The sequence below is a fragment of the Podarcis gaigeae genome, assembly GCF_964106915.1.
Source record: "Podarcis gaigeae genome assembly, chromosome: 2".
In the NCBI taxonomy this organism is placed as follows: Eukaryota; Metazoa; Chordata; class Lepidosauria; order Squamata; family Lacertidae; genus Podarcis; species Podarcis gaigeae.
Window position 1 is genome coordinate 105,711,282 of NC_139679.1, and position 286,292 is coordinate 105,997,573.

Below are 286,292 nucleotides of genomic sequence, written 5' to 3' on the forward strand. Positions count from 1 at the left end.
TGACTACATGTTACTTGGGTGTGCCCCCTGGAAGCTGGTGCTGTACTATTAAAGGATAAACAAAGAAAAGGGGATGTGTGGGTTTTCTGGAGGAAAGTATCAGAGGCTGCTTCTCCCACAGCCTAAACCTAAAATATCCTTCATGAAATGGCAAGCATGGCTTTATTGCATATCCAACTTAGCCAGATGTCCACAGGGAACCAGGCACACTAGAAGCAGCCATGCAATGAGCGGTCGCTGTGAGAATTGAACCCGTAGCCTTCAGTACAGTACATTTCAAACATTTGGGCCTAATTCTTTGATGTTCTTTCCTTTTGTGGGTTTCTTATTAAGACCGATTCCCTGCAGGCTGTACTCCCTGAACCAGTTCAAAGGGCAATGGAGCTCTCTTTTTAACTGTATGTGTGCCTGGTTGTATCCAACAATAAACTTTAAAGTGAGTACAGTGGTACCTCGGGTTAAGTACTTAATTCGTTCTGGAGGTCCGTTCTTAACCTGAAACTGTTCTTAACCTGAAGCACCACTTTAGCTAATGGGGCCTCCTGCTGCCGCTGCACGATTTCTGTTCTCATCCTGAAGCAAAGTTCTTAACCTGAAGCACTATTTCTGGGTTAGCAGAGTCTATAACCTGAAGCGTATGTAACCTGAAGCGTATGTAACCCGAGGTATACCACTGTAAATGGTTTGCGTGCGTCTGAAACACAATGTGAAAAGCCGCCAGGATCTTGGGAGTTTCAAAAACAAGGAACATTTTCAACTAGCAACCATTCTCACAGGAAGAAAAGATTATAAGGTTCTATAATCGTAAAGTTATATAGGCAGAGTGATTAATAACATAAGGTTAAATTACTACCTTTGTACTATTATTAAATACGTCCATAAAGCCACATAATCCTTGCCTATTATAAGACATATTGTTTTAATTGTTCCATTCATTTTTGTGAGCCACCCTGAGGGGGCAGTATACTTTTTATAATTTATAACCTATAAGAACATAAGGAGAGCCTGCTGGACCAGGCCAATGGCCCCTCTAGCCCAGCATCCTGTTCTCACACTGACCAACCAGATCGTAGAATCATAGAATTGTAGGGTTGGAAGGGAAGGGACCCCCCAAGGTCATCTAGTCCAACCCCCTGCAACAAAAGCACCCATGACAGATGCCTGTTAGAATTCTGCGAGAAGGACCTGAGCACAAGAACTCTCTCGCCTTCTACAGTTTCCAGCAACGGGTATTCAGAAGTAAACTGCCTCTGACTGTCGAGGCAGGGCATAGCCAAGGAGAAGGCACATCTTCCATGAATTCATCTAATCCTTTAAATAATAAAAAAGCTATTCAAGTTGGTCACCACAGCCTCCTGCGGGAGGCAGGAGTTCCACAGTTTAATGATGCACCAGGTGAATTCACATCTATATAAACTATATCTATATGAACTTGCTGTTAGAATTCCTGATCTATGATTGCAGTCATCGGATTGTTGTCTATCACATGACGGTATATGTTTTGACTCCACAGAGTGGGAAGTGATGGAAACAGCATGTTTGTGTTACTGTGTTCCGTGAACTGGGACTGTTGTCCTTTGTTCTTTTTTTCTCTTTGCTATCTGATGCTAGAGAGAGAGGGAGCCATGTTGCAGTGCTCCGTGTGTGTTTATATGTAAATAAAGTAGATTAGCCAAAATGCTGAGTTGCTGAGGTCTGTCACTCAAGGTGCGCAAACTCCGCAGATCCCTAAGTGTGACGGTGTCTGTGATGTTCGGGCTGAAGAAAGCTTTTGAAGCTCCCAAACAAACGACCAGGAGGGAGAGAACATGCCAGTCGGGCATGTGTCTCTGCCAGGGTCCTACTCGAGTGTGGGCTGAACTCCTGACACTTACAACAGGGGCAGACTAGAAATGACAGAGTGTCTCCTCAACAGAGATCCAGCAGCAGGGAGGAAGGATCTGCAAATATGTAGTGAAGAGTGTCATGGGGGAGGGAGTGCTTAACCCTTTCTCCTCCTCCCAGCCACTTTCTCAGTTAAGGGAAGAGAACCAGGATCCTTCACACAAGCATTTATTCCAACGCTTATTTACATTCTCTAGGGCAGAGGTTAACAACCTTTTTTGGGTCCAGGGCTCCCTTTACCAACGACATTCTTTCTGCGGCACCCCTGTGGGGCTCATTCAGGATCCCCGTTATGTCCCCCCTTTGCCTGCAGAGCCGACAACCCCTCACCGCATTTTGAACACCCTCCCCTGTGGAGTGTTCCCTCAGCTTCCTCTCCTCTCCGCTCTCCTTGGGAGTCCTCTGGACAGCCACTGCTGCCGCCCCTTGTCCCTGAGCTGCTCTCCTTGCCCCGAAGAGAGGTGCCTCCTCACACTGCCCCACAGGGGCCTGGGAAGCAGCCCCTGGCCAGCCCCAGAGACATGGTTTGTTTGTGTGTGTGTGTGTGTGTGTGTGTGTGTGTACACAAAGGTCTGTACCACAGTCGTAGACCATCTGCTGAGCATGTAGAAGGCCCCGGTTCAACCCCGGACCTCTACAGCTTGGGCTCAGAAAGGCAGCTTCCAGTGTGGTGTAGTGGTTAAGAGTGGTAGACTCGTAATCTGGTAAACCGGGTTCGCGTCTCCGCTCCTCCACATGCAGCTGCTGGGTGACCTTGGGCTAGTCACACTTCTTTGAAGTCTCTCAGCCCCACTCACCTCACATTGTGTTTGTTGTGGGGGAGGAAGGCAAAGGAGAATGTTAGCCGCTTTGAGACTCCTTCGGATAGTGATAAAGCAGGATATCAAATCCAAACTCCTCCTCCTCCTCCTCCTCCTCCTCCTCCTCCTCCTCCTCCTCCACAGAATCCCACAACCATCACCTTAGGATTGTTCTTCCAGGATGGAACGAGGAATGAACCGAAAAGGAAAAGTGGCTGCAGAGCTACAAAACAGAAGAGCTTTTCTGGGACGGACATTGCGAGTGCATCGGGTGATACCTGACACCAGTGTGTCACACAGCGAAAAAGTGCTTGAGGCCTGGGTTGACTTGCCCTTTCGTAGACTCATGGCCATTACTGTTAATTAATTGGTTGTATTTTTATCTGCAACATCCACTTAAGAATGAAATAAGTAGTATATTACTGCCAGCCAGAGCCTCCTCACCTGTAATTGAGGCCTCTTTTCTGGCTAACACAGAGCAGGTGAAACTGTTCAGCCCTGGTTGGCCAACCTGGTCTTGCTCTCCCATACCATGCCAGCAAAGCAGCAGCCATTTGAGAGATGCTCTGAGGGCAAGTTGAGGCGAAGGAGTTTGGAGCCCTTGGTGGCCAATAAACAATGAGACGTTGTCTCTCTGTCTCCCCATCTGCACTGAGCATTTAAAGCTGTATTGTCCCACTTGTCAGTCAGCCAGTGCTTCCCCAGAAAGAACCAAGGGATTTGTGAAGGGTGCTGAGAGTTGTTAGAAGACCCTGATTCCCCCACAGTGAGCTACAGTTCTCAAAGTGGCTTCACAACCAAGCCCTCGTCACAGGACACCCTGGAAACCCCGCAGTCTGGGTGAGCCACCCTACGGACACTGCAAACCCTCCAAGTGTTCCATTTTCCAGGGACAATCCCAGATTTACAGAAGCCATCCCGGTTTCTGATTCAATTCTCAATAATAATAATGATGATGATGATGATGATAATAATAATAATAATAATAATAATAATAATAATAATAATAATAATTTATTTATACCCCGCCATCTGGCTGGGTCCCCCCAGCCACTCTGGGCAGCTTCCGACAAAACACTAAAATACAATGACCTATTAAACATTAAAAGCTTCCCTAAACAGGGCTGCCTTTAGATGCCTTCTAACATCCCGCTTTTCCTTAGGACGTCCCTGTTTTCATTGGAAGGTCTGGAGTTATGTGACATCCAAGCCAAGGAGATAAGTAACTATACAACCTTTAGAAGACATTGGATGGCAGCCCTGTAAAGGGAAGGTTTTTTAAATGTTTAATGTTTTATTATTATTCTATATATGTTGGAAGCTGCCCAGTGTGGCAAGGGCAACCCAGTCAGAGGAGTGGAGTGTTGTTGTTGTTGTTACTGTTACTATTATTATTTAGGATGCCCCATTTTCATCAGAGAAATGTTGGAGAGCATGACACTAGCATTGCTCCTGTTTGCCTGGGCCTCATTGCCACCCTGCCCTGCCACAGCCCCATGACGTCAAGCAGCAAGGATGTCTTTATGAGGAGGACAGCTCTGCCCCAGCTGCTGCTGCTGCTGCTTCTTCAATCACTTGTAGCAGAGTAAGATTGTCTTCCATAAACACGGTTTTAACAATGAGTCTGTAAGTGATTGTGGAGGCCAGTTCTGGATCCACAAGTCTTTCCACAGTGAGGACATTGGTTTCCGCCACAAAGGATGAGCCAGTCCGTCAATGTCAGTTTCTTGTTTTTCCAGTCTTCAGTTCGGTCCTCCACATTTCCATGTCAGTTTGTTAAATATGTATATATTTTTTCAAAAGCCCTCAGGATAATCCATCAGCATTTCGGTGCAAAATTATCCCAATATACACATTTCTGCCTGCAATTCTGCCCAATATACACAACTTTGCCAAGCAATTGTCCCTAACGTGATGCATTTTGATGTGTAACTTTCACCAATTTTTATGCACACTCTCCCATGACATATGCATTTTTCTTTTTGTACACCTTCCTTGGGCTAGAGAACTCATACTGCCAAATCCAGAGAAGAACAAATGTCAAAGAATGGCTCTGCTTCGGTTTGCGTATTGTTTCGCAAAGTCTGAATTAGGTAGGTTCACCTTTACATGGAGACTGAATTGATTTTCTCCCATTGCTACTGGCCATTGCTGCTTCCACAGAGCACAGAATTTGAAGGAGAGAGAGAGAGAGAGAAGGGTGGAGGGGTGCTATCCTCTTAACTTTTGGTTGGTTTTTAGAAAGTGCTACAATACAAGACTGGTGCTGGCAATGGCAGGTGACATAAGTCCTTGGTTCTCAAAAGAGAGGCGCAGAACACCTGGAAGGGAAAATGACCTTCTGAGGAGGAGTAGGATCTTTGGAGCCTCTCCACCTGGTCCCTGACCAAGATTTGGCAGCAATGACTGCCTTCAGAGAACGGGCAAGGTAGCCCTGGTGTGATGAGGCAGGAGATGAGGTTTACAAGAGGGAGAGGACTCAGCACTCCACCCCTGCCCTCAGCAGATGAGGCTCTGTGTCACAATCACCACCCGTTCAATGTTTTGGGAAAGGTTCCTTGCCCTAGGTGGAAGCACTACTGGCCCACACACTACGCACCAGAGTGCAGCCTCACGATATTGTGCAAATATCTCTCCGAGTTCTTCTGCTGCTGGTCTTGGGCAGATGAGAAAGTAAAGCAGCTTCAGAATTGGGGGGCAGAGTGTCTCCAATTTCAAAGAGAAAGGTGTAAGCGGAAGACAACTCTCCAGGCAACCACAAAAGACGATCAAGGATTGTGTATGGGTGCCTCCAGATGATCTGTATCTTGCAAGAGAGATTCAAATACAGCTGCACCTTGGAAGTCGAACGGAATCTGTTTGGGAAGGCCGTTCGACTTCCAAAACATTCGAAAACCAAAGCGCGACTTCCGATTGGCTGCAGGAAGCTTCTGCAGCCAATCAGAAGCCACAGAAGCCCCATCGGATGTTCGTCTTCCAAAAAAATAGTTCGCAAACCGAAACAGTCACTTCTAGGTTGGCGACATTTGGGAGCCAAAACGTTTGGGAACTAAGCTGTTCGAAAACCAAGGTACAATTGTATATAATAGAACTTCAGGTTTGCAAAGTTGAAGTGGATTAAGGCTCTGTGGATTAAGAAGAAGAAGAGTTTGTACTTGATATCCTGCTTTATCACTACCCTAAGGAGTCTCAAAGCGGCTAACCATCTCCTTTCCCTTCCTCCCCCACAACAAACACGCTGTGAGGTGAGTGGGGCTGAGAGACTTCAAAGAAGTGTGACTAGCTCAAGGTCACCCAGCGGCTGCATGTGGAGGAGCGGGGAGGTGAACCCGGTTCACCAGATTACGAGTCTATCGCTCTTAACCACTACACCACACTGGCTCTCGACATTAAGACTCTGTTGCCCTAGTACAGTAAATTCATTCATTCACTCATTCAAGGTTTTGCAGTTTGGAAATTGACTGCGAAATGTACAGACATATAAATCAGGACAAGTGCAGGATGAATGCTAGTTGTCTAATTACTGCCCATAAACAAACCCAAAGGCTCCATAAAAACCAGACTGGACTAAACTTAGTGTAAGAAAATCAGGGTGAAAGCTGCGGTCCACAGAGAGTTCATGTTCGACATTGTATTCTGTTATGCCTGCCTTTTTCCTTTGGCAAGCTGGGAACGCAAACAAACTCATCTCCCTACGAGAAGCTCGATTGCTGCAGCATTTGATTTGCACTAGATAATATATTAAATGTTTATCTGTGCCAACGAGATGAGTATGCTTGGCTTACCTGGATCCAAGTCTTGCTGGTTTGCTCACAGAAAAGTTTGCCAACCAAAATGGCTTAAGGCAAATGTAGAAGCTTGGTTTCAACAGGACAGGAGTTTATTTAATAGAGTTATCTCACTACTCCTCCCAGATTTAGGGCAAGCTACTTGTAGTTTTAGTAAGTAAATATGCATTTTCTTTAAAAAGTGTCTGCCAGGAGGGATGGGTGACTTGGTTTATTTCCATTTCTCTCTGTTTCTTGTCCAGTTCTTCACATTTCCAAATCCGTGCAAAGCTGCTTTGAGGGTTTCTCAACCCACCCTACAATCAAGTGGTATATACATTTTATTAAATAAATAAATATGTGCATTTAAAGAATCGTCATGAAAATTACTCAGCATTTTAGTGCAAATGTCTCCTTGTTTTGTATATAAAGCTGCTGAATATAGGCATTTGGCAAAACAATTTCCCCTAATATAATGCAATTTCCACATGCTGTTTTCACTAATATACCCATCTTTCTGCACATGCATTTGTTCGCACATTACCTGGCTGGAGAATGGCACTGCAAATTCATAGAGGCAAATTTTGAAGGATTGCCTGGGTCAGGGTAGACCCATTAAAATATTGAACCTGAACTGGTCCCGGAAGGATTTCCCCAGGGAGTCTCATCTGGCTCCTTCATTACATTTACATTTCATTACATTAGGCACCAGGCAAAAGCATTTCTCTTTGACCATTTGGCTGATTAACATTCTATTCCCTTTTAAATGTAGTTGGGGGAGGGGGCTGCTATTGGTTTGTTTGGCTTTTGTTTTACAGTGGTACCTCAGGTTACAGATGCTTCAGGTTACAGACTCCGCTAACCCAGAAATAGTACCTTGAGTTAAGAACTTTGCTTCAGGGTGAGAACAGAAATCACGCACTGGCAGCAGTGGGAGGCCCCATTAGCTAAAGTGGTACCTCAGGTTAAGAACAGTTTCAGGTTAAGAACGGACCTCCAGCACGAATTAAGTTCTTAACCCGAGGTACCACTGTATTATGCATTTTGTGTTTTTGATTTTGCATTTTTATGTTGTGAACTGCCCCATGCTCTTTGGATGAAGGGCGGTATACAAATTTAAACACCGTATTTTCCGCTCTATAAGACGCATTTTTCCCCTTCTAAAAAGTAAGGGGAAATGTGTGTGCGTCTTATGGAGCAAATTCAGGCGAGAGGCTCTGCTCTTCTCCCTCCTTGGGGAGAAGCCCCTAAGAGCCGCACACACGCTCCGCGCGCTCTTTAAAGGGAGCGCAGCTCTTGGGGGAGCCTTCATCCCACTGCCTGGGAGAGGCTGCACGCAACTATCCCAGAAGCCAGAACAGCAAGAGACTATCCCAGAAGCCAGATCCCTCTTGCTGTTCTGGCTTCTGGGATTCAGAATATTTTTTTTCTTGTTTTCCTCCTCCCAAAATTAGGTGTGTCTTGTGGTCTGGTGCGTCTTATAGAGCAAAAAATACGGTAACAACAACGCTAATAAATGTCCATTGCCTCGAATGAGTCTACTCAAGAGTAGGGCAAATATTGGCTACAACCCTCTCTGTGTTCTAATTCACATATTGTTCCAGAAAATGCCTGTTTACTTGCACCTGGACCAAGGTGTGGCAGTGCCCATCAGCTGCCCTGTCCTTAGTCTCAGTGTTGTCCTCCTCCTGACTTCTACAAGCGACGATGGAGAAGGAACCAGAATGAGTTGGCTCTGCTTGCCATTGACTCAGGCTCCACATACTGTGGAGTACTCCACATACTCCTGCCTTCCACCCCACCAGCCCCAAAGGGCACCGGCCAACACTGATTGGCCTACCTAGAAGCCCAAGATCTACCAACCAGGTCCAAGCACCAGGTTCGTTCCTCACTATCTCCAGGAATGGATGGAAGAGACTCCTGGCTGAGTGTTGACGATACTGAACTCGATGGACCCATGATCCCATTCAGCAGAAGGCAGTTTCTTGTGTAACATATTACCTATGCAGCCTACATCCAGTTCACCCCTGACCTGGAACAACAGAAGCACACATTAGCTCCACTGTATATGGGACAGCCCTTCAAATAGTTGAAGATGGCTATCTCGTTGCCTCTTAATTGTCTTTTCTCTGGGCACCTTCAGCCCTTCCCTCTAGGACTTGGCCTCCAGGTTCCTCCTTGCTATTGCTCTTTTCTCTAGGGATTCCCTGATTGGCAAGGGGGGAGAGCCACAACCTTCATTCACCTGAGTCTCCTTTGCCTCCAGAGCAGCCAGCCACCTTTAACTATCTTCGTGCAATGAGTCTGGGCACCTAATTACAGCAGGAGGCTGCCAAGTTAGAGAGGAACAAGCCCAAAGGTTCCAGAGAAGTAGCAGTCATGGGCCCTGAAGTGTTTCATCACAGAACCTCTGGTGATTTCAAGGCGGCAGTGTGTTTGTTTGTGTGTAGGGTGGGGGTTGTGATGAACCCAGCTGCAGAATGCTCCTTCGGTGTCCAGGAGGCTTTAGATGTGGGAGGAAGGACGTCCTTAAAAGACTCCTCCACCCAGCTGGAAGATGCAGATACCAACAAATGAGGCAGCAGTGAAAAGTGAGCGTGGACACCTGTGCACAACTCCCCGTCCCAGGTAAGACTCCATGGAAGAAACAGGGAATTTGAGAGTTTGCAAAGTGCTGTGTATATATGCGCAGGTAACTCAAATGTGTGCATGGAGCAACATCTAAACCAGGCATGGGCAAATTCCGGCCCTCCAGATGTTTGGGACTACAATTCCCATCATCCCTAGCTAACAGGGCCAGTGGTCAGATGATGGGAATTGTAGTCTCAAACATCTGGAGGGCCAGAGTTTGCCTATGCCTGATCTAAACAATCTATTGCACACAGCGCTTTGATCTATGCCACGCATTCCTCTTACCCTTTTGGCATTCTGCTAAACACAGAGTGGTATACATAAGGAGGAATGCTAGCGTACATAAGAAGAATTTATTACTCTTTGTCATGTTTGCCAGTCGGTGATGCTATAATTTGCCCTTTGATGGGAGTTTTATATTATATCATATATATTTTAATCAGTATTATTATTATATTATATTATATTATATTATATTATATTATATTAATGTTGTAATTTTGTGTTTTGAACCATGCTGAGATCTACAGATGACAGGCAGTATAAAAATTTAAAAAGTTTTTTTTAAAAAAAAAATCTTTACTAATATTTAAAAGATTGATAGCCTACTCTTCATTGGTACCAATACCAGGGCAGGGATACAAAATGAAACATATTATTATTATTATTAACCCATCAGCAAAACAAAAAACAAAACAAAAAAAGCAATCCTAAAAGCATCATCAAAGGCAACGAAAGAGAACAGAACAAAGAGGGCTAAAAGTCACTTGTGAAGATCAAATTAAATCGTTATAATAAACACCTTAGAAGCCTGAGTGATCAGGTGCTCAGTCCTGAAATCATAGTACTGCAGAGTTGCAAGGTAACTGAATCAACAAAAAATGTATGATGAAGAGCCAGTGTAGTGTAGGGTTAGAGCAATGGACCTAGGAGAGCCAGGGTCTAGTCTCCACTCAGCCATGTAGTTCACCGGGTGCCCATGGACCAGTCACTGCCTCTCAGCCCAGCCTACCTCACAGGGTGGTAGTGAGGATAAAAAGGGGAGCATCTTGGAGGAAAGGGGGGGGTGTTAAAACAATAATAAAAAAAACTATGCAAATTAAAATTAGTTCTCAAGCTTAACATGAGTCAACAGTGTGATGCAGCAGCAAAAGAAGTTAATGCTATACTAGGCTGCATCAACAGAAGTCTAGTGTCCAGATCAAGGGAAGCCATAGTCTTGCTCTATTCTGCCTTGGTCAAACCACACCTAGAATGCTGTGTCCAATTCTGGGCTCCACAATTTAAGAAGGATGTTGACCAGCTGGAACATGTGCAGAGGAGGGCAACCAAGATGATCAAGGGTCTGGGAACCAAGCCTTATGAGGAATGGTTGAAGGAGCTGGGTATGTTTAGCCTGGAAAGAGGAGACTGAGAGGAGATATGATAGCCAACTTCAAATATCTTAAGGGCTGTCACATGGAGGAGGGAGCATGCTTGATATCTTCTGCTCTGGAGAGTAGGACTTCAACCAATGACTTCAAGTTACAAAAAGCAGATTCTGATTAAACATTTGGGGGGAGGGGGAATCTATTCAGCTAAGCAAATGGGCAGGACCTTTGCCTTATAAAGTCAACTATTTCCTTATGGATAAACCTTCAGTAGAGTCCAACCTGCATACATATTGTTACATGCCACTCCCAATCTCCACAGCAAGGAGTTCCAGGCGCTGCCTGGACTGAGCTGGCAGTAAATCAGACTGTGAAAGCTGCAGTTAACTCTTTATTAGCAATAACACGATCTGCACAAGCTTGGTGGTGTAATGAGCACAGACTCGACCAATGGATCAGTTGCAGAGATGGAAAGTCCCTGCTTCCTCATAGCCGTTTAAGGCCCCTCCTCTCCAGGGCTTTCTCCAAGCAATCGGAGACTGTGCCTGTGTGGAGAGTGTCACTGCTCCACCCGTTTTAGCCCTCTTCTGGTTCTGGGAGGCAATGGGGAGGGGAGTTTGTTGCAGCAAAAAGGGGAGACACCCATGCCTTTTCACCAACCCGACTCACCTTTGCCTCTTGGCCTCCCTCCTCTCCTGCTTCTGCTTCTGTTTCTGGTTTTCTCTCTGGCACAGACTCTCCCAGCTCACTAAGCCCCGTTACCTCTTCAGCTTCCGACACCTCCTCCTCCCAGTCTGCTCCCTCTTCTCCCTCATCATTGTCCCACCACCATTCCCCGGGTTCTGATCCTTCTTTCCTTGGTGTTTCCCCATCTGGTTCCTCTCACCATTCCTCTGCATCCAACCGGTCCATGACAGGCACTTACCTAAGGCCTTTGTTTTCTTTTTTTGATATGAAGCACAGCAGAGACTGTGGTGTCTTTATGATCTATGGTTTATTTACACATATATACAACCTGAGCCTACGTAGGAATGGTCCACAACCAGGTTGTGGCTTCTTCCATAGCTACCATTGTTCTCAAACGTTGCTCTTCATCTCTCTCGCTCTCTCTCCAGCACGCTGCTTCCCAGCTTTGTTGCTTAACTCCTCCCTGCAAGGCCAAAACTCATGGATTTATCTCTGGAGTCAAAAGGGCCCCACCTCTTTGCTCTCTGTGGCGAGTTCCTTTGATGGATTGTTGTGCATCAAACGGCTCATTACCCCACAGGCCTCCATGGAACTTAGTCAAGAGTAAATTAGCACCCGCTTGCCTTATTCAGCCTGTAACACGTGCTAATTTCAGGGGGTTTAGACACGTCTAATATGCAGGTCAAATATACACATGGGTCTAGCTATCACCTCACACCGGGTGTGAGGAGAGACTAGCTTTCAACACCTCAAATCTTAATTAAATTCTAGCACCTATAAACCTATTTTTATTCATTCATTTATTGAATTTATATATCGCCCTATACCCGCAAATTTCAGGGTGGTTCACAGAATAAATTCAGAATATAAAACCACAAAATACTTAATCAAAATAAAAACAAGAACCCAATAACTCCCCTCTCAAAAAAACCCCACATTTTTAAAGGGCATAGGATGTCAATCAAATCAACCAAAGGCCTGGCTAAAACGGAACATTTTAAAAAAACAACAACAAACAGCGGTCAGGAATGGTGGGAGTTGTAGTTCAAGGACATCTGGGTTTCCCCCCCCCTCATCTGCTGCACCCCACACAGTCCACACTGGGGTTTGTAGTCCCCAGGATAAGCAGCCAGAATAATCATGGGAATAATTGTTTCTAATCTGCCGGAGGTTCAAATAGGTTTTACTTCTGCCTGGGAGGTGATGACGAGAGAAATAATTTCCCTTGGCTCAGGAGCTGCCCAGAACAGTTTCACTCAGAGCACTACTGCATCTTTCAAGATCTGTTTCAAGATCTTGTGGTGAGCTCTCCAGAGCTTTGGAGCCAGGTGCATCAACAACACACTCATAACACACAATTGGGTTGCAATTCACCAACACCTCCAGATGCCCTTGACTTAGTCCTAATCAGGCTTTTGGGGTGAATCACAAGGAGGACAAGCTGAAGCCGGGCAGAAGAGGGTTGATGAGAATAGAGCACAGGTAGGCAGCAATGAAAGAAGACATGGTTTTTCCATTCCCACTCTGTGTCTGTTACATGCAGCCCTGTTCCTGTTCTGCTGCAGTTCATCTTCCACCAACACGTACATGATTATCCCACTGCCCATTGTGGTGAAACTCTGTAACTTACAGAATTTATGTAATAATGAAAACTGTGTTGCTGTAACGTTACTCCATACCATTTCTTCAAATACAAGGGGAAAGCAATGCAAATGGTGGGCGGGTGGAGGAGATGCAATAGATGACATACTTTTTACCAGACTGAAAACAGCAATACCTATCATATTCACTGGATCGCTTTCTATTTCTCACATGGGACAAATAAGCAAACACATGCACTTTCTGTTTGTATTGGAATACACCAACATTCCTAAAGGTTGTTGTTGTTTAGTTGTTTAGTCGTGTCCGACTCTTCGTGACCCCATGGACCAGAGCACGCCAGGCACTCCTGTCTTCCAGTGCCTCCCGCAGTTTGGTCAAACTCATGCTGGTAGCTTCGAGAACACTGTCCAACCATCTCCTCCTCTGTCGTCCCCTTCTCCTTGTGCCCTCCATCTTTCCCAACATCAGGGTCTTTTCCAGAGAGTCTTCTCTTCTCATGAGGTGGCCAAAGTATTGGAGCCTCAGCTTCACGATCTGTCCTTCCAGTGAGCACTCAGGGCTGATTTCCTTAAGAATGGATAGGTTTGATCATCTTGCAGTCCATGGGACTCTCAAGAGTCTCCTCCAGCACCATAATTCAAAAGCATCAATTCTTTGGCGATCAGCCTTCTTTATGGTCCAGCTCTCACTTCCATACATCACTACTGGGAAAACCAGAGCTTTAACTATACAGACCTTTGTTGGCAAGGTGATGTCTCTGCTTTTTGTCATTGCTTTTCTCCCAAGAAGCAGGCGTCTTTTAATTTTGTGACTGCTGTCACCATCTGCAGTGATCATGGAGCCCAAGAAGGTAAAATCTCTCACTTTCTCCATTTCTTCCCCTTCTATTTGTCAGGAGGTGATGGGACCTGTGGCCCTCATTGACCTTCCCTGAGTGTTTTCCATGCATGGAATGTGTATTTGTACTCAATAATACCTCTGTCTTGCCTCGATGGAGTGTGTGGCAAGTGTAGAAATTTTTGGTTTTTGTATAGCTGGAATGTAGCCTACTGCACAATGAATTACACACCTGTTGCTCTGCCTACTATTTGCCTCTGAACCTGCCCACCAATGGTATCTGACCCCTCCAAGAGGCTGCCCATGAGGGAATGTAGCTGTCATAGAAAATCCTATCTCTTGAGGCACCATACAATAAGCCACACTTTTTGATGGGACAACTCATCAGGCCTTCATTGCAGAATGTACGGCTTGGGTTGGCAGATGTGGGGAGAGACACTTCTTCAAGTATTTGGGTATTAACACCTTGAACTGGGCTCAGTAGCAAATAGGCAGCCAATTCAGCTCTCTCAGGACAAGTGTTATACAGTCCCTCCTTGCCTCATCACATTCTGCCCTAGCTGGAGCTTCTGGACAGTCTTCAAGGGTAAGCCCCACTTAAGAGTACATGGTAGTCTATCTAAGCAGAGCATGGATCACACAGCTAGGCTACCCAGCTCCATTTGTATTAACTTTAGGTATCTTTTCTTCCAATTGCCTTGTTGATGAAACACACCGAGACGAAGGCCTCCCAGGCTTGTGTGTTGAGCATGCTGCTTTATGGAAGTGAGAGGTGTGCAACTTACAACCATCAGAAGCAAGGTCTCAACAGCTTCCACATACTCTGTGTCAGGAGGATCTGGGGCATCACATGGCAGGACAGCATCTCAAACAAAGATGTGTCTCCCCTAGCCCACATTCCCAGAATGTTCGCACTCCTGTCTCAGCAAAGTCTACACTGGCTTGGTCATGTCCACAGAATGGAAGATGTCAGGATCCTCAAGGACATGCTCTACAGGGAGCTGGCTTCAGGCACCAGGCTTGTTGGTGGAACACCTCCCAAGACAGACGGATGCCAACAACATGAGAGATTTGTCCCCATCACCTTCCCTGCTGAGTTCCACAAGGGGCAGCCCTGATACTATGGCGGAGGAAGCTGGCAGCCAGTGTTCTCCTCTGGACTGGTTATAAGATCTTAGTCAAGCAGGTGGGGGCTGGTTGAGGTTGATGGGACAGTGTCACATTTGATCAAATGAAGCAGCCTCTATATAAGAAATCAGCTTCTGGTATTATAGTGGTCCACTTCTAACACTAATGTTATACTGGTTGCTTTCTTTATGGATGCATTAACCACACCGCATGTCCATCACATGTGAAGATTATTTCCTCTTCTCTTCTGACATTCCTAAAAATTAACCTCAAATGTATCTTTGGAATAATATAGCATCTGGTCATAACCTGAAAACAATTTTCTTTCCAATGAATGCACAATGAATTTTTTTTACCCTACTTCAAAATATATCCCCAAATGTCTAAAGAAACAGGTCTCTCAACTAATCCTAAGATTTATTTATCTGCTCTTCTGGGAAATGAAATTCTAGCAGAACTGCAGGCATTAGGATTCACGTCCTATTAACCAACTTTATTCTTTTCTTTGATTGTCTGATTGGTTTATTATGTGCAGACCGCAAAGAACAACCTTAACTAGCAGACATGGATCTCACTGTGATCAAGACGATTTTTCACATCCCTATGACTATCCTATCAACCCTTTTCGTGCGGTACCATGCGTTGCCTTCACTAATATTCAGGACCATGATGTGGTGAGTGCATAGCTCAGGTTATATACAGCAGTGGTGGGGAATCTGTGGCCCTCCAGATGTTGTTGGACCCCAGCTCCCATCAGCCTCAGCAGGAATGTTCAAGTGTGATGAGTGTTGGGAGTCCACCAACATCTGATACATGAACTGACTTCCATCCGTGGTCAACTATGCAGTGTCCTAACCAGGAAGCAGTATCTGTTTGGTGCAAGTTCAGAAGCCAGGAAGCCAGGAGGCTAACAGCTGCAATATGACAGCGAGGGAGAATCTGTGATCCTCCGCTGTTCTCAGACTCCAGCTCCCATCAGTTCCAGCCATCATGAGCAATGGTCAGGGATGATGGGAATTATAGTCCAACAACATCCAGAGGGTCACCTGCTTACAACACCCTGTACCAGGTCTGACTCTAGTATCTAGAGCAGGTGTGGGTAAGTTTTGGCTTTCCAGCTGTTGTTAAACTACAACTCCCATCAACCCAAACAAGCATCAGAGGCAGGAAGAGAGTCCCTAAATCTGATCTTGATGGAGGGCTGGCTTAGTTGCCAAACAAATCGGCTCCCAAATGCTGCAAACCTGGGAGTAAGTGTTCTGGTTTGCGAACGTTTTTCGGAAGCCGAACATCAAATGTTACTTCTGCTTGAGTACAAGAAGCACCTGCAGCCAATAGGAAGCCATGCCTTGGTTTTTGAATGGTTTCAGGAGTCGAACAGACTTCTGGAATGGATTAAGTTCGAGAACCAAGGAACCACTGTACATTAATCTATGAGAGGAGAAGATAAAAAAGGAACAAAAACAAGGAAGTAAGAGCTTGCCAAACAACACTAGCAAAGAAGAGCCATAAACAAACAGGATGGCAATAAATGGCCCCTTTAAGGAGTCTAAGGCTATACTTTTAAAGCACATTCGAAGCACAGTCTTTCCTTCAAAGAATTCTGGGTACTGTAGTTTCTTAAAGGTTGCTGGCAATGGCAACTCTGTGGCAGGGAAACTACAGCACCCAGAATTCTTTGAGCAGAGGTATGTTTTGAGTTTGCTTTAAAGGAACAGTGTGCTCACAACATAAATCCAATGTATTTTTTTTGAACGGGAAATATTGACACACAGAGAAGTCAGGCTAGGAATTGTGTCTTTCCGTAGGCTATCAAACCATCAGTAACCTCAGGATTGCAACTCTCTGCTGTGGGAGGGTAACTGGCAGGTGTTCCTCAGGATCGTACAGGTTGTTTTCTCTGGTAGTTATGATGGCTCAATGCACTAAAACTTCAAAGGACCGCTCCCAATGGCTTCAGAAAGGAACACAGAAAGCTGCCTGCTGACTTGGATCATTTGGTCCATTTAGCTGGTAGACCAGCAGCCCTGACGGGAGATGGTAGAGTTTGAGTACAGCATGCATCCCCCCCCCCAATAATAATCCTGGAAAACTTTTGTTTGTTAAGGGTGCCAAGGACTGTTGGGAGATTTCTGTTCAGCTCACAGCTAGAATTCCCTAGGAAGAGGGACTCTGTTTGAGTCATAGTAGCCTCTTGACAACTCTCAGCACCCATAATAGATTACAGCTCCCAGGATTCTTTGGGGAAAGCCATAGCTGCTTGAAGGGACGCAGGTGGCGCTGTGGGTTAAACCACAGAGCCTAGGACTTGCCACTCAGAAGGTTGGCGGTTTGAATCCCTGCGGCGGGGTGAGCTCCCGTTGCTTAGTCCCTGCTCCTGCCAACCTAGCAGTTTGAAATCACGTCAAAGTGTAAATAGATAAATAGGTACCACTCTGATGGGAAGGTAAACGGCATTTCCATGAGCTGCTCTGGTTCGCCAGAAGCGGCTTGGTCATGCTGGCCACATGACCCGGAAGCTGTACACCGGCTCCCTCGGCCAATAAAGCGAGATGAGCGCCGCAACCCGAGAGTCGGCCACGACTGGACCTAATGGTCAGGGGTCTCTTTACCTTTACCTTTATAGCTGCTTGAAAGTGTTATCATCCTGCTTTAAATGTATAGTGCAAATGGGACCTTGGACACGCAGCTGTTATGTAATAATATCTGATTATTTATATCATAAACCAAATAGATATTAATATACAGTGGAACCTCTAGTAACGAACTTAATTAATTCCGGAGGTCCGTTCTTAACCTGAAACTGTTCTTAACCTGAGGTATCGCTTTAGCTAAAGGGGTCTCCTGCTGCCACCGTGCCGCTGGCATGTGATTTCTGTTCTCATCCTGAGGTACTATTTCTGGGTTAGCAGAGTCTGTAACCTGAGGTGTTTGTAACCCAACGTACCATTGTAATCAATTCTGATGGCTGAAGATCCTTCAGAGCCCTTGAAACAGAGAGGGTTGGCCACAATATGGGTTGGACAGCAGGCCAAAGCAAAGCTGGTGAGCAGCAGAATCTCTGCCACCCTGATGTCAACTGGAAGTGCAAAATCACTCTTGCCTCATCTTGCTTCTCTCTATACTTTTAGGTTCAAACGTCATAGAGCGGGTGTGAAAGTGGAGCACGTGGATTGTGATGGCTACCGATTCAGTTACTTCACGCGGGGGCAGCCTGGACCTCGGCCATCCATGCTGATGCTACATGGGTTCTCTCTCGACAAAAACATATGGTTAAATACAATCCAAGTAGGTTCCCATTTTGTTATTTGGACAATGCCCGATATTTGCCCAGGGAGCTGCTTCAGACTGGACAACTGGCACTTTTGCACGTGCCACAAAAATGCTCATTCTGCACTTGTAAGGAATCAATCATTTAGCGTGGCAACAATAACACTCTGGAACTCTCTGTCCCTTGACTATATTTATTTATTAAATTTGTATCTCACCTTTCCTTCCTTCCTTCCTTCCCTTGCTATATTGTTTTGCATGCAAATCATATTTTGTTTAGGCAAGTCTACTCAGATATGTAAAGCTGACATGTATTTTAATACGTAATTTTACTTGACCATATATAGTTTAAACTGTTGCTTATTTTGATTATGGTGCTTTTTAAGGTTAGCTTGTTTTTAACTCTGGCTTTGATTGGCAACAACTTTTATATATATATTATGAAAACCACTTAGAGGCTTTTTCACGATTAAGCAGTATACAAATTCTGTTAAATAAAGGAACAAAGCAGCTCCATCCACACCCTACATGCAAAGAACTCCCATACCATGTTAACAGTCATGGCTTCCCCCCAAAGAATCCTGGGAAATGTAGTTAAGGCTCCCCTAACAGACTTAACAAATTACAGCTCCCAGGATTCTCTGGGGGAAGCCATGACAGTTTAAAGTGATATTATACTTTCAATGTATTGTGCAGCTGAGGCCTTTGTTAAACCTCTCTACAAGTAGATAAATAGGTACCGCTCCGACGGGAAGGTAAATGGCGGTTCTGTGCACTGCTCTGGTTTCGCCAGAAGCAGCTTAGTCATGCTGGCCCCATGACCCAGAAAAACTGTCTGTGGACAAACGCCGGCTCCCTTAGCCTGTAAAGCGAGATGAGCGTCGCAACCCCAGAGTCGTTCATGACTGGACTTTACAGTCAGGGGTCCTTTACCTTCTTTTTTTTTTTTTTTACTGCCTTTCTGCCCAGGCACCCAAGGTTGTTTAAAATCTTAAAATACCAAAACAAACAAAAGAAATAAAATAAAATATAGAGCAACAGAGACCTCTCAGGCTGACTGATGATGTCTCCAGAAGCTGATGGCATAAGCTCCGAGGCCTGGGCCTCCCTCACTTCTGCCTTCCCTCAGGTCACACAGGTCTTTCTTAAAACAAATAAAATCCTTCCAGTAGCACCTTTTTTTGTTTTGACTATGGCAGACCAACACGGCTACCTATCTGTAGCAGGTCTTTCTTAAGCAACCCCAGGCAAGGTGGGGAAAGCGGCTATCCTAACAGCTCTCTTGGGCTGTTGATGGTTCCAGCAAGAGCTGATGGTTCATATGCTCTCAATCTGTACACATGAGACCAGCCTGCTAAAAAAATATGCCACCTTAACCACACCACCTTTCAGCAATGAAGAGGTCCACTTATGCAGCTGGTAGAGCATGAAACACTTACACACTGGGCAAAAGATTCCTGCGGAGTGTTGGACTAGATAGCCCTTGTGGGCCCTTCCAGCTACAATTTTATGATCCTCTATGATTCTATGAGGGACGCAGGTGGTGCTGTGGGTTAAACCACAGAGCCTAGGACTTGCCGATCAGAAGGTCGAAGGTTTGAATCCCCGCAATGGGGTGAGCTCCTGTTGCTCGGTCCCTGCTCCTGCCAACCTAGCAGTTCAAAAGCACATCACAGTGCAAGTAGATAAATAGGTACCTCTCCAGCGGGAAGGTAAACGGCGTTTCCGTGCGCTGCTCTGGTTCTCCAGAAGCAGCTTAGTCATGCTGGCCACATGACCCAGAAGCTGTACGCCGGCTCCCTCGGCCAATAAAGCGAGATGAGCGCCGCAACCTCAGAGTCGGTCACGACTGGACCTAATAGTCAGGGGTCCCTTTACCTTTATGATTCTATGCTTGTTTTGATTCCTTGGTTTTGTATGAAGAACGCCGTCTTTCCACAGCTCTTTCCTCGTAACCTCCACTTGATCTGCCTTGACATGCCCGGTCATGGAGAAACCACTCGCCTGCTGGGGGAAAGCTACACAGCTGCAGCTCAGACTAAACGGATACACCAGGTAAGGCCTCCGTTTACCCAACAGAGACCCATTCTATCTTGAAAGCTGGCAGGTGAGTGGTTCCCAGAGAAGACCTTTACTGATTGGTGGAACATGGGAATCGTCATCATGGCTGACTGTGTGATCACTTCAACTGGGGCCAATGGGCTGCTTAGAAGAAACCAAGTTGGGAGTTGAACCCTGGTTTGCAGGTTGTGGCCCAACACTCTAGGAGAGGCCTGGCTAAAACAGATCACCGTATTCTCTGAGAAACACCCTGCCTGACTTAGTTGCTACAACAGGGTCACAAAACTGCCTAAATATATGTAACACGATTTCTCTTTACCTGCACTGCATAAAAATAAGTAACAATTTAATAATAATATTTTTATTATTTCAGTTTGTTGAGGCCATTGGCCTGAGCAAAAAGCCTTTTCACCTGGTTGGCATGTCTATGGGAGGAATGGTTGCCGGTGTTTACGCTGCTCAGTACCCATCTGAGATTTTCTCCTTGTCCCTCCTTTGCCCGGCAGGTGAGTACCAAAATTCTTCAGATCTCCTTCTCCAGTTGCCCTTCCAAAATGACACGGGTGATTATTCCTAGAAACTCGGAACTAAGTCATAGCATCGCAGAGTTGGAGGTGCTCCCAGGGGTCATCTAGTCCAACCTCCTGCAATGCAGGAATCTTTTGGCCAATGTGGAGCTGGAGCCCATGGTAATGGCGACCTTCTTATGGAACATTTTCCCCAGCTGGTGCCTTTGAAGTTGCTTTTACTAGTTGATCCTTTAAATTCTGCTGCCATTTTGTCTGTTGAAACTGGGGTTGTGCCATGAATTGCTTTGGTTTGTCTGGACATTCTGCATTGTCTCCCAACTCCTAGGTCTAAAGTATCCAACAGAAAACGAATTCTTCATGCGCTTAAAAGAGCTGATTCAAGCCAAGAACCCTGAGGATACTACTCTTATTCCAGTGACTGACAAGCAGAGCAAACACTTGTTCAAACTCTGCTTGCATCGCCCCAGCATTGTAAACACACAGGTGAGAGAAGCTGTTCTCCAAAGAATGCCCAATCCTCTGCAGTGATGCCTCCTAGCTATGCCAACATCCTATCCCCACTCCTCAAAGCTACTTAAGCAGGAAAGGCACAGGCTGAAATCTGAAAACTATGGAATTAGCTTCCGCAATATAGGTAGATATGGCTCCCAACTAAAAAGGATTGGATGAATTTCTGGAAGAGGATATCCACAGCTACCAGCCACAATGGCCTTTGGATGCCAGTTGCTGGAGACCACAGAAGGGGAGAGCGCTGTTGCACTGAGGTCCTGCTTGTAGGCTTCTCAAAAGATATCTGGGTGGCCACTGTGAGTAGAGGATGCTGGTCCGGATGGGTCTTTGGCAAGAGAGTGCAAGTTCCCTGTAGGTAATACAGGATGCCTTTCACCTGCAACTGGTAAATATGATAGGAGCAGGGCCCCCAAAGCCAGCAAGGCTGCCTCATCCCTATTTTGAAGTGAGGTAATGCATGTTAGCATCTAAAGACCACCAATCCATTAGACCGTGATAACCAGAGCCCAAAATTACATAACTACACCATTGATTAATGAATGTAGCAGCTAGACTGGTGACTGGGAGCGGCTGCCTAGACCACATAACACCTACATTGGCTCCCAGTACGTTTCCGAGCACAATTCAAAGTGTTGGTGCTGACCCCTAAGCCCTAAACAGCCTCAGCCCAGTATACCTGAAGGAGCATCTCCACCCCCATTGTTCAGCCTGGACACTGAGGTCCAGCGCCCAGGGGCTTCTGGCGGTTCCCTCACTGTGAGAAGTGAGGTTACAGGAAACCAGGCAGAGGGCCTTATTGATAGTGGTGCCCTCCCTGTGGAACACCCTCCCATCAGATGTCAAAGAAATAAACAACTATCTGATGTTTAGAAGACATCTGAAAGCAGCCCTGTTTAGGGAAGTTTTTAATGAGTGATACTTTAATGTATTTTTAATCTTTTGTTGGAAGCCACCCAGAGTGGCTGGGGAAACCCAGCCAGATGGGTGGGGTATAAATAAATAATTGTTATCATCATCATTATGGTCTGGCAGCAGCAAGCCAAGAATGAATGTGTAAATACCAGAATGAGCAACTACCACCACAGCTTCTCTACTCTAACAGCCATTTTGCCAATTCGCAGCTGATAATTCCTATAAACTCATAAAAGTGGAACAGTTCTGAGGTGAATTCACTTCCGTTAGCCTCATTTTCATAGCAATGCTTTATTAATTTCTTCGCACGCTGAAAAAAAAAAAAGGCAACAGATTGCGCTTCACATATTGATATGCCTTATAATTCTTTTTAAATGTTGATATACCAAGTTTCCATCCGGTCTATGAAATACATAGCCAGAGAATCCAATGTATCACCACCACCAGCTGCCTTAAGAAAGGAACATATCGTTCCCTGACTTGAACCTCACAGCCTTCCGATGTTGTCATCTTTGACTCAGACCTTCTTGTTTTCCATGCTTAGCTGCTGAAGGCTTATCTCGATGATCGGAGACCACATAAGATGTTTTTCATAACATGTAAGTAGAGAAACCAGTTGTGGAGTCATTCTATGTTGCTTCACACTTTACATGGAGTTAAGCCAGCTGAGAATCAGGAGCGCACTCGGCAGCGGACAAGAATACCTGCATAAGTCTGTTGCATTCACACATTCCAGTTTTCTGAACAAGCAGAAAGTGGCTTGCTAAATATCCTTGAGAGGTGCTCATGCATCAGAGAAAGGGGAAGTTATGGATTCAAGCTATCACTGGAGCATAGAAAGATGTTGTATTGCGTCAGACCATTGGGTCCACCTAGTTATACTGACTGGGAGTGGCTCTCCAAGGTTTCAGACTTGGGACTCTACCAGCACTACTAAGATATGGCCATCAATGGCTACTAGCTATGATATCTGTTATGAGACATATCTCAAGTTTTGCAGTGAGGGCCCAAGTAGATGCATGAGTGAGACGTCCCTGGTTGTGGTACAGAGGGGTTGCTATTATTCACCTTTTGCACTCCTTCGAAAGGGTGGGATAGAAGTTGAACAAATAATATTTGTTTTTACTGTATTGGCCCAAATATACGCCACACTCGCCCCCCAAAAAAATTTGACTGCGAAAAGTGGCATATATTTGCGACCTTACAAAAATTGGCTTGGAGCGGGCTTGTCCCTGGATGTAGCCTGGTTTCAGCTGGGCCTGCTCCCAAGATGGCGGTGCAGCGAGGGAGTCCCCGAGAGGGAGCCAGAAGGCGGGGAGGAGGAGGAAGGAAGGGAGGAGCACAGACGAGAGAGCGAGAGAGCAAGAAGGTCTGCTAGGAGGAGGAACAGGAGATGCAGCCGGTGTGCTGGGACTGGTGCTAGCCCGAGGTGCTGCCTGGCTTTAACCCAAGGGGCATGTGAGTCCCGCCAGCGGCCGCCTCTCCCCGCCTGTCCTGTGGGGGGGGCCATGGTGGTGCTGACCCTCTGGAAGTGCTGCTGCCCCTGCCACCGGAGTGAAGGTGCTGCCTCTTTGGCCCCCCTTGGCCCCCGCTCCTCCTCAGATATTGTCATTTCCTTTCCCCCCTTTAATATTATTATTATTATTATTATTATTATTATTATTATTATTATTATTATTATTTTATTATTTTATTGTTAAAATAATTCAACATAAATACACATACAAACATACATTTCATACAACATACCTACATACCTACAACATACCTACACTCAATCCCACAGATAATTCCCATCACCATCCACCACCCCTCACCCTTTGTGTTAGACTTCCAATCTACTCAATTGCAATTTCTTTCTACTTCCATTACTTTCTTTCACACACCTTTAACCTAATTTCATATTTCTTTTTCTATTACACATTATTATCCATCTTATTTAGTATTCCAATATTTGAAACGAAACTTGTTTATTCTAATAGGAGTTTTGATTTTTCGATATAGTTTTGCAAGTATCTTTTAAACACCTTCCAGTCCCTGTCTGCCTTCTCTTTTGAGATCCTTCCAATTTCTCCCATTGTTTTGGATATATTGTAGTACTCCAATATATCCAATTGGAGTACCCCCCCCTTTAATTTTAAAGGTATGACTTATATTCGGGGTGCGGCTTATATTCAGGCCAATACAGTAAATGCAGCTGCATGTTTTCCCCCAAAAGGCAAAGTGAAGCTGGGGAGGGGGAGATTAATTAGGAAAACAGCTGGGAAGTCAGCTAAAGGTCCTTCCTCTGTGACACAGCCTCTGATCAAATTAACACAAGCAGGTAACGTTATTTTTAAAAGCTGCAGAAGATTGTGATTAGGGATCCCCTCGGCGTATCTAGTTCCCCCTCTGCGCATGACAGAAACAGTCCTAACTCTGCTTCCTTGTTGGTAAAGGTTTCTTAGACGTCTCCAGTTCTAAGTCCAGATACAGCCTTCACGACAATATGAGCAAGATTAAGGCACCTACACAGATCATTTGGGGACGGAGTGACAAGGTAAGTTGTGCGTGCGCATGCTTGTGTTCCTAGGGAGCGAGGCAAAAAAGTGAGCTGTTTCAGTGGCTTTTCATTTCCCGAGGTTGTTGCTGTTCTGAATGGTTCGTTTATTTAAATTTGGCACATTTATGTTCCCACCTTTCATAATGGAAATTATAGCAGCATGCATGGGCTTCCTAGACAGTCTCTCCTCCGGACACTGACCAGGCCCAGACCTGTATTTGCTTTAGCAAGGTGACTGCATCACATGCTCTCAGACCATGGCCTAGGTTAGCTCAAAACAAAGAACTTGGTTCATGGCTTTTATTAAGCTGGAAATCTAAGGCGGGAGAAACAAGTGTAGCAAATAATTCCTTTAAGGCTTCTACAAACCTAACTCACGCATACATCCTGACACCACAGCCACCAATCGTTAAAACAGATACAAATAGGCACATGCCAACCAACAAACTACCATGTCAGTCCAATCAATATTTGTTTATAATCTGAAATTTAAGGCACCACAATTCCAACACCTGCCCTGTCCTAAGAGAACAGGTAATATGTATGCCCTGGGGAACATAAATTCCCACTGAAGGGGTGACATACTAAATCACACTGGAGTTCAAATTTAGGAAAGTGAATACAAAATGGGATGAAGTTCTCAGAGTAAGGTGAATAATATTACAATAACTGTGCAATGAGCATTTTTTTAATGATTCTGTATTTTCTTTGTTGCATTGTGAATTTTACTATTATATGAAAGTCAATCTGAGATGCTTGTGCAAATAAGCTTAATCAGTTGGTCAGTAGAGCGACTCTACAAGCAGAATTGGGATTCAGCTTGTCACTAAGTACCACTTAGCAGTTGCAAAGTTACTGTGCAAGGCGAAACCTCTCTGAATGGAGCAGGACTTCCTCTCTCCCTCCGATGTCCACCGCCCCACAAATTTGATCTTGGTTATTCCCCCAACCCTTTTAGAGCAAATTAGGGGGCAGGGGTGCACAGGAGGATGAGAGGGAGGGGAGATTGGTTGGATTCAGTTGTGACTGACTACTGATGATGGTGATGATGGTAATAGTCAATATAGATTTATACCACAACTCACCAAAGGTTAGGGATGCTATCAATAGTCACAGGTGAGAGATTTCCTCCCAGTGCCATGCAGACACCGGGGGGGGGGGGGGGAATATATACTCATTCTTTGTTGTTCAGGTCTTCGATTCGTCCGGCGCAGAAGTTTTGGCAACAGCAATTCCCATCTCCCAAGTGCATATGCTGGATAAATGTGGACACTTCATAGCATTCGAGAGACCCAAGAAATCTGCAAAGCTCATCCTAGAATTCTACAATTCAGTTTGTGACAAAGCAGAGACGAAGAAGGTGGCATAAACCTCACTGAGTCCGGCAGCTGGAGTATTTAAAGGGACTTCCTACTCTGGAAAGAAAAAACACGGGGCATAACATTGTGGGTGTCTGTGCTGGCTTCCCCCATTTGTTACAAGACGGTTATTTATTTATTTCTAAAGTTGGTTCTGTCCCACCTTTCAGGCCTGGACTGACCTTAAGGATTCTGGAATGTTCAAGTTGACTTCTTTCCTTCGGCATATTGGAACCCGGAATTAAATTGCATGATTTGCAGCACAGTCCTATGCACCTCTATTTAGACGTTAGTCTCATTGCGTTCAATGGGGTTCACTCCCAGAGAAACGGTACAGCAGAGGTGGGGAACCTGGGGGTGTTTGTTGTTGTTGGACTCCAAATCCCACCAGCCCCAGTCATTGCCAATGGTCAGGGGTGGAGGAGCTGGGGCCCAGTATCATCTAGGGAGGGCCCACGTTCCCCATGCTAGTGCCACAGCCTTCAATTATAAAACCAAACTGCGAGCCTTTATGGAATCATATTGTGTAATTTTTACTTGATGCCTGTCACTTCCCCTCTGCCTTATTTCAAAAATAGGGTGCACTTCAGAAACGGACAGATCTGTCAAATGCACCTTGCTATCTCAACAGACAGCATATACATTTTAAAGACAAACTTTAGGCTGCTTCCAAGATGGTGGTGCCATAAAGACAGGCCCCTTTTTACACAGTCAATATTCCATCTGCCACCAAATCCTTATTCAGACACTTCTCACAATACGTTGCAAAAACAGAAACGCTGCCATTTTTCTCCATCCCTTCAATAAAGCTCTAGCCACACCTCCTCCCTTGTCCGATCTCAGTCTTTTCACCTCTTAACCAAACTGAGCATCCATTGAGAATTCATCTCTCCATACTGGGAAGTCTGTGATGCCCCTCTGCAAATTTTACAAAGTCCCGTGCCCTTCCACATCCAGCACAACTGCCTGGTCTTTCCTGTTAAAAGCAATCCAAGCTTCACAAACTGGGCTCACTCCTCTCTGCCTTATATTCACCATTATCTCTCTGCTTCCTATATTCGCTGGCATTTCCACCACCATCAAGTTGCTCAGAAACTGCAAAGGATCTGCTCGGTTTTGGTGCCATTTCTGGAATACTCCCCTTGGATCACCTGCATAGTTCTCTACTTCTTTTCCTTCAATTCCTTCCCCCAAAGTGCACGTTTTACATACAGCATATTGCTTAGCCTCTTAAGTCCACATCTCCAAGGGAAAAATGAAGCTCTGCAGAACAGACCTATGAATGCCAATCAAAAGAAAGTCCAGCTGTTTTCCAATGGTGCTTAGTCCAAAATTAGTCTTTAAAGGATTAAAACTTGCCCATTTAACCATGTTTGTTCATATCCCTAGGTGCCCTTGTCTTTTCATCATTCCTCCAGTGTTGACATTTATATTGTAAGCTCACTGGGGTAGGGACCTGGATTTTTTCCTTTCCTTATTCCTCTTTGTAAAGCATCATGTAGCACAGTTTCCAGTAATCCTGTGCCCCTCAGAAGTTTTGGACTACAACTTCTATCAACCTCAACCAGCCTATGCACTACTAGACAGTAGGAATTGTACATGAGGGTGTCACATGACTCAGAATTGCTTCTCTCACTAGAAAGTGATGAAGGTGATTGTTGATCCATGGGTAGCACCAGCAAAGAGAGACAGGCATTAGGACTTGAGGTTCTAATCGTCCAAATCATGTTTTCCTCCTGTTATTTGGGAAAGTTGGTTAATGGGCAAGAGATCTATGCCCTCCACACTCTTTAGACTTAGCAGAAAGAATAGTCTAGAAAGCAGGACATCATCAAAAGAAAATCCTCATTTAAAAAGTCGTGAAAGGGACAGTCTTCACCAGCTCTGAAGGACATAGCATGTGTTTCTGTCATGCCGTTTAGGAACATGCAAGCGGCAAGGTTATTCTTCCATGGTATACTTCCACAGGGCTTCAAGGAACTTGGCAAAGTAGAGCTTTCTTGTACAAACATAATGGTGATTATCCTGTCAATTATGGTTCAACTTTAATAAACCAAACTGAGCATGACTAGCTGACATTATTAAGGAATGCTTCCCCAGGAAAATGTGCACACAGTCCTTCAACTCGAGAGCTTACCTTTACTTCCCAAAGCTGAAGTTGACAACAGCATTAAAGCTATTCTCCAACTGTACTGAACACTCCAACATGAAACAATCCCCATGTTTAAAAATGAATAGGAAAAACAGAAACACGGAGGCATGACAGAGGCTTACAAACACTTTGCAGATAAGACACACTTTTCTCCCATCCTTATAAATTTTGAAGCTTTGGCTTGTAAAATGTTTGATTGGCATTAGGCTCAGGACAGCTGTGAACTTCACATAAAACAACTGATGGAACTCACAGCCACAAGCTACTAACAGGTAGCTTTTTTAAATTGTCATACAAATTCATGGAGTATTAAGTCCATCAATAGCTTATCAGTAACTGTAAGGTATGATAACTAAATCTATGGACCTATTAGGATAACCAAGGGATGGTTTATTACCCCTCATGTCATGTTTTAAAGCTGGGCACTGTTAGGGGGAAAACATACCTAGTACAAGAAGGGCGTCTTTTTCTGACTGAGGCATCAAAAACAGGCTCAAATAGAGACACTGGCTTTATAAGCCATTATAACCAGTACTGTGGGACGCAGGTGGCGCTGTAGGTTAAAGCCTCAGCGCCTAGGGCTTGCCGATTGAAAGGTCGGCGGTTCGAATCCCTGTGGTGGTGTGCGCTCCCGCTGCTCGGTCCCAGCGCCTGCCAACCTAGCAGTTCGAAAGCACCTCCGGGTGCAAGTAGATAAATAGGGACCACTTACCAGCGGGAAGGTAAACGGCGTTTCCGTGTGCGGCTCTGGCTCGCCAGAGCAGCGATGTCACGCTGGCCACGTGACCCGGAAGTGTCTCCGGACAGCGCTGGCCCCTGGCCTCTTGAGTGAGATGGGCGCACAACCCCAGAGTCTGGCAAGACTGGCCCGTACGGGCAGGGGTACCTTTACCTTTATAACCAGTACTGTACATCTGCTGCAATTTGATGAGTAAAGAGCTCCATTTCCGAAGGATCTGAGTTTTCATTTTAAAGAAGTTCCTAGAATTATATGAGTGGAAGCTAAAGATTTCCTGTTGGCAAGGTCATGCCTCAACTACAATTCTGCAAAATGAGAACATGCTAATTTGCTTAGTTTGCATAATTTATACAAGTCTCAGAAATGGGTTCATTTCTGGGGGAATTTGCTGTAGAACTACCCCCCCCCAAAAAAGTCAGTACACACAGAGACACGAATATAACATACTCTAGCAGCAAGTTCTACTCTATTGCAGCTTTCTACTGGCAAGCAACAGAACACTCAGCCCTGCTCAGACAGACTAAAATAGGCTACATTACTTTCAGTGCCCTTTCTCTTACATGTTCCTCGAAATCTATGAAACAAAGCTTGCTACTTTTTGCCACTATATAACTGAATCATTGGTGCTCCTAGGTCCTAAAATTTGCTTTGTATTGAAATGATGTTTTAAAGTGAACTGCAAACGCAACTCAAGTGGCAAACAAGAACTCGAACAAATTAAGATAAAACTTGCATTAATTTAATGAGAACCATACAGATCATCCTTCCCGGTGGCAAGGGGCTGTTTCCTTTTCATGCAGATCTATTCTCCGTAACAATAATCCTTAAAGCCTTCATAAGCTCAGCTTCAGATATCATAAACAGCTCAAAGAATAGCACTATAAAAACAGCAGTGCCAGCAGGCATTGGACCAAGAGTCAGGTTGGAAGTGGAGCACTCAAGACAGCCATGGGTTGTGGGGCTTCCAGTGACCCAGGTGAGTTGGTGCGGCTTGGCAGCAAGAGCTTAAAGGGTTTGTAACAGAGCAGCCAAGAAATGATGTATGGTACCACAACCATGGACATGGGTGGCGCTGTGGTCTAAACCACAGAGCCTAGGGCCAGTGGCATAGCGTGGGAGGTGCAGGGGGGGCCGCCCACACCGGGCGCAACATCTGGGGGTTAGGGTTCGCAAATCCATGGGTTAGGGGGTGCAAATTACTTTCCTTGCCCCGGGTGCTGACAACCCACGCTACGCCACTGCCTAGGGCTTGCCGATTAGAAGGGTGGAGGTTCGAATCCCCGCAACGGCGTGAGCTCCCGTTGCTCAGTCCCAGCTCCTGCCAACCTAGCAGTTCAAAAGCACGTCAAAGTGCAAGTAGATAAATAGGTACCGCTCTGGCAGGAAGGTAAATGGTGTTTCCGTGCGCTGCTCTGGTTCACCAGAAGCGACTTAGTCATGCTGGCCACATGACCTGGAAGCTGTACGCCGGCTCCCTTGGCCAGTAAAGCGAGATGAACGCTGCAACCCCCGAGTTGTCCACAACTGGACTTAATGGTACCTTACCACAACCTTGCTGAATAATTTTTGCTAAGGGCTACTGAGGAGAGTAGTGGTTTCTCAAGAAAGCAGGGGAGAGTTGCACAAAAACTGCTTCGTATGGGCAGCACTTCTTATCACGCATAAGGGTGTGATGAATCAATCCTTGGACTTTGGGTGGAAGCGGGGAATAAGACAATTAATTGGTCCTGTTTCGCCTTAACTGTGGGAGCCAAGGTAATCTAATGAGCTGCCCTGATCCACTTTGCTTGATCTAGTGTGGGGGTAGCAGCTTCAATTTTTTCCCCTTTTCTTTTAAAGCTTCTCACAGTAAGTTAACACTGAGGAGTGCACGTTCAACAACACAATGCTTATTTGCCTTACGCAGGCGGAGCAAATTGTGTTCAATCAAAATTCCTGCACTTCCAAGCGGCAACATTATCAGTAAGAGGGAAATGAAGCAAGGAAAATAAACGGTCTGCTGTTAATGCTGCACACTTTTTGTTTTATGACACATTACAGTGGTACCTTGGTTTAAGAACAGCTTAGTTTATGAACAACTTGGATTAAGAACGCTGCAAACCCGGAAGTAGGTGTTTTGGTTTGTGAACTTTGCCTTGGAATAAGAACATGTTCCGCTTCCTGTTGAGTGTGTTCCATTTGTAAATCGAGTCCCCTGCTGCTATGGAAAAGCAAGCCTTGGTTTAAGAATGCTTTGGTTTAAGAACGGACTTCTGGAACGGATTAAGTTTGTAAACCAAGGTACCACTGTACTAGGTAGTGTAGGAGAGTGACAGTCCTGCCCATCTTATTCTGTTATTGAAAGACACTACATCTCTTTTTGTCAAACCAAGTAAGATTCCAGGGCTGGATTGAAAGACTGTGTATCGATTTTGCATGCAAAGCTCCCTATTTCTAAAACTGGATTCTAGTTGAGTCTTAGGGTGTATGGGAGAAATGTGGTCAAATGTAGTTTGCAGAATCAACATGGGAGCCCAAGAGTTGAGTTTTAGCCAAGTGAAAGACAAACACTGACGATGACAGAAATCAAGGAGAAAAGCAGCAATTTCAAGCAAATTATGCCCCATCTCTAATTGTGAATTTGGGTCCTAGAGTAGCTAAACAAGTGGAACGGCTGGGATGCAAAATCTTTAAGTAAAACCAGGCTGTGTTTTAGGTTTCTACAATCACCTCCGTTCATATTGCATAACATTTATTTTCCAGGGCCACCAGAATGTGAAGAGAGGTAAGATATAAAAGTAGCGAAAATTGTTACCCACTTGGTAAAACGATGAATGAGAGTTAATTGAGACTTAATTCAATCAACACAAATCTGTTCATTTAATGTAAGAAAAATAAAGTTCTAAGAATGCATTTATCAAATCAAGGACCGTAGAATCACAGAATCTGTAGAGATGAAAGGTACCCTGAAGGTCATCTGATACAACTCCCTGCAATGCAGGAATCTCAAGAAAGCATCCATGACAGATGGCTACAACTTCTTCCTTTCCCAGTCTTAACCAGAATTTGGCATTCTCACCTTAACAAGGATTTGAAAGAGATTAACTCTGGTTAAGAGGGAACCTGGTTTGCATTAGTTGGTGCAGATGTAACGTTAAACCAGTTAAAGAGAGCAGGGAAAATTTGCTCCAGAAAATGGAAGAGGAGGAGGGACACCACGGACCAACGTATTTCTTAACTATAGTTAATAAAAATGCTGTAATGTAAGGGTTATAGCATTCTGCCCAAATTTCTTCAAGGTGAAGGAATGGCAACAGGATCCTGGGATATCACCCAGAAAGCCCTTAAAAACACATGAATAAATTACACACGAACAATCACACAATCACGTGTACAGAGCCATGTTCACACATCAAATTAACCATGGTTTATCGTGATTTCCACCAGAAGCATTGAACTTTAGATTCCTGCACTCCTCCTTCCACCTCCCTTTGTGTCTGGGAAGAAGCACACAGGAGCTTTTAGTTTCACTTTGAGTAAACCATGACTTCCTGTTCCAGCTGAATCTGGAATTGTAGATCAATGCTACTTTGATCGATTTCAAAACAAGCCAACTCCAAACCATGGGTCATGAAGCTGGTTTGTTTAAACCAACCAGAGTTAGCATTAACTCATGATCCCCAGTTTGGACAAAATGGGAAGTTGTGTTTTACCGAAAGTGAAAGCATCTACAGTCCTTGTTCCAGTCACAGAAGAAAGAGGAGCAGGGAGCAGCCCAAGGGTTACTAGGGTTGGACACATCACAATAAACCTTATCATGATATGCAAACTAGGTCACTGTACAAACAACTCTAAAATGTCAGGTGTCACACTTTCACAATTAAATGAGCTTAGAATGACACTCCCATTTAGTGCCAAGTACTATAATTATAAACAAATCATTTCTCTTTCATCTACTCTTTTGATCAATGACACATTTAATCCAGTAAAAGCCTTTTAATCAAGAAAGCAATCTAACCAATTAGATAACCAATCACTGCAGCTTTCTGCAAAATGCCACTTGAACATTCATATATGGTGCAAAGGCTTTTGAACTAGTGTTTAAATATGATTGATGAACTCATTTAATGCAATATGCCGCCAACAGAAGCAAGCACTCATTAAAATGTTGTTTTTCTTTTGGTTCAGGGCAGAAAGTGAAGGCAGGTAAGTTGTGTTGCAACACACACACACACACACACACACACACACACACACAATGTAAAGTGTCCTTACTCGTGTTAATAGGAACGCAAAGCCACGGGATGGTTAGAATTTGTTTAAAATTATTATTATTTATTAAATTTGTTAGATGCTTCATCTTGCCCAAGGCAACCCAAAGAGACACACAACTAGTACTAAATTAAAATGTGGCCTTTAAAAAGGTTATCAAAAGAAAATTATTCCAAGTGAATAAGCAAGCAGTAATGGGTAATGCTGGTGTCACAGCTTCACAACATAGTAGCTAAGTTATGAACTACAAACCCAGGTGTCCTCAGTTCAAATATTGCTTCCCCTAGGAGCTCACAGATCTACCTCCTGGGAAGTCACTCTTAGGCTCAGTGTAATGGGGCTTTCCCCCTCTACCTCCCATGCCACTCCCACTGGTATGCAGAGGAAGGAAAGGGTGGGCTGTTAATGGGTGTAGCCAGGCTTTATTGGGGGGAGGCTTTATGGGGGAGGACAGAACCAAGTTATCTGTGATGTGATTGGTCAGCTAGTTTTTTTTATTTATTGACTTAATTTTGGGGGGCAGCTGCCCCCTTGAATATACCCATGGGGCTGTTCTAACTGGCAGCATGCTGAATTTCTCCCACAGCACTGTGGGATATAATCCACTGAAAGCAGTCAAGTACAACTTTCCTTGTTTTCCTAGAGTGGACATGCAAGGGAATGTTTGGTCCAGCCAGTCGAAACTTCCTGTTCCTCCTGGCTTGGAGCATCCTTCCTTGCATGGGACTAGTGGGTGGGCGTGACTTTTCCAGACCTGGTAAAAGGACAGGGCATGCTGCCACTCTCTCTCTTTTCCATCTTCTTTCGTCCTGCGAACTTCCTGAAATGAACTGCTGGCTGCCAACCGAGCAGTCCCTCAGGTCATCTACCTTATGGGGTAAACGTGTTTTTATACATTTGTAACTTTAAGCCTAAAGTCTGCCTTCAGGGATCACACTGTGCTCTGCCAGATCGTGAGTAAACTTTCTTTTTATTGCTTATGAATAAGACTGTGGTGTCTTTATTCTTTTAGGTTGGGATTCAAGGGGTCTTACCAGGAAAATATTAGAACACATTTCAATCTGGATAAGCCAGACTGAATTGTGTATTGTCTTAAGAAACTCACACGAGTTTGCAACTAGTTCTTTGCTGTGCGTGAGAAGGGGAATGTAAATTCTGCTAAGTAAAGGAACTTGCTAGCGCAAGTTAGGAAGGATATTAATAAACAATATATCCTCTCCTGCCACCCTGAACATTTCCACAAGCACTAGAATATATGGGTGGTATTCAATGCGAGTCCTGCTTGTTCATTTCAATGGGTCTTCTGAGTAGCACTTAGTTAAATACTGGCTTTAGGGCACAAGCAGTTTGCATGGATAGCAGAGTTTGCCCCCTCCAATATGGTTAGTTACAAAATATAACCATATCCCTACTCCTTTTCATTTTGATTTATGCTCCAATTCTTATAGACCCCACCTAATGGGGAAGTACCATATTTTTGATAATTCTGTGACTGAATCCCTGCGCTTATGCTCTACAAGAAAGAAAGAAAGAAAGAAAGAAAGAAAGAAAGAAAGAAAGAAAGGAAGGAAGGAAGGAAAGAAGGTGGGGAAAAGAAAAGAGCGAGAGTATTACAGGATAGACACACTCCACAATTTGGCTGCCATCTACAGGGCTATGGCCTCTTTGAGCTTGCTGCCCTCTGCTATTAGTAGGGATCACACATTAGTTGAAATTCATCTAATATACCTCAGGGTTCCTGTTCAAGCTAACCTCCACTATATCTCTTCCTTACTACGACAAATGAATTGTTTAGGCCGCCAACACAAAGCACTTATGTTGGACAAGGATCAAAGGCAGATATTCAAGAGGAAGTTAATAGGTTGGTATCTTTCCCCAGCCCTTGTGCTGTTCCTCTTGCCACACAGCATAACAACACATCATGTTATGTAACGTTACTTGATTCCTCCTGGCTTTCCAGCATCTAATGCAAGCATAGGAGAGGTGGTGGTGTGTGTAAGATTCATATGCAGACAGCTCTGATACAGAGGCATCAATGGAGGCCTGGAAAGACGTGAAACAGAAGCATTTTTAGGAAAATGCCCAAAATAGGACTGGAATCCACCTGATGCCGCTTTATAAACAGGGGTGAAGGAGGTCGTGTATGCCAGTCCAGCCTAATACTTTGCTTTTCTGTTTTTCTTGAGCTAAAAATAGCTTAATTCCATCAAAACCATCTGTTCTTTGATTTTATGGTGGTTGGTTTTTTTTAAGGGTACGTTACAGAGCCAATAAATGTTTCTTGTCTCTTATCAGCCTGGAAAGGAAGTCATGAGAATGGAAAAGCTGATTCCCAATTACCTGCTGCCTGGAACATTTTGCACCTTCGGTTATAGAAAAATGAAAAACGAAAAAAAATAATCCTCGGTATTTTGCTCAACGGGAAATTTGATTGGCTGACAATTGCTCCCAGAATTGATCAAGGATGGTTGTAGCAGAAATGGACTAACCCAACTGCATCCAAAAGACTTGGGGTGAAAAAGAAGAACAGCTCTGTAAAACTATAGGCTTAACTCCTGCATATCAGTCCATACCAGTGTAGCACCACAAGAAAGTCCCACAACAACCTCTGACAGGCTTCCCACAGCTATAGGACAGGTGCTGAGAACATCCATCTGCATGCTACAACTTGACGTGGGAAGAATGAGCACCAATTTCTTGCCAGATCAGAGATTGTATAATGAGCCTTTTTGCTAAAGTCGGGAATACCTCATGTTGTAACAATGCCATGTGGAAAAATGGGGAAAGTGTTAGAATATCAGATAGTGGTACCTTGGGTTACATATGCTTCAGGTTACATACACTTCAGGTTACAGACTCTGCTAAGCCAGAAATAGTACCTCAGGTTAAGAACTTTGCTTCAGGATAAGAACAGAAATCGTGCTCCGGCGGCATGGCGGCGGCAGGAGGCCCCATTAACTAAAGTGGTGCTTCAGGTTAAGAACAGTTTCAGGTTAAGAATGGACCTCCAGAACGAATTAAGAACTTAACCCGAGGTACCACTGTACAGTCACACCTCGAGTTGAATGTGCTTCAGGTTGAGCACTTTCGGGTTGCGCTCCGCGGCAACCTGGAAGTAACAGAGCGCGTTACTTCTGGGTTTCGCCACTCGCGCATGTGCAGACGCTCAAAATGACGCCACGTGCATGCGCGTAAGTGGCAAAACATGACCCGCACAGACGCACCGTTGCGTCTTACGTTCCATTCAGGATGCGAACGGGGCTCCGGAATGGATCCCGTTCGCATCCCGAGGTACCACTGTATATAATCTAATGGCCCCTTAAACCTATGTTACGGTCGTCATAATGCAATGTCTAGGTACCATTCCCTGCCCCTGTAGGATGATCGTTGTTGTTGTTTATTTCATTTCTATGCTGCTTTGCATTTTAAAGAACAAATCTCAAACTGGTTTACATAAAATATCAAATAAAACAATCCAGAATAAAACAAATTCAAGCTTCAAGGAAAATATTTCAGATCCTTCTCTGACATTCTGCTTTCCTCAGTCACCAACTGCCTTCAGGACTTATTGTAGTGGGAAGGTGGGACTGAAAATTTTTAAACAAATAAGAACAATGGTATCTTCCACTGGTTTGCAAATATTTGAACTTTTCAAGGCAAGGACTCTAGAATCAAGTGTCCAATCTGTGGCGAAATTCATACAATGGTTCAACCTCGCAGAATACTGTTACTTACCTTAAGGTGATCATGCTTGAATAAAGGAACTTCAGAGAAAGATTATGTAGGGTGAATCCAGTGAATTATAATTTATCAAGATTTCAATTCTATCACCCCAGAGGCCTGAGATAATGGTCTTTAATCCTCAAAAGGTGTTAATTAGCTTACCAATGCTAGGAAGTTTGTGTTAATGTTGCTTTGTGAATTGTGAATAATCATTTTTGTCAAAATCAAACTTTAACGTTATTATTACCACCTTTATTATTTGCATTTCTTTCTTCTCTGATGTTACTGCTAACTTTTCTTCTTCATTCTCTTGAGACAGACAGATGCCAGCCAGCCAACCAACCAGAAACACCCACACCCACCTTAGGATATTATTTCATGCAGCTGGTGGATTCTAATGCACTGAGGTTTATGCCTTTTTTATTGTGGTGTAAGACATTACCTTATGATTCATAAATCAACCTTCTATAATAGCTACAGTTCGCCCTACAAATAAATTTGTAACTAAAATAAAAATCTGCTGTTCTGTAACCTTCATTTAGTAGCCAGACACTGAACGAGTTATTCCACCTGCACACTTTAATGATTCCTCTGGCATAAAAACCCAAATGCAAATTCTGGAGAGAGAAGGTAATACGTAAAAATATGGGTCTGTGTGCTTGGGACGAACAATTGAGTTAGTAAGCCAGGTGTTCAACCTAAGTTGGGAATAGTGCAAGACTGACTTTTGAAAGCGTCTCTATGACTGTGGGGGCTAGAAAGAATAATAATAATAATAATAATAATAATAATTTTGTTTATTCCCCACCCATGCAGCTTTTCCTGTCTGGCATGCTAGCAAGGAGTCTGACATGCAAGAGCATTTGAGCACCTGTTTCTGACCTGCAATCCAAGTGATCTCAGGAGGGCTGCACCGGGTCAGACTACTGGTCCATTCAGCCCAGAAGTATGCATTCTCTCTGGCAATGACTGCCCAGTGTATATCAGACTGAAAGGTCATTCCTAGCACCTGCCACCTGAGACGTTTTAACCTGGAGATGCCAAGAATTTGACTAGGGACCTTCTCTGCATGCAAAGCATGCCTTCTTCCACTATGCAACGGCTCAAACTGAATTGTCTCTTTTAATTTGTAAGCGTGGGTAAGGATCACGTGTGCTGAAGTTTGAAAAGCAGACTAAGACACACAAGAAGGTAATCAGGAAGGCTGGACATGGCATGTCAGGTTTTATTAGTCGGAAGTGTAGTCAAACCCCAGATCAGATTGACACCAGCATCTCATATGGCGGGTGTACTCTCCCCCGCCTTGGGCAATACGATAGTGCAAGAACTGATCCCTCTGCAAATCTGCCCACACTTTTTGAAAACAAAACAAGGACAAAAAAAATGATCAAATATTAGCTGTAAAAATGAGTTAAAACAGGCCCCTCCCCAACAGATTTAAAAAACCCAAGAGAACATCCCACATACTTAATGCAACAGAACTTATAACCAGTTTGTGGAATTCTCACAGGCAAGACACATTTACAGCACTTGGAGCCTTGAGGTAGCATTTTTAAGCAAAATTGAAATTACCTTTGTGACCGGAGAAAAGCATTCATAGCACATGGTTTAAGATTTAGAGAGGCTCAGAAAATTTGTGCCACGTGCCTAAGAGATTAGGGACTGTTTTCTGCTTCCTGGGTGATCAAGGCGCAACATAGCCCTACAGCCTGTACAGGGAGAAACCACACAGAGAGAAGGCCTCTTCAAATGAATCGTGTGGCTGAGCAACTGGAACACATTGACTTCACCAGCAGTACTCACAACAAAATATAACGGGGGGGCCGGACCCAGAAAAGTTGTATTTTTGGCAAGACTAGTATACAAATACATGTCAATAACAACTGAAAAGAAAATGGCATTTAAAGGGGTTACCTTTTCTCCTCTGCAAACCTGCACTTCACATATCAACATTTCGTTTCTTACATACATTTAGTGAAATTTGTGCTGTGACATTAACAGAAGTATAACACAGGGACACTGTAAGCTCTTCCTACCAGCCTCAAAAATGACAAGCAGAAAGCTGTGTTGTTGTTTTAAAAAATGACCATATGAAGAGATATCACTCTCATTAGTCACTTTGCTGCTGAGTTCTCTTATTCAAGCTAGACATCACCAGTGATCATACGCAAACTATTCGCAGATTTCTTTCCCCCCTTGATAAAGAGCAATACCAGAAGCAGAAACAAAATGCATAAAATACGTTCAAATGTCATAAGGAGTTAATGCAGCTATGGTAAAGCAGTGATCTAAAAATGGGAGCTGAACCACTCTCGGCCAATATTGCTAGACTCCAGGGAGATTGGGGACGGAGGCATGAAGGGGAAATAGTATATGTCAACATGATTCGTCCAAGTATCGTTCACTCTAAGTATTTCACAATACATCATTTTACAAATAGCCAAATCATTACCACTCAGACATATAAAAAATGGCTCATTTGAAAAGTAATGTTGATGTCTTCAGTGCGAGGAGCAATCCACACGGCTACAAACTGGACTTGCATTTAAATCCAGCCAAAGAAAGAAGACTGTCCTCCTTGAATGTTCAGCTGGAATTCCCACACAACTTATCACAGGAACACCAGAAAATTGTGGCTCTTGATAGTGAGTCATATGACCAGTCCACCATCCATAAACACACGGCGATAAATCAGTTTTGCACAAAATGGAATGTCCAATTTTGGGATTGTGCATTTGAGCCCTTCAACTTGCCTGCTTTCAGAAAAGTATAGAAAATTATTTTCAGCAGGTAGTCTATAGATCAGTATAGCTAGTCTGGCCCTCACCCACTCTACTTCCTGTAAAGCCATTTCCCTTCCCTGTCGTTTCTTTCTAATGCAGCAGAATCCTCTACGAAACTCCAACAAAACAGAACCCCAGAACTTCAGCTTGGCCAGGTTGAGAAGGTGCCATTTTGAGTAACCTGTTAAGAACTATAAAGCAATGTTATATAGGACAAAGACAAATGCCTGCAAGGTTCCAGTGAATAAGTGCTCAGCATAAGAAGGGAAGGCCTCTACTGGCTGGAAACTGGGGGTCTAGAAGGAATTTGGCTCCCCTGAAATTTGACAAAATCTTAAGGAAACCTTGAGAATGGCTTGAATGCATACCTGCTCAACTCAGCTTACAAAGGCTCCGCAGTGACTTTTCTCAACCAATCCCCTTAATTAGATCCACAACCTAAAAGAAGTTTACACACTGAAAATCCTACAATGAAAAACAATATCTTTGGTGTAAAATCTTAAGATGAATGAAGGATATTTTTCTTTTGGGCTTTTGTAGCAAACCTGTCTCCTACAAGCAGAGAACGCACAGCTGAAATGGAGGTGTTCGGGGAAGAAACGCAGGATACAATCACCAGAGCTTGGACGTCTTTTCCATTGGCTTTCATTACATTAAAAAAAGTCCTTTTGCCTTCAAGCTAGTACAGTATCGTTCCCTGATTCAACAACATATTAAAAATTATGTCTTAAATTGCTAATGTAAAAACATAAAAATGAGACAAACTGGGAAATGGCTACTATGAGCTAATTTGTGGTTTAGATCATTGCCAAGGAGGAGGAATTATGAATGGTGGAATTATTTCAGGTTTAATTGGCTGGGCCACAATGAGTGAAATCTATCATTGCAAATCCATAATTAGTGAAAATCTCTCTCCAAAATAGTCATTTTTATAACACACTGAGAAACACTGATAATGAAATAGTCAAAGCAAAATGACTACTTACAGGTTCCAAAACTTTTTTCCCCCAGAGGGTTGGGGAAATTGCCAGAGCAGATTTTGGGGGGGAGTGCACAAGGGATAAAATGAGGGAGAAAAGAAAATCCCAAGTTCTATTGTGCAAGCAGATTTTCATTGCACAGGTGGTGAACACCACTGGATGTTGCTAATTATTTTAAGTAAGCAGTAAGATAGAAAGAAGATACTTTTTTTAAAAAAATGCTGCTGACTTGGCAAGTGTTTTGGAGAAATGTAGTTAACTGAATCTGAGCTCAAAAGATCCCTCCAGCCACAACATCAATTGTCCAGGGAGTGAGATTTTTTTCATTTTAGGTTTGTTTTTTTTAAAGAAATCATTCTCGTTTGAACTAAGTTTCCAAAAAAGGTTTAGCAAACAGACTTGGCAACTGGAAAGTGTATACCTAATTTTGTTAAAGAATGCTGTAAAATATTACAGTAGAAGGGAGCCCCTTAAGTACATAAATATTAAGTTACAAAAAAAAACAACCAAAAATCCAACCCTCCTTAAAAAAAGAGCATTAAAACTGATTCTGCGCAGGGCAGTGCCATGCAAAATTGAAGTGTATAAAGAATCCCCACAAACAGGAAACTTGGGTTACGCACTTCTGTTTCCCATCAGACCACAGATTAAGTCTTAATCAAGAAAACAGGTCAACTTTTGGAGGACAATATTGTTGCAACACTTCTGGCCACTGGATCCCTTGACCTAATATTCAAATTCACTGTAGCCTAAAAATATTTTTAAAAACCTAATTCCGTTTTCTGCTAGATACTGCTCAGAATTCAGTATTTTGCTTCATTATTCATCGACGGAGTAGGTCCACCCTTGGACCCAGAAGCTTTAGAAGCTGCAGTACCTGCTATTGGCAGCAGATGGCAGGGAAACCTCAGAACTCGCTAGCTCCAAAATCTTCCCATGCCCTTGACATTATCAAATATTTCAAATCCAAGTACAACATCTGTATTAAAAGCAGATTGATACTCTGTCGGGGGGAGGAAACGTCAAAAGGAAGATACTGTAAGGAGGTAGCTGTCCCTGAAAGAAGGAAGAGCCACCTGCTATTCCAAATCACAATTACAAAGTTTTCTCTCGCAATGATTTTTGTTTAAACAAGAACAAATAAGAGGGCTCCACATCTTTCGTATCAGGCACTTGAATTGTTGGAGAGACATGCCATTCTGAATCAAGCAAAGTGAAAGGAGGATTAAGAGACTCAGCAGTAAGCTAGGTCTAATAATGAAATTTCAGCAGCAGCAAAGCAGAGGCCTGGAGCAAACCTTGACCTGTCCAGCTGTGCTGAGACCTATGTAGGTTTCTAAAAAAATGCCCAAGAAGACACCAACAGCCACTGTCCCATAGTGTCCTTCTTTCATTTGTGTGGTGCTGCGCTGTTGCTAATAGGAGACTTTTCTGTGTCTTGAACTGAGAAGGCACTAAGGTACTCTGTGCCTAATTGCCTGGATGGGTCAGGTCCAAGCTAGAACCAAACAACGCTACCAGCTGCTCTTCGTAATGGGTTATATTCCTCTTCATAATGTCCATGCAGGGCCCAAGTAACCTTTCGAATGCTTGCACATCCATAACTGCACAGAAACACAGGGAGACATGGAAAGAATGCATCAAAATAGACTTCAAGGGAAATCCCCGCCCCCACCTGCACCTCCAAAGAAACTGGAAGCAGAACAAGTTAACCAGGAAAACAGGGAGATATTGTTCCTTGAGGTTTTTATGGTTGCTCCAAGAGCAGCCACCTGTTTTAGGAAAGTTTTCAATGTTTGATGTTTTATCGTGTTTTTAATTTCTGTTGGGAGCCGCCCAGAGTAGCTGGGGAAACCCAGTCAGATGGGTGGGATATAGATAATAAAGTTGTTGTTGTTGTTAATGGTTTGGACTGCTGCATCAGCAGCATGGTAAGTCGCAGGGACAGAAGGAAAGTGGCACAGTTGATCTGAAGGATGGATCCTTTCCAAATCAGATCATTTCAAGGGAAAACCACTTTTCACAGACAGCAAACTTTTGCCTGGTATTGCTATTTACTGTGGATCCCAAGGCTATTCCAGAAATACATCTAATTCCAGACGGTAGGCCGCATCCAGCAGAATGAACAGAAAACAAAGCCAATGAGAACAAGTCAGATCTATTAACAAGCTGGTTTCCAAACTTCTCACCAACATAACTACCCAAGCAAACACAGAGCCAAACTGGAGAGCAACTTTTCTGAAAACAGTATGCCTCCAGTATCATTGGTAGGAAGCGTGAGCGAGAGGCCTTCATCGCTTGTGTATTTGACTGAAACTTACTGATGGGAAGGGTCGACCTTCTTGGTGTCTCCCTTACTGTCTTCTGGACACCAGGCTTTTTAATCTTTTATGGAAACTGTGTTAATATTGCTCTTTTAGATTTCAACTGTTTTATAATTTTATCACTGTATTGTAAACAAGCCTGGAATTCTTTTTTTAACACAGCTGAGTAGGATATAAATTTACAAAATAAAAATGAAACTGAACGCCCTGTCAGATTTTGAAGCAAACTGGAAGGAACTGATTTCAACTAGGATATCCCGTGATTTAAGTATATAATTCTATGTTGCTTTATTCCCAAAACGTAAAATGCATCAATAAATTTGGAAACCGCTTTGTTACAAAGCCACCAGGCGCCCATTGGTTTTGCCTTCTCTCCATTCTGAAAAGTCAGAGGATTTAATAAATGTGTTCTGGAGAACAACAGAGTTCATTGGAAGCATTTTAAGAGATTCAAGAATATCAAGGACTCTGAATGTTGGCTTGCCTGCCACTACTGATCTTCCTGTGCAACATGAAGTCAGGAACACTAGCCGGAGGTACACCTTTATCTGAATAGGACACTAGTGAGACTCAACAGCTGTGATGTGGAGTGGCTGTGTTCAAACATAATTCTAGACCAAGGTTTAGTGCAATGTGCATGAGCTGGAAGCCCAAGTGAAGTTTCAGGCTCACACACTTTCCTCTGCACAGGCAGAGGGATTTCACAAGCATTTAGTTTCAGTTTCACAGACTACTTGCCATGCCATGTGAAACAATGGTGTGGTATATCACAAACTCTAGTCAGTTTCAAAACTAGCACACTCTAAACTGTGGGTTATGAAACTGTCATGTTTAAATAATCAGTTTGTGATAAACCACAATCTCTGGATTTGCTTTGCAGTTACAATTCTTGATTTTAAATGACAGCTCACTTCCTCTTGAGCAGATAATAAAGTTTCAAGGGAACTTTCAAAATACTGATATCCTTAGATAACTCTGTTGGTTAACGTGACTCCTTCACTATGGGGCCTTGGGTGTCAAGTAAAGACTATCTTTTCACCTCAGCTTTTGAAAAGAATTGCTCAGGTCAGGGTTATTATAAAGACCACTGCAGTTTGTATTGTTATTTTAACAAGGCTGCATTGCTGTTCATCAATGTTTACTTAACTCTTTGCTTTTTATGGTTGTAAACCTGAATTTTATTGTTTTAACTGATTTACTATAAACTGCCCTGGTATTTTAAGTTGATGGCTGGTTTAAAATAATAAATAATATAATGCTAGAAAGGAATTACAGAGTGTTCATTCTCTACTGAGTTGGTTCACTCACAAATCAGCATATTTGTCCATAAAACTGAAGTCCATCCACTGCTCCTATTATGGAAACGAATGTAGTCATTCACCCAAGATAAGAGTGAAGACTCAGGAAACTGTAATTTTACTAGGCACCACTGACTGAACTTTCCAAGCTACCGTCTTGGATGAAGAAATCAAGGCCTCAAGTTCACTTCGGATTCAAATTATGTAAACAGGCCCAAACACAGGTACTTGCCAAGGAAAGAAAACAAGTCCTTGGAAACAAATCTTTGCATAGCACATCTCCTTTTGCTAGCAATCTTCTAACCAGCTGGGTTCACCAAAAGCTATGCAGTGTGTCAACTCAAACATCACAATTATAACATATTGGATGCTTTAAGAAAGATGCTGTCATATTTTCAAGATTTTCTTCATAGGGAAAAGAGCTAGAAACTCAGTGGAACTGATTTTCTCACTGGTGGTGCTAAGGTATTTTATTCTTTGAACCGCCCTGGAATCTCTTGATGAAGGGCGGTATATAAATTTAATAAATAGTAAATAATAATAATAATAATAATAATAATAATAATAATAATAATAATAATGAGGTACCCGAACAAAAAGATTATGGATCCAAACAGAAGTGTGGAGGAAAGGGAGCCGCTGGTGGTACTTGATCAGGAGGAACACATACAAGGAGAGAGAAAGAGTTCTTACCTAAACATTTGACCTCCCCAACTGCATAGGCAGAGGCTGCTCTGGGTTTGTTGGTAACAAGTGCAAGTTCTCCAAAATACTGTCCTTTTTCACATCGAGCAATCTCCACCTCTTGGTTTGCGTCCTTGCCTGTGACGGTCTGCATCAGAAACATTAAGAATTGGAAGTGATTCTTGTTCCCCTTCAAACCCTTCTATGCAGCGACACTCCTTGAGTGCCCTGCTGTCAGTTCCATGGCTATCAGAGTGAAGTATCACAAGCTACAGGGGCTTTTCTGTGGTGATGCCCTCATTGTAAAACTCTGCTCTCAAAGAAGGATGGAAGGCAGCATTGTCTACATACTTTTTAAAGTTGGCACACACAGTATTTATTTCAACAGGACCCTGAAGAATGAGGTTGGTCCAGCTAGGACCCATACAATGACAACCGTTTTCTAAAAAATATTATTAAATTGATATTGAAACTATTGATTGATTTAATTGTTACCTAGAGGATTCTGTACAGTTATGTTTGGAGGAATTAAAGTACAACAGGTTCTCTAAGGGAAAGCGCCACTGTAAGTGGCAAGTTCTGGGTGTTCTAGCATACTACCGTATTTTTCGCCCCATAGGGTGCACTGGCCCATAGGGCGCACCTAGTTTTTTGGGGGGAATAAAGGGGGGGAAATTATTTTTCCCCCAGGCGCAGGGCTGGGGCGGTGGAAGCCCAAGCTTCCCCCAACTCCAGCCCCAAGAACAGGCTGCTCTCCGCAAGCCGTGGGAGCCCTCCCATGGCTTGCAGAGAGCTACCAAAAGCCCGGGCGCGACTGCTCAGCGCACCTAGGCTTTGGGGTGCAGGCAGCTCTCCGCAAGCCATGGGAGCCCGGCGGGAACTCCCGCGGGCTCCCCAGGCTTGCAGATAGCTTCCTGTGAACCGACCCCTCTCGCTCTCCAGGCTTCAGCGAAAGCCTGCATTTGCCCCATAGGACGCACATACATTTCCCCTTCATTTTTGGAGGGGGAAAAGTGCGTTCTATAGGGCGAAAAATACGGTATTTGCACTGTAGTTCTCTCAGCTATCACACCTATCTACTTAAATCAAGGCTGACTTAACAAGAGGCTTTGAACCCTCAAAAGATCTCTGCAGCTGCATAATGTGAACATAGATTTCACTCAAAAGCAATAAGTGCACTGCTGAGAAGGCAAAGTACTAAGGCATTTTTGTTGACTGCATTCTAATACTGCTCCACTAGGAAACGTAATATTTTTTGTTGATAGCCAGGGTACATTGTGACTGTCAGCATACGGTATAATTTATATGCAAAACTTTTGGCATGGTGGCCCAAAGCAGATTTAACAGAAGGAGTGGGACATGGGTTCATGCACACCCTCTCTCCTCCTCTCTGCTGTACACACACTTCCTCCTTTCTCTTGTCTGTAGATTACAATGCTAGCAACACTGAGCTTTTAACAAGAGGTGTGCACAAGCCATAAGCTTTGGTCTGGACCCTGTTTCAGTGCTTCAGAAAACAGCCCAATTTAACTCAAGACCTATTTAGCGTCTGTGTGATTCAGATCTGAATTTCAAACCTGATTCAGGAAAATCAAAGCTAATCACTATTTTGAGAAATAAAAAATGTGATAAACTACTTTTTTAAACAGATAAAAGTTGCAGGTATATTAGCTGCGCCTGCCAAGATAAAATATCGGTTAATTTCATTGTACACAGGTTGTACATTGACAATAAAGGTATTATTATTATTATGCTAATTGGAGTTTTTGTGCTGGGCATATATAAGCTAAACACACACACACACACCATTTTCTATTTTTTTTTACTAAATGAGATTACATTTGCAGGCTTGGTAGCCCCTTCTGGGGGATAAATACTGCCAAATTTCAGAAGGGTAGCTGTATGTGAACCAGCCCCATGGTTTTCTCTCACTTATGGTATATTATGACCAATTCACATAGGACAATTCCTATGTTATTTTTAATACCCTTTCAAACATAACTTTCCTTCTTATACTAAAAGTATTTCTGTAAGGTGAAACTAATTAAGAAAGCTATGTGTAGAAAATGTGCATATAAAAACGTATGTCTAGAATATTTTTGTGTGCAAGAGACACATGCATGGATTGTTCACACATAAGTGTATACGTCTCATTCCTACACAGAGAATATTGCAGCACAAAAATGACATCCTCTGTAGATTAGCCCTGAACTCTCTCCCTGGTAATGTACATTAACCTTTTCCCATTCAAATGCATATTAGCTGCTTTATTTTAAACTCATTTTCCCAAATCCATCTGTGTGCAAGGTAACATGGAAGCAACAGCAATCTCTCAGTACATTTCCCCCTATAATATTAAGTCTTGAGAATTCACTAGCAAAGGGAATTCCACAACTGGAAATTATAACCAAACTAATACAGACCGTAAGCAAAGTAAAACTGAATGCAGAAGAGGGAGAGCAAATCTCTTCTTCCCATAAAAGAGATTTTTAGGCTTAATTGTTTGTTTTTTAAAAAAAACAACAACAACAACCTAGTCTGTACTTTCTTTAAAGATACATATATAATGTCAGAGGGATTCCTTTTCACAACAGGATAACTTAGATTTTCTTACCAATGTATGTTTCTAACTATGGCAATTCATAGCTTTAAGGCTTTGCAGTGGTCTTGCTCACAGCCTACATGAACTATTGCTGTCCTAAGAAACTGTTAATACCTTCACACAATTGCTTCCCTGCTCCACCCTCCCACCCCAATGGTAACTTTAGAGTAAAACAAGTAGCAGTTCTTATAGCAAGATTCTTGAAAATTATTGCTTTTTACTGGTCATTTTTCTTTATATTTGTATTTACTAAATTTTAACCAATCAGCACCGCAGCGTATTTGGACTCACCTTGCTTTTAATCAAGATCTTTACTTCACCAGATTCTACAATGTAAAAGCTGTCTGCCTTGTCACCCTGTGAAGACAAGAAGCTGTTTTCAGATTTGTTTTCGTTTTCTGAAACCTTGTTCAGCCCACTGACTTAGGTGGTGGTGTTGAACTGCTTTATTGTTTCACGGAAAAAATTCTGTTTCATAAGTTCATTAGTAACAACAAGTGGATGCCATGTGCAAATCAAATATTAGACAAGCTTAACGGTTTTGAAGTTGTTAGCTATAATAATAAGAAGTTATTATTTATACTGTGCCCATCTGGCTGGGTTTCCCCAGCCACTCTTTGTTTACTAAATACACATAAGCATACTAAATTATCTCTCTCTGTGGCATTTTCTGATATAAATTTACTTAAGTTGCATGGAGGGAGGGAATTCCAATTCAAACTATCGCTGATACAAATACTGGCATCAAACCACAATTGTGCTAAGTTCCGGAGTAAGGTAAAGGTAAAGGGAACCCTGACCATTAGGTCCGGTCGTGACCGACTCTGGGGTTGCGGCGCTCATCTCGCTTTATTGGCCGAAGGAGCCGGCGTACAGCTTCCGGGTCATGTGGCCAGCATGACTAAGCCGCTTCTGGCGAACCAGAGCAGCACACAGAAACGCCGTTTACCTTACCGCCGGAGCGGTACCTATTTATCTACTTGCACTTTGACGTGCTTTCGAACTGCTAGGTTGGCAGGAGCAGGGACTGAGCAACGGGAGCTCACCCGGTCACGGGGATTCGAACCGCCGACCTTCTGATCGGCAAATCTGATCGGTTTAACCCACGGCGCCACCCGCGTCCCTAAGTTCCGGAGTAGTTCTTATAAAATGCAAACAAAAGCATAGAGGGAAAATAAAAGATCCAGGTTGAATGACAAATAAGTATATCAGCAGAACCATGAAGTGCCACAGCAATACCACAGCACTTTGGTCAAGGAAAGAAGAAAGGTGCACATAAATGGCTACATTGCTTAAAACCCGAACATCAGTCACCCTAAAGGCTTATATTCGTTTTACTTTCTGTATGCTGGTTTGGGTAACATTAAGTAGGTATGATCAGCTAAAACAGGGAAGAACAGTTCATGCTGATAATGAAGTCAAGCTAAACCTGACATTGTGAGACGAGTGTGTTGTGGAAGAACGGTGTCCGCGTACCTGAGCAATGATACGTTCCCCATCTTGAAATGTTTTCTCCCCTATTACATCAACAATTTTCATTCGCTCTGAAGGCTGGAACAGAAAGAGAAAATGAATTCCACCTCCCATAATCCTTCCTCTGGCATAACCTAACCAAATGCTGTAACAAGGTGACCGAAGTGCCCATATGTGGATATGTTAAACCCTTCCCACAGTATTATTTGCATAACTTTGTCCAAAACAGCATTGCAGTTTATGGCCAATAGGCTCTTCACCCATTCACTGTTTTTGTCACCCATGCTTGCCCTCAACCCTACTCCTTCCACTGCTTCCCTGACAGCTCAAAGGAAGTCTGCTTCTCCATCCCTCCCCACATCATGAAACTGGCCACAGCAATTGATGCCTGTTGTTGCTTCTAGTATACCTGGAAGCCAAAGAGAAACAGCAGTGACAACCATAAAAGCGCCACGTAGAGCTCTTTTGCCTTCATTTTAAATTAGTAACTAGAAAGGCAATAGGGAGAACCACGCATGCAGCTCTTGGTGGCAGCATTTCATAAGCTGCCAGTTAGCTCAAGTCATCATTCTGAAGGTTCCATTAGCATTTTCCCATTAGAAACCCTTTAATATTGGGAAGAGAGCCACACAAAGCCTCGATAGCTTGGCATAGTTTGTCCTGCATAATTTGTCCTTTCCTCACCTTGGGACAATTTGCCAGACAAGTAGCAAGGCTGGCTGAAATAGTTAATGTAAAAATACAGCACGGTTCTAAAGGAGTTGCTGTTACAAGTCCAATCCAAGCCTGGCAGGTTCAGCCATTCACCGAATATTTACAACGCTGAAAAGTTAAGTATAGCAGTGCCCCTAAATCAATTTTAATCATTCTTTATTGGTCACCTCCAACAAAATACTTTACCTCCAGTGACTTAAGGATGGGCACTGACTCAATGAATAGTTCATATGTCTTCCTTTTCCTTGCATTGTTTTTCACGATAATTCTTCTGAACGTCACTCGATCCTTTAAGAAGCAGCATTAAAGTATAGGTTATTTACCCTGACAACTTCTATCTGAATTAGTCAAACAAGAACCTCTTCAATTGAAACAAGGAGGTCACTCCTGTAAAGTTATAATTACGTTTCAATTCTTTGTAAGAAGTGTCACATTTTTTTGCTAGTCAGGGCTCTGGTACTAGCTTTTGAAATGTCCACATAGTAATGTTAATACTGGAAAGGAAACAGGAAGAGAGAAGAGAGGGGGAAATGGCTCTTTCCTAACCTGGTTTCTCTACATGAACTTTGACTGATGCAGAGAGGATACATTCAAAAACTGCTTGTTGAAAATGAGCAAACATTTATTTAGCTCAGCTCACAAGGACCCATTAACTGCATACCAAATATGGAATTAAAATGTCCACATGAAATTTGCCAACCTTTCTGCAAATCCACATAAGGCAGTTCACAGTTTAAGATGGCAGCTTGTCATTTGATAAAAGCAATACATTAAGGAAAAGAGATAGAAAAGGAAGAGGAAATTTAATTCAGGCCCGATGCCCACTGCACAAGAGTATGATGGGAGGAGAAAAGCCAAATGGCAAGTTATCTCAGCCACAATAATGGAGGGAGCATCACCATCTCAGATGCAGCTAGGTGGGATGGATGATGGAGACAATTTGGGGTGGGCAGGCTAAATGTATATTTAGCATAAAAATCAAACAAATGAGAAACCTGCACCACATGTTTATCATCTCTGCCTTAACGCCATACTGTTATTCTTTTAACATTTTTTAATGTTTTATGTACACCACTTAGAAATTCTCAATATTAAGCAATATATAAAACCCTGAAACACATAAACTCCTGAGAAGACCAGCTCGACCCTGCTTTCCTAGTTACTGATAATTACATTTTAAAAATGCACTCAAATATCATGGAACTGTAGCCCTGGAAATTGCTTAAAAACATAAAGGAAAATTATTCTGAAAACAGCCAGTCTCTGAAACAAAAACAATTGCTTGGATAAAGAAAAGAGTGTCTTAATGTGTTTGGAAAGGAAGAATTCGTTTGCAGCTGGATATATAGCTATGTTATCTTTCCAGGAACAGTAAACTGTACACTGGAGCAAGAGAAGACAGAATCTGTAATGGCTGTGCAATAACTACAGAAAACAGTAATTCAGTTTCCCATTTTTGTCAGCACAGGCTTGCAGTGCTGCTCATGTTTAATTTCTCTAGCGTATGGCAGTGGTGGGGAGAGCCTGTCATTCAAGAATGCCCCCAGGGCCTAATAAGCAGCTGTGAGACAAAGTAAGGTAATTGAGAAAGCTGCTCCAACATGATGGCAGCATTTCGAGAAAGGAAAGAGACATAGGAAAGAGAATCTCTGGGAAGCTGAAAGCAATGCAGATAACCAGGGAGAAACCTAGTTTATGTCCAAGAAAAAAACATGTCGAGGGCATGGGCAGTGAAGCTGTTTTCATTTCTCTTCAACATTTTGGACACTCGTTTTTAAAATGGATTCACAAGTAACATCATGCATCTGATAAGGTATCTGGAATAAAATGCTACCTTTTGTTTTGCCCTCCTCTAATCAATAAACTCACATATTTGGTATCAATTACTTAGATGGTCATTTCCAACTAACAGCAGGGAAAGTGAAAATAAAAAAATTCCTTCCAGTAGCACCTTAAAGACCAACTAAGTTAGTTCTTGGTATGAGCTTTCGTGTGCATGCACACTTCTTCAGAAGTGTGCATCTGAAGAAGTGTGTATCTGAAGAAGTGTGTATCTGAAGAAGTGTGCATGCACACGAAAGCTCATACCAAGAACTAACTTAGTTGGTCTTTAAGGTGCTACTGGAAGGAATTTTTTTGTTTTGACTATGGCAGACCAACACGGCTACCTATCTGTAGCAGGGAAAGTGGTGGCAAATGACCAAGCCCACAATGGAGGACACACCTGCTTAGTGGTGGACAGAGTTTGATCAAAGCCATCCCTATCAGACAGACTTAATACTAGTTGCCATGAAGCTTGGTAGATACAGCGTACATATACGTAATCCATGACACTTCAAAGGGTTCTAGGACGTCAGAGCAACCAAGGCAAATTATTGCAGGCAACTATGAAGTGATCCCATATTATCAGCTGCAGATTAGTGCTAGAAGAGAAGTTCCTCATTTTGTAAATGTATCCCAGAAAAAGGAACAATGCTATCAGTCTGCTTTGGGAACCGCACTTCAGGAGCTCTTTGCACTCCCCTCTTGGGGAGAAGAGAATCTATAAAGGCATTTTCCAACTCCATATGTAGGTATACCAAAGCCTATGTGCAAGAGAGGCAGTTGTTCACTGGAACCAAATAACTGGTATATTTAATACGAGCAGGGATCTAAATAATTGCATTTCTAGTTTGACATGCCAGGGGGACTCTGGTTTTCGTTTCTTGAACAGCAGTCCCTGGTGCTGCATGGCAAATAACTTTGGGAAATGAGGCTTTCAAAAGCCGTTTGCAATATGACATGGGTAAGTGTGAGCAGAAAAAATAAAAATAAAAACATTTTCCACTAGGCATGGAACCAAGACTACCAAATACTCCCTTAAGCAATATCAGCCATCTTGTTTTTTACATGCTGCCTTAGGTAATTTTCGTTGGAAAGGCAAATGAGCTCAGTGAGATGAAATTAAATGAATTAGCCAGCAGTCAGTACTGTCAGTTCCCAGTCCACTTTATGTGGTAAAGAAAAGGACTGGGGTTTAGAAAACAGTCCACCAATAACGTAAAAGCTCTTACAAGGAAGTGACTATCTGGTACAGTGAGCCTTTCGTACAGAAAGCGAGTTCTCATAAATGAATTCTGCGATGTGACAGCTTAACTGCTAAATGGCAAAGGCTACAATAGATCTAATATACACAATTTTGAAAATAATAGCAAGCCCTGCCAAAACCAGGAATAGCATATAACCATTGGAGGGGGACAACATCTGATAAACATAATGCCTATAATAGTACAACAAACAAAATGTGAGTATTTTCCCACCCCGCCCCAAATAAACTTACCAATCCCCAAAGGGATCCTTCTGTTGTGGCAACAATTGTTGCAGCTCTAGGAGTGTTGTACATCAACGCCAGTTCCCCAAAACTGCCATGATTATCGTAGCGGCCAACACAGCGAGTTTGGCCATCTCGTGTTACAAAAATATCATACAATCCCCTAGAATGATGGGAAAACAAACACCATGGGCATTAGACCAAATATAACACTGCTAAAAAAACTCAACTTTGGCAAGAACACAAGGAATAATATAAGATGGTTTCCGAATCTCTCCTCTGTGGTTTGGAGAGACTATACCCTGCCAACATGTATCCTGATCTGCCCTCAAAATAACTTGGCTATTTCCTTTTCACTGTGTTAGGTCTTTATTTGGAATTCCTTTTCTCTTGGAAGTGCTATATATATTTATAATTTGCAAAATATTGTATATTTTTTATTTACAGCTCTCGGAATAATATTTTGAAATGGGTCATTGTTATTTCTGTTTTACAGATGAAGAAATTTAAGCAAATAAAAAAATTACTTGCTCAGAAGGCACACACTAAGTGAACAGTTGAGATGGGATAGTGATATATGCCTTAGAAGGAATATGTTAACATATTTCAGTGTCTATCAGTGATGTAGAGACTTTATTTTTTTCATGGAAATTCTTCTGTTTCATAAACTCTACGTATGAATGCCAACTGCAAATGGCAGTTTCAACGCTTTTAGTTTTTTGAAATAAAATAAGATATGCAAAATTAGATCACAATCTATGCTACTAGAGAAATTTCTGATGCAAACTGAAAACCACCCTAAGCAAATTACCCTGTACTCAAATGACTGCAGTCGTCCATGAGACTTAATTTTGACCCCTAATGGTTAAATTTTCCAGTTACTTAATCATTCAAAATACTACTAATTATGATATGGTGTTCTCTTTATCTCAAGTACCAGTCTAGTCAACCTCAGTATGTACCATTCGAAAAAACCAATTATTTATATCCCACTATCACTCCAACTGCCAGGCTTACACACACACACACACACACACACACACACACACACAGTTACAATGTCTTGAGATATACTGAAGAACATTTTGTAATCTGACAACCTTAAATCTGACCTGTTCCCCAAGGTACCATGCTATCCTAATAAAATACACTAGCACAGAAAGGATTATGATCTATCGCTACAAAAAGAGCAATGTTACTACTGAGCCCCTAGAGGATTTTGTGTCTTCAAAGGGTTTGGGGCTTAAACGAGCATGAAGTTGTCAGAGTTTATTTATTAACTAAAACTTTATTTTAGAACAGCAGTGTTCTAAGCTTGAGTTGAAGCCATGTTGCAACTTCCAAGACACCTAGAACAGTTTTATAGCTGGTCTAGTTCAGTGCGGCTGCTACTGGATAATACAGATCTTAGCGTGCAACTCTCACAACTCCAAGTTAGGATTGTTGATTTCTATGTATTAAACTATAGAATAGAGGGAAGAAAGCATGCTATCCAACTAAGCTCAACTTGGAGTAGACACACTGAAATTAATGTCTGTGCACGACTAATGTTGGATACAACCTTGATACTACAATATTGCCTTATGCTAATTGCTGAAGCTTTAATGCTAAAGCCATTAACATTTTGGGAAAGCTCTACTTTAAAAGGCACTCACCCTATCGCACAAGTGACAAGCTAAACAATACCAACTGGTTACATTTTGCACCCACTTTTTATTCCATGAGAGTATGAGTATGCAATGTTTTCCCTTCATAACAAAGTTACATTTTCACACATTTTCAGCAAAATGCAAGAAAAGGAAACACGTGAAAGTTGTCATCACTGGAGAACAATACATAAATTGGCTCTTGACAAACATGTCTTAAATATATCACTGATTACATTTGTACATCATGCTCAACCATAATTTAGCAAGACATGCAAACCTAGAGGTTACCAGAGCAGAGACAACAGTAGTTAGGCTATCCCTGCCCAGATAGGAGTGCAGCTGGGCCACCATCTGAAGTTGATGGAAGGCGCTCCAAGCCAGTGAGGCCACCTGAGCCTCAAGCAACAGCTTATTTAATTAAAACTAACCATAATTAATTAAGGTTAGCCACAGTTTCAGTTCCAGATGACTGGCAAGCTGTGACTAATCAAACATTGAAGCAAAAGCTTCTGAGCTCCTCCTTCTGGTCATGCAAGGGGAAGAAACCCAAGGCTCACTGTGACTTCTTTCCACTTGTGCATGTTGCACTGAACTATGGTTTAGTGTGGCATGCATAGACACTGTGTACTTATGATACAAAAAGTGAATCTCTATGTGGAACAAATTCTAAAACCCAGTGGCATGTGAACTAGCCAAGCAGTATTTGAGATTGATGGGACATACTAAAGTACAAGTTAATATCATTCCAGTTTATTCAACCCAGTTACAGTCAAACCTCGGGTTAAAGTTGCTTCAGGTTGAGCGTTTTCGGGTTGCGCTCCACGGCGACCCGGAAGTAACGGAAAGCATTACTTCCAGGTTTCGCCGCTCACGCAAGTACAGACACTCAAAATGACGTCACATGCATGCGCAGAAGCGGTGAATCGAGACCCGCGCAGGCGCGGCTTGCGTTCTCTTCAGGATGCAAACAGGGCTCCAGAATGGATCCCATTCGCATCCAGAGGTACCACTGTACTATAACCCATTTTTTCAAAACTACCATATTTTTCCATGTATGACAATGTTTTCTGCTAAAAAAAAAAATTGTCAAAAATTGGGGATCGTTTTATACACTGATGGTGAAAGCACAGGGGTTCAAGCTCTGGCCCAATTTCTTAATTTGGGGTTTAAAAAAATAGGGGTCATCTTATACATAGGGGCATCTTATACAGGGGAAAATATGGTACATTTTTATCTGCAAAACTCCAAAGAGGTACATCTTCAAAGTTGTTTCAAATATCTTATTCATCTTTCAAATATCTTATTAAATAGTTGTTCTATCTATGTGAGATTCTTATGTGCTCTTTTTAGATTTCAGATCCTCCCTTTTAACATTTTAAACTTTAAACTTTTAGCTTTTAAACATTTTATTGTATCTTTGATTTGTGCTGTAATACACTTGGAGATTCATTTGAAGAGTTATATATATATTCCTATAGAAATGAATAAATAGATAATGCATATACAAGTCCTTGTTAAAAATCTTGTGCCAGCTTAAGACTGTAGCTGAGCTGAGCTCTTAAGAGACTTTATTCCCACAGCCATTTATCCATTGGTTCATCAGTCTTATTATCATCCTCGTTCCACAGGAAACCATAAATGTTCATATTTCACTATTATCTGTAGAAGAATTAAGTAGGTGTTCATCAGTAAAACTGTCAGGATAATAATATTTAAGAGGGAACATTACATGACAGTTTTAGACACTTCAAAAATGATATAAACATATTTCATGACTAACGCACAAGCTTCACAAAAAGACCATTCTTCTTACTTGGAGATAATGTCAACATAGTTAAAAAGATAATGTACAAAATCAACTTAAGAGTTACTATAGCTCTGAAAAGACAACTGCCCCAAAGCTTCAATGAAGAATCAGGCTATGCACAATTAAAGTTGCTGGCGTTTTACAGCAGAAGCATTATAAATTCTATGAGTATTGTTGATGGTTAGCTAATGTAATGCGCATTTTGTACACCTACACTCAAAGGGATCTTTTGACTGCATCTGCCATTGACAATTAATGAATGAGCCATGAAGGCTGAAGTATTATCCAGGTATCATGTGTGCTTTCAACCATATCATGTTTGTAGAACCCTCTTCTCCAGTATGCACCCTGCTTAGAAAATTCCATTTCCTAGCAAGGCACTCCGAGGTACTAAATTACATTTCAGAATACCATTTTCTACTCAGATAAAAAACCAAGTCCTAAACCCATGATAAAGCAATGCTTTAGCATCTTACCGTTCAATTACATAAAAGTTGTCTCCATCATCTCCTTGGTCGATTACATGATCCTGAGGTTGAACTTTCATTTCAAACATGGCATCAAGAACCTGTGATAGTTGCTCCTGAAAGGAAAATAACGCTTGGGTTATTTTTATGCCCCAAATCGTCTTGTTTGTGCCTACAGTCCCATGTTCCATGTGAGGAGAAAAGTCAAGTAGCCATTGTAAATAATGGCTTCTTGGAAAAATTCAAGATTATTTGCACATTCAAGATTATCTCATGAAGCAATCCAACTATTTAACTCTGAAAGCAGACACTTATTTTAAACATTTGCTGTGGGGATCAAGCAAGCAACCAACTCGAGGCACTTGTACTAATGCAGTTCTTATATAGAAGTACATTTTGCACATGACCACCAACACACAGGTCCCTTTGGACCCACAAGAGGGCAGCACAGGGGCAGAGGGGGCAGAACAGGCTTATGTGTGCTCTGCTGATATGTGTGAGGGCCAGGAACAGATCCTGTTGCTGCCTGCATTTACACTCACTTTGCAACACACACGTGAGGATAAGAAGTGAAGTAATCAAAGCACCTGCACACTAAATACTTTATTATTAAATGGGAGTAAGTCTTAGCAGACAAAGCCAGAAAATGCTTTGTTACAAAAACCTGCTTCAAACATTATAGTGTAAATAGCACACAGAAAAGAATGAGTGTCTAGATGGGGGGCTTCATTAACACAGAGTACTTTTTTATCACAGCTTGTATCTGTATTGATTCTGAAATTGTTTTAACTGGGTTGTATCCAACTAAATCATTGTACATGCAGGACTACTTTTGTGAGTGCAATGAAACTCCTCCCCCCCCCAAAAAAAAAGAACTGCTTTGGGAGCTCCTGAAGCCAATTTGCAGATGGCACAGGGAGCAGAGGAAGGAGAAATTCCAGTGCACTCATGGTAGACATTTAGTTGGCTAGAATCCATTGTTTTTATATATTGTTTTAATTGTTGATGTTTTTACAGTGTTTCTACAGTTGAATCACTTTAAGATAGGAAGCAATTCATAAATTGAAATAAATAATTTCTACACATTTTAATCAGCTCTGAGTAGCAAGAAAGAAGTGGGATTGAGGACATTACTGAAAGGATTTTTGATTCAGAGGAAGGGATTCCCTTAACTGAAAAAAGGCTCCAGAGCAATATAACTTTCATTTAGTAGCTATTATCTGGAAGTACTTCACAATACTGTGAATTACAAAATGAAAGGGCACAAACTGTTTGGCAATTACAAAATGTAATTGCCAAACAATTACAAAAATCGTTAAATAAAAATAAAGCATCTCTATGAAAAATCGATTAAAATCAATGCAATTATTATTTCTATCACAGACACGAAACAGTTGTAAGAAACTATATTTTCAACCCATAATTTTATTTAATTCATGTGAGAAACATAATCATCCATTCGCAACCTGCAAAAGTGTTTGGCTGTACAGAATTAAAATACTGTGATGACACTGAGACCAATTTTATATTAAATTTTATGTTCTCAAAGCTGTCATCTTATTCCTCAAATAGGACACAAATATTTCTTATCATTAACATGCAGAAGGCAAATCTGTTTATGTCCTAATGCAACCTTTCAACTTTGAATGATGCTTGCTAGGCAGTGAGCCTGCAAATACATCCTTTATTATCTTAGTGTTGACCAGCCTACTTAACAACACATATTTTCCTTTCTCATAGCAAGTGCTGTTTAGTGACTAAGAACCACTTTTCGGCCTGAAGGCTGCGCAAGCAGTTCACTGTTACACATACACCCGAGTTTATACTATCAGTTACTAAAATTTTGTTTGATACTGACACATATGAACTCAGTTCTCAGTTGTAGCTTGTTTGCAGTATTACTGCTTTTTGAATGATTAAAGCTGAAAGTGCTACAGTAAACATTTTGAAAGCACAAGGGATTATCTCAGAGCTGCCGAAGAACCGCAAAACAAACTCTGGACCACCTTCAGTGCAAAGAGGGGGTGGGATTTGAAAAGGTTTCAAACTACAGCAGTTTGGGGAGCTGACATTCAGACAAAAGGTTGTTCTTCCCTGTTCAAATCCTATCAAAGGACGTTCTAGGGCTTTCATCATACCAGGATTCCCGGTGCATGCAGCGTTTCTGAATCATCATTAAAAGGATGCAGATAGTAGCTAAGCAACCTATTAACAAAGCAAAGAAAACCTAGAGAAATAAAGGTTTCAAAAGGTTTTACAACGCCTCTATAATCATACTTTCTAATAGCTGGCAAACAGATGGGGCAAATCAAGCTGGGTCACAGGATGGATTGAATATCTCAAGGGCTTCCATAGGTCTGCACAAGAGAATAAACTCCTCTACTTCTGATTCACCACTCCATTCATCATCACCACCACCATCATCCTCTGGCAGATGATCAGAGTCAAGGTCTTCAGGGGAAGCAAAGTGTCTGGGTAGGCACTGTGTTCCTCTATCCTGAAGTGCAGGGGCAGCAGAAACCCTGGGTTCGGAGTGAGGAGCCCTGTGTGAAGGTCACGCTTTAGGCCAGGGGTAGGCAACCTAAGGCCCGGGGGCCAGATGCGGCCCAATCGCCTTCTCAATCCAGCCTGCAGACGGTCTGGGAATCCACAGGTTTTTACATGAGTAGAATGTATGCTTTTATTTAAAATGCATCTCTGGGTTATTTGTGGGGCATAGAAATTCATTCATTTCCCCCCCCCCAAAAAAAAATATTGTCTGGCCCACCACTTGGTCTGAGGGACAGTGGACCGGCCCATCGCTGAAAAAGGTCGCTGACCCCTGCTCTAGGCTGCCTGTTGGAGCTGAAGGGATGAGCAGGGGCAGCAGATAAAGATTGTTGATGAAGAAGATTTGGAGACTGAGAGGGCATTGAGGGCAAAACTACTTCTGTAGCTAGATCTACTAGTAGAGCCTCCTTAAGGTGGTGTAGCAGATCTGGATGAAATTCGGGAATTAATAATGCTGTATTCTGAAGCAGAGACTGCTGCTTGATTGTTATGGAATGATGCTGAAACATTTGATTCATGTTAGGCCAAACTGCATGAACACCTTGACTCAGAGAGGTTTCCAGGGAATGAGGAAATTCCTCTAAGTTCAGCTGAGGAAGAGCTTCCCTGTTAAGTGATTGAACTTGTGAACTGCATGCTCTCCTTCACCAGAAATAGATTGTGTTGCCCTCCTCTCTTTGCCTTGTGAGTGCTCCTAAACCAAAGCAGAGGTACAGTCATCCCCCTAATAATTGCAGAAGGACCTGATCTCTTCCCCCCCCCCCCAAGAGGGAGAAGGAGAGGCTGGTAAACCAGGAAGATCTACCATAACTGAGCTGAAAGTGGTAAATACTGCTACTGGGTGGCAGCTAGAGGTAAAACTTGAGTAGAAGCAGAGCTAGCTGTAATCATGTCTAGTTCCTTTACGGGCTGTAATTTTGCTGCTGCAACTTGTTCCTCGCAGGAAGTTAGCAAAAAATGCAAAGAAACTGGCTGGCCCCCCACTGAGCTAAGGTCTAGTAGTTTGAAAAGCCTTAGCTGTACAGAGCAAAAGGCTGGAAGAAGGAAGGAGGCTAACTAAAAGCAGCAAAAATGCAATAGAGAGTCTGAAGAGATTGTAGATAAGGAAACCAACAACTGAATTGGCCTTAAAAAATGAGTGGGAAAACACCAGAGCGCTGGATGGAGCGCTGAGAAGAACCAACAATGAGGCTAAACAGAGAAATTCAACAAGAGGTAGAAGAAACAAGGAAAGAGCCAGCTTGAAAGAAGTTTCAGGAAGAAACAACCGCTTTCTGCGACTCAAAGTAAAAAACCAAAGGAGGAAGTTGTGGGGAGGAGCTAAGACAACAACTTCCTGTTTGAACTCTTTATTTTTATAAGCTTGCAATGTTACCTATTGACCAAATCTCAATCTAGCCACAGCTTTTGTGGGATTCTCCAGAATACACATCCATAGTCTCAGCTAACTAGTGGAACTGCTCAATTATGTAGGGTTGACATACGTCTGGAATTTCCTGGACATACCCGGAATACTGCAGTCAAAAGCAGTGTTTGGGAGGAAATCGGCTAAATGTCTGGACATACGGCAATCGCTGTCAGCAGTGTCGTTTTTCCAATCTTCCTCAAAAATAGCTCTAAAACATTCAATTTCTTAGCGGTTTTGCAAAAAAAGCTCAGTAATATGGCACTCCTAAATTATGGAACAGCTTGGGTAGGTGCTACCAGGTTTGTTCCAACCACCAGTACACTTGGTTTGGTTTCTGACTTCCATGAAGGAGTGTGCCCCAGGCAGTACTATTTCTTGTTCCTTCTCCCAGCAAAACTACCACTCAGGCATTCTGCTGCTCAGGAAGGGAGAAGAAATCTGACAGCACCATAAATACAGCCTCTGGTGAGAGCTAACTTGTCTCCCTTCGCTCAGCCTCACTTCTGCAAACACTTGACTATGAATTCCCCTTGTTAGAATTTAATGAATAAAGAGCAGTCACATGTAATTTATGAATAACCTTGAAATTATGGCTGCGCTTATAAGACGTTCAGCACAATTAAGGCTACTGAATTCAAAGACAGCTTGTTCCAGTTAGGTTAAAAAGCTGTTTCACAAAGTTGAAGCTAGAATGACAATCATTCTTCTTGGGTGCATCACAGAACAGAGTGGCAAGAAATGGTGAAGAACATTATAGACCAAGACTGAATTGCTGTATGAACAGTGATGCCAGGGCAATATATTATCCAAACATAAATGGCAATTAAGAGCGGGTTGAACTCTGTGTTTGCACAAAATGACGGAGAGATAAACAGATGCCGCCTGGATTCTTCATTTTGGAATGGTGAAGCAGAAAAAAAAGCTGTCATGGCATGCTAACCTTGAAACAGGAAACTATGTTTTCGCCTTTTATCACTACACCATTCCAAAGAATACCTACAGAGGGGTTTGCTACCTTATTGAATTCTAACCTTTCACTGCTCACTGACACTTGCTGATGCTGGACTGCCTCTATAAGTAGCACAGGCCAACCTTTCATAACCTGCCCAAGTATCAGGTTTTATACTGACTGCACTCATAGCTTCCTTGCACTCTCTTCAAGGACTGTCAGGATGTTGCGGAAAATCTGAAGTGCCCAAAGTGGGTCCCCATGTAGCAGAGCAAAGCAGACGTTGGGTTTTATATATATTTGAGTGTTATGGCACTGATGGAAAATCACTAGTGTTATAGAACAGCCTTTTTTTGTAGCCTGTGGCGCATCACTGAGAGCACAGGGGGAGAATCTCTTCATCTCTCTATCATTCGCAGGCTAAAGAAAGAGGGATATGTCAAAATCCCTCTTCCAGGCAGAGAAAACAGGAAGAGAATACTAGGGAAGAACAGATCATAAATTTTAAAAAAAAACTTTTAAAACAGCTCTTTCCTTTTCTTATTTATGTCACTTAAGACACCAGTACAAATGACAACTTAAATACTACCATAAATATCACTTTCCTGATGCCTTATAAGGTTATTTGTTAGTAGACACGCTAGATGAGCAACAACGCTTTTGCAAGCGCTTCAGCTTTGTTCACTGTTTATACTAGGCATAAATATCCTTCTTTGGTTGCCTGATGTGTGCAGAGTAGCAAATATTTTCTCCAAAAAGCCAACTGAAAAAATGTTTTGTGACAGAATAATGCATCAGTAATTGACTAGCAAAAATTAGCTGGTTTGCATAGTAATTTGGTCATTTGACTGGAGTGCTTTAACCTAAGGATTGATTTGCTTTTTTATTCTTTTCAATTAGTGTCCCATTATCCTATCCATTAAAAACTCTGGGAGTTCCTTAGTTAATTTATATTCAATATTTGTAAATTGCCTTAGATGACAGTATTCAGAAAGTAGAACGATATAATATTTCTCCCCCTGCCATAAACTAGAACTTCCAGTGGAATCAATTAGCAGTAGGCTCAAGACATAAAACCAAGGACTTCGTAAGACAGTGCATAATTTAAGAAATTCACTTTCACAAAATGTCCCCAAAGATTGAACCAACTGCTATTAGCCATGGAACCACTATGTAGTGAGGCACAATGGCACCTGCAAGCCCACAGTGGGCAAGAGTAAGATGGACTAAATAGACCTTTGGTCTGATCTGGCATAAAATTATAGAGTTGTAGAGCTGGAAGGGACCAGAAAGGTCATGTACTCATATACTTGGTCTAAGGCTGAAGTTCTATGTACAATTTACTAGTGATTAAGTCTACTGGACTCAAGGGGCTTACTTCTGAGTAAACAGGCACAGGGACTGGGCTGTGGCATTCTATTTTTTCTTTCTTTCTAACTAATCTATAGCAGGTGTGGGTCTTTCATTCTCCAGATGTTGCTGACCTGTAATGCCCATTATTCCTGACCATTGGCCATGCCCGCAAGGACTGATGGGAGTTGTAGTTCAGCAAATATCTAAAGGGCCAAAGTTTCCCACTTTTGCTCTATGTGGAAAAGCATGAACAGTCATATGCTAACTGAAGACTTAAAAAATAATAATACTGCGTTTGATGGGTAAGAAAAGAGTAGTTAACATTAGTTGATTTCAGGCTGATTCTCTGTATTGTGAGGTTAAAGCCAGAGAATCGTTTTCAAAAGTTTTCTTACAGATTCGTGGAGAATACCTCTTAAGACTGCAGCACCAGAGTGGTTACTTCCTGCTAGCAGACCAACTATTTAAAAATGTCAAAAAGAATAACAGAGTTTTGGTCTTTAACAGCTTTTGAGTAGTTTGCTAAACCTAAGTTGAATTTGTAGGGCAGCTGGCAGTGCAGTGGTACCTCGGGTTACAAACACTTTGGGTTACAGACTCTGCTAACCCAGAAGTAGTACCTCAGGTTAAGAACCTTGCCCCAGGATGAGAACAGAAATCACGCAGCGGCAGCGCAGTGCCGCGCCCCATTACTTAAAGTGGTACCTCAAGTTAAGAATAGTTTCAGGTTAAGAACGGACCTCCGGAACAAATTAAGCTCATAACCAGAGGTACCACTGTAGCTTGAAATTACAGCAAAAAAGACCATTGGCAATGCTGCTGATAGATATGCTGAAATGGCTCCACTGTGCCACGTTTTGTGGAATAAGTAATAAACCAATTTTATAGTACACCTACTTATACCAGATGAAAGTACAAATTTCTAGCAGCAACAATAGAATGAACAATGCCTGAAAAGTGATTTTTCCTCTACCCAATCTCACTTGCCAAGGAAGGACTGATACTGACCTTCATTGAGAGTCCAAGCTGGGCCCATGGGTAGCAACTCATACCAAAGTAAGTGAGCAGAGGCATTTAGAGTTACTGTAGAAAGGTCCAGCTTTCCAGAACACCAGCTACGCACTCTTCCTTTCAAATACTGACAATAGACAAGGCAACAGAATGCACAAATCCTTAATACAGCAAGAGAAAAAGAGGCACTGAGGTGGCTGAGGCAGGTACTTCCCCAAGTGGTACCAACGTGAAGCACTAGGCTATTGCTATTGCCAAGGTCATTCACCTAATGACAAAGGCGCAAGAATTCTTGTGAATATGCTGCTCTTGAGGAGGAAGAACAAGGTGAACCTCTGAGTCAACAATGATTATGTTGCAAAGAACTAACAAGATAAGACATCAAATAAAAGTAGTAAACACAACAAAAGCAATGCTACCTGATCTAGATTTTTGAAGAGGAGGATATCTTTGCATGCTTCTTGCAATCTGCATCTCTGCTCATCTGTTTTGGGATTTACTACCTGCAAAACATAACAAAAGGAAAGAATTATAGGAGAATAAGCCAGTTTAAATTTAGAATATACCATCTTACTTTAAATCTGAACAGTGAAAATTCAAACATGTGTACAGAAATAGGTACCCAAATTTGATCGATAGACGGGTGTGTGGAAATTCCACTGGTGGAACAGGGCTTCCCAGTACAAACATGTGGACCACCACCCCTGCCAAAAAAACACCAAACTCATCCAAGTGTCAAAGGACCTTCTGGAATGAGTAAAATGGGAGAATTTGGCAGGGTTCCCTTGCACAAGTGGGACTGTATTTCTGTTCACACAAAACATCTCTGTTTGGTATCCAATGATTAAATGGATATCATTAAGTGCACCTCAGTAAATTTCATGTTCTATGTTTGTTGGAGAGTACTCTGAAAATACCTAAGGAGCAAGTTTTCCCATTGCTATCTAGTTTGTTATTCATTTTTAAAAACTTTAAATAACTTGAGAAAATGAGAGAAAGAGAATGCTAGTTTACAAGTGTAACTATATTTGCTCTAGAGATGTTTTCCCTATTTGAAAATATGGACTTATCCCATGAAAGATACGAATGTTTGAGAGTATGAACAGTTTGTTAAGGAATATTGAGCATTCTCTAAAAACAACTGCATCTGAAATCCCAAACAAGCCTATACATACTTTTAAAAATTGTATAAAACAAATGTTTCTGCTTTTTACAGCATGTGGAATAATGCTGGGAGTTTTTAGGGGGGGTGATAGGTATCTCCTACTATTAGTCAAATTCTTGAAAAAGTAATGCATCCCACTTCTACAAAGAGGCATTAAGAGACGTGAGGAAATCTGGGTATCAATTTTACTAATTTTTGCATGCCACCACAAGTAGTATGATCAAAGTCTCACAGATAAAAGGCCTTCAAGTATAATTGTGAAAACCCTTTGCTGTTCAATCTGTAACACAGCTGCAATGTCCTACAGAACAAAGTGTTGCTGCATCACTTATGACTTCACTTTGTAAACCCACAGATCCATGTTATAATGAAGCCAGGTAGCACACACAGAACTGCTTATTGTAAAACCAACAGTATCTGTCCCATGAATCTGTGCAAAAATCAGATACGATTTGTTCATTCTCCCTTACCCTTGGTTCTGTGTCTTCCTCTTCTTCATCTGGGTTGAATGCTTCTGCACAGACTTGAAAGAGAAGAAAAGAGAATTTTAAAAATTATAAAAATGCATAGAGAACAATGAACTGTGTGTGTGTGTGTGTGTGTGCGCGCGCATGCGTGCATGTAAGCTTGCCATGCTGCATTGCAACCTCTTTATTGTGTATGAGGAAGATGTACTGATATCTTCAATTGTTATTGCTCCCAGTTTTGGCTAACTGTTCAGTAGAAAACACGCTATTGCAATTGTCTAAGGCATGTCCAAAGTCCGTTTCTGGGCCCTAATCTGGCCCGCCAGTCAATTTAATCCGCCCACCATGGCAGTATATGTCCTGGGGTAAAATCCTAAAAAAAGTTCAGCAACTTCAATCCTTGATCAGTTCACTTCATCAAATCAGGCCCTCTTTGAAAAAAGTTTGGGCACCCCTGGTCTAAGTAAAGCAAAGGCTTCTTCCTCAATTGCATAATCCCCAATGGCTGGCTTGGTTTAGCACATTAAGTCAAAGTCACTCAGCAGATAGCTAGAGGGGGGAATTGAAAGCTTTTTCTGTTGGGGAGCTGAATAATATTTCTGTGACCTTATCACCTTCTATAGGGTAAATTCAAATTATATATATGCATGGGAATTAACAGGAGGATGAGGAATTAGTTCTTGTATATCTGTCACTGTTATATTTGTATGGTGACTGCAGGGCTCTGCCCTTCAAGCTATAAATTATAAAAGTGTCATTTACTGTAGTTGTCTTGTTGCTTTGGGACTAAAGCTGTTTGCAAAGAAGCAACTTTGCAATATCCAGCACCTTGGCACATTAGAGGAAAATTTGGACTGGCTGACGCTACAGTTTGCAAACCAGAAATGTCTAATATTCTCTTAGACTATTGTGTTGTTCACGTGTTAAAAACGAATTACTTATGCATTAAACTCCGTTTTTGTAAATAAATTTTTACTGAACTGATTTTACAATTTCAACTTCAAAAATTGTTTTTGACACCCCCCCCAAAAAAAAAGGGGGGGAAGAATGAGAAATACAAAATATCCAACACAAAGAACTAAAATAAAAAAATTAATAACATCTTTTGGAGGGTTCTCTTTAACCTCCTGACTTCCCTCCATTTCCTTTACTGGTTCATTGAATATATATATTTTCTGCATAATTATACTTAAACCTCTTTTTTCATATCCATATTATTGTATTCTAATTGCATACCATCAGTTTTTATTGTTTCAGTTCAAATTTCCTTCCATAAACTTTATCTTATTTTAACTACTTGCAAGTGTTTGGGTCAAACCCTGCCAATTTTTCTACTTGTTTACAATATTTTTGTACATATACAATAAATGCCTCCCATTTTTGCATTAAACTCTTTTTAAGCATCTGCTGTATTTCATAAATATGGCTGCATCTAAAGAATCCCCCCCCCCACGCTTTAACTATTCACAAGCTTTATGCTACCTAAGTCCCATAGGACCTACACAGCCAGAAGTTACAAACACAGCAAGTGTGCGAACACAGATTACTGCAATTACAGAAAATTGGGATTTGGTCTATATAGAATTGTTTCATTAAGTGATATAGATGCTGGAGATCTATGAAGAGATTTAAAATGTTGTGGAACTGAATGGTACAATAGTTAAAATCCAAAAAAATAAAGGGAAAGGGTCCAGACTCCTGGTGCTGTTTGGAGAATAGGAAAGGAGTGCAGGAAGCAGAGGCTGCATGGAAAATGGGTCATATATATGTCTGTGGATGAAGAGGTCACAACATTCCTTTGGGTGGAAGCAGATACTATTGCTCAGGGTTACACTGTCCTATACTGTCCCCATATGACAATTGGGCTTAGAGCTACGTATCATAATTAAATCTTTGGTTAGCAGGATTGCCTGGGGGCCTTAACTAGCCCTGCTTAAAGCGGAAAAGAACTAGAGATTACACTGGATACAAAAATCCTGCTTTACGAGAAAAACTTCATTCTCACTGAACATGGATGGGTACATTCTGCATCAATATAACCACCAATACTAACAAAATGATATTGTGGATCTGTATTTGCTATCCAGAAAGAATAAGGGTTCCGTATACTGTGAAACTAAATATTTAAACTGAAGCATGGGAGATTTTATCAACCCAATCTGTATTAAAAGAAGCAAATAAATTTTATAACTGAAGTTGAGTCATATACAGAAAGATTACTTGAACAGGATACATTAAGTCAATGATACCTCATTTTCTGGTGCAGGATAAAGCCCCTAGGGAACTCTGAACACACATCCCCTAAAGCAGGCATGTCCAAAGTCTGTTTTGGGGACCTAATGCAGCCCGCTGGGCGGCTTAATCCGGCCGCTGTGGCAGTTTATTTCCTGGGCTAAAATCCTAAAAGAACTCAACAACTTCAACCCTAAAAGAAGCTCAACAACTTCAATCCTAAAAAAAAAAAGTAAACAAGTTTGGTCGGCCCCCACAGCCCTTCACTTCATCAAATCTTTGAAAAAAGTTTGGACACCACTGCCCTAAAGCCTTCCAAAGACTTAGAACAGTCATTTTCAATTTTGAAGGGTCATTTTATTCTACTATACCATTATACTGAAACAGAAAAGCAACTCAAATTTGTATTCAGAGCAATTAAATGTTGTTCCCAACTATTCTGAATATAAATCTGAGAGTTTAGCTTTTTAAAAATTGGTGTGGCTGTCTGCAAACATTGGGCTGTAGTCAACTAAATCCCATACCATTCTCTACAAATAAAGCCAAGTGTTGTAACTCTCCAACGGTTTGACTTTACCCCCTTAGGCGCACTCTTCCATTGTTTCACGAAACAGACGGATGCCACCCTTCAATGGGTCAACTCTGAGTAGGACTAGCATTACCGTATTTTTCGCTCTATAACACGCACCTGACCATAACACGCACATCGTTTTTAGAGGAGGAAAACAAGGGAAAAAACATTCTGAATGAAACAGTGGATCTATCATTTTTGTGCTTCATGCTGTGGCCACAGACATGTGATCTGATGGTGAATTTGGGGTGACCCAATGCAAAAATCCTGAGAATCCCTGTGGATCCATGCTTTGTAACCACGTTTTTGCACCACTGCAGCCCCAGGCAACAGTGTGTGTGTGATTTTGGGGGGGCAGGCTGTAGCCATGGACATGCTATGTGCTCTGATGGTGAATTTGGGCTGACCCAATGCAAAGATCCTGAGGATCCATGTGGATCCATGCTTTTTAACCACATTTTTGCACCATTGCAGCCCCAGGCAACAGTGTGTGCGTGATTTTTGGGGGGCAGGCTGTAGCCATGGACATGCTATGTGATCTGATGGTGAATTTGGGGTGACCCAATACAAACATCCTGAGGATCCATGTGGATCCATGCTTTTTAACCACATTTTAAGTGGGGAGGGAAGGTAAAACACAGAATGGACAAGGAGCACGAGAGGGGTGTGCAGAGAAGCAGCTGGCTAAGAATGCAGGAGAGGGGTATAACAGGAGGGAGGAAAGGAAGGCAAAAGTTTTCCCTCACCTACCCACCCAAGCCAGCCAGCTCTCTCTCTCTCTCTCTCTCTCTCTCTCTCTCTCTCTCTCCTGCATGTTTTCAGCAGCACTGGAGCACAGAGACGACACTCTGCTTTCCCCTCTGCTTGCCTGGAGGGGAGGGGCTTTCCCTGCTCTTTGTTCCATTTGAGCAAACACAGCAAGGAAACAGAGAAGGGTGGGCAGTAAGACCCTGAGGCAGAATGCAGGAAAGCAGCCGCTTCCTCTTTTCAGGTTTCCCTTCTCCGAGACACGCGATTTGATTTTTGCCTGCTTTTTTTTTGCCTCTACTCACGCCATTTAGCTCCAGGGACCACACATTCGCTCAATAACACGCACAGACATTTCCCCTTCCTTTTTAGGAGAAAAAAATCTGCGTGTTATAGAGGGGAAAATACGGTAAATGCCACCTAGGGTTTCATCCAATGCCAGTCCTACTCAGAATAGATATAGTCAACTTAATGAACCTGACTTTGTGCTCAATGCACCCAACCAGCCCTGTCTGTAGAAGATCTGTGCAAGAACTTCCCCTCGCGCAACAGGGCCCCCCCCACTCTACTCCCACTGTGAGCCCCCCAAAACCACAGGGGGGCCCATTTCACCTAGGAATCAGGAATGTTTGCACAGACTGGAAGAAGCTGTTACAGCTTCAAACAAAACAGTTGTCTTTTTCTATCTCATTTTATCTCTCCTTGCTTATTCTAAAATTTTTATGTAAACAGGTTTGTGGGGCCCACCTGAAAAGCGATATATACCATATTTCACTGCGTAATGGTCGCCACTGCGTAATAGTCACACCCCCTTTCTTTGGTCCCTAAAATTGGTCCCCAAAGCATTCATCACACAATAGTCACAAGGTGTAACTCTCATCGTGTGTATTCTCAGTACCAAAAACAAGTACCATATTTTTTGCTCTATAATACTCACTTTTTCCCTCCTAAAAAGTAAGGGGAAATGTGTGTGCGTCTTATGGAGCGAATGCAGGCTGCGCAGCTATCCCAGAAGCCAGAACAGCAAGAGGGATCGCTGCTTTCACTGTGCAGAGATCCCTCTTCCTGTTCTGGCTTCTGGGATTCAGAATATTTTTTTTTCTTGTTTTCCTCCTCCAAAAACTAGGTGCGTCTTATGGTCTGGTGCGTCTTATAGAGCGAAAAATACAGTACGCCTACGCTGAAATACTACTGTAGTAGAATCTCAAATTACAACTAGGACAAATGCATTTCATAGAATCATAGAATCATAGAGTTGGAAGAGACCACAAGGGCCATCGAGTCCAACCCCAAGCAGGAAACACCATCAGAACACTCCTGACATATGGTTGTCAAGCCTCTGCTTAAAGACCTCCAAAGAAGGAGACTCCACCACACTCCTTGGCAGCAAATTCCACTGTCAAACAGCTCTTACTGTCAGGAAGTTCTTCCTAATGTTTAGGTGGAATCTTCTTTCTTGTAGTTTGGATCCATTGCTCCGTGTCCGCTTCTCTGGAGCAGAGAAAACAACCTTTCTCCCTCCTCTATGTGACATCCTTTTCTTACCTTACAGTTACAAACAGCTGAGAGAATTGAGATCCTATGTCACCTGTCACGTGGCAAGGTTGGAATGGTGTTGAGTCCTCCCTTCCTTGCCATCCTGCAATTCATTTTACTGTAAGAGATTCACCTGCTACTTCTTCCTTTCTAGCTGGAATCTATGTGTTTGGAGCCAAGCCAATCCCATTAGTTCCTTGTTCAGATCTGAACTTTAATTAAGGCTCCATTAAAAGATGAATCTATAACTTCTACTTTGCTTTGATTGCAAGACTAAAGAGAATAAGTCTGAAGGGTGGGGGATTCTCCTATGCAAGAACCAGTTGTAAGGTCATTTTGAATGAGCTGATATGTGTTGAGTGAAGTTTAACTGCCTCTCCCGCCTGAAACCATTCACAGAATTCAAAAAAAGTCCTGGAGACAGTGAAAGGCTCCATGCAGCCCTAAGCAAGAACAATAAAAGATTTATAAAAAGAAATTATGACCTGTATTGACAGCAAATACTCTTTCAAGTGAATATATTATGGTATGCTCAAGTCATTCAGTAAAATTGAGCAGGAGAAGGTTCTTGCCCAAACAATTTATTCCTTCAACACATTACGTGGAATGCACTGCTGAAAGGTGCAGTCGTAATCACTAGCTTAGACAGCTTTTTAAAAAGATATGTCCTCTGTGGATTTGTCTGAATAGATATTTAAACATGACAGCTAAAGGTGCTGTTCCATATTTGAAGGCGGTATACCTCCAATTACCAGTTGCTGAAGACAAATTGGCACAGGATGCTTATCACTATACCATGCTGTGTTTTTCCCAGGAGCACACAGCTAGCTACTCCAAGAGATAGTGGGTGGCCTAGATGGCTCATTGGTTGGATCCAGAAAGGCAGGTATTCTTGGTCTGACCTGGAAAGTGCCCTCAACTTTATTTATAATCTCTTCCCTTCTCACCTTTCTATAGCAACACTCAGGTCAGTATACAATTAAAAGCAGCACAGCAAAATATACACTCAATTATCCAGATTTTTCTGGTCTCCCCCCCCCCCTTCTCTTTTGTAAGTATGGTTGCTTTCAAACCAGAAATTTCTTGCCTTTTTTTGGAGTCTGCTTACACAGTGAAAGTAAAGATGCCTAAGAACAGCAAAAGATTAAGAGTCAGAATTGTTTTAACCTTACTTTGTTCCTCTTCTGTTTATGTTTTGCTGGAGTCTACACCATTAAGAATTTTACAGAGGCGCTCATTTGTACTCTATTCACTAGTCTGACAGTACAAAACTCTTGGAACATTGCCCAGCTTATTGAAGTGAATAAACCTGAGCAGAGAGAGAAAAGCAAGCCTTTTATAAAATCTGAAAGGAACCCCAGAAGCCTGCAAGTCACTGGAGATCAAAGGTTTATGCAGTTTCCTAGCCACATTATGCATAAATGCAGCATTAGTTGAGATACTTATTTGTACTCTCCTACAGAGAAAAAGTACTGTGTAAGTAAAGCATTGTCACTCTGCTAGTTAAGCATTCATTCAGGAATTAACACAACACATTCTAACATTAACAAACATAAAGCTGAGATGAACAGCACTACAAATATCATGTCTTCTTTTTTCTATTTCCTCCCACAATTAAGCAAAAATCAAATAGATGGAAATGTGCTGTTTTATATATAGTGTCAGGCAGGATTCGAGATAAAAGTGCTCTTAGACAAAAAGTCACAGCATCTTCTCTTGTAGAAATACATTCCATGTTTTACTTTGCATTTGAGTGAAGGAATGACACAGAATGCTAGACAGAAGCAGCGTTATCCTCATCCAGAGAGAAACTCATCAAAAAGAGGAACAAGGGTTTAAAATCTCCTTAAACGTGGTAACACAATAAATGAAACAAAAGAGTGCCCCCCACTCAGAAATGAGTTACTACTGTATTTTGCTTTCTTTATAGTCTTCCTAGATGATACAACAAGGTCTGAATTGAACTACAATGACCGTTTCGTGGGGGGGAGGGTTTCTATTCCCGGCCCCCCGCATGCATCGGTGGAGCACATATGAGCACACCACACCCCGTTACACTCTTTTAGTGACATGTTTAACGATGCTTTCATGTCACTTCCAGGTTCAGCGCTGTGCACTCAATCACGCATCATTCTGATGCACGTTAATCGGTCCTTGCCAGTACTTTACATTATTGCTCATATGACAGCTGTGGTAAATGAGTTCAATAACTGAGGTGAATTAATGATATGGGGGAAGAGACGCGGGTGGCGCTGTGGTCTAAACCACAGAGCCTAGGGCTTGCCAATCAGAAGGTCGGCGGTTCGAATCCCCGCGATGGGGTGAGCTCCCGTTGTTCAGTCCCAGCTCCTGCCAACCTAGCAGTTCGAAAGCATGTCAAAGTGCAAGTAGATAAACAGGTACCGCTCTGGCAGGAAGGTAAATGGTGTTTCCATGCGCTCCTCTGGTTCGCCAGAAGCGGCTTAGTCATGCTGGCCACATGACCTGGAAGCTGTCTGCGGACAAACGTCGGCTCCCTCAGCCAGTAAAGCGAGATGAGCTCCACAACCCCAGAGTTGTCTGCAACTGGACCTAACGGTCAGGAGTACCTTTATCTTTACCTTTACTGATATGGAGATTAATATTCTTGAGCTTCAGTTTCGAGTTCCTGTAAGTTATTTGTCATGTCTCTAGTTGGTTACATGAAAATAAAGCTTGGAGGCCTATTCTTTCTCTGTTGATTGCATTGGTGACTCATGCAAGGTTACATTATCAGTATTACAGCTATGGTTATTGTTATCAACCAATATTGTTACCAACCATTGATATCAGGTTTGAAGTCAGTTCACATGATCAAACAACAAGAAATCTGGGTTCCGGAACATATGCCTACAAACTGCTTTGCATTCAAAGTGACATGTTCGACAGCCACATTTTTGTAATTCTACGTCACCAGTACAGCAGAATAGTAAGGAATTGGTTATTGTACACTGACCTGCTGAATACACTGGGCAAGTTCACAAATCACAATAAACCACAGTTAAAAACAAAGTATGGTGTGATTTCAACAAGCAGTATGTTACTCAAAAGTGCACTCATTCTCCATTTCTCCTACTGCTGACATGTCATGGTCAATAGAAGCCCAAGCATCTGGTGGGCTGTATGACCCAGAACAAGACTTACATGTTATTGAGCATATGGGATTTCTGTTTGGTCAACCGTGGGAATCAGACTTCCAGACAGAGTAATGAGACCTCCTCTGGAATTGCCCACCAAAATGGTGTCTCAACTTAATTCCCTTGGTGTCTAAAATCATCTAGTTAAGTCTCTAATGGAAATTAACAGAGGGGGTGCTCTTTATGAAGACCATGATTGTGTGACCAGTCTATGAGATATGAGATAACTAAGACACTACAGCAGTAGCATGATTAAAGCTGCACAGCCTCAAATTCCAACCCTTTTCACTGCATTTAATCTTTTAATTCCCTTGTGTAGCCTCCAAGACTAAATGTTTTCCCCAAAGCTCTACAATAGTTATTTTCCACCATAATTGGAAGCACACTCCTAAGTATCTTAACAGTCAACATAAATATAATTTTATGAGCAATGAAATGAAGGTTTTAAATCATTCTGGTCAATATTTTAAATTTTCATTATATTTTCATTGGGTTCTTCTTTCAACAGCTTCCCCCACTCCCAGGGAAGTATTTCAAAAACTTCCAAATTAAAAAGCACCACCAGAGTCTGTTGATTCAGAGAACAGAGCATGAGATGCTGATAACAACTGGAATAAAAAGCTGGTGTTAATATGACCTTGCAAACTGCAGGATCAAACAGGTTGCAGATTGCATATTTCAACAATATGTTTCCAAGCAAAGCATTCTGAGTCTACACTTAGAATCTCTCATTATTATTTTTTAAGAATATATACGTTGCTGCAGAAAAAGCAGAGTGTTGAATACTACCTTAAGGAAATAGTAGTATAGCACATAGTTGCCTGTCTTGCTTGGCTCTCCATGGGAACACAGAGAGAGAAAAGACTCAGTATAGCACAGCACATTCAGCTGAGGCTGAAAGCAAAGTCATTGCTCACCATTGTTTCTAGACAGAATGAACGCTGGAAAAGGCAAGTCCAGTTCCTCCCACTAACCTGTCACGCTTGCAGTCAGATAAAGCACCCTGACAGCATCCATATGGCTTGGATAAATCAAGTAAATCAATAAAAATACTTAACTGAAGTTCTGCCCACCCCACGCCCCGCAACATGAAAACTGCCCCCCCCAAAAAAAACATTAATCCTGGCTACGCCCATGCTTGGATATTTACTTAACCACCCATTCTTAAGGTGGTGTACTTTTACTGCAGAATTTAAGTGCTATTTTTAAGGGGGGAAATGTGCAGTGAAACCCCTACATCTATACTGCAGCCTTAGACTCTTTCCAGACAACAGTTTGTGCAGCATCAGGACATCTTTCCTCAATGAAATGCTTCTCTTCCAGACCTGTCATATTCTCCTCAGCACTCAGCTTTATTTTCTCAAAGGGAAACACATGCAATCTCGTCTCTCTCTAATGCACCCACTGCTACTGAAAATATTTGGTTTTATCCAATTAAAACATGTGTGAACAGAGTGACTTCCAAAAGTGCTACAGAACTACCCCCCCCCACGTTCCCCCCTGCACACACCCGAAATCTGCTCTGGGCATTCCCCCAATTCTCCAAAGATTTGGGTATGGTGCAGGTAGTGCACAGGTGGAAGGAAATTCTGTTCTGTTTATGAAAGTTTTTCCATGCACACAATGATTTAGTTGGATACAACTCCAAGTAGAATCTATGCAAATGGCATTGACCTTATTGCACAACTTCTGTTACATCACTTGTGGCAATGCCTCATGCCCACAACACTTTGGATCTTCAAGTTTTAGGTTAAGAAGATTCCCTCAAAGAAGAACCTACCTAGCACTTTTACATAAAAAAGTTACTGCTGCAGAGATTTCATGAGCCTTGAGGTGTTTTAGTTTTGAAGACTCTGCCCTTTTTAACCCCAGTATAGGAGAACACATCAGCTCCTTTCCCCCTCTGTATTTAAATATTAGTACACTCTTGTCAAAATTAAATAAAAAATACAAAAAAAAAATTAAAAGCAATAATGGGGAACCTGCGGCCTGTTACTATACTACAATTCCCAGCAGCCCCAGCAGCATGGTCAATGGTCAGAGTTGAGAACTGTAGTATCTAGAGAACCACAGGTTCACCACTATTCTTTTAAATCAGCTACTGATTGTTCCTGGGACCTGGGTGGCGCTGTGGATTAAACCACAGAGCCTAGGGCTTGTCGATCAGAAGGTTGGCAGTTCGAATCCCCATGACGGGGTGAGCTCCCGTTGCTTGGTCCCTGCTCCTGCCAACCTAGCAGTTCAAAAGCAAGCAGTGCAAGTAGATAAATAGGTACCACTCTGGCGGGAAGGTAAACGGTGTTTCCGTGCGTTACTCTGGTTTGCCAGAAGTGGCTTAGTCATGCTGGCCACATGACCTGGAAGCTGTACGCCAGCAACCTCGGCCAGTAAAGCAAGATGAGCGCTGTAACCCCAGAGTCATTCACGACTGGACTTAACGGTCAGGGGTCCCTTTATCTTTACTGATTGTCCCTATTTCAACAAGACATATAACCTATTATTTTGTGGGGCCAGGGTATCAGATCTTACATAAGTTTAGCATTTTTTTTTTTTTAATAAAAGGCAGCTTTATTTTTACCAGCGAGAAATGTCCTTATTCTAAAATACAATCATGGCTCTGCAAGGTCCCCATGTTCAGAGCTACAAATCTCCTAACAGGAATGTTCTATCAGCACCAGTATCCTCAAATCAATTAGAACAGCTGAAGCACAAACATTCATTCATTCATTCATTCATTTCACCTTAAAAAATGCTTGCCTTTGGTACTGTGTGGCATGTTACAGGCAAATCCTTAATCTCGGGCATGTCTAGATATGTCAGAGCCATGCACCTGACGAAGAAAAGCTGATACAAATATAGAACACACAATAGCTGTTGCATTGACTATAAAGAACACATAGTCTTTGGTCATAGAATTTTAGAGTTCAAAAAGACCCAAGGGTTATCGAGTCCAACCCCCTGCAATGCAGGAATCTCAGCTAAAGCATCCATGACAGATGGCCATCCAACCTCAGCATAAAAACCTCCAAGAAAGGAGTCCACCATCTCATGAGAGTCTGTTTGCCTGGTAGTTATTTTGACAGTTTCCTTTTCTTACGATTGCTAGTTTATCCAAACTCTCAGATTGTCCTTTATATTATCAGACATGCACTCATGAAGCAGTCACTAAGATTTAACACTAGATTGTTTCCAATGGAAAATTCCACAAAAGCATTGCACCATTTTCTCCCACTTTCCCCTTGGAACAAGTTCCTATATCAAATCCCCAAATTCCATTTTGAACATTTTACTTCACATGTATTTAAGCTGCTTTCTGTTAACACCTTTAACACAGAGACGTGACAGTTCGAACTAGTTGTTTGAACTTCATGTTCCTCAAAATATAACAAGGAAAGAACAGTAGAAGGTAAACATGTTAGTTGAGTCTATGCCAAGTCACTGCACAGAAGGAGAATTTCTGAAGAGGTTTTTGGATAAGATACCTGCCCTAAAAAAGATCCACTGGAAAATATGAGTCATTCACAACCACTACTTTACAATTCAAGGCAAGGACCCCACTTTTAGGAATATCCAATGTTTTCACATTGTTTACTTACATAATAGTTTTAAAATATCAGATCTGTGTAACGAAGGCAAATTTAGCAAGGCACTGAGTACCAAATTATGTCACTGTCTCAAAAATAAGCAGTAACGTTTGTCATGCTAAGAGCAGGGGTGGAGAGAAAAAGGATATACGAATTTTACTTTAAGCCTTTTTTGGTACACTGCTTCAGGACTCCCAGCAAGTTCTAACAAATGACTCAGGCTGTATTGCCACAATCAGTATGCAGTTTTTACAAAGGTTGTTAAACGCAAGTACTTGGCAGGAAAATACTCTTGAAAATAAGACACACACAGGGAGAGAATTATATTCTACAAATAGGGAATCTTGTTTGAAATACAGTTTCAAATTAAGCTGTTCCTGTTTCATTTAAAAAAGAATTCACTGAGTGGTTTATTTCAGTTATGAATGGAGCAGAAAGAAAACCATACTCCTTGTTCTGTGATGACCAGCCAAAAGCATACTTTTGCGCACCTATTACCCAACAGATTTCCCCACCCAGTAGAAAATGAGAGGTTGTTCCAACAGCCTATGGAGAGATATCTGTCATATAAGTACTGGTGCTTTGCATCCCCCACCTGGTAGAGTGTATGGGACTGGAGGAAAACAGGATCCAAATGGCTATCACCTCGCTAATTCATAGTTATTAACATCACACAAAATTATTATTTCTGCCATGAAAGAATTATGATCACACAAGCGAGCTATATTTTAGGAGGCTGCCCTGGAAGGCATAGTTCACATGCTCTACAAACTTGTAGTCTTATAAAGATTATACGTATTTCATTCTATTGAAGGAGCAAAAAGTAATATAGTTGTATCTTGGAAGCCGAACAGAATCCGTTCCGGACGTCTGTTTGATTTCCAAAATGTTCTAAGGGGCAGCTTCCGAAGAACGTTCACAAACCGGAACACTTACTTCCAGGTTTGCAGCGTTTGGGAGCCAAAACATTTGACTGCTAAGGCGTTCATCAACCAAGGTATGACTGTACGTACTGGGAACACAAACCAATCTGCAATCAGAACCCACCATTAATGAAATCTGCAATGAATATAGTCACTTGCAAACAAAAATTACAGTTCTGCATTTGCCCTCTGGCCTGTAAGGGATGCCACTAAAAACATCAGGATATATTGAGACTTCCCCCAGCCACACTATGGAAGGAGACAGGAAGCCTGGTCACACATAAATCAACTTGATGAATTACTGAATATATTCAGTCCCCATTGAATGTTTGGGTTGGTTTGCTGTGAGCAAGTGATTAATAGAAGATTGTTGGTTAGTGGTTTATGAAACAACCCATTAGCAGTTTAGACACAGCTTGTTCTGTATAGGTAGCTAGAACAAAGTCTATTTTTGTTGCAGCAATGTTCATTGTTAATGGTCCTTGAAATTCAGAATAAAAATTAGACACAAGCTGAAGCTGTCATAAAACCCTCAGGCAAAAATTATCTATACTGGATTTTAGAAAAAAAATGAGCTGGTCAGGTTAAGCAGGTCAAGCCATTTTGTTTTTTTAAAGCCTCATCCATCCTCTTCTCCAACAGCCTGTTTACTGATGTGTATATGGTTTATTACCTTATGCGCGCTGTATACCACAGTGAACATACAGCAGTTGCACCTTGTCAGAACTTGTCAAGAAATGTATATTCTGACAATCTGTATTACCATCTTAAAATCCTCCAACCCAAAAACTGAAATATTAGAAAAAATCCCTGACTATAGGCATAACCTCATTCATACTTTATCCTTTTCTGATGTGTTTTAAATGAGCCATTCTTTTCCCAACCTCTGTCAACTATTCATCAATACCCGTTGCCAGTAGTGGTTGTTTCTCCAAAGAGATGTCTCCCAAGTTCAATTATCCATCTCATCAGTCACTTTTAGAGGGCCAGATGTTGCATTTAACTGGAGCTCCAAGAACCAACTCCATTTTGAAACCCTTCACATTGGCTTAAAGCAAACATTTCTTGAAGTCTTAGATCCTAACTGCTATTCCAACATCATCAAGCAATATAGAAACAACTTGCCAATGGAAACTTGTATCTTACTATTTGGTACTGTTCGGCCAGCTTAAAATATTTGTTCTTTACTTCTAGGTTTAAATAAATACAATAAATGTATTTCAGATTTTGTGGGAGGGGGTTGTGGGGGAGAATCCTGCTTTACCCCACAATGATGCAGCACATGATTGCCATGGTTATTTATTCATCTATTCTTTAATATTTCTAAGTTGCTTAATATTTAAAAAAAAATCCAAGTAGTGTATGCAAATAAAATCACAAAAGCAATATCATAAATAAAAATGCCAAACAAAAATCCAGTGGTACATGGTCCATTCTTATGCATCAGGGAAAGCCTACACAGGAGTTTAGTTTGAAAACATAATGGCAAAGGGGTTAAAAGGAACAGGAGATGAGACGGGGAAGAAAAGAAACCCAAAGACTTTAAAAGCTATTGTTATTATTTTAAAAGATAATGTTTTTAAGAGCTGACTCAAGCTCCACATTTGAGGGTAACAAGTAAGTATGATGTATACACTAGTTGTCGTTTGGCCCCCACCAATCTCACTGAAATGCTGTGCAAAAGTTAATTAAGGTAAAGGTAAAGGGACCCCTGACCATTAGGTCCAGTCATGGCCGACTCTGGGGTTGCGGCGCTCATCTTGCTTAATTGGCTGAGGGAGCCGGCGTACAGCTTCCAGGTCATGTGGCCAGCATGACTAAGCCGCTTCTGGTGAACCAGAGCAGCGCACAGAAACGCCGTTTACCTTCCCGCCGGAGCGGTACCTATTGATCTACTTGAACTTTAACGTGCTTTCGAACCGCTAGGTTGGCAGGAGCTGGGACCGAACAACGGGAGCTCACCCCGTCACGGGGATTCGAACCACAACCTTCTGATCGGCAAGTCCTAGGCTCTGTGGTTTAACCCACAGCGCTACCCGCATCTCACAAAAGTTAATTACATGCAGGCAAATATGCAAGTTCCAAGCTGCTCTTTAGTTCATGAACCTGTCAATGGGGGCCCTCACAACTGAAAGAGTTAACCACTCACAATTTGCAGTTACTTTTCCAAGTAGGTATTAGAACAAGATGCAGCTTTAAAATTGTCAGAGGAAGAGTTGTTCCTTTGTGAAGATTCCCAAGCTGTTAATCTATTACAGCCTGAAAACAAGCGCTTGCTATAGCTCAGCTAAACATCCATTTGTCTTTCAAACTGGAGCAGGTCACAGTGTACCATCTGATCCAGCCCATTTCTGCTAAACTCTACAGAAGTAATTGTGAAAAGGAGCACCCCCCCCCAAATGGGTGCATAGGACAACACGGATCAACGGGGGTGACTGGGTAGCAGGAAGAGCTCTCTTTAATTATTATTAACCTCTGTATGGTTATATACATAATCTACATACTAAAAACTGAAATGCTTTTGTTTGTTCCTCCGTAACTGTCATAAATCTTTGCTTAGGTTACCATGACATTTAGAGCGGCCCTGGCAAGCCAGTGACAGGTACAATAATACACTGCTTTTATTCTTTGAATGCATACCAACTGCTAGTCGAGATATAAATTTGTTTCAGTCTTATGTATGTGAAAACCAACTGACTCATCACATGCCTTTCTGGAATGAAAGGTCATCTTATCGCTGCAACAGGATTGCCTACAGTATAGTGAGTGTATCCACATTTACATAACCTTGGCCTTAACAATGGAAAAGAATGTCAGTATACCAATATGTGAAGCAGAAATTACAGTGGTACCTCGGGTTACATACGCTTCAGGTTACATACGCTTCAGGTTACAGATTCCACTAACCCAGAAATAGTGCTTCAGGTTAAGAACTTTGCTTCAGGTTGAGAACAGAAATCGTGCTCCAGCAGGGCGGCAGCAGCAGGAGGCCCCATTAGCTAAAATGGTGCTTCAGGTTAAGAACAGTTTCAGGTTAAGTACGGACCTCCGGAACGAATTAAGTACTTAACTCGAGGTACCACTGTATTCTGATTTGTGAACAGCTAAACTTGAATTTGACATGCAAAACAAACCATTCTTACACTTGATGAAGGATCTTCCTACAGGTGTACAGGTCCAAATCTATAGACATACCTCTGGAGCCCTAACTAGGCACATTCTATCTGCTCCCCAAAATAAACACATTAGGCAACCCAGGACACATTGCAGCTTCAGGCATCAGCAGTGTCAGGGAGCCTAAGTATGAACTCTATACTCAGACAAAATATCATCAACACTCCAACTTATATACAGGACACCACTGACTGTCTGAAGAAACTACAATATATACTATTGTATATTATTTGTACTTCTACCCCACCCTACACCAAATGGGTTCAAGGGCAGATTATAAAAGCAGTACAATAAATCAGAAATAACTACAAAACAACCAATGACAAAGCAGCATCACAGAAACAGCAATGAAGGAGGAAAGCCATCCACTTAAGTAAAGACAAAGAACAGTATTAAGAAGAGGTAGATGGAGAAACATCCAGGTCTCCCCACAATTCAGGAACTATTCTTATGGTGAGTGGAGTACCTGTGCATACTGTGAGCTGATCTGTGTATAATACTAAGCTAAACCATGACTTAGCATACATACATAATGACTCCAAGTGAAGAGATTGCAGCTGCTGCGCTCTTCCCCTAGCTCTCCTGCTGCAAGCTAAGCCATGGTTTGGTTTGGGCCAGGGTGACCCACGACGTTTTGATCCAGAGGCAAAATGTCCCACTGCAGTTTGCCAGGGGCGTGAGGCTCTGCAAAGGCTTCCCCTCAAGGAAAACCCTTGTGAAGCTTCTGGAACACCTTCCTCTTGCCAACAGTTGGTGAGAGTGAGGCATTCTTCAGAGCTTTGGCACTGGTCTCTCTCCACCTCTAGGCCACAGAAGTGGTGGGGTGGGTGGGACACCCGTGGAGCACCACTTCTTGCATTTCCACCACCTGAGGTCTGAGCTCCTACTGGTGCCATCCTAACCTGAATTTGCCTGTGCATCTTCTCTGCTTCCCCTCAGATGACCCAATGAAGCAGCTTTATTCCAGTAGGTCCTATATAAGGAGGATAGTATGAAAGGAGGGGGGTGAGGGAGAAGGCAATGTACATGAGTATTCTCCTGTAGCTTAAACCCAAATCCAAGATGACAGGACGTTGTTTGGGGGGGGGGGGCTTGTTGAAGGTCATCTACATTTTGAAACTAACTTTAAGAAGCCCCTGAAGTTCCTTGCATTGTTTAAGCCAGGTTACAAAGGTAATAAAACACAATACTATATGCAATTATACAATGTTCCTTGATCGTCACACTTTGCCAAACAATATACTGCTAGAGTTGGCCAATCAAGGAGCACACAACAGTGGCTGGCAGAATTATGTTTTCTTCTAGACAAGACTTTCATCCAGCCATCTTTTGCTTAAACATCTCACTGGCCAGGCCGGAATGCAGATGTTGACAAGAGTCCCGAGTGTTCAGCCATAATATTCAACATCAAGTGTTGTTCAAAGCTGCCCACTCTACCAATACCAACTTTTTGATTTATGTAGTTAATGCTTCACTTCAAAAGACATTAGCACTTGATGAAGTATCCTAATGCTATAAAGAAAGACCACATGTGCTCTCTAGAAGTTCAAGTTGAACAATAAGGCCATCATACCTGAGCAAACACAGGGGAAATGTCACGTCTCAGTCCACTTCATTTAAAATGCACAATTAACCTTTTGTTCAAGAAATGCCGGAAGCAAGTTCTCTTCATCATGTAGCTATGTAACTAAGAAATTTTGCAGGGCAATTATTAATGGCTTCAACCCTTTCTTCATGAAGAAAATACCCAAGTACCATTTGACAGTTTTTAGTCTACTAACCCACTAGGCTGATTTTTGCAAGCTTACTATAATAAAACTATGTTTATTGGATCCTAAGCCTAAAATCTGTTCTCTTACAAGACTGTATGTACTATGCATTCTAGCACAGTTGTCTAAGATACTGACAAGTCTATTATTTCTATACAAAAACAGGAGCTATTTTCCCTTTATGCTACTACTACTCCAATTCACTAACAATATCATGGTAAGGATACAAAAGTAGCATATGGAGAACTGTGAAGAGCCTTGCATCCTTTGGTGTGAGGGGCAGAGAACATAACCCTTTTCGATAATTATAGCTGCTTCCTTTATTTCTTTACAAGTCAGTGGAAAGATGAAATACGTAAGTTTGAAACGGTGGGCAGCTGCTGCACAGCATGGGCAGTCTCTGCACTGCCTTGAGACCAACAGGCCTAAACAAAGCACATGCAACCTCTGTGTGCAGGAGAGTAGGTGGGGAACTACTCAACACTACAAAGCAGTGGGCTCAAAGCCTGTTGCTTCAGCTGTGTAATGCAGATGAAGAAAGAACTCTTTGAGATCTGTGCCCATTACAACATATGCAACAGATCTGGACTACGGAGCAATGTGTAAAGACCCTCAGATTTTTGTTAAAATTTCAAGAACGGGGGATTATTCAACATTTGTGGTAAAAGCTGCACCCTGATTGCCTTCAACAAAATATTTGCTGAAAGGTCTAGAAAAACTATTTCTACAAACAGCAATTACCTTAAGAAGGCTCCATTGCAATCTTATATTGACTGCATTGGGTGGATGTACCTTTAGAAAACTGAAACTGGTTAAGCATCGATGGGTTGGCTCTTTGCTACGAAGGGCCACTGGCTACAGTGGAAAGTCAATCAAGTCCCAAGGGAAAGGCTAGACCATGGGTAGGCAAACTAAGGCCCAGGGGCTGGATCCAGCCCAATCGCCTTCTAAATCCAGCCCGTGGACAGTCCGGGAATCAGTGTGTTTCTACATGAGTAGAATGTGTCCTTTTATTTAAAATGCACCTCTGGGTGATTTGTGGGGCATAGGAATTTGTTCTTTTTTTTTTTTTCAAAATACAGTCTGGCCTCCCACAAGGTCTGAGGGACAGTGGACCGGCCCCCTGCTGAAAAAGTTTGCTGACCCCTGGGCTAGATCAAGGGGAGCATGTGCTGTTAGGTGCTTTCAGGCAGCTCCCAACACTACCGTCCCATGCAGTGTTTTTTGTTAGGAAGACTATGTGGACAAGACTGGTATATGCACTAAACATTGGTTAGCCAGGTGAAATTCTGCTATGGACCCACCCACAGACCAAAGGTTCTCCCCTCTCAGTGGTAAATGATTTCAAGATCTACCACAGGACATTTCGCGCTCTGAGGAGAAAGTAAGCTTACTTGGAAAATCTTTGGAAATTTAAATAGGTTTGCCAAAATGAAAATGAGGGAAAGGTTATTCAAGGAAGTAGATGATTCATTACTTATTATAAAGGATGTTTTGTTTTAATTATGTAAATGTCATACTTTTATCTTGAATTTAGTAATTTCAAATAATGCTTATAGATAGATTTGTAATTTCCAGAGATTATAAAAATTTTGTTTCACATTCTAGTAAAGTGGGTTAGATAAATGTATTAATATCACTAAACAGATGAAGAATATAATCATTTTTATCAATAAGTAAAACATATTGAACTATATAATGCACTTAATATGTCAGTACTACATATACTTAAATATGCTATGTTACTACTAACAGCATTTGGGGCATGTGCAACAGGAGAGCCGCAGAGACCACATCTTGCCCCAGGCCCCACGTTCCTCTCTGTGACGCTGCCGGCATATGCAAGGAAATTCACTGTTGAGCAAAAACATTTACGGTAAGTTGTCCCTTGGATCAAAGGTTAGAACAAAAATGGTCTCAATAGCAATTTTAACAGCTTTAAAGATTACCTTAGACTAAAGACAGCATAGAAGACTGAAGAAATCCACAATGTACTGACTCCCCCAAAGTACTGGTTTCATATGCTTAACATTCATTCTGACTTAGGTCAGCACTGAATGCAAACAATGGCAGGATTCTTCAGTTAGCCTAAAATATAGATTTAGTCTAGGCAGAAATTCTGGCTCAACTTAACTCCCTTGCTTTTAGGACACCAGCACACCTTGTTTAATTCAATTATGTCCCAATTTAGTGTTTCTGAATTAATCTTTGTTCCAGCAATGCATACAATCAGGTTCAAAAACACTCTGTTCCCTTGAACTATTTTTAAAATAGTGTGCATCTGAAAATAGACTTTACCATAAGTAAGTGTGATAGTTTGGGGCAATGAAGTAGTTAACATCAATTTTTAGCAGGAAAATGAGAAAAATAAAAGCTACATAGATATTCACAAGAACTAGTAGTGCAATGTTTCATCTCCACCAGATTTATGCAAATACAGTGTGACCACACTTAGAATACTGTGACATTTCTGCCCCACATCTAAAAAATATATTGTACAGCTGGAAATTGTTCAGAAAATTTCAATGAAAATTATCAGGAGGCTGCAGCTACTCCTGTATGATGAAAAGTCTTGTTGTGTGGACTTTTCAATTTTCCATTTGTGTCCTATCTTTCTAGATTGTCAGCCTGAAGGCAGGGGTTGTATTTTTTGTGACTTTCATGCTGCTCTGAAAGTCTTTTTTGGCTGAAAATATTTATGTAAAAAATCATAAGAAAATTAGCTGGCCCAGACATAGCAAGCAGTATTCAACTACTGCATCTTGTCAATGCAAGGATTTTGCTTGCGAAATGGGTGTATGTGCACTCTCCCCTAATCTGCTCTAAAGAGTTGGGGGAACCCTTAGGACAGTTTTTGGGACACAAAGGGGGGAGAGGAAGGAGAGGAGACGGGGAATATGTTTCATTGTACAAGAGCAAATCCTTGCACTGATGGAACTAGAGTCTTATAGTTATATGTTGATTTCTCCCACCCTGTCCAAGACAACCCTGAAGATTTTCTCAAATACAATAAGTTACCCTTCATTCTAATACTTCTATTAATTGTTAGCTTAAATAAGGAAATACAAATTGTGGGGGTATGTAGCCACAGGTATTGCTATTGCTGTACAGTATTATTGCATCTTTGCAAACACAGAACTGCAAAGTTTACCTGAAACAGACTGCAAAGATGGAAATCTCTTTTAAAAGAAGAAGTCAATTTAAGTACCAAAGAGGAATACATTAAATCAATTTATCTTCCTTGAGTTGTGCCCTATTTTACCTTTACTGTGCTGCGGGGGGGGGGGGGGGTTCATGTTTTTAGAAGACACAGATTAAAAGATAATATGATGTTTTACTGCATGTTTAACAAAAGGCAAGCATCTTTGTAAGAAAGTGAAACGATCCTAATCCTAAACACTATTGACGAAAGGCAGCCAAATTAGGCGTTCAAATCCCAGAAAGCAATTAACTTGACAGCTGAGGTCTTCTTACACAGCAGGGAGACACGCACAAAAAACTGAGGGAGGTTTCTGAAATTTCTAAGCATTGCAAGAAGAAGAAAAGGCGCTGTGCCTTCGTGACTGCTGGCAGCCTACCCAGCCTAAAGATTGTCTGATAATTATGCTATATACAAGACATGCAAATACAGCAAGGATGGAGAGCGTTTACCTTATGAAAGCATACAACATAAAAAGAGTTCACATTCTGGTGCCAAACTCATTATAATGCTACACTAGTTCCGTTTAAACCAGTGTCATGTTGAATAGATATATAAAAACAATATTTGATTCCCTCCTCCTCTTTCTTTTTTCCTTTCTCTTTTTGTGATGGAACTCCTATTTGGGGACTTCCCTGGCTTTTTTTCTGGCCCATGTAGGACCAGTCTGGATAGTTAGTCTTGGTGAAGACTTGACATTTTCATCTGCCAAAAAAGTTTTTGATTTGAGTTTCCATTGAAATGAGGCTGTATTTTAATGTTGTATTTTAATCTTGTTTTCAAGTTGTATTTTAATCAATTGTTTTTATATCGAGTGTTAGCCGCCCTGAGCCCGGTCTTGACTGGGGAGGGTGAGGTATAAATAAAATTTATTATTATTATTATTATTATTATTCTACAACTTGTCTTGATGGTGTCACAAAATGAACTTTTAAGGCTGAAAAGAGAAGCCAGCTCAACCAGGATAGTACCAGTATTGGTCATGTAATGACCCTGACCTTGCTTCGACATAGCTACTTGACACTTTAATAAAATGTTCCAGTTCCATTTGGGAAATGAAAACTTGGAAAGCAAGCAACCAGTTCATTCTGAACTATGTGTATGCTTAATATCCTGTATCTGAAACCTGTTCTGCCCCCTCCCCCATACTTGTGCCATTTTGCAGACTGTCTACTGGACCCTCATACTTTTCTCAGCTTAAATGTTAATAAGGCCTCATCTACACATGCAGCAGAGTAAGTTGACCCAGAATAGTACCAATTTAGATGGCAGATGGGAAAATGACAGTGCTGAATGCTTTCCCATGTAGAACAGTCCCTGCAAATAAAAACCTAGCATATTTGGAGGAGGGATGATAGCCTAACCATTACCTTCTATGCTATTACTATTTGTTTTTTGTTTGTTTGTTTTTACATAAGTAAAAAGTGAGCTTTCCCCATCTGGCATGATACAAGCCCATTCTTACAACTCAGAATTTTTTCAACTCTTTCAGCTACATATGTAGGATATGCCTTCATTTGTTATTAGGCAGAAATGTAATTACCCATTTCTGATGCATGCTACAGTTCCCTGTTGTTTGCTGGCACTTACTGACCTAGAGGCACAGATAACTGATCCTGTTATAAAATGTAGGAGAAGTGTTGTTTTAAAGAGAAAGAGGCAGGAGCAGTACTTAGCTGGAGTTACTTCAGGCTAAAAGCCCGATTCTGAACCCAGATTTTATTAAAATATCTGCCAATGTTGTTTACATACTTTTCTAAAAAGGGCTTCATGCCCTTTAGAAAGAGGAACCCAGAATTTGCCTGGGGAAAACAGAATGCCCTTTTCAAGCACTTGTTCCCAGCAGCTTGTAATTGTTTATAGCAGTCTTCTGGTGTCTGGTAGCAGGCACCAGGTTGGGGGAAGCTGGTTTAGGGGTATGTCCAAGCGGGCTTGATAGCAAAAACTGTTTCTCACAAACTTAACAGCTTATACAGCCATTAAGTGACAGTGCCAGCCCGTACAATTACAATGGGGGATAAAATATTGAACTTTGGCAGCTTCAGCCAAATTGTTCTCTCTGAATTATCCTAGCACCATGCCTCAATAAGAGCTTGATTGTCCAAGAGCAAGGACAAAAAAAATCTTACCATGTGTGAAGAATGCTGCTGACTGTGATTTCTGCATGTTAATATTGAACACCTTTACAGGGTTATTCTAAAGTGTACAAGAAGTGCTTTGAACTCTCAAAATTCTTATGCAAATGCTAAGCATTACTAATACTACTAGGGTGTATGGGGTATTAAAGGAGGGGTAGTACCTTTGGTGAGGAACACATTGTGCTCCTTCAGGGGTAGCTTGCCCATCTTTGGTCCCCACCCTGCACTCCACTCTCACCTGTGGCTCCTAAAAGCTGCCAGCATACGACAGCAGCCACACCTCATGAAACGGCTTTGATGGCTGGCTAAACAACCAGGTGAGGGTAGCCAATGGGTCTCAAGCCCTCAGTGAGTTAGGGACTTCCCTTGGATGCGAAGACAGACTCTGGCCAATTGAGTGGATAAGATCAATAGTGGGTCCAACAGTCAAGAAGGCAGTTACTGCACATGCTGTAGAGGGAAATGAGGGGCAGACAGGGCTCATCAACCTGGGAAGGTAGCTCTTCTGGGAGAAGGAAAACTTTAGCCTCCACTGCCTTGTGGCTATACTCATTCACAAGAAAGTCTTCAAAAGTAAACTCTGAGGAAAAATCCATACCCACTGCCATGCAGGACAGCTGCGGGGCCGGGGGGGGGGGCTAAGGAGCAAACCCTAAAAAAATCTGAAGTGGAGTCCCTGGGATCTCATACACCACCTTCTGGCAACTCCTGCAGCCAAGCTGGTGCCAAAAGTATCGCTCTGCTTTCCTCTGGAACACAGTAGTAAGGCCAAGAGGGGGCAGATCTTGTTATCTGGGCAGCCCAGGACCTCCATACACACTGCCCAGGCTTGTGCCCCAGAGAGGTCACTTTAGTGCTGCTAATGGAGCAATAGCAACATGGGAAACCACAGTTAAAAGAGTTACTGGTCTCTGCAACCATAACAGGTGCTGTGATTCTCCAGCGCTTTAACAATGTAACATACAAAATCATAAAGAAATATGGCAAACTAATCCAACTACAACTAATATAAGGTTAAATCATGATATACATAAAAAGTTAAACAAAACCAGAAGATACTGTAAAATCTTAAATAATGCTTTGAGATTGACAGAAGTAATAAATATAATTAAACTTTAACTTTGGAATATTTATATATCTATAGCATCACCTAGTGGTATAAGAGGTGTTATTTTTTCCATAGGTGAGCCTAGTTTACCAAAGAAGAGAGGATTAGCAAAGTTATGTCAACCATATAAGACAAAGAATTGGTGACATAAGATTACATTGTTCAGCTATACTCATAAAATCTATAAAGTCAACTCATTCTGCAGTGAATTTGTCTTTTTTAATTTGTCTGTGTGCAGGTCTCGATTTGTCAATTTTCCAAATACTTTTTCAAAATTGTTTATGGCAGTCAAATATGAACATTTACTTACTTTCTCTCTTGTGAGAAACATAATGAAGCCAATAACTACAGTCCACTGCTTCTGGAAATGTGAGTAAAATAGAGGTTTCCTGCACCTTCTAAAGAATCTGGGGCATAGATGGTATCTGAAGAACTGTATGTTGAATGTTCCTACATCAGAACTCCTTGCTTGGGGGAGGGGAAGCCTGCCTGGGAACAGGCTCAGAGTCAACCATTCCGTTTAACTTATGTGTTCAAATCTTTCTATTCAAATAATATTCATCAACTGCATTTCTGAAGATTCCTAGATTTTAAATGTTCAATATAACTGAGTATTCTAAGCAAATTTATGTTTCGCTAGGCCACTGTGAATCTAACAGTTAAAAGCATTCCAAACACTCACATCCACTATCACAGATAAGAGATTAAAATAGTTTAGAGGACAGGTTTCGCCGCATAAAACTTGGTGTAAAAGTTTTATCACTTATAGCAATACAAACAACAGCTGTAGTAAAAGAAATTCAAGGCTGCAGAGTGTGGTTTATCTTGGAACATGATCATAGTAATCCCATGAAACCAAGACCATCCACTCACTGCAGCTTAGATCCGAAGAGACAGGCTTGTGAAAAGCCAATCCAGGATGCTTATACAAATAAGGGTTTCTATTCTGCATGCTAAATGTTAACTACATGCTATTAACTGCACTAAATCCCTGTACAGACACACGTATGCCATATTGGGAACAGCAGAGCTGCCTTACTGCATGTTCCCTACTGACTGTGTCTTCCATGCTTTGGGACGGAAGGTCTGAAACAGGGAGCTTGCTCTACACAAGTACAGTTTAGAACCCTGATTGCACACATCACTGCAGACAGTCCCCCTCCCCATAAAGGCATGGCCACTTTGGGGGTGGGGAGAGAGCCAGCAAAGACATGAAGGCAGAAGGACACTATAACAGCAAGCATCACCTGTTCTTTGTGTCACATGATGGTGAACATTAGTGCAGGCAGCAATGATGGACTCCAGATATTTAACTCCCCCAAACCCAAAGATAAGCAATAGGCATTGAAAAGCCACTACCTAGGGGAGACCAGCACATTTCTACAATGAAGGAAGTCCGCATAGTACCTACTCTCTTGGGAGTTGGACATCCCTGCTATACACCATGAAGTAGTCTGGATAGGGCTTCCAAACACTTTTCTAGAGCACATATAAGACATTCAGAGTAAATGACCAATAATCAACTGAATTGGTGTTATATGAGTGTTGTTCCATGACATAATTTTAGACTGCCTTTTGAACGGTTCAGATCTATTGGATCGGGCCTTTTTTGTTTTTACATTTCATTTATGTATGTAAAGTGCTTCAGTAGCATTCTGCCCTGAAAGACAGCACAAATATTATTTTTTTAGATAATTAGGTAGATACAAGCCTATTTTGCTGGCATTCCATCATGGTTTCAACAGCCCTCACTGAGCTATACTGAGGGAAGCTAGGCAGCAAGCAATTTCTCAGCGGCATTGTAAGATGCTAGTTTCCATGTCTGCTAGTCCATACAGCCATTCAACTCAGCCCTCTCAAGGACACTCCGCTGCTTCATAACATTAACTATCCCCCTCCAAGAGCTCAGTGACATATTGCAAAAAATATGCTACTTTTAATTCTATTTTGAATTGATTTTTTTAATTAAAAAAAGCAAAGTATAAAAGCCAACTAACAGACTCCCTGATCAAAACCTCCAAGTCGCAAGCACTCCAGAGTTCATCTGCCCTGCTATCTGCACTCACAGAATATTTAACATTTTTACAAGGAGCTCATATTCTAGTTGGTCCTTTTCCTTATTCTCCCTCCATGCCACATGATAGCAATTCCTATCAAAACTGTAAGCTGAGCGTCCAGAACAGAGAGTTTGAGTTTTTATAGAAACATGGTACATGCGTATGCTGCCCTTAAGCTGGCAACCTTTTTTCCTAATTTTTACAATGGTTAAAGCTGCCTATTAAAGAGGGAAGAGGGTACAGCTTAGTGATGGAGAACATGCTGTGTATTCTAAAAGGTGCTGTTTAATTCTTTCAGTTTTAAAAAAACTGTCTTGGACAGCACTCTCATAAATTTTGCTTGGTTTGAATGAGAAACATTCAGTATAAAAACCCTTAATTACTTGGATAAATAATGTAAAATACAATATTGGTAGGGTATAAAAATAGAGAGCAACAATACAGCACTACACATATGGTTGTTGCAGTAAGATTGTAAGACATTAAGACCAAGCTATTAAAAATATTACCTTTTTAGGATCACTGCTCTCAAAACATGCCCACAGAATTTGCCAACACAATATAAACATATATGCACACTGAGCTGTTTTTTTAAAACAATTCTTTGACAATTGTTTTGAGTTGCGTTAAAATATGGAAAATCTTACCTGATACTCTTCTGTTGAATCTGTTGATAACAGGAGCTGCAAAAAGAGAGAAAAAAGTCCAATAAGCTAGGAAAAACTTGGTTGCTGAAACTACTAAGAACACAATACCATACTCCAGTGGTTTTCAACCAGTGTGCAGTGACACCCTAAGGTACCTTAAATCAGGCTTCCTCAAATTCGGCCTTCCAGATGTTTTGAGACTACACTTCCCATCACCCTGACCACTGGTCCTGCTAACTAGGGATATTGGGAGTTGTAGGCCAAAAACATCTGGAAGGCAGAGTTTGAGGAAGCCTGCCTTTAAATGGTGGCGAGGGGTGCAGTGATCAACATTGGTCTCTGTCCCTCTTCTTTTCCCTCCCTCCTCTGATGCCCTCTTGCGTCTCTGCCTCCCAAAGGCTTGCACTGCTGTTTATTGCAGCACCCCGGCTATAAGCTCCACAGGCAAATGGTGCCTGGGAGGTACCTCTCTTTGGAGCTGGGGTGGGGGGGAATGGCAGCTCAGAGACATGGGGTGGTAGCAGCAGCTGCCCAGAGGACTCCCAAGGAGAGGAGGCTGAGGGAACACCCCACAAGGGAGGGTGTTTGAAAAAGGGTGAGAGGCTGCCAGCTCTGCAGGCAAGGGGTGACATAATTGGGCTCCTGAATGAGCCCCACAGGGGTGCTGCAGAAAGAATGTTGACTCAAAAAGGTTGAAAACCTCTGCCATGCTCTGAAAATACCATGCTCTGAGAACAGGAAAAGGGAAGGGTGCACAATCCTTTCCCTGTTCACCACTTTCTGCTCAAAACTGAACATCACATATGACTGCTTTTTCTCATGCGGGTATCAAAGCTTTCGTTTCCCTCACAAATACATGAGCAGCTCAGAGAAAAATGCCATGGTGCAGCAGCACAACTGGGTGCCTCCATCTGCACCAGCTGCAACAAAACATGTCTCTCCTGTATCAGTATCTACAGCCGTAGATCTACAGCACTGTAATTCTCCAACAGTTTGACTTCACTCGCAATGGCACATTCCTCTATTGTATCCTGAGACAGACAGATGCCAACAACTAACATGCTTAGATCCCCAAAAGGGAAAAAAGTGCCTAAGGGACTCTTGAGCATAATCATTATTTAATCCATACCCCCTTGATCATTTGTTTTCCTTTTGTCAAGATTTCCGTATGCATAATGGAACTTAAATGCTTTGCAAAGTGCTAGAAGTTATTTTTTGTTAAAAGGTAATCAGATGTGCACACCTGACTCTGCAACAGAAATATGAGAACCTGTTAGTAACTAGGGTTGAAGGCATATTTATCCCTTCCGTTAATTAACACACTAATGGGATGTTCTTTGTAAATTTTGATGTCCGTCTTCTAAACATCCCAATCAATATCCCATACAAGCACATATTAATGGTATTTATAGAAATTCTAATTATAGATTTCAGTTGTTAAAAATGGGCTCTCAGTGAAGTAATTGAACGTATCTGTTATTACATGTTATTCTTCAAATTAGGCATCCAAGCAAGCATTTGATCCTTCCTCAGCATTCTCAGAACTTAATGCCTTGCTTCCATAGCTTCGGAATTTACATTATATATCAGTGGCAAAGAAACCCGTATTTTCAAGAAGACGTGTGCAACAGCTCGCACTTCTTAGTGCAACTGCACTAAAGCTACTACCATCAAGCACAACCTTAAATACTCACAAACCCTCCAACCAATATATAGTGGATGAATGGATGCACAATTTAGAGTGATCCAAAGCTTATAATGGGGCACACTTCCCCAGTTCTTTATTCATTTCTACATATATTGAGTATTCACATGGGGATGATATGTGGTAGACACAACTGGAAGTTTGGGAATTATCTTGGGTGGCTCAAAGCTTATTGTGGGGTCCACACCCTATTTTGTCCCAACTGGGCATTGTGTTATTTGTTACACTGCCCCTTAGTCTCCGCATTTAGAATGATCAGGCTTTGTTGTCTGTTATTATGCATTTATAGGTTGTTCTTATGTAGACTCCTGCTTAAACTCATTTCCCTCAGAAAAGGAAGTCTCTCCTCTGGGCTTGTTGCCTGACATTCTGAATTGCAGCCTGGAAGGCCTGACATTTATTCATTCATTCATTCATTCATTTTTGCTTCACCTCAACCATACAATCTCTTTACCTTAGATTCAACCTTCCTTTAATCCTCCTCCTACAGCTACGTATTTGATCTTTTGCATTTGCTAGCTGTTTGCTCTTCAAGCTGCATTAGCAATAAAGTTGAAGATAAGATCAATGTACTTGAAACAGTGAACTGGATCCAAGTTTAGCTGCCTGGATAGATATACAGTTCAGTATAATGTGTGTTGTAGGAAAGAACATACCATTGTTCATTGGGTGTTACTGGCATGAATGTGTTATACTTGTGAAGTGTCTTGTGCCCCAATGAAGCACTTAACTAAAAACAACATTTCAGTAACTTTTACAAGACACAGCTCTGGAAGTGTGAGTGACAACACAAAGCACCCTCGGTCTTGTACTTCTCTCCTGCTGGTGCTGTCATAAGCAAGTCACTTCTCCTTGCTGCATGGCAGAGTTAGATTTATATAAACCATAACAACACACAAAAATAATTTAAGTGCTGTAGATCTATAACCAATTTTCCTTGCCCAAAATCACATTCAGCATTATTATTTACATATGGTAAGATGTTTTTGTCCTTGCTTTTACTGCAGCACAGTCAGAGGACAATTCAGAGAGGCAAACTACAATCTGACTGAAGCTGCCAAAGCAAATGTTAGCGATACTGTTCTAAATCTTGCATGTTTAACAGAACAAAACCACCACAGAAGATAGTAATGAGGAGAAATGCATGGATCTCATCTCAAGAAGGAAAAGAATAACTATTGACAGATCAAGAAGTGCCAGCTTTCCGGGGGGGGGGGGGTCTGCAATAGCTCAGAAGCAGCCACCACTCTCTTCCCAAGTGGTAGTAAATGAATGTAATAACCTTTTCCACCAGACATATTTAGAGGTATGACTGACTTGCAGAAGCAGTCCCACGTCAAAGAACTGGAGTGCAAAACTGCCATTATGACTGACAGCTCAGAACAACAAACAAGTTAATGAACAGCTATAACCACACTAAGGCCGTTCCGAGAAAATTTTACTCAGCAAAGTGAGCTACGCCTGCTTTCAAAAAAGGGGGGAGGGCAAGCAACTTACAGTATTCCTTAAGAAATTATATTCTATTTTTAAAACTGAATATTATAAGAATAGGAATCAGAAACAAATGGAATATGAATGCACTGAGATATATTTGAGGCTTCACATTCTTAATTCCTCATGCAAATACTTCTAATCTATGCAACCAGGATTTTTCCAAATGACATAGGGTAGTTCAATCCACAGAGCACAAAACTTGACAGCACCTCTGTCAAATCAAATGCCCTCAGTCTTGTGGTTGATGGTAAATGGAGCCAAGTGAAATGGCAATGCTACAAATTTTAAAATGTAATACGGTGGAACCTCAGGTTATGGACGGGATCCGTTCCAGAGACCCGTCCATAACACGGAACTGACGCAAGCTGAAGTGCTGCGTCTGCGCACGTGCACAGTGCGATTTAGCACTTCTGCGCATGCGCAAGTGGCGAAACCCAGAAGTAACCCGTTCCGGCACTTCCAGGTTGCCGCGGGACACAACACAAAAACAAGTAACTTGAAGCTGACGCATCATGAGGTATGACTGTATAGTCCCAGTGGATCAGAGAGAAGATTAATCTAGTCCAGCATCATGCTTCCCATACTGACCAGCTAAATGCCTCCAAAATACCAACAAGCAGGGCAAGAAAGGCTGGAACAGATGTATACCACCTCAACATGGAGGCTACCCAGAGATTTTCATGCCTGCACAGGGATATAAACATGGTTTCCCATTACAGCAGGCATAGGCAAACTCGGGCCTCCAGATGTTTTGGGACTACAACTCCCATCATCCCTGACCACTGGTCCTGTTAGCTAGGGATGATGGGAGTTGTAGTCCCAAAACATCTGGAGGGCCAAGTTGGCCTACACCTGCACTACGGCATACTTGTTTTCGTGATGTCTGTGAACCAACCAGAATTTAGAGGGTAAGTACACATTTGGCTGCCTCTAATATGCCAGCAAATTAAAGTTCGATCAAACATTGAATAAAATAATTGAACTGAAGTACCCAAAGTGAAGAGGGAAGGGATAAGCATAAGGCTCTTTCTCACAGCACCAGATCATTGTTTGACATTGCAATAAATCAAGAATTCAGGTTCAGTTGTACTAAACTAATCATTAAATAAACTAGAAGTCTCTCAATAAATACAATGGCTATTCCTATTATCATTCAAGCCACCTTTTATTTAATATTTAATAAAATAAGGAAAAATTAATAATTTTCCTAATTTTCATTTTAGACATGTAAATTCAAGCGATATTTCTGAAAAGCGGCAACCATTCTATGCATGCTGCTGTTTGTTTCCTTCAAAAACGTTGCTCAAGAACAATACCAAAGGAGGAACTGTGTGAGGAGAATACTAAATTATGGTTGCATGAAGTACATGAATAACACATTTGCAAATCAGCTGGTACTGTCAAATAAGAAAGACAAAACATCTCCACTTTACCATACTGTCAAATTTCCTTAAGTGCTCTTTTACATGAAAACATGCTAAACTGTGAAGCAAAAAAAATTAAACTGCAAATTTATTTCAATACCTACTTTTTATGATATCTAACAGTGCCAACTTTAAAGCAGTCATATTCATTTAACTTTTCTATTACCGTCTTGGGTCTTTGTGTGTGTTTATTTCTTTGTTTTTGGTTCACAAGTAAAACTGGAAAGGAAATCTCTTAAGAATTAGACATTAGTCTGAAAATCCTATCAGGTGATCAAGGAATAAAATGCCACTCTAAGCTGGACAGGGGAGAATTATTTAGCAGGGAATAAAAACACTTCAGTGGCTGTCAGCACTTGATTTCACCATCTTCTGACGTCTTATATACTTCACTTTAGCTAATTCAGGCAAGAAAGGCATGACATGCAGAACAGGCTTTGTCAGTAATCCTCTCACTTGAGAAATGCCTTCTCAAAGCTCAGTGCCACAGTACAAAAAGATTGCTTCATATATGAAGCCTCATATATGCTATTCTGTAGCTGTGGAGAATGGTCAAGGACTGCAGGTAGAATCAGGAATTTGAATATATTTTCAACAAACTGTGCTGCAATTTCTTTCTGACTTCATTCATTTCTTGAACAAGGCTATGTTGCCCACAGTTCTTTTTGTTATTAGCTGTAGTGCTTTATTATGAAGCCATTACATATCCCAAAGTGTGTCACATTTCTCTTAGTGTGGAGATCAATCAACACTCTGCAAAATTACCAGTTTCTTTGCCTCACCATCTCATTGTATCCCCTTTCCTACAGCTATGCAAACACACTAGCCAGAACTACGCCATGGTTTGACTTACATTAAAAACTAACAAACCACAAATTAACTAATGTTTCTTCTTGGTTTACCATTCATGGTTTATTTGGGGGAGACAAACCATGAGCCAAATTTGTTTTGATAATTGAGGGGACTGCCATACTGCATGATGCATCAATAAGTGATAAGAAAGTGAGAGTGAACTATGACTGTCAAGTGATTTCCACATTCCAACAGGATGATAAATGTCCAACTGCACACACTGAAGAGGGTGAGAAAATCTGACAGAGAAGTTAAGCAGCTCCCAGATACCAAATGAACAGTCCAGCCAGTTCACACCATTTCCTTTCAGAACACACAGCTCTGCCAAGAAGAGCAATGAAATCTTGCTGAAGAGCTCTTCCAATCAAGTACAATGTATAAACAATCCATGTTCAGTTTTAAGAACAGCCCACAATATAGACAGAAAAAGACCATTCAAATTAGCAGCCTGCAATTCAGTTGAAGACCTTTGTTGCAGTAATGACAAATGCTTCAATACCAAGCTAAGGTTGCACACAGTACTCAGGGTGAAAGTATCAAGACAACCAAATTCAAGCAGTCCTATTCAGTTCAATGTCATATCCTGTCTTGTGCATCTTTCAGAGATCTCTCCTTAACATTCTCCTCAGAATCCACAAGAAGTACATACATTTATTTGTGTAATGCACTGCTTCAAAGTTGCTGAATTTCTGCAGTTTAGAGCTCATCCTTAGATCATTTTTGCCTGACTTTACTGTTTCGTTATCATTGTTTTAAATATAAGTAAAAGGTAAAGGTACCCCTGCCCGTATGGGCCAGTCTTGACAGACTCTGGGGTTGTGCGCCCATCTCACTCAAGAGGCCAGGGGCCAGCGCTGTCCGGAGACACTTCCGGGTCACGTGGCCAGCGTGACATCGCTGCTCTGGCGAGCCAGAGCCGCACACGGAAACGCCGTTTACCTTCCCGCTGGTAAGCGGTCCCTATTTATCTACTTGCACCTGGAGGTGCTTTCGAACTGCTAGGTTGGCAGGCGCTGGGACCGAGCAGCGGGAGCGCACCCCGCCGCAGGGATTCGAACCGCCGACCTTTCGATCGGCAAGTCCTAGGCGCTGAGGCTTTAACCCACAGCGCCACCTGCGTCCCTTTGTTTTAAATATAGTTGGAGTTTATTAAAACGCAGGAAGGAGCTGCCATGAGCCTTTCGTTTGCATGTTCCCTTCCCTTTCCTCCTCCCACATGACCAGAATGATAATTGGCACGGTTTAGTTTCACTTTTCATGAAGCCCCACTAGTTGTTACATAAAACAAACTCTGGTTAGTTTCTATATAAGCAAAAGTCAACCACGGGTTATGAAGCTGGTTTGTTAAATTAACCCCAGTACATTTCGGAGCACAATTCAAAGTGTTGGTGCTGACCTTTAAAGCCCTAAACGGCCTTGGCCCAGTATACCTGAAGGAGCGTCTCCACCCCCATTGTTCGGCCTAGACACTGAGGTCCAGCGCCGAGGGCCTTCTGGCAGTTCCCTCACTGTGAGAAGCAAAGTTACAGGGAACCAGGCAGAGGGCCTTCTCAGTAGTGGCTCCCGCCCTGTAGAATGCCCCCCATCAGATGTCAAAGGAATAAACAATTATCTGACACTTAGAAGACATCTGAAGGCAGCCCTGTATGGGGAAGTTTTTGTTGTTTTTTAAATGACTGCTGTTTTAATGTATTTTAAATCTCCTGTTGGAAGCCGCCCACAGTGGGCTGGGGAAACCCAGCCAGATGGGCAGGGTATAAGTAATAAATTGTTGCTGTTGTTGTCGTCAGAGTTCATTTTAAACCACATCTATGGTTAGACAAGCCACATTTTTGGGCTTGTGTCAAAATCTTTCCTCTGGCCATAAAGGAAGAGACGGGAATGCATGCAAGCTTCTTTTCTGCATTTGCACATAGCACTAAACCATGGTTTAGAGTTACATGCAAACTGTAGTTTCTTGTAGTTTGCTTCAAGCCATTTTTCAAATGTGAAACAGTATGCAGCTTCCAGCATGCTTTGTATGCTTGCCACTCCTGCACACGTTAAGAAAATTGCTTTCACTGAACATTCAAAGATTCTGGAAGTGTCACACTGTCAACTTTCTAATTACCAACTATTACAAATAGCAAAGACATTCTCCTGCACACTTTACATCTTTCATAAGCTATGTTTATTTAGTGAGTGTAGCATCCATTTTACAAGTGCCCAACTCACTTTTACAGCATGTCATGAAACAAAATGTACATACATAAAGGAAAATTATTGTAGACAATTATATGCAAGGTTTACATTTCTTATTTACACAATGGGGCAAAAATGACTGTTTGGACTCCAGTTCAATGCTGAACGTAACATTTTCCTAACCCACCACCAACACTGTGTTAACACTGCTGAGCATGCTATGTTTATGGCAGGGTTGTAACATTTAACTCATTAAATCGATTAAAAAACACTTTTAATCAGCTAAGGCATCCCCAATTAGCTAGGCAGCATACTTTTTTAAAGTGCTAGCACCATCTGAAAAGGCATTCTTCCTTCTCTCAAAACAGAGGGAAATCTCTCCTGATCATGCTTGCTAAGACACACATGTCTAATATATGCTTTGTTTCAATCACACATGATCAACTGAAACTCTCATGATTAATCAATTAAAATTCTTTCAGATTAATTGTGATCCTAAGGTTAAAGGAATACACAGTTTGAATGTTGTGTGCATCAGTATTCAGAAGAAGTCTGCAATGTACCTTTGGAATGATGCCATAGCCATCACCATACAACAGTGTGAGTGTGAATACTAGACACTAGCTGTTGGCATTTGCTCAAGAGGCTTTATAATAAATGTCCAGCTGAAAAATTGATGATCTATTTAAATAATATAATGTGAGGATCCAGAGGACAGGCAGAAAATTAAACTTTTAATATCCTGGAGCAGTTCTGATCCCATCTGCTTCTAACAAGCTGTTTGCCAGTGCTCAGTGGCTACAAGTAGTCAATTTTGTATTGTATTTCCAAAGCAAGCAGGATGATGCAATGACTCAGTACATAGCCTCCATATTTACGTGGACAATTAATACCTATTGTAATTTTTATATGAACACCCTGTGATTCCAATGAAAGACAGTATATTAATATTTCACATAAACAAATAAAAATAAATATTTAAGGAAACAGGTTCAGCTATCAGAAGAGTAGAGCTGCACTATAGCAAAACCCAACTATATTTTTAAAATCTTAATAGAGAGCTACATACTGCAAACACAATGACCATTTATGTATTTATGAAAGTATCCATATACTGCCCTATCATGCAAAGCGACTAATGTTGGTGGGCATGAAAAGGACATCTGCACTGTCAAAACACACAAGGAAAATTAAAGCCAGTTTCAACAGCTTTTGTACCGTGGAGAATATTGCTACGTTAAAAGAAAACTATTTAGGTGACTATAATATGCTTCTTAACTCAATTCTTTCCATTGTTTCACTTACAACAATGGCTAAACAAGTGCCAGGCAGTTTTTCTGCAGCACAGCGCAGGAGTTTGGTGCAAGGTTTGGTTGCGATGTGAATGAGGAACTTGCCACACTCACATAAGTGATAGCCATGAGAGAGGCCCCTCAAAGATTCTAAGCTTTGCTCTGCATAGGTGCAGAACCTATAAATGACACCAAACAGAGGCCATGAAGAACATTAAGCCTACTGGGTGACCTTTGGTGAGTCACTACGTCTTAGCTTAATTCACCTCACAGGATTGCTGCGAAGATACAGCAGGGGATAAATTAGGTACGGCGCCCTGAGAGTGTGGGAGGAAGGGTGAGATAAAAGTGAAATAAGTAAATAAATATCCAAGCAGCAATAAAAAGACTCTTTCCAATTAATCCCTATGCCTCAAGGCAGACCAGCTGTTTTAAATCTCAGCTAAAGCATCCATGTCAGATGACCATCCAACCTCTGCTTAAAAACCTCCAAGGAAAGAGTCCACCACCTCTCATGGGAGTCTGTTCCACTGCCAAACTGCTTTTACTGTCAAAGTTTTTCCGAATGTTTAGTCAGAATCTCCTTTCTTGTAACTTGAGGTTCAAGTCCTACCCTCCAGAGTAAGAGAAAACAAGCTTGCTCCCTCTTGCTTGTCTACTACAAGTTAGAAATCACATGTTGCTGGTGCCATGTGGTGGAAAATGCTCCCAGCAGAGGTTCTAGATTCTGACTTTCTGAAATCTCTTGAAGATCTCTTCTTTATGCTGACAGGCCTTTGCAGCTGTTGAGTGGTCGGTCGGTTTAGCGATTCTCGGTATTGTTTCTTTGGGTGTTTCACGTTTTATTGTGAAACACTACATAGACATTTTATGATACGATATAGAAATATTTTTATAAATAACTGCCAGGAAACATCTAACTATACCCACACATTACCTGCTACCATTCTATGAAAAAGTTGGTGCCAGCCTATTCATCCACTAAGTAAGGCCTACTGGTCGATCGTGGGATGTCCGTGGTCGATCCTGGGACCCTCAGCTAAATACTCCCCCCATCCCCCCCCCCAAAAAAGGTCAACATCTCTGGCTCCCTAAAAAAAGCTCAACAACTATGGTGGTCAATCCAATGGGTAGATCACTGAAGTTATATAGCGGTAGTAGATGACAGTCTCTTGGAAGTTGGACAGCCTGAACTAAGTCATCAATACAAAACACAAGGAAAATTACAATGTGTGAAATAAGCCATCCTGTTTTACATTCAAAGATCCAGGTAGCTTTTGATCACATAAATTGCAATGGGGAACACTGATGATGGCAAATGGCCATGGCTCAATAAAGACAACCTGTTGCAGAGGTCAGTATGGTTAAGCAGCTGCCAAAAGCTTGAGAGCTTGAAAGTGCCCAACATCAGGGGTTCTCATCTGGTATCCCCAGTGCCAATGAGTCTCTGACCATGGATCAGATCCAGGCAGCAGCTCATCTCCCTCCTATTCAGAAGAGTCGCTGCCTGCAAGTAAAACACATCTAGAGTAGACAGGTGTTTGATGGCTACAAATGTTGGTACCAGCAAACAAAGGATTTTTGACCAGCAGTGTGGAGATTTTCCACAAGCCGGTGTTTTGATCAAGAGCAAAAATTTTACTTTAATGAAGAAAACAATGTTATTATTTTCTGCATTTAATTTAAAATTTAGTTAGACTTTAAAAGTCATAAACAGGGGAGACTGGGAGAAACAGACTGCTTGCTAACAAGGGCCTGATCGTTTCCCTAAGCAGCAATCATGTTCAAGTGGAATGTATTGGGGGTGGGGGGAGAGAAAAGAGAACAGTCTCTGCTTGCTATCAAACAGAAGCTGACTACACTTCCTTTTCCAAAATTGAATACGATAGTGCAGGGGTCTGCAACCTTTAAGACAAAAAGAGCCACTTGGACCCGTTTCTGAAGAAAAAAAAACTGGGAGCCACAAAACTCGTCATTATAAAAATAACTTTTTTGTCACTTTTTATTATTTCTTTGTTTGACCCCTCAGAATTACTCCTCCTCATAGAAATAAACGTTAAATTATCAAGTAACCTTTTTGTGTGTGTGTGTTCTTCACTCCCCTTCAAAACAGTGACCAGCATACATGCCCCTTACAATGTACCGGGCGGGCGGGAAGGTGACATTGGGACGGTGCGTGACTAACGCACGCACTGCCCCCATGCGACGTCACAGCCAGTACAGCACCCGCCACAGTGGGGAGTGTCGGGGCGCACAATGCGCCTCCTCCCCTCGCTAGTATCTGCCCCAGAGCCGTGGCAAAGGTGTAAAAGAGCCACATGCGGCTCCGGAGCCGTGGGTTGCAGACCCCTGCGATAGTGTAATTGATATGTGATCAGATAACCAATCAGAAAATTCTGGTGAATGTTGCTTTGTTAGCTGACATGATTCATTCACCTCGGTGCAGTAGAAAAATGACCGAGGAAAAAGCAGTCACAGATGTCTCTCCAGCAGGCTGCAAATTCATGCCATGGTTTGGCCTAGTGTGGTATGAAAATAGTACAAATTCCAAAATAAGGGGTAAAAGGAAAGGAAAAGGTTTCCATTTGCAAATAACTCACATATGAGGGAAAGTGTGTTTGGGACTTGTGACTATGGGAGAACTTGGTAGAAATACTCTGAGTCTGAAACAGAGAAAAGCAGGGGGGGGAAATTTTGTCTGAACACGACATTACTGACCTGCAATAAATTGATAAGTATTAGAAATACTAATATTAGGTAGTTGAAATTCATAATTTACAGGGAACTCCACTACAACAAGATGTAATAGCAACTTCTTTAGATGGCCTTACCAAGAGGATTAGACAAATTTATTAAGAAATGATCAATCAATGGATAATAACCACAAAAGGGTGTGTATATATAAACTCTTTCTTCAGAAAACTATAGCCCAACGACCAGGTGCTGAGGACGAATCACATGGGATCAATTATATACAGCACAAATGCATATTAGACAGTTTATAAATAATACATTATGATGGTCATTGCTAGAGACAGAATGCTGGCCTAGATGGATCTTTAGTCTGACCCTGAACACATTTCCTCAGGATCTCTTGGGAAGAAAACAAAAGAAACCACCTCATGTATAACTAGCATACCATGTGGCCTGATGAAGTGGCATAGACAGAAAAAGACAACAAACTCAAAACACTAGGGAACAGTTTAAACAAGTTTTAAAATCTCTTTAGCTTGTCTACACCACACAATAGTACAAGATAAATCTCAAGCAACAACTGCTGTCATACGAAGCACTTATTCACGGCACAAATGCTAGAACAGCTTTCTAGTGAGATGTATGTGGTCACCACCAATCTCATTCCCAGCAACCTCTGGGATGCACAAAGGGCTTGGGGGTTGGATGGGGTTTTCTTCCTTTTGTGTGGGATATGGAGAAAGTAAGAAACAGTGGCAGTTTCTACTGGACAGGACTTCTGGTTCTTACTTGTTCAAAATCTGTTCTGGAGAAGAGAATTTGTGGGCTGCTGGGTTTCCTGCTTTCCAGTTTCATAGCAATGGTGGAGATGCATTCTCATGCCTGATTCTGAATGCTCCATTTTATTTTTGAAAAATAAAATTTCTTGCCATTTTGACTTTATAGAGAATGAAACACAAATAAGCAGTGTACTACCCAAGTGCATAGTATGTAGGAAACCTACTCCTACCTTCTAATATTCTGAACAAAAAGGAAATGTGGACTTGGTAGTATTTTAAAAATTACATACTCCATTACAAGTACAGTGGTACCTCAGGTTACATACGCTTCAGGTTACAGACTCCGCTAACCCAGAAATAGTACCTCAGTTTAAGAACTTTGCTTCAGGATGAGAACAGAAATCGCACAGCAGTGGAGCGGCAGCAGCAGGAGGCCCCATTAGCCAAAGTGGTGCTTCAGGTTAAGAACAGTTTCAGGTTAAGAACAGACCTCCGGAACAAATTAAGTACGTAACCTGAGGTATCACTGTATTTAGGTTTTCAATGCAATGGGTTTATGATTTTAACTCTTCAGTGTCCCCCCTCCAAATCCTACCTCCGCTATCACCACACAAAAGGCCTGCCAAGCTGTCTGCCCACACAAATTTAACTGGCAGGATAGTTTTAATAACTGGCCTAAACTACTTACTGAGAAGGAATTGCCCTACTCACATGACAAACCCTGACTGACAAATTGTAGGGAAGGTTGTGTAGGGGCGCTTAGAGCTCTTGGAGACGGAAGTTAAAGGGAAGGGCAAAATCCTGAAGTGGTTTCTCTGCCCCATAACAGAAGATCCTGTCATTCCCCTGCAAAGTGATTTGAAAAGAATAAAAAACCAAAGATGATTTCTTCTTGTGTTTCTCTAAACAAGGTTGGAGGGTGGGCAGCTGCAACCTCATTACATGCAGCACCAGGCTGTCTGTACACAACTACATGCAAGGTTCTCTGCACTTTCAGCTGTGGAACACATGACTGGTGATGCATTGGGGGGGTGGGTCAGGGAGTAAGCTGGGGGTGGAGGCATCCAGGTTCAAAACATTTAAAGAAGCATTGGGCTAAATGCAAAGTTGGTATAACACAAACTTACAAGTATAATTCATAGGGCTAAAAACATCAGTGAACAAATGCAGGCAGGGAAAACCAAAGCCCGTCAATTCTGGCATTAAGACAGAAGAATAAGCAAGGCCAAGGAGGATTTTGAGGAATAGCTATTTTAAAACCTTTAGAAACTGGACGATTGCCAGCTGCTTCAGTAATAGGGAGCAGCATGCATAATAAGTATCACATATATTGTTGGTGCAGCAAGCACACATTCAAAGCCACTTTGCTATAAAAGAACCCAGAATATTGGTGTAACAATATTTGTCTTTTATATTTCAAAATCAAAAGTTAAGAAAATCTTCACCTAGTACTCCAAAATAAAAGGTGACAGTAAATGTGGTACAGATCAGGGGGATCTAAACTGATTACTTATATTCAATCATACCTGTAGTTGGAAAGCAAGATGGTTTTAATCGAAGTTTCAACATTTTGCTCGTGAGTCACCAAGTTCTCCCAGCAACAACCCAGCTTTAACAGAACATTTTGTCCCAGATTTCCTATAAGTTCTATGAAACTTTGGGTGCTTTGAAACAAGCAGTAAAAAACCAAACAGAACTTGATTCTGAAGGGAAGAAAAGAAACACTGATCTCCCAACTTTCCATCACAAAAACATAGTACACTTACTTTTCTAAACACTGCGCTTTAGGAGTCAAAATACTAGATCACACATATATGTGTATGGATTTAAGATGTTATTCCTCTCCCCCCTCCTTTTCAGCTCTGGTTAACAGTGTCTTTATTCTTGTGTAGACAGAATTTTATAAAACTGGTTGGTATCCAAGAACTGACTAGTCATGTATATTTAACCAGCAAGCCAAAAAAAATCCCTCTTCAGCTAACAACAGTTATTATTTCTTGGTAATTAAGCAGCTTTGTATTCTAGGAAGACAGCACCTATCTTGCATAAACTACAGAGCTCTTCTAATGAGATGAGAGATTAGGACAGAATACTGCCATGCAAAAACAGCTGGGTATCTCGTGTACTTCAGGAAGCTTGTATATTCCAAAAGAAATAAAACAAAACAAAAATCCCACAATTTTGAATACTTCCCCAGATCAGTATTATAGAAAATATTTAAGAACCAGGAGAAAGGTATCTAAATAGTCAAAGAAAAAGACAAGTGGTGCCCTTATCACAGGCCGTTTGGCATAATGCAAAGATATATTGCCTTCAAAAGGAACATTACAAAGAGCCTTGTGATGCCCTAAAGACCAACAAATTTATTTTGACATAAGCTTTCTTGGGTCAGAAACAACTTTGTCACACTTCTGGCAAAGTACACTTTAATCCTTCACAATCTGTATACCCTCACTGCATCAGGCTATCAGAAATATGTTGTAGTTAGCAAACACACATAATTGTGTAGAAAAAATACATACAAATGCCAATGTATGTAAATAACATTCTAGGCATATCTGTGAAACATTCACAAAAGCAGAAGCTGTAGATGTTAGAGTAAATGTTGATGAAAACGACCTGTTGTCTTCAAACTAAAAATACAGATATAAATAATTATTATTCAGAAGGAAAGAAAACTATCTTTCATGTATGATCTGAGACCGTATTTATCCAATTATTTCTTTAAGTCTCCTTTTTGTTTATAGTCACACAAAAAACCTAACTTGGACATTCATATTTTCATTATACAATTTATTTTTAAAATAAATACCTATAACAGTTTCATATGCCGCAGGGAACACTGATAAAACTGAGAGAGTAGTTCCATGCAAACATAGAAGCAAGTGCCCATTTTGTGCATGACTCTGTTAGTTTAGAACCACAGGAGAAAGTCTCAGCAAGCCTTTGCATTGTGCACTTCTCCCACCTGGCTTTTTAAAAACATTATTTGAACTTTAAACCAGCCTTTCCCAACCTTATGCTGTTGGACAAAAATATCATTACCACCAGCCAGTATGATAGTCAAACAACATCTGGGAATACAAGGTTAGGGTATCCTCCCCAAAATTTTTGATCGGCTTAACAATCCCTGCTCTCTGCAGCTGTTTGGCCTGCAGGTAATTGAAAGGAAAGGGGAGCACACAGGATAAAGTAGTAGTACTTAATCTTAAAGGTTTTTCACAGGGCACTGAATTAATGGGAAGTGCCAATAAAAGAATGAGAGCAAGTCATAAGAAAAGAAAGTATGAATCAAACTGAAGCTTTAGGCCAGGCATGTCCAACCTCCGTTTCATGGGCCTAATCTGGCCCACCGGTCGGTTTAATCCGGCTCCTGTGGATCTTGGGGTAAAATCCAAAAAAAAGATAAACAACTTCAATCCTAAAAAAAGGTCAACTTCATCAAATCTGGCCCTCTTTGAAAAAAGTTTGGGCACCTCTGCCAAAATGGGAAGAAGAACTTGCATTCACTGTTAAGATGCAAATACCAGTGTCTTATCTGCAATGCATCACTCACAACAAAGGAAACTATTTGAAACACTGTTAGGAAAGAATCACAAAGAATATTTAATCAGAATATCAGAATTAAGGAAAAATAAATTAAACTACATTAAAGCAGTCAAACACACTACTTTCAGCAGTCACTAAAGAAGATGACTCAAAGACTAAAGCCTGTGTTGCTATTACATGGAACATCACTCATGCTAAACAAATTCTGATTGAAAAATTGTCAACAAAATACTGCAGAATTGTTGTGATTTTAGATTCAAACACAGCAAATTCCAATACGGCACCACGCTACAGAGACGAATCTTCCAAATCAGTGCTAATCTTGCTGACATGATGCATAATTATCTGAAGAATTCTCTAGCAACCAGGAAACAAGCCACAGTAGTGAAGCAAATAATGCTCATGAAAAGCACTGACAATAACAATGTACTACAGGATAAACTTCAGAGTATTGCAGCACGTGGAAGACCTGTAACAGTAGAAAGAAAAGTTCCTATTGCTATAGTTGGCATCCATATGAAGAGAGACAATGGAAGAGTGCACCATCAAGGGTAAAGTCAAACAGTTGGGAGTTACAGTGCCTGCTGTGGCTCTAGAGACCAATATAGGCTTGGGAGAGCATATCTTTGCTTGAGACTCTGTTCTGCCCTGTGGTGCCCAAAATCTTCCTGATGCAGTGCACATGGAAGGTGTTGTGGCATCGCTCCTGGTGGGTGTAAGTTGCCCATGACTCACTTACATAAAGCAGTGTGCTCAACATGCAAGTCTGACAAACCCTCGTCTTGGTATTGGTTGCTAGCATCACATTCTCCCAGACCCTTTTGGAGAGGTGAGCCATTGCCACAGCTGGCTTACCAGTACATTTGCCTAGCTCAGCATCAATTGAAAGGTTGCTGGTTATGGTAGAGCCCACGCAGGCAAAATTGTCTACCACCTCCAGCGTGTGGTCACCAAAGCTGATACATGGAGTGCTGGCAAAGTCATGACCCAAGATGTCTTAATGTACTCCTGAAAAGTGGTCCAGTTTCCAGATTTTGCCCATGTTGGTTGCATCATCCACCATGAAGATCTCATTTGTGGATATATAATGTAGGAAAACAGTGCTGGAAAATGTCAGTTTTATCCATATGACTGGGAGCACTCATCCCCAGTTCACTTAAGAGGTGGCTCCAGAAGACAAACCTAGTTATGTTTCTTTCTACTGTGTTGGGACATACAGATCAGTCAGCAATGCCTTAAATAAATTTGTTGAACTGCTGAAGCGTAGCAGTACCTTTATTTTTTTAAAGGAAAAGTCATTATCAGCTAGAGGGTAAAGAATAAACACAGGATCTGACGTTAACTCAGTACTTGCAGAATCTCCATTTGGCATTCCATGGTAAAGACAGAATTATTTCTGTCCTTGCACTGACACACTTCATGCTTAAAGCTTTGGCTCAGAGCCATAGCATCAAAAGGCTTCAAACACTTTCCTTTTTCCCCTGAAGTGGAAGTGAAAAATCACAAAATTTAGGAAAGTGAGATCCTGATTTGCCTTTCCTGTAAATCTATTTATGAATGATATAATCAGTGGTGGTTGTCAGATTCACAAAACCATGGCTATAGAAACATGAATGGAACTGCTGAAACATCAGGAGGACCAGGCTCTATGATGCATAAATCAGTGTCAACAATCATGTTCTGGGAGCAAGTGCCAAGAGTTAAGTATCATCTAATTAAGAATGCTAAACCGTGGTTTACCATTATGTGCAAATGCAGCCATGGCTGGCCTTGGGCATCTCTCAGTCTCCATGATCCTCACCTATAAAATACAAAATTTTAATTGACTACCTTTGAGCCTTTGTTGAGCTCTGCCAGTCATGTTGCGTAGTGTGATTTGATGCTAGAATCCCCTTATTTGGATTAATTCTAGATTAATGTTTTCAAATAACCTATCATCACAAAAGGAACTAGTGATTTTGTATAATTTAATTTTGGGGAAGGTTCATCATATGTGGTAGAAGTAAAAAATAATCATATTTTGAGTGTACCACCAGCATTGAGAGCTATTGTTCTAAGCAGTCAGTCTGGATTCAAATATCAATTACACATTATTTTATAATTATTCTCCCTTAGGTTTTGACAGATTCCTCAGGCTTCACCTTTTATAAATATGCAATACATTTAAATGATTATTTAATTTATGTTACACTTTGCCATTGTCAGTGAATTATCTTGAAATGTTGCTATGTTTTATTATGTGCAGTTTTCTGATGTGATGAACCACTTTCAGCATTGTTTACCATGTTAATGGGACATTCAAATAAAAATGATGATCTGATATATGAGGAAATCATTTCCCGCCACCCACAAGCTTTTAAAAAGACACTATCACAACTGTCAACAACATTTAATAGAAGACTATAAATTTTGACAAATTCTTTAAATTAATCTGAAAAAGGAAATACTTAGGAGGGATGATTATGTTGGGTAACTTAGAGGTGTGGGCAGGTTTTTCAGTTCTGAGTTGAATAGACACTATGCACTGTATGAATTGAATTATGGTTCTCCTTGAACCATAGGTAGATCACACAAGCCTGAAGTCTGCCCATGCCTGATGTATGATGAAATACTTGCCAGGGACATAGGGACAATGTTTTCTACTTTTGAAGACACATGCAGGGACTCATGTCTTCTCTTCTATAGGTCATTCTCATAAATTATGTGTGGGAAAGGTGGGACAGTTTTCTACTTGCACTGTTGAAAGGGGGGGAAATTCTGCATGCGCTCAGAGAAAATTTGGAGATAATTATTGGCTATGAAGCCTGGTCACAACTTGGCAACTTAAAAGCATGACTTGAACAGCAGAAGATGACTGAACAATATTTCAGCACTACACATGCTTAAATAAGTCTATAAAAGTACATGCCTGTGCTAGTTTGCTCAGAAGTGAGCCACACTGGGCTCAACAGAGCTTACTCCCAGGTGAATGCATAAAAAATGGTATCCTTCATACTGTTTGCCTTTTCTCCCTATATCGAGTTTGGGCCCATGGATAGATTTTGAAGTTTAGATTTGTGTGATATCAAACCAAAGCTACATCATTTGACACTGCCAATTACCAGAGGCTGCGCTCAACAACTTTGGCTGGGTGCTCCCCTCTAAAAAAAGGTCAACAAATTTTTCTAGAAAAAAAATGAATACACCACTCAATTGTAAGGTCAACAAATTCCAGCACCTCTTTTTCTAGAAAAAAAATGAATACACCACTCAATTGTAAATACAATTGTATACAAGGCAAAAAAAGCCTTTAAAGAGAAAAAGTGTGTATAGCAAGTTATCACCAAATTAATATTTAGGGGGAAGGGAAATAATGCATACTGAGTAACTGGCAAACCCTAGAGCGTGATGCCCACACAGATAAACTTTGACATGTAAATGGGACATTCTATGGCATCATAATGGCATCAGGTGATTGACATCTGTCAAAGTTCAAAGGAAGTTGCTGTAACAGCTGACATTGATGGATATAGTAATCACCTTTGGTGCTAAAAGTGTATCTTTAATCAGTTAATTAGCAATGAGAACACATTTTCAGAGAAGCTCCCTGTAACCGCTGGGTTATAAAAAAAAAGATAGGTGCCAAATGGCTTCTGGGACCTGGGTTGTGGGCACCAAAACAGAATGTCTAGTCGCCACGGGGGGGGGGGGTGTCAGCAACACTTTTTATTTATTATTTTGAAACGCATGAACTCATACGCAATTCATGTAAGTAACACATTGTTAATATCACATTTTTAAGCAGAAACTGTTAATACATGTTGTTATGGGATTAAGGGGGCTACTCGTGCGTAAGCGTTTAAGCCCTCCAGGCTCTGCAAATCAGTTTCTAAACTCTCCCAGTCCGTGGAGCCATGGGTGCATGGCTACCTCAATCGCTGGCAGAATCCGTCAGTGGGCGCTTCCGGAATTTACGCCAACTTAAGAGTTCCTTAACGGAAACTCTCTGTCTGGATTCTCTGCGTGACAGTTTCCTGCGCGGAGTAGGCGTCCCCAGCGGAGGTCCTGAGCCCTCCCCGCTGTTCTCACTGGAAGCATCTTGGAGCCATCCCTCCGCCTGAGTTTCTGCAGGAACTCTCCCTCTCCCCCTGCTGGTTCCTTCCTCAGCATCTGAGGGTCTCTTAGCCTCCTTGAGCCCTTCCACCACCTGACTCTCCGATGGCAGTTCCCTGACACGTTTAATTGGGTGCAATAAAAAATTGTACCATACTTCAAGTTTTCAAAACACCCTACTCTTTATTGTTAAACTCCTTAAAATATTGTCTATCCTTAACATACACTTTGAGGCTTCGAAGCATATACATTTAAGTAATCCTGGAATATCAGCCAGGCACAAAAATAGCACCCAGAGTTTTTGAGGTGCTCACAAATGGAGAATCTTTAGATGCAAAATGTGCCTGGCACCCTGCTAATTTTGAACCCTGATTGGGGATACAGAACCTTGGGCCCATAGTCTTGGCCCTGCCATGATTCCCCATTTGGCCTGCAAGGACTTTTTGGGAAAGGCACTTCCCTCAATACAACTAACGCCATACAGGTAAGGACAGGGCTTGTCAAAAGCCTATTTTCTGTAGTTCCCAAAGCACTTGACAACCAGCTGGTTGTCATGAGCCTTTGAAGCACTGCACAAAGCAGGAACTCAAGAGTGCATGAGAGTTCTCAGTGAAGGAAGGGAGAGCAAGGCTGCTTGGGTTCAGGTGCACCAGAAAACTCCCTGAAAACTTATTTCACACTGCATATTTAGTTATAAGACTAACCTATTCCACATTTCCATATATGTAGTGACTTTAAGGTGGGTAATGAAGTCATATGGCCACAAAAAAGATTTAAAAGATTAAGAAATACCTATATGGGGGACTAGGAGGTCAAAATTGATTATTTCGTCTGTCCGGATATGGTGGCATCTTTGCTACCTATTCTCTCGTACTTTAGGATTTTGTTGTGTATTGTAGTTGCTCACTCTGTAATTTAAACTATTTCTGATTTTATAGACTTTCCACGGCCTAGGCTAGTACAATAAACTTATGAACTAAAAAAAGTGGTAAAATAAGATGTTTCACCCACAAAATAAAATTGTAGTGACAATTCATTTTGGGCTGAGCCAGACTTATCTTCAATTGGAAGATAAAATATGTTGTGTTAACATGACTATATCTCCTTTCAGCTAAAAGGCCCCCACTAATTAAACCACTGATGAAAAAACAGTAATCACTATATTATACATGGAAGAACAACACAGAAACTAGCCTTAGAAAAGGTGGTGTGGAGAATCAATCAAACCCCATCATTGGATAATACAGTATTCATGAGAAAATGAAAAACCCAAGGAGCCAAATACATCTCCCACAACCTAGGTACCACCACCAAAATAAGCCCCACCCTGTCCCACTAACTCACCAAGACAGTAGTGAAACAAAGAACACCCCTCATCTCAATAGAACAGGCTACAGTAAGTCTCTCGGAGAAAACCAAAGTACAAACTATTAAGAGTTCTAAAAGGTAACAAACTGGGTTCTGAAACAAACCAGGAGACTGACTGAATAATACTCAGTAATATATTCTGAGTAACCAGCCTCAGGTAAAACCTTGATGGCAATATTGTAAACCATTTGTGATTTCCAAAGTGTCTTCAAAGTTGGTCCCACATAGTCTCAAATATATTAGCTCACAGTTTGATCACAACTGCTCTGAAGATGGAGAAAATTGATTGCAGTTACAATATTAACTGCTATACAAACCAAAGACCACCACAGTGACCTCAATACAAAGAGAAAACAGATTAGCAGAAAATTATTTATAATAAATCTATACTTACTACATAAACAAATCTAACTGCTTATTTTATTGCAGTTGTATTTCACCCTTCCCTGAAGGAGCTCTGACCACTACACATATGGATTATCCATTTTATCCACACAGCTCTTGAGATTGTGACTGACAAGGTCACCAAATAAGCTTCGTGGCTCAGCCAGGATTTGAAATGGAATCTTTCTGGTCCAAAACTGTAGCCATTAAACTCTCAGACTTAAGCAGACAGTTGGCTCAAATAGGAACCTGGGAGACAAAACACATTATCTTGGAACCTTAATTATTTTGCCATTATGTAGGGGGGGGTGTTTTAGCCAAAAACCGTACATGCCCTTGCACCACATTGTACGTCATTTCCAAAGGTCCACCAATCCCCTGGAACAGATTTACAAGGGACAGCAAAGGGAAGGGGGTAGCTAGAAATTCCTTTCCCATTAATGTTAAATCTGGTCCATTCATAGAAGGAAAGTTGGGAACTAAGTTACTGAGTATTAACTCAAAATTCACAATTTAGTGTTAAGGAGTATTAGATATAAGGACAGAAGAGCTTGGGCTGACTAGAAACATTTAACTATGATGAAAGACAGGTAAATTATATATAAAATTTAAATAATCTTACGCAATGTTCAAAATTAGCTGGGCGCCAGTCACATTTTGCAACTGGCAACCAGCCTTTTATGACTGGATGGTGATATCCAGGTGCCAACTTTTTGTGCTTAGCATCTCCACCTGCTTGGTTGCAGTCAGTTGGTCGGGCACTGTGTGCTGCCCTGCAAAACACCTGATTTGCCCAGCAATGGACCAGCAAAAGATGCATCTTAAAAAAAATAAAAAATGCTGCCAGGTGAATCACCTGGTCTGGTACCATGGCAAGGGGGGGAGGCAACTGGACATGGCTCCTCTCTTTCCTATCCCAGTTTCTAACACAATGCTAGAGGTGAAAGTGCAACCTGACAAAGCAAATGGATCACTTGAGAACCCCTTCTTACCTCCACAGCTTGCACTGCATCTTCTGGGGGAAAGGGAATGAAATTTATTTGAAGAGATATTTAGCTCAGGAAGTTAAAGGAATTAATTTAAGAGATACTTAAACTTACTTGCATTTTTTCAACAGCATATGTCACGCTAAGAAATAAATTCTACATCATTTCAAGTCTTCATGAAAACTGGTTATGCTTTACTACTGGTTTCTGTAACACCTAATCAATTGATCTAAAACTCAACAGAAAACAATTTTCCCACAGCCCCAGCATTCCATTCAACCCTATTTTCTCTTACAGCTTCCCTCGTTCATCCCCATAATGCAATACAACCCTTCTTTGTTCACAACACTCCCTTGCTTCTTAATCCAGAAACTGAATCTATATTTAAACTCACCATTTCATGATCCCTACCCTAAAATTCAGAATGCCAATTCCCTGCAAGATTTCCCTTTCCTGCCTTTTATCATACAGTATTCTGAAATTAAGAACAGAGCAACTCACATACAAAGAAGGTGAAGTATCTGTCATGGGAATAAGGCACTCCAAGGCTGCACTCATAGCAGCATTCATAATTATTGCGGGAAATGAAGTGTGTGTATGTGGTAGGTAAAGTATATGAGAAATGATCAAATTGGGTATTCACTTACATAGGAAAGCCACCTTCAACTATGCAACTGATAGAATTAATGGTTGAGGGATTAACTGCTTAGATCAAGGTAGAATATTCAAGTACAGTGGACGCTCAGGTTGCGATTTGGCGCTTCTGCAAATGCTTTATTTTTTATTAGGAGACACTTGGTATTTAAGAGTAATCACACACAGTCTTAACAAATTTAGCCCTGGAAAGCCATAGTAATTTGTTAGCTTTTAAGGTGGCACAAGCTCTTTGCTGTATTTGCTGCAACAAATGAACCCAAATATCCTCTCGGAATTTTCTATTAAAAAAATAAATAAATACTGATTTTAAAATCTGTAATCACTGACTGCTTTTGATCCCGCTAGATATCATTGTAAAGGGATGAGGGAGCTCTCATGACAGCATGACAGTCCTGACCCAGACTCGTACATAATCTTAACAAACACAAGCCTTATACAGCCCAAACTCTCACTCCCAGCAAAAGTGTATCACAATTCAGGAAGTTACAGTACCTTCTATGAATGTTTTTTTTTTTAAAAAAGGAGACTAGGGAGGGAAGAAACCTTCCTTACTTTTCCCTCCTCTCAAGAATGGCAAATTCTTGTCCAGTCTAAATGTTATTGTGGGAATCTCCAAAACGTTACCTACATCTACACAAAGAGAAAGCCTGTTACCTCACTCCAAAAGTTGAGGTCATCTCCAGGGGGTTCTGCCTTCTCATACATCACGAAAGACCCTACTACTTGCACAAACAGCTCTGCTCCAAGAATGATGGATTCACTTCATGCTCTTCTCGTCCTTCCAGAAACATAGCTGAAAGGCTAGGATCACACTACCACACACACAAAAATGGGTGCTGTAAATCCTCTCCACTCCACCTCACATCCCAGAATGGAGAGGAGACTCCTTCAAGCCACTCCCTCCACCCTCCTGAGATTTCCTTGAAAGCTTTCTTCCTTTCCAGCCGTAAATCCCTCCCTCCCCCTGCTCACAAGAAGGCTCTCATTCATTTAAGACTGACTCAAGCAAGGCAAATTACTTCCACCCATGCAAAATGCTTTTATAAAAATATTTAGATACCACAAACTTAAATAGAAGGCATGGCATAGTATCATCATCAGGACTCCACAAGCTTTGCTTTCACATGCTTTATCACTTTGCCAGGGGGCTAAGATTCAACTGCAGACATTCTAAAGCAACTGGCACGTCTTCTGAACAATTAACTTCAGTTCCAGTTGTGTGCAAGTACCCTGGTACTAGGGCAGACAATGCAATGGCTGGGGACAAGATTAAGCTGCTATTGCAACCGCACTGTCAACAAACCCATAATAATTAATAACCCACTTTGGCAGGCGGAAAAGAATAAAGACAGAAAGGCTCTGTATCTTATACACTGCACCTTCTTTCACTACACACGCAAGGTCACACCTACTCCGTGTAGGAGAGAGCCACGCACACCCTTGTGCACTCGCTGTTATCTGCAGATCCTTTCTGGCATGTTTATCTGTCGGGCACGTTTTTATGTCTCGCCTTTCTCCCGTCGTGGAACTCAAGAAACCTGCGGTGAGGATCACCCACCCACCCCCTTGGCGCAGAAACAAGCCGTGTAAAGCAGCGAGGGAGAGAGAGGATTAAGCCCATCTTTCGCTGATCAGACTAACAAGGGCTGTAATGCGAGCTGAAAAGCGCAACCAGTCCCGCGTTAAGCGACCCTTTTGCTGAAGCCGCAGGCGCATGGAAGGGCAACTATTATTATTATTTATTATTAATTATTATTATTATTATTATTATTATTATTATTATTATTATTTATTTATTTGTACCCCGCCCATCTGGCTGGGTTTCCCCAGCCACTCTGGGCAGCTTCCACAAAGACCCAAAATACACTAAGGTATCACACATTAAAAACTTCCCTGAACAGGGCTGCCCCTATTGTTTCTTACAGTTCCTGGGGTCTGGGGGCAGTAATAATAATAATAATCTTTAGAGCCTTTAAAACACAACCCCCCAACCCACCCCCACTTGCAGGCCAGGCAGAGGACGGGGTGGAGGGCCACCCCACCACCACCAGCACGCCCCCTGACCCCGACCCGCCCCTCACTCACGCTCGAAGTCGGAGTCGGAGTCTTCGTCCCTGCGCTCTTCCTCGCCGTTGGACTCTGTCTGCATGGGCTCCGCGCCGAAGTTGACCCCTTTGCCCCTGGCCCCCACGCCAGCCTGAAGCTCCCTCTGCTGCTGGTCGCGGGTTTCCCTCAGGCGGCCGAAATATTCGGCGGCGAAGGCCAGCAGGTCCGGCGGCCGGTGCCGCAGCACCTCCACCGTGTAGCCCTGCAGCAGCTCCGTCAGACCCGGCGGGATCTCGATGCTCATTTTGCCGCCGAGGCGCGCGGGAGACTCAACGGAAGGGCCCGGGAGACAGAGAGAGACAAGACGGAGAGAGAGAGCGGGAGTCCCTGCTCAGAGCCGCCGCCGCCGCCGCCGCTACAACTACTACTGTGGCGGTGGTCGTGATCGTAGCCGCCGCCGCCGCCGCCCACCTCTATCTATCTCTCCACCTCAGCTTTCTACGCGGGCCTGGAGCCGGAGGTGGGGAGTGGCCGCCGCCGCCGCCGCTTTCTCCGCCTCCACGTCCTGCCTCCTCCTCCTCCTCCTTGAGCCCTCCGTCAGCCCTGAGGAACTACGCCGCGCTCGCGCCGCCGCCGCCGCTCTCTGACACGCGAGAAAGAGAAAGGAACGGAGCGGCGGGGTAGTCGGGGGAAGGAGGGGCCGGAACGGAAGCGCGAGACGAGCTGCGCATGCCCAGCAGGAAGCGGCGGAGAGTGCCACACAGAGAGAGAGAGAGAGAGAGAGAGAGAAGCAAGGGAGGGCGGGAACACGCTTCATGCGTCACAATAACGGACAAGAGGCGCTCGAGGGATAGATTAGGTGGATAGATAGAAATCCCCCCACACCTCCGCCCGAGGTGGGCGGGGTGGGAGAAAAACGAATGGGGCGCGTGCATAGAAGGGGGCGGGGACTAAGGTTCGTCCTCGCGCTCTCCCCTCTCCATGTTTGGCATGAAGGCTTTGGGGACGGCGGGGGCGAAATGGGCGTGAATTCGCCATTCCCTCACATTGACTTTTTTTCCTTTTTGACTGAGAGAAATATAATAACACTGAAAGTTTCCCTCCCATCTGTGCTTCGTGAGGAAAACGTGCCTCTGAATGCCGGCTGCTGGGGCCCACGCAGGTGTGGAGCAGTGGCATAGCAAGGTCAGGTGGTACCCGTTGGGGAAAATTTCTTGTCCCCTCCACCCCAAATATCGAAACTACCTGTATTAAAAGAAGGAAAAATAGGATACTTACAGTTGCAAGTGTTATTTTCTGGTTTATTTACATTGTGAGCATAAGCACTTAAAACCTTCCCCCACCAACTTTGTTCTCTGCAAATAACATCGTCAAAATCAATTCATTTCACTATTTTGTTTTGAGTTGACAAGATGGCTAAGCCAGAGAGCCGAGCTTGACTCATAGCAGCCACATTGCGTTGTGTTTGTTGACTGAACTAAAAAGTTTTGATACGTATTATGTTGACGAGGTTAATTAATTGTCAGACGAAGTTATTAAACTCATTTTAAATAATAAATAATATTTTTAATAATAAAAAAGTGTGAGCCCAATTTTTTTTCGTAAACAAAACATATTTTTGACATTTTGTCACACACACCCTCAGTGATGACACCCGGGGCATCCCGCACCCACCGTACCCCCCTTCCTACAACACCGGTGTGGAGAAGGCTGTTAGGCTCATGTCCTTCAACACAGATTATTGCACCACTAAAAACACAGTATTTAAAACAAGCATAGTGGGTCCTGAAAATAGGCACCTCAAGCGTCAAAAGCCGGGGCAAAGAGGTGCATCTTCAGCATTCTGTGTAATGAAGGCGTCAGGCCACCTCTGTATCCCACAGCTTAGGGGGCCCTCCATGGGGAAGGCCCTCTTCCAGGCCACTATGCCCTCAGCCTCTGAGGGCAGAGGAACTACCAAGGGGAATCCCCTCTGCCAATCTCAGCACCCAAGAGGGTCTGTGGGGAAAGAGACAGCCTTCCAGATATTTGGGCCAGATACCTGGTTGGCAGCTCATATAGATGGGCCTTTGGCCTGATCCAACTGCATAGTTGGAATCATAGAATCGTAGAGTTGGAAGGGTCCCCAAAGGCCATCTAGTCCAACCCGCTGCAATGCAGGAATCCCAGCTAAGGTTTCCATGACAGGTGGCCAACCTCTGCTTAAAAACCTCCAAGGAAGAGAGTCCACCGCCTCCCAAAGGAGATTGTTCCCCTGCTGAAGAGCTCTTAGCGTCAGGAAGTTTTTCCTGATGTTTAGTCGTAATCTCTTTTCTTGTAACTTGAAGCCATTGGTTCGAGTCCTACCCTCCAGAGCAGGAGAAAACAAGCTTGCTTCATCTTCCACAATTCAGGGGTAGGCAACCTAAGGCCCGTGGGCTGGAAGCGGCCCAATCGCCTTCTCAATCCGGCCCACAGACGGTCCGGGAATCAGCGTGTTTTTATATGAGTAGAATGTGTCCTTTTATTTAAAATGCATCTCTGGGTTATTTGTGGGGTCTGCCTGGTGTTTTTACATGAGTAGAATGTGTGCTTTTATTTAAAATGCATCTCTGGGTTATTTGTGGGGCATAGGAATTTGTTCATTTTTCCCCCTTCAAAATATAGTCTTGGCCCACCACATGGTCTGAGGGACCGTGGACCAGCCCATGATTGAAAAAGGTTGCTGACCCCTGTTCCAAATGGTGGCCCTTGAGATACTTGAAGATGGCTATCATATCTCCTCTCAATCTTCTCTTTTCCAGGCTAAACATACTCAGCTCCTTCCAGTGTGGGAAGTTCCCCCCCCCCCCATATAATTTTTATTAATCCACAAATGAAATAAAAGTAAATAATAACAAAACAATTTGCATAAGTTTCACATCTTTTCCATTACTTATTTCTCCTTTGGACTTACCTCAACTGTTCCGTAAATCATTCGTAGCCATGATTTGATTACACATTTCTCCAGTTTGCATTGACATTATTTATCTCCTTTTTCCCCCCTATTCTCTTTAGACAATACCTCTTACTTTTCTTACAGTGCTTCTTTAAATCCCTTAAGCGTCATCTGTCCTTCACTTAAACATTCCAGATATTCTACAAATTTCCCCCAGTTCTCGATGAATTTTTGGTCTCTTAAGTATCTGATCTTCCCTGTCAATTTGTCTAGCTCTGCGTAATCTAATAATTTTATTCTCCACTCTTCTATGGTCGGTATATCTTGCTGTTTCCAGCCCTGGGCCAGTAACACTCTTGCGGCTGTGATTGCGTATCTAAAGAATTTGCAGTCTTCCCTTTTTATCTCGCTTCCTACCATTCCCAACAAAAAGACTTCTGGTTTTTTCGTAAATGTGTATTTTAAGATCTTCTTTAACTCATTGTATATTTTCTCCCATAAGTCTTTCACTTTCTTACAGTCCCACCACAAATGGAAGAAACTGCCCTCTTTATCCCTGCATTTCCAACACCGATTGCATGTCTTGTACATTTTTGCCAGTTTCACCGGCGTTATGTACCATCTATAGAACATCTTCATCGTGTTTTCTTTTAACGTCATACAAGCAGTGAATTTTAATCCTTCGTTCCACAGTTTCTCCCACTCTTCGAATTGTATATTATGACCCACATCCCTGGCCCAGCTGATCATCACCGACTTAACTTCTTCGTCTTCTAAATTCCAATGTAGCAACAGTTTATACATTTTAGATAAATTTTTACCATCACTATCAATAACCTCACTTTGAAAATTCGATTCCTTATCCGCTAAACCTCGTTCTTTACTGTCTTTCTTAAACATCTCATTTATTTGGAAGTAGTGCAGCCAATCGTATACATGTTCTTTTACCTGCTCATACGGTTTTATTTTCCACTTTCCCCCCTCCTTAAATAACAGTTGACCATATGTTATCCAATTACTTCTCATATTGATTCCCTTTACACTCATTGCTTCTAGTGGTGATAGCCAACGTGGCGTTCTAGGTTCTAATAGATTTTTATACCTATCCCAGACCTCAATTAAGGGACCTCGGAAGATGTGGTTCTCGAAGCCTTTGTGGACTCTCTTTTTCTCCTGCCATAGATAGGCATGCCATCCAAATTTATTATCGAACCCCTCTAAGTCCAACAATTTGTTATTCTCTAACTTAATCCACTCCTTCACCCAGCAGAGACATGATGCCTCGTAATACAGTTTCAGATCCGGCAAGGCAAAGCCTCCTCTTTCTATTAAGTCTGTTAATAATTTAAATTTAATTCTCGGTTTTTTGCCCTGCCAGATGTATCTAGAGATCGCTCTCTGCCACTCTTTAAAGATCTTATTCCCCTTAATTATAGGGATAGTCTGAAATAGAAATAATATCTTCGGGAGCACATTCATTTTGATTGTAGAGATCCTTCCCCAGAATGACAATTTCAGCCTCCCCCACACCTCCATGTCCCTTTTTATTTCCTTCCACGCTGGTTCGTAATTGTTCTTGAATAAGTCTATATTTTTGGGAGTTATCCATATTCCCAGGTATTTCACCTTCTTAACCACCTCTATTTGTGTTTGTTGTTGCAATATTTCTATTTGATCTTGATCCATATTCTTCACTATCATTTTTGTTTTTTCCCTATTTAATTTAAAACCTGTCACACTTCCAAACTGTTCCATTTCCTCCAGAACCTCTTTTACCGTATTTATTGGCTCTTCAATCATTATTACCAAGTCGTCTGCGAACGCTTTGATCTTATATTCGTTCTGGCCAAGTTTCACCCCCTTAATTTCCTTATTTTGTCTAATCGAATTCAAAAGCACTTCTAATACCGTTATAAAAAGTAGCGGTGAGAGCGGGCATCCCTGTCTTGTTCCCTTTTGTATCCTTATTTTTTCTGTGACTACATTATTTATAATCAATTTGGCTTTTTGTTCTGTGTAAATTGCTTTTATTCCATTAAAAAACTCTTTTCCAATTTCCATGTATTCCAGGTTTCTCAGCATGAAGTCCCATGATATGTTGTCGAATGCCTTTTCAGCATCAACAAACATCATTATAGCTTGTTTATCAATCCTAACAGACAGATATTCCATCATATTGATTATATTTCTTATATTGTCTTTCATCTGTCTGTTTGGCAGGAAGCCCGCCTGATCTTTGTGTATGATTTCTAATAAAGTCTTTTTCATCCTTTTTGCTAGAATCGCAGCAAATATCTTGTAGTCTAAATTAAGAAGTGAAATCGGCCTGTAGTTTTTGACTTGGGTTGGATCTGAGTCCTGTTTTGGGATAAAAGTAATGAATGCCTCCTTCCATGTTTCTGGGATTTCTCCTTCTCTTAGGATGTTGTTCATCACTTCTTTCAGCGGCGTTGCTAGAATAGATTCCATTTCTTTATAGTAACAAGCGGTGAATCCATCCGGTCCTGGAGCTTTCCCCCTTTTTAGTTCCTTAATCACCTCTTTTATCTCCTCTATTTCAATTGGGGTATTAAATTGCTCTTTTTTCCTAGTCGGGATCTTTTGCACCTCTTTATCTCTTAAATATCTCTCTATCTTCCTCAGATTATTTCTTTCTCCTTTTTTGTAAAGTCTTCTGTAGAAATCCAAAAACCCCTTTCTGATTCCCTTCGGATTCGTTACCTCTTCTCCTTCTACTATAATCTTGTTTATTGTGCTCTGTTCTTTCCTTTTTTTTATTTGCCATGCGAGCCATTTTCCTGATTTATTCGCAAATTCAAAGTTTTTTTGTCTCAGTTTCTTTATATTCCATTCAACTTCTCTATTAATTATGATGGCAAACTGTGCTTGTAGAGCTTTGATCTTTTCTTTTATCTTCCCATTGTTTGGTTTTTTAATTAGTTTTTGTTCGTTGGCCATTATTTGTTCCAAGATTTCTTTTATTCCTTTTTCTCTGTTTTTATTCTTAATTGAATTTTGTTGAATAAAAAATCCTCTCATTACTGCCTTGCTGGCATCCCACACGACTTTGGCCTTTGTACCTTTGTTGCAATTATCTACAAAATATTCTTTTAGCTTTTTCTGTGCTTTTTCAACTATTTTCTGGTCATCTAAAAGGTAATCTTTCATTCTCCATCTGAAAGTTCTTTCTTCGAGGCCTCTTAGTTCAAATTGTATTGGGTTGTGGTCAGAGATTACTTTCGGTTGGATTTCTATCTGTTGTGTTCTTACCGTCAACTCACTCGAGATCCAGATCTGGTCTATCCTAGACATTGACTGATTCGGTTCGGAGTAATACGTAAATTGTTTATCTAATGGGTGCTTGAAACGCCATATGTCTATCAAATTACAACTTTTTATCATCGAAAAAAAGGATTTTGGTAGTTTTCCATCTTTACTTGTTCCTTCCCTGAGTCTATCCATTTCTGATGAAATCACTCCATTCATATCACCCATTAAGATGATTTTCTGGTCCGCATATTCGAATAGTTTTTCTTCTAAAACTCTGAAGAATTCTGTCTTATTTCCGTTCGGTGCATAGATCCCGACTATTATCAAATTCTCTCCTTGCCAGTTGATTCTGACCGCTATTATCCTTCCCTCTTCGTCTTTGAACATTTGTTGGGCTTCAATTTGATTTTTAATATATATAACCACACCTCTTTTTTTCACCTTATCTAAAGATACAAATTCGTTTCCCAATCTTTTATTGATTAATATTTTTTTATGTCTTCTGGCTACGTGTGTCTCTTGTAAACAGATGATGTCTAAGTTTCTCTTTTTTAAGAACTGTTCGATTCTGTTCCTCTTCTTTTTTTCGTTCATCCCATTTATATTCCAATTCCAGATTTTTAACGCCATGATGTCTTAATTTAAATAAAATTTAGTTGTTTTCCTATAACTTATCAGTCTCTCCTTCTTCCTCGTCTTCTTCTTCTTCCGTTATCTTACCGTTCTCTCCTTCCTCCTCTTCTGGCTTTTGTTCTCCTGGTGCTCTTCCTTCAGCTCCTCTAAATTCCTCTTGGTCTATTTTCAGTTCTTTGTATTTCCTCAAAAATTTCCCCGTTTCCTCTGGGTTTGTCAATCTATGCCTCTTATTCCTGTACATGAATGAGATTCCTTCTGGGAACTCCCACCTGAACTCAATATTGTTTCTCTTTAACGTCTGGACCAACGATTTATAAGGGTCTCTTCGTTTGAGCAGTCTAATCGGTATGTCTTTAAAAATAATAATGAAGTTCCCATCTATATTCAATCTTTTTTCTCTGTTCCTCTGTAAAATCATGTTTCTCATGTATCTATCTTTAAATGTAATCAGGCAGTCCCCTGTAAATCTTTTTGCTTTAGTTGTTTTCACTTTCATTCTAAATGCATTTTGGACCGCCCTTGCCATTTCTTCTGTAGGTATTTCTAACCATTTTGCCAATTCTATTATCAATTTTTCTTTAATGTTTTCTCCTTGAGTTTCTGGTATCGCCCTAAATCTTAAGTTCACCTCCCTCTGCCGGAGTTCATTCATCGCAATTACATCCTTCATCTCTTCTTGAGCTTTATTTAATTCCAGTACTTCAGCTTTTAATTTCTCTTCCTCCCGTCTGACCTCTTTTATTTCTAATTTTGTCTTTTTCAGTCCCTCTTCTACAGATTGCGTTCTTCTGAACGCTTCTTTTATTTGCCCTTTCAGTTCATTTACTGTTTCATCTATTTTTTTATCCATTTTTCCAATCTTATTGTCTACTTGTTCTAATTTAGACTCTAAGTTCTTTTCACTCTGCTTGATTTCCGCAAACATCCTTAAAATGTCTGCCTTAAAATCTGTCTCTTGTTTAGATCCTTTCCTCTCGGCAGGTGTCCCACCGTCAGCCCCTTTCTTTGTTGGGTTTGACATTTTGCCCCAATTATTTTCCACTCCACAATCTCTTGTCAATCCCCTACCACTCTCCCCACCCACCGAGGTTTATCAATTTTACCCTTTCCCCGTTATCCCGCAGTTAATACAAATTATAGAATTATTCAGATTAACATAGTCTTTATAACTTTGTCACCAAATGTTCATAAGGGTGGGCTGTACTCTTCTTGCCTCCACTCAGGCTAATCCTTTTTGTGATATTGTTCTTTTCGTAGAATCCAGTCAATCCAGGGAAAGAGAAATAAAATATTTGTCCGTCCAGTTGCGTGTTAATTCTCCGAATTCAATTGGGAGAGAGCAAGAAAAATATTTGCAAAACCCTTTCCACTTGTTGCAAACAAAGAAACAGTTAAGCGTTCAGTGAGAGTTACTAAAGTTCAGATATCCAATATTAAATTTAAGTCCAGAAAGAAGTATGAAACTAAGTTCCACAGGAGGAGAAAAAGAGAATAGTTGTACAGTCTCTCTTTGCCCACTAGGGGTAATAGTATGCCTTAGCTCCAGATAGAAAATGGAGAAGAGAATATAACAAAATATATATCAGTCTCTGTCAGACTCAGTGCCTCAAAATTCAAAAAAAAAGCCCAAAGGACCAACAAAAAGCCAATCCATACAATCCATACAGAGATCATAAAAGCGGGGGGAAAAAAGGATGGAGTTATCTGTGCCACTCAGATAACAAAGCTCAGATGTAATAAACTGCTGTGTCAGGACGTGAGCGCTTGAAGTGTCTTAATGGCGTCAGAGCCTTCTCTTCCGTTACTCTACCCTTTGTTCTTAAGTGAAAGTGGAGAAGCGCACCTTCTTATCACTCGCACCCTCTGTTACACCCAGAACTGTAGCTTTCAACAGTTAGTCTTCTGTTCCCCTTTTCGCTGAGGTAATATCTTTAATATTATGTATCTTCTAAAGAGATACTTTAAAAAGTTCAGAGAAGGGGAAAGACGGCTTCCGCTAGGGCAACCAACTTTCACTTTTCTCAGCTCTGTAGGCAGTGCTGTGTCTAAGCTGATTTCGGCTGTCAGCTGAGCTCCGCACACTTCTCCTTTCGCTCCGGGACTTCCTTGCTTTATACCTCCCGATTTTACCTTGCTTGGAGCCGGATTTCTTTAGTTTGAGAGCGTAGCGCTTCTTCGGCAAGCTCGGGGCTTCGCTATTTGGAGGCAGATAATGGCTTCCCTTGACCCACCGATCGGCTCCGCCGTTCTCTTCACCTCTTTCGAGACTACCTGACGGCCGGGCTGATCGCTCCTGGTCCTGCTGGGATCTTGCCCCTCCGGACACCCTCCAGAGGGTATAATGGGGGGCCACCGCGCCCTGTAGCACCCCTTTAACCTCCAAAATAGCCCGGGATTCTCCTCACGGAAAAATCCCCGCTTGCAACGACGTCGCGCTACACCGGAAGTCCATACTCAGCTCCTTCATCCGTTCCTCATAAGGCTTGTTTTCCAAGCTTGTCTCTACGTTCATGAGCATACCCTCTTCAAAATTACCAAGACAACAGTTCAACAATTGTAAGTGAGTCTGTCTGTTGTTGTTGCTTTAATTACCTGTTACTACAGTTGCATGAAACTTCCAGTGTTTTCTGGGGCAGGGCAAAGGAATGTACCGGTATTTCCACCTCATTTGTTGTCCTAAGGTAGCTTCCTTTTGGGAATCTGTGTTCAGTGAAATTAATTCAGCACAGGAATTATTACTAATGCTAATGCCCTCATTGACACTGCTAAATATCTGGGACAACCAGAACAATGATAGAAAAAGTAGAATGTCTGTCATATTTGGGGGGCGGGGGGGAGGGAGTAATGTCTGCAAGGCTATAAATCCCTAGGCACTGGAGGGCATCCCTATAGAGGCATCGTAATCGTAACATGAGAAGGTGTGGTTCCTGACTGTCTTGGAGAAGTGTAACTATTTAGGGGACATAAAAAACAAAAACACCAATTACTGTATACAATTTGGTTTGACTTTTTTGAATATATCCAGGATCGACAAGTATGCACTTATTTGAAACCAATGTCAGCCACCTCCTCTCTTCAGAGTTCAAATGCACTGGATGGACACAATGAGTCATCATTTATCAGACATTTCTATAAAGCAACAGACAGATAATAATTCTATTTTTTTAATTTTAAATAAAAACAATTTAATGAGGCTTTCTTCCATAGCCTTGAAAGCGGAAATTACCTTTCTAATTAAAATTAAAGTTATAATTGTGGACATTTTTAAAAATCGTCTTGTAATGTCATACTGGTGTGTGTAGATAAATGCTAAAGTCGTTTGTATTGTCCTAATAAGAGAAGATGGACATTTCTATCACTGCTTAGTAACCAACAACTCATTATTGCACATGGAATAATACTAGAGAAATTAGAATTAATATTTTAACCTTCACCCCACTTTTCCTCCAAAATGCTGGGGACAGCCTATATAGGTCCTCCCTCCTATTTTCCCCCACAGAAAACCCATCATCCTTGACATGTTAGCTGAGGCCGAAAAGAGTTGGAATCCAACAACCCCTGGAGACCCACAGCTTTCCTTATCCCTGCATTAAAGCAACATTTCATAGCCTTGTAAATAGAATTATGAAGCATATTAGACCACTTATGTTTTACAAGGTCAGTTATTCATACACCTATTTCATTCATTTGTGATACAGTTGAGTGATACAATTGTATCCCAGTTAGCAGAATCTCAGTTTGGTTGCCTGGAGACAACTCTGGCTACCACATCATAAGTACCCTAAAACCTGAGATTCAATAGGTAGGACTTGGTGATGTCACAATAGCAGGACTTGGGATGACACATAGTGCCAACTATATATTTTTTCTCCTTTTTATACTCATACTTGACATTACTTAGGAAACCTAGTAGCATATTGTGTATTATTATAGTGATGTTTCCCCCCTAATTAGATAACTTTAAAATGCAGTATGTAACATATGTAGATTTCTTTCCCTAGGAGTTAATATTTTCTATACAGGCAAGCAGAGAGGCAGGTATTTAAGTATTTACAGCTCATGGGTAAATGGGAGTGAATGTGCATTTGCACAATCTGTGGCTTGTGTCCTTAAGTCTTTTTTTTTAGTGCAAGATCTTATTCCTGTGCACAGCATTAGAAATTAATATCTAATATTTCTAAATATGAATACAAAAGTCTAGCAAGCAAACAAGCACTTGGCACTGGCCTTCCTATAAGACGTTAAATCACCAGGTGACGTACAGGCTGTGGGTTTGGTGACGTCACTCTGTGTTGCCAGTGTAAATGTTTATGTGCTGTTACTCTGGTCTCAACAATAGAAAGAGGAAGAAATCAATATTTATTTGAATTGTAGGTTCTACTCACAATTATGGCTTGGGCTGAGCTTGTCAGGTACAGCATGTTTTTTATTCCTTGTTTTCAACTGCTTCTCCACTCCCATTTCCCAGTCATTTCCCTAAAATAAATACTTAACTCTTTTATGCATATTGATTGAGAACAATAAGTTCCCTCATTAATAATATTTGTTGAGATTGTATGTTTCTGCTGCAAGAGGGGCTGACTAAACGTTTTCTTGGTTTTATTGAAAATGAAAAGGGAATGGCTATGTGTATTAATGTAAGCTTTAACATGGGGGTTTTCCAAGGAACTATATTAAAGCCAAGAAGTGCTCTCTGAACTCTTTGATGAGTTGATAATTAACTATTGTTGTTTCCTGCTGGCTAACACATGAGTATTGAATTGCTAATCATCATTTTGAAGGGAGTTGCTTTTGGTTCTTTTGCTCCCAGGCTCCATGGAATAAGGACATAAATGAAGCTCTCCAGGAAAACAGCTCCAAGCAAAATGGATGCTATAGGAGAGAGACCTTTGCTTATAGATCTGTTTGGGTTATTTCATATTTTGTAAGGTGCTGAGCCTATGCCTTGGACTGGCATATGTTTGTGGAGCTGTTTAGATGACTCATTTGATGTTTTCACTCTGTTATGAAGAAAGTTCTGCAAGTAAAGTTTTGAATAATATCTAATGGGTCTGAACAATGCTTCATTCCAAACAGACTCAGTTTTCATGCATCCAGTCACTTTAAACTGCACACTATTAATATCTGCAATAGCACCACTATCTCTTGGCATTATGTTCACTAGCAGTGTTACTTTCAGAGGTCTATGTGCAGTACATTTTCTGTTGGTGTACTTTGGAGGCTTAAAATTGACTTCTACTGGCAGCATACACATCCTCAAAACCCATTGGCTTAGTTGTTGTTATGTCATGGAATGTTTACAAACACTGTAGCAATTGAGAGAGATGGATCAATATAATACCATCAGACAGTGAAACTGCAGTCTGGGTATGTCATGAATCACTGAAGGAAACTATTTATATGGGACCAAGCTCATATGGTTTATTTTTATACTGTTGGTGAAGAGGTCAACAATCAAGGGAGCTTGGAGAGCCAATAGAAATGTGAGTCATGGGGCCAAGAGGCCAGAAAGCCACATGAAATATTTACATTTTGATTGGATATAATCAGCCATATATTTGGCTACTGTACATCGTTGATTAAAAGAAGCATAAACACAAGATAAAAATAAACTTTTAGAAAATATAGTAAGTACCTTGGAGGATGCAATTTATAAAGCAGAGGGAATTGCTTTGCCTTTGTACCATTCTGAATGTTTTACTATTCCACTGAAAATGGAAGATGTGGGGAGACAATTTAATAAAATTGAAGAAAAGGCAGGTTCTTTACATGCCCCCACCCACCTCACTGTAGCCATGTTTTTCCGCTGTGCAGGTAAGCTCATATCAAACACAGAACTTCATGGCTGAAGGGTTCAATGTGTGATACAGAGCCAGCCCACTCATGTTGTGGGGTGAAGCCAGCAGTGAAGAAGCCACCTTAGGCAGATGAAACCCACCCCACCACTTCTGCCACCAGCGGAGAAGCAACCCAGGTAAGGGAGACTGGTCGCAGAGCAGCACAGTGTTCTGCTGGTCTCTGGAACACCACCTTCTAACCAACTTTCAGGAAGAGGGAGGTCTCCCATCACTCCACTTGGCCACTGGTCTCCCCCTGTCCCTACCTTACACAGAGTTAGACTGAAGGGAGATGGGAAGGATTTCTCTCAGTATTCCCTGTGCTTGCTTTGTACTTTGTACCTAAGAAAGATTGCTCTCAAATACTATCTGCAGGACATTCCTGTGCTAATCCTGTGCAAATCTCACTTCTGCAAATTTCGGCGAGACAGTCAGCACACCGCCAGTGAGTGTTTGCTAAATTTGTCTGGCGGGTCAAAAGTCTATTTCTTAGCTTGCAAAAACATTTTAGCTGCTGTTTGCAGATTTAACCAGGCCTGCCAAAGAGGCCCCCTTCCTGCCTTATGCTTACTAATGCAAAAATAAGAAAAGACACATACAAGCAAGAGGGGAGGGGGGAGTGCTTAGCTAGTAGAAAGATACGTATGAGGAAGTGCTTAGCCAGCAGAATGATAGGAGTGTTAAGCAAGAAGTTGAACATTTGCCAGCTGATGGGGAAAGTCTGTAAAGGGTATGGGAGGGGGGAGAGTGTTCAGAAAAGTATAAGAAAGTCTGTTGAAGTGTCTTGAGACACAGCCAGTTTTTAGGAACTATCCTTCTGGTTGTCTCTGCGCACAGATTGTCTCTGTGCACAGATTTCAATAAACTTTTTCTCCAAAGAAGATTTTGCTTTCCTGGTACTTTTGTTCCCTCCAAGGTCCGGGGATGGCGAGGCTGATGGATCCCTAGGTAAATGAGGCTTCATTTCTTTGGGGGCTCGTGCCGGGATAAGCCTCCTCCCCAATACGGACCGGAGGGCCAGGCTCAACCAAGGTGAACAGCTCGGCAGCGTTTTGCAGGCTCCCGTGCGCACCCCGCCTGTTTCGTGGGGGGGAGCCAGCCACACTGTTCTGGAGTGGAGACATCTTGTTGAGGGAGGAAAAGAGGACGGCGCCAAAAAGGGACAGGTCCGCAGCGGAACAGGTAAGCCCGACGGAAAGGGCAGGGCGAGGCCTGATCAGCCTCACCTGGTTGTGCAGTACAGTGCCACCAGGAATAAGGGGATTGGTTGTGCAGTAGAGTGCCAGCCAGCCAGGAATAAGGGGATTGGTTGTGCAGTAGAGTGCAAGCCACCAGGAATAAGGGGACTGGTTGTGCAGGAGAGTGCCACCAGCATAAATTTGGAACAGAGGAAGGAGGGGAAATTATATTGATGTGATTTGTATGTTGTGTGTGTTGCATGTCAGATACTCCAGTGATTGAATTGTCGAGTGTGGGCCGGGGTATTAGTGCCCCTTGGCCGAGCGGTTGCAGGATTGTGCATTTTCTGCCAGGGCGACCTCGCGCAGATCACAATCTGTAGTATATGAAGTGTGACCGAATTTTTACTGTGAATAGGAGCGGAGTATTTGGAAGAAATGGGTTCTGGCTAAAGTAAAAGTACCCCTTTGGAATGCTTTTGGGGATTTAAGCTGATGAAGGGGGAGGATGAGGACATTGTGAATTAGATTGGCCCACTCAAAAGAATAAATTGGCCGTCCACCAGGACCCTTGATTTGCAATTCATTAATCCATTATATCAGAACATTTTGAATGTCCATTCTGATCAAATCTCCTATATTTCCACATGGAAGACCAATGTGGAAAGGAACCCCCCCCCCTTGGCTGAAGTCATGATGCCAAAAAGTCTCAGGCAGCTGTATCTGCTCAGTCAGGAAGACAGGAGGACAACCCCCAGTCCTCCAGGATTTAGAGAGGGAAGAAGATAAAGTTTTAATGCCCCCACCGCCTTATGCCCCGGCAACAGCCCTGGCACCACCCCCGCCACAGGGAGCAGATGACCCAGCCCCCAATCCCGTGGACAATGCATTGTTAGACCTGGGCAAAGATGAAGGAAAGGAAGAAAGAGAAGAGGATGATGAGGATGAGGCATTTGTAGGAAGATTGGTTAAGTTGACAAGTGATGGAAAGATAGGAACAGAGGAACAGGCAGAACGTTCAAGAAAGTATGTGGAACCTTATGCAGGAGAAGTGGACGTCAGTCCCCATTTGTTAAAAATAGCGGGATGTATAGGGGAACAGAGAAGAAAGTGGCAGAAAGAGTGGGGAAGGCAGTGAAAAGTGTGACCCTCCATAGGGCACATAAAGCACAGGAAAAGGGCGCGGCCAGAGTGATGCCTCTCCGCAGAGTGTATGACCCTCCGGCCCCCGCGGGACCTGATGGGGTGGTGCCCAATAGAACTTATACAAGTTCAACATATCCCCTTCTCTAGTGCAGAAGTTTGTAATTGGAACCAAAACCCTTCATTTGAGGAAAACCCAGCAAATCAGACCACTGAAGGGCAAAGTACCCTCACCACTTATCGCCAGAATGTCTTAAATGGCATGAGGAGGGCAGCCAGAAAACTCACCAACTTTGTGGAGGCCAGAGAAATAGTGCAAGGAACAGAGGAGGCCCCTGGAGCCTACTTAAAGAGGCTGAAGGAAGCCTACCGCCAGTATACCCCTGTGGACCCAGATAAGGCTGCCAATATCCCTATCATAAAAACTGCCTTTGTAGCCCAGGCAGCGCCCGATATCCGCAGGAACATTTTTATGGGCCACACCCTTGAATGGATGCTAGAACTAACCCAGACCACTTATGATCAGAGGGAGGAAGAGGCCCAGAAGAAAAAGGATAAGTTGATGGCCCTGAGGACGGGAGGTCCACCGTTAGGAGGAACCGCCCGGGGAGGAGGGCGAGGCCGCTTAGGAAAGAATCAGCATGCCATCTGCCGAGAGGCACCTACTTCCTCTCCCAGGCTAAAAATGAGGAAATATCAGATGCTATTATTACATCCGCGTTAGAAATTCCAAGTCACCACAGCCCTCAACCCAGCTGCCCTATTACCGGTAGGAGAAGGTGGGGAGCCCACGCATGACTGCATTGAAGTAATGGATGAGGTGTACTCTAGCAGGCCTGACTTTAAAGATGAAGCAGACCCCCAGTGGCCATCATGGTTTATGGATGGAAGCAGCTTCATTGAGGCTGGACACCGGAAGGCAGGTTATGCAGTGGTAGCCCTGGAAGACCAGGTGATCAAGGCAAAGCCACTCTCGCCTGGAACATCGGCCCAGCTGGCAGAATTAACTGCGCTCACCAAAGCCCTAAACCTGGTGACAATGAACCAGCCTTTGTTCATTCAATGTTGCAGGAATTGGCTAAGGCACTACAAATCAACTGAAAGTTGCATACAGCACGCAGACCCCAGAATCAGCTATCCAAGCTGACATAGGAAACTGGGTCTAATTGGGTGACAATGTTACCCCTGGCATTACTCAGGGTCCGCAATCTCCCATTAAATTGTGCTTGGGAGACCGGTCCCATATGTCAGAATGTTGTGCCCACATGTTGGTCAGGATATGCAATTGAATAATTATGTCCAGACATTCTTCCGAGTTTTCTTTTGTCTCGACAGGTGGACCCAGGCTCGCAACCCCTGTGTGTTGGCTGCATCAGTTCGAGCCAGGTGATGAAGTGTGGGTAAAAGATTGGGCACGGACGCTGCTATAACCGTGCTGGAAGGGACCTTATACCGTCCTGCTCTCCACACCCACTGCCGTGAAAGTCGCCAGCATCACCCCTTGGGTCCACCACACCAGAGTGACCGCTACAGATTGGACTGTGCAACTAAATCCTGATTAACCCCTTTGGCTGACCATCTCCAGACCCTCCGCTGACGACCGCTCTGCTGATATCACACCGGAAGCTGATATCTCTACGCACAGCTGAAGAATTGGATGGGAGGGGCGCCCGCGGGCAGCGTCCCCAACGTGAAAACCCGTGCCGGGACTGATCCAGGAAGTCCACCAGGACATTTAATATTTTCATAAGGACTTTCTCTTTTCTTTTTTTTTCTGTTATCTGCTCTATGCCCCACAGCCCTGACCCCACTGAGCCATACCGCCCCTACTGGCCTGCTGGCCTCTGCTACGAATGGTTCGTCTTGCCGGTGGTAAGAGATGGCGTACTCTTTGGCTATTGGAAACTGGGGATTGATGAGATTGCCGTATTGAAACACCCCACTGCCCCGTTGTGGCTCCTCTCCCACACCACTGTCCAGCACGTGTGGATAGTGCTCATACGGGAAGTTGCAGAGACGGTTGAAATCTATCGAGTTCTGGACCGCTCTTGCTGTTGTGGGAGGGTAGTCAACTGTTATCTGGGGGGTAGAGCACTGTACCAACCTCATTTGATAGACCAGGTCCTACTTTTAATCCAGGCGTTAGATGGGACGGAACCTATCTTAATGCAAGTGTTGCAGGGGTGGGAGCCTTAACCAGGTGTGCATTGAAATTGCTGAACAAGTGCCAGTAAGAGTTGCCATCCCAGGATTTCAGCTTCCATATGCTCTGGTCAGTAGGGAGGCAGCACGAAAGTTCAACCCACCCAACAGGGTTAGTAGAAAAGTTGACCCACATAGTGGGAGCATCAGCTCACCGGTGGGCTCTCATCCTTGAGGCTCAACAGGTAATCGGGCACGAATATCAGTGGGCTCTTCAACAATGAGCACACCCCCTGAATATTGCTGGGAGGAACCATGGGGTAATTGGGGATGGTGGATGGGAGTTATTACAACTGCCCTTGCCACATGGATGTGTCTCTTTTTCTGCTGGCATGAGCGTCATAGGCTCTGCGGGAGACGACGGCCCGATCCTTCTATCCCCTTGATGATCCTCCTAGTGTTCCTCGTTCTCCTAGTTGCAGGAGACAAGGAAGGTACTGCACCTGGTGAACAGGGTCAGATGGGGACTAGATTATTGAGTAAAATATCACGAGGAGAAAATTATCATAAGATGTGGAAAGACAATATTTATATCAAGGATATGTTCAAGTTCACCACAATGTTAAATCTTTCCAATTGTTGGCTGTGTATGCACATACCACCCTATGCTAAAAGGCCAGGTTTGATGCTACATGGAATTCCCATTGATGATATTTTTAATATAGAAAATAGAAAAAACCCTGAAGAAGCTCAGTGGCCGCCCGTAAAATTGGCCCTGTCCGAGCCAGCTTTTATTTGTTTAAAATTTTCTGAAGGGTCAACCCCACGAGGGATTTACCCTGATTGCTTACATGTATTGAATTTTGTATTTGATAGGGCCTGCTCTGCCTTCGTTAATTATGGAAATACCTCCCGGTGTTATCAATCCGATACTAGCGCCAAGTTAATGACTGATATGCACCACCTCCACAAAAGCTCTAGTTCCAATTCTTCTGTTCAGACCCTATTAAATTTTACCCAGGAGCTATGGCACATAAGCCTTCTGTTTTCACAAGCTTTCAAGTGGTCGGAGCAACACCGAAACATCAGTCACCTTCTTCCGGAAGAACTCTGGCTAATTTGTGGCGATGCAGCATTTAAATCCGTTCCCCGAGATCTTACTGGAATCTGTACCCTAGGAGTGGTGGTTCCCCTTTTATATAAGATAGGAGAGTTACCAACATCTCTCAGACTGCGTAACCGCAGGGCAGTGAATACACCTATTAACCATTATGTTGGGACCCAGGTATCGCGGGGCCTACTACCTTCCTTAGGGGCAGCCATGAATTATAGAGATCTTCATTTGCTCGCCAATTGGACAGAAGGACTATTTAATGATACCATTAAGGCATTAAAGGACCTCAACCAAGAAGTGTCTGCTATGAGGGAGGTCGTTTTGCAAAATCGTTATGCTTTAGATGTAATGTTGGCCTCGAAGGGAGGAGTTTGTGCGCTAGTTCATTCTCATTGCTGCATGTTTATCCCAGATAATAATGTCAGCATTTCGGCCACAATTGACCACATGGAAACAATGATAGCTGAAAACCCGCTAAAAACTACAGAAGGTGATCCATGGAATTGGTTATATTCTTGGCTGCCCGATGGTAGTTGGATCAGGAATATTATGGTATTAATAGTAGGGTCACTTATAATCCTTTTGCTTCTCTGCTTTTGTATTCCCTGCTTGATGCAATGCTTGCAGAATATGATGGAAAAGATGATGTCTCGCATGATGGGACCTCGTGTAATTGCTGTAATGAGAGAATATAGACCCCTACCCCAGAACGAATCTAAGTAATAGATTGTTCAAAAGAAGAGGAGGGAGTGAAGGGAGATGGGAAGGATTTCTCTCAGTATTCCCTGTGCTTGCTTTGTACTTTGTACCTAAGAAAGATTGCTCTCAAATACTATCTGCAGGACATTCCTGTGCTAATCCTGTGCAAATCTCACTTCTGCAAATTTCGGCGAGACAGTCAGCACACCGCCAGTGAGTGTTTGCTAAATTTGTCTGGCGGGTCAAAAGTCTATTTCTTAGCTTGCAAAAACATTTTAGCTGCTGTTTGCAGATTTAACCAGGCCTGCCAAAGAGGCCCCCTTCCTGCCTTATGCTTACTAATGCAAAAATAAGAAAAGACACATACAAGCAAGAGGGGAGGGGGGAGTGCTTAGCTAGTAGAAAGATACGTATGAGGAAGTGCTTAGCCAGCAGAATGATAGGAGTGTTAAGCAAGAAGTTGAACATTTGCCAGCTGATGGGGAAAGTCTGTAAAGGGTATGGGAGGGGGGAGAGTGTTCAGAAAAGTATAAGAAAGTCTGTTGAAGTGTCTTGAGACACAGCCAGTTTTTAGGAACTATCCTTCTGGTTGTCTCTGCGCACAGATTGTCTCTGTGCACAGATTTCAATAAACTTTTTCTCCAAAGAAGATTTTGCTTTCCTGGTACTTTTGTTCCCTCCAAGGTCCGGGGATGGCGAGGCTGATGGATCCCTAGGTAAATGAGGCTTCAAGACCATTGGCCCATCTAGCTCAATGTTGTGTGCACTGACTGGCAGAAGCTCTCCATGGGATGTGGGGGACTTCTCTTATATATGTCCATTGTTGGCTATAGAAAGGGAATATGTGATTCTACCCAAATAGTTGCAAGGAGAAAAGGAACAACCAGGCCAGACCCAACCACTTTAAGCTTCAGTGAGTTCCTCTGCCCTGTTTCTCAAGAGAGAGAGAATCAGTTGACATAAGGATTTGAAAGCACTTGTGTTTATCCAGCCATGTTGCAGTAGTGTTGGGGATGAGGTTGATTATCCGTGCGTGGGTCTAAGGCAAGGATTTTCCAGCTCTCCCATAATGAGATCCCCTAAGTCCCCCTAAGACCCTGTGCCCCCTAAATGCCTGGCAGATAAGCACAGAGCTTGCACATAGTATACATGTTTGTCCTCAGTTTGAAGGTGAGGAGGTTTAAATAAAAGAGAGAGAGTGCACACATTTTGGGAGGAGTGTTTTGTAAGCATTGCTACAATTCTGAAGCCTGTGCTGTCACCTTACTAATCCCCTGATGATGATAAAACACTCTCTGAGAAGTCTGATGAACACACACAAAACAAAGCATCAGAGCCAAAGAAAACAATTTAGAAAGGTGGGGGAGGTCAGGGTATAAGCTCTGTTCTCTTGGCATCTTCTTTGAATTCATATACAGTGGTTCCTCGGGTTAAGTACTTAATTCGTTCCGGAGGTCCATTCTTAACCTGAAACTGTTCTTAACCTGAAGCACCACTTTAGCTAATGGGGCCTCCTGCTGCCGCCGCACCACTGGAGCACAATTTCTGTTCTTATCCTGAAGCAAAGTTCTTAACCTGAAGCACTATTTCTGGGTTAGCGGAGTCTGTAACCTGAAGCATATGTAACCTAAAGCGTATGTAACCCGAGGTATCACTGTATTATGTTTGTGACCAGGGGTGTTGCTAAGGCAGCTGACATGCTGCCTTGCATCTACTTTTGGACTCCAACTCCTATCATCCCTGACCACTGGCCATGCTGGCTGGGGCTGATGGGAGTTGCTTGGTTCGGGATGGCTAAAAGCAGCAGCAGAGAAGTTCTACAATGATGAACAAGCTTAGGTTCTCCCTCTGGGACCAGAGAGAGGAGAGTTTACTGAACAAAGAACTGAACCCCATGGCTTGCTTGCTTGCAATGTATTACTTTTAACATTTACCTTATTGTAACTAGTATTTAAAGCTGTTCTGCAGTAAAGCTTTGAAGCACATTCTTGTGGTGGAGGGAATTCATTCCCACACAAGGTCTTGATCAGGGATTCCGCTGGACAACTCTTAACAGTCCCCAACCTGGGTCTTTTGCTCTGGGCCCTAACCCTGCTGCCACTTCCCTCTTTTTAATCAAATAATAAATACATTTTCCTTACCGGGCATCTGGCTGTCAACCACAATGCCAGTGACCAAACTACTGTCCATCTTAATAATAATACTGCTTGCTCAGAAGCCTTCGGGGAAGTACCCTGGAGTTTTCAACCTGAGCTTGCTGGAAGCATTTCAGTCTGCAGCCTCAGGGAAAAAGCAGAGGTTTTCATTCTAAAGAGAGCAAATTGCTTTCTCCATCCAAGTCTCTTACACAGCAGCCAGACACTTGGCCAACTCTAGTGTTTGGCACCGGCCCCGTCTTGGTCCAGTTTTGCATGTTTGTTGATTATTTCTATTTGTATTTTGTATATAAATCTGGTTATTTATACAGGGAAATAGACATGTTGCCAGTAAATATGAGTAAGGCTCTGAAGAACTGTGCAGTGTGCTCTTTCTGTGTATATGTCCATACATGGAGAACAATGAGGTACGCTAAAGCAAAAGGCTAGAGCATAAACATCACTTTTTCTGTTATGTCCTTGAAGGTCATTTAAAACAAAGCCAAGCCTACATTTTATTCCTCTCCTTTGGTCCCCTTGTTAACAAGCATTTCTGCAAGGGTGCTAGTGATGTGCTGAAATCTGTCCTCCAGTTTCTCATACGTTTTCCCCCCAGGGAATAAAAGACTATTTTTTTTCTGCCACATTCTCAGAGCACTTTAGAATGTCTTCAGAATTTTACTGAGTGCAGAAGTTTGAGCTTAGCTTATCCTTGTGTAATGGTTGTGGGTATTTTTTTTCTTTGCAGTAAAAAAATAATAATAATAATCCATGTGGCTTCCTTGACTGCCCATGCTTCCTGGTTTGAAAAAGTTCCACTTGAGGAACTATCTTATGATATATTCACCCAGGTATTAATTGATGCACAAGCCACCTGGAAGGCTCTAGAGTGTAGACCACTGGTGAGATGATTTGCGAAATGCAAGGAAGGACGCTTGCGAACACCTTTCAAGCTCACCAGAAGTAAGGTAGGCATAAGATGAGATTTTGATCAAAGTTTTCTCTCCACTTTAGTAATTTTTGGATGTGATTTCTTTTATCGATAGTCACAGAGAGAGAGAGAGAGAAAGAGAGAGAGATGTGGGAGGAGGGAAGGAAAAGAACTTTTAAAAAATGTTTTTATTAAAGATTTTGTTGGGTTACAAAAGTACATACAGCGTCTCTATTTTCAGATCATAAAGTCCATTCAATGGATCAGTTGTATTGGATGTGAGTCACTAATGTAGACATAGACAATATAAGGTTGGGGAAGAAGAGAGGTGGGGAGAGAGAAGGGGAGATAGCAAACTTTCATTCTTTTACATAGTTTAGTAGTGTCAGGTTTTTGAGTCAGCGTAGGTTCTATTTCTTTTCATTTATTAGTTTTCCTTGGTGGTGAGAGAGGTTGGGGACCCCAGAGCATGGCTGGTTGACTTCAGTTGGCTGCAATGAGTTTTGTTTGCCTGTGTGAGGCGGAGTGGTTGTTATGTCAAGTTAGCTATACCCTCCAACTTTTCTCCGATGAAAATAGGGATGTCCCATTCCATAATGCTAATTTTACTATTTATACCCCACACATCTTATTCGGTTGCCCCAGCACTCTGGGCAGCTTCCAACATATATAAAAACAGAATAAAACATTAACATTTAAAAAAAAAATCTTCCCTAAACAGGATTGCCTTCAGATGGCTCGGGTTGGATAACTCCATACCCTCCAACATTTCTCCAATGCAAATAGGAACATCCCAATGAAAAGTGGGACATTCTGGGATCAAATCAGAAACCAGGACAGCTTCTCTAAATCAGGGATGTCCCTGGAAAATAGGGACAATTGGAGGGTCTAAAATATCAATTCATATGCTGTTGGTGGGTTCTTGTTGTTGTTCATTATATATACATATAATGAAGGGAAACATGGGTGAAGGTGTCCTCTTTTGTTTGTCCCCATGATAGTTTCAGTTTGTTGCCCAGCAGCAGTCAAAGCAGCTTAACCCCAGGCAAATCTCCCATCCTGGCAATTTATGAGACTCAACTTCCTTAGCTTCAGCAACAGAAATGGGTGTACTGTTATGCCACATGCACAAAAATTACACCTTTGCTTGCCAGAGTAACTGTCACTTTATTTCATACTCAAGTCACATATGCAACCAAGCATCCTCACCTATGTATTCTATTCTTTTTTTGGGGGGGATATACGTTTTTTAAAACACTGATTTTATAACAGTAGCAAAAAGCCATAATGGGGTAATGAATCCCTGTGTCCCTGTGTATGGATTCCTGGAAATGTATTTCTTAAATCTCCAGTCAGGCTTTGGTTTTAGCTTCAGGACAGGCTGCCTCTGCACTCCTATTTGAGTGCAAGCAGGTAATGATCTGAAGAGCAATAAGCATTGTCAAAATCAAGATCAGGTAACTGATCTGGCAGGCAAAGAGCCAAGGGCCAGAAGCAACAGAGATGGTCATAGATGAGCTTCAGATCAGGCAGACAAAGAGCAAAGGGCCAGGAACAATGTAGTCAGAGTCATACAGGTTAAGCTCCAAGACAGCAAGAGCAGGCTGAAGAGACTGGGCAAAAACCTTCATACTCAAGACAAATTGGTCAAGCTGGTAAGCTGGCTTGGCTGCAAGGGCTTTATAGTGCCTGTTGTGTCTCAAATGGGTTAGAAAGCTGATTATCCGACTGCAGCCTTGAGGGCACTGTTCCCCTCAAGACCTTGTCTGAAAGTCCAGAATCGTGGGAGTGGAAGAGGTGAAGTGCTGGAGACAATCTGCTGGAGGCCTTGATTCAATCCCCTTAGCATGTGGTTAGAATGTTGACCTTGAACCTTTGAGAACAGGCTTATTATCTCAGCTGAGTGACAAGGCACTACGATGCTATGCAGTCAGTTCTACACAAGGTCAAAGACGGAGGCATACTTCTCTCAGGGCTATGTGGAGTCTATTAAGAGGACTCTCTCTCTCTCTCTCTCTCTCACACACACACACACACACACACACACACACACACACAGAGATGTTCCTGTTGTATCAGCTAATCTAATCTATCTCTTGGGATAAAGTTCAAGTTCAATCCTAAAAAAAGATCAACAACTTTGGTCCGCCCTCACGCATGTTCACTTAATCAAATCCGGCCCTCTGCCCTCTTTGAAAAAAGTTTGGGCACCCCTGCTAAGGAGTCTCAAAGCAGCTCACAATCTCCTTTCCCTTCCTCCCCCACAACAAACACTCTGTGAAGTGAGTGGGGATGAGAGACTTCAGAGAAGTGTGACTGGCCCAAGGTCACCCAGCAGCTGCATGTGGAGGAGCGGAGACATGAACCCGCTTCACCAGATTAAGAGTCCACCATTCTTAACGACTACACCATGCTGGCATGTGAGGAGTAACTGATTTGTCAGTAATTCTGTCCCCACTATTTCCTTTGAGCCATAGCCCCCTGGGAAGCTCAGCAGGAAATCCCACAGAGAGTACCAGGGTAAGACAGATGAGGGCGGAAGCATCTGCCAGCAGCAATTCTCTCTTTTCTGAGACACAAAACAAGTCCTCCCTTCTTTAGCTGCTCACAGCCTATGCATGCAGCATGTGAAAGAGGCAGCCTAGCACATGAGTGGACAGTTCCCCTGTGCAAAGTCCACCCCAATTAAGGAAGATTGATTTAGGATCAGAAAAGAGGAGTTGCATCCAGTTTAAACAGGTAATAAGCAAAAATAAAACAGCATAAAGGCTTAAATTCCTTTTTTTATTTGTTGTTGTTTGTAACGTTTTTATTCATCTTTAAACTGTTTAACACAGTTGCATTGATATATATCTTTGTTTACATTAGAGCACATGACATGCAGCAATTACATAAAAATAAAAATAAAACAATAAACATAAAATCTTAAATCCTAACTAGCCCAGAAGAGTTACAAGCAGCATCTAGATCCCCATAATACTCACACACATGATGTCAGGCAGGGTTCCCAAAGGGGTTGGGCTAGATGATCCTCAGGGTCCCTTCCAACTCTACAATTCTATGATTATATGATTCATGTGGGTGGTATTTTAAAATACAATTTAAAAAATCATACATATGGCACAGTAATTACCATTGCTACAACAGGCAGAAAGATCCTTAGGTGGTCCTCCAAGACTCTCAAAAAATTTCAACTGGTCCATTGGTAGGGGTGGAGTTTGGGAACCAGTGATGTAAGGGAAAGCTTCAGGTATTCAGGAAAGTTGAAAGTCTGACTGTAGGAATATTCCAAAATTTGGAAGAAGTTATAGGGCCAGTTGAGGGGGAAATTGATGGGACAGAGAAAGGACCTACCATTGCATATTGAATGGGAGGCTGTTTACCCATGATCATGTGGCTTCTTAAAGGTTTGACTCCTCCTCTGGTTTGGAAGGTAAGGTCAAACAAGAACAAGCTGGAATTGTTGTTGAGCCTGAAGGGGAGGGAACCTCCCACTAATTTTGACTCTGCCTTCAGTGAGAGAGTGAGGTTAATTCCAATTACGGTATGTCACTCCTGTGGGTGCAACGGTAATTTGTTTTTTTTAAGGCAGGCAAAAGTGGCTTCTTTTATCCTCAGTCATCAGCTGGATTTTCAACTAGGCTTAATATTTCTTAAAATTCTTCAGCTAGTCTCCCCTTTATTTCTTATGTTGTTTTTCAGAATTTTCTAGCCAGTTAAGTGATTTAAGTACCTGCTTTTCTTCTCCATGCTTCAGCTACATTTCTTAATGTTGTTTTGCTATACTTTAAAACAAATGTCGATAAAATGGATGTTTGTTTGCTTAAAGCAACTTCAGCCACTGAATTTCGTGCACTTCTCCTTTGATTTTGGAGGGGCACATGTCCAATTCCAGGCATCAATTCCAGTATACCTGTTAGTACTTACTTTAATTACACTTGTGGCGCAGCATGCTGTTCAATTTAATGATAATTTAGGAAGCACTTTTCTATCATTATAGCCGTCCCCACCCTACCCTGAGAATATTAGCAAGTGTTCCCTGGAGCTTTGCTTCCAATAGCCACCACCTGCTGAGTTTTTAGCATACATAATAAATTAGGAGTATCTGTAGGTAAATGAATGGCTCAGAGATTTTATAATGGAGCATGGAGCTTGTACTCCTTTGAATGCAGCTCAGGTCCCTAGCTAACAAACATCATTTCCATCCATCTATTATTCAAAGAAATGTGTTTAGAATCTAATTAAGTTACCTAATGAAGGAGGTAAAATATCAGTAACCACTGCTGATTGGCCACAATAGTCTGGAAGCAGAAACACAGGCTCAGAGCATCTCCAAAGCCATGAAAAGCCGGGAGAAAAGAACAGGGAGATGAATGAACTCATTTATATCCTTCCTTGTGTTCTGAACAGGCTTGCCATTATTAAGATGCAGAATACTGAATCAGACAGACAGTAGAAGTGATACTCAGGGACTGTCCTACTGTTGGAAGCATCAGTCAAAAGAAAATGATGTTCACACAGAACACAGTAGGACCAGTTTGTCCATTGGATAAGCTGGTATTGGGGTTTGCAAGTACCACACAAAGCCTGGTGTTCTTGTTGTCTTCAACAGGTGATCCATTGGCCTTTTCAAGGTTCACAGGATAAGGTTTCTTGTGGCTGTTAAGTAAGTGTAGAGCATGTCCCCAAACATTTCAGGTAGAGTGTAGGGTGAAAGAGGAGAGCACAAAATATGGTTTGAAGCTCAACATCAAAAAAACGAAGATCATGGCCACTGGTCCCATCACTTCCTGGCAAATAGAAGGGGAAGAAATGGAGGCAGTGAGAGATTTTACTTTCTTGGGCTCCATGATCACTGCAGATGGTGACAGCAGCCACGAAATTAAAAGACACCTGCTTCTTGGGAGAAAAGCAATGACAAACCTAGACAGCATCTTAAAATGCATAGACATCACCTTGCCGACAAAGGTCCGTATAGTAAAAGCTATGGTTTTCCCAGTAGTGATGTATGGAAGTGAGAGCTGGACCATAAAGAAGGCTGATCGCCGAAGAATTGATGCTTTTGAATTATGGTGCTGGAGGAGACTCTTGAGAGTCCCATGGACTGCAAGAAGATCAAACCTATCCATTCTTAAGGAAATCAGCCCTGAGTGCTCACTGGAAGGACAGATTGTGAAGCTGAGACTCCAATACTTTGGCCACCTCATGAGAAGAGAAGATTCCCTGGAAAAGACCCTGATGCTGGGAAAGATGGAGGGCACAAGGAGAAGGGGACGACAGAGGATGAGATGGTTAGATAGTGTTCTCAAAGCTACCAGCATGAGTTTGACCAAACTGCGGGAGGCAGTGGAAGACAGGAGTGCCTGGCGTGCTCTGGTCCATGGGGTCACGAAGAGTCAGACACGACTAAACGACTAAACAACAACAACAGAGTGTAGGTACAGCCTGGAAAATCAACTCTCATCAACCCTTGCTAGCATAGCCAATGGTCAGAAATGATGGGTTGTACAGTAGTCCAACGGGAGGTTCAGGATAGTGCCTCCTTGCACTAGAGCATACCAAGGTTTTCCCCCCGTTCTTGCATGTTCTTTCCTGAGAACCAGGCTTCCAGAGAACTGGGTGAGTAACTGGAGCTATAAAGTGAAACATCAGTGTAAATAAAAGTGGAAAGCATGGGGCCGTGATGCTGTGGTGTGGTGTGTCTGCTTCGCCACATTCACCAGATGTGAGCTAAGCAAATGAGTTCAGCCTCTCCAGCTACTGGCTGCCCAGTGTTTACTGCTTTTTAAGCGTTAACAAATAAACCAAAATCGTGTCCCCCTCGGAACAGAAAGCTTTTGTTACCTTGATGATGTCTGGGTGGCGCCTCTTCTTAGATTTAATAAGGAACTCCAGTCTCCAGGCTTATTGGCCAAGTACGTTCTGCTGCCACAGAAACAAATACAAATAAATCCCTGTTTCTTCTTCTTCTCTTCTTAATGGTGTTGTGCAGCAACCTTTAGTGCTGCAGTTTCAGTTTGTCTCTCTGTTGACATCTAGTGCCCTGTGCTGAAAGAGCTTCATTGAGGCATGTCACCCAAAGGCATTCCATTGCATTTTGCTTGGCTGTAATATTTACTTTTGCAAATCTTAGTCAACAACTTTTCTTCTCTGTCACCACTTTTGTCAGCAACAGTATAACAAGGGGTTATCAGTATAACCCTTCTTATACAGTTTGCTGAAAATTATAATCTGCTAACATAGGAGTAATGTAATAGGAGTAATAGAAATGTCAGGTGAATTGGTACTCTGGAGTTCTAAATTCAGGACTTCAAAACCCCTCATAGAGAGCAAGGCACTGCTAAAATGAAGGGGAGAAGGCTTTGTTTTAGCAGGAGTTTCAGTGCAAACCCCTTGGCTTGATCATGAACTGAATTCATGCACTGAATTAAATCAAGCTGAGCAGGATCAAACACCCGGCTCATCAGCAGATGAGTGCTAGTTAAATTTTGCCGCATTGACAGCATGCATCAGTTCCCTGTGAGGAACTGCTGCATACAGTCAACACAAAAATTATTCCTGTCTTGCCCATTAGTTGACGTCACCTGCCCATTGGAGTATTATCAGCTGATTGGCAGGTGGGGCCTAGTGTTGGGGAAAATGGCCTAATGGGCCAAATTGGAACCTCTGGTTGCCAAAATTGGCCTGTGGGCAGCAGGTTCCTTACCCATGTACTAATGCAGGGATGTCCAACCAGTAGATTGCGATCTACCAGTAGATCCCCAGCTGATCCTGGTAGATCGCAAAAAGTTACGGGGGGAAAGCTAAAAAATTCTGTGCAGTCCTCTCCCAATAAAGCTCAACAACTCCTGGTAGATACAAAAAGTTACGGGGGGAAAGCTAAAAAGTTCTATGCAATCCTCTCCCAATTAAGCTCAACAACTCTGGGCAATCCACCCACCCCATGCACACTCCTCCTCCCTCCAATGACAATGGGTAGATCACTGCCAGTTTTCTTATACTGGGAGTAGATCACAGTCTCTTGGGAGTTGGACATGCCTGTTAATGGATTGCATAATGGCGGAACCTAAAACATGTCCCAATCTACTTTGTGCATTAGAGGGGTTGTTTTCCTTTCTGCCACACAGAATATATACCGGTCTAACTACAGTGTCCTCTGACGTAGGCTTGGTTGTTTGGAGAAGAATTTTGCAACACCTTCAATCTGTCCTGCCCCAGTCTTTCCTTTAGCAAGCTTTTCCTGATTTATTTAAGATTAAAGCTAAACTAGATACACTAGGGATGGACATTTTTCTAAGCTTAAGTTCAGTTTTCCACATCTTCACATCAGTTCAAATTTGTACATGTTTGCAGCCACCTTTCTCCTAATACAGGCATTTCCCTACACATTTTTTTCCCTTCATATATGCCTTTCTGCAAGGAAACTTCCAAATACAGCATATAGTTTAAATGTTGGCTGTTGACAGTGAATGGGCCCTGTACCGTAGTCCCAACCCAACCCAGCAATTCCTGCATCTGCATTCTTTTGTTGAAGAAGAAGAAAAGAGGTTAGGAGTTCTGGTCACAGGATTCCCCTCTCAGATTAGAGATAAATCATTTTACCTACCTAATGCACTCTTCCTGAACCAAAATGCAGCTATACTTTGAAATTTGTACTTTTTATAAAAAATTTGCAATGCAACCAAAAAAACCGCCTGCACAAAAGTGTATATTACGAGAAAGTGCACAGAAAAAAATGTGTATATTGGTGGAAACAATGAAAAAATCCATTAATCCTGTTGCCTTAGCTGTGAGTTGTTCCTGTTATGATTAACTGAAGGCTGATTAGCTATTACTGCCAGATTCCTAAGCAGAAACAAATGCCACAATATCTATTTTATGAGGTGGGGGAAGAGTGCTGAGACAAGAGCTCCAGCTACTACAAAAGAGACTTCCACCCTACAAAACTTTGGGGCTAATAATATGCTTCCCCCAAAATATAATGGGATAGGAACTAATATAAGTGTTCTGAAAATAGGCACATCAAAAGATGGCTGCTCCATATCTTACATGGGACCACATCTAAGCAGTAAAAAAAAGCACTGACTCACTTCTGGTCTCCTTGAAGTACAGTTTTGTTTCAGGTATGTTGCTTCGCAGGTCTGCTTCCATCAATATCACAGGGTGTGGGGCCACCACTGAAAAGGCCCTTTCCTTGTTATCTGGAAACCTGATTGATCTTAATGGCATGGGAGAGAACAGACTACTATAGTTCATTTCTTATTTTGATTTATGGGGTACTTTGCCATATGAATATGCGCAAAGTGGATCACAACAGAACTTTGTTAGTATTTATAACACAGTGCTTCACACTAGATTATTGAATTAAAATTGCAGCTGATCCACAGATGTTTAGTGGAGATAGGTTAAAACAAGAAAGCTGAAATCCGAACAGCCAATTGGATCGTTCTGAACTCTGGGTCACCTCCTTGTCATTAAAGTCCTGTGAACACAAGTCCTCAACACATTCCAGACAGGCGCTACCTCTCGTTTTTCTCCACCCCACATTCCAATATAGAACCGAAAGATCCCAGCAGACACTTATTCAATTGACTGAAGCAGCAAACAGTCAAGTACATCGTGTTGCCATGCAACTTGTGTCGGCTTCCCTGTGGATGGGTTTGGTTTTTTTGGTTGTTGTTACCTTGGTGACAACCAGCTGAATAGTCGTGGCACACAAAATTGTCTCTTTCTTCCCTAAGAGTGAACATGGGCTAATTCTGTTCTTCAGGGGGGTTCTAGAAGCGAGCAGAGGTGGATGGGATTTCCAGCACAAGATGATAGCAGGTACTTTGCTTCCCAAGTCAAGGATGTCTGTGAGCAACTTCACTCTCCCCTCCCCACTTTGAAATTGCATGTGGAAGCAGCATTTGGTGGAAAGAAAACTCTGCAAATCCTTTGAGCTACCGGAATCTTTCTCAAGGTCTGCAACGAACAACTGCACTGGAGAGCAAATTTCCCAGAGGCTATGGATGATGTAATACACGTCTGAGTGGAAAGAGCAGGCCTTTGCAAACCATTCCATCTGTATCACTGACCTACTTGGGCTCAGGCGAGTTCTCAGTGACCTGGGAGGAAATAAACTAGATATAATGAATGCGCAATCACACCTGATTGGAGGGAACCAGATGGTGTGAAGTGCATTTAATTATTCACATCCATGCTATAGAAATGTGGGCTAAGCGACTGCCCTGGTCTTTCCTTGTTTTATCATCTAGGGCTGCTCTAACAGTGTCTTTCCTTTGCGGCAGCTGTCTGCCGCACAGCACAGTGCTCGCTAATGGTGCTGGGACTTCAGCCATCAGGGCCACAATCTTATTATGGACTTTTGTGAGCCTGCTATGTGGGCATCCTAATGCTTACTGGCAGATGATGCATCATAAATGGCGCTTGGGGTCCTTGGGCATCCATTGAACAGAGCAGCCGAAACCCAGAACACATGTTCCTCAGGCTCTGCACATTACATCGCTGAGCCGGCAAGACTGCAGACAGTACCTTGTTTTAACTCTGCCTGGCAGTCTGAAGGAACAAAATGTTTACAGCGTGGAAACAGGACCTTGTTCGCAGAAGGCATTTGCTCCTCCCACATGCAAAAATAGGAGTGGCACCATGTTTCCTGGCAGAGCCGCAGGCAGAAACCAGCCAGGTAAAGCTTACCTTCATCTTTGTTTCTCCGTTGCGTCTCACAACTTCACCAGAGGAAAGGTATTTTAAAAAGGAAAGGAATCTCTATGTGATTTGTACTTTCATTTTGTACTTTCCTCATTGAAAATCACTTTCATCCATCTCCGATTTTAGTAAGCCTCTCCTCCTCCCGGAGGGGAGGGATTGTGATCGAGAACCGATTCCCGCGCTGCACAGAGGGCGTTCCGGCCCCTGCCCTGCCATCGTCACTGGTGTGCCACCCCCCCCCCCGGAGGCATGGTTTAGCCGCTCGGGGGCGTGCTTTAGCTGCTCAAATACGGCCGGCCAGCTCTCCCCTCCATTGCGCTGCTGATTTCTTCGAGTCACCCACCCACCAACCACTCCCTTTAGTGCGTAGCTTCTCGCTTGACCTTGCTATGGACCTATGGTTGGTCGCCTTGGTTGCCCAGGGGGGCCTGGTAGGAGTTTTTTCCAATTGGCAAATTGGCACCAGCCTCTTGGTTTTTTTCGCCTACCTTGTAGCAATCGTCACAACTTTCTTGGTATTTGGTGGTTAGGCACTGGAATGTGTTGTTGGTGTATGGAAGGGCAGGGTGTGGCCATCGCCTACCCCTTCACTTATGGGTATTCCGTTAAAGGAATCTGGCGGTCGTGGATCCTGTCCAATGCCCTGCGTGGCTGGGGGCCATGGCATGACCCCTGGTGACATCAGGGGAGAGCTTATAGTTGTATTTGCATCAACAGACTCCCCCTACTGGTGGTTAACCCTCATCTAGACCAGTGTTTTTCAACCTTTTTTGGGCAAAGGCACACTTGTTTCATGAAAAAAAATCACGAGACACACCACCATTAGAAAATGTTAAAAAATTTAACTCTGTGCCTATATTGACTATATATAAAGTAATTCTCTTGAATAGGAATCAAATAAACACAAAGAAAGTATTTTATAATTACTTTATTATGAAATAGTAAACAGAAATATGAAAAATTATAAAATACTTTATTCAGTGCGCAACCTGGGCCTGTTTGGCTGAACACAAAGCTGATATTCTGGCTGGAATCGAAGAAAGACACACACGTAGCTCTTCGTCAACAGCTCTCAGTCTCTCTCTGTATTTATTTTTTATAGCAATCATGCTTGAAAAGCTCATCTCACACAGATATGTAGTGGAAAATGGGAGCAATGTCAAAATAGCTTTGTTTGCCAGAAGGGGGAACTCCTTGGCAGTATCCAACCAAAAACTGTCCAAAGGTAGATCAGCAAATCTTAGTTTGAAACCACAATTTTGTCTCAGTTCAGTTAGTTCCTCCTGCTCCTGTAAAGTCATGTCCTTTCCACCAACTGATGTTGAGCTATAAGGGTCCCTAACACAGTCAAGGCATTCAATGGAGACTTAAGAGAAATAAAATGACAACTTCTCCGGTCCTCCTGGTGCCTCAAGTCACGACGTCTTCTTCTCTCCGCTGCTGCGCACACTGCTCGGGCGGGAAGGAAGTCGGAAGGTGATGTCCTACTGTGATAGGTCCAGGCTGGAGTCTGGACCAATCACAGCCCGGACATCAGAAAAGTGGAGGGTGTCCCCCTGAGGAGTGCCAATCGGCGCCCCTGCTGGCCGAGGGTGGGGTCAACCCCCCCATACCCAGGACACAGTCCGGCGCCCGCCTAGTGGGCGAAAATTTGATTATTATTTTTTAATCTTTCAAATTTTTCAATTTTTCCCACGGCACACCAGGCAACATCTCGTGGCACACTAGTGTGCCGCGGAACAGTGGTTGAAAAACACTGGTCTAGACTCACCCCTCTCCGAGTGGGTGGAGTCAAAATTTGCTGTTGTCCAATGCCTAAGCCAATACCTCTCACATGATGTAATAAAAAAAGTTGTGGCCTTTTCTTGCCCATTAACCTAATATACTGTGTCCACGTGTCTCTATTATTCCCAAGCGGGGGGCGGGTCCTCGAATCACAATGAATGTATGACTATAGGAAGAAGCCTGCTGAATCTGGCTAAAGTCCTATCTTGTCCAAAATACTGTTCCTACAGTGACTAGCTATATGCTTCTGGAAAAACCCCAGGCAGGACAGGAGTGCAATAGTTCTTTCCTACTGTTTTTCCCTGGCAACTACTACAATAACCTTTGTGGCTAGTAGCCACTGGCAGCGTTATTCTCCATGAATTTGTCAAAACCCCATTTAAAGCAATCCAAGTTGGTGGCCATCACCACATCTTCTGAAAGTGAATTCTTTTAAAGTGGACAAATTGAAAGGAAAGATTAGATACTTAAGAGACCAAAAGTTCATCGAGGACTGGGGGAAATTTGTAGAATATCTGGAACATATAAGTGAGGGACAGATAACACTAACGGGATTTAAAGAAGCACTGTGAAAGACTATGAAATATTGTCTAAAGGGAATAGAAAGAAAGATATAAACAATGTCAATACAAAATTAAGAAATGCGTAACTTAAATTATAACTATGGATGATTTACGGATAAGCTGGAGGAAGTCCAAAAAAAGGTGTATGTTGTGAAATTTGATGTGAAACTAATATGTTTTTTGTTTGTTTGTTTGTTTTTTGATGTAAATTAATAAAAATTCATTTAAAAAAAATAAAATAAAGTGGCACTTAAGGCGGAGGACGGACGGACATAATTTGACTGGTGGATATGAAAATTAAACTGTAATGTCAATTCCAATGCATTTGTTCATATCCTTTACAATTCCTTTTTCAATTGGCTTCGACCAGAGCCAGGGCCTTTTCAACTCTGGCTCCGGCCTGGTGGAACGCTCTGCCTCATGAGATCAGGGCCCTGCAGGATCTGATTTCTTTCCGCAGGGCCTGTAAGACAGAGTTGTTCCGCCTGGCCTTTGGCTTGGAGCCAGTTTGATTCCCTCCCCCCCCTCTCTTTTTTCCCCTTCTTTTCCTTCTCCTCCTGCGATGAGGCTACATTTTAATATTTTAATGTTCCATTATTTTAATTGTTGTGTTTTATTTTTGTTTTTAAGTTTGTAATCATTCATCTTGTTTTTATTATTGCTTGTAAGCCGCTCTGAGCCCGGCCTTGGCTGGGGAGGGCGGGGTATAAATAAAAAATTATTATTATTATTATTAATTGCAGCATTAAGGAAAGACTATAATTTCAGCAGAATAAGAAGACTGAACCAAGAAACCGTAATCTCTATTAGACATTTGGAGGCAGGTCAGTGCTGTCCAAGCTTGCAAATGATTTCGAGCACGTCTTAAGAGACTGTACTAACAGGCACAAAACCTTTATTAACAGGTGCAAACCAGATAACAGTATGCCTGTACTGCAAACTGTTTATTTCTCCACCCACCTGCAGTGGTGAACTAGTACTGAGTTACTAAAATGGCATGTAAGAAATGGATGTAATTGTAATGAATGAAGCCTTAATGGGTTAATTTCATCAAAACAGAAGTTTTATATTCATTCATTCATTCACCCAGAGTGCGACAGCAACAGCTCTACCATAAACTGAGTGAGGCGACAACAGCAGACTATTTAGAGAGAGGGCTGGAGGTTAGCACTAGACAACCTGTTATTGGGAGCTAATTATGCACAGTTGGTTAATTTACATGCCTTTCTGGTTGGTGTACTTCCGACTTCCTTTTCCAGAATTCTGGGCAGCCCTTGCCTTCTAGAAATGGCTATCAGACTAATTCTACATACAAAGTGATGGTGTCAGAACAAGCTGTTGTCATAGTGGACAGTTCTCTGAAGCCATGGGGGGGGGGGAGCATATTAAATGCTAGGAAAGAGAGAAAATAAAACAGCAAGCACCATTATGCCACCGTAAAATAAATCTATAGCATGGCTACATTTGAAGCACCTTATACAGCAAGGGGTGGCTTTACTCCCAATTCTTATCAGCCCCAGCCAAGATGAGAGTCCAGGCATATTGGGAATTCTGGTTCAGCAACATATGAAGGGCGACAGGTTAGGCACTTTTGGTGTACGATACTGGTCACCCAACTTGAAAACGAGCACAGAGCTGGAAAAAAACAACTAAAATTATCAATGGAAATGAAAAGCTTCACTATAAACATTTGGGGCTTTCCAGTATTTTGGGGGGTGGGGTGGGGGAGAGACTTAATAAAGATTATGAATGGAGTAGAGTGAGAGAATCCTTCCCACCATCATCACTTGTAATCCTAGAAACTCAGGGTCACTCAATGCGGTTGAGTGGCAGCAGATTCAGGACAAACAATGTTGCCTTCATGTTCTGCTTGGGAGCTTGCAGGAAACTGTGACTGAGTGCTTGCTGTCAATAGCAAGGCTGGTGTCAACACCTAGCATCCTTGGGCAGGTGTGCCAGGGCCATGGCTCGCCATCAAGGCCCACAACCAATGCCTGCTCTAATCCCACATTAAAAAGAAAATTCTCCTAGTGCTCCAAGCAGCCATTTTAACCCCTTCAATGCTATATTCCATAGCAACAGCACTATAGAAAATTCAAATGGCAGCTCAACTCTTGATGTCCACAGTTGTTTCCTGCTGCTGCAAGGTTACCGGTAAGTGCATTAAGGCCTGCCAGGGAGCATTTTGAACAGGGCTTCCTCAAACCTGAAGCCTGCTTTAGTTGGAGCTTTGGTTTGATGCAGCAGGGCACAAAATCATAGAATGGTAGAGTTGGAAGGGGGGTTATCTAGTCCAACCCCCTTACAAGGCAGGAATCTCAGCTAAACCATTCACAACAGATAGCCATGTATTGTTTTAATTAGTAAGGCTGGTTCAAGGACTAGCAACCCTGAAGAGGGGTTGCGTTTTGCAAATCTTCTGAGAAAACTGGCCCCTTAAAGCCCCCACTCCCCAAAAAGTACTGTTCCGGGGACAATGAATTACTAATATTTAACCAAATGACCTAAGCACTGAATGATGCAATATACTGCAAAGGAAAGCAATCCTTTGTCTTAGATAGGACGGAAACGACCAGCTTAATGTGTTAATGATGGGCATCATGAAGTAATTTATTAATGTTTTACAAGAGATGAAACCACCATCAGGAAACTATGCACATGATCTTTATTTTTTTAAGGGAGCAGTTACTTTTTCAAAAGCTCATAGGCAGCTTGTGCAGGCTTTATTATCTTACTTTGGTAGAGGAGTATATTCCAGAGAGAGGATTTCTCTTTGGAATGCCTCAAATATACAAGACACAGTGAGAAATGAGCAGAACGACTGACAGCCAGACAGCCAATTTTTAGTTAAAGCAGGATCTCAACTGTCCTGAGGGAGACCTTCAGTCCCAGCAGAGTGAAAGTTCAATTTGTGTGTTTAACAACAGATTCTCACAGACAGCAACAAATACAAAACTATACATCAAGAGAACACGACCAGCCTTTTGGGGTTCCCTGGAGAAGCTAGTATAGGATTTGCATTCCAAAAGAATCTCAGCCCTTAGAACAAGACTCTGGCTCTCATGATGGCAGAGGCTATTTTTAAAATATCCTGGCTGATGTCTATGAAAAGGAAGACAAGTCTCTGCCGATGGTGTAGTAACTCCAAAACGGAAAGTAAACAAGAACACCAAGACCAAATTCTGGCTGAGACTCCTGAACAGGATAATTTTATCCCATTGAAACACTTTACAAATCAATAGTCTTGCCTTTACTGCCTGAGCATGGGATATGCTTCAGCTAAAACACACCAGGCATGCAATAAAGTCCTCTTGAGGAAAAACGACAGTGGAAACAGTCACTCTGAAGTTGTCCTATTTCAGGCTCTTTCAACTTCCAGTTTGAAAACCTCTCTTGACTTTGAAACCACAATACAAGCACAGGTACCATATGTACCAGAATTCATCATTTGGCACCTCAGATATAACCATGAGGTTGGCACTTGTGAAGCTGGTATCACTGGTTACCAGAAAGCACCTATTGAAAGAGTATTTTAGGGAGAAAGGGGGCTTGAAACACCTGTGTTTCTGTGCTGACTGCACTTTCTAACCAACTGTGACAGGATCTCTGAAGAAACCTGGAGATTACTCCCGTATACCTGTAATTTATCAGTTTGAGTTTATTAGACATTAATACAAGATTCTGAAGCTCTGTTAATTTTATATCTGTTGCGTCCAGTTCTTGAGCTTTCAGTGTGTGAAGAACTAGTTCAAACCAGCATGCCGCGCCACAGTGTGGGTCATACACCTCAAGGTAAGAAACAAGAGACTTAAAACCAGTACCTGCCATGACTGAGTAATGCACAAGCCCCACTGAAGTTTCTGGGACTGCTGAAGTAACATCTGTGTTCATGTGCAAGTCTCATTCATTTCCATGCTGCTTGCACAGGAACTTTAGTGGCAGTCTGTGTAGTGTCTGTAAACCAAAGCTAAACAATCTTCTTACATGATTGCATGCACTTAAGTGTGAAGTTTATCCTGAGAATTAAATGCACAGTGGCTAGATCTCCAACCCCACCCTCCACCTGGTACTATCGCCACCATCCATGCAGTCCTTTACTAAGATTAAAAAATGGGAAATTAAAATATTCCTTCTTTATTTCCAAAAGAGGCAAAGAAGAAGAAATTTGACACCTATTAATAGCAGTAAGGTTTTCTACGAGCAGCTTTACCCCTATGGTAACTTTGGGTTCAGAAGGCAGGTATGCATCTCAAACTCCCAACGGGGATGAGAATTGGCTCTAGATTCTGAATGGCAACAACAGCCTCCTCCAGAGGTAGCGAGTAAGGCAAAAACCGGTTATTAAAAAATAAGTCATTTATACAGCTTATTTTGCTTCCATTTTGCTTCTCTAATGCAATTGCCTCCTTCCTCTTGTCCTCAGGTTCCCTTAGGAACATGTCCTTCCAGTCTTCACAGACTTGGGGCGAGCCAGTTAAGGAACTTCATGGCGACTTCAAAACCAAGGAAGCAGGCCTGGAGGAAAACACACAGAAAAGAATGAAATGATCAAAATGGAAACAGGGCTTTAAAAAAAATCTACCATCTGTCGATGAGCCCACTGTTCACTTACTGCGTTGGCTGGGAAAGCCCTGATCATCACAGCGGTAAATCCCTTGTACAGTGACGCCACTCCTTCCTCTCGAATCAGCTCCCGCAAAACGTCTCTGAAGCCATTGGGATACTTGCCCGGAGGAGCTGTTGAGAAAGGTAAAAGCATGCAAGTTATGGTTTAAGTCATCTCATGAGCCCCCATCACTGAGAAGCCCTGGCCTGCTAATGCAGCCTTGTGCTCCACCTTCCTCCCTGTTTGCCCAGCAATCACTCTCCCTCCTACAATAAAAGAAAATGTTATGAAAATGTTATATAGATGGTATGTTACACCAGTAAAACTTGGAAAGATGTATAAAGTGAGTAATAAATGTTGGAAATGTCAGGAGAAAGAAGGAACATTCTATCACATGTGGTGGGAATGTAAAAAAAATGAAAGGTTTCTGGGAAATGATTTATAATGAATTGGGAAAAATGTTGAAATACACCTTTGTTAAAAAACCAGAAACTTTTCTGCTAGGAATACTAAGAAATGACATAAAAAAGAAGGATGAGAAGTTGTTTTTATATGCAGTAACAGCGGCAAGAATTTTGGTGGCTCAAAAATGGAAACAGGAAGAAATCCCAATGAAAGAAGAATGGAGAATGAAGTTGATGGAATATGCAGAACTAGACAAGCTTATGGGAAAAATTCGGAACCGGCGAGACCAGAGATTTACCGAGGACTGGAATAAATTTACAGAGTATATTAAGAATATATGTGAAGCTCAATTAACATTTGTAGGTTTTCAAGAAGCTCTGTGATAATAATGGAAAGAAATATTGTTTTATAATAATTGTTAAGATTAATTTGGTTAAAAAAAAAAAACACAGATGCAAGAAATGTGAACAATTGTGAAAACATGAAAATTTCCAGAAATGCTGAAGGAAGTCTGAAAGTGGAAAGATTAGAATTGGATGTATAATTTAAATGGAATGTTTTTCTTTTATTGTTAAATTTGAAAATTTTATAAATAAAAAATTTAGAGTTGGTGCCCCAAGTTGGCGCCCCTATGGGGAAAAAAAAAAGCAATCACTCTCCCTCCTTTCTGCACACCCTCAAATGAGAACTACTGCTGTGGGAGCACATTTTCTGCAGTGATAAGTACTGCACGAAGTTGAGGGTTAGGGAACCTGGCTCCTCCAGCACGGCCAGGAATAATGGAAGCTGTAATCCAGCAACATCTCAACATCTACAGGTTCCCATCTCTAGTTAGAGACTGTGATGCGAGCGACAATGTCCCTGCCTTGTGGGGTGGGGAAAGGGAGATGTTCCTTGAAATCAGCCTTGAAATTAACCACTTGCCACTCACTCAAGTGTGAGTAACTTGCCAGATCCACTGTACAAGCCACACTGTGACAGAGATGCTCAGGCAGGCAAAACTTTCAGAACTTATCTGAATGGCTTGTTGAGAAGGCAAGGCATGGCTGTGGTGAAGACGCAGAACCAGCTTTACAAAGGAGTCCAGGAACGTTCTGGCCCACTTCCCACCTGTCCCATTGACTAACCCAATCTAATGAGCAATCATTAGAGGCATACCAGTGGCCTGAAAATACCAACTTCCTTTATCAGACAGGGATGGGGAAACTTGCATGATGCAGCACTTCAACCCCCAGAAACCACACTGGCTGGGGCTGATGGGAGCTGTAGTCCCCAAAGTGCCACAGGTTCCCCTCTCTTTGGATCCCTGCTCTTTTTTTGCAGGCAGTTATATTCACCACAGCTGACCAGGCAAGCAGCTATTTGCCTCACCAGAAAGCCAGCACCAAGTTTCCTCTGGAAAAAACTTAATAGAAAGCCTCAAGGAGGCTGCAAAATGGGACCATACCCCATTTTGGTTCCAATTCCCATAGTGAATAGAGTTGCAGCTACAAAGCCAACAATTAGGAGGGGAGAAAAGTGAGAATTTGTGCCGCACTAGCAACTCAATGGCCTCAATGGGAAAGGGCAGTCATTGCACAGCGAAGAAAGATGCAAATGTCTCATCAAGCTCCGGATTAAACCAGAGAGTGTGGCACGGGCTGTTGCCCAGAAATGATGCTCAGAGGAACTCACTGAAGAAGACAATGTGCAAATGAAACCTGAAAGAGCTAATCCTTCAATGTGCATTCTTATCCTAAGTATTTTGTGGAACTCAGGGTGGGGAGAGCCATGGATAGTGTTAGCCACACCTCCATGTTTTCTCTAATTACTCTAAGGTGAAATTAGCAATGAGTCACTCAAGATGCACACAATTTTACTGAGCGCTCATTGTTCCAATTTGGTTTCCCTGCTTCATTCTCAGGCAGCCACTTGCCAAAAACAATTCTGACAGGGGGAAGGACTGGATCTCTTTGAATCATGCATTTCAAAAGGTAACGGAAGACAAATACAGCAATCTCCCAAGAGCCCACCTTTAGGTTAGCGACCAAGCTGACTCACCCGTCTGGAAACGAGACTTCAACACATCTGGAGGGATTGCAACAGCCCAGTTAAAAATCCCTGCCATGCCACCTGCAAACAGAATCCTGGGTACACTGAGGTCACGGACACTGCAGAGAAGATTAAAAAGAGGGAGGGAGAAAGAGAGAGAGAGATTCTTCTGTGTCCTCCATCACCAATTACGGTACTTCTGTTGTGAATGGTCACAAGGTGCTCATTCTGCATAAATTTAAGCTTTATCTGCATTGGCACAGACCATGCTTTTTTTTCTTTTCTTTTTTTTGCATTTTATCATTATTTGACACTATTGTTTACAAGGTGGTGGTTGTTCTATATTTTTGCATTCCGAGGGCAACATTTCACATATCTGTAACCCATGAAAGTGCAAACCGTAGACTTCAGGGTGCCACAAGCCTTACTTTTCTTTTCAGTTCCTATTTATGAAGATCACAACTTCTTGGGACCAGAAATGCAACAGACACCAAGGCAGAGGGGACAGGCAGCGGGGAGGTTGGCACGGTGCAAGGGCACCAGTAGGGCCAATTCGGACTTCTCCGTTGGTGCACCTATATCACACCAGGCTTCCCACTACCTCACCCCCTGTAGTATCACAGCTGTGCTCCACCCAGCAAGCTGCTTTTGTTGTTGAGTTCCTGCAGAGCGCTGAAAAAAGGGAAACTTTCCTGCTACAACTCAGGTCAGAGAAAGACGTTCTGTCATAATAATTATGTGGATTCCTGCACTCTGCCCCTGTGTCATGCTACAAGGCACATATGACGACGAAGCCACTTAGGCTTACTTTACAGTAAAGTTTACTGCAACAGAACATGTTAAGGGCTTTGATCACTTCAAATCCTTTATAGAAATGTAATCTTCTTATTAGTAGTAGTGCATTTTTTAAAAAATGGCTTTCCTGTAAACAAATGCAACAAAACTAAAGAACACATAACCAAGTATTTTGATTATTTCCCTGGAAACACTTGTCACTGGTGTTTTTGATAATTAAGCACTGAAGATTATCCTTACTCAGCAACAGGAAGAATTTCTTAGATGTACTGGTGGGAAAAGTAGGGTGTTACTCACCTTTGCCCTTCAGGTGTCAAAATATGTTTAAGCCACTCATAGGTCATGAAGTACATCCCACTGGCTGGAACATCTGGTAAAACAAACGCAAATTCAGACTTAGAGAAACCAGAGGCGCAACCGGGGCCTGACTTGCAAGGAACATTCTGCAAGGAAGGAAATGGCACAGAACATTCCGCCAGGCCCCAAAGCAGAACAAAGTGGGCTTGACTCCTTGATTGAGACAGGGGCAGAGCTGGGGAGAAGGGGTGGGGAGAGGATGGAAAGACAATATCATCTGTGATTATAAATCAGATTATAAACCAGACAGAGGGCCTTCTCGATAGTGGCGCCCGCCCTGTGGAACGCCCTCCTATTAGATGTCAAGGAAATAAGCAGCTATCTTATTTTTAAAAGACATCTGAAAACTTCAGGAAAGTTTTTAATATTTAATGCTGCATTGTTTTTAACACTTGATTGGACCTGCCCAGAGTGGCTAGGGAAACACAGCCAGATGGGCAGGTATAATCTATTATTATTATTATTATTATTATTATTATTATTATTATTATTTACAAAAGGAGCCATTCGGTGCCAACCTCCCCTCTCCCCCTTTAACAATCCAGCTACTTTTATTGTTATTTTAACAAAACGTTAAGAAAAAAATAACATTTACAACATTCCACAAACAGGGCTTTAGGGGCACTTGACCAGCAATTACCTCTCATGAGGGTGAGCACCGTTCCTTTGTAAACACCTCGAATGCCAGCCTCGCGATAAAGCTGTTTGGCACAGTCCAAAGGGCCTCCATATTTAATTTCACCAGAGGCTGCCTGGATCTAAGGGAATTAAAGAACGGTTTTCTCATCAGCTATAACTACATGGTTGTACAAATGCCCCTAAATCTAGAACTCCTGAAAGGCAGCTCTGCAAATTTGATTCCTTCCTCAGAAGTCGACTGTGAGATGTGAGCCGCAGGATGTCAGGTGATGATTGCGCACCAAAGTGGCGGAAATTGAAATCCACTTGAAATACGGTAAATATTTATTGCATATATTTGTTCCGTAGGCCATCACAATTGCATAAAAATACACAAACGGGAAGGATAAGACAAAGTCAGAATGAAAATCAACTTCAAAACTTCCTGTGGTTGCTCTTAATTTTAGCTTGCTCAAATTAATGAGTCGCTTCTGCAAGCCTGGTGTGAACATTCTGTTCAAAAATTCACACTCAAATTGAAATTGAACAAACTATCAGCTGCTCTGCCTGTATCCTTCTTCCCCTTCCAGCTCTTTAACATCTAATTTCCTTACCTAGTCCAAAAAGAGCCTGCAAAAACTTCTGTGAAGCGTATCATTCATAACAGTAATCAAATGCAACATTTAGTGACTTCGCCTTGGGGGGTAGTCAAGCTGTAAACGGATGTATACTTGGAAATAAACAGGCAGGCTGTTTATATGGGGAATGAGAAATGAACCTGCACATTCAATATGTTCAGATAACCACGGGCTGGATAACAGGCGTGTTACTATGGGGAGCTTACAATAAGGTCTGGAGGTCCAAGGCTCTTGGGAAGCCAAGAGCAGATATGCCTGGTGTGAGCTACCCCCATTTCCCTCCCTGATCCAGGGAAACTGATCTTGGGGAAAGGGGAAGAGACTATTCTGGTTTACAAGATAGGGCCCATCAGAAGTCCTCTGGAGAGAGTTACTTGACAGCCAGGAAAGTGTCAGGGTGTACCACAGGCCCCTGACTGTTGGCTCTCCAAGAAGAGAACTCAGATGTAAGATAATTTCACTGCAGTGGGGGGAAGAGGGCTGTAATAAGGTTGAAAAAGCGCTGTCATTGACACAGAGGCAGGTTGCGTCTTTAAGAAAGGCCACAGGCCAAAGCTGAAGCCTGAGGACCAAGGAGAGAATTACGTATCAGTGTCAAATAGGACAGCAGTAGGTATAGGACCCTTGCAAATATTATAGCGGGCCCGTCAACCCTATTGGGAGAACACTGTCCTAACCAGTTCAGCGTAAACATGCTAGGAACCTCCTGCAAGCTACTGCAGGATGCAGAAGCCTCTGGCCAGATGACTGGACCTCTGTTCCACCCATTGCTCTCCTCCTGCTCCTGCACTCGTCACTGCACCCCACTTGTATCATTAAGAAAACATTGCTGGTGGGACTGTGATGTGCCAACGGTTAGTAGTTAGAGGCAGAGCATAGTTTCCTGGCAATTTTAGCATCCTCTCTCATTCATATCTATACCATAGCTGTCAAGTGTCCCTTATTTGAAGGGACAGTCCCTTATTCCAGCGCCATGTCCCGCTGCTGTCCCTTATTGATGGATGTCCCTTAAATGATGTCCCTTAAATTTCAAAGGAAGCAGCTCCTCTCCCTACCTCCCTGCCGGCCAGGGAGGAGGGAGACTCCAACTGTGTTGCTCACCCAATAAGAAGTCTAAGAACGACTGGGGGGTGGAGCTTGCATGCCTTGTGTGTGGCTAGTTATTGCAAGCTGAGGAGGGTTTTGAATGCTGGACGCCATTTTGTTGCACGTGCTGCTGCAAACTTTGCAGTGCAAAGCCAGGCCGGGGAGCCATCTTAAGTTGAGGCTGCATAGGCCTTGTGGTGCATGTGATTCAGATTCTATTCAGTTGAACCTCTGGTTACAAAGTTGGTTGGACAGTGTTCTCGAAGCTACCCAGCATGAGTTTGACCAAACTGCAGGAGGACAGGAAGACTGGAGTGCCTGGAACAGGTGAGGCTGCAGGTCCCTTATTTTGGCTGCTGGTCCCTTATTTTCAAGGCTGCTGGTCCCTTATTTTCAGATCTGTAAGTTGACAGCTATGATCTATACACACTTCTGCACATATGTCTTTTTACACACACACACACACACACACACACACACACACACACACACTCATATGATTAGCCAAGTGGACTGGGGGACATCCAAAACATTTAGAAAACTTTATATTTACATGGTGTCCTGCTAACCTCAGACTGCAGGCTAGAGGAGGACACCCAGTGATAAGAAGGAAATATAAGGATGCAAAGCTTTTGCTAGGGTGCAATGGCCAGACAAGCTTCCTGGAAAGGTTGTGTGGCTTCCTGAAGCCCCTCTTACCTGTAAAAGGCACTTGATTCTCTCTCCCGGAGCCATGATTACGGTGGTGAACACCCCAGAAAGCATGCCTGCAGCAAAAAGCTGGGGATATCTGCATAGGGATGAAAGGACATTAATCACGGGATTTGCATTTTCCTAAATACAGAGTCAGGGAGAGATGTAGTGATGACTCCCAACGTGGATGGTTTTTAAAAGTGAATTAGACCAGTTCATGGGGGTAAAGGCTAATAAATTCATTTATCAGGCTACTGGTCATGATGGCTATATCTAACCTCCAGGATCAGCATCAGTATGCCTCTGAATATTAGTTGCTGAGGGTCAGAAGTGGGAGAGGGCTATTGTGCTCATCTCCTGCTTGTGTGAGTCCCAGAGACATCTGCTTGACCACTGGTCAGCCACCCGTAGGGTTCTTGAGTCCTTACTAAGCCTTGCCATGCCACCGTATTAAATCAACAACTGCTCAGCAATGCGGCATTTTAGACTCTGTTCTTTCAAAGCCCCTTCCATTTCCAGAACAAAAGAACTAAAAATGCCAGCCAACTATTAAAAATACCTGTGCATATTATCAGGGCTGTTCCCTGTCAACGTTAAAAATTCCAATTATGTGCCAAGAAAACTAACGTTCTGAGCAAAATGTAATCATGCAATTAAATGATAATTTCGTCGTCTTTATTTTCCCCCCCCCCAATTTACATCTTACCAGGTGCTTCAGAAAGTACCTCAGAGCAGCTAACAACAATTTTTAAAAATAACAAAAGCCAATTAAAAATATAAAAGCAGCATGAGCAGTCATTACAGAACCATAGTAGCAGCAGATTCAGATAGATCGCTACAAATTTGGAACAATATTTGCATATTCCCCCACTTTAACGCAGGGGTAGGGGAGCTTCAAGCCTCATGCAGGCCTCAGTCCAGCCCTTGGGACTGTATCACGGTCACATCTTCTCTCTCCAGATCACATACAGTGGTACCTCAGGTTAAGAACTTAATTCATTCTGGAGGTCCGTTCTTAACCTGAAACTGTTCTTAACCTGAAGCACCACTTTAGCTAATGGGGCCTTCCACTGCTGCTGCACTGCTGTGTGATTTCTGTTCTCATCATGAAGCAAAGTTCTTAACCTGAGGTACTATTTCAGGATTAGAGGAGTCCGTAACCTGAAGCGGGGTATAAATAAATATGGGTGGGGTATAAATAAATTATTATTATTATTAGGGTGGGGTTCAGTCCTGCAGGGAATGTGCTGGTGAAGGAGACCTCTTTCCCCCACCCCTGTGAATCCACTATGAAGAAGAAGAGTTTGGATTTGATATCCCGCTTTATCACTACCCGAAGGAGTCTCAAAGCGGCTAACAATCTCCTTTCCCTTCCTCACTCACAACAAACACTCTGTGAGGTGAGTGGGGCTGAGAGACTTCAGAGAAGTGTGACAGGCTCAAGGTCACCCAGCAGCTGCATGTGGAGGAGCGGAGACGCAAACCCAGTTCACCAGATTACGAGACTACCGCTCTTAACCACAACACCACACTGGCTCCCCAGAAGGCTAGAACCTCCTGCCTATCTATCACCTGATATCATCATGACACCAGAGGATTAATAGGTGGGCGGCTGCACCCAGCTGTTAAAGCTGGCCCATGGGAAGCAGGGAGAGATAAAAGATCTGGCCCACCAGGCCCAAAAGGTTCCTCACCCATGGAATGGACAAACTCATGGAGGAGAATATTTACCAATGGCTACAAGCCATGATGTTACCTCCAGGGTCAAACTCTCCTGTGCCAGAAGACCAGTCATTGGGTAACAACTATAGAGGGAGGCAACTGCCCTCACATCCTGCTTGTGGGTTTCCCATGGCCATCTGACAGACCACTGTGGGAAACAGGTGCTGGACCAGGTGGGCCTAATTTAGCAGGGCTGTTCTTACGTAAGTCTGCAAAGAGCTGAGGTACGAGACAAATTCTGGGAATCCAGCATGATCCGGATGCACTTAGCTATTTGGAGAACTGAGGGCGTACCAGAAAGATGTGTACGTCGTGGGAAGGTCGGGTTATGTACATCACCAAGTGTAGGCTCAGTGAAACAGTCGTCTCGGCATATAAATAGGGTTTATGTGCTCAGGCCCACTATTACGAGGAGGTGTTACGAGCCTGCCATTATGTAACACACACCACACTATTCTAAAATATAATCCTTCCTAAATAGATGCAAGTTTTGCCTGGGAAGGAAACTATGCAGCAACAGCCCACACAGTGTCTGTTTTCAGCCGGTGCAATCAATCCCACGCTTCCAGGAGCCTTAAAGCTTGCCAGATTTATTCATTTCGCAAAAAAGAAAAAGAAAAAGCCCCTATGTATATTTATAACACGGTTCTTGGCTGCATTGCCGGAATGTGCAACTTTATACGTCACAGTAGCCTGGAATGCCTCGACAGCCTGTTGCTAGATTATCGGAAGTCACTCACGTCAGAACGTCATCGGGTGTCCTCTGCTGGAGTTTTTTCCCCAAGCCAAATCCAAAGAAACACACAGCAAACATGGGAGTCACACCAACAATCGGAGCTGCCATCCCTTTGTACAAACCACGGACTCCCTGCAAGACACAGCAAGGCAGTGGATTACTTTAGCTTTTCTGCAGCGCTTCACAGGGATGCTATTTCACCATCGGATATCAGCGGCAGACCCTATTCAAGATAGCACAAGTAGCTGCTGGGTTATTGTGAGTAAGAAGGGAAGCCCCCAGAAATGGAAACAAGAGGAAATACCGACAATAGAAGAATGGAGACTGAAGCTGACTGACTATTCAGAACTGGACAGACTAACCGGAAAAATTAGGTATCTTCGAGACCAAAAGTTCATCGAGGACTGGGGGAAATTTGTTGAATATCTGAAAAGAATATGTGATGTGCAAACAACACTGGCGGGATTTCAAGAAGCACTGTGAAAGTTGAGATATATTGTTAAAAAGAAACAGGAGCGGGAGGGAAGTTTAATGGCAATATAAACAGAGGAATGCGTAATTGAGAGGTAAATATGGATGATTGCCAGAGAAGCTGAAGGAAGTCCAAAAAGAACCAAATTTGTGGAAATTTTGATAAAATTGTATATTTGTGTTGGAAAATTAATAAAAATTATTTATTAAAAAAAGAGTAAGAAGGGAAGCCAAATTCATCTGCAGCCGTACTTTCTTAAGAAATGCACCAGAGGTTCTGTCCACACATCATGGTAAGACATAAACCATGGTTTATCATGCATGAGCCGATTGCATACGCTTTGTCCTGGGCTGAACAAACCGCACTATATCTGAGCCAGGGATGGTGGTTCCTTTCAATCACAATGGTGACCTGAGAACAAGGTTTGGCAGAAACAACTTCTCCCTTTCCCAGTCTTAACCAGAACTTGGCATTCCCATCTTAACAAGGATTTGAAACAGATCAAGAGAGAATCTAGTTGGCATTAACCACGGCTAGAGGTGGTGCAGATGTAACATTCAACCACTGTTAAAGAGGACAGGGGGAAAGAAGGGGAAATTTGCTGCAGAAACTGGAAGAGGGGAGAGGAGGAATTAGAGCATGGAGCTATAGATTTCAGAACTATAATTAATAACAATCCAGTAATGGAAGGGTTACGATATTCTTCCCTATTTTCTTCAAGGTAAAGGAATGGCAAAAGGATCCTGGGATATCATCCAGAAAGCCCCTAAAAGCACTGGTATAAATTACACATAAATAACCACACATGGCTACAGAAAAACCATTACGTCTACACAGATTGTACATGTGTTGAATGTAGCATCCATATTCACACATCAAATAAACCATAGTTTATCATGATGTGCACCAGCTGCAGTGAGCTTTAGATTTCTGCACTCCTTCTACCTTCTGTGTTGCTGGAAAGAAGCATTCAGGAGCATTTAACTTCACTTTTAGTAAGCCATTACTTCCCATTCCAGCCGAACCTGGGATTGTAGATGGACACGACTGTTTCAAAACAAGCCAAATCCATAGGTTATGAAGCTGGTTGGTTTAATCAAACCAGAGTTAGCATAATCCATGATCCCCGGTTTGGACAAAAAGGGGAAGTTGTGTTTTACCAAGAGCAAAATCTTTGTTCCAGTCACAGAAGACAAGGGGAGCAGAGAGGAGCCTAAGGGTCACTATGGGTTGGGCACAACACAATAAACCTTATCATGAAGTACAAACCAGCCCCAAAATGTCAGGTATCACATCTTCACAATTACATGTGCTTAGGAGTTGGACAATTACCTTTTACCTTTACAGTATAGCTAACTAGTTCTCCTGTCAAAAATAATTTCCCACTGAGTCACTTGAGCATGAGTCATTTGGTCTGATAACCCAAGAAGCTCTCCATCTTCAGCAAAACATCATTCTGACACAATTTGATTTGGAGAAGCAAGTGATGTTTCTGACAGGCATGACAATTGAACTGACACAATACCTCGGCGACAAGAGTCTTTCTGAAGCAGTCAAAGGTCCCAGAGTAGAGTGCAGGCTGCCCAGGCAAAGCTTTCGGTTGAGTCTGTAGCCTGACCTGCAAAACAAGTTGAAAGGGGGAGGGAATGCAATGAATGCAAACATTCTCTCTTATTACTGGGCCCTTTTTATTAGGAAATTGGTTTCTAATAGAGATGGCTAGCCACCCACCCATAGCTCTGGTTCCCTCAGGCACCCTTCTCCTAACCCATCACATGCCCCTCATGTTTTTCATCTTCAAATCCACCCCTTACCTGATGAAATAGAGTGCTGTGTAATGAGATTGAGGGGCGGCGGGCCTAATAAATTGGGACTGACAGGCATTCGGCTAATTATACGGCTGAATAAGAGCTGCAGAGATAATGTACAAAATAAGCCAAAGAGACAGCCTTCCTCTGTCAAGGTTGGGCCAGAGCCTAAGGGCAGGATCTCCTGAAACTCAGACCTGGGAGATTAAGGATTCATGTAGATTTATTTCTGGATGAGGCGGCTAACATGCTCTGTATTACTGAGACCTAAGTTGATGAGCTGGGAGGAGATGATTTCTCTCAGCTGTGCTCACTTGGGCAGTCAATTCACTACCAAATCAGGCTCAATGTTCAGTGAGAACCTAGTCCTCTCTAGGACTCCCATCTGTCTCGCTCAGTTTCCTGTCAAGATGAGCGCCATCTTTGAATGCCTGATGCTGGGTAATCAGGGCAGATTAGGATTTCCACTGATGTACCACCAATCACTGCAGGTTCAGAGTCTCCCAGCCTGACCTGATGCGGGTTAGTGCTGAGGACCCTAGCAAAGTTAATCATCTTCATCGTTATCATCAGTGCTTTTTTCTGGGGGTACGCATACCCCTAAACATTTTGTGAATCTAAGTTTGGCCTCCTTGAGAGGCAGTTATTTCAATATGAGTAGGAAAATGAGAGTACCCCTAAACATTTTTTAAGAAAAAAAAAGCACTGATAATAATAATTTTATTATTTATACGCTGCCCATCTGGCTGAGTTTCCTCAGGTTGTCATGGGCAAGCTTGACATCCTTGTCCAGGCTGCCTTAACTTGGTTTTTGGAATCCCCACAATGCTTTCTGTTCCTTGCAACCACTGTAAGAAATTAGCTCATTAAAATGCCCGACTACAGTGGAACCTCGGGCGGAGCCACGTCCGCAACCCACAACGTTCGCATCTTCAAGTGCCACGTCTGCACAGGCACAATTTGGCGCTTCTGCGCATGCGGCGAAACCCAGAAGTAACCCGTTCCAGTACTTCCGTGTTTTCCGTGGTCTGCAACCCGAAAACACATAACCTGAAGTGGCCGTAACTTGAGGGATGACTGTACTTTTGACAATATTTGACCCGTCTGTTGAAGGAGCGTCTCCACCCCCATCGTTCTGCCCGGACGCTGAGGTCCAGCGCCGAGGGCCTTCTGGCGGTTCCCTCATTGCGAGAAGCAAAGCTACAGGGAACCAGGCAGAGGGCCTTCTCGGTAGTGGCGCCCGCCCTGTGGAACGCCCTCCCATCAGATGTCAAAGTGATAAACAACTACCTGACATCCAGAAGACATCTTAAGGAAGCCCTGTTCAGGGAAGTTTTTAATGTGTGACATTTTAGTGTATTTTTGGTCTCTGTGGCTGGGGAGGCCCAGCCAGATGGGTGGGGTACAAATAATAATAATAATAATAATAATAATAATAATAATAATAATAATTAATGAAATCCCCCAGAGAAAAACTGCTTGAGAAAACAAGAGCTGAGGTTTTACACTTTCACAGGCCAACCGCACTGGGGTTCCTGAGACTCATCCGCCACCCACCTGACGAGGTTATGTCGGGCAAATTCCAGTGCTACTATTGATCGCTGCTCTCAGCAAAAGGACTTGCAGCTCAATGCTTTGATTGCAAAAGGCCCCATGTTTAATCCTCGGCATCTCTGGGTAGAGCTGGAGATTAACTTGTGCCAGAAAAGTGCCAGAGGGAAGGTGGTCAAAGGGTTTGAAAGAACTCGGTATTTTAATGTTTAAAATCTTTATGTTTTATATGTACAAAAATGTATTTATTTATTTGAAAAAAAGAGAAAAACTCGTGCCAGAAACCCTGGAAACCTACTACCAATGGTCTGATTCAGTATAATGAAGCTTCCTTTGTACTAAAACTATTGATTTTGCCTGGGCTAGGGAAGTGTATCACTTCAGTTTGTGGAAGTTCTGGGGTACAAGAACTCCTCCACTGATCACATTCGTCTCAATTCTGTGTGTGACCATGCCAACATACAAAGGGCAAGTCCTCCACACTCCTTTTGATATCTGCCCTGTTTAAAACAGTATGCTAGAATCTCCTGGTCTAATGATTAGCAGGAGGACGCATACAAAGGCAAAGTCCATTGTCCTTGGTTTCACAAGGATCAAGAACTTCCAACTCATCCAATTAAGACATAAGATACATTGGAAACGGGACTATAAAAAACAGGATTAAATAGGTTTCATCTAGGTTACAAACCTGTGAGGAGGAGAGGCAGAACATTATAAACTGGTAGATGAGAAGGCACAGTGACAATGCAAGCAGAAATATTCTGCTGTTAGCACAAATCTGGACTAAAAAAAAAGCTGGAAAAACCCATTTGCACACATTTGCTTTGTACACACAGGTCATGGGGAAGGACGCCGGGAAGCTATGGAGAGCAAAGCCTGAAAATCCTACTTATTAACCACTCATACATTTATCTCCTCTAGAGACTTCAAGGCTGTATGTGCAGCTCTTCCCTGCCCTATACATTATATCTTCACAACAATTAGGCAAAGTTGTATGGCTGAATGGGGATTTGAACCTGGGTCTCTCAAGGTTTAAGATAAAGGTAAAGGGACTCCTTTACCTGACCAAACTGCGGGAGGCAGTGGAAGACAGGAGTGCCTGGCATGCTCTGGTCCATGGGGTCACAAAGAGTCGGACACAACTAAACAACTGAACAACAAAGGGACTCCTGACCATTAGGTCCAGTCACGGACGACTCTGGGGCTGCGGCGCTCATCTCGCTTTATTGGCTGAGGGAGCCGGCGTACAGCTTCCGGGTCATGTGACCAGCATGACTAAGCCGCTTCCGGTGAACCAGAGCAGCACACGGAAAGGCCGTTTAGCTTTCCGCTGGAGCAGTACCTATTTATCTACTTGCACTTTGACGTGCTTTCGAACTGCTAGGTTGGCAGGAGCTGGGACTGAGCAACAGGAGCTCACCCCATCACGGGGATTTGAACCGCTGACCTTCTGATCAGCAAGCCCTAGGCTCTGTGGTTTGACCCACAGCACCACCCGTGTCCCTCCAGGTTTAATCCTGCACAAACCAATATATTAGTCTTCAGCTGCCCTCTCCCAGTTTCTGTGATCTCACCAAGCATTACCCATATACTTTCAAAACCTATTTTCACAGCTGTAAGGGTTAGAACTTTGCTTTAAAAAAGAAAAGTGAACTAAAATTCTTAGAAGATGCTGCATTCAGTACCCTGTACCAAATTCTTCTCTAGTGTAGAAATCCCAAGGGCTTGCAAAATGACTGGCAACAAATATCTTTATCAAGATTGGCCTCCCTAATGCTTCTCCTCCCAAGGCAGGCCACATTATAACCCATGACCACATTTCAGAGAACAGGTATATCTTGTTCTACTTCCATGGTTTGGAAAATAAGTAGGAGAACCAAGCTGAAAGATTCTGTGACCCAAAGCAATTTCACCATATGCCCCATGCACCCAGGCTACATGGTTAAGAGACCTCTAGTGCAATGCTATGTTGAGCCATTGGATATTTTTTACTAATTTTTATTGATAGGATATTTTTTACTAATTTTTATCGATAGTATATCTTTTACTAATTTGTATTGATCAGCCATAAAGTTATGTACACACTAACACATAACCATGTGAACCGAATCAGAACCACACACGAAGCAGATTCAGATAGCAAAGTTTTCAAGATCAGTCTGTATAACCCAACCACATAACTTCTGGTGTTGCTGTTGCCAGTTCAGAGTGGCAGTGTTCAGGAGTATTATTATTATTATTATTATTATCTATTGAATCTGTATACCGCTCTTTATCCAAATATTACAACATAAAAATACAAAATGAGAATACAAAACACACAATCAAAACTCATGCTGTATCTGCTGGGAAGTAAGGGCCCATGAATTCATTGGAACTTACTCCCAGGTCATTGGGGGGAAAACTGCAGCCTAAATGAGGGAGGAAGAAAATTAACTATGAATATGGACCAGAGATCTTACCACTGGTATTTTACTAGTTGCCATTTTTATCGCTTTTTATGACTCAGGCTTTCACAACATTGCTACCCGCCCTATCACAAATAACCAGCTTGCAAAGTTACAACTGGCATGTAGACAAGGCCCTACCTGCGTGCAATTAAGCTGGCACTCCTAGCAGAGGCCAAGACGCATCTTCCCTCCCCCTTGCAAAGGGCACAGCAACACAAACACTTCCACTGCAGTTCCAAACACCAGCAATGCTCCATTACTCTTCTAACACTTTAACTTTAGGAAACGTCAGCAGCAGCAGCTCATACTGTCCATGTTGCTTTCACGACTTTTTATTTAGGTACTTTTACATTTCAGTTACTGAATGCACGAGTTTTGTAAGCCGCTTAGAGGAACTGATTGGTGGTATAAAAAGTAGTCATACATTTTAAAAATAAATGTTGCATTTGGAGGAGGAGAGCCCGAAAGCCACCACATTGCAACTTCCGACACTTCCCTAAGAACTCCCTGTAGCATAAGTGCAGGGCGCTCGGGGAGAAACAGCGAAGTTCGAAACTCCTTTAATTTCCTTTAATGCACCGTGTCCGCGGTGCATGCTGGGAGTTGCTTCCAAGTCTTCCCCCCCTTCTGCTTCGCGCGATGCATGACGGGGGCTGGAGTTCTTTTGAGCCCGCGCCATTCGAAATGCCATTCATCCTTGGGGTGGGGGTGCAATACCGGGGGTCCAGTCTATCTGAGCGTTTCTCAAACTTGCATCCCTAGACGTTGTTTTTTATGGACTACAACTCCCATCATACCCAGCCAGGACGGCCAGCGGCAAGGGATGATGGGAGTTGTAGTTCAAAGACAGAAGGATTTCCCCTCCCTCGCGAGCCTCCACCCGCGCGGTGCGCCCTGGGGCTTGTAGTCCCCAGGTCCCTCTCCTTCGCCCCGCTCCTCACCTTGATGGTGTCCAGTGGGTGTCCCACGAAGACCAAGCAGACGCCCCCGAAGCCGCCTGCGAAGAAGTTCTTCAGGGGGCTGATGGGAGCCTGTGAGGGCCCCTTCTTCTCCGCCATGGCTGCTCCGGAGGCGAGCTCGCCTGTCCTGCCCCGTCCTGCCCTGCCTCTTGCTTAACTACTCCAAGCGACCTTTACCCTCCTTTTCCCTCCCGCAGCCCGTCCGGACTCAGAGCACAGAGAGAAGCCTCCGGCGCGCCTAGAGAGGCCGCAACTCTTCCGGCTTCCGTCGCCAACAACAGCAGCAGCAAGCTGAACGAAAGATAGCAAATGTAGAGTAGGCGCACTCCCCGCCCTCTTCCCAACTTACTGGCGTTGTTTTGAACGACCCTCTATTTTGTAGAACTGCCATAGAGTTCAGTAGGATTACTACTACAGTGGTACCTCGGGTTACATACGCTTCAGGTTACAGACTCCACTAACCCAGAAATAGTGCTTCAGGTTAAGAACTTTGCTTCAGGATGAGAACAGAAATTGTGCTCCGGCAGCGCGGCAGAAGCGGGAGGTCCCATTAGCTAAAGTGGTGCTTCAGGTTAAGAACAGTTTCAGGTTAAGTACGGACCTCCGGAACAAATTAAGTACTTAACCCGAGGTACCACTGTATACGGGACGCGGGTGGCGCTGTGAGTTAAACCACAGAGCCTAGGACTTGCCGATCAGAAGGTTGACGGTTCGAATCCCCACTACGGGGTGAGCTCCCGTTGCTCGGTCCCAGCACCTGCCAACCTAGCAGTTCGAAAGCACGTCAAAGTGCAAGTAGATAAATAGGTACCGCTCCGGCGGGAAGATAAACGGCATTTCCATGCGCTGCTCTGGCTTGCCAGAAGCGGCTTAGTCATGCTGGCCACATGACCCGGAAAAACTGTCTGTGGACAAATGTCAGCTCCCTTGGCCAGTAAAGCTAGATGAGTGCTCAAACCCCAGAGTCGTCCGCAACTGGACCTAACGGTTAGGGGTCTGTTTACCTTTACTACTACTACTACAACAGCCCTGTTTAGGGAAGTTTTTTATTATTATTATTACTACATTTATGTATCCCACCTTTCGATTGCCACCTGTCCTGGGTAATACAGGATTGTCCAGCATTTCAATGTAAAATGCTACATCCTGTATTGATAGAGTTTGTCCTGTAGTTCAGGTTTTCTCTCCCCCGCCCCGCCCTAGGTTAGGGGCCCTTTCCAAATGCATGGGTTTGAAAGGATGTGTAAAAGATCATGCATTTATTTTTATTGGGTTTTATCAACAAGAATAATGTTATACAAATAAGTATACCAGAGAGCCAGTGTGGTGTAGTGGTGAGCAGTGGACTTGTAATCTGTTGAACTGGGTTCGTGTCTCCGCTCCTCCACATGCAGCTGCTGGGTGACCTTGGGCCTGTCACACTTCTCTGAAGTCTCTCAGCCTCACTCACCTCACAGAGTGTTTGTTGTGGGAGAGGAAGGGAAAGGAGATTGTTAGCCGCTTTGAGACTCCTTAAGGTAGTGATAAAGCGGGATATCAAATCCAAACTCCTCTTCTTCTACCATGTTTTCTCATGTCATTTTGTATATCACAAACGTAGCATAATAAATGTGGGGAGGAGGAGGAAGAAGAAGAAGAAGAAGAAGAAGAAGAAGAAGAAGAAGAAGAAGAAGAAAGCAATAGGACATGAAGCAGATCAGTTCCTGGAAAGTATGGTGCAAATGAACAGGCAGCAGTGGCAAGTGGGCATAGCAAGTTGAAGGGGCTCAAGAGGTCGTCCTTAAGGCTTTGGCAAGTGCCCAACAATGTGTTGTAGTCTCTGGAAAATTGGGAACTGTTTTCCTTATACTCCCAATATTTGTTTTATTTTATTTGGAAAGCATATACTCAGAACAGCTTACCATAACTAAAAACAAAGTAATCCCATAAAATAAACGAAACAGCATAAAAATGAAGGCTCCAGAAATGAAGCTCTGCAAGGGCAAATGTTTGCTGGAACGGAAAACTTTTAAACAGTTGGCAGAAAACAGAAATTTTTCAGGCTGCACAGCAACGTTCTGGTTTGTAAAGCTGACTGCATATTTTATCTCCTCCAGGGAGTCTTTTCCTTCCTCATTTCCATGGGTGCCAGCTGTCCCTGCATCACAAAATATTCCTATATTTTATGCAACTTTAATTTGCACGGCTTAACAGAACACATGCATATCATTTGCCTGTTGTATTTATTGTGTTGGTATCTGCCGTTCCACAAAGGAGTCTAGGACGACAAAAAATCTGTTCCTTCAAAAATAGGGTAGATTAGAGATACTAGACAGCATCTTAAAAAGCAGAGACATCACCTTGCCGACAAAGGTCTGTATAGTTAAAGCTATGGTTTTCCCAGTAGTGATGTATGGAAGTGAAATATACTCAGAGTCGAGAGTGGATTTCATGCTCTTTATTCAGCTCATAGTGGTGAGGAGGAATGGAATTTCCCCCAAAGTGTCTGCCTTATATACATTATTTACACAATGGGCTGCACGTAATTGGCTAATTCTGGAATTCTCCTGTAGGCCAATCAGGTTGTGGATTCACTTCCATCTGGAGCTGGATTGGGTGGCTCCTGCAGACCAATCATACTGCTGCATTGTTCTAGGACCAATCAGACTGCTGCATTTTGGATCCTATTCAACTCAGTACATAACAGGAAGTGAGAGCTGGACCATAAAGAAGGCTGATCGCGGAAGAATGAATGCTTTTGAATTATGGTGCTGGAGGAGACTCTTGAGAGTCCCATGGACTGCAAGAAGATCAAACCTCTCCATTCTGAAGGAAATCAGCCCTGAGTGCTCACTGGAAGGACAGATCCTGAAGCTGAGGCTCCAATACTTTGGCCACCTCATGAGAAGAGAAGACTCCCTGGAAAAGACCCTGATGTTGGGAAAGATGGAGGGCACAAGGAGAAGGGGACGACAGAGGACGAGATGGTTGGACAGTGTTCTCGAAGCTACCAGCCTGAGTTTGACCAAACTGCGGGAGGCAGTGGAAGACAGGAGTGCCTGGTGTGCTCTGGTCCATGGGGTCACGAAGAGTCGGACATGACTAAACAACAACAGAGACACTAGCTAGGCTAGCATTCCCTCCAGGTGCCCTCCAGATGTTCTGGACTCCAATTCCCATCAGCCCCTGCTACATGGCTAGCAGTCAGGGATGATGGGAGTTGTAGTCCAGCAACAGCTGGAAAGCACTGTGCTGTGGAAGGCTGATAAAAGGCAATTTTAATTTAGATCAATGTAAATGCAAAATAAGAGGACACTGACTCCATTTCTGTTGGATTATCGTGCATCTAATATTCATTTCAGTTTTATGTTCTGACAATGCTCTGCTTTAACTTCTGATGTAAATTGCCAGTTGTGCAGAAATACAGTCCATAAATGTTGTAGCTAGAATGATTGAAAATAAGTACCGTATAGTTTCCTCTGGAATCATAGCTATAGCCATGCTAGGAGGGTGTGGCAAGTCTATAAACTATGTATTTTGGGCTAGAAGAGGTACATAGGAAAGATGTTTATGTGGGTACTTATGCTGAAGGGCCTCTTATTGGCAGATAAGAAACATTGTAGTTGGCACCTGTAGGGGAATAAATTATAGAGTGGGAACTAAGGCCAGCCCGAAACCTTTTGCTGGATGTTAGCAGAGCAGTGACTGTCCTGCTTCAATGCATCTCCAGCTAAAAGCATCAGGAGCTGATGGTAGGAGAGGCTTCTCTGTCCCTAGAGAACTACTGCTACTCTGGGAGTAAAGCCCTGGGAGGCCTTCTTTTGCATTGCACCATCAGGAATCATATGCATAGGCCTTTTCTGTGGTGGCCCCCTGGCTTTGGAACTCCCTGCCCTAATTTGCAATGTTGTCATTTCGATGCCAGACCAAAACATGGTGTTTTTTCTTTACAGTTTTACATATATTGAATATGTTGCTGGTGTTCAGTGGAGATATGTATGATATGCTGTACGTTTTATGTTTTTTAATTGTGATTTCTTTTTATTACTGTCCTATTTTAATGACAGTGTTGTTCCCTTGTCTGTGATCTTCAGATTAAGGGTGAGATATAAATAATAACAGACAGACAGACAGACAGACAGACACCACTGCCTAGATCAGCCTTAACCAACTTGGGGCCGTCTAGATGTTTTGGACAGCAATTCCCTGCAGCTCCAACTGACTGGGATTGATGGACATTGTAGTCCAAAATATCTGGAGGCCTAGACAGACAGATAGTGGGACCTGGTTGGCAGAAAGCAGCACTCAATGTTCTCTGTTTTAACTTTTTCAAAGTTGCGAGGGGTTCATTTCAGCATGGCCCCAGAACTTACAAAACATGCTCGGCCATGGAACGTCTGCACAGAGAAACGCACTTAATTTCTAAGATTGATCTCATGGACATTTATCACTTTATAACAAGAGAAATGCCAGGCCTCAAGCTGAAAGCCACAAACTTAGACCTGGAGGTTCTGTGCCTCAATAAATCACACAGAGAGATGTGTTGTTCAACAGTAAGGGAAAAGCACTTTGTACGTGCTTAGAAATTATTTCTTTCCCCCCCCCCCCTGCCCTGTTGAAAAACGCAGGAAGAGACACAATACTCTTTGAGCCTTGCTTCCAAAAACAAGATTAGCAGCTGTAGGGCTCTAAACTAACTGTTCTAAAATTTATCTCGTCCCAGTCACATTGGGAGTTGGTAGCAGCAGGAGGGATCTAAATGCGGGCAAGGCCCCTTCTACTTTCTCCACTTTGGGTGGATTTCCAGGAAATGCTCTTCCAAGCAACTGATGCTGTTGCAACTCACAGCCTACAAGTCAGGAAAAAAAGCTCCTTTCCAAGTACCAAGTTGAGCCTCTTACTAATGGTGGCTCTCCCCACCTGTTTAGTAAACTGCTGCAACCAAAAGGCAACCGATAAATATTTTCAAAACACCACGCTTTGAACAGATTGATTAGACACGAAAGAGGATAGAAACTCTCGAATCTTTAATAGTTTGTTTCTTAAAAGCGTGTCTTTTTTTAAAAAAAATTAAATATATTTTTTATAAATCTTATATAGTTGAGGGTTGGTTGTTGTTGGTTTTTTTTCCCTGCTGAGGTTCCTTCTTCCTGTACCCATTAAAAGGTGCAAGAGTCTCATTAGCCTTTCAAGGCCGGTCCTATCATTAGGAAGGTGGCAATAATGGCAGCCTCCCCGGCAGTTTTTCCACAACTAATTCACCACCTCCCTAGTTCTAGTCAACTTTACCGCAAAATTGTCATTTTCCTAACCGCAAAGTCTTTTTCTCTTTTTAAGGTAGGTTTGTTGCACGAGGGCAATGAGGTAAATCGGTAACAGCTACAAGATGGTTGAGGAATTCAGTTTCATGAGTCAAAAGTGTGGGAATGGTGCATCCAAAATACAGTGGTACCTCGGGTTACATACGCTTCAGGTTACAGACTCCTCTAACCCAGAAATATTACCTCGGGTTAAGAACTTTGCTTCAGGATGAGAACAGAAATCGTGCTCCGGTGGCGCAGTGGCAGCAGGAGGCCCCATTAACTAAAGTGGTGCTTCAGGTTAAGAACAGTTTCAGCTTAAGAACAGACCTCCAGAATGAATTAAGTTCTTAACCTGAGGTACCACTGTACTATGCAAACAGTTAATGCTGTAGCATAGAATCATGTCATATACTGAGGCAGTCCCCCCCCCTTATTTGAGTTTTCAACTGTGAGCGAGTTTTAACCGTTAGAGCAGCGAGTGTCAGGTGTTATGCTGCTACCTGCCTCAGAGCCAGTCTGTAAATATTAGTTGGATACAAATTCATGTAGATATGCTTCAGTAACATAAGTATTACATACCTTTCTTGTACATTCAATCTGACAAGAGCAAGTACGGCCCATAAAATTCATATGTTATTATTAAACTTTACAAGCAAGTGTTGTGTGGTTTTTCTAGGGGGAAAAGAACTATTAAAAGGGGGCAACTTCTGCACAACTCTTTGAAGTACAGTGGTACCTCGGGTTAAGAACTTAATTCGTTCTGGAGGTCTGTTCTTAACCTGAAACTGTTCTTAACCTGAGGTACCACTTTAGCTAATGGGGCCTCCTGCTGCCGCCAGGGCATGATTTCTGTTCTCATCCTGAAGCAAAGTTCTTAACCCGAGGTACTATTTCTGGGTTAGTGGAGTCTGTAACCTGAAGCGTATGTAACCTGAGGTACCACAGTATAATTACCACACACACACACACACACAAACTCCCAACACTGTTGGGAGAGAGTAGCTGTTGCGCTCAGGTCCAGCTGACCGAGTTCCCTTGGGCATCTGGTTGACTACTGTGAGAACAGGATACTAACTAGACACCAACATGAGCCAGCAGGGCTCTTTTTATGTAAAGCTGTATTTTAAAAAATTGATACACTCCACCATGTGGCGGAAGCAGAAAGTGCAGAGAAAATGTGGTATCTGAACCCGGCATACCGCCCTCATTTCCATGTTGGATAGAATCACACTTTATGGGGAGGAAATAAACGTAGCTCTATGGAGATCCTTCCATTGCCGCTTATTTAATGGAGTGATTGCCTCTCTCCTTTGTCTGTATGCTTTTCTGGGGGGTGGGATGTCTCTAGACTCCCCCACCAAGGTGGTTGTGGGGCAGAGCAGAAGGAAGTGGAAGCCCCATGGCGCTAGCAAAGGTCCTTGCACAGGCTTCCACTAGTGCAGGCATAGGCAAACTCGGCCCTCCAAATGTTTTGGGACTACGAATCCCATCATCCCTTGCTAACAGGACCAATGGTCAGGGATGATGGGAATTGTAGTCCAAAAAAAAAAAAACATCTGAAGGGCCGAGTTTGCCTATGCCTGCACTAGTGGGACCAGTTAGTTGAATCTGGCCCTATGTTTTACTGCTAAGTGTTGGAATAAGTTAATGAACTGAAGGTTGCCTGGGCTGTACTTTCTTGCCAGCTAGTTACCCTCAGTAACTGCTAGATGCTGGTTTTCCCCAAACACAAGTGGCCTCAGGAGAGCAGCGCTCAATATATGCAGTCAGGGAGAAGGATTCCTTTCTCTTTGCAAACAGGGGAGAAGACTGGAGAGCTGAACTTTTTCTGCAGAATGCTTGAAAAGGGCAAATGGCATATTCTCGCCTTTCCATCCTTTGGCTATTAGTGAATATACCAACGAAATTGGAATGGCAGGCAAAATTATTGGATGATGTAGAATTGGCAAAAAATGACAGGGAGAATCAGGAATCAATCTGATCAAAGGTTCAAAAGAGAATGGGATAAATACAGATTATATTTAAAAGAACATTGTAATCACACGAAATCTTTGGCAGGCTTGGAATGACTCCTGCAAAGTTATATAAATTATGGATATTATGGATAAACATAAGGTAGATAATAAATAATATGCAGGTGATAAAGAAAACTTGGAACCCGTGATGGGGAGAGCGGAAGTCATTCTAGGTGGAAGGAATATTTTATGTATAGAAATGTTTTCTTTCATGTATGCTATTTGTTTTATTATACTGTTGACTGGTGATATTAAAATCAATTTAAAAGAAAAAGAAAAGGAAAGGACAAATAGTCAAGTCACGGGTGGCTGAAATCACACCTAGAAGGAGAAGTGTCGGGCTACCCGTACGACCTAAGACTTGTCCAAGTACAGTGGTACCTCGGGTTAAGAACTTAATTCCTTCTGGAGGTCTGTTCTTAACCTGAAACTGTTCTTAACCTGAGGTACCACTTTAGCTAATGGGGCCTCCCGCTGCTGCTGTGCCCCCGAAGCATGATTTCTGTTCTCATCCTGAAGCAAAGTTCTTAACCCGAGGTACTATTTTTGGGTTAGCGGAGTCTGTAACCTGAAGCGTATGTAACCTGAAGCGTATGTAAGCCGAGGTACCACTGTAATTTGCATTGGCTTAGCGCTGCAGAGCCACAGTAGCCTCTCTGCTGCCACCTGCTGGAGTTTGCTCTTGCAACGCACCAACTGTTGCCACTGCAGCCTCTCTGCTGCCACCTGCCTGGGGTTACATTTATGTATACTTCAAATCACTCAAGAGAGCTACCTGATCTGCCACCTGCTACCTATGTTAGAGAGAGAGAAAGGGTGCAAATGAGTGACAATTCGAAATAAGCTTGATAAGGAAAGTGTAGCAGGTAGCCAAGAGCTCAGCAACAAGGCTGTTGTACCAGCTTAGTGTTAACACAAACAGATGTCTTAAATAGTAGCTTTCAAACTTCCTGACTTTTCATGGATTTGTCACCTGAGGATCTTCGGCAGAAGATTCCAGGGCAAATCCTACTGTCTTAGTTAGTGGAGGGGGGCCAGCAACTAACTAACCCTGTGCTCTGCAATGAAGATGGCGGATCAGCCATTTAAATGGTGGGTAAAGGTAAAGGGACCCCTGACCATTAGGTCCAGTCGTGACCGACTCTGGGGTTGCGGCGCTCATCTCGCTTTACTGGCCGAGGGAGCCGGCGTACAGCTGGTCCTGCAGCCAGCAGGACTAAGCCTCTTCTGGCGAACCAGAGCAGCGCACGGAAACACCATGTAGCTTCCTGCCGGAGCGGTACCTATTTATCTACTTGCACTTTGACGTGCTTTCGAACTGCTAGGTTGGCAGGAGCAGGGACCAAGCAACGGGAGCTCACCCCGTCGCGGGGATTCGAACTGCCAACCTTCTGATAGGCAAGTCCTAGGATCTGTGGTTTAACCCACAGCGCCACCCGCGTCCCTTAAATGGTGGGTAGCACACATCAAAAGCACATGGCTTTCTCCCGAAGGATCCTGGGAACTGTAGTTTACACCTCACAGAGCTATAATTCCCAGTATCCAGAGCAAAATGCGGTTCCCAGGATTCCTGGGGGAGGAAGTAATAAAATAATAATAATAATAATAATAATAATAATAATAATAATAATAATTTATACCCCATATTTAAAACTTCCTGATACAGGGCTGCCTTCTGTTCCCAATGAGTATTGCCTATTATTGCACCCAGGGCACATACATTGTTACCTTGGTTTACGAACTTAATCCATTCCAGAACTCTGTTCTTAAACCAAAGCATTCTTAAACCAAGGCATACTTTCCCACAGCAGCGGGGGACTCAATTTACAAATGGAACATACTCAATAGGAAGCGAAACATGTTCTGCTTCCAAGGCAAATTTCCCAAACCAAAACACCTACTTCAGGGTTTGCAGCGTTCTTAATCCAAGTTGTTCATAAACTAAGCTGTTCTTAAACCAAGGTACCATTGTATTCCCAAAGGGCCTTTAAGGCAGTTAACAGGTTCTGTTGAGGTCTGGATCAAATTAAACCTTTTCAATGTGCTGCAGAAGTACAGTGTGTATATTATAATGTTCTGGGTTGCTGGGAAAGCATCTAAGGGCGAGATCTGAGGGACAGGCATATGATACAGTCCTTTGCACGTGCTCTTGGGAGAGGGGTTGACAACTTTTTCCCCTAACAGCCCCTGTCGCTGTGCCAGTAAAGGCAGCTTGATCTCTACAGGTATTAAGAACATAGGAAGCTGCCTTATACTGAGCCAGACCATTGACCCATCTCGCTCAGCGTCATATACCAATGTTATCCATGTATATTTGATGCTAGCCGCCCTGAGCCCAGTTTCAGCTGGGGAGGGTGGGATATAAATAGAAGTTTATTATTATTATTATTATTATTAACTAGTGGTAGCCAACATTGTGTGTGTTCCAGATGTTGCTGGACTACAACTCCCATCAATCCCAGCCAGCCAATGTGTGTGTTGTCGTTCAGTGAGAGGAAGGCACCAAGTTAGCTGCCCCTGGTCTACCCTGACTGGCCATGGCTCTCCAGAATTTCAGATACAGATAGGTAGCCGTGTTGGTCTGCTATAGTCCAAACAAAAAAAAATCCTTCCAGTAGCACCTTAAAGACCAACTAAGTCAGTTCTTGGTATGAGCTTTCGTGTGCATGCACACTTCTTCAGATACGTATCTGAATACGCTCCTACGTATCTGAAGAAGTGTGCATGCACACGAAAGCTCATACCAAGAACTGACTTAGTTGGTCTTTAAGGTGCTACTGGAAGGAATTTTTTTTGTTCAGAATTTCAGACACAGAGTTCTTCTAGCCCTACCTGGGACCTTCGGCACACGAACAGATCCCTAGTCATTGAGCTGGCCATCCCCATTCCCCTCCCACGCCAGTCAAATAAAGATGCATAAATTTCAGGGATTTAGGATATTATTATTATTATTAAAATCCTGTTCTTCAGCCAAAAGAGTCTCCCCAGAGCAGCTTAAAGGTAAAGGTACCCCTGCCCGTACGGGCCAGTCTTGCCAGACTCTGGGGTTGTGCGCCCATCTCACTCAAGAGGCCAGGGGCCAGCGCTGTCCGGAGACACTTCCGGGTCACGTGGCCAGCGTGACCTCGCTGCTCTGGCGAGCCAGAGCCGCACACGGAAACGCCGTTTACCTTCCCGCTGGTAAGTGGTCCCTATTTATCTACTTGCACCCGGAGGTGCTTTCGAACTGCTAGGTTGGCAGGCGCTGGGACCGAGCAGCGGGAGCGCACCCCGCCGCACCCCAGAGCAGCTTTGTTGTTGTTGTTTAGTCGTTTAGTCGTGTCCGACTCTTCGTGACCCCATGGACCAGAGAACGCCAGGCACCTCTGTCCTCCACTGCCTCCCGCAGTTTGGTCAAACTCATGCTGGTAACCTCGAAAACACTATCCAACCATCTCGTCCTCTGCCGTCCCCTTCTCCTTGTGCCCTCCATCTTTCCCAACATCAGGGTCTTCTCCAGGGAGTCTTCTCTTCTCATGAGGTGGCCAAAGTACTGGAGCCTCAGCTTCACAATCTGTCCTTCCAGTGAGCACTCAGGGTTGATTTCCTTCAGTATGGAGAGGTTTGATCTTCTTGCAGTCCATGGGACTCTCAAGAGTCTCCTCCAGCACCATAATTCAAAAGCATCAATTCTTTGGCGATCAGCCTTCTTTATGGTCCAGCTCTCACTTCCATACATCACTACTGGGAAATCCTTCATGGATCACTGCCTTGCCGTGGCGAAGGGGCTTGAAGAACTCAGAGAAGCTATGAACTATGCCGAGCAGGGCACCCAAGATGAACAGGTCATAGTGGAGAGTTTTGACCAAATGTGATCCACCTGGAGGAGGAACCGGCAAGCCACTCCAGTATCCCTGCCAAGAAAACTCCATGGACAAAGACAACAGGCAGAGCAGCTTACAAATCACTAAAACGGAAAGTGGCAGAGGTGGGAATTGCAGAACTGGTGACTCTCCCATGTTTGCAATTCGTGGAGGATGAGACCAATTTATCACGAGGAAAAATTGGGAGAGAGTGGAGAAAGCGCCCTCCCCCTCAACCACCCACGCTAATGGTTCAGGACACACACACACACACACACACACACACACACACACACACACACACACACACCGCCCCCTTCTAACTTCGCACAATGGCTCGTTCCCGCCTTTAGTTTTTTAAAATCCCCTGAGGGGCGCTCCCGCGTCACGGACGCCCGGCTCCGTCCCCGCCCCCTTCTTCCCCGGCGGCGGAAGTGACGCCAGGCCGGAGGCCGGGGCTTCCGGTGCGCAGGCCACAGTGGCCCGGCTACCAATGGAGGAGCCCGCGGGGAGGTGATTTTCCTTCTTTTTCTTCTTCTGTTTCTCCTCCCCATTTCCCTCTCCCTCCTCGGCTCTCTTCCGGCGCCCCCCCCGCCTCGCTCGCTGCCGCTGCTGGAGCTGCTTTCCCCCGAGTCCGCGGCCGCTGCGGCCTCTACGCCGCCCTCCCCTCACTCTAGGTGAGCGCAGAGGAGGAGGAGGAGGAGGAGCGGGGGGGGGGGGTGAGCCGGGCCTTGTTTACATGGAAGGGGAGGGCGAGCGGGGAGAGGTTCCGCCTTCCTTTGGGCGGGGGGGGCTGAGGGTGAGTTTCAGGGCTTGGGGTGCGGGGTTTTTTTGGAGGGGTCCTTTCCCGTTAGACCCACAAGGGGTGGGAACCAGCGAGGGCTCTCTCCCCACTGCCACAGGCAGGCGGGTGGGTGGGGGGCAATGTTGTGGGCGAAACCTTCTCTCCCCCCCCCCCCGCCTTTGGGACCAGCCCACTTGGCCCTGCCGGCTTCATCATATTTTAATGTATTTTAATCTTGTTTTTAAGTTGTAGTCATTCAACTTGTTTTTTATTATTGCTTGTTAGCCGCCCTGAGCCCGGCCTTGGCTGGGGAGGGCGGGGTATAAATAAGAATTATTATTATTATTATTATTATTATTATTATTATTATTATTATCCAAAGAATGTAGGCTATGCGCTCGGGTGCTTCCTGAGCCTCCCTAGAGAAAGGGAAAATGGGGAGGAGGATGGTGGGAGAGGTCCGTTGTGGGTTATTGGTGCCGGAGCTGCCTCTTTGTCCATGAACTATGTTCCTTCCCACCACCGCCACTCGTATGCGAAATGATTCCCCGCTGCTCTAGCGTTAGGTATTTCTGCAAGTGGGTGCTAAACGTTTTAAGTTGGCCTCCCTCAACCTACCGTCGTCACCCACGTGTGTCCAAAACATTTGGGATGGCACCAGGCTGGAGTAGGCTGAAGCTTAAGTAGTGCCACCTGCGTGTGAGTCCGCGTACAGGTTGTGCAAATACAGTGGTACCTCGGGTTAAGAACTTAATTCGTTCTGGAGGTCTGTTCTTAACCTGAAACTGTTCTTAACCTGAAGCACCACTTTAGCTAATGGGGCCTCCTGCTGTCGCTGCGCCACCAGAGCACGATATCTGTTCTCATCCTGAAGCAAAGTTCTTAACCCGAGGTACTATTTCTGGGTTAGCGGAGTGTGTAACCTGAAGCGTATGTAACCTGAAACGTATGTAACCCGAGGTACCACTGTAATATCTTTTGGAAGGAAGCAAAATGTGTGTTTTGCAGAAGACATACAGTCTACATTTAACTGTCCATAAGATGGGGAAGGGGATCACCACAGAGTATTTAGCAGCGGAGGGAGGTCTGTGCGGAAATGTATTTAACTTTTACGTTTTGTATGTACAGGTAGCATTTGCGGTGTGGTACAGAAGGCACTTCTAAGTGGAAGCTTTTGGCTAGGCAGGTTTGAGCCATAGTTAACTGCCATACAGACGTCTTTGTCACCTTCACTGTCTGTGGTCCCAGCCACATTTGCATAATTTGCTGGGACTTGGGTAGCTAAGGGATAGGTTGCTACGGAGCAGGGCGCTTTGCTTTTGTTCTGTTAGGTGGTCCCTGTTCTGAAAGGAATACTCTTGATTTAGTGAGGAGTTATATTACGGGGGGAGGGGGGAGAGAATCTGTGGGTTTCCAGGTGTTACTGGTCTGCCACTCCCATAATCCCTGGCCATTGGCCATGCTGGCTGGAAATGATGGGAGCTGAAGTCCAACATCATTTGGAGAGTCACAGGTTCACTGTTTCTTCTCAAGAGTCATGTAATTATTTGCTTCTGGTTGAAAATTTCCCTTGTGTGTGGATATTACTTAAAGTAGCTTTGGACTAAGGCTCGTAATTGTAGCAAATTATTTCTGGATCTATATAGCATTCATGGGTAGTTCCGTCTCCTGAAGGCACTGTATAATCTTCTTTTAAAACTGGGCATTTCATACTGTAGATAAGTGCTCAACACAAATTTTGTACATTCTCCATGATACATTGAACTGATCTTGCATGTCAAAGCTGTGTCAAAACATCCAAAGAATCAGTCCAAAAAATGAAGTTTCTCTGTAGTTGTTTCACTATGCGAGTCAAGTTGTTGTAGCAAAATAATTGCAATAGTTTTAATGTCCTAATCCGGCATACCTAGGTTTGGGAACAGATGTTGAACCACTGTTACCAATGTGGGGAATAATAATAATAGAATTCCTTGGTTCAATTCATGTCACACTACAGTTTGCCTAAGACAACTGAATCTAGTACAGAGTTAATCAGTTCCTAGCGGCTACTGTTGACAGTAATGAAAACAAACAGGTGCAGGACAAGAGACTGATTTGGAGCAGGGGGAAGTGTCTGATCCCAGAATTCAGATGTGAATGTATTGGACATCCTTCTCCAACCTGGTGCCCTCCAGATGTTTAGTATTACATCAGGTTGGAGAATGCTGGTACAGGCAACCCCTGATTTGTGTGGGAGTTGTGTTCCTGGCCCCAGTGTGCATCAAGGGAGTGCACATAAGCCTGTTCTGCCCTCTTCTGGGTCCAAAATGACCCGTGTGCCAGTGGTGACACATCAATTGAAAGTGTGCTAAATAATTGCCACCTGTATTGGGCATCTGTGTCCCCTTACACTGTGTTGACTGTCTCTCATGTAAATAAACATTGGCTGTAATTTTTAGTAGACTCCTGTGGAATCTACAAAATATGTAGAATCCTGGAAATTGACCAATTAATTCTTATTTCATTTATTTAAGACATTTATTCACTTCCCTTTAGCCACAAAGGCTCTTAGAGCAACTGACTTAACCAGTGATAAGATGATGTCTTCCCTAAGGCTTGTAATCTAAAAAGACATGGCATATGAGGAAAAAAGAAGGTGAGAGAGCAGGGAAAGCAAACTCAAGCACAAGTTTTTATAATGCACTTACATGGTTCTGTCTGTGAAGATTCTGGTTGTCCAGGAGAGCAGCAACTTGCCTATGCCAGCTGTCTTGCCCTTGATAAAGAGAAGTCCTTCCCCAGGAAGCACTCTTCCCCACCCAGCTCAGATGTGGGAGCAGAGCAGGTGACAGTGTCCACGCCAAAAGATATGGATGGCACACAGTTCCTCAAGCAGCTGACTTAATGGCATTGGAATCCTCACATGAGAGGGCTTGATGGAACCACCATCCTCTCTTGCCAAAGGCAGTGGCAGGTCTGGCTGTCTTGGCCTCAACAAACAACAACCCCACCTTGGGCAGTACCTGTCTCCCAGATCAGATTTGGAAGCAGAGCAGCAGGAGACAGTGTCCAGGCCAAGAGGACGGGGGCTGTTCCTGCCGCACCATCCCAAAGACTGCAAAGACAATGTGGTTGCTGTAGTCGTGTATGGGTAACACTTTGCAGTACTTCAGTCATCTTAAATGTTTTACCATTCCAAGGATCAGGGCACTATACGAACTAAAGAGTGTGGCATAATGAGTTTTTATACAACAGAATTTTAGTCACTAACAAAATGCTTGAAAGAGGCTTGGATTCTGAAGGGAGAAAGCATCCAAATATTCTTTTACTAGAAAATGAGGATTGTTGAGATTGTTGAGGATTGTATTAAATACTTGTTCTCCCATGTAATTGACCTTCCCACATAATGTTTCCATGTTGACTAGTTCCTCTGGCAGTTGCTCTAATTTTTTTTTCGAGTGCCTGCCTCTGAAAAGCATATGTAAATTGGCCTTTTTAGTAGTGTGTTAAAATTTCAGGTATAGTATTGCCGTTGTTGTATGCTCTTGACAAAAAAAAATCAATATTCTACGACAGCATGAAGCCTGAACAGAAATTTCTCTCATGTTTCCCCTTTATAGTCCATTAGTTTATACCGGGGTGGCCAACTCCCAAGAGACTGCGATCTACTCATCTACTTGCAGGATTAAAAACTGGCAGTGATCAGGGAGAAGTTGTTGAGCTTTTTTTTAGGGAGGAAGAAAGCCCCGCTTTTGGGGGGGAAAGGGTATACTCCGTCTGCCGTTCTGCAGATCATGGGGGGCAATGGGGCAGAGCCGGATTCTATTTTACCAACGATAAGGAAAGTGACACTGTGATCTACCAAAACCTCCCGGGGATCTACCAGTTGATCGCGATCAACCTGTTGGACATCCCTGGTTTATACCATAACCCAGAGGTTTTCAACCTTTTAGAGTCCACAGCTCCCTTGATCAACTATATTCTTTCTGTGGCTCCCCTATGGGGAAATGTGCCCCGAGACTCAGAAGCCCAGGTATGTCACCCCTTGCCTGCAGAGCTGGCAGCCCCTCACCCATTTTCAAACACTTCCCCTTGTGGAGTGTTCCCTCAGCCTCCCCATCTCTCCTCACCCTTGGCCAGCCCCAGGGGCACAATTTGTCTGGAGACCTTGTAGTCAGGGCTGCTGCAACAAACAGCCACATCAGCCTTTGGAAGGCAGAGATGCGAGAGGGCATCACAGGAGGGAGGGAAGGAAAGAGGGACGGAGGCTAGTGTTGCCTACAGCACCCCTGACCATCATTCAAGGCACCCCAGGGTGCCACAACACACTGGTTGAAAACCACTGCCGTAACCAATGATTGCGAGTGATACTAAAAGCTAGTAATTATCCATTTTCTTCTGCTTTCTGACAAATATCTACTGCCACAGAGAAAGAGTAAAATATGCGCTTGATGTAATGCTGTTCTCCTATGTGTAGTTCTTACCTATGTGTAGTTCTTTAGCCTTAAACCACGGGTGGGGAACTAGCAGTGGGTAGAACAACAAGTGCAAATGTTAGGTCTGTACAGTAGGCCATGCTCTCCCTCTGCCTGGGGAGAGTCCTGAGGACCAGATAGGGAGGCCTGGAGGGCTGCATTCGTTCCCTGAGCCTGAGGTTCCCCACCCCTGCCTTTAAACAGAACTAGTTATTCCTTAAAGGCTAGGTGAGAAACATATCTGTGCTTTTAAAAAAGAACCTTGTAGAGCTGGGGATAGTTCAGAAGAGGACAACCAATATCAAGCGGTCTACTATAATAAAAGGTTACATACAACTTTTGGGGCTGCTTTAGGAATGAGGTGTACAAATCAGACGCAATGCGTAGTCTTTCCCCCTCTTTCATTATGCTAGAGTCCCCAGATTAATCTCGCCAGTTAACGATGGAAGATTCCAGGCAGGCAAAAGGAAGAACGACATCACGCCGCGCAGTGGAACTGTGGAATCAGCTGCCACAAGATGTAGTGAAATGGGGAAAGCTTTAATGGGGGATTAAACAAATTTATGGAAGATAAGGCTATCTGTGGCTACTAAGGATGATGGTGGTGCACTGCCTCCAGTCTTGAAGGCAGTACAGTGGTACCTTGGGTTAAGTACTTAAATCGTTCCGGAGGTCTGTTCTTAACCTGAAACTGTTCTTAACCTGAAGCACCACTTTAGCTAATGGGCCTCCCGCTGCTGCTGCACCACCGTGTGATTTCTGTTCTCATCATGAAGCAAAGTTCTTAACCTGAGGTACTATTTCTGGGTTAGCGGAGTCTGTAACCTGAAGTGTATGTAACCTGAAGTGTATGTAACCTGAGGTATCACTGTAGGCCTTTGAACACCATTTGCTGGGGTCACAGGCAGTGAGGTTCTTTTGCACTAATGTGCTGCGTATGAGCTTCCCATAGGTCATGCTGAGAACAAAGCCAGGCTAGATGGGCCTTTTGACCTCAACCACCAAGGCTCTTCTTAGGTCATTATAGGGTATGTGTGTGGACTTTTCCCTCTGGACCTTTCTCACATGGAATAAGTCCCCAGTTTTATGCCTAGGTAGGTATATGGGGATGACCCCATAGGGCATGGGTAGGCGAACTAAGGCCCGGGGGCTGGATGTGGCCCAATCGCCTTCTAAATCCGGCCCACGGATGGTCCAGGAATCAGTATGTTTTTACATGAGTAGAATGTGTCCTTTTATTTAAAATGCATCTCTGGGTTATTTGTGGGGCATAGGAATTTGTTCATATTTTTTCCCCAAAATATAATCCGGCCCCCCACAAGGTCTGAGGGACAGTGGACTGGCCCCCTGCTGAAAAAGTTTGCTGACCCCTGCCATAGGGAATTGATTGATGGTGGTTGTAATAATAGGGGTGGAAAAGAGAAGGAACTTGGATGAGTGGGAGTGAGGAAGGGGACTGATAATCTCCTTAGTACTGTTTGCAAGACTGGTATAAAGGATTTGGCTGTGGCACATTTTGAGGGTACAAATTTGTGGTCATTTAGCATTTATCTTTTGATCTTCATTCTCTTAAGCTGAAGGAAGCTGGCTGAGCTCAGGGCAGGGCAAATCAAATGCATGTTGGAGTGACCGCAATACCTTCCTAACATACTATAAAATTAAGGGATGGGAAATACTATGAGTAAACTGAGATTTTTCTCCCCATGATTTGCATTCTGGAATTTTATAGTTATATTTCTCACAGTTACTGGCTAATTTACAGTTGTGAATTTAAAAGAATCATTAAAATAGAGGTGCAGGTTCTAATGTGTGTGTGATGGACTGGCTTTTATTTAGGCAAATGTAATAGAATATTACTGCCTTGTATAGGAAAGTCCCTGCTATGGTTTTATAGTCAGATGGGTGCATTATGTTCTCCAGTGTAACTTGTTAAGTTGCCTTGAGGATTATTGGGGATCAGAAGCCAAGAAGTAATATGGAGTTTAGAGAGTCTCTGGAAGAGATCATAAGGACATTTTCCTGAACTAATTGAAATAGCTGGTATTTATTTCCAAGTAAACATGCATAGAATCAGATTGTGTTTGATATTTGACTGTGTTTTCCTGCAACTAAACGGTGGTTTTTTTAATGGTTGTAAACCAACTCTGAGACTGGAGCTGAGTGTATACTCCACTAGACCAGTCTGAGAGAAGTGTAGTATTTAATTCTGGTCTATTTTATGCACCTTAATCAGTAATTCTGATTTACTTATTATGTTGATCAGAAGATGTAGGTTGCAGCTTGCTAAAGCCGTGATTTGCTCATTTTGCTGATGAGCTCTTTAGAGAATGGTTGCTAGCAGTAATCAAATGTAAATAGACAAGTAAGTAAGTAAGTAAATATCAGTGTAGATAGAATTCTGCCTTTAGCTATTCTGATATCTCCTAAGGATTAGTGTGCTTTTAAATAAATAATATTAGGGGCTAAGCCTGGGTCTCCATTAGTTGCTTTGCTAATAATTTCCTGCCTTCTGAGCTCGGAATATTTGATGTGTTAATGTGATAACTTTTGGTGTGCTTATCTTTCAGTCCTTGGGCAATAGGCAGGCATATCTCTCCATTTCACCATTCAGCTATTAATTCAGCCAGCTTGCTTTTCAGCTGTGAAGCAAGGGGATGGTGACACTTTAAAAGGTCATGGGAACCTGAGTTATGCACTGTCACTGCTTCTGCGTAGAATTTAGCACCATTAGTTATACAGAGGTGCAATTTTTGCCAAGAAAGGTTATCCGGATGAGGCAAGTAAATGGCAAATGCGAAAGTTTGGGGATGGTAAACTGGTAGTGGGCAGTGTGAAAAGGGTGGTACTTTGCAGAAAAGTGACTTTTGGAAGCAGGAGGTAGAGAACAGTCGTATGTGTACAGAACACCATGGAGAGGAGATGCAAAGAAAGTAAAATGAATTTTATTTGAACAATTGTGAGATACTGGAATCCTTACGTATAGCAATATAGAAAGGTGGTATACAAGTTAAAAGTGAAATTTTAAAAATGAAAAATAAATCCTGGATCCAGCCCTCCGGTCAGATCCAGTTTCCCAATGCTGCATCAAACTGAAGTTCAGGCCATAGGGAGAGGGGTGTAACCAGTCAACTTGGAAGCATGTCGACAACCTGTCCTGGGCGGAGTTGCCTTCCTCCTAAAGTACAAGCCATCTTTGGCAGGTTGCCTTATCTCCTCTCAAGTAGGCATCAACAGGTTTTCAGCTTGGAGGAGCTCCTTGGAGCCTGCGTTTCTACTTGATGCACACTTGGCAGCTGTCGTCAGGAGCTCCTTATTCAGCTACACCAGCTCTGCCCCCTAGGAAGAGCCAGCCTGACACACTGTAATGCACTTGACACAGGGCTGTCTTTGAAGGCTGTTGAGGAACTTCGACTGCTCCAGCATGCAGTGGCTAGTTTGTTAACGAGATTGGGCCAAACGTGCCATATTGCACTGATCGTCAGTGAGCTGCACCACTTATTTTTGAAGCACTACTCAAAGTGTAATGGGACGCGGGTGGCGCTGTGGGTTAAACCACAGAGCCTAGGACTTGCCGATCAGAAGGTCGGCGGTTCGAATCCCCGTGACGGGGTGAGCTCCCGTTGCTTGGTCCCTGCTCCTACCAACCTAGCAGTTCGAAAGCAGCTCAAAGTGCAAGTAGATAACTAGGTACCACTCTGGCGGGAAGGTAAACGGTGTTTCTGTGTGCTGCTCTGGTTCACCAGAAGCGGCTTAGTCATGCTGGCCACATGACCTGGAAGCTGTATGCTGGCCCCCTCAGCCAATAAAGCGAGATGAGCGCCACAACCCCAGAGTCGGTCACGACTGGACCTAATGGTCAGGGGTCCCTTTACCTTTACTCAAAGTGTTAATTTTGATCCATAAATTTATGCGTACATGGCCTGAAGGAATGCTTTCTCCGTTGTGTTCTCGCCCCATTTTTGCAGATCTATCGATGAGAGACAGCTGAGGGTGCTGCTACCGTCAGATGCATGGCCCCCACTGTTCCTCTGGGCAGCCCCCTCCACTCCTTTAGAAGGATCAGAAGTGGAGTTAGGTTTAGAAGACCTTTAGAAGGACTTTTTGTCCTTTGTGAAATAATTAATGAGAGCTGAAATACTGGAAACCCATCACACTTCTAGGTGGGCAATTTGAATGTCTGCTGTTAAGATTTGTTATGTTTTGATTATTTTAAATTGGGCTATTTGCATCTGTATGGTGTAGTGTACAGTTTTTAGTTTTCGTAAGCTGGTTTTCTCTCTCTGTTAGAAAACAAGGTACAGACTGAAACAAATACAAATTAGCACAATTAAAACAGAAGATGGATATATTTCTGTGGCACTTTTCAGAGTACAAAGTCTGTTGCAGTTCTTTTTCCACTCAGATTTGCAGCAGCTGGAGCCCTGTGAGGTAGACTGAATAGGGGGAGTGAGGCATGGAGCAGGAATCTGAACATGACTCCTGAAGCGACCTGGGCATAGGAATAATAATCATTCAGTGTCTTACAAAAAAAGTGGTCTGCCTTCATTGCGTATGAACATCGCTACTTACTATTTTAACTTTCTTGAATTCCCGCCCTGCCCCCCCCCCATATGAATTCTGTTGTTCTTGTCTGGCTATTTGCAGGCATTTTGTGGGCATTAAACTTACTCATATATTTTCCTTTCCCCACCCTCTTCCCCTGCCCCAAATTTAGGAGCCAGAGAAGTCAAATGAAGTCAAAAGAGCGATAAGAGTTGTTGAAAAAGACAAAGGACGTTACTCTCCTGCTCCGCAGTTTGGCTGAGCACTAAGATGTCTGTGGACATGAACAGCCAGGGCTCTGACAGCAACGAAGAGGACTATGATCCAAACTGTGACGAGGAGGAAGAGGATGAAGAACCTGGGGACATTGAGGATTACTATGAGGGGGTGGCAAATGACGTGGAGCAACAGGGAGCAGATGCCTTTGACCCTGAGGAATATCAGTTTACCTGCCTGACTTACAAGGAATCGGAGAGTACCCTGAATGAGCACATGGTCAGCTTGGCCTCTGCATTAAAGGTGAGCAGCACTGTGGCATGCGATGAAGGTGCACCTTTAAGGCTGCAAAACGGACAAGGAAAACTTGAACCGCTTGGTCTGCCATCAGAGCTGTAAGTGAAAAATGACCAAAACTGCTGTGGATCTGGGGTGGCTGTGTTTCCGGTTTCGCTTTGTGTGTGTGCCCCTTTTCACAGAGCACAAGTGCTTTAATGCTCGTAGGCACCAAATATGTCTGAACTCTTCTTTACTGACTTCCTAGTACTTAACACAGGCATAGGCAAACTCGGCCCTCCAGGTGTTTTGGGACTACAGTTCCCATCATCCCTGACCACTGGTCCACTGAGCTAGGGATCATGGGAGTTGTAGTCCCCAAACATCTGGAAGGCTGAGTTTGTCTATGCACTTCTTGTTTTAAAAAGTTTCTAGTGCTCAGTGCTGTATATTTTTGCGGTGGTGTCTGTTCCAGGCTTAAGGTCAAATGGGATTTGGGGTAGGATTTCTCTCCCTTTTAGTCACTGTTCATACTGTGGCTCTCGTTTCTTCCCATGGTCTTTCAATGCTAATCTTCTTGTCTGTAGTAACATCTTTGCAAATGCATCTCCTCTTCACTTGCCACTGCCATTTCAGTCCTTTCTAAAATGACTGCTGTAAAATGTAGTATTGCAGTTGGAATAAACTCTGGTGAACTGCTGACTTAATTATCTCTTTCATAGACCCTTTTCTTTTGCAAAGCATCTCTGTCAAACCAAGCTCCCATATTCGCCATCTTGCATGGGGAAGCTGGGGCCAAACCAGAATGAGAAATCATTTATAGGGGCATTAGGAAAATGGAAGGATGATGTGTAGCTTGTGAGCCTGAGGTTACTGGCTGTTTTCTTCTTCTTCTTCTGTGATCACTCGTAGCCGAGTAAGATTGTCTTCCATAAACACGGTTTTAACAGTGAGTCTGTAAGTGACTGTGGAGGCCAGTTCTGGATCTGTGTGTCAGTGATGCCCATGCTGCTCCCCCGGGATGAAATCTAGAATAAATAAGGCAAAGTGTTTTGCTGTGCTAGCTTGCACTAAGCAAAATGGTAGCTCTTGATCTGAGCTTCATTTTGGGTTGCTTAAGAGTTCTCAGTGCAACTGGAAAGCACTTTTATTTGTAATTCTTTGTTGCATCATAATTGGGTCTTACTTCTGCAATGCACATTTGGCCCCAGAAGTTATTGCAAAAGAGGAAGCCCAAGATGATATGCAAATAACTGAGGAGCTAAAATAGATTCCAAGTGAGTACACGGAGAAAAGACACATTAAAAGTTCCAGTTCAGCAATTTGATAATGTGTTGTGCATCTTAAGGAGAAATAATCATAGACTTCAGGAGAAGCAGACTGGGTCTCCTGAAATCCTATAATTACCATGACAAATGAATTGTTAGAGGTAGGCGCTGTTGCCTGCTGCTGTACCAGTGACTAATTGCTCCTGGGGGGGGGAGACAATTTCTATGCATGTTGAAGGGAAGAGAACAATAATCTGTAAGTATTTGGTTAATAATGCTTGGGCAGTAGCCTTAATCTAGAAGCATTCAAGCCCTTTTGCAGATGCTCAGAGACAAGTTCAGTTTCTGAGCAGAAGCCAGCATTTGACACTTGGCACAAGCCATCTGGCATAATCGTGACACTTAAAGCCACTAACAACTCTTAACCATCAAGAAAGTAATGCACAGAATAGGTTTCTGTTGCTCATCTTTTAACAGCACTATAGGCACTTGAAACCTCACCTAATATTCACCAGGGTAAGAGTTATGAACCAAATGAAACTCTGGACACAATAAATTCTGTGAAGCTTAAAGGTAAAGGTACCCTGACCGTTAGGTCCAGTCGCGGACGACTCTGGGGTTGCAGCACTCACCTTGCTCTATAGGCCGAGGGAGCCATCAAGACATAATTGAGAATGGCAGTCTTGTTCAGTATGTGCACATTAAGTGCCTGATGTTCCTGGAAAGGAAGGTGGAGCTCTGAATTCTCTGAAAGTGTGCTAATAGATGCATGGCCCACTTCCACACTTAAAGTTCCTAGCTTCATTGTGGAATCTTACTTGCTCTTTAGAAGCTGTTTTTTCCAGGGGTCTCCTTCCTCAATTTTTGAACTGCCATCTAGATTTGACAGCGGAAATAACCTAGATTCTTAATTGGCATTGTGCTCTTTAAATGCATTGTCAAGCTACATTCCCTTCGGCAGGAAAGAGGATATATTTCTCGGCTAAGCCAAGTTTGAGGCAGTTCACGGCAAAGAAATCAAGCAGTTATAACTCTGGGAATGGTTTTAGTGTGCTGTCTTGCTTTTCTCCAGCCTGCCAAAAAGAGGTGAAGGCAAAGCCCCTATTAATTGGAGTTGGTGCTTTTTAGCCAGGCTCACCTCCCGTTTTGGTTAAATGATATTCTGGATATCATTATATGAGCAGCCTCCATTGAACCCTGGGAGCCTTCTAATTACAAACGTGTCATGCTTTGCAATTACCGCTATGTCACCTTAGATACCTTGAGCAATTATTCTTAGCAGTGCTTAAACCTGTGCTGTGATTATGGCCACCTAAACAGCTTTCATAATCCTGAGCTAATCCTTTTGTGACTGCTTCTAGTGTGTTGTGCTGCCAAATCGGTCCTTCAGAGACCTGCCTTGGTTGGCTGCTTTATTTGTTACGTTGGAAACAGGGTCTGCATCAGCATCTTGGCAGGTCTGGCCAACGGCTACCACCAATGCTTTGCTGCTGCTGCTGCTGCTGCTGCTGCTGCTGCTGCTGCTCCTCAATACCCTCTCTATCTTTCTCTTTGCAGCAACAGAGCCAGCTCATTATTCCCCCCAACACTGCATCCCAATTCCTTTTGCTCCCCCCCCCCTTTCTTAAAGCAACGTGATTTGTCACTGCAATAGTGGTAGCCATGCTGGTAGCTTTTTCTGCCTCTTCCTCATAACCAGGACTCTGAGAAAAGGCCAAATAAGTTTTCCTTCATAGCAAGGTGTTCTGGGATAGGTGACCACAAGAATGTTTACTTGAGGACTAGGAAGACTTCTTAACCTGGAACTTTTAAAGCACAGAATGCAGAGCCCAGGCAAGGCAGCAGGAGAGAAGGTCGATGGTCACACAGGCTCTGCTGACGAGAGTTGGGCTTCCCTCACAAGCAGTGAGCACACACTGGAGCTGGAGACACTGTGTTTCACTGTACTTTTTAGGCAGAAATAAGTTAGATGAACTTGCTTAAGGGTCCTTGTCGAGTTGGCCTCCCCTAAGGTCAATAATTAAGGTAAAGTTAAAGGGACCCCTGACCATTAGGTCCAGTCATGACCGACTCGGGGGTTGCGGCATTCATCTCGCTTAATTGGCCAAGGGAGCTGGCATACAGCTTCTGGGTCATGTGGCCAGCATGACTAAGCTGCTTCTGGCGAACCAGAGCAGCACACGGAAACACTGTTTACCTTCCCGCCGGAGCGGTACCTATTTATCTACTTGCACTTTGATGTGCTTTCGAACTGCTAGGTTGGCAGGAGCAGGGACCGAGCAACGGGAGCTCACCCCGTCACGGGGATTCGAACCGCCGACCTTCTGATTGGCAAGTCCTAGGCTCTGTGGTTTAACCCACAGCGCCACCCGCCTCCCTCAAGGTCAACAATTATCCTTGTTCTAACATTTAAAAGAGATCTGTTCTTTCCTTTTTCCATTATCTTAGCCCTTGTTTTGGTATGCTGTGGTCACTCTGCATAAAGAAAAAATTAATGTCTCATAAGGCAAAGTATCAGGATGTCTAGTCTGTTTCCTTGGCAAGCCTGAATATAGTGCTATCGGGAAGACCTGAGCCTCTTCCCCGGGGTCACCACTTACCGGGCAATCTTGCGTAGCTTTATTTGCACAAAAGCTACTTTGATACCTTTCACTTCCTCCTTGTTTGATTTGGGGAAATGAGCCACAAGTGTACAGAGGCAGCTCAAAATCCATCCTACGTCTCTTTTGATTCATGGATCCCTAAGGCTACTACTCTTGTGGATTTGAAAGTAGTAAAAATCTTGTCTCACAGCAGTTGGATCTTTGCAGCATGTGGAGAGTGGGGGAAGCACAGGAACATATTGCAACTGCTGAATCCTGCCCTATGGAACCTGTCTCTGCACAACAGCACCCAAACCACCAGACTAAGACATTTCTATTTATCCAGAATTTTGGTAGTTAAGGTAGCCTCTAGGGTGGGGAAGGACCTGCCCTACTTATTGTGTTATTGCTTGAGCATTTTAGGAGTTTTGTTATTGGACATTGTGTTTAAAAATTTCCAGATTTTAACTGATTTTATCTATTTGCATTTTATCTTAAGTTGCTTTGAGCCTTTAGTTTGTATAAAGCAACTGACAAATGCTGATAGTAGTAGTAGTGATAATAATAATAATAATGATAATAATAATAATAATAATAATAGCAACATGTGTCCAGTCTCTCAGCTGCTGCTCATCTTTATGGCTGCCCTTTTTCTACATGGTCAACAGTTTGCAAGTTAATCTATAGTTTTGAATTGTGAATTGCTGCTGATAGTGGTTACAAGTAAAAAAATAAATTCATACCAATGGGTTGTATTAAATGGAGTAATTTTTAGTTACTCATTCTTCTGAATGTTGCAACATCCGGAGAAACCGGGAGGAATGGCTTTGAGCGTGAAATTGAGGTGCAAGTTGTGGGGTGCTTTTCTGTAAGGAGACTGAGGAACTAAAAGAAGCCACAGTGACGTTTCTCAGGGCCCTGTTCCTGTTTCAGTGCATGAGGAAGAACCTGAAGAAGCAAAAACTTCTTCCATTGCCTATTAATTCCTGCTAATCAGTTTTGCAGGCACCTACCTCCGATGAGAGGAGCTGGTTCCTAAATCTGTGCAGATACAGCCCTGCAGGTACACTTTGATATGAAGCCTGTTTAAAACCACCCATTGCAGAGTGCTTAATTCTTCCTTGAATGTCACTGGAATCAATGGAGTCTTGGGCAGAGCTATAAGGTTTGCTTGGCACAGTCAACCTTATGAAATGCATTCTTCTGTTTGCACAATTCTTCCAATATTTCAGTTATCAAATCTGGAGTAAGGGGCTTTCGCTAGTGCAGGATTTCCCAAACTTGGGTTTCCAGCTGTTTTTGGACTACAACTCCCATCATCCCTAGCTAGCAGGATCGGTTGTCCGGGATGATGGGAACTGTAGTCCGCAATCAGCTGGCGACCCAAGTTTGGGAAACCTTGCGCTAGTGTGACTCGTTAGTTGAATCCCTCCCATGCTTTTGTTCTTGGTCTCGAGACAAAGTAACATGGTGGCTAAGGGGAAGAACATTTGAGAGGGGTAGATATTTGCTTTTCCTGAAGAATGTTGGTAGCATTGTGAAAATACAAATTGGCCTTGTTTTGTAGATATGGGAGGCAGATATGTCCTTTCAACACGTATGTTTGACACGTTAATTTAATTTGGTTTCTCCCCTTCCTTTCCTTCTTTAGGTGTCCCATGCAGTTGCTAAGCTTGTATTAGTTAGCTTCCACTGGCAAATCTCAGAAATTTTGGAAAGGTAAGCACGTTTTCAAGCTGTGGAGCATTACTACTGTGGTTTTCTTTTCATTGCCCTTGGAGTGTCATATTTTCTTTTTCTTTGAGCCGTTTCCAGAGTTGCAATCCTATGAACACTTGGTATTGCACACTGGGGTTTAATTTTCAAGCAAGCAGATGTTGGCTACTTTGAAAATTGAAAAAAAGAATAATGATCCATGGCTGATAAAGAATATGGTTCATTGGCTGGCCTTGGTTTGGACAAAAAACAAGGGCTACACGTGTAGGCTGAAGCAAAAAAATCAAAAATGTGCACAAAAATGCTGATTTGAAAATTCAGTTTATGTGAATAGTAGTAGCTAGCATAAAACACCCATTTCCAAATATATCCTTCATCAGTGTATATACATTTTGCTGTAAGGCCAAACACACAAAACAATTAACATGTGTTCAATGTACCGCCTATAAACATTTTAAAACTATAAGGCCCTGCTGATATAAATAATAAATTTCATTAATTCAATAAAAGTTATTTAAAAATACTCCAAAAGCTACTACAGCCATAATATAAACACTTCAGCTAATAAAGCACATAAATAATTGTTGCCTACCAATCTTACGATCATACAAGCCTCACTGAAACAAAAAAACTTCCCTGGTGCCCTGATCTTAATGCCAAATCCTATTGTATCTCAGTTATACTTCTACTCAAATTTAATTGGTTGCAACTCTGTCTGCTTTTGCTCATTAGCATTTGATGCTGAATGCACTACTATTCACATAAATTGAAATTTTCAAATCAGCCTTTTTGTGCATAGCCATGGTTTGGGACAGGATTTCCCCTCCAACCTTATACTTTGTTTATCATAATGACCTGCCTTCCTTGGTGGTTGTGATGCTGAATAAAATTATGAATGTAGTAATAATAATAATAATTTTTATTTATACCCCGCCCTCCCCGGCCAGAGCTGGGCTCAGGGCGGCTAATATCAATAATTTCACAGTAAAAACATAATGGTAAAAACCCCAATTTAAAATACAAGTTAAAATACAATTTAAAATGCAGCCTCATTTGAAAAGTAGCTGATAAATCAAGACCATAAGGGGAGGGAATCATAAGAGTCAGACTGAGTCCAAACCAAAAGCCAGGCAGAACAGCTCTGTCTTGCAGGCCCTGTGGAAACATGTCAAGTCCCGCAGGGCCCTAGTCTCTTGTGACAGAGCATTCCACCAAGTTGGGGCCAGTACTGAAAAGGCCCTGGCCCTAGTTGAGACCGATCTAACCACCTTGCGACTTGGGACCTCCAAAATGTTGTCATTTGTGGACCTTAAGATCCTCCGCGGGGCATACCGGGAGATGCGGTCCTGTAGGTACGTGGGTCCTAGGTCGCATGGAGCTTTAAAGGTCAAAACCAGCACCTTAAACCTGTACTCCACCGGGAGCCAGTGCAGTTGGTAAAGCACTGGATGAATGTGATCCCGCCGCAAGGACCCCATAAGGAGCCTTGCTGCGGCATTCTGCACGTTTCCCGCTGAAATCTGTAGCTCTTGTTTCATCAGCTCTGCAGCTATGGTTCTGTGCTGATTTGAAGTTTTAACTCTTCCATCAGGCACAAGTCCAATTCTGTCCAGTTGCTAGTGGAAGCACGAGTTCAGCCTGCCTCATCGAAACACGTGAGTAACGGACTGTTCCGGCATGCTTGATGCTAAAACTCCTTGTATAGTTCCCCAGAGACCAGCTCTTGCCTCCTTAACTGCTCTCTGCTGGCTCATGCAGTGCTGCTCTTGTGGGTTCAGTAATAAAATTCTGGCGTAAAGCTTTGATCCTGACCTCTTGGATCTGGTCGGATCTCTCAGATTTTGCCGCAGGAAGCAGTCAAATGCACTTCAGCTGCCGGTTGTTGTACAGCAGTGGTGGCCAGGATCTGTAGGGTTTAATCTGCATAGTAAAGGATTAGTTCTCTGTTATCTTCATCAATTCTTGAAAGTTACCCTGAACTGTGTTGTTTTAAGAGTATGGCTAACCAAGCTACCAGCTCTGGAAAGAGGTTGCTTTTTTAGTTTCAAGCAGAAAGGTCTTGTGTATCCAGAAAGCTCTCTGTGATTAGGAAGAACCTAATTGACTTCGAAAACCTAGTTGACTTGGAAAATGGATTAGATAAGCTTCTGGTTCATACATTTAACCTTTTTACAAGTGCGGTTGGGACATTTGCACATCTTGGGGAATTCTGTGAGCAGAAATGTAGCTCTCTCGTGCTCTAAACAGGATGTGCAAGTTGGAGGGTTCTTTTGAGCTACATTCCAAACCATAAATGAGTTTGTTGGTAATGTACTTAATTGCCCTGAGATCAAAACCAGCCTCGCTGCCCTACTGTGTCACAGAAAGCACCCAATACTGTGCTGAGCAGCTTACTCAGCTCTTCGCTGTCCGAAAGATCAGGCCTTGTATTGCTTCTCCCCTTTTACTTGAAATATATTTAGTTGCTCTCAACATGTCTTACCCTATAGAGATGATGGGTCCTATGAACCTGCATAGGTTTGCTGGACTACAACTCCCATCATCCCTGAACATTGTCTGTGCTGGCTGGAGTTGATGGGAGCTGGAGTCCAAAATCAGGAAGGGCCAAAGGCTCCCCAACCCTGATGTAGAACAATATTATTATTTTTTAGAACATGGTGGAATATAGTTGTTGCAATAGCTGATCCATTGTCCACTTGCTACCCTGCAGTGTTGATGTAATTAAGGTAGCTGCTGAAAACTGCAAATCCAGAGACTCTTGAGAGGAACAGCTTCTTTTGCCATTGGCAGATAAGTGGGCCTAACTGGTACAAGTGTCTCCACGGATCACAATTAGATTCCATGTACTTAAGCTCACTTAACATACATTTCTATCAATAAAAGTGTATCAATATGTAGAAGCCCATGTATATTATCCAATGCTGGAGACTTGTTAACATGGTTTGGTAGATCAACAAGATATAACTGGGCACAAAGTCTCAAACATGAGCTGGAGATGTGTGGCTAATAAACATGCATTTAATATAGGCCACATAACTTTAATGAATGAAAACAAAAAAAATTCCTTCCAGTAGCACCTTAAAGACCAACTAAGTCAGTTCTTGGTATGAGCTTTCATGAGCTTTCACACGAAAGCTCATACCAAGAACTGACTTAGTTGGTCTTTAAGGTGCTACTGGAAGGAATTTTTTTTGTTTTGACTATGGCAGACCAACACGGCTACCTATCTGTAACTGGATTTAATGAATGAGTTGTCAAATGAATGAGTTGGTGGCTTTGTTGATATGCTTGTTTACAACTGTTTCTCCAATGTTTTTATCTGATCCAATTATCACTGCTGCAATAGTCACTCTTTGATGATCAAATCTGAGTTTGAGGATTAGCTAATAAAGAAATACCCCCTTCTAATCATTCTTGCTGCTGATTTATTCTGTAATATGAGCAGCGTAAAGAAATGGCTCCCTCTTTGATCTGGCCACAGAGTGAAACCTAGTTTGTCGTCCTCCCTGCTTTTAATTCATCCTCCCATTTGGCCAAGCCCTTGGGGGATAGCCGTTAAATCGATTCTGAAAAGAGCAGCGAGAAGCAGTTGTCAGAAGCTCAGAGTGACATGTGAACAGCATAAAGTAAATGGGTGCAGTAATCTACGAGCCAGCGAAGTGTGAATGCATCCCAAGAAACTACAGTGTGTTGCAATTCGTTCCATTCTTGCTGCCAGTTCCCACGTAGGATGAAACATCGCAAGTCATCCAGAGGGTTTGCTGCAAACTGCAGTTTGGGCTCTTGTCAGTAACTTTAGCTTTCTCTCCCTCCCTTCCCCCTTTTCGAATCCCAGGCCATGGTACATTCCTCCCAGCACTGCGCGGTGTGTATGCAGTTTGTCCGAAAGGAAAACTTGTTGTCTCTGGCTTGTCAGCACCAGTTCTGCCGCAGCTGCTGGGAGCAGCACTGTACAGTTCTCGTCAAGGATGGAGTCGGAGTTGGTGAGTTCGGAGCAATGTACCCCTTCTGTACCCCTTCACATGTCTCTTCTATCTTCTTTCAACTTTAAAATCCTTTCATAATCTTACGTGAGCAGAGGTGGGGAGCCTGTGACCCTCCAATCCACGATACGTGGAGCGTGGCTGATCCAATGCCTTAAGTTGCATTTATTTATGTTTTTCACCCCAGCAGTTACAGAACTTGTTGTGGGACATCGATCAGTCCCATGCAGCCTTTTCTGTAACTTTCTGATCTCCACCCACAGATTCAGTCATACAGTCAACTGCCTTAGTCTTCTCTGTTCTCTTGGTTCAATACTTCTGGTGACAGAGAGAGAGAGAATATAAACATAAGCCAGTGTGGTGCAGTGGTTAAGAGCGGTAGTCTCGTAATCTGGTAAACCGGGTTCGCTTCCCTGCTCCTCCACATGCAGCTGCTGGGTGACCTTGGGCCAGTCACACTTCTCTGAAGTCTCTCAGCCTCGCTCACCTCACAGAGTGTTTGCTGTGGGGGAGGAAGGGAAAGGAGAATGTTAGCCACTTTGAGACTCCTTTGGCTAGTGATAAAGCGGGATATCAAATCCAAACTCTTCTTCTTCATCATCATCATCTTCTTCTTCTTTGTCGCTGGTGACACAGTAATGAGGTCATCACATGCAATAGCTCCTCTGGCTTTTTAAACAGGTGTCTCCTGCATGGCTCAGGACTGCCTGCTCCGGACTCCAGAAGATTTTGTGTTTCCATTGCTACCTAGCGAGGAGCTGAAAGACAAATACAGACGCTACCTCTTCAGGGATTACATTGAGGTATTGTTTGCTGTTTTACCATCAGGGTGTTCTGTGTGTTCTTCAATGCTATGGAAATACACATACAGTGGTACCTCCGGTTAAGAACTTAATTTGTTCCGGAGGTCCGTTCTTAAGCTGAAACTGTTCTTAACCTGATGTACCACTTTAGCTAATGGGGCCTCCTACTGCCGCCGCGCCGCCGGAGCACGATTTCTGTTCTCATCTTGAAGCAAAGTTCTTAACCCGAGGTACTGTTTCTGGGTTAGCAGAGTCTGTAACCTGAAGCGTCTGTAACCCGAGGTACCACTGTAATACATTTTTGTGAATTAGCATCATTTCATTAAAACTCATTGTCCTCTATCCTGACAGATTCACTTAGCTGCCAAATGCTCCATTTTTACTCAATCACTATAAAATATAAAGTTATCCAATCTTTATTTTATCAAGGCTTCCTTATATATTTTTTTTTAAATCCTGGTTTTTTCCTTAAAAACCCCAAACCACTGATGTACATGAAGAAAGCAAACACAGTGGATCTATACCCCCACAAGAGATTTAAATGCCGTTTCTTGATTATTTCTTCGGCTTGATAAAGAGAAAAATTGCAGCTGTTTAAATCAGTTTAATTTCTTGAATGAATTTACAACTGACCTGAAGGGATGCTATATAAACAACTGTAGAAGAAATAAGGGCATAATATCAGTTTCATAAAGCAGTTAGAAGAAAACTGTGTAAATATAATGTATGGATCAGACTGGCTGCCAGGGCACATTAAAAAGCTTTTTATCTTTATTGGAAGTCTGCAGGAAAATTTTCCATCCTTTTTCCCCACAAGGATAACAAGGACCTACATTGGGTCTTCCATAGGTTAGATTTCCAATATGATATGAAGCCTTTTTACACATGATAAATCAGAAGCAATAGTTTTTTCCCCTCTCAATTTGGCTAATTTCTAATACAGGCTTGTGATGGGTTTCTTTGCAGAGCCATTTCCAGCTGCAGCTCTGTCCCGGCGCAGACTGCCCTATGGTCATACAGGTACAGGAGCCCAAAGCTCGCAGAGTGCAGTGCAATCGATGCAATGAAGTTTTCTGGTAAGAAAATTGAACTTGAGTTGTGAGCAGAAGAGAGCAAGGCATGAGTTTTCCTTAGTCAAGGGACCGGAATAGTCCAGGGAGGGAGACTTGAAAAAAGCTGCTTAGGCCATCCAATGCAAAGTATATGAAAATAAGACTTGGTGAGATCAAATTACCCATCCCAAATTGCTTCTCCAGCCGAGCTTTGGAAGTGTCCCTCGTGGCTGAAGAAGCTTGCAAACACAGCTGTACACAGCTACCTCTAAGGCAGAATTGTCAATGGCTGGCCAAATTGATGTATTAGGGATACGGGAAACTGCCTTACACCAAGTTGGACCAGTGGTCCTTCTAACTCTTATTGTTGACACTGACCGGCAGCGGCTCTCCAGAATGGAGTCCTCCTCAGCCCTCCCTAGAGATCCGTGGATCGAGCCTGGATCCTTTTTCATGCCAAGTATGTTCTCTGCCACTGAGCTACAGACAATCCCCATTAAAGTTGTGAGCATTGAATGAACACCCAAAGGAGATGCTACAACAGGGGTTACGGACCTTTTCTCAGCTCGAGGGCCACATTCCCTCATGGTAAACCTCCTGGGCAGGGCCAGGAGCAAACGTGGGTGTGTCTCCTGTCTTTTGTACCACGTCGACTACATTCCAGCCCCCCAAAGTCCACACATCTTGTCAGCCTCCATCCAGACAAGCGGGAGGCATTATGGCAGCTCAGTAACACATTGTATGCAGGCAAAAGCACTCAGAGAAGCCATGGAGCAGGGCTGCTGAGGGGTGTAACCTGGGAGAGTCTTGAGGACCAAGTAGGGCTGTGTTTGGTTCTCCAGGTCTGAGGTTCCCCATCCCTCTGCTACAGTAGAAATAATTTGCCAGGAGTGCATGATGGCTATTCACAATCAAGCCTCCCTGATTGGATGGCACAGTCTTCAAATAACCTATCCTGAGTGAACTGTCACCAGAGGGATGGAATAAGAGTAGGGAGAAGAAGTGCTTATAAGGACTTTGAGGAAGACAGCAGTACTTTACTACAATACAGTCATACCTTGGATCCCAAATGCCTTGTTGCTTGGACATTTTGGCTCCCGAGCGCCGCAAACCCGGAAGTGAGTGTTCCGGTTTGAGAACGTTCTTTGGAACCCAAATGTCCGGCGGGGCTTACGGGGCTTCTGATTGGCTGCAGGAGCTTCCTGCAGCCAATCAGAAGCAGTGCTTTGGTTTCCAAACGTTTTGGAAGTCGAACGGACTTCCTAAACGGATTCTGTTCGACTTCCAAGGTACGACTGTACGTAGTGACAGATGGGTAATGCTGTGAATACACTGCAGGAAAAAACCAGAACACTGCCATCAGAGGATGGAGTAGGGGTGAAAGGACTTCTGCTATTGCAACAGGGCTTTCCTCCCTCCCCACCCCCCCAAAAAAATTCATTGATGGGGGCAGCGAGTGAACCCCTTGAACAGTGCGCAGAGTGAAGCAAGGTGGAATTGTTCCATGTGGCAAGCTGAAACGCTTGCACAGACTATATGATTGCCATAGTGCTGCAATGAATTCCTCCCACTGTTTTTTCCTGATTGGTTAGGGTGGAGTGTGTGTGTGGAGTGAGGGTCATTGTAGCCCTCTTGTCTGGCTCCTGGAAATTTCACTCAGCCCTTCCCCAGAGCTTACATGATACTGCTCACATAACCTGCCCCAAGCTTACCTTGGCATAAACAAGAGCTAAAGATGTATTTTGAGTTTGGATTCTTTCATTTTTTAAAATTGAGACTTGCAAGATACTAACTTTTGTTGCAGTACCAAATACAGGTCTTTCATGGGATGTGTGTGTGTGTGTGTGCATGCACTCTACCAAGAGTCTGAACAGTGCTTGTGCAGCATTACAGAGAAAACAGAACACTGTGTATGAGTCCCTTCTTTGCTCTTTTTTTTGGGGGGGGGTTGCATGCAATATGATTTCTGGAAAGTGGACATGCCTTTCTCTTTGTTTTAAGTTTCAAGTGTCGGCAGATGTACCATGCTCCCACAGATTGTGCCACCATTCGAAAATGGCTCACCAAGTGTGCAGATGACTCTGAAACAGCCAACTATATCAGTGCTCACACTAAAGATGTAAGTGTGTGTGTGTGTGTGTGGGAGTGACCTTTCCATTTATAACGTTGCTCCTTTTGAGGTTTTTTCGGTGGGGGGGTTTGCAGCAAGCTGCTCTTACATGCTAGATGTTTGTTTATAGTTTTCTCTCAAACTGTTTTCAAACCAGTTTCTATAGCTAATGTGTGCTGTGTTCTAAATAGAGAATGTTGAGTATAGAACATTTCGCCCCCTATCTGGTGCTGTCCCTTCTTTCATTCTCATCTCCATCTCCTCCTAATACATGACTCACCAGTGCCCACCAAGCAGACTGAAGGTACAGTTACACAAAATGGAAAGAAGGTGAAAGTGGTGGGTGGAAAGTATTGGTCTAAACTTCCTGTTGGCATACCTGATGCCTATCACTTCGATCTCCCAGAAAGGAGAACCAGATCTTATTTACGTTTTTCAGATCACACCAGAGAGGAGTTAGACAAGTTAGAACAGGGTTTTTCCAAACTTGGGTCGCCACCTATTTTTGGACTACAATTCCCACCATCCCAGATCACTGGTCCTGCTAGCTAGGGACGATGGGAGTTGTAGTCCAGCAACAGCTGGAGACCCAGGTTTGAGAAACCCTGAACTCTAGAAGAAAGGAAGTGTGAGCAGAAGGTAAAAGGAATCTGAAGGCATTTTACTTGTAGTACTGGTGAAGAATGTGCGAAGTGAATCGAATGTAAGGAGAAACTAAAGAAGAAATATTGGGCAGCATGGGATAGCAGTGAAGAGCTGCAAAGTAAAGAGATGTTTTATAGTCTATCCATTCGTCCATCTAGCCATGTAGCATATAACATAACTGTCAGTAGGTCTCCAAAGTCTCAGGCGGAAGTTTTCCCTAGCGTGGATCTGTGGCTTCTTTAACTGGAGATTCCAAGGCTCAAAACCTAATACCTACATGCAAAGCTTGGTGTAAGGCAGCGTCCTATGTTCCCAAGAAGAACAAGACTGAAATATAATTGCGTCCAAGCAAAGAGAGGGGAAAGAGATTGACGACATAGGCAGGCCTGAGAATTCTTGCACAAGAGAGGAGTATGAAGAGTTGTCAAAGACCAGACTCCTGATTGTTGAAACACATGGGGCAATCTAAGATGTGTTCTCTCTTTTCCTCTCTCCCTCCAGTGTCCCAAGTGCAATATCTGTATTGAAAAGAATGGAGGCTGCAATCACATGGTGAGTAGATTGTGGACAAGATCAGAAATCCTATACTGCTTAATTTTAGGCGAAATCTTTGCCTGCTTCTTATTAATGCCTTCTCTCTCTCCCCCCCCCCACCTCTCTCTCTCCTCCAGCAATGCTCCAAATGCAAACATGGTAAGTAGACAGCACCAGGTTTTTTGTATTAAAAGTTGGGGGAAATGTTTATCCTTCTGATTTGGATACTATCTTCTAGTTAATGTGCAAGCTCTTTGGTAGCATCTTTGCCCCTTAGAGGGAGAGGTGTTGATCTTGTTCCTCAAAGAAGCATTGCTTTATTCATTGCCTTGTGAAATAACGTTTCCTCTCCTGTCCTCTGCAGACTTCTGCTGGATGTGTCTAGGGGATTGGAAGACTCACGGCAGCGAGTACTATGAATGCAGTCGGTACAAAGAGAATCCTGATATTGTAAACCAGAGTCAGCAAGCACAGGCCAGGGAGGCCCTTAAGAAGTACTTGTTCTATTTTGAAAGGGTAGGTGACATCTTCTTGGCTGGAGCTAACCGTAGCCTTTTTCATGAGCCCCCACCTTACGCAAAGGGCAATGCTAATGATGATTGTGAGAAAGCCCTCATTGAACAAAACATTCTGTAGCCACAGATCAAGATCATTCCTCAAGGTTATTCTTCCAGAAGCAAGCTCCTTTTCAGTGATAATCTCTGCCAGTCCTGTAATGAGAGTGCACTTTCCTTGAAGCCAACAGCAATAGGTTGCTTTAAATTTTCTGGTGCCGAATGGTGCTCTGCAGTGGAATCTTCCTACAAGTGTACAGTTTGCCTTCTGTAAATCTGCATAACTCTGCACCAAAACTGCTTAAAGCTGCCTCTTGGCTTGTAATTCTTAATCTCTATATAATAAAGTATCTGCATTGTGTAAACACCTAGATTGTCCCCTCCAAAATACATTATGGAAATAAGATTTTTGCATATATGTGTGTGTTCCACATAACTTATTATTCAGACAATGCTTCAGGAAGCTTTCCTATTTAAAACATGGCAAAACCTTGCTCCAGTTTGATATCGCTGCAGATTTGAGGTGGGAATGCTAACGTGAATGGAATTGTCTTAGCTTTTCTGGAGTCACTTACCGAAAGATAATGTGGTAATATTTTTTTAGAAAGCAGCAAGGATATGTTTGCTTTCTGGTACCTCTTGCCTTTTCCGAAGGAGGGACATTGCATTCTAAGGTGCTTCTGTGCAGTCTTTCCAATGCGTTGCTGTGGCCTGCTGTTTCCCAGCCTGTCTTTTCCTTCCCTTTCTTCTCCATTGTCGTCTTACACCTTACACCATTTTCACAGTGGGAAAACCACAACAAGAGCTTACAGCTGGAGGCACAGACATACCAGCGAATTCAAGAGAAGATACAAGAAAGGGTAATGAACAACTTGGGAACGTGGATAGACTGGCAGTATCTACAGAATGCAGCAAAGCTGCTAGCTAAGGTGGGTGTGCCTAGCTGTTAATTGTAAGATGCTTTCTACTGCGTGCAGAAAGAGGATGGGGTGAGATTTGGGGTGGGGGGTGGGCAATGGGACCTGCTGGTCTTAAACTGTGTTGATTGTGAGGGCTTAAATAGTAATCAGGTGCCTGGCATCAACTGTAAACTATTGCCAAAGAAGGTGCCAGATTGTCTTAGCACTCTGGGTTGATCTTTGCTGGATTATAGATCAGGGGGTGGGTTGTTTTTACCCTGCTTAACACCACTTGGAGCTGCTTGGTGGGGAGGTTAGGGTGGGGGAGCATATTGTGGACCTTTCCCTTTTTTCACATAGCCTGCTGAAGCTCTGTGACTACTGCATCCCTTGGGAAGCTCCACTCTGGCATGCCGTTCAGTGTGTCGTAGAGTGTGTCAGGGGACTGCCATCAGAAAGGGGGAGGGAGGCACGGAGGGAGATACAGGGAGCCTCCGGTGATTGTGAGAAGCAGCTCCTTGTCTGGCAGTGGTGAAAGCCACAACTCCAGCAGAGCCGAGGAGGAGGGGAATAGCCGGGTGAAGGGAGGGCTTAAAGATGCTACAGAGAGGCCAAGCGCCTAACCTAGCCCGGCCGGCCAGGAGGCAGGCACACCGCTTCTGTCGCTCTGCTTGCACAGAGGGGTGAAACGTAAGGAGGGGAGGCGGAGATTTGGGGTGTCTTAAGTTCTTATGCCGGGGGAGAAACTGGAAAGGGGCACTCCCATCACCAAGACGGACATGAACTTTGGAGTTGTGCACTGTAAATAGTTTGCACCAATAAAACCTGAAAAAGACAGGTCGGAGTCTTGCCTGGTTACTCACGAGCAACCACCCTGCACATCTGACAGCATGTATTTTATTTCTGCCTCTGCTCGCCGTGTTGCATGATGGCATTGTATATCGCATATTGGGCAGGTTTAGCTGCTGAAGGTGGGCACAGTCTCCAGAGAACTGACAAACGGGCGTCCCCGACATTTGGAAGGCACGCGGAGAACTTTTGTGCAGGCACGCGACATTAAAAAACAGCTGTCTTCCTTTCATTCTCTTTTCTTTGTAGTGTCGTTACACACTGCAGTACACATATCCATATGCCTACTACATGGAGTCTGGCCCCAGAAAGAAACTGGTAAGACCTGTGGCTCTGTGTTGAATGGTCACCTAAATTTCTTGCAGGACCGAGCTGGGAAATGTCAGGCCTCCTGCCGATAGCTGGAAACACTCCAGAGTCATGTTACGGGAACTGCAACTGCAGTAGCTCAGCGGGTTCTGACTGCAGGGTTGGCATGGAAGACCACCTGGGTACCATATGTAAACCACTGTTGAGTTCTGCAGAGGAAGAACAGTACAGAATGTAATAGATTAAGTAAGGTAAAGGTAAAGGGACCCCTGACCATTAGGTCCAGTCGTGACCGACTCTGGAGTTGTGGCGCTCATCTCGCTTTATTGGCTGAGGGAGCCGGCGTTCAGCTTCCGGTTCATGTGGCCAGCATGACTAAGCCGCTTCTGGCAAACCAGAGCAGCACATGGAAACGCCGTTTACCTTCCCGCCGGAGCGGTACCTATTTATTACTTGCACTTTGAGGTGCTTTCGAACTGCTAGGTTGGCAGGAGCAGGGATCGAGCAAAGGGAGCTCACCCCGTCGCGGGGATTAGAACTGCTGACCTTCTGATTGGCAAGTCCTTGGTTCTGTGGTTTAACCCACAGCGCCACCCGGGTCCCAATAGATTAAGTAGCGTATGCTTAATTACTTAGTGAGTTGTTAGCTACCATATGCTTTTGACAGCAGTGGTGGGATATACATTTTAAAAACTATATAGATCAAACCTGCTTTCCATGGTTATTTTTATTTACTCGCTAATTCAGACTCTTCCTAGTATCTGTTTAAGCTTCCTAGTTTTGTATTCTCCTCTTCTTCAGAGTTGCATAGCTGCTTCTTTCAGCTGCTTTGCTTTTGTTTTGTAAGGAGGGGATGCCAAACAAACTGCATTCGGCAAGTAAAAGATGAGTCAATGTGCTATTTAAGCTTTGTTTGTAAATCTCCCCAATTTTACCAATTTGGAAAAGCGACGGAGACTTCTAAAGGGGGCAGGGTGTTCTGTGCTGGAGGAGATGCTGTGCCACTTCAGAATGGGGATGGGGAAAGGCGGCAGCAAAGTCAGGGGAGCTCCAGGTTGGTGGCAGTGGTAGCCCCAGTAGCTGCCACTCCACAGCTCCATCAAGGCACCGCTGCCACAGCCCTATAGGAAACCTTAAATTACTAGCGCGTCTTATGGAGCTATCGAATAAGAGCCGTCTTCATTTTGAACAGCCTTCAGCGCTTGACTGGTTCTTACATCATTGCAGTCTTAACTTACGAAAGTCTTACGCCCTCTATGTGGTGTAAGGTGACCCAGAAACTACAACTAATCTAGAATGCGGCAGCTAGACTGGTGACTGGGAGCGGCCGCCGAGAACACATAACACCGGTCTTGAAAGACCTACACTGGCTCCCAGTACGTTTCCAAGCACAGTTCAAAGTGTTGGTGCTGACCTTTAAAGCCCTAAACATCCTCGGCCCAGTATACCTGAAGGAGCGTCTCCACCTTCATCGTTCTGCCCAGACAATGAGGTCCAGCACCGAGGGCCTTCTGACAGTTCCCTCACTGCGAGATGTGAGGTTGCAGGGAACCAGGCAGAGGGCCTTTTTGGTAGAGGCACCCGCCCTGTGGAACGCCCTCCCATCAGATGTCAAAGGAATAACTATATGACGTTTAGAAGACATGTGAAGGCAGCCCTGTTTAGGAAAGTTTTTAATGATTGATGTTTTAATGTATTTTTAATCTTTTGTTGGAAGCCGCACAGAGTGGCTGGGGAAACCCAGCCAAATGGGCGGGGTATAAATAAATTGTTGTTGTTGTTGTTCCTGGATTCTGTTATCTACGTAACCATTGATTAATATCCCTCAGATTATACATAGGGAGCTCTGAACTGGAAACTTGCCCAGCTTTGAATCCATAAGCTTTCTGGTGCTCTTGTACTGTTGCACATCAGAAAGGGCGAAATACTGGGTTGTTGTGACTTTGAATCTATTGAAGGTGCTTCGGTTTTTGCTTTTGCATTTCATTCTTTTCAGAAGCGCCTTCTGGCGTGAATGGTAACAGCAGATGTAGGGTAGAATGAGGATGATGAGAAGCTGCTCTTCCTGTATCTCTTTCCCTCAACAATCTGTTTCATGTTTTCAGTTTGAATACCAACAGGCTCAGCTGGAAGCGGAAATAGAAAACCTCTCATGGAAGGTGGAGAGAGCAGATAGTTATGACAGAGGGGTGAGTAAACAAGCCTTGTTCAACTTCCTGCCACCTCATCTTCTCATCCCAGGAGCTCATTACCTGCACAGAAGGGCTTAAACAAATCCTATGAGGAAGCAGAGGAATTGGCATTGGACCAGAGGAGAGCGGGAAATGCCCACATACTTTTGGATTGATCTCGGCAACTGAGATAGGCACAACCTAGAACAGGGGTCAGCAAATTTTTTCAGCAGGGGGCCAGTCCACTGTCCCTCAGACCTTGTGGGGGGCCGGACTATATTTTTTTGGGGGGGGCATGAACAAATTCCTATGCCCCACAAATAACCCAGAGATGCATTTTAAATAAAAGTACACATTCTACTCATGTAAAAACACGCTGATTCCCGGACTGTCCGATCTGACCCCCGGGCCTTAGTTTGCCTACCCATGACCTAGAGTGCTCCTTCCATGAATGGGAGGCCACTTTCTGTTTAGAGACTGAGATCCAGTGCAACTTCCGTTCTGAGGAAAAAGAGGGGAGACAGTTTTCACCAGTTCCCCCCCCCCCACAACTTTCCCAAGTGTACTGGGGGGCTCCCCCAACTATCTAGACCAGCTTTTCAGTAGGCAGACTCCTTCTGTATCTTCTTGGCGGAGTTCTAGTTGTTGGAATTCTAGATCCAAGCTGGCGCATGAGAATTTTTTAATGGATATTAATTTTTGGCTTCTATAAGGACCACCAGTTAGGTGTTATTTTCTTAACCACTTGATGTAATTAATGGAGCGAGGCACTGGGACCAGGAAGTTTTGAGTTCCTATTCTAAACCACACACATTTTTCTCACAACCGTAGCCCTATTCAGGTGTTCATCCTGGATATGCCCTCTCGACTCCTGACTTTTGCTTATCAAACTACCACACTATTCCTGATCTAGACTTGAATACCTGAAGAGGGCTCGTTTCTGTGAGGAGACTGGGACCAAAAGGGATGGCTGGTGTTCCTTCCCTCCTTTCTGCTGATCATTCAAGTCTGTGGGTCCGTTTCGCTGCCACCACAAACTAGAAACAAACCTGATTTTACGCCCTCTTTCTCTCCCCACACAGGACTTGGAAAACCAGATGCACATAGCCGAGCAGAGGAGAAGGACCCTGCTGAAAGACTTCCATGACACATAAAGTAGCAGGAGATGTCAGGGCGCAGGGGTGAGCGCAAAGAGCGAGGTGGCGGTGAGAGCAGCAGCAGAAGCAACACGAGAAGCTGGCCCCCGCCCCCACCACAGAGAAGGGCTGAGGACAACACTGCTGCCTCCCCTTGCAAGCCAGACACGAGCTAGCACCACAGCTTAGTCTTCTGTTTTCTCTTCTCTTTCTGCTTTTCGTTTTTGCCAGGCTAGAGGCTGGAGTTCAGATTTGGCACCTTTTTTTTTCTGGGACGTTTTCCTCCCCGTCTCTTGGATTATTCTGGGAAGGAGTTCTTTTATTTTATTTTTCTTCTTCTTCTTCCTCTTCTTCCTCCTCCTCCCGAATGGCTGTTAATAGTGTTAGATCATTACAAGCATATGTAATTTTCAAACGGTTGTACAATTATACAAAACAAACCCTAGAATAACACACAACCCTTTTTAAAAAAATAAATTGGAATTGGAGTGTTTCCTTTTTAATAAGCTGCTTGTAAACTAAATGGCTGCTTTTCTTCTTTTCCCTCCAAATCCTCTCTTGCGCTGAAAGCTATGAAATAGTCCAGCTGTCTGTTTGGCACCTCTTATGTGCGCTCTGCTGCTTGCCCTGTGACTACATGAGGTGAACCGTGCTAGCCTAGGAGACAACAGCAGCGGCCAGAGGTCAGCGTACGGTCGAGTAGCTCTCCTATTCTTCCCTTCCTATGCAGGGGCAGCCGGACAAAGTTCAGGCCAGCATGGGAAACAGTCGTGGTCCTGCTGTCCCATCAGCTTTAGGTTGTCTCCTGCGTGGATTAGTCGCTTTGTTTCTCTGGACTGATTTCATCTGCCAAAACTAAAATCATTTGAGGGGTTATGGGAACACACAACCTTGCCTCTCGATAGCATTGTAGCAGGCACTGGCTTTCCTTGGAGGCAAAAGGACAAGCCACGTTCCATCCATGCCTTGCGTATCTGTGCAGTCCAGTCATACACAACCTGATCCTTGACATGGCTGTAAGGTGATACGTCAAGTCTGGCCCCGTCTTGCCCTGACAAGACCAGACTTCCTCACTGTGTATTGAGGGAAAGCTGTTACACTTAACATGATGCTTGGTAAGGGGGGTGGCATGGAGGGGGTTAAAAAATATCTTGGCAGCCTAAGACAAGTCCTGAGAAACATGTGCCAATTGTAAACTTACACCACTGTCCTAGAAACTGCAGCTGGCTGAAAAACAGCCAGCAGAATTGGTGAGAATGAAGCTTAATGAATATTAAGGAGTTGTATCTACCACTAGACCTGCTTCAAGTTGACCATTCAAATTGATGGGCCTGATTTAGTCCCATTCATTTCAGTAGGACTTGGTCAGGTACAAACCTATGTTCACGGGTGGCTTATTATTAGTACCCTTGAATGTGTAAAAGGTCAATTTTTCCTCCATTCATGTGTGAAGTCAGCTTCGAAACAGTAAAAAAACTGCAGTGTAGGTTATGTACAGCGCATGGTCAACATGGTTGCTTAAGTTGATTATCCACCTAGAAAAGAAGACGGAACAGCTGGCCCTCTCCTGAAGTTACTCTGATTCAATTTGAAATAAGAACACCTTGCTACCTGTTTACAAAAAAAAATAATGTTGCACTGAACTTACGTTTGTACATTGATTGATGATCTTTTTGGTTTGGACAAGGGAGGACTGGCAAGCTAGGATCATTACTTTGTGCTTTATGCACCTACCTTTCTGGCCTTTCAGCAGGAGCTATTTAATTAGCATTTCTGGATGTTGACCTAGCTCTTGGGGGGGGCAATCTGCCATGCCACCCTTTCGCCCTTCACGTGCTGCTAATACTACCTCAAGCACTCCAAGGAAAATGATTATACCCACTACCTGCTTGCTTCCTTAGTAAATGACCCCAGGACCTTTTTAATATTACTCTCTTCCTACCCCATTGCCAGTTAACCACAGATTACGCAAGCAGGACCTCGAAAAGGGGGGGTGTACTAGGCTAAGAAAAAGTACCGCGAAGAGAAACTCTCTCCTCGCGCCCCCCCCCCCGCCCATTTCCTGCTCTGTTCACCTTTTATAGGTCTCTTGTAGCTGATGCGGCACGATGACTTCATCAGGCTTGCTCTTTTTAACCCATGTCTTACCTGCTGTAAGCGGAGATCATGTGATTGTGTTCTCTTGGCTGTAGATGTTTTCCATTTCTCTGCATGAAGTCCAATCTGGGCCTTGATATATAGAAACAGATGAAAACTTTTAGGAAAGTGCAAAAAGTTTGGCGCGTGTGTGATTTTAATTGCACAGTATGTTAGCATTCATTTTGTTATTGTTTTGATGAGATGTGGTGCGTAAAGTGCTAGCACAGGATTATTTCATTAACCCAGCTGCAGTTGGATAAAGATAAGCCTTGTGGCCAGAAGAGCTGTGGGAAGGTATGGCTTACGACTTACTCCTGTGAAATGCTGACCTGATCTTCCTTGCTAGCTTAACACAGTGTTCAGCCTTTGAAGGACACGAGGATCTTTTTATCTTTAAACTTTGCATTCAGACTGAGCGGTCGGTCTCATTGAATCAGAGAAGTTAAGTCACACATGTTTTCTGTAGCTCAGAACTGTCCAGTGTGAAAGGGAGTGATGTGCGGCTTGCACTTACATCTGACATCCAGTTGTAGCTGGTCAACTTGATGGTAGCACATTGACAACTTTCAATGTTAAAAAGTCATGTTTTCTAAACTTGTAGCCTCCACATGGCTGGCACCAACCCCGTACAGTGCTTTTAGATGTGCTATATTAAGCCAGTATTGCACCACGTATTAATAGCTGCCTCCCAGTTTAGAGCAGGTAGCATTCATATATGTATAAACTAACACTTTTAAGTCCCAGACAGTTGACAGATCAGCATTTTTATTCTTCCCCCGATACAGGCTTCCCTGAATTAGAATTCCATCATTTTGCCAGAGAGGTTTTGCCATTGATAAGAATAGGCTGTGCTATAGGAAAGTATCCTCTTCACTCTGGAAAAAGAAGCTAATGGTTCTAAAGCAGAACTCAACACAGTTTGTTGGCTCAGAAAATCCTTGCCATTCTGCAACAAGCTGGTAGCAATAGCAAGACAGCAATGAAGAATTAGCGGCATCTGAGCTCAGAGTATAGGTGCATTTCCCTCATACCAGGTGAACATCCTAAACTGGGAGCTCTGTCTCTTTCTGTAAGGCTTGACTCTCAGCCAGCCTGGCAGCTGTTGTCATCCTATCACTCTTACTTTTTAAAACATAGCTTGATTCACTTTCAATGCTGGCTGTTTTGGTTTTCGCTTACATTTAGTATTACCTGCCAGTTTTCTATATAAAAGAGATACAAAACTGTCTTTGCACAACTTCTGATACTGAACAAACCGAGCTCTCAAGTTACACCACATCTCCTGGCAAACAGAAGTCTCTGTAACTCAAAAGCTTGCATACATACACCAAAAGAGGCTGTTCAATAGGAGAGAGATCCTCTAATCCAGAGATGGGAAAACTTTGGCCTTGCAGATGTTGCTGCTCACACCATCCCTGACCATTGGCTGTGCTGGCTGAGACTGATGGGAGTTGGGAGTCCAATAGCCTCTGGATGGCCAAAGGTTCCCTATCCCTGCTCTAATCAAGTTTTATACTTGTTCTCTCTATAGCACTCCTTCCTCTGCAGCAGCAACCAGTTTTCTGTTGACAGCCTAAATTTATGTCAGCTGTGTGCCATGTGACTTCTTCAGGAAGAACTGGAGAGTTCTCTTATTTTTGCACTGTCTCAATTCATTCAAAACTTGTTTTTGTTTCAAAAACCAGATTTCATTTCTCAATAGCTTTTTCTAGGAAAGTTCTTATGTGTGCTCACTCAAGTCTGGACTGTTCCAAGTTTTCAGGTAGTAGCTTCTGCTATGGGAGCTTTTTATTATTATGCAGAGTGCTACATTATCTTGGCTGCCTTTGCTCTGTCCCTCACTGAGGTATGGGGGGGGGGGGGAAGCAACCTCAAGAAACTGCCAACACTTTTCCGGCATTAGGAGGGGAAGGGGCAAAGGAAAGAGCCCTTGCAGTTTCCCTCTCCTGAAATTGTTTATTTGAAATAAATTGTGAATTTCTAATTTTAAATGTGCGTAGTGTCTTTTTTTCCTCCCTCCCTTGCTGATGCAGCATTTCCCATTATACAGTGAGAAAGGGGGTGAGGAAGAGAAATTTTTAGAGTTTTAGTATAAACTGGGAGCTGCTTGAACAGTACCACCGATTTCCAGCAACCTATTAAAATAGGTTCGGCCTTTCAAATGCAAACAAGTCAGTCCCTCAGTCCAGTTTTTTGTTCTCTCCAAAACATGGTTTTGTGTTCAACTTCCTCGTTTATTTATTCAAAGCATTTATAGCCTGCTCACTAACTTAAAAAGGTTTGTACATGTCAAAATAGCAAGCCTGAAGGCAGGGAATGTGCTCTGTAAAAAAGACCCTGGTACAAAAGGAAAAGGGGATGGAGAGGGAAGTTCTTTACTAGCTGCCATGTTCTCTCATTAAAAAAAAAAGTCTGTGAAGTTGGATCTCCTTCAAGATGTACAAGTTTTTGAGGAAATAATCTGGGCAAAGGTGTTGCCCTTCCTCTTTAAACAAAACCAGAATTTGTACTGTTGGATCTACTTCATAATCCTGAAGTTAATAAATAAATCTCACAGGTAGAGAATTATGCAAAAGCTCCCAGTAGCTCCCAGGCACTGGTTGCGTAAGGTGTGGGGATGATATCAAATGTTGGTTTTACATACTCTACACGGGCTTTACATGCTGTTCAACTGCCTTTCATTACTGAAATTGAGAGCAGCTGTTCTATATTCTATTTTATACATAAAATTGAAAGGCAGGAGCTTTTAAACCTTTAGAAGTATCTCAAGAACCAGGTGGTGGCCTTAGCCTACCAGCTTCTTTAGCAAAACACCCTAGACCTACGATGATTCATTACGACTGAAAAAGGCACTCGGTACATGTCTAGGAGCACTTTACTCGAGTTCCAAAAAAAGGGGGGGGGGGAAAGCTCAGGCTAAAATGTCGTGTGTGTTTTTTAATAAAAAAAAGTATTAGTAGAACTAGCTAATTCACTTCGCTTAAAATAAGCCTTCAAACCAGCCACTGCTCTGTCAACAAAACGACTACGTCAGGACAGCGGTGGACGTTCTGCCCTTATCAAAAATGGCTGCAGTTTCATATTCATCCGCAAGGGGGACGGAAGCCGGTGCCCTTCCTCAAAATGGCTTCCCATCACTGCTAGAGGAGGAGAGGCAAAGTTGCCAGGACCTAAAATGGCCGGCAGAGATGCTGAAGCCAAAACACTTTTTAAAAAATCCCTTATACGGGCCAGCACCCTCTCGGACTTCGTCCCGGCCAGCGCCGTCCGGTCGCCTTCCCTCCGCACTCCTCCCCCCCACTCCTCCAGGCCAAACTAACGGACCCGGCCGCGCGCTCTTTCGCCGTGCGTGATGACGTAAGGGGAGCCCGCCTGGAGTAGCCGTTGCTGTTCGCGGGGTGGTTGCCGTGGTAACGGTGCCCAGCTCCCAGGCCGGAGCGGGCCGGGCCTAGCCATGGCTGCGGCGGCGGGGGCAGCTGTGGCGGCGGCGACGGCGACGCCGGACGAAGACCTCCGCCCGCTGCCGGGGCCTTCCTTTGGGCGGAGGGCCGTGTGCTCCCGACCCTACTTCGTGGTGCTGATGGTGTTCGCGCACCTCTACGTGCTCAACGTGCTGGGCTTGCTGCTCTTCGTGCACATCAGCTCTGACGACGGGGAGACGGAGCCCGGCAAGGAGGGACCCCCGGGCCCCGCACAGGACCCGCCCGCGCCGCCCTTCTCCTCCCCGGGAGGAGGCTCTCGCCCTCACAGCCTGCCTCGCCTCGAGGGCATCAAGGCAAGTAGCGTCCCGAAATCTCCTTTTTGCGCGAGGTTGGAAACAAGCACTGCTGTTCTCTGGGGGTCATTCAAGAGGGCAGGTCTCTGTTTTGCGGCTGTTTCTCAAGTTTCAAGGGTCGGGGCGAGTTTCCCCCTTTCCTCGACCCTTCAAAAGAAAAGAAAAAACTTCCCTCCTCCCAAGGTTTCTGTGCAAAAAACAGCAGTTTCGGGGGCGCTTACCCCCAATTTATTTCTTGCCCTCCGAGCTTTCAGCTGCCATATATCCGTATTTGGAGGTGTGCAGCAACATCGTCGTCTCATGGTGGTTATTACAATCTTTTTGCCTCCTTGGCTTTTTTCTAGTGTTACCTCTTAGGGAGTTGCGGGTGTTGTTGTTGTGTTTCTGTTTGTAAAAGGGCTGCAGGGGGATTTTTTCAGGAAATCGGCCGAGGGGTGTCAAGTCAACTCTGTTCCTGTAGAAAATGTTACTCTACAAAGGGGGGGTCTGGAAATATACATTATTTTATATAATATCCCTGTCCACTGCTGCTGCAGCCCCGACAGGGGCCGGCACCTCCTTCATCGGCGGCTGCTAGTTCTGATAAGTGACAAGCCCTCGTGGATCTTTAAAAGAAGCATAATGGGCTAAGTGCCATCTAGCCCCTCCGTGGTGATGTTTTCCCCAGCACGCTGATGCAGTGATATGAAAACTTTTTGCGCTTGCTGAGTTTCTGATTTTTATGCGGCTGTTACAGGGGAAGGAAAGTTTTCGCCCCATCCCTGTTACTTACCCCCCCTCCTGACCCCCCCATCTCAAGGGACATCATTGCACAAGTCATTTAGGGATAATGGGCACAGCGAGGGGGGCAGTTTCCCCTTTATTTTATTTTATAATGGAGTTATTTTATTTTTAAAAACTTTTTATTGCCTTTGCCTTTAAATAATTTGAGCAGTCGTGCATTATTGAGAGAAGTACTTAAACTGTGGGTTGAGTTTGTCTATTTGTGACGGCTAGGATTGATCTACCTTGGTACATCTTGGTACATAATGTGATGTACTATAGACTGGCCTGATTGATGTGGTCTGTATTGATGTTGGGTTGGCCTAATAAAATTTAGCACAGTATACTAAATTCTAGAGTTGTATAGTAGGATCTAATATGAGCAACATCAATATGACTTTATTGTAAATTCACTAGGCTGCAACTTTGTCTGTGCCTTGGTCCAGATTGGGATTGCCTGCCTTTTAAAACAAAACGCAGCAGCAGCAGCTAGAATTAACACAATAATGACGGATGGACACGTTCCCTATGCTGTTGCAATGGAGGTTAATTTTGCTGCCAATATCCACTCTTTAAAGAAATAAAGCTCCTATATTCAATTTGCACAGCAAAAGAATTTCAGTAATTAAAAAAGTAAAAGTTAAAAAAATACTTTAAAAAATGGTAGTCAAAACTATGCAGGTGGGTCAGCAGTAACCATTCTCTTGCAGCCCCTTGTGAAATTTTCAGTTAGATGCCAGGGAACAGAGTGGCAGTTAATGAATTTTGAGTGCTAGCAAGATGTGTTATTCTCTCGTGCACACACTGTGACAGTGGATGAGTAAATTGTGCATTTATTGTGCAGAAAAGTGATAATGCAGAAGAACCCTAAATCTTCTGTGATGAGTGCTGCTTCCACACTGAGCCTAGAACTATATCCTGTATTTGCTAGTAGCTGATCTCATATAGTTTTGAACCATGTAGATGAGCTTTGTGATGTTTTGTATTTCAGAATTTGCCATGTCATGATTTAGCAGGCCATTGTGTATGTAAAGATACTGTCCACAGGCCTCCAATGATACTATATACTGGAGCTAACTATATTTGGTGTATAGCAGTTAAAAATAATTTATTTTACTTTCTTTTCAAGGTGGGCCATAAACAGAAGGTGGAGCTGATTCCTAACAAAATCCATGTCATGAAAACTCTCAGCTTGAAACCACTCCTTTTTGGTAAGAAAAAGAGGCTACTGGAGATATATCCAGATGACCTATTGGTAGAAGAGGGAATGAGATATACCATATATCTAAGTTTGGCGGTTTCTTATTGCCTCATCTTTAGTTGCCTTTGGGCACAGAAACTCTGTCCCATTCATGACAGTAATTATTACTGTGGCTCCCGAGCACATGTGAACATCCTTTACAGCAGTAGTCTGTTAATTTTTCAGACCCAGGATCTATTTCTTAACCCTAACTGATACTGATTTTTTTTTTACTATGTACTATGGTCTTTCAACCTACTCTCTCTAAAGTAACCAGGTGCAAAAGAAGACAAGATTCCTTTGCCTTTAACCGCTGTGTAGAAGAGCAGATTTTGCCTCTTTCTCATGCAGTGTCAACAGCTGAAATTTCGTAAAAACTCCACAGTTCTCATTGCCCCTCCCTTCTTTGCTCCTTAAGAGAAAGTGGGTGGATGGGGGTGGGTACAAAGATAGAAAACAGTGGTGTGACACATGCTTGACTCCTCTTACATTGGTGCCTGACTAATCCATTTCCACCAGTTGTAGATCAATCTTTACTGGATTGAACTGGTGACATCAGGGAATAGTATTAATTACAAATTGCAGTTGAGCTTGATAGGCAACAATCATTTCTGTAGCCAGCAAGAAAATACACACACACATACATTTTTCATCCTCCTCTTGGAAGCTTTGCTGTTGTCAGCTGTTGTCAACATTTTCTGAGGAATTTGTACTTTCTGAACCTCAGCACTGCCTGAGGTTCAGAAACAACCAGCAGCAATATGTCAGGCACTCCAGAAACACACGTTTAACTTGAAGCGGGAGCTCCTAGCAAGCACAGTTATATGCCACAGGTTTTGTTTTTGTTTTTAAAAAAAATCCATGTAAAAGATCCCCGTGTTGTTAATTGTGTTTTTTCACAGGAAAGTCTTAATGAGAAACAAAACAACTTCCTTGTTAAATCCTTTTAATGCAACCAGCATTTTTAAGGAACACACACTGCTGTCATTAGTTTCTAAATACATAGTATTCATAGCTTACAGATCGCAAGGGTGTCCCTCAGGCAGTGTGTGGGGTTTTTTTTTTTACATATTTTGTGTAAAACTGCAAAATAAAATGTCCTGGAGTGAGAGAAAGATGGGTGATGGCAAAAGCCTGATGGGTAGAAGATGAAGGGGAATCAGAAGCGGCTTGACAGGTCAGGTGGAGCTGCCACAGTAGCTTAGCCTGTGGCTGTGGCAGCTCAGCCTAGTTATTGCCACTTACCAGTAGTGGGAGGAGGTGAGGTAGCAGCAAGGTCAGGGCTGTGCAGGCAGACTGCTAAAGCCAATTGTATGCCCATCAGTGTACGCATTCAGCCCCAGCCTAGCTGCCACTTCAGCTCTCACAGGAAGGCATTGCAATACTGCTGCCGCAAGGTTATTGTTGAAGCTCTGGTTCCACCAGGTGAGCCATTCCTGCAAGGTATGGATGAAAGAAGTGGCCAGGAAAGTGGGTTTGCAGGAGACGAAGTGAAGCAACCAGCCTATTACTATAAGTACTTGTGGTTTGTCTCCTGGTTGTTGTTCTTCCCATGCAGTGAGATAAAGAATCCAGCACTGCAGAATATCTGCAATGGTGGACAAACTGTCTTTCAAAGAAGCTTGTGAACCATTACTGACTTTCTCACTGAGAAACCCCAATTAGGCTTGTAGGAAACTCCAGGGCTCCTCAGAGCAGTTTGAAAACTACTTTCTTGGTGCAGTGGTGTATGATTTTTACTATGCAGACTATATCTATTACTTTTTAAACTCTGCTCCAGGTATGCTGAAGAAGACCTTTCAGATACAAACAAGAGAGCATCTTTCTATCATTTCATACTGGAGCTATAAGCAGTTCAGGCCCGACACTTGTAATGTTTCCATCGCCGCACAGCAGCCTGTAGATTTCGGTTCCTCTTGTGCCATGCATAGGCCTTGTTCACCACCACAACTTTGTCATTCTGCACCTCACCACAGATCAGATAGACACCTGTGTTTGTGCCTCTCATAATGTTGTGTACACAGGTAGCATCCAAGTTCAGCCACTGCTGGAGTTTGGAGTGGGTTTCAGTCTTCAGAAGGGGGCCGTGCTTCAGAACTTCCAGCCTGGAGTCAAGGTCAAAGTCAGCAATGGTGGAGGTCTTGTTCTTCCTGGAAATCCTTATTTTCACAGCTGGAACAAATGCACATTAGTCTAGAGACATCAAACTGCCAATAAAATAGGAAACTATCTGCTTCCTCACTGTTTTAGTGATGCAAAGAATGGATGCTATCCACTGTCTTGCAACTTCCATTAGGGGTGGAAAACTTTTGACCCACCAGCAAGCATGGCTAATGACAAAGGATAATGGGAATTGTAGTTCAGCAACCTCTGGGGAGCCAAAGGTTCCCCACTCCTGGTGATGTACACCTTTGTTTGTGTAGAAAGCTTAGACAACGGTTCTAGTCCAGTGAAATTCTCATATCTCCAGAATTTATTACCCAGTTTCTGTTACAAAAACAAGTTCATTTTAGGAAGATTAGTTTAGCTGATGATCACTGATAACAAAGATGCCCAAGCATCATCTCTCTCTCTCTCTCTCTCTCTCTCTCTCTCTCACACACACACACACACACACACACACGCACATATATACTTTGATAATTTGCTTGCTTTTTTAAAGCACTATGTAAGATCGCCCCGTGTTTTCTGTGTATTAAAATAGTGCTAGACACAATGCACTTTTAACTTCAACCTTTAATTTTAACATGTTTTAATAGGAAGCCGCCCTGAGCCCAGCTTCGGCTGGGGAGGGCGGGATATAAATAAAATTTATTTATTTATTTATTTATTTATTTATTTATTTAAGCAGGTGGGTGTTCTGCTGAAATTTAAGGAGCCTGCTAATTTTGTGAAGGTTTTCTGGTTGTCCTTTGCTTTAGTCTGCATAAAGGAGAAAGGTAACTCCCTCTGACCAGCTTGCCATTTCTCCATAGCTTTAAGGTAGGGGTAGCCAGTGTGTTGCCCTTAAGATGTTACAGGACTCCAGCTCCCATCATCCTTGACTATGTTGGCTTGAGCTGATGGAAGCTGTAGTCCAGCAGGCTACTCTGCTTTAAGAGAAGAGTGTGTGCAAATGACAGAGGGCAGGTGGAGAACAGGTCTGAGCAAGTATGAAGGAACTCATACTTCCAAACAGTTCCTGCAAATTTCAGAGCCGTGCTAGACAACACGCTAGAGATCCAAGATCATACTCCTCACTTCTTCAAATTTTAGCAAGTAGAAGTCAGGAATCGGGGAGTGATCCATGCTCAGGTTGTGATAATGTGAGATCTAACTCTCCCCACCTCATGCTCCCACTGAAATTCCCCTTTCAGCTGCTATTTCTTCTATTAGATAAAATGTGTATGTACACAGCCTGTTCCCATAAAGGTAAAGGGACCCCTGACCGTTAGGTCCAGTCGTGACCGACTCTGGAGTTGCAGCACTCATCTCTCTTTATTGGCTGAGGGAGCCGGCGTGCAGCTTCCAGGTCATGTGGCCAGCATGACTAAGCCGTTTCTGGAGAACCAGAGCAGCGCACGGAAACACCGTTTACCTTCCCGCTGGAGCGGTACCTAGTTATCTACTTGCACTTTGACGTGCTTTCAAACTGCTAGGTTGGCAGGAGCAGGGACCGAGCAACGGGAGCTCACCCCATCGCAGGGTTTTGAACCGCCAACCTTCTAATCGGCAAGTCCTAGGCTCTGTGGTTTAACCCCCAGTGCCACCCGCGTCCCTTGCCTGTTCCCATAGCTTCTCCCCAATGGAGAAAATTTTAGCTTGTGAGGAGTTCACATTTGCATTAGGAAAATGACATGGGGACAGAGACTTAATTCTCACCCTGATCTGCTGCCACTGTTGTAATCCCCTCTCCCCTAGCAACTGGTATTTGCCAAAATTTATCGAGAGAGCAGAACCAGTCATGGATCTTTGTTCTCTCATCCAGTTTTGCCCTTTCTTCTATAGCTGAAAATGTGGTGATCCAATGGATTTGTATTCTGAGACTAGAGGGCTGTTTTCTCAGACTGAGTGGTTAAGAGGCAGAGAGCAGTGGTTTACTCACCAAAATCATTGGTGCAAAGGTTTTCCAGGATCTCCTTGGGAGAGTTGGGTTCTTCAAGTTCACAGTCCCTGCAGCTGGCCTGGGGCACTGCTGGAACACATAGTAAGTTACAGAATTTGTTTGAGCCTAATGTAACCCAGAGACTTTTGGGTTCTCTACTCAGGGTTGCAGATTTTGTGGGGTTGGACTAGATGACCCTTGTGGTCCCTTCCATCTCTGCCATTCTATGATTCTAGAACAGGCATAGGCAAACTCGGCTCTCCAGATGTTTTGGGACTACAACTCCCATCATCCCTAGCTAACAGGACCAGTTAGGGATGATCAGGGATGATGGGAATTGTTGTCTCAAAACATCTGGAGGGCAGAGTTTGCCTTTGTCTGTTCTAGATAATAGGTCAGTAGCTTGCTATCTTGGTGGCTTCATATACCGTGTTCAACTCTGATGTGAAATAATTGGTGTGACTTTGGGTAAGTCTTTATCTCTCAACTTTAAATAGGCGCATTTTTTAAAAAAAAATAATAGATGTAATTCTTACCTCCCTCAGCTATCTGCCAAGAGCCTTTGTAATAGGGGAGGCTATGAAGAACTAACTTCAGAGGTTACTTTTACAGCTCTAACTGTAAAATCTATGTTCAAAACCTCAGTATGGTTTTGAATGGTTTTTTCTCAGCTTCCTGATTAAAAGATGTTGGTACTTCATAAGCTTTTTGGCTCTTACGGCTTCCTCTGAATTGAGAAAAAGCCAAACTTAAGCTTTAACACATAGAATCCAAACACCCTCCCACCTTCCCAGCTTTGTGGATTTCTGTCCAGATTGTGCAGTTGTGACAGGGTATAATGTGTTCCATGACAAGTACAAACAGCAAAGAGCCTTACTTCTCCTGCTCGGAGCACTTTCATCAGTGATTGAGGAGATGCACAGCTCATGATCTTCAGGGAATTTGTTACAGTTCAGGATTTCAGGCCAAGGGTAGCCGTAGCAAGCCATGACTGGGGCACAGCTATTCCTGACAGCTTTGCACAAACTTTGGCAAGGGTAGATGAGCCTAAAGAGAGGAAGATGAACTCGTTTCAAAACTTGGTGAGCAAAGTTGGACGAGAAGACCCTCGGGGTGCCATCCAGTTCTACAATTCTATGATTCCCAGTGCCTGTTAAGCTACCCGTCCTGTGGAACTCCCTCCCACCAGATGTCAAAGGAAAATACAACTACGTACCAGACTTTTAGAAGACATCTGAAGGCAGCCCTGTTTAGGGAAGCTTTTAATATCTGAAGGACTATTTTATTTTAATATTTTGTTGGAAGCTGCCCAGAGTGGCTGGGAAAACCCAGCCATATGGGTGGGGTATAAATAAATTATTATTATTATTATTATTATTATTATTATTATTATTATTATTATTATTACTACTACTACTAGCACTACCCCAGAGCAGCCACTAGCAGCTAAGGGCAAGCCAGAGGTTCCCCACCCTGCCTTAGTCTCTGTTTACCATCACTGCTTCCGCAGTAACGTAGGCAGGGCTGAGTTGCTGACCTGACACTTGTGTCGCTGCCACTTAACTAGGGACAGGGAGGCTTCAGAGAGTGCAGTGTGAGTGCAGCAGTGGAGACAGTCTGATGCTTCTTCCACTGCGCTCATACCAAGCTCCCCACTGCCTTCCCTTCTCCCTCTCGGTTACCAGCTGTGACGTGTGACTTTGGGAAGCTAGGTTGGTAACACAACCCTCCCTGCGTTTATAGTAAAACAAGAACAAAATTGTTCGCATTAGTTAGAGGGTTTTTCAGTGTCAGCCTTGGTGGGTTTGTTTTGGAGAGCAAAGCATCATTTTAATAAAACAGGTTTGAACATTAGGATAAGTTTCTTCATGATTAACAGTAGGCCAACACTGGATCCAGTTACCTACAGCGGGTGGGAGGGGCTCTCCTTTGATGGAGGCCCTCAAGCAGAGGCTGGACAGCCACCTCTTGGGGATGCTCTAGCTCTGGATGTTCTGCATAATGGAGCAGAGACTGGAGCAGGCCCCATTTTACTCCATGATTCCGAAATCATTTGAAGACTTGAATAGTTTTGTATTTTCTAAAAAAAATTAAAAATTGTCTAGTAGTACCTTAGAGACCAACTAAGTAGTTCTGGGTTTAAGCTTTCGTGTGCATGCACACTTCTTCACATCTGAAGAAGTGTGCATGCACACAAAAGCTTATATCCAGAACTACTTAATTGGTCTCTAAGGTGCTACTGGACAATTTTTAATATTTTTTTTTTTACTGCGTCAGACCGACACAGCTACCTGCCTGTATTTTCTAAAATTAGCATTGATTGCTTGACCCACTGCAATGTGGTATCATTGTTGTTCATTCTGATAGCAACATTCTGTTGTTTACTAACAGCAATCAGCTATGCTGAGATTTGAGTTAAGGGTTACTCAGATTCCCCATATGTTTTGTAGACCATCCCCATGATCCCCATTGTGATTACCCTTGTACCAAATTGCACTGAATGGAAACACTTGGGACATATCAGATGCCCTCAAGCTTAGAAATTTAAGGAGCAAGCATCTTGCTTAGTGTATTGAAGGATGAAGCCAAATTCTATAGTAGGTGGAGATAATACTTTCCCCTATCTTCTGGCATTATGCATTATGTTATGTTGTTATGTTATGTTGTTATGTTATGTTGTTATGTTATGTTATGTTATGTTATGTTATGTTATGTTATGTTATGTTATGTTATGTTATGTTATGTTTGTTTTGTTATGTTATGTTATGTTATGTTATGTTATGTTATGTTATGTTATGTTTGTTTTGTTATGTTATGTTATGTTATGTTATGTTATGTTATGTTATGTTATGTTATGTTATGTTATGTTATGTTATGTTATTCCACTGCAGTGTTGCTACTGAGTTGATAAATTTTCATTTTCTTCCAAAGAGGAGCACATTGTTCTAACTTTTGTGACTATCATCCTCACGCAGGCAGAGAAACAGAGTAATTAAGTATGACAGAGTTTTAGCTTGGTTTTGCTGCTATAGTGCTTGGCCCTTATGTCCAGTCATACCATTGATCCATATAGCTCAGCACTGTGCACTGCCTGGCAGTCCGTCTACATCTGTATAAGCATTTCTGAATTGAAGGATCAGCACCTGAGGCCCTGCTCTTTGGCCTGTTGGTAAGATGCATAAAGTTGCTGGTGGCGTCACATTTATGGAATTCTCTCTCTCAGGAAATAGGTACATTACCATCTTTGTTTACCTTTGAGAGAACTCTTAAGATTTTTATTTTTATTTTGACTATGTTTTAAATCCTTGCTTTTCCTCATTTTCAAAGGAGCAAACCGCTTTCTAAAAATGCCCCCCATCCTGGTTTTATATAAAGTTGTTTTGTTTTGGATCTCTTGTACACCACCTTGTGAGAGCAATGTGTCCTTAGTGGTGGCTTTTAAGTCCTTTACTTACCTACTTACTAAACAAACAAATCTAGCTCAGTGTTGTCTGCAATGACTGGAAGGGTTTCAGAATTTCCAGCTATGTGTGCATGGATCTTTGGAATCTGTTTTTTCAAAACACATTTTTCTCTTGTGAGAAAAGCTTGCTCATCTAACACCATTCCAGATTTGATTGATTGATCAATTAAATGATCGAATCCTGGGCAAACTGATCGGTCTTGTCTTGGTGCCAAAACAATAAAAATGTTTGTGCAAATTGCACTTTGGGCATTCTTCAAGTAGTATGCTATTGTAGAGCAGACAGCAATGTCTTGTGCTTGTCTTAGATTTATTGAGTTAGCAGATTGCAAATCACACTGTGATTTTGAGAGGAGCTGAGTCATCAGCAAGACAGTTGCTGGCTGTATTCACAGAGTGGCTGAAGTGTTTACATATAAATTAAAGGTAAAGGTAAAGGGACCCCTGACCATTAGGTCCAGTCGTGACCGACTCTGGGGTTGCGGCGCTCATCTCGCTTTATTGGCCGAGGGAGGCGGCATACAGCTTCTGGGTCATGTGGCCAGCATGACTGAGCCACTTCTGGCGAACCAGAGCAGCACATAGAAATGCTGTTTACCTTCCCGCTGGAGCGGTACCTATTGATCTACTTGCACTTTGATGTGCTTTCGAACTGCTAGGTTGGCAGAAGCAGGGACAGAGCAGCAGGAGCTCACCCCGTCGCAGGGATTCGAACCACCGACCTTCTGATTGGCAAGTCCTAGGCTCTGTGGTTTAACCCACAGCGCCACTCCCGTCCCACATATAAATTACACACAAGCCTTTTTTACACAAGGCTTAAATGCGCTTATCATTATCCATGTCTTATTATGCCAAATACTGCAAATGTGGAAGAGGTATCGAATGTCGGTAATACTGCGTTTACAGTCTCATTGCAGATTGCTTGAAGCCAAAACTGATTTAAGTCAGCATATGTGAAAATAGCCAGAGCATATAAAGCAAAGGGCAAAACGGCGATCCAGGACTGGGGCTGTGGGAGATGGGATGTCCATGCACCTATCTCAAGGTCAGAAGCTGGTTGGGGTGGAGGGACAAGATAGAACAAGAGCAAATGAAACTATACTTCACAGTAAACTCTGAAATGCCCTTACCTGTCCAGGCAGATTGGGGCAAAGAGGGAGCAGAGGAAGATCCTGGCATCTGGATGGCACTCTCTGGCTAACAAGGGCAGCCAGCTGGTGGATTGCTGGATTGCTTCAGCCATAGTCTCATGGTCCAGCAGGTTGGGGAGTCTCATCTCGGTGTACCCAATGTCATAACACAAAGCCATGCTTCTTGGAATCAATGTGCATCTGGAAGAGCTTCTTCTGTAGTTTCCAAAACCCCCTGGGAAGTCCCAGATTAGCAGATAACCCAAAAGGACAAGAAGCGGCTGTTGTGTGCCCGGCATCATGGGATGGTGGTGCTGTGCTGTTTTCCTCATCTCTTCGAACATTGCCCCTCCCCAGCAAAATTCTGCCTTCCCAAAGGGGAATCTAGACTGAGGGGTTTCCTGGTCGGGTTGTGGTTTATTATAGCAGAGAGGCCACCCCTGTATTCGTGCATTCTCATTAAGCTCCCGTGTCACTGGGTTTTTGTTTTCTTCTCTTTGCCAGTGGCCCCCGATTGTTTGCCTTTTTTCAGAGGTTTTGGCTTAGGCTAGCAGGTGTTGAAATGAGGGCAGTCAAATCAGCTTGAATAGTTCCCCCCTACCAATATCTTGGAGTTCTGATTGAATCATTGTTTGAGACTCCCTTAGGCCCACCCCCTTGCCCCTACCCAGGGATTAGTCATTATTTTCTAAACACCGCTTGTTTTCCTCTCTATTGTGTTTTGTGGCAAAGCAATCACAAAGTTAATTAAGAGACATTTGTTGAGCTCTAGCCATTGTTTCAAGAGGCAAGGGGGTGGGGAGTGCCAGCCCCATGGATTCTGGTTGTTAGCTGTTTTGGAGGCATTTCCCCCCAGTGTGGGTAGTTTTAACATTGGGGGTCATTGTTTACACACAGGATGTAATTGGCAAACTTTTTTATCTTCTAACCATGCCACAGGAAATTAATTGTGGATGGTGGTGAACTTCTTATTTTGGCATGAAGTGAGCTGCTGTGAAACACGAGTGGATAGCTCTATCCCTGGGTAATTGTCGAAAACGTTTATTGTCATCTCATTGGAGTTTAATGTAGGTCTCCCAGAGCCTTAGGGGGCATTGCTTGTTGTGTTGGCTCATTGTTAATTTGTTTTATGCCACTCTGACTAATAGCTGGGGGTAGCTGAGGAGAGGATTACACGCTCCCTGTAACAGAAAGCGTTCTCTGTTAAGGGTTAACGTGGCCATAGCCAGTTGCGCGCTCTGCTTTTCTGTTTCCCATGAGGTAGGTAGCAGCCTTTCAACTTTCCTAGCTCTGTGCCAAGTAAAATCTCAGTTAAAATTTTTATCAAGATGCACAAGGAATTCATGTTTGTGCATCTCACTTCTTCGAATGTAGTTTAGGAGATAAAATGCTTGGTTTAGATCTGAGTTCAATTTCTGCATCCATCAAGGAATTGCAGAAGTTGACACCCACAAGCCCCACTCACCAAGTGGGAATACAGTCACACCTCGGGATAAAAACACTTCAGGTTGAGCGTGTTTGGGTTGCGCTGCACGGCGACCCGGAAGTAATGGAGTGCGTTACTTCCGGGTTTTGCTGCTTGCACATGTGCAGATGGTCAAAATGATGATGCGCGTATGCGTGGAAGTCTTGAGGCGCGACCCGCTCACGTGCAGACCCGCTGCCATGTCTTACGTTATGTTCAGGATGCAAATGGGGCTCCGGAACGGATCCCATTCACATCCCAAGGTAGTTAAGATCAGGGGTCAGCAAGGTTTACCTTGCCTGAGCCAGTTCACTCCAGGGGAGATCCCTCTGTGGGCTGGATTGTGCATGCGTGTGAGCATGCCTGCAATTTCAGGCGTCTGCGTCTGCACAGATGTGATTTCTGGCGTCTGCACAGACACGATTTCCGGCACCGCAGAAGTGAGTCCCTGTCCCGTGGGGTGCCGGTTAGCGCAACATGCGGAGACTTGCTGAGCGGGCAGCTCAGATCAGGGGCGGCTCGTGGGCCGCTTAAATGACCCCCGTGGGTCACTTGTGGCCCATGGGCCTTAGGTTGCCTACCCCTGGTTAAGATGCATTTCATGGGATAGTCTTGAGGATGGACAAAATAAAAACAGCAAAGCAATAAAAAGTGCCAAATTTTAATAGTGCCTCTTATTTAAATCTTAATACCAGGCAGAGGAATTCTATATATGCCAATCATGAGGTGGGGGGGGGGGAGAAATGCCACCTCCCCTCTCTTGGAGCATGCGGTGTGTCTTGCTCAGTGTGACAGGGGAAAATACAAAACACAGGATATCCAAAAATGGCTTTAAAATTCCAAGCAAGCCCCCAGTGTTCTTGGAAACACTGCCAAAGTACATCAGTGCGCTAGTGATGGTGCCCACATGCTGCCTACACAGGGGGAGAGCCAGAGAACCCCTGCACATACTCCTGCATTACGGAGTGATATTCAGTGGACGTTTCACCCAGACCTTTTGAAATTAATGCACCTAACTTAGCCATGTTCATTCATTTCAGTGGTTCTCTCTGAGTTAAACCTAACTGAATGCCACCCACAGTGCAGCACCCATAATCCACCAGCCCTGTGACTCAGGCAGCAGCAGCAGCAGCCCTTTCCACTGCCAGTCCCCAGGAATCCCTTCCAGAGAGGAGTTTGATTCCTCTCGTGCTGCTTACAACAACAGCTTGGGGGCACAAGGCAAGGCTGGGATGACGAACCTTTTCCAGCGTGGTGCTGCATTCCTTCATGTGTGGGGTGGGAGCAGCTTGCCAATGACGCACATGGCCAGAGGCAAAACACTGGGCAGACCACTGGATGTGGCTGTTCTCTGTACAGCAAGTTGCATTCTTCCAGCCATACAGTACAGTGGTACCTCGGGTTAAGAACTTAATTCGTTCTGGAGGTCCGTTCTTAACCTGAAACTGTTCTTAACCTGAAATACCACTTTAGCTAATGGGGCCTCCCACTGCCGCCGCCCGATTTCTGTTCTCAACCTGAAGCAAAGTTCTTAACCCGAGGTACTATTTCTGGGTTAGCGGAGTCTGTAACCTGAAGCGTATGTAACCCGAGGTGCCACTGTAGTTAGAAGGTTCTGTGCACACTCTTATCTCTTCTTCCTTCATCCAGGCAAGCGAAAGGCATCAGAGTTCAATGACACATTCCAGCCATGCCAGATCCCTGGAGGAGAATTCTGAGCACAGCTGGGGATGCGTGCAACTTGAGGAAAGGGGCATGTGGCCTTGGGGGAAATCCCATGGGCTAGACAGGCAGGCCTGGTGGACCACCCTGGACCTGAGGATCCCCATCCCTGCATTATCAATCGACATTTATTTGCAATCAATGGACCATTAGAATGTTTTATAACATCTCTGGGTTTTATGACATCCTTGTGTTGAGACCCACCCACAGAGCACCCTGGGCAGGAGAGGAAATGCAACCCTCTTGGGACAAGGACAATAGACTTTTGCCAATGAACTGAAGGAGCAGCACATGCAGCAAGTGGAGACATTGACAGCAGCCACCTCCAGGGGCTCACTCAGTAGGGCAAGAAGCAGGAGAAGGAAGTTTGAGCCCCACCAGGAGAAGCAAATGTAGCACCGCTCATATGCTCGGTCAAAAGCAATTGCGTTAGGGGCAAGAGAGGTTGAGACTCCAAACCCACAGACAGTATAATCATCACAGAGCACTTTTCTTCCCTATCCCCTCAAGCAGCAAGCAGTTGGACACATCATGGAGCAGTCATATTCCCCAGCCCAAAGTATAGATACCAAGAGGGGCTCTAGCCAGGTGGAACAGCTTACATTTCATTTGCAGAGGTCCCAGGCTCAAATCAGGGAAATAATCTTTAGGCAGGCATGCTCACTATGAATTGAAAACATTTTTGGTTTGGCAAGCATATGGTTTAGTTCCCTGTGTCTGTTTTTAAATTTTTCATTGATTCTATCAAAGATGGTGGTTATATGTGTATTAGTTTCTTTTTAATATTCTTCCCTTGCAATGCGAAAATGCTAAGAAAGCTGCTTGTGTTTTTTGGTGTTCACCTTTTGATGAACAAATTCACTTTTCTCTCCTGGTAGAAATTCCAGACTTCCTGAGTGAGGATGAATGCAAGTTAATTATCCACTTGGCTCAGCTGAAAGGGCTGCAGAAAAGTCAGATTCTGCCCACCGACGACTATGAGGAAGCAATCGAAATGATAGATATCAGCCAGATGGATATATTTAATCTACTGGACCACAACCAGGATGGACAGCTGCAGCTCAAGGAGGTATTGAGAAGAGGATGGGTTGATATTCTTGATTCATAACGCCTAACATTTATTCTCCTTATTGGCAAACTCTTAACTGTCATATCATTGAACCCCAGCTTTTCAGCATCTGTTCTTGTTTGTTTAGGTTTCTTAAATGCGCTATTAACTTCTTGCTCCCGTCATTTCTTTGCCAGCTTTCTTGGTTTTCAGTTACTTTTCCAAGTTTTTGAATAATAAAGTTTGACAATTGTTAGAATATATAAAACTTATGCTTGCTTATATGTGGAACTTAAACCTTTGACAACATTTAATTAAACACAGCTGGATCGATTGCCAAATCAAGCTGAAAAAAATAATTATCTGTGCCCTTACCATTCTCCAGTACTTTATTGTACTTCTGGAAGCCCACCACATATGGCCAGATGTAGTGCTAAACCATAGTATGTGCTATGGGAAGACGCATAGGCTTCCCCTGGACTTTCACCCCCCTACCCTGCAACACAGTACAAGTTCTCCCAAGTACAGTATTTGTGTGTGTGGATATACACTGGATTCAGTTTTACATTCTCACCCATAGTTGCAAACTCTTTGCAATTTCAGGTACTGACACACACCCGTCTAGGAAACGGCAGGTGGATGACGCCTGAGAGTATCCGGGAGATGTACTCTGCCGTGAAAGCAGACCCAGATGGCAATGGTGAGATTAATGCTGCCTTCTGATAGACTGTGCATTGTAGCTGTCCTAATTGTTTGTTTGTTTGTTTTGTTGTGTATATTAAGGATGCTTAAATGCCCCAATGGATTTGTTGTTGTGTATTTTAATGATGTGTTGATTGTATAGTTGTAGGCCACTTAGAAGCCGTTTGGGCATCTAAGCAGTATATAAATTAATAAATGATTATAGGCACGTGCAGAACGGGGCTTTGGTTTCTGCATGAAAGGGGATTCCATGTCATTGGAATTGCGACCGAGAAGGCCCTGCTGTATCTTTCCACCCCGCCCCATAAAGGTAAAGGTAAAGGGACCCTTGACCATTAGGTCCAGTCGTGGCCGACTCTGGGGTTGCGGCACTCATCTCGCTTTATTGGCCGAGGGAGCCGGCGTACAGCTTCCGGGTCATGTGGCCAGCATGACTAAGCCACTTCTGGCGAACCAGAGCAGCGCACGGAAACGCCGTTTACCTTCCTGCCGGAGTGGTACCTATTTATCTACTTGCACTTTGACGTGCTTTCGAACTGCTAGGTTGGCAGGAGCAGGGACAGAGCAACGGGAGCTCACCCCGTTGCGGGGATTCGAACCGCCGGCCTTCTGATCGGCAAGTCCTAGGCTCTGTGGTTTAACCCACAGTGCCACCCCGTCCCATAACACACCACAAATAGAAAGAAGCTTCACATGGAGGGAGAGAGGCATTGCCTGAGGCAGGCTGGGCAAGGTATAAATGCAGCGGTAATGTGTACACTGTGCCTACAAAATCATATATATTTTTTGCTTCAATAGTAAAAGAGTTGCCTGGAGATGTAGTATGCTTCTCAGCATGCACTCCACCAGCACTGAAGGTCCCCTCTTTTGAGACAGTGCCTTTTTGTCTGCTTTTTGCTGGGCAGTTGGAAGTAGAGGTCAATTTTCTCCATCAGATTTCCCTCCAGCCCCTCGGCTTTAGGCTAGTGGTTCGGTGGTTCCAGGAGCCTTCCAAGCATCCCGCTGGCCCCTTCAGACCTCCTGCTGCCCGGATGTGCGCTGCGATCTCTCCTGCTCTAATTAGAGTGCCTTCAAGTTGAACGCCTCTCCATTTCCTAATCAAATTAAGTCAGCGGGCAGAGTGCACCCGCTCACTGCCAGTTTGCCTGATGATCTGCACGGCCCTGGAGAGGTTGCTTTGGAGTGGGAAAGAGCACTTTGGTGAATGGAGGACGGGGCTCCAAATCCGGTGTGTAAGCCCTCGCCCTGGTGCCCTCTGGGCTTGTGACGTCTTTGGCAGAGACCAGGGAGGATGCACTCTTTGGTTTTTTCAGCACTGTAAACACCACTGAACTAAAGAGCTTCAATTAAGGTCTCGGTGCCCCGTCTAGGGTGTCCTCACTTTCTGAGGGATGCTGTTTCCATTGTAAGCAACGTGGCAGCAAGAAAGCCAAGGGTCATAACCTGGATGTGGTGATAGATCATGGAAGGCTGAGGCTGATGATGGAGTAGTGGGTAGAAAATGTGTGCGTGCACTGGAAATAAAGGATGATCATGGCTGTCCTAAGCTGACCTCTCCTCCCAAATCTATTCCCTTCGCTTAAGGGAATTAAGTGTAGACTAGGACTGTTGTTCTGTTGGTGTTTGTGTGTACATGGCAATTTGCTTAGAGTTTAGCGTCTAGAACAAAATTGGGGTTTATGTTTGTTTTTAAAACCTTTAGCCTTTCTGGTGGGGAGGAGGCTGGAACAGAAACATGGAAGTGTCTGTAGGACTCCATCGCTCAAGGGCAGTGCTGCTATAACCTACATTGCTGTCCCGTCATCTAAGCCTCTAATCATGTCCCTTTTCCTCCAAAATATCTATTGTGCCCCCAGTATTCCCTAGAGAGGCATATTTGTTTGCCCAATACACAGAGAAAGCATTTGGGTGCTCCCTGTATATGATGCTCCAATTTATTATGCACATACAATGGTAGTTAGTTAGCCAGACTTGAAGCTTTCAGTATTTCTCATTCATTGTTAGACTTGCCAGTTTCCTATTTTAGTTACTCATGTGTGCACAGCATTTGGACCACCAATGCCAAACTTGCAGTACTGAAGTATAGGACCAATTCAGATATCTAGCTTATTATGCCAAGATTCACACGTCTTGTGCCTGAGCACTCTGTCCTTGCAGAGTCCCTTCTTGCCTCCCTTCTTCATGTGCTGTGGTTGAACACACACACACACACACACACACACACAGAGAGAGAGAGAGAGAGAGAGAGAGAGAGAGAGAGAGAGAGAGATTGATTAGCCATATTTTCCTATTATATCTGAACCAGGAAACAATGGTTACCAGGTTCAGAATAACCAGAAACTTAAGAACATCGGAAGAGCCTTCTGGATGAGCTCAATGCCCCATCTGTGTCTTCCATCTGCACAGTGGCCAAGCACATGTCTTTGAGAAATCTGAACGCAGGACCTGAGTGCAGCAGCAGTCTGCCTGCCCACTTGTGATTCCCAGCAGCTGACATTCAGAGGGATGCTGCCTCCGACTATGGAGGTAGAAACAGCCATTGTGACTAGTAGCCTGGTTGGTTTATGATCCCGGTTTGTTCTGAGCCTGGTTTGGATGCAGTGGCTCCTTATGGTTACTTAATCCAGGAAGCATTCAGTCACAGTGCACTGGGAAGGGAAAAGGGCAGCTCTACCAGATTGACTGAGGAAGCCACCTATGATGTTAGCCTCTGCTAGCTGGCTCTCTCACCTAGTCACCTTTTCCTGATGTGTCACAGACAGTGAGAAAACAGGCAAAGAGGCAAACTGTCAAGGCCATGCACTCCAGCAGGAGAGCACATGTCTCTCCTTATGTGACTCATGCACACTGACAGCTTTTGCTTGAGTGGACAACAAGTAGTGGTGAGCCCCCGCCTCCCCAATCCATTCTGAAGGGCCCCCCGTCCCCCAGAAGCACATTTGGGGAGCGTGTGAGAGGCTGCTGACCAGAAGGGGGAACAAATGAAAATTGCTTCTCTCCCTGTTTGGCTGACAGAAGCAATCAGCTGAGCGATAATATTGGAAACTTTTAAGATCACCAGTCTCTCAAGGACCATCAAATAGATAGACAGACAGACAGACAGACAGACACACACACACACACACACACAGATAGGGTAAAATATTCCTTTTGACCATGTGCCATTTTAAATTCAGTATTGGTATACAGTTTTCCCAAATGAGTGTTTTGCCAGTTTCAAAATATATTTATGATACAATAATCTTTATTGTCATCGTCCCATACAGAACAACGAAATTGAAAAATCTACATAAGACATTCAAAAACCAACAAGCCTGCTATCCCAGCTATCCCAACCTGGTTAGCCCCCTAAAAACTCTGATACCCCATTTTTAAATACAATATACTCCCATACAGACTCCTACTCCTTACAATGTGTTTAAAACCAAAATCGCATTTGGGTAGAAACTGTTTTTCAGGTGGCTAGTCCTAGTCTTTATAACCCTATACCTTCTTCCAGAAGGCAGAAGCTGAAAGAGATCATTTTCAGAGGTACCACAAGCGAACATTGGAACAGGCAAACCTTTTCTGTCTTTCATATATTTTTCATGTCAGAAGCATGGCTTAGTTCCATTACCTTGCGATACGCAATGGAGAGCCAGCATGGTTCAGTGCCTTATGTGTACGTCTTGGTGTCGTCGTGATTTTCAGAGCAGTCATAATGCAAATGATTCCTGGGCATGCACTGCTGATCTTCAGTTGTGTTTTTGGTCCCTCAGTGCTCACCTGTAGTATTTGTAACCTGGAAGCTGTGAACTAGGTGCCAGCCTCTTCATTTGGAAGGGCAGTCTTCTCCTTCGGTGGTCTTTCTGCAGTCAAGCAATGCCTAACTAAACTGCCATTCAGAACCTTCTAGGCCTCTAGCTGGGAAATAGGCACTCTGACTCCCCTCAGCTAAAAAATCATGGTTGTGTTGTCACTTTCCAAGGGGAAGGGGAAGAGCCCTTCCACTCAGTTCTCCACCGACTGCTGTGACAGCAGCAGTAGGAATCTTTTTCTTTGATGGGGTTTTGTCTTATTTCCCCCCTTAAGTTGTTGGCTTCAGTTTTTCACTTGGCTTTTTTCTTCTTCTGGTGTCATAACGTCTTTGCTAAGGCACCTGTTCCCGCCCCGTCCCCAGGTCAGAAATAGTTATTGCCCCCTCAGGAGAGCTTCCCCGTGGCATCTGTGGTGCATCAGCTATCATTTAAAAGGTGTCATATGTGTGACACAATCCAAACTGGTATACTTTCCTTCTGCTAAATGCAGAGCGGATTATGGTAGTGGTTGCTAGAAGGCTGGCTCTGATTTGGTGTCAGCCGTTGCAGCATGTTGGCAAATACCTGAATGCTCTGCAACATAATAATACAGTCCTACCTCGGGTTGAATACGCTTCAAGTTGAGCACGTTCAAGTTGTGCTCTGTGGCAACCCAGAAGTAAGTGAGCACATTACTTCCGGGTTTTGCCGCTTGCGCATGCGCAGGCGCTCAAAATGACATCATGCGCATGCGAAGAAGCGGCGAAAAGCGACGCATGCGTGCGCAGACGTGCCGTCACTAGTTATGTTTGCTTCTAGATGCGAACGGGGCTCCGGAACAGATCCCATTTGTATCTAGAGGTACCACTGTAGTAGTAGTAGTAATAACAACAACAACAACTATTTTTATTTATACCCTGTCCTCCCCTGCCAAGACCTCAGTTAGGGCTCAGTTAGGCTAACAACCAATAATAAAAACAAGTTGATTAAAATACAATTTAAAAAAACAAGATTAAAAGACAACATTAAAACATTAAGATGCAGCCTCTTCACAGGAGGAGAAAGGAAAAAGAAAGAGGGGGAGGGAATCAACCTGATTCCAAGCCAAAGGCCAGGCGGAACAACTCTGTCTTACAGGCCCTGCGGAAAGAAATCAGAACCCGCAGGGCCCTGGTCTCCGGCTCCCACCAGGCCAGAGCCAGTCTTGAAAAGGCCCTGGCTCTGGTTGAGGCTAATCTAAGCCTGTGCTTTCTTCTCATTCTTCCATTAGGTGTGCTGAGTTTGGAGGAGTTTAAGCAGCTGAACATTCGGGATTTCCACAAGTATATGGGCAGCCAAAAAGTGAAGATGAGTGACCTGGTGCGGAATAGCCAGCACACGTGGCTGTATCAAGGCGAGGGAGCCCACCATGTCATGCGCTCCATACAGCAAAGGTAAGAGGGACTCACAGATATTTAAAACAGAGAGAGGTTCGGCATTCCTTGCAGCCATACTAGGATCCCGCTAGGTTTTATTATATTAGAGAGTTCTCAACTGATTAAAAAGTGTTTCTGTATTATGAATTGCCTGGTTTTTTTAGTTATCAATTAAAATTTAAACACGCATGGGCTCCTTTAAAGGTGCTAAAAGAATGTGAAAACAAATTTTTTTTCCTTCCAGTAGCACCTTAAAGACCAACTAAGTTAGTTCTTGGTATGAGCTTTCGTGTGCATGCACACTTCTTCAGATATGCACACGAAAGCTCATACCAAGAACTAACTTAGTTGGTCTTTAAGGTGCTACTGGAAGGAAAAAGTTTTTGTTTTGACTATGGCAGACCAACACGGCTACCTATCTGTAAAAGAATGTGATTACTGATAAGGGCATAGTAACTTGAAAATGCTCAGTTACAGTTCGAAAAGGCCTTTAAAAAAATCTCATTCCCTGACCACCTAACCACACAATGATGCAGCCCAAGTGAGGCAGTGATGCAGCTCAGCACCACACTACTAGTAAAGGTAAAAGGTAAAGGTACCCCTGCCCGTACGGGCCAGTCTTGCCAGACTCTGGGGTTGTGCGCCCATCTCACTCAAGAGGCCAGGTGCCAGCGCTGTCCGAAGACACTTCCGGGTCACGTGGCCAGTGTGACATCGCTGCTCTGGTGAGCCACAGCCGCACACGGAAACGCCGTTTACCTTCCCGCTGGTAAGCGGTCCCTATTTATCTACTTGCACCCGGAGGTGCTTTCGAACTGCTAGGTTGGCAGGCGCTGGGACCAAGCAGCGGGAGCGCACCCCGCCGCAGGGATTCGAACCGCCGACCTTTCGATCGGTAAGTCCTAGGCGCTGAGGCTTTAACCCACAGCGCCACCTGCGTCCCACACTACTAGACAGCATGTTAAATGTGTATGTGCATTCAACAGCTCTTGTCTTTAAGATAAACCAGTGTAGGAGGACGGTGGTGCACAGGAAAGGTTTTAACCCTTTCCTCCTGTGCTGCAGTTCCAGTGAAAATCTACCCCCACCCCTGCCCAGTAGGCATTTGCCTTGGGAAGAAAATTGGCACTAACACCAGTAGAACCCTCTTCCTATAGAACTGGGAGTGCAGTCCTAAGCATGTTTATGCTAAAGTAAGTCCCATTGACTTCATTGCGACTGCCTAGAAAGCCTGCTTAGGACTGCAACCTGAAAGCACTTGCTGCTTTTGGTTTTTGGGGTTGTTGTTGTTGTGTAAAAATGATTAGATGATACAAAAGTGACTGTCCTTCCTGAGGTTAACTTCCATGCTTCTTTATGTGTGAGGCAGAGTTTTCTGTATTCAAAAGAAAGATGCTTCTCTTCCATTTGATCATACAAGTGATCAAATCCATTGTCAACTGGCAGTTCTTATAAAAAAGAATCTCAATTATGTTTTGTAAATAAACAGTGAAAATATCTCTCTGTGTATGTTTACACACACACACACACACACACACACACACACCCCCCACAGGAGGAGCAAATATAAATATTATGATGATGATTAATTCAATTTATATACTGCCCTTTATCAAAAGATCCCAGGGCGGTGTACAGCATTAAGAATAAATTTTTTGAAGCACAATAATAAGAACATAATGAAAAGCATAATTATATTCTATATCATTGACTTAGATAGCTGCTGTGAATGCCAGTTGCTTGCCATCTTGAACTTGTCAAATAAAACCTTTCTGTCCCTAGAGGTGTTCACATGTTACATTCAACAAGTGTATGATCTGTGTTGAGCTGTGCATTTGTACAGTTAGTAACTTCAACATGTATACAGTCTGTGTACTTACGTGCACAGTGACAGCCATACAAACCCACAAGCGCACACTCTTACACTTAAATGTGTGAAGACATCTTATACAGTGGTACCTCGGGTTACATACGCTTCAGGTTACATAAGCTTCAGGTTACAGACTCCGCTAACCCAGAAATAGTGCTTCAGGTTAAGAACCTTGCTTCAGGATGAGAACAGAAATCGTGCTCTGGTGGCACAGCAGCAGCAGGAGGCCCCATTAGCTAAAGTGGTGCTTCAGGTTAAGAACAGTTTCAAGTTAAGTACGGACCTCCGGAACAAATTAAGTACTTAACCCAAGGTACCACTGTACCTACATTCAGTGTAATGTGTGAACAGGTACCCTATCCCAGGGCAAAGGGGATGACAGTGGCATGTGGGGACATTGGTTCAGTAGCAAGTATAGTTTAATAGTTCAACAGGCATGTCTCTGCTTCTCCTCCTTTAGGGTGATTCACTTAACCCGTCTGCCCTCTGAGATTGTGGAGCACAGTGAACCCCTGCAGGTAGTGCGATACGACCAAGGCGGGCACTACCATGCCCACATGGACAGTGGACCGGTGTTCCCTGAGACTGCCTGCAGTCACACCAAACTGATTGCCAATGAAACTGCTCCATTCGAGACCTCGTGCCGGTTAGTCTAGAGCCTGCAGAGGAAACTAACCGTCTGTAATCTGTTCTTTCCCTGTTACTCCATGTTTTGTTCTGAAACAGAGACTCCATCATGTTTTTAGGGACATAAACATTCAAATGCAAATCAGCTGGCCTCCCTTAACCATGGAGAGGTCAAAGAACACAGCATGCATGTGTGCTTTCCAGTTATAAGTTAATGAAGAGGAATGCTCAGTCAAATATTCCTCCAGAACATCATGCTTCTCTATGTGGAGGCTTTTTATGCACCTGAAGACTGTTGGCGATAGGCAGGGGCGAAATTTCTCTGAGTCCTACTCTGCCTGTCATGGTATTGAGTCTATAGCTGTAACCATGGTTCTGCTCTAAACCTAAGGTTTGTTTTTCTGTAACCTCAGTTGCTTTGCTGTTTGTTGTATACATTTGCTCAGGGTGGGGGCACAGAACAGAGCATGTTTTTACTTTCTGACCTGTGAGTTGGCCCGAGAAACTGATGTAGGAATTATGAGATGTCAGTCCCACTGAATTCATATAAGATTGCAGCCTAGGTCACAAAAATGGGGGATTAACTTGTGAGTAGATGGGCATGAAATCGTAACTTCCAAGTAGATGTGCATGGTATTTTACTGTTGCATTGCAAACCTGAAGGGGAAGGCTAAGCAATTTCAATAACTTTGAAGCCTAACCTGTGCTAATGGCCCCTGCCTTTCACAGCTACGTGACAGTTCTGTTCTACCTAAATAACGTGACCGGAGGAGGAGAGACCACTTTTCCGATAGCTGACAATAGGACCTATGAAGAGCTGGTAAGGTTCTGTCCTTCTTTGTGGCCTGTTTTTCTTGGAAAACTCCGTTTTCTTTGAGTACTTGTGTTAAACATGAACACCTGGTAGACGGCTGAGAAACTATACTTTTCCATGTATAAGACGCCCCCATGTAAAAAACGCCCCCTATTTTGTGGGACTCAAATTTAAGAAAATGGGGGGAGATGGCTCAGCGTTGTTGAGCTTTTTGGGGGAGGATTGCCCAGTTGCCGCAGCGTCAGCCAATCAACACCAGCCCTTGACACAGCAACCAATAACACGCCTAATAGTCGCTGACAGCCGCAGCAGCAACCAATCAAACATCCACCCTATGCACTACCCATGTATAAGACGACCCCCACTTTTTAGCATCATTTCTAAAGAAGAAAACCTAGTCTTATACATGGAAAAGTACGGTAATCTGCAGACCTTTTGTTAGTGAATGTGTTACAGGGGCATCTTCAGCTGTTGCTCCTCTTTTTTGCAATGCTCTCCCTGATACCATATAGGAAACACCAGCAGTTACCTGCTTCAGACATCTTTTAAAGATGTTTCCCCACTCCCTGTTTCCTCTGATCATTAGATTGGATCCTGTTTTTTTGATAATACAATGCTTGTTGCACTTTTGCCTCTGTTTAAATGGTTTTATGTTATATTGCTATATTTTATGTTTTATTTAATGGTTTTATGTTATATTTGGAACATTGCCCATAGATATAGATCAGAGGTTTCCAAACTGTGTGTCGTGACACATTAGTGTGTCGGTGGCAGTGTGTAGGCGTGTCGCTCCCCACACTCATTCCAGGGCTGGAATGGGGTTAGGTTAACCTCTGGTTTGCTATTAAAACTGAAATACTGTGTCGCAAAATGATGTAAAACTGAAATACTGGGTTGTGAAATGATGCATGTCTGAAAAGTGTGTCACTAACATGAACAGTTTGGAAAGCTCTGCTGTTAGATATAGGGCACCTTTTTAGTTAATTCAAGATTATTGGAAGCGTTTAGTCTGAGAAGGGAAGTCCAAGGATGCCTCCAGGTGTGTCAGTTCATGGCACAATAATTGTGCTGTACTGTTGTAGGTGGGTGGGGATCCACATGGTTTTATTCAAGATAACACCCCTGTTACAAGGAAATCACTTCCTCTCAGCATTCAGTTAGCAACATTTTGTTTCCAGAAAAATTGCAGCTTATTATATGGCATATGGTTGCATGAATGTACTGACTATTTTGTGCTACAGATTTTGGATGTGCAAAACAAATCCTTGCTCCACCCTCCTCCCCAGCAGTCCATGTTATTTTCTGAACTTCTAAAAGATTCCCACCCCCTATCTTATTCTCTAGAAGTTGAGGTGAATGCTCCCTTACTATACCATGCAAACATGAGAGCACTGAAGTAGCCCTTCAACTGCTGAACACCACTAAGCACCGGTGTCTTAGCACTGTGATTTTTATGTATATATACTCATTTTAAGACCAGATGCTTTATTTCACCTGCAATGCACACCTCCCCATTAATTTCAGTGGAACATACTTCAAAATATGTGTACTTGAGCATGACAGGTGAAGTATGCAAACATCCTATAGCTATAAAATGTTCCATATGGTTTGTTTCATTTCTGAGGTTTGTTTTTTTTTAAAAAAAAACCCCACCTCTCCTTAAAATCAAGACGGCTTGAAAAAATAAGGAACTGTTCTATGTAAATGGGAACATATGTAATGCTAGTATAAGAGGTCCTGTGCACTGATTTATTTATTTGTGGTTGATTTGTTAAGTTCCTGGCACGCAGCACAATGAGCATTATTTCCCTTTTTCCCTTCCAGTCTCTCATCCAGAATGATATTGACCTACGTGACACTCGTAAACACTGTGATAAGGGAAACCTACGTGTAAAACCCCTGCAAGGCACTGCTGTTTTCTGGTACAATTACCTGTCAGATGGAGAAGGTAATCTGTCCTCTCGTGGCAATCGTCTGCCAGGATGTCTGAGCTGCATTGCCCAGTGTGCTGTAGTAGTTAAGAGCGGTAGACTTATAATCTGGTGAACTGGGTTCGCTTCTCCGCTCCTCCACATGCAGCTGCTGGGTGACCTTGGGCCAGTCACACTTCTCTGAAGTCTCCCAGCCTCACTCACCTCACAGAGTGTTTGTTGTGGGGGAGGAAGGGAAAGGAGAATGTTGGCCACTTTGAGACTCCTTAGGGTAGTGTTAATGCGGGATATCAAATCCAAACTCCTCTTCTTCTATTTCATGCCAATTTGCCAGCCAAGGGTCAATAATTGGAGGAATCCCGGGGGTGAGCCGTTGTTGTGTAAAACCTGGCTTCTCTCATTCATGGGTTCTTATTTCTTTGCAGGCTGGGTTGGCGACCTAGATGAATATTCTTTGCACGGAGGCTGCTTGGTCACTGAAGGAACCAAGTGGATTGCCAACAACTGGATCAATGTGGATCCCAACAAGAGGCGACAGCTCCAGTTCCAAGAGGAGATGGCTCGATATACAAACAGTGCGGACGAGGACCAAAGCGAGTGGACTGTGGACAAATCCTACAGCAACGTACATGTGGAGCTGTAGTGCTTGGAGATGCCTTTTCGTGGACTTGGAATAAACTTTTTTGCACTAGCCATTTTCAGCCCTCTAATCTCCCACTTTCCCCCCATCCCCGCATATCTCAGCAGAGATTGCTAGCTGCGATCCAGCCTAGACTGGAGAAAACAAGAGACCGGATAGGGAGGTATGGTCTGGAATGCACTGTGAAAGAGAACTGGTGAGGCAGAAGAAAGGACCGTGGCTGGGTTGTTAGGATGCAGTTCTCACCTGCATCTTTTTTTTAATGTCTGGCTTTGGTTCTAGGTCTCTGAGCGAGCCTTCCCCATGGCATGTGCAGTCAGTTAGCCTCCAAGTTTGTTGCTCTTCTTCATCCTGAGCCATTTCCCCCCGCTGGAATGCAGTTCTTCTCCTTGAGCTGGTTTGCAGCAGCTGTTCCTGGCACCTCCCACCTGCTGTCGTAAAGCAGCAAAACTGATCTCAGAAAGTGTCTCTTCTCATTCTAGGTGGTTCTCTATGGGCCAAAGCTGTTGCTCCTAGCACTCACAGGCACAGGTCATCAGAAGTACATAATAATAGGTTAACTTTATGTAAGGGGGTCTTGAGCCGCTGTATGTTAAGGAAGTTTCAGGATTGAAGGTGCTGGAGTCATTCCGGATGATTTCTAATGCTCATCATGGAGAATTTTTCTCAGGGTCAGACTTGGTTCTGAATAAGGACATGGTTCTGAAATATTTATTGTGTTGATTATCGGGGGGGGGGGAGTGTTCAAGTGTGCAATAGCAGCTGGTGTGCTGTATTTGTTGAGATTTTCATTTCAGTAACTTGATTTGTGTGCTCGGTTGGGGTTTTTCCCCTCTGTGAGTCTGTTTGGAAGGAGTCCTCTCCCACCCCCAGACATTTTCCACTCCATTTAGTGTCTGGTTTGGGCTAACAGCATACTCACATCATGTTCCTTCTTGCAGATTGATATATACAATCCTGAACGTAAAAAGATTCCTGTTGGATCAAACTAAAGGCTTCTGTATACCAGCAGCCTGCTTTCCACAGTGGCCAATCAGATTCCTCTGAAAAGCAGGACATGAAACTGATAGTCCTTTTCCATTCTTGCTGCTCAAGAGACAGTAGGGACGCGGGTGGCGCTGTGGTCTAAACCACTGAGCTTCTTGGGCTTGCCAATCTGAAGGTCAGCGGTTTGAATCCCCGCAACAGGGTGAGCTTTCGTTGCTCTGTCCCAGCTCCTGCCAACCTAGCAGTTCGAAAGCACGCCAGTGCAAGTAGATAAATAGGTACCTCTGCGGCGGGAGGGTAAACAGCGTTTCCGTGCACTTTGGTTTCCGTCACAGTGTTCCAATGTGCCAGAAGCAGTTTAGTCCTGCTGGCCACATGACCCGGAAAGCTTTCTGTGGACAAACGCCAGAAAGTGAGATGAGCGCCACAACCCCATAGTCGCCTTTGACTGGACTTAACTATCCAGGGGTCTTCCACCTTTACCTTTTTGCTCAGGAGACACATGGCATCTGAACATGGAGAGCGGGATTCAGCTAATGAGTCCCATCAAGGGAAGCCGCTTTGCACCGTCTGAAATTAGTTCTGGGGGAATTGGGAGAACCCCTGAAACAGCATGCGGAGGGAGAAAAGGAGGGATTATTCCACAAGGCAACCCAAAATTCTTGCCTTGATGGAGTAATCACCTAAGTGCAATGTTGAATTCCACCCTTAGCTTTCTTATAGACATCATGGGTAGTTGATGATTGCCTTATCCTGCATGAATTTGTCTAATCCTCTTATAAAACTATCTAAACCAGTGGCCATCATCTTGAATGCCATAAATGTATTATTCCCTTCAGTTTGTCCAGAATCTCTTCTGCACCATGCATAATTTTACAAACCTCTTTCATGTTTCCCCTTACTCAATTCCCTGCTCCCCAAACTCAAAACAAAACAAAACAAAACCCAAGCAACAGTCCTTTTCTGCACCTGTTCCAGCTCTACAATATCTTTTTTGAGATGAGGCTAATCAGAGAGGCTTTCCCCCTGTAATTGAACTTGAAGCATGAGCCAGAGTTGGCCCTTTTCCCTTTTGTGTTGGCCTGAGGATATATTTCTTTCTAACAGGTGTCAGTAATAAAAAGGAAGTGATGTTGGAAAAAGGAGATGAAGTAGAAAGATAAAGTGGAACTTCAGTAAGATACAGAGAAGATTCCTGTAGCATTCAATGTGACCACAGGAAGCTTACGACTGTAGATAAACACTTTCATCGCTGTTAGGAAAGCTGGGATTAATTGCGCGGTGTTTTTAATATATAATTGAAAGATGATTTCCAGTTACAAAATCCCTCACTGTTGGACATCTTGACATAGGGCAAAATGCAGGGTTTGGCTGTAGCCATCACTGTAGAGAAATGAGATCTTTTTGCTTTGGGCCTTGCAGCTCATAGTTTGTAATAAGTTGTATCCTTTAGGAAAGCGATCCACATTTAACCCAAAATATATGGAATCTATCTGCCATGTAGCTCTCAGTGCTGGTGTTGGAAATCCTAGACTGGCTGCTCAATCCTGATGAGCAAATATATAATTGTCTCGTCCCCCCGCCCGCACAAATACTTTTATTTTGACGTGTTTCCTCCTGATGCCTTGAGATGCCCTAAAGCTGCCTTTAAGGTGGCCGTCTTGCAGCTAGTTATCTAGCCGGGTGCCTCCATTCCTGTCCAAAGGATGCTAAGTTGTATGGCATTTTCCTTGCTTTGATAAGTTGCCATTCCTACACGGTAGGTCTCCCTGAAGACAGAAACTGATGTTATTGTGGAATGTTGATTGTTGTATATATTGAATCAGTTTATGTCGGCAGCAAGTGAATTTCCATTCCAAGGAATGAGTGCATCCCATGCATCCCTTTTTACTGGGGTCCTTGTCAATTGCCTTAGTTAGAGACCTGTGCAACCTGTGACCTTCCAAGCCAAACACAACCCACCAACCTGGCAGATGCTTAAAAACTTCTCCACTCTGCCACCTTATTTTTGTAGTCCCAGGCAGGTCCCGGTGGCTTATAGCCAGTGTGGTGTAGTGGTTAAGAGCGGTAGTCTCGTAGTCTGGGGAACCGGGTTCGCATCTCCGCTCCTCCACATGCAGCTGCTGGGTGACCTTGGGCCAGTCACACTTCTTTGAAGTCTCTCAGCCCCACTCACCTCACAGAGTGTTTGTTGTGGGGGAGGAAGGGAAAGGAGAATGTTAGCCGCTTTGAGACTCCTGAAGGGGAGTGAAAGGCGGGGTATCAGATCCAAACTCCTCCTCTTCTTCTTCTTCTTGTCAGCTTGGTGGGTCACGAGTTGTGTAGATCAGCCTTAATAGTGTGCTTTATAACGCAGAAAGGTTAAGGCTTGCGACCACTACATGGCCCTGCCAGATGAAAAAATGTCAACCCAGTCCTCCACAATATCCTTGTAAGTTTCATTGATTTTGGTGCAGGTTATTTTAATGAAATAGGCCTAAGGTTGTGACTTTACTGCAGTCCCGCTGCAAGGTTTTGTGGGGTGAGGAGAGTGAAGTAGGTGTTCTTCTGATAGGATACAACGAGGATTCAGTATCCCTTGAAGTGTCTTGCTTTCTTTCCCTGGTATGACTTTGGAAATTTAACCGCTTAGCAGATAGTTTACAAGCCAATTTAAAGTTCTTAGATGTCCCCTTTAGGAACTGTTTAGTAAGAAGAATCTAGACTCGGCTCAAAGGTCCTGTCTCATTTAGTACTTATGAAATGCCAAAAGGCTGGACATGAAATAGACCTCCTATTTTGCTGTTCATTCCAAACTAGGACTTTGCAATCTTGTTTTGAATGTGTTCGTGTGTGTGCTAGAGAGGCTATTCACCTCTAACATGAGATATTTATATTTTACTAGCAGAGACTTGAAGTGTAGAAGAATGTAGGGCTTTGATTCAGGTTTAAGAAGCCATGAATTGGATGAGGATGTGATGCCACCTTTTTCCAGTTTGCAATCTACAAAACCAAAAACCCCTGGGCCACGAATGGGGAAGCGCTGCAAGCAGTTGCATGGCCTGTGGATTGTGCAGTATCCCACACCCAGGACCACATGGATGTTTGCCTGGGCTCAGCTACCTGTACTGGAGTGGGGGGAGGGTGGTGTTAGCAGAGAGGTTTGCTTTGTGAATCATGTCCTTAATTGCCCCAAAGGCATGACATGCGTATCCAAGCCCACAGCTGAACCCTTTGCTAACCTTAGCTAATTTAAGTGACTTGATGTTGCCGGTTGCATTGATAGGTAACTGGTCAGCGTTGGATTTTGTATTTCTGTGTGTTCCCTACACTTGTGTGTTTTGCAAAAAGTTGTTTTTTCCCCTTATTATTTAATATTTATTTTATTTATTGTTTTCCACACAGAGATGTCAGGTAGCTTGTCTATCCTGCAAATAAAAGTTTGAAACCTAGCTGTTACCCGTACATTTTCTTTGCGCCTCCCATTCCTCATTGGGGTATGAAGTTATGCATTCCACAGATTACTATTTTCTACTCTTAAGAACTGGGGCACCATCTAATTTTGTAGTGGGGCCCAAAGCGAGTCTCTGTTCATTAGTCTCTCGGTGCCTAGAATTTCCAGGCTTGGCGTTAAACTGCAAGCAATCCCCCCACCCCACTCAGCTATTTATTTTCTGCTCTCTCTCTCTAACTGTAAGTGATTAAAATGCTTTTTCTAGAAGCATAGGAGATTTTTTTTAAAAAAGTGGTGATGTTCTTGCCCGTTTTCCTTTATATCCAGTGGTGTTATTCCTAAAGCATTTAAATTACAAAAGTAAGATAAAGCCTAAGGGACGCGGGTGGCGCTGTGGGTAAAACCTCAGCGCCTAGGACTTGCCAATCACATGGTCGGCGGTTCGAATCCCCGCGGCGGGGTGCGCTCCCGTTGCTCGGTCCCAGTGCCTGCCAACCTAGCAGTTCGAAAGCACCTCCGGGTGCAAGTAGATAAATAGGGACCGCTTACCAGCGGGAAGGTAAACGGCGTTTCCGTGTGCTGCGCTGGCTCGCCAGATGCAGCTTGTCACGCTGGCCATGTGACCCGGAAGTGTCTCCGGACAGCGCTGGCTCCCGGCCTCTAGAGTGAGATGAGCGCACAACCCTAGAGACTGGCAAGACTGGCCCGTACGGGCAGGGGTACCTTTACCTTTACCTTTACCTTTAAAGATAAAGCCTGATGCAGCTTTTTCTGGGAGTTTACCTTAGTGAAGACCTCACTTGGAAAAACAATATAACTCAGGTGGTTAGGAAGGCCCAACAGAGACTCCATTTTCTCAGGGTATTGCGAAAGAACAATGTTAAACAACAATTGATGACCTCCTTCTACCGGTCCACAATAGAAAGTGTCCTCTCATATTGTATCACAGTGTGGTGCATGATTTGACAGCCATGGCAGAAAGTCTTTACAGAGGGTGGTAAACACAGCACATTATATCATGGGCTGTCCCCTGAGCCTGCTAGATGACATTGCAAGGGATCGTTGCCTTAGGAGAGCAATAAAAATTCTCAGGGACGATTCACACCCCGGCTAGCACCTCTTTAATCTTCTACCCTCGGGCAGGAGATATAGAAGTATAATCAGTGGTACTAACAGGCTAAAAAACAGTTTCTATCCGTGGGCTGTTAGGCTGTTGAACGGAAAATAATATAGTGCAACTGACTTTCGGGGTTGGTGTGTTGTGCGACAAGCACACAGAGTGCAATGAGATTGAGTGTTTGTGGTGGGGGAGGGAGGCTTGGTTAATTTCATTGTTCACAGGTTGTACATTGACAATAAAGGTATTATTATTATTTTTCTCATGAAGGATAAAATCTCTTGTATGTCTCTTACACCATGATCCAGTTTTAGGAGCAAATGCTCCATTTGTAGACCTTTATTGTGAGCCATGTCCTAGTGCTTCAAACACAAAGTTAAAGCAGGCTGTAAATAAAAAAATAGCCTTTGATTATATTGTGGAGATGACAAGTTGACAGTTTTTCAACCTTTGTCCCACTTTTATTAGCTCCAATCTGGTCACAATCTTGGTTATATTCTGCGAATGAATGTCTTGATATGAAAACTGCATGGCGAATGTTTTTATGGCTTTTTACACAGTCAACTAGGTCACCTTTTTGATAAGTAACGGCCAGATAAATCCTGTATTTAAATTATGCCAGCATCAGAAAGATACTGACTCTGCCCTAGATCCAATGTGTGTTCCACCCACAACAGGAGAGGAAAACACATTCAGCTAAGAAAACTAAAATCAACCCCACGTGTCCCTGGAAACTCCTTTAGTACAAACTGATCAGGGACTACTGGAAGCAACATCAACACACCACTCACATGTGGAAGGAGTTAATGAACTCAAGGTATTGGAGATGTGGCCGCAGTAGCTACTGCTTCATCACATGTGATGTGATGGCCCAGCAACAACCCTGCCGCACCTGGTTCCCAGATAGCCTAAGTTCCACTCAGAGGAAGACCCGTTGAAATGAATGGACCTAAATTAGGTGTGTCGATTAATTTCAATGGTTCTACACTCTTAATGGAATGGTATAAGCTGTTCAACAGTAGAAGAGAATGTCTTGGAAGGTAACACTGCGTCCTTAAGAGGTTTTTAAGCAGGGAATAGCTGCCCACTTTTGAAGCATGCTAGAGCTGTTGATTTTCTTGCATAGGCTGGTGGTTGAGCTGGATGAACTCTGGGAGTTGCTGTAGAGTTCTGGAGAACTCAAAAACTTGCTATCTTGTGGACCTTTTGGTTGGCCTAATAAAGGCATTGCCTGAATAAGAACTTTCGGAGCTTTTGGGGGGAGGGAACCCTGCGGTGGTGGCTGAGATATACCAGAACGCTGGAAAGAAAAAAGAAAAAAAAACCCACCATCATCTACTCAGTGGTCTGAGATCTCAGTGCCCTTTATACATTTGAATGCACCGCTTGCCATTGTCAATCTCATTTAGATAACTATTTGGACACACGGATTACCTACCTATATGTTTAAATTGGGATTGTATGTAGGGCTGCCATACATCCATACATTACCAAGATTTTAAGGGCGAAGGGGACACCCAAGGGGAATTTCAGGAAGGCAGCAGCTTGTTCTGGATCTTTGGCAAGTTGTGGGTTTTTGGCAACCCTAACCGATGGGATTTTTTTTTTAAAAAAAATCATTATCACTTTTAAAATTTATCATCATACACTAATCATAATAATTTTACAAATAGGATTCTCAGAATCCCCAAACTTCCCTCCACCCCATCCGTGGTTTCCCCAGATATTCTTTTCAAACTGCATCATATCATATTTCCCATATTTTCTTAAATCTCAATTTTTATCATAATTCTCGCTTCATTGCAAGTGTTTTTAAAAACCTGCCAATGTTTTCAATTGCTTACAGTGTTCTTTCATGTAACTTAAATCCCCCCCCTAACTGTTGGGAAATTATCACTGTTAATGTCAGCTGGTAACCTTTTATTTTAAATTTTATTTTCTTCTTGTTTTGGCACATATATGCACATTGTGTGTGTGTGTAAATACATACATATTATGTGTACAGTGTTTATAGCTATAAACATATACCTTTCTATTGACCTTTTACCTTAATACAGTATAGCTATGTACGTATAGCTATATTTATCTATATGTGCATGCACACGAAAGCTCATACCAAGAACTGACTTAGTTGGTCTTTAAGGTGCTACTGGAAGGAATTTTTTTTGTTTTGTTTTGACTATGGCAGACCAACATGGCTACCTATCAGTGTATCTGAAGAAGTGTGCATGCACACGAAAGCTCATACCAAGAACTGACTTAGTTGGTCTTTAAGGTGCTACTGGAAGGATTTTTTTTTTTTTAATGTGTTTAGATAGAGCTGTGCCTTTAAGAAATTATCTTCCTGCCTTTGCCGGCCTTTAACTACCAATCAGTCTCGGCGGCCTGGGAGAGAACTTCCGCTGGCCAACAGCATCCCTCCGTGTCTTGGAAGCTCGGAAGAAGCCTCCCAATTGGTCCATGGGGTCTGCGCCCGCGCGCGAGAGAGAGAGAGCGAGGTAGGGCGACCTGGTTTCTCGCGATATGGTGGCCTCTGCTTTGCTTCTCTCCCTCCCGGCGCTGCCACGCGGGTCTTGCCTCTCCCTCTGCGAGCGTGTGCGCGCGCCTTCCCTGCCTCTTCCCCAGGCTGTGCACGAAGCTCTGGCTGCAGCGCCCTCGCTTCGCTAAGCATTAGGCTAGAAGCATTCTGTGGCTTAAACCAGGACGGGGTCCTTGTGGCCGCCCAGGTGTTCCTGGGTCAAGGCTCCCCCCATCCCTGACATGCCTGCCCACTTTCTCTCCTGCAAGCCCTGGTCTGTGGAAACTTGTGCCACCAGAAGTGTGTTGCCCTTTCCACTTCAGGCAGTAATGTGTGCCAACAAACCCGCAGTTTCTCCAGCTTAAGCATCCCATTCGTTCTGTGCCTGCTGTTCCTCCACGGGGAGCGGGCTCTTTTATCCAGTCTCTCCCATTTATATGTTCAACGGCCCTCCCTGGTTTTGTTTCGTATCTGCCAGTATAAGAGGCTGACCAAAAGTTTGCCACACACAAAAAATACTGTCGCGCAGCGGCATCCAGGGGCTTCTCAGAACAGGCAAGTACACTCCTGTTCAGACCACTTTTATTATCAAATAAAAAGCCCCGTCGTTCACCAAGTGCTTCAGAGGTTAAATCATTTCATTGTCATAAGGATTGAGCAAAGTCAGCTTGTTCCCATTGTACAGATTTTGGTTAGAACCAGCAAAGCATCTTTCGTCCGAGACTTTGGCTGAGGTGGGATTTGAACAGAGGCCTCTCCGGTCTAAACCGAGAACAACATTTACATTTGCTCTCCCTCTAGCAAGTGGCATCTCATCCCTGCATGCCAGGGATGGGGACCTTTTTTTATTGTCCAGGGCTGCGTTCCCTCAGGGGTAGTTGGGGGGGGGCACGTGGCTGGTGGTTTTGGGTAGGATTGGAACAAAAAGTGGACAATACACTTCCTTCTCTGTCTCCCAGCTCACTTTCTTCTTGGCTTCCCCTTTTCCTTCCATTTTTCCTTCCTTCCTATCTGCATGAAATTAGGCCAGGGAATGAGGTTTCCCACCCCATCCCTAGTGCTCAGTGATGTGAGTTACCTGCTAGCTAGACCATGCTGACTTTTATCTGGAGTAGCTCTAATCCAGCTCCAAACAATTTCTACCTTCCAAGCCAAATGGCAGTATACTTTTATATCCAACACCTAAAGCTATGGAATATCTGCAGCATTTATTACTGTTCCCCCCGACTTTCTTCCTCAGATGTCTTATGTAAGAGGAAGCGAATCAACAGGAGCCCTCACTTCCAATCCTTGTTCAGCGATGGAAACAGAACTGCTGCTGGCTCCTATCACAGCTCTGGAGATTGTGGATGATCACCTTATTGCAGGTATGCAGGAGGGCCAGAATATCCTGAGGCAATGGCAGCCCACAAGGTAGCCATCCCATGTTGCTGGAGTCCCAACAGCTGTGGTCAGGGGTGGTGTGAGTTGCAACATCTGGTGAGCAGAGCAACAGGTAACATTATGTCAAGTGTGTCAGATACTAAGCCATGGCACTGAACATTTGGTGAAACGAGGCATGATACAGTGGTACCTCGGGTTAAGTACTTAATTCGTTCCGGAGGTCCGTTCTTAACCTGAAACTGTTCTTAACCTAAAGGACCACTTTAGCTAATGGGGCCTCCCGCTGCCGCCGTGCCACCGGAGCACAATTTCTGTTCTCATCCTGAAGCAAAGTTCTTAAGCCAAGGTACTATTTCTGGGTTAGCGGAGTCTGCAACCTGAAGCGTATGTAACCTGAAGCGTATGCAACCGAGGTACCACCGTAATGGTTTCAAAGCCAGATTCTACCAAGCTGAATAGCCAAGCAAAGCAGGAATCAAGGCAAGATAGTTGCATTACAGTGGGACAGGCAGGCACCAAGCCAGGGGAGGAGCCCAGAGCTCCTGCAAGGTGGTTTCTTGGATTTCATAAGTCCTGTTGCTGGGGAAATGATGCTCCTACAGATGATGGGAAGTGGGGGGCCTATCAGAAACCTGTTCCCATTCCAAGCAGGGCAAAAGTTGTGGGTAATGTGATTTCTAAGGGACAGTTTGACAAGAGGCCTTACGAAAGCTGCATCAGAAGCAATACCAGATTCGGCCTTGGTGTATCTTTCATAGTGGGACCAGGCGCCATAGCTGTCAACTTTTCCCTTTTCTTGTGAGGAATCCTATTCGGAATAAGGGAATTTCCCTTTTAAAAAAGGGAAACGTAGACAGCTATGCCAGGCGCTGCTCAAGGTGTACCTGGGCTGGTATGGAGGTTGTGTGTGGATCATGTTTGTGAGGATGGATGCTACTGGAAAGAGTACACTCTATCTATCTATCTATCTATCTATCTATCTATCTATCTATATATCTATCTATCTATCTATCATCTATCTATCTATCTATCTATCTATCTATCTATCTATCTATCATCATCTATATATCAAATGAGGTGATTCTAGCCTCTTTTCCTCCAGGTGAAGGACCCTACCTTGCCATCTACTCCCTGGAGCCTGATGCCAGCCAGTCAGCAAGATGCTATAAGAAAGTCCTTCGAAACCATAATGTCCACGGTATCAAGGAGCAGCAGGATGCGGCCCCAGGACCAACCGCCCTAGCTGTCTTTGGAGGCAAAGGCCTCGTCGTTTTGGAGCTCAGCTTCCAAGGCGGCACAGCAAAACTAGCCGAACTCTTTCCTTTCCGCGAGCTGCACGACTGGATCTGGGACCTGCAGTGGTTGGAGGCACCCGGCTGTGTGGCTTTGGCCCTGGGCCACAACTCCTTGGCCCTGTACGACTGCGCTGGCCAGAGGACCCTTCGAGAAGTGCACTGCCAGGAGAAGTGCATCCTCTACTCAGCCCACCTGGTTGGGAGCAGCTGGGACACGCTGGTGCTGGTGGCTGGCACAGTCTTTAACCAGCTGGTGGTCTGGTGCGCAGCCGACCCACCGGACGACACAGGCAGGGTGAAGCCCCGAAGCAGGATCAACGGGCACAAGGGCGTCATCTTCAGCATCTGCTTCTCAGAGAGCAAAAGCATCTTGGCCTCGGCCTCAGATGACAGGAGCCTGCGGCTGTGGGGCGTCGGCGACCTCAGGTCGCCCCATGACCCTGTCCCATGCTTGCTGGTGTGCTACGGGCACCAGTCTCGGGTCTGGTCGGTGCGCCTGCTGAGCAGTTACGTCCTCAGCATTGGAGAAGACGCCGCTTGCCTTGTGTGGAACTACCGGGGCGAGATCGTTCACCGTTTCAAAGGGCACAAGGGGCGTGGCCTCCGGGCAGTCGCCGCCCACGAGAGGCGGGGCTGGGTGTTCACAGGCGGGGCCGATTCTGGCATCAGGCAGTGGCTCCTTAAAGGGCAGAGCGACGGCGGGAACAGCCTCGTGCGGCTGGACTTCCCCTCACCTCGCCGAAAAGGATCTCCCAGAGCGGTGAAGCTGGTGGATGTAAACCACCTCCTTGTGATGACGGACGCCGGGGCCGTCTACGCCTATGACCTGAGCTCCAAAGCCTGGGCGTTGGTCCTTGAGGATGCTGCGTATCGGTCCTACAGCCTCCTAGAAGTCTCTGTGCTCATCAGTGGCGTCGCGCTGTGTGCCATGGGCAACCTGTTGGGACAGGTTAACGTCTTCCCTCTCTGTAGCCCCGCAGAAAGCAAGGAGCTGAAGCTGTACGAGGGGAAAGTGCACAGCCTGAGTTGGGCCTCCTACGCAGGGCAGGATCCCAGTGCTTGCAGCCTCTTTGTTTCTGGAGCAGCCGGTTCCCTGCTGTGGCTGGAGGTCTCTCTTGGCCCACCCGAGGGAGTCGCTGTGGTGGTGAAGCGATGCTTCCGCCTGCCGCTCTGCAAGCAGCGATGGCACACGTGCGCCGCCTTCACGTCCCAGGGAGAGCTGCTGCTCTGCGGCGACCGCAGGGGCTCCCTCATGCTGTTTGAGTGCAAGCCAGCTCAGGCCTTGAGCAGAGGAGCAGGAGTCGGCTCCTCAGACCCAGAGGGGGTCTCTGGTTTGCCTGGCCCGGCCTTTCCTCTCACAGGGGAAGAGCCGCTTGCTGACGGCCCCGTCTCGCTGCTCTTCGGCCTACATGGAAAGCTTGGCGTCACCTCCATCACCTGCCACCAGGACTTTGTCTACAGCACTGGCCGGGACAGCTGCTACCGCCAGCTGCAGGTACAAGGCCGCCAGCTGCACGTGCTGAGGAAGCACAGGCCATGCAAGGGCCTGGAGTGGCTGGAGGAGCTGCGCTTCGGCCCCGATGGGAGCATGTGGGTCCTGGGCTTCCACGCTGACCGCTTTGTTCTCTGGAGCGCCAGCAGCAACGAGATGCTGCTGTCTGTCCCTTGCGGTGGCGGCCACCGCTCCTGGAGCTACGCCCACCGCCTCCAGGCGGGAACCTTTGCTTACGTCAAATCCGGGGATGTGATGGTGCACCAAAGTCGAGACGCGCAAGGCGGGCAGCGCATCCTCAAGGAGTCCCTGCATGGGCGGGAACTGACATGTGTTTGCCACATCGGGGTTTTGCAGGCACCCGGGCAGGAGCCGCTGAGCACCCTTGCCACCGGCAGCGAGGACGGCATGGTCAATATTCTGAGCTACAGGGCGCAGTCTCATACGGTGACCCAGCTTGTGGCTCTGGGCGACCACATCTCGAGCGTGAGAGCTCTGGCTGTGGCCAAGGACACTCAGCCCAAGGCAGGAAGTATCTCTGCCACCCTCTTCTCAGCTGGAGGACGGGCCCAGATTGAGTGTTACCGGATGCTGCTCAGCCCCAGCCATGGCTCTAGCGGCGGTGTGGTCCATCAGCTGGTCCACGTGGCTTCTCACCGCCTGGATGAGCAGTGGGACCGCAGGAAGAACAGGCACAAGCTCGTCAAAATGGACCCAGAGACCAGGTAGTAGCTGTGGCCTTTCCCAGGAATGTGCATTCTTAGACAGGGTCATGGGTTCTCAAAGAGCAGTCAACCCACACTGGAGATGTTATTGATGCTCATATAGGGAATGTGAAATCTGCACTCTATCTTGCTAACCCCTTTACCAACAAACAACACCCCCCCACAAGCACACACACACACACACACACAGGCTTTTCCTATTGTCACACAAGTGGGCACAATATTCACATCCAGCCTGGAAGACTTGAGATAGACAGACAGACAGACAGACAGGCAGGCAGGCAGGCAGGCAGGCAGGCAGGCTAGACTAGACTAGACTAGACTAGACTAGACTCTACCCTATTATTTTGGCTGTAATTTGTTTTAAACTTATTTTAACGTATTTTTAAATGGTTGTAACCCACCCTGAGATCTTGTTTATTTTATTTTATTTAATTTATCAAATTTGTATACTGCCCTTCATCCACAGATCTCAGGGCAGTTCACAGTATTAAAAAGCACAAAATCCGATGATGAGAGGTGGGTGAGAAATCAAACAAATAATCTAAAATACACAACCCTGTCTAACAATATTGTAGCAGCAGGAGATTAAAAACAAAACTAGCAGAATAAAACAATGTCAATAACAGCAGCAAAAAAAGTATAAAGGTCTGTTTGCTTAATTTTCCAGTCTCAGAATTCCCCCCTTCCCTGTTCTGCTGTACTCGTGCTTAAGAATACATTAGTACAGAGAGAATAGGGAGGACTTTGGGCGCCGAGTCCATAGTAGGCAACACGTGCCACTTTCCAGCTTGTGTGTGTGTGTGTGTAACTTTTTCACTGCTCTGGGTTTGGATAGTGTGTCCCAGAGAAGGTAACTGATAACTTCTGTGTTCCAGGTATATGTCTATTGAGGTCCTGGCTGATGTGGAGTACCCAGAGCTTCCAGGTCCCTTGCTCTTCCTAGCTGCTGCTTGCAGTGATGGCTCTGTCCGGTAAGGAAGATGGTTGGGCTCTCCCTTTTAGGGGCCTGTATAGCTGGGGTGAGCGTTTCCGTGCGCTGCTCTGGTTCGCCAGAAGCGGCTTAGTCATGCTGGCCACATGACCCGGAAGCTGTACGCCGGCTCCCTCGACCAGTAAAGCGAGATGAGTGCCGCAACCCCAGTCGGCCACAACTGGACCTAATGGTCAGGGGTCCCTTTACCTTTATAGCTGGGGTGGGGGGTGGGCTTTTCCCACCTGCCTGGCAAAAATCCAGAGATGGGAAGACGAGGGCCAGAATGGAGTAAATGCTTCTTCCTACATTTCCCAGAGGGATGTGGGTGGCACTGGGGGTTAAACCACAGAGCCTAGGACTTGCCGATCAGAAGGTCGGCGGTTTGAATCCCCATGACGGGGTGAGCTCCCGTTGCTCGGTCCCTACTCCTGCCAACCTAGCAGTTCGAAAGCACGTCAAAGTGCAAGTAGATAAATAGGTACCACTCTGGCGGGAAGTTAAACGGCGTTTCCATGCGCTGCTCTGGTTTGCCAGAAGCAGCTTAGTCATGCTGGCTACGTGACCCGGAAGCTGTACGCCGGCTCCCTCGGCCAATAAAGTGAGATGAGCGCCGCAACCTGAGTCGGTCACAACTGGACCTAATGGTCAGGGGTCCCTTTACCTTTTTACGTTTCCCAGAGCAGCACTTTCCCCAAACTAGAGAAGGGAACATGAACAGAAAGGAAACTGTAGCGCTTGTTACAAAGGATGTGGCCCTTTCCCCCTCTTTGAAGTCGGAGACTCTTTTCCTTGGACTGACTTCACTCCTCTCATGTCTGCATAGCCTCTTCCTGCTGCTTGAGCATGCCCAGAAGCTGCAGCTTGTGGCAGAATCCTTTCACCATCAGCACTGCGTCCTGAAGGTCCAGGCATTTGCATGTAAGACAGCAGATGGAGAAAGGTGAGAATGGAGTGGCTACAACCCCCCCCCCCCGGTGTGCTTAAGATGCACCTCCCCTGAGTTTACTACTGCCGACCCATCAGGCCCTAGGAAGCTAATCTTACCCATTCATCTTTATTTTATAGAAGACACTTGTTGAGCAGCGCTGCCACCGACGGGAGCATTGCATTCTGGGATCTCGCCCCTACCCTTAAGCGTGCTGCAGAGGCCTTGAAGGCGGAAGGCACAGAAATCAAGCTTCTGGGTAGGTGGTTGTGTTGACTGCCCTGTTTGTGCACCCTTAAAGTTGTTGTTGTTCATTGTATAACCAGGACATCTCAGTGGGTAGAGCAGGCTTCCTCAGCCTTGGCCCTCCAGATGTTTTGAGACTACAATTCCCATCATCCCTGACCACTGGTCCTGCTAGCTAGGGGTCATGGGAGGCCAAAAACATCTGGAGGGCCGAGGTTGAGGAAGCCTAGGGTAGAGCATGAGACTCAGTCTCAGGGTTGTGGGTTTGAGCCCCATGTTGGGCCGAAGATTTCTGCATTGCAGGGGGCAGGACTAGAAGAAGAAGAAGAGTTTGGATTTGATATCCCGCTTTATCACTCCCCTTCAGGAGTCTCAAAGCAGCTAACCATCTCCTTTCCCTTCCTCCCCCAAAACAAACACTCTGTGAGGTGAGTGAGGCACTTCAGAAAAGTGTGACTGGCCCAAGGTCACCCAGCAGCTGCATGTGGAGGAGTGGGGAATCGAACCTGGTTCACCAGATTACGAGTCCACCTCTCTTAACCACTACACCACACTGGCTCTCTAGATGATCCTTGTGGTCCCTTCCAACTCTGTGATACCATGATTCTATTTCTTATACTCAGCCCATGTGATTGGGTTGCCCCAGCCACTATGGGGATGCAGCTCTCAATGAAAGAATGAATAAAGCAAAAATAAATACAATTCAAATCTTAAAACCTTCCTGAACCAAGGCTGCCTTCAGATGTCTAAATTTATATATTTGCTTAACTCTTTGACATCTGCCGGGAGAGCATTCCACTTTACACAAGGAGGGAACCTCCAAAAGGTCCTTGGAGCCAGACCTCAGTGTCCTGGTTGAACGATGGGGGTGGAGACGCTCCTTCAAGTATACTGGGCTGAGGCCATTTACGGCTTTAAAGGTCAACACCAGCACTTTGAATTGTGCTCGGAAATGTGTACTGGGAGCCAATTCAGATCTTTTAGGACCGGTGTTATACGGTCCTAGCACCCGCATTCTGGATTAGTTGTCGTTTCTGGGTCACCTTCAAAGATAGCCCCATGTACAGCACATTACAGTAATTCAAGCAGGAGATAACCAGAGCATGCACCACTCTGGTGAGACGGTCTGCAGGCAGGTAGGGTCTCAGCCGACATAACAGATGGAGCAGCTAGACAGCCGCCCAAGACACAGAGTTGACCTGTGCCTCCATGTACAGTCATGAGTCCAAAATGACTCCCAGGCTACTCACCTGGTCCTTCAGGGGCACAGTTCAGAACCAGGGAGTCCCCCATACCTGCCCACCCTGTTTGTGACCCTCCTAGGTATACCTTCTTTTTCAAGTGTATATCACCCTTTGCGCTTCCTCCCAGCCTTGTACACTTCCTTTGCCTGTGTGTGTTTTCCAGACCTGGGTACCCCAGTCCTGACTATCCAGGCTCACAGCTGTGGAGTGAACAGCCTCCACGTCCAGCAAGCAGCCGACGGGCATTTCCTGGTGGCCAGTGGCAGCGATGACGGCTCCATCTCTCTCAACGCCGTTGAAGTGGATGCTGGAAGTGACATTGCCCAGGAAGCCGTCGCCGGGACCGGCATCCGCCTTATCAGAAACTCCTCGAGGCTCTGCGCCCATGCAGCTCACGTGACGGGGGTGAGGCTCCTGCAGCCGGACTTCCTCCTCTCTGTTTCGGTGGACCAGCGGCTGACGCTCTGGCACCTTCGCGAGGACAGCCTGTCTTTTGTCAGCAGCAGATTCTGCCACGTGGCCGACGTGGCTGGCCTGGAGTGTTGGGAGGCTGGGGCCCGTGACTGCCACAGCGTGATCTGTGGGCAGGGGCTGGAGATCCTCCGCTGCAGCCTAGATTTGCCAGGTGCAGAAATAGAAAATGGTGTATGAAGGGGTGTGGGCTGTGCAGCCGCCTTATTCTGTTAGGGTGCAGAGGAGTTTGAGTGACCAATAATAATAATAATAATTTATTATTTATACCCCGCCCATCTGGCTGAGTTTCCCCAGCCACTCTGAGCCGCTCCCAATCAAATGTTAAAAACAGTACAGCATTAAATATTAAAAACTTCCCTGAACAGGGCTGCCTTCAGATGTCTTTTAAAGATAGGATAGCTGCATATTTCCTTCACATCTAAAGGGAGGTTGTTCCACAGGGCCGGCGCCACTACTGAGAAGGCCCTCTGTCTGGTTCCCTGTAACCTCACTCCTCGCAATGAGGGAACCGCCAGAAGGCCCTCGGCGCTGGATCTCAGTGTCTGGGCTGAAGTATGGGGGTGGAGACGCTCCTTCAGGTATACAGGACCGAGGCCGTTTAGGGCTTTAAGTCAGCACCAACACCAACCAGGGCACAGAGGGCTGTCATGCGAATGCAGCAAGGACCGTAAGAAATATAATAAATAATAATCATAATAAATTTTTATTTATACCCCATCCTTCCCGGTTCAGAAAACCGGAGTCAGGGCAGTTAACAACAAATTTAAAACACTTAATTGATGCAACAAAAAACAGCATAAAATACAGTATAAAACAGGAATAACAATAAATAAATAAAAATACTTTGCCCCTCTCTTCAGGGAGAAACTGCTTCCGCCATAACCATGCAAATACTGTCCCTGATACGATATAGCTTGCCTGCTTTTCTTTGCCTTGTTGCCTGTGGGCAGTCATTCCGGAGCTTCGCCAACCTATTTTGATAGAGGGCCTGTGATGAGAAATGCAGTAATAAATCAAGCCCACCCGCTGCCAGTCCCTCTGCCTCCGCTGGTTAAATGGCTTAAAATGCCTTTTCCTTGCAAATATGTGTCCTGGATTTCAGCCTCCTCTTCTGATAACTGCAGAGAAACGTAGGAAGCTGCTTTATACCAGGACAGACTTCTTTGTCCAACTGCCCCAGGGTTTCTCCAGGGTCTCAGGCAAGTCTTTCCCCCTGCGCCGCCTATTTGATCATTTTAACTGGCGATACCGGGGATCGAACCTTCTCTGTGCAAATAGCGTTCTCTGCCTCTGAGCTGTGATCCTACTCCTTAAGGAGACCTAATCCCAGCCTGCAGGATGGCCAGATGAATCCCATTCACATGGATTTGGGGAAAGAGCTGATCACCTGGTGCCTGCAGTGCCCTGGGCTCACAGAACTTAAAAACCCACCCTCCCATTGCGGAGGAGGGTTTCTTGTTGCACTGCCTACAGGCTCAAAATTGCCACAAACTCACTGGAGTGTCAGGTGCTAGTCGGTTCAATGGGCAGCGACATTCCTGCGTGCATCCGTTGAATAATAATATATAATAATAATAATTTATTATTTATACCCCGCCCATCTGGCTGGGCCTCCCCAGCCACTCTGGGTGGCTTCCATGGAAACCAAAAATACAGTAAAATATCACACATTAAAAACTTCCCTGAACAGGGCTGCCTTAAGATGTCTTCTGAATGTCAGGTAGTTGTTTATCGTGTCAGGTATATGACATCCATTTAGATTGTAGCATTGATAGAAGAGGACTACGGAGGAGTGGGGATGTTCAGAGAATGTCTACCCGGGTGGGAGATGATGTCTCTTTAAAAAATAAATAAATAGAGTTGTATACGTACTGCCCTTCATCTGTAGATCTCAGGGTGGTTCACAGCATAAAAATGCAAGATAAAAACACAAAACACATGGAGTAGAATTGGGGTGAGAAGTTCAATCATATGATGCCTGTTTGGTGCAGGAATTGGGATGGATTGAGAATATCCTGGAGGTACAGACTTGCAGGGAAATGGTTAGCTTTCTGTCCGTCTGTCCCCCCAATTACAAAAGGAAATGCTCTTGGGTTTTCTCTGACCCCCCCTCCAATACAATTTCTATTTCCTCCCATCGAGACTCCTCTTCCGAGTCAGAACTTTTCACTTTTCAGCTGCTGCAGCTTGTGGCACCTGTTCAGAGGGATTTGCTCGGTTGCGCAAAGTCCTGCACTCAATAATTCAGCAGTTGAGCCCTGGAGTGGCTGGGGTTTCTGGCCCCCCAGCAGCGCCATGCATATTTCATGGTCCAGATTTCAGCAACGGGGAGGTCACACCAAGGCCCCTTTGTCTGCAAGTTCAGCACGTGGCCGCTGCTGTCACGCACTGCCGATTCCCAATGGCCTTCCATCTATTTGGCTCCTGGATGAACAGCTGAGCTTGCTGCAAAACGGGGCAATGCCGTCCAGAGCTGCACCAATCGTGGGATGCACCCTGTGGTGTATGTACCAAAAGGACGCCGAGTAGCAAGCTCTCCAGGCCGTTCCAGACCTCTCCAGGCGCTGTGTGGACCACCTTGCTTCCTTGTCATTGCCACCAACAAACCTGGGATGCTACAGTCCGGTCCACTCAAAAATGCCATTCCAGCCGCACTTTGTCCCCAGAGCCAGGCAGAGAGGGGCCGGCTCAGAGCCGCCAGAGCAGATGGCACCCCTGGAAGCAACAGGCCTGCTGCCTTCGGTGGCTCAGCGAGGTTCAGCCCTGCCCACAGCGAGTGTCACCACCCACCCCGGCTGCACCATGAGGATGAGTGTGACCCCCGGCTTCAGGCGGTGCCAGGGCCATGCAAGGACCAGAGAAGACCTAGCCAGAGGGAAGTGCAAAGGCTGGATGGAGAAGGTAGGGAAAGCCCTATTGGTGGGGCAGAGTGGAGATATTGGTGCATTGCCAGGGATATATATGTAACTCTTCAGCAGTGGTGGGGAATTAAACTCAGGCAGGTCAGAATTCAGGACAGCATTGATGCAAAGGACCAGCATCCATGAATATTCCTGCCTTCACAGCACAGCTGTGTTTGCTGGTGGATACCTGGCTCCAGACCATTGCTTGCCAAACGTTCACTCCTTTATAGTAAGACAGTGCCTTGCAGGTGTTGTTGGCCTTGCAACTCCCAGGCAGCCAGACTTAATGGTCAGAGGTGACGGGCGTTGCAGTCCAGCAACTTTGGCAACGCTTGTCATTAGGCAATTAGGATACACAAGGGATACCCTTAGGGCTTTGAAATTCACACGGTCATGGGGCTAGCCCTGGTACAGAGCCCATGCTGGAGAAGGAAGCTGCCTGGTGGCGCTTCGGCATCCCTCCATGCTGGTTTATTGGTTTCAGGGCAGAGGAAAAGACCAGCCATCGACAAGGCTGAACAAGGGGTGTGTTAGCTGAGGCTGGGATGTACTTGCAGAACAGTAGGAGATGCTCCAGCTGTACTGAAGTCCCATTACAGAGTTGCTGGAATAGATAGAATGATCAGGATTATGGATTATTCCTCCCTGCAGCAGGGCAATGCTTTCTGCTCGTGGTGTTCTCCTAAGACTTTTGACCAGCAGTACAAACTCCACTGCTGTACATCAAAACAGTTGCCCACCAATAAGAGAGAGTTTGAGGTCCACATAGTCCTGTTTACACCTGCCCAAGACTCACAATAGCTGCATATTGGGACTGAAACTGAATAGTATGTGCAAGCGTTATACCCCAAGAGTCACAACCCGTCTCTCGCAGATTGCTGTTTGCTTTATTGAGCTACAAAACTTAACCTCCTATATCTCTTTCCCCCTCATGTCCAGGTAGGAGCTGCAAACAAGCACCAGAATAAAACTGCTCCCAAGACTCCCTTAACCCCAAGGCAAAACAGGATGGCTCTTCCCCAGATTCCCAAAGGAGGCAAGGTCTTTGGTGAGGCTCTGGTCTTTGGCACTGCCCCACCTGCCACTGGCAGGATTGCAGAGAGCCTGGCGCTGGGCTAATGCTCTCTTGCTGGTAGCTGGAAAGAGGCTGGGCTGCTGTGAGGGGAATGCAGCAGGTTCTAGGGCTGCTTAATGTTGGGGCTTCCATTGGGTCCCTGGCCTCTGTGGAGGGCACAGAGCTCATATGCAGGGGCAAGGGGCTTTGCGGGGAATGCAAGCCAGAACAGAGGGAGCACCTGTGTTCCTCAGAGGAAAGGGGCGCAGGCTGGTGCTGACATTCCCCAGGGAGTCTTGTATCAACCACATCCTTTCCCACATCGCCCTGCCTCAGGAATCCCCTGTGCACCCAGCCCAGTGCAACACTTGAGCCCAGGGCTTGAGTCTCCTGCCTTGCGCCTCACTAACACTTGCTCCGCTCCCATTTCTCTCGCCTCAGAGAAACCAGGCCAGAAGCTGCCAGGCCTCCCTGCCCGCTTCTCCCACGCCAAAGCAGCCCCTTTGGGCACTCCTGACCTGGCGCCCTGGACTGGGCCCTCTCAGTCCGAGACCTCCTTCCATGCCCTTTTCAAGCCTGTGGTGTCCTTCTTGCACAGTGTCCCTTTCTCGGCAGCAGGAACTCCCAGCTCCTGCAGCTTCTTCCAAGACCACCTGGGAGAGAAGGCGCCGGCTGCCGAAGGGGAGCAGCGGCCGAGGACCCTGCTGCTCCAAGGCAAGGCGAAGCAGAAGGCCAGCCGGAGCAGAGGCTCGCCCAGGCACTTCCGGAGCAAGTGGCAGGGGGTGAAGCTGCCGCCCGTGCCCAGCATCACCAACCTCAACTTCAGCCGCAATTTCACCTTCTCCTTCTTTGAGCTGCCTCCGCATCAGGGCCCCCAGTACTGGCTGCAGCGACAGCAGCTCATCCGCCTCCTCATGAAGCAGCTGCAGTAGCGAGCCCCGGCCTACCTCTGGGGCGCCGGGTGCGAAACAAGAGAGACGGCCGCCAGGTGCAAATGGGTGGAATGGGCAACTTGCACCATCTCTCACGGGAAGATTCAGCCTCAAGCCTTGGAGTAAGCGTCCTCCTGGTTATAGTGGGGCCCACAGAAATAAGATACGCACGGCCCCCATTCAATCAGCTTGCCTCTCTGCTCCACAATGAAGCTGCTGACAGGAGACGCCGGACAGTTTGTCAACGCTGGCAACATCTGAGTCCTCTTTTCCTCCCTTATCCTTGTCCTAAGCTGCAAGCTGATGCTGCAGACACGAGCCTCTGCCCACCCTGGTATGCACAGAGCAAGTCTTTGCAACTGCCATGGACAACAAACGCCCCGCGCTCTAAGCAACAACTTTGCCTTCTGCCCAAACGGCAGGCAGACATCTGTGTTTGTGTGAGGCTATGCAACTTCGTTTACAAGCTTTCTTTTCTGATACGGGTGCCAAAGATTTTCTGTATGTGGGTAGGGACATGGCGTAGCTGGGGTGTCAGTCAGCTCAGAACAGAATAAAAACAACCAGTGAACCACCATTTGCATCCTTCCTCTGTGCTTTCTTTTGGATTGCTCATATGCCAGCTTTTGTTGTGCCTTCGGTCCGCTGTGAGCAAAATGGGAGGGATAAAAGCAATGCAGCCACTACAGTGTTTAACCTGTGTGCTCGCCCCCGCCCCTAACTGGAATGTCACAACTTTGGCTCCACAAAGAATTTCATCAGGCCCCCACCATCCGGAATGTAGGCGAAGTCTGTGCCCTCTCTCCTCTCCAGCACTGCGATCAGGTCGCTTTGGTTCAAGTCCAAAACATTGCATTTAGCCGGGCCAGGCTGAGCTGTGATGGGTGATTGTCCAACAGCAACAGTACCGCATGCACGCTCCTTATTCTTGATCATGTGACTGCGCTGTCCATCGCTCCTCGCAACAGAGCTGGCCAATGGGAGGGCCAGGGCAGGTTGCCTGTAGTCACCCCTACAGGCTTGCTCAGATCTGGCTCAGAGGAGGCAAGTGGAGGGTGGCCAGGGCACTGCAGAACACTTCTCTCACTGCTCTCATCAGCTGCAACCGGGCAAACATCTGACCGAATAAGTGGGGACGTGGTTCCTGTTGGGAGCAAAAGCAGGATCGTCACAGGGGCCTGATGCAACTCTCCGGTGCTCTGAGGGCTGAGTGGCGGGTTTGTGCCTTCCCTTAATGGGTGCATTTCTCCATTAGTGCCCATGGACAGGGCCCCCTTCATCGTGCAGAGGGCACCGTGTAGACCTGAATTTTGTGGGAACAAAGGCTAATGTGATGGAAATTATGTTATTGACAGCGTTCTATGTTATGACAGCGGTGTCAGTGACGGCATCAGCTGACTCTCAGTTATTAAATTGATGCCTGTCATTCTCACTCGAAGGCAAATTACACTTGTGGCTTTAGGCTCAGAAAGCTGATCTTCACCTTAGTTAACGTTTTGAAAATATTAGTACATCCTGAATGGAAGCTTCTAGTTTGCAAAGCTTCAGAAATGAGCTTCACATGGTGGGAAGAGAAGTCTTTGGAGCCTTCTTCTCTAAAACTATCTTCCTCTTCACCGCGATTCTTGCAAAAAAATATATGCAGAGGATATAAAATAGAGGGGGGTTTCTTTTTTCCACCACGTATAGTACAGCCTTAGCATGGATGACTGAAGATGCCAACACAGCCTCCTGACTCAGAAATAAATAAAATATGCCAAGTTATGCCCAAGCTGCACCTCACACTTCCCTTTATGAAAATGGTTAAACAAACAAGGAAGCCAAAGTTCACCATAGTTTCCTGTTCTGTCCAAACCAGGAAACCATGATTGATGGTTTCTAAGCAAGCAAAGATATGAAGCTGCTCAAAGATGGGTTACAGATTGTGGCTTATTTGGAAATCATTAACTGTAGTTCCAAGTTCAGACACAACAGGAAACCACCATTAATTTCAGTTTCCTGGCTTAAAGGAGGAGTGAAATAGCTGCCAAGGAGCAGTCTGCAGGTGGACAGAACTCAAGACCTTTTCTGGCATACGAAGTCAGGGACCTACAAACCTGAAGCTGGCCAGTCTCTAGGCTTCGCAACTCTACAAAGCCAAGCCTTGAATCCAGATTTGAGGATTCAAGATCAGTATGTTTCAAAACGAGCCTATTACAAGTTTACCTGACTTGTAGCAAATGCACCTTTCGGGCCAGATGTTCATTATGTGGAAAGAGCCTGAGCTGATGCAATGTGGACTTGCAACTCAAAGTATACCCCAGCGACTCTCCTCCCAGACCACTTACCCCTAGGATATGCACCCGGTTGTAGTAGGAACTGAAGTCCATGCTCAGCTGGATCAGGAACTTGCAAATCTGCAACACAAAGCAGAGTGATGCCAGATTCACCTATGGCTAAGAGGAAGCCAAGCTGATAAAGGGGAGGGGGGAAGGCAGCCCAACAGCCCCACCTCACAATATCTGAAAACTCAGCTCACCGCCTCCGTGCTGGCTGTGACTCTGAGCCCAGCGCTGGAGATGGGCACCTGCATCACTTGGCTCAGGATCTCCTGGAAAGGCAGGATACTGTTGAACAACAAAAGCCATTCGCCCTGCAGAAAGAAAAGAAACATGTGGGAGTCTCAGTAGGCCAGCCTTCCCCAACCAGATGTTTTAGACTACGACTCCCATCATCTTTGACCACTGGCTGTGATTGCTGGGGCTGATGGGGGTTGTAGTCCAAATCATCATTAGACCTATACTCATCCCCCAGTTTGTTAATTGGCAAGAAGGGAACCAAGCAATGAGATTTCGGACACAAAAAGCACAAGCACCTGACTGGTATAGAAGCACACGGCAATCTGGATTCCGTGAGCTGATTTGTGCAAGGCAGGGGTCTTGAGGCCTGTTTTGTAGCAGAAAGTTTGGACAAGGTAAACGTTTTCAGGGGCGCCCCGAGACATCTTGGCACCCGAGGCCAAACACCTTCCTGCTGCACCCACAATGTTGGGAGGGCGTAAGACTCTGCAAGGGCTTCCCTTCGAGGAAAAGCCCTTGCAAAGCCTTGCCACCCTACCAGGCTGGGGGGGGTTAGATTCGCTAGGGGCAGCAAAGATGGGTAATGGAATACTCGGCTGCTCTGCTGCGGCCGAAGCCTCCCTTACCTGGGTTGCTCCTGCAGGGGGCAGCACAGAGCATCTGTAGGGGAACTGCTTCTTGCCTTTCCGCTGCCTGAAGCGGTTGCTTCACCCCGCTTCATGGGTGGGCCGGCTCCGCATATTTTAGACCCTCCTCCATGCTTTCTAGCGGTTGCCCTAACTTGGCTCAACTTGCCAAATGATGTTTGTGTTCCCAACAAATCCAGCTGATCCTATAGGAGCAGCCCTGCATCATTGTGCAGGTGGTGACCATTTCGCACAGGGGTTCCATTTCTGGCCCCTGTGCTTGTCAGCGGAGCATGTATACATGCCCCCTGCCCCCGTTCTGCCTTCTTCCAGGTCCAAAAGGATCCATGCATCAGGATCCAGGTCCAAAAGGAAAACCACGCATCAATTGGATGTGCCTAAAATGGTCGCTGACTGTATTCTTTTGTTTACCTCTTCCTTGAGAGATGCATAGTTCAGCTCCGAAGGTTGAGGAAAGGCTGGGTACAGACCTGGAATTGGATGGGATAAATTTGTTACCATAGGAGCATCTTAGGCAAAAGCCTTTCGGGGAATGCAATGATAGCCATACCGGGGGATTCACATTTCCTGCAGCAAAACTCCAAACCTGCCAGTTACAGACAGCTATGCAGATTAAACCAACATTCCTAAGTTTGCTCAGTTTTTTTGTGTGTTTTTTTTGTAATTAATCCCAACTGCAACTAAAAAGTGGGTGGGGAAGCTGCAATATTTAGGAGTTCTAAAGGGCAAAATAAAGGGCTGTGTGGCATTTTGGAGAGCAGCAATAAACCAGGATGCGTTAAAGGGAAAAGGAGCTTGGGCTGTGGAGAAAGACATAAAGGGTTATAGGCAATGCGAGCTCTGCTCTAGAGTAGACCCACTAAAGTTATAATAGACTTGACTAACCCAGGTTCACTAAGTCCAGCAGGTCTACGCTGAGTAGAAATGAGCTGAAGGCAGTGTGTGGGCCACCATCCCTCAACCGCTAGAGCCACCACTTTGCCCTTCTGGGTTCTAAGTCTGGGAGACACTGCGTGCAAGTTTCAAAGTCTGCCTTTGTAGTCAGGAGGGGTGTGTGTGTGTGTGTGTGTGTAAGGGGAAAGTGCCACAATTCCACACATGGTGAATTTTAATATCAGGTACCTTTCTGAATGCTTTTAACCAAGCCAAGGATCCATAGTTTCTGGCCACCTGCTACAAATCACTGGCCAGTGCAAGGGACCCTCCCTCCTCCGGAAAATTCATTATGATAACAGCCATGGCAGGCTGGCTGCTCCTAGTCCCAGGACCGATGAGGCCCCACAAGCACAAAGCACGACAGCTCCACAATCAAGTTGTTTCCTCGAATCCTGAATCAGGCAACTTAAGTACTGCCCCAGCTTCTCAGGGAAGGTCCAGGTCCAGGCCAATTGTCAACCAATTCACAGAATCATGGCCGACGTGGCACAGCCTGTGTGAAGAGGGGAGGGCTCTCACCTTGCTCTACTGCCCGCTGGTACGTTTCAAAGAGTGTGGCCAGCCGAGCACAGTTGTACATCACAAAGGCTCCACTCTTGGTCCCTTTGGTGGAGATGCTGGTCTCCTCCACATCCAGGAGAACCTGAGGATGATGCAAAAATCAATGCTGGGCGGGGGGGGGGGGGAGCTGACGCAGAATGTCAGGTCTAGCCCTATTCCCAAGAAGGCCCTGGCCTCCCCTGCAAGCTACCAAGGTGCTCCTCTCCGAAGAATGAAAGTGAAAGGAGCACCAGCTACCATCTATCTCCACTTTCCAGAAAGGGTGGCCTTGCCCAGGCCAACCCAGACTCCCTCCTCCTGGAAGAGAGGGATTCTGACAAATCCGCGTGCATAAGGCTAATTTTGTCTGTTCATTTGCAACTGTCCTTTATTCATGGCCCATCACATCCACATCTGTCAAGGTGATGATAACCACCACCCCCTTCCCTTGGCCCAAAGTTGCCTGTTGCATTCTTCCGATTCACTCTAAGCCAGTTTGCTATCTTCATAAGTCCCCAAATTCATCTACACTCCCCAGTGTTGCAATGCCTCTGTCCACTGTCCCCATACCTGTGCACCTAATTACTCTGTTAAGAAAGGGTTATGGGGTTTTGTTTTGTTTTGGAGTGAGACATTCCCAGCTGCTGTAACTTGGGACTGTAAACTGAGGGAGTGGTAACTGCTACAACATGAAGCATGAGTCATGTTTTAAACCAGGCATAGGCAAGCTCGGCCCTCCAGATGTTTTGGGACTACAACTCCCATCATCCCTGACCACTGGTCCTGTTAACTAGGGATGATGGGGAGTTGTAGTCCCAAAGAAAGCAGTTCCACGCAGCTGAAATTATACCACTTCCACCCATGAGAACCCAATCGCCTCCTGACTGCAAACGCAGAACACCTGAAAGGGACTCCTCTGCTTACCTGGTTCCGATGGGTCGTGCTCAGCATCTCAAATCGGATGGCAGCTGATGTCAAAACACCGACTGTTTCCATCCAGGTGTCGTCTAGAGGAAGGAAGCCGGAAAAACAGACCACCAGTTACAAAACCATTGACAATTGAAAGCATTCCTTTTTTTAAAGAAGCTTTTGATTCTATTGCCACTTAACGGCTCTTGTCTTTTGTTGATGTTTCTTAGTTTGATAATTTGTGTTTCAATGATTGGGTTAACCATTGTTTTAACGTTTGCTTTCCTTTTGTAAGCTGCTCTGACCAACTCCTTTGTGGCGGGGGAAATCATGGCTATAAATTTGTTAGATAAGTAATTTATAAATAAATTAAAAAGGAGCTTAGTGGAACTGGAGTGTTCGGTGGAAAAGACCACTTGGGAGCTGGGGCGCATCCAGGAGGAAATGTTTATGGTTCCCCTGTCCGACAGGGTGAAAGGAAAGTCTGGTAGACTCATAATAAAGCCTTTTCAAGCAGTTGGGCAAGACATCCAACTGAAGTGGGCAAGAAACCCAGAATGATAGGAAGAACAACCCCCAACGTGCCAGCTGTAGGACACATCTAAACCTCCCAGAAGCAGAAACAAGGAGACAGAACAGCATGCAACAAATGAAGAGACAAACCATTACCTTGAGAAAGGTCCCCATATTTCAGCACTGAAGCCTCATACATCTGGGAGTTCCGCAGCCTGTAAGCAAGGAGATGATGCAGCCCCTCAGAAAAGAGAACATGTCATACTTACAGTGCCACGGGTGCAAAATCTAATGCTGAATAATACTAGTGCTGGTGGGCAAAGGTAGGGACTCAGTACAGTGGTACCCCTGGTTGCGAACGGGATCCGTTCCGGAGCCCCGTTCACAATATGAGCAGAATGCAACCTGTGTCTGCGCGGGTCGCGATTTGCTGCTTCTGCACATGCCCGTGACATCATTTTGAGTGTCTGCACATGCATGAGCGGCGAAACCCAGAAGTAACCCTTTCCGGTACTTCCGGGTCATCGCGGGACGCTACCTGAAAAGACGTAACCTGAACCGAACGTAACAAGAGGTATGACTGTACCGGCAAAGTTTCTCAATGCATTCTTCTGGACCACAATGCCAGGAGCCCCACCACACTCTGGAAACAAAGCTGTTTGTCCAAAGTCAAGAATGAGGGCTTAAGACAGCATCACAAACCAGCTGCTTATCAAGCGGCTGTAATGCAGCAATTTCTTTTTTTTTATAATAGATTTTATTAAAGTTTTGAAGGTTACAGAAAGAAAAGTAGAAAAAGTTAAACAAACAAAGCACAAAAACAAACAAACACACACACAAATCCAACCTTTACATAACTTTCTTTCCTTTGCTTATTTCCTTGACCTCCTCACACCTCCCTTTTTTGTATTCTAGTTCAATTAGATATTTCAGCAAATCCTTTCCATCTTTGTTTTTATCCTAAAAATTTATCTTGATATACTATAATTTTACATTCTCTTCTTTCACTAATTACCAATCCATTTTTACTTAATCCTTTATAACATTTCTGCTAAAACCACATAGCTTCATTCCAACATCCTTCTAACATTCCTTAATTTTACAATGTTTCTGTAGATAAACTTAAATTTTTTCCAATCTTCTTCCACCGACTCTTCTCCCTGGTCTCGGATTGTAATGCAGCAATTTCCATGAGCAACCGAAAGGTAAGTGCAGAATACAGTGGTGCCTCGCAAGACGAAAAGAATCCGTTCCGTGAGTCTCTTTGTCTAGCAGTTTTTTCATCTTGCGAAGCAAGCCCATTGACGGCTTAGCGGATTAGTGCTATTAGCGGTTTAGCGGCTTTTAGCGGCTTAGCGGATAAGCGGCTTAGAAAAAGGGGGGGGGGAAAGGGAAAAAAACCTGCAGGAACTCGCAAGACATTTTCATCTTGCGGAGCAAGCCCATAGGAAATTCGTTTTGCGAAGCACCTCCAAAACGGAAAACTCTTTCGTCTAGCGAGTTTTCCGTCTTGTGAGGCATTCGTCTTGCAGGGCACCACTGTACCCAGAAGGTAAGCGCAAGCAAGAGCATGCTTTCATCACCAGCTTGCCCTTGCGGAAAAATAACCGCTTCACTTTAGTAACAGTGGCAGAGAAAAGCAACTTACTGGAAATACTGAAGAGCACCCATGGGAGAGGCACAGCGAGTGACTTTGACAGGCCCACAGACAAGGTGTTTCTAGGGAATAAATAGGTAACAAAGCATTAGTCGCTCGCAACCACCATGTGCTTGCTTTTTGCAACAGAAAGAAAGCTCCCCAATTGACATAAATGGGAGCTTTCCTCCCCTCTTAAAAAAGAAAAAAAACGGAGCAGGAAATTCCAAATGGGGCTGCAGTGAGGTCAAAGGTCAAAGTCCCTTCCCCTGGGCCACGGTCCCAATCTGACCCCACAGCAACCCAACATAGCAGGAAGAGCTTTACACACAGCTTGTACCGTATGCCATCCTGGAAAGAAAGGGTACTCCTCACCTGTGAAACTGCGAGCACTTGTGGGGCTAGCAGCCTCAATAGCAAGTCCACCTTCTGCTGCTGGAAGGCCTCCTCGCTGCTCACCACATGCACAATGCAACAGTGTTTTTCTGGTGCAGCCACCTGCAGAAGAGCAAGTAGAAAAAAGACAGTCACGGAACCAAGAAATTACACAAAACAATGAAATACCGTGAAAATCCCTGAAACGAGAAGTAATCGACTAGAAATATTATCTTGTAGAAATAAACTAAATAATAAAAATCAAAAAGTTTAAGTGAAAAATTAGAAAAACCTAGAATATTACAATACTTCAGAATTCTGGGGAGTTTTAACCCCATTTCTGAATTTTGGTCATTTAAGGTTTATGATTTTTCTATTTCCTTCTGAGGAAACTGAATAGTTCAGTGAAACAAGGTTTGTAGCCGGCATCCCGTTAAGGCTTTGTACAATTCTAGGTTTTTCTAATTTTTTCCTTAAACTTTTTGATTTTTATTATTTAATTTATTTCTATAAGATAATATTTCTAGTCGATTACTTCTTGTTTCAGGGATTTTCACAGTATTTCATTGTTTTGTGTAACCTGCAGAAGAGCGGCAGCTCACATGAGATGCAGAGACCACACAAGAGGGTTGTTCCGTTCACCCCTGGCTGAAGTCTACTCACTGTGCACTGCCGGGCCACACACTGCAGCTCAGCCACATGGCGCAGCTTTTCCTCTGTCACTGAAAAGGAATGAATTATTATTATTATTACTACATGTATACACGCATACATAGTTTTATTTGCACGCTGCCTTTCCACAGTTCAAACCATGCTCATGGTGGCTTACAACATATAAAAAGATACATAACTACAACGTAAGAAAAGTAGTCATAATCCGATAAATTTTAAAAATACAAAACCAAGCTGAAAAATTTCCACGCTAATCACAACAAAATCTGAAATGAATATACGAAAAAAACCCAACAGCAACAACGCCCCCCACAACTAAACCACCCAAACAATGCCCCAGCCCCACCATTCCTACAGAAAACTGAAGGTGGGATACATGTTTGTCCCCATGAGCCCCCCCCAACCCATTATATTCTCACAACAACCTTGTGAGGTTGTTTGGGCTGAGGGTCAGTAACTGGCCCAAGGTTACTCAGTCATCTTCATGTCTGAGTTAGCACTTGAACCCTGGTCCAGGTCCCAGTCCGACACTCCAACCACAATGCCACAATGGCTCTCAGGAAATATTGTGTGAAGGGTGTTCAGTTTCTGCTCTGTCTGCTTCTGCAGCTCTAGAGCTCTTGTTTCCTAGGGCTTAGTGCAACCAAGGCAAATCTAAAAAAATGTAGTATAAACACTGACAACTGGGAAACACTGGCCTGTGAGCACTCCAATTGGAGAACAGCCTTTACCAAAGGTGTCATGGACTCCGAAGACACTCAAAGACACTCAAACTCAGGACACAAGGGAGAAATGTGCTAAGAGGAAGGCACGCTTGGCAAATCCACACCGTGATCAACTCCCGCCCGGAAACCAATGTTCCCATTGTGTGGGATCCAGACTTGTGGATCCAGAATTGGCCTCCACAGTGGACTCATTGTTAGAACTGTGTTTATGGAAGACAATCTTACTCGGCTACAAGTGATCGCCAAAGAAGAAGAAGTGCAACCAAGTGGAACTAATTCAACCATGATCCAGCCACAGCTATTTCCTTGATAAAACACCCGTCAGGTCAACAGACTTGGTATAACAGCATTGGACCTGGTTTCCAATCGTTTTATATAGTTTGGCTAAGAGAGAGTGACTGGCCCAAGGCCAACCAGCAAAAATTCAAACCCTTTTCTCCCAGATCCTAGTCCAACACTCTTAAGTGTTACACCACAGTGGCTCCCATATTAGCTTGGCAAGTCAACTTCTCAATCCTCAACCTACATTGTTGTGAAGATAGATACAAAGAGACAGTTACCTGTCTTAGGGATAAGGCAAGCATCTGTTTAAAAATGATAAAATAAAGTGCCTACCAAGAAAGACGTCCACATTAGGGTCATAGCCCTCCAAGTCTTCCTGCTCCTCCTCAAGGAACCCTTTCAAGTGCACTTTGCACACAACAGCATTCTGCTCCGTCTGGTCAAAAGTGGCATGAGAACATTGGCGAAGGTTTTCCTTCATGGCTTGAATATCCTCAGGGCTTTGGGAGGCTTCCAAAGCTGAAGGCCACTTAACTCGTAGCCGTTGCAGGAATCTATGGATTTCCTCATCAACCGAAGATGGAACCAGGTGTACATCCATCCTGAAAGGCAAAGAACCACACACAACATTGGCCGTACAACCGCCAAAATGAGCAGAAGAAAAACTCTCCATATTCTACTCAAAGAACAGCTAAAGGTCCAGTATGGACTGATGACCTGAGTGCTGTATTCGGTAGAGCACTGCTTTCCAAATCTGAACTTCTCCTCCACAGAAATGAAGGCTAGAACCAAGAGCTCTCTTAAAAACAGGTAAGATTCTCAGAATGTTGCCGAAGTCCTAGAAAGGACAATACAGTGGTACCTCAGGTTACATACGCTTCAGGTTACATACGCTTCAGGTTACATACGCTTCAGGTTACACACTCCGCTAACCCAGAAATAGTACCTCAGGTTAAGAACTTTGCTTCAGGATGAGAACAGAAATCGTGCTCTGGCGGTGCGGCAGCAGCAGGAGGCCCCATTAGCTAAAGTGGTGCTTCAGGTTAAGAACAGTTTCAGGTTAAGAACGGACCTCCGGAACGAATTAAGTACTTAACCTGAGGTACCACTGTACTGTTCTCTCCAAAACACAGCACATTCACAGCTATAGAAGCAGCTTTGAACTGTGGGGAGGACAAATTAACGCTGCAATCGTCTGCATGCCTACTTAGAAGTCACCCCCACTGAACATTGTTGCATCTATTTCTCATTGTGTGTAAAGTCGTAATAAACAAATAAGAAAGCCACACATGTTCCTGGATCCGTGATTGACAATTAGAATAGGTCCATTGAGTTGCATCTACTAACCCTTGAGCTCGGAGTGTGCCTGCGAGGTGGTCAGTGACCAGGATGGCTCTCAGGTGACTCAGACTCAGCGAGTTCAGGCCCTTGCAGCCGTGCAGTGGCACACAGTTCAGGAGGATGCTGTGCCCATGGGCTGTTTGAGGGGGCTCCGCATACACAGGAATGGCTTTCAGGATCTGCTCAAAGACAGCAGGCCTCTCTAACTGCACAGTCAGTCCAGCTGGGCTCTTTTGGCAACTTCGGATGGGTGGCAACCCGGGGCGTTTAAGTGAAGACACACTCTCAGCAACGCCATCGGGAACCTGTTGTGATACAAGAAAAGGGAGAAGAGTCAACGAGCGTCGGCTTCCTCCTGGTTTCGGCTGTTCAGGAGCAGAAACAAAGCAGTTCACCATGTGGTTAATTTTTTTTTTTTTAAAAAAGACAACCCAAATTTCAAGCACAAATAGATTGCAGCTGGGCTTTCTTAGCTAAAATGCTGTGGGTGACATATTAAAACCTGGTCTCTAGATCACTAAAATAATCTGCTGCAGGGAAAGAATTAGTAGCTGACTTCTGCAGTCAAGTCTTCTCTAAGATACCTGGAAAGAGGAGTATAAATAAAATATGGAGTGATAAGTGTTGGTGCTGACCTTTAAAGTCCTAAACAGCCTTGGCCCTGTATACCTGAAGGAGCATCTCCACCCCCATCGTTCAGCCCAGACACTGAGGTCCAGCTCCGAGGGCCTTCTGGTGGTTCCCTCACTGTGAGAAGTGAGGTTACAGGGGACCAGGCAGAGGGCCTTCTCGGTGGTGGCACCTGCCCTGTGGAACAGCCTCCTGTCAGATGTCAAAGAAATAAACAACTTTCTGACTTTTAGAAGACGTCTGAAGGCAACCCTGTTTAGGAAAGTTTTTAATATCTGATGTTTTATTGTGTTTTTAATATTCTGTTAGAAGCAGCCCAGAGTGGCTGGGGAGGCTTGGCCAGATGGGCAGGGTATAAGTAATGAATTATTGTTATTGTTATTATTATAACATCCATAGAACTGTAAGAGTTGTACGAGCCCCCTAGGGTCATCTAGTCCAACCCCCTGTAATACAGAAAGAATAATAATAATAGTAAATCACAAAGCACCACCTGACAGCTGGAGGTGGTACCTCACAGGGGAACTAACTATTTGCATACCAATAAATGAATACAGGCAAGGCAGCCCCGCCCCATCGCCCCGCCCCTTTTCGCGAAGGACACGCCCCCTTACCTGCCCGTCCGCGAACATGGCCATCAGGGCAGCCTGCGGAGCCAGGAAATCCCTGCTACGTAAGTTCCGGGCGCTGCTCTCCTTGAACCAGACCGGGCCACGAGCCCCGACCCCGGCCTTTCCTCGGAGAGCAGCGTTCAAGGCCTCCAGGGTCTCGGAGACAGACAGGCGGCTCTCGCGCGTCTCCATGGCGACCCCAGGCGCCGGCGCCTCCGGAATTCTTTCCTGGAGGGCGGGGGAGGGGGGAAGTCCGCCCGGTTTGCCAGGATGTGATGTCATGATGGAAAATAAACATAGAACTATAGTATAGACTGACTTCCTGGTGGAGCCAAAGCTGGCATGGGCATCGTAGGAGTGGGATTCTGCCACCCTTAGTGTTGTCGAGTCTTTGGGCACTTTAAAAGACAGATCCCCCCCCTTTTTTTCTTTTTCCGTGTATCATTTTGCTTTGTGGTTTGTGTTATCATTGTAGAAAATCTAATAACAATTTTATTTTAAAAAAATAAAAATAAAAGACAGATTTTTTTTTTAAATGGCATAATCTTTTCATCAGGTCCACCGAAGCTTGCGCAATAATTAGTTTATTACAACACATTGTCATAGCCATGTCTACTCAGAATTCCTCAGAAGTCCTATTGAATTCAATGTAGTTTACTCCCTGGCAAATGGGTATTATTATTATTCGAATTTATATACTGCCCTATGCCCAGAGGTCTCAGGGCGGTTCACAGAACAAAATCAAAATATATAATCAAAATAAAAACAGCAACCCAGTAACCCCTTAGGTAGGATTGTAGCCCTAGGCTGTATGTAGCCTTTGAAAACACACATGGGTCATAGCATTTTTTGTACGTAGCGGTTTGCAATTCTGCATGACTTTGCACGATAACGTAGTCTAAAATGGCAGTTACTAGCTATGTTCTCTGTACGCACAGGTGGGCATGTTGAATTGCATTTGTTGCTTTACTGCCTATTTGAAAAGGTTCTTTGGAGCTCTTCGCAATCTCTCTTTGTTATAATGGACCTGGACAACTGAGTGTCATCAGCAAACTTGGCTACCTCACTGCTCACCCCTCACTCTAATGATATATGAAAAAGTTAAAAGCACAGGTCCCAATACAGTTTCTTCGGGAAACTCCACCTTCTACATTTCTACATTTATTCCTGCTTTCTAGTTTTTGCTACTTAACCAATTCCTAACCTACAAGAGTACTTCTCCCCTTCTTCCATGGGTGCCAAGCTTACTCATGAGTCTTTTGTGATGTAACATACAACATTTTTGGAAACTATATTTATAGTTTTAAATCTATCAATGCTTAATTGTTGTAGTTGTTTTCATCCCTATGTTTTTAGCTGGTCCTGTTATATCTGTAAGCCACTTGGACTGGAGTCCCTGTCGAGGAAAAGATGGAATATAAATCTTCTTCTTCTTCTTTAGTGATCAGTTGTAGCCGAGTAAGATCGTCTTTCATGAACACAGTCTTAACAGTGAGTCTGTAAGTGACTGTGGAGGCCAATTCTGGATCCACACGTCCTTCCACAGTGGGGACATAGGTTTCCGGGCAGGAATTGATCACAGTGAGGGTTTGCCAGATGTGCCTTCCTCTTAACATGTTTCCCTTTCATCCTGAGTTTGAGCGTCTTCAAAGCCCACGGCTGGTCTCCAAAGGCTGTTCTCCAGTTGGAGCGCTCGCAGGCCAGTGTTTCACAATTGTCCATGTTTCTCCTACATTTTAAAAGATTTGCCTTGAGAGAGTCTTTAAACCTCTTTTGTTGTCCACCACTATTTCGCTTTCTATTCTTGAGTTGGGAATAGAGTAGTTGCTTTGGAAGACGATAATCAGGCATCGGCACAACATGACCAGTCCAACAAAGTTGATGTTGAAGAATTATTGCTTCAACACTGGTGGTCCTTAAGAGTAATTTGGAAGCAATCCCACTTAATAGGATCTTGAAGGGCTTGAGTGTTCATTTTGCGCCTTGGTTTCTTTCCTTGAAGCCTGTGTTGAGGTATCTCGATAGCCAACGTAGAACGCATTAATCAATGATCTGTCCAGCAGTCGTCGGCACTTGTCATAGCTCTGGTAAGGAGCACATCATTTATAAATAATAAGTGTGCCTGGTATGAGAATCTCTTTCAGAGACTGTGTCGAAAGCTATAGTCTGTTTGCATTTTTATTTATAGCCTGGGTGGCACTACGAACAATGGAAACTGTTTGAAATATACCAGAAGCAGAAGTGAAACATCCCCAAGCAACTCCCCCTGTCCAGGCCAACAGAAATGCAAACAAAATGTAGACACTGAATGTAATATTTCTAATGGCTAGTGGAGGCTAGTCCATATGGGCAAATGAAGCACTGCCCCGTCAACCTTAGTCTGCTCTCAGCCAGCCCCCACCAGCCCATCTTCCAATGAGTCCAGTGTGGTGTAACTGCCTGTCATCTTCTTCATCCATAGTTTCATTGTTGCCCTTATAAAACATAGCAAAAAGAACAGGAACAAAGCTTAAGATGAGTTGGCTCCACTAATTATTGAGTGTACTGCTGTCTGGGCTCCTTGCCTTCTGCTCTATCAGTCTCAGTGGACAGCAACCTCTGCTGCTGATGGCTATTTTGCACTTTTAAAAAACATTAAAGGTTTCCCTAGAAAACAGCACAATTGTGGTTTCTAACCAGTTATGCCAACAAGATTAGGTATTATTCCGGGAAGGACTGAAGTTCCAGGGCATTGATATTTATGCTTTCTGAATTTAAACCATAATCCAACAGCATGCACTACAGCCTGGTAGTTTATTCATACTGTTGTTTATTGTGGACAGTAAGCTGCTTGTACCTGTGTTAATTCTCTGTTGTCCATACGATGTTCTCCACTGCCTTCCTGCACTTTCTCCTCCAGATTTTCTCACATCCTCTCCCTTTTGGATTCAGAAAATCTGGATTGAAGGAGAGGAAAGTGCAGGAAGACAGTGATTTGGAGGACATCATACAATGAAAATGGATGGAAGGGCAGGATGCTGCCCACATGCAACAAATGTATGAATGAACCCTTTATTTAGTTAGAAGGTGGTGTTTTTGTACTGTAAACCACTCTTTCACTCCTCAGATGAAGAGCAGTGTATGTATAATATTTAATAAATAATAAAGAAGATGTCTATAGGAGCACTAGGCTCCTTTGGGAGGAAGCGTCAGAGAATGAATGAATGAATGAATGAATGAATGAATGAAAATACTGCTTCATGTTTTTGGCAAAAAAAACAACCCAAAAAATCCCTAAGTAGTTTACAAAAGTTATAAAATCAAAATATAGTAAATATAATAAAATACAAACAAATATCAGAATAGAATAAACAAAGTCCATTGTTTTAAAGTGCAAGTCAGCAACTCAACAGACTTGCCAAGGCCATTTTGTGTTGGAAAGGACTAGAGGTCACCCATTTCAGCCCCCTGCTCAGTACAGGAATATTTATTTATATTAGCTATAATATTGTATAAATTTAAATTAGGTAACATTAGGTTTTACTATCCGTTACATGGGTGGGGTGTGTGTGGAATATTGCTGTGGATTCAGGCTTGTGGGTGTACTATGCAGAATATAACATGTGACTGGGACACACATATTTATTGGGGGTGTATATGTTGGACTTTAGCAGGATGCAAGGTGAAAACATCAGAGAGAATATTTGGACCCTGATTCTCCACATACTGTATCTTCCAACTTTGTTTTCACAGCTGTGAATGAGAGATGCAGAGTTGAGTTAAACCTTCCTCATTATCAGCCACACGGAAAGAAGATTAGATTATGCCAGAGAAGGCTCTTTGATCTAAACAGACATCTTTCTCTCTGTTTTTTTTTTCCCTTGCACTGTTCTGGCTACATGGGGTTCCTCTTTAAAAACTTAACCATGTATACAAAATGAATTTTCGCATTTAGCGACTAAGTTGGGGCCAGTGGGTCCACTTAGCTGAATACCACCAACTGGGTAGAAATCACAGGGAAACCGATTTCACCCCAACATTAGGCAAAACTTCCTAACAGCCAGAGCTGTTGGACAGAAGAACAAAGTGCCTTGGGAGGTGGTAGGCTCTCCTTTTCTGGGCAGCTTTAAGCAGAGGCTGAATACCAGCTGATACTGAAGCTGTTTTCTCCACTGAGCAGAGAGGGTTGGACTTTATGACCTCCAAGCAGCCCTCGGCCCTATAAGTCTATGAAACCTATGTTTATTTAAAAAAGGATAAAGATAATGCCTCAGCCCGCTTTCACATAAGGCAAACTAAGGTCCACGGGCCAGATCAGGCCCAATTGCCTTCTGTATCTGGCCCACAGACAGTCCGGAAATTGCCGTGTGGATCACCAGCACGTATATTCTTTCCCTCTTCCTCTCATGGCACCGGTGGCGCCTCCCCCTCCCTCCTGACTTCTCCCCGCCCTGCCTAGAGGAGGAAGGGGGCTGGGCTTTGTTGGTGCCAGCAGCAGCAACGCTCAAGCAGCCGCCATTTTAAGCAGCC

General features: G+C 43.8%; 9 protein-coding genes and 3 long non-coding RNA genes across 29 annotated transcripts in view; 7 read left to right on the plus strand and 5 right to left on the minus strand.

Annotated features, from left to right (window-relative positions):
• The first annotated feature begins 8,667 nt into the window (after positions 1-8,667).
• Positions 8,668-26,713, plus strand: LOC310837869 (monoacylglycerol lipase ABHD6-like). The gene is made up of 9 exons (XM_083725067.1): positions 8,668-9,079; positions 15,242-15,380; positions 17,838-17,994; positions 19,918-20,031; positions 20,411-20,543; positions 20,893-21,050; positions 22,534-22,588; positions 24,428-24,528; positions 25,724-26,713. The coding sequence occupies exons 2-9, from the start codon at positions 15,271-15,273 to the stop codon at positions 25,898-25,900; spliced, it is 1,005 nt and encodes a 334-aa protein (XP_083581193.1). The 5' UTR covers positions 8,668-9,079; positions 15,242-15,270; the 3' UTR covers positions 25,901-26,713.
• Positions 26,714-31,520: 4,807 nt separating this feature from the next.
• Positions 31,521-37,850, plus strand: LOC310838229. The gene is made up of 4 exons (XR_014560829.1): positions 31,521-31,544; positions 32,948-33,984; positions 34,827-34,892; positions 35,327-37,850. It is a non-coding gene; the product is annotated as an uncharacterized lncRNA (long non-coding RNA).
• A 115-nt stretch (positions 37,851-37,965) lies between these two features.
• Positions 37,966-118,925, minus strand: PRKAR2A (protein kinase cAMP-dependent type II regulatory subunit alpha). 2 transcript variants are annotated; one of them, XR_014560618.1, is made up of 12 exons: positions 118,131-118,925; positions 92,589-92,624; positions 65,752-65,804; positions 64,536-64,619; positions 56,855-56,961; positions 52,932-53,085; positions 49,799-49,900; positions 48,902-48,976; positions 47,717-47,782; positions 44,833-44,971; positions 40,524-42,121; positions 37,966-40,445 (listed from the first exon to the last, which is right to left on the minus strand). XR_014560618.1 is itself a non-coding variant. In XM_083724913.1 (11 exons), exons 1-11 carry the CDS (start codon positions 118,393-118,395, stop codon positions 41,988-41,990), a joined length of 1,215 nt encoding a protein of 404 aa, XP_083581039.1. In that variant the 5' UTR covers positions 118,396-118,925; the 3' UTR covers positions 37,966-41,987. The 2 variants fall into 2 exon arrangements, 1 of the variants encoding a protein (XP_083581039.1); XM_083724913.1 differs by having other exon boundaries at positions 37,966-42,121.
• A 28-nt stretch (positions 118,926-118,953) lies between these two features.
• Positions 118,954-140,800, plus strand: LOC310838109. 5 transcript variants are annotated; one of them, XR_014560675.1, is made up of 6 exons: positions 118,954-119,050; positions 127,362-127,470; positions 128,414-128,952; positions 130,359-130,397; positions 130,729-130,888; positions 140,014-140,800. It is a non-coding gene; the product is annotated as an uncharacterized lncRNA (long non-coding RNA). The 5 variants fall into 5 exon arrangements; XR_014560676.1 differs by lacking the exons at positions 130,359-130,397; positions 130,729-130,888; positions 140,014-140,800 and adding exons at positions 129,289-129,666; positions 129,700-129,960 and having other exon boundaries at positions 128,414-128,571; XR_014560677.1 differs by lacking the exons at positions 130,359-130,397; positions 130,729-130,888; positions 140,014-140,800 and adding exons at positions 129,289-129,335; positions 129,700-129,960 and having other exon boundaries at positions 128,414-128,571.
• A 13,998-nt stretch (positions 140,801-154,798) lies between these two features.
• Positions 154,799-173,350, minus strand: SLC25A20 (solute carrier family 25 member 20). Of its 2 annotated transcripts, none has more exons than XR_014560642.1 (9): positions 173,062-173,296; positions 167,837-167,929; positions 165,844-165,971; positions 163,388-163,478; positions 160,987-161,104; positions 160,287-160,359; positions 157,819-159,313; positions 156,765-157,017; positions 154,799-156,667 (listed from the first exon to the last, which is right to left on the minus strand). XR_014560642.1 is itself a non-coding variant. In XM_083725142.1 (9 exons), exons 1-9 carry the CDS (start codon positions 173,176-173,178, stop codon positions 156,605-156,607), a joined length of 918 nt encoding a protein of 305 aa, XP_083581268.1. In that variant the 5' UTR covers positions 173,179-173,350; the 3' UTR covers positions 154,799-156,604. The 2 variants fall into 2 exon arrangements, 1 of the variants encoding a protein (XP_083581268.1); XM_083725142.1 differs by having other exon boundaries at positions 156,765-156,889; positions 159,204-159,313; positions 173,062-173,350.
• Positions 173,351-184,640: 11,290 nt separating this feature from the next.
• On the plus strand, positions 184,641-219,231 carry ARIH2 (ariadne RBR E3 ubiquitin protein ligase 2). Of its 5 annotated transcripts, none has more exons than XM_083724627.1 (15): positions 184,641-184,731; positions 194,171-194,517; positions 199,992-200,059; positions 201,648-201,711; positions 203,892-204,039; positions 204,721-204,842; positions 205,809-205,918; positions 207,896-208,013; positions 209,151-209,201; positions 209,321-209,342; positions 209,548-209,699; positions 210,523-210,666; positions 211,735-211,803; positions 213,900-213,983; positions 215,048-219,231. In XM_083724627.1, exons 2-15 carry the CDS (start codon positions 194,269-194,271, stop codon positions 215,117-215,119), a joined length of 1,473 nt encoding a protein of 490 aa, XP_083580753.1. In that variant the 5' UTR covers positions 184,641-184,731; positions 194,171-194,268; the 3' UTR covers positions 215,120-219,231. The 5 variants fall into 5 exon arrangements, with proteins under 5 accessions (XP_083580753.1, XP_083580754.1, XP_083580757.1 ...); XM_083724628.1 differs by having other exon boundaries at positions 184,671-184,895; XM_083724631.1 differs by having other exon boundaries at positions 184,678-184,731; positions 194,171-194,609.
• Positions 219,232-220,283: 1,052 nt separating this feature from the next.
• On the plus strand, positions 220,284-252,122 carry P4HTM (prolyl 4-hydroxylase, transmembrane). Of its 7 annotated transcripts, XR_014560599.1 has the most exons (12): positions 220,284-221,015; positions 222,907-222,988; positions 235,760-235,950; positions 236,533-236,629; positions 241,678-241,840; positions 244,153-244,338; positions 245,049-245,139; positions 246,958-247,081; positions 247,490-248,101; positions 248,187-248,245; positions 248,646-250,737; positions 250,993-252,122. XR_014560599.1 is itself a non-coding variant. In XM_083724632.1 (9 exons), exons 1-9 carry the CDS (start codon positions 220,695-220,697, stop codon positions 247,705-247,707), a joined length of 1,473 nt encoding a protein of 490 aa, XP_083580758.1. In that variant the 5' UTR covers positions 220,284-220,694; the 3' UTR covers positions 247,708-252,122. The 7 variants fall into 7 exon arrangements, 1 of the variants encoding a protein (XP_083580758.1); XR_014560597.1 differs by having other exon boundaries at positions 247,490-248,245; XR_014560598.1 differs by having other exon boundaries at positions 248,646-252,122.
• Positions 224,079-232,038, minus strand: LOC310838097 (secreted frizzled-related protein 5-like; the record flags this gene model as incomplete). Its single annotated transcript, XM_083725490.1, has 4 exons — positions 224,079-225,189; positions 227,102-227,188; positions 227,979-228,148; positions 231,695-232,038. 4 exons carry the CDS (start codon positions 232,036-232,038, stop codon positions 224,873-224,875), a joined length of 918 nt encoding a protein of 305 aa, XP_083581616.1. The 3' UTR covers positions 224,079-224,872.
• Positions 252,123-255,707: 3,585 nt separating the features above from the next.
• Positions 255,708-266,768, plus strand: WDR6 (WD repeat domain 6). Of its 2 annotated transcripts, XM_083723309.1 has the most exons (8): positions 255,708-255,739; positions 257,000-257,126; positions 258,245-260,654; positions 261,533-261,628; positions 262,454-262,570; positions 262,696-262,814; positions 264,209-266,069; positions 266,260-266,374. In XM_083723309.1, exons 2-7 carry the CDS (start codon positions 257,000-257,002, stop codon positions 264,694-264,696), a joined length of 3,357 nt encoding a protein of 1,118 aa, XP_083579435.1. In that variant the 5' UTR covers positions 255,708-255,739; the 3' UTR covers positions 264,697-266,069; positions 266,260-266,374. The 2 variants fall into 2 exon arrangements, with proteins under 2 accessions (XP_083579435.1, XP_083579434.1); XM_083723308.1 differs by lacking the exons at positions 255,708-255,739; positions 266,260-266,374 and adding an exon at positions 266,662-266,768 and having other exon boundaries at positions 256,007-257,126; positions 264,209-264,670.
• Positions 266,769-267,154: 386 nt separating this feature from the next.
• LOC310837931 (uncharacterized protein) lies at positions 267,155-269,985 on the plus strand. The gene is made up of 3 exons (XM_083725176.1): positions 267,155-267,420; positions 268,362-268,470; positions 268,918-269,985. Exons 1-3 carry the CDS (start codon positions 267,157-267,159, stop codon positions 269,406-269,408), a joined length of 864 nt encoding a protein of 287 aa, XP_083581302.1. The 5' UTR covers positions 267,155-267,156; the 3' UTR covers positions 269,409-269,985.
• DALRD3 (DALR anticodon binding domain containing 3) lies at positions 268,294-282,048 on the minus strand. The gene is made up of 14 exons (XM_083724270.1): positions 281,787-282,048; positions 280,549-280,847; positions 279,535-279,803; positions 278,186-278,244; positions 277,523-277,645; positions 277,160-277,230; positions 275,668-275,726; positions 275,014-275,096; positions 274,069-274,192; positions 273,025-273,083; positions 271,927-272,040; positions 271,736-271,804; positions 268,843-270,552; positions 268,294-268,752 (listed from the first exon to the last, which is right to left on the minus strand). Exons 1-13 carry the CDS (start codon positions 281,973-281,975, stop codon positions 270,433-270,435), a joined length of 1,638 nt encoding a protein of 545 aa, XP_083580396.1. The 5' UTR covers positions 281,976-282,048; the 3' UTR covers positions 268,294-268,752; positions 268,843-270,432.
• A 3,018-nt stretch (positions 282,049-285,066) lies between these two features.
• LOC310838197 overlaps positions 285,067-286,292 on the minus strand; it is a 17,576-nt gene continuing 16,350 nt past the window's right edge. Inside the window, exon 3 of the long non-coding RNA XR_014560787.1 lies at positions 285,067-285,515. This is a non-coding gene — a long non-coding RNA (uncharacterized lncRNA). The remainder of the gene's footprint in view (positions 285,516-286,292) is intronic.

Bases quoted from the DNA above. Each gene is read 5' to 3' on its own strand.
- LOC310837869 (XM_083725067.1), top strand. From the start codon at position 15,271: ATGGATCTCACTGTGATCAAGACGATTTTTCACATCCCTATGACTATC. The intron at 20,544-20,892 runs GTGAGTACCAAA...CCCAACTCCTAG, and splicing joins GTCCCTCCTTTGCCCGGCAG to GTCTAAAGTATCCAACAGAA. The intron at 21,051-22,533 runs GTGAGAGAAGCT...TTCCATGCTTAG, and splicing joins CCAGCATTGTAAACACACAG to CTGCTGAAGGCTTATCTCGA.
- PRKAR2A (XM_083724913.1), bottom strand. From the start codon at position 118,395: ATGAGCATCGAGATCCCGCCGGGTCTGACGGAGCTGCTGCAGGGCTAC. The intron at 48,977-49,798 runs GTAAAGTATTTT...TTTCTGTTCCAG, and splicing joins CCATCCTTAAGTCACTGGAG to CCTTCAGAGCGAATGAAAAT. The intron at 47,783-48,901 runs GTACGCGGACAC...TTGTCTTCACAG, and splicing joins GGGAACGTATCATTGCTCAG to GGTGACAAGGCAGACAGCTT.
- SLC25A20 (XM_083725142.1), bottom strand. From the start codon at position 173,178: ATGGCGGAGAAGAAGGGGCCCTCACAGGCTCCCATCAGCCCCCTGAAG. The intron at 161,105-163,387 runs GTAAGAGGGGCT...TAATTCCCTTAG, and splicing joins GAATCAAGTGCCTTTTACAG to ATCCAGGCAGCCTCTGGTGA. The intron at 160,360-160,986 runs GTAATTGCTGGT...TTGTTTTACCAG, and splicing joins GGTGCTCACCCTCATGAGAG to ATGTTCCAGCCAGTGGGATG.
- ARIH2 (XM_083724627.1), top strand. From the start codon at position 194,269: ATGTCTGTGGACATGAACAGCCAGGGCTCTGACAGCAACGAAGAGGAC. The intron at 201,712-203,891 runs GTGAGTAACGGA...TTCGAATCCCAG, and splicing joins AGCCTGCCTCATCGAAACAC to GCCATGGTACATTCCTCCCA. The intron at 205,919-207,895 runs GTAAGAAAATTG...CTTTGTTTTAAG, and splicing joins CGATGCAATGAAGTTTTCTG to TTTCAAGTGTCGGCAGATGT.
- P4HTM (XM_083724632.1), top strand. From the start codon at position 220,695: ATGGCTGCGGCGGCGGGGGCAGCTGTGGCGGCGGCGACGGCGACGCCG. The intron at 221,016-222,906 runs GCAAGTAGCGTC...TTTCTTTTCAAG, and splicing joins CTCGCCTCGAGGGCATCAAG to GTGGGCCATAAACAGAAGGT. The intron at 236,630-241,677 runs GTGAGATTAATG...TTCTTCCATTAG, and splicing joins AGCAGACCCAGATGGCAATG to GTGTGCTGAGTTTGGAGGAG.
- WDR6 (XM_083723308.1), top strand. From the start codon at position 257,000: ATGTCTTATGTAAGAGGAAGCGAATCAACAGGAGCCCTCACTTCCAAT. The intron at 257,127-258,244 runs GTATGCAGGAGG...CTTTTCCTCCAG, and splicing joins GGATGATCACCTTATTGCAG to GTGAAGGACCCTACCTTGCC. The intron at 261,629-262,453 runs GTAAGGAAGATG...ATGTCTGCATAG, and splicing joins TGCAGTGATGGCTCTGTCCG to CCTCTTCCTGCTGCTTGAGC.
- LOC310837931 (XM_083725176.1), top strand. From the start codon at position 267,157: ATGCCATTCCAGCCGCACTTTGTCCCCAGAGCCAGGCAGAGAGGGGCC. The intron at 267,421-268,361 runs GTAGGGAAAGCC...CCTCATGTCCAG, and splicing joins GCAAAGGCTGGATGGAGAAG to GTAGGAGCTGCAAACAAGCA. The intron at 268,471-268,917 runs GTGAGGCTCTGG...CTCTCGCCTCAG, and splicing joins CAAAGGAGGCAAGGTCTTTG to AGAAACCAGGCCAGAAGCTG.
- DALRD3 (XM_083724270.1), bottom strand. From the start codon at position 281,975: ATGGAGACGCGCGAGAGCCGCCTGTCTGTCTCCGAGACCCTGGAGGCC. The intron at 278,245-279,534 runs GTAGGCACTTTA...ATTCCTTTTCAG, and splicing joins TAATGTGGACGTCTTTCTTG to TGACAGAGGAAAAGCTGCGC. The intron at 275,727-277,159 runs GTAAGTTGCTTT...CCTTGCTTACAG, and splicing joins GGTGCTCTTCAGTATTTCCA to GCTGCGGAACTCCCAGATGT.